At 38.8% G+C, this 285,697-nt stretch overlaps 1 protein-coding gene and 4 long non-coding RNA genes across 17 annotated transcripts in view; 4 read left to right on the top strand and 1 right to left on the bottom strand.

The window, feature by feature from the left end:
- The window catches only part of LOC111097335, a 158,820-nt gene extending 111,097 nt beyond the window's left edge, over window positions 1-47,723 (top strand). The window contains exons 2-6 of one of the 3 annotated variants that reach the window (XR_005364267.1): window positions 30,439-30,520; window positions 39,988-40,140; window positions 45,935-46,090; window positions 47,022-47,107; window positions 47,537-47,723. This is a non-coding gene — a long non-coding RNA (uncharacterized LOC111097335). Of the gene's footprint in view, window positions 1-30,438; window positions 30,521-39,987; window positions 40,141-45,934; window positions 46,091-46,502; window positions 46,557-47,021; window positions 47,108-47,536 lie in introns of those variants that run through there. The other 2 variants (XR_005364268.1, XR_005364269.1) reach the window with 2 other exon arrangements.
- An 8,606-nt stretch (window positions 47,724-56,329) lies between these two features.
- On the top strand, window positions 56,330-58,562 carry LOC119876600. Its single transcript, XR_005363997.1, has 2 exons — window positions 56,330-58,324; window positions 58,368-58,562. It is a non-coding gene; the product is annotated as an uncharacterized LOC119876600 (long non-coding RNA).
- An 18,916-nt stretch (window positions 58,563-77,478) lies between these two features.
- Window positions 77,479-200,676, top strand: LOC106559255. Of its 11 annotated transcripts, none has more exons than XR_005364259.1 (13): window positions 77,479-77,711; window positions 78,150-78,314; window positions 78,860-79,007; window positions 116,674-116,853; window positions 129,757-129,980; window positions 135,398-135,514; window positions 138,214-138,310; window positions 144,183-144,344; window positions 150,398-150,610; window positions 157,082-157,212; window positions 158,917-158,999; window positions 161,259-161,355; window positions 199,876-200,676. It is a non-coding gene; the product is annotated as an uncharacterized LOC106559255 (long non-coding RNA). The 11 variants fall into 11 exon arrangements; XR_005364260.1 differs by lacking the exon at window positions 199,876-200,676 and adding an exon at window positions 163,968-166,016; XR_005364258.1 differs by lacking the exon at window positions 199,876-200,676 and adding an exon at window positions 162,889-163,951.
- On the bottom strand, window positions 126,024-133,945 carry LOC119873259. Its single transcript, XR_005364266.1, has 3 exons — window positions 133,908-133,945; window positions 128,808-128,871; window positions 126,024-126,780 (listed from the first exon to the last, which is right to left on the bottom strand). It is a non-coding gene; the product is annotated as an uncharacterized LOC119873259 (long non-coding RNA).
- Window positions 200,677-225,008: 24,332 nt separating the features above from the next.
- KCNJ16 (potassium inwardly rectifying channel subfamily J member 16) lies at window positions 225,009-283,273 on the top strand. The gene is given in 3 exon segments (NM_001313870.1): window positions 225,009-225,145; window positions 233,886-233,991; window positions 277,861-283,273. A coding segment is annotated over 1 exon segment (1,260 nt). The 5' UTR covers window positions 225,009-225,145; window positions 233,886-233,991; window positions 277,861-277,948; the 3' UTR covers window positions 279,209-283,273.
- Window positions 283,274-285,697: the final 2,424 nt, after the last annotated feature.

The following is a 285,697-nucleotide window of genomic DNA, read 5'->3' as shown; positions in this document are numbered from 1 at the left end:
TCATTACATCAGTTTCCATACTAAATGTATTTTCTGTGACATTTGGCACACTTGCAAATATCTAGGTGGAAGAAAATAGCTAGGTATTTCTAAATGGCTCTAAATTTAAAATATCAAGGTAACTTTTCAACCTCTCATGCTGATGTTCTAAACTTTGGAACAAAGCTCTAAAACTGTCATCAGGTAAACTGTGTCTATACCTGTATATAGTTGGACTATAAGATACTGTTGAATTAATCAGTCACTTATGGCAACTAGGAACTTTCTAGGTGACTATTTAGAAAAATAAGATCATTTTTTAAAATCAAAGTAGTTTATTGTAACAGACAGATTCCACACACATCACGAAATTACAGGAATTTCTGCCATGACATGATAAATGTATTCCCGAAAAGTGGTAAAAACTTTTTACCACTTTTAGTGCGCATTTTTTGCAAAATTGTACACTAAAACCAGCAAAGCTTTTGGGGGAAAATTGGGCTGGGGCAGAGCACACAAAATCTATACAGTTTTATAACCACTGCACTAATACAAATAACTACTAGTACTTAAGGAGTTAACCAGAGCTGTGGCAGGCAGGCAGCTCCCTCCATTTGCCTAGAACTGGGGCAGCAGGCATTAAAAATGCGGAAAAAATAAGGAAAGTGGAAACGCTGACTTACAGGCAAGGAGACATGCAGATGGCAGAAGAACTCTGATCAGGGGGTGTCTCCACGGTAGGAATAAGAACAAGTGCTGAGAGTAAGAAGCATGCAAAGCTCATGCGTGTGCTCTTTTTGGACGGAAGCCCTGGGCACAGTGCTCGTCTTAAATTTTTTAAAAAGAGAGTTGAAAGTGCTTCCATTTCTTCGATTAGCCAGTGGAGGATTTTCCCCCCCTTTCTGCTCATGTTTATGATTGTGATTTCACTACTTTTTCTTCCGTGGCCTGGAAAAAAATGCATATAAAGCAAAGAAAAAAACTCCATGTGTATGAGCTAATCGACACTATAGAAACTTGCTTTATCATACAATGTTCCTGAAACTTGAGTATGTATAAGAATTACATAAAGAATATCTTAAAAACGGATTTCTAGGCCCTATTTCTGACAGATGCCCAGGGGAGGCTGACGTTGCTGGTCATAGACATCACCTTTTGCACAGTGAGGCTGTCACAGGGCAGATGCATAAAGCTCTCTTGTCCTTCATACATGAACTTCACATCTGATGGAGATCACATGGGCTACTGGATCCATGCTTTCAGAAAGTGAGGCCAAATGACAATATCTCACCAGAGCCTCTTCAGTGATGTATGTTTTCTCCTCCAGATGACTTAATCTTCCTTCTCGGGTGGCTCAGGACAGTGGCAGATGCTGATTCACAGTGATGCAGAATTACAAAATTTCTTCAATAGGGTCACCCTTTGCCAATTTAATTAATTATTAGGGATATGGCAAAGCACACTTTGAACTAATAGGTATATGTGTTTGGGTATGTTGATTACTACCAAATTAAACTATTTCTACAGGGGCACCTGGAGGCTCAGTCAGTTGGGCATCCAACTCTTGGTTTTGGCACCAGTTGTGATCTCCTGAGTTGTGAGATGGGGCTCCTTGCTCAAGATATTCTCTCCCTCTGCCCCTCCCCCTACTCTCTCTCTCTCTCAAATAAATAAATAAATAAATTTAAACATGATTCTACATAAAATGCAAAGTTTTCAGGAAAACCAACATGGTTTTAGAAGGTTCAATTCAATTTACCTGCTGAACATGGTTGATTGCCTGGTTTTATTTTCTTCCTCTTTTGAGAGAATTATGTCTAATGGGAAAATTTTTCATCTTTGTTTTGGAGACAAACTTTTGGTAGAGTATAAACTCATATCCTGTTTTCATGATATGCACCTTACCTTATGGAATGTGCTATATGCAATGATTGCTTTGTGTCTCTTGACTTGCTATGTCTAGTTTGAAAATGAAGGGGGTAGGTGCATGATTACTAAAATCTACTTCACTTGCAATGTCTATATGTCCGAAATTTGTAAGTTAGCCTAGTAGGACTTCTTCAACAGTGGCGCAAGTGACTCATTTTTCAAACATTTTTCTAGTTGGGTTAAATGAATCACTTCTTTCATGAGTCTTTTTTTTCTTTCTGTATACCATCAGTGCCACTGAAGAGCAGGGCATTAATGACAAAAATAAAGGATTATTTATTTTAAAATGTAATAATGAGGATTTAATGTTCACAATACTACCTTTCAGAAGTTTAATACCTAGCTAGGAAGACAATAAATATAACAGATTTAATATGAGGACACATAGTAGATGGCTGTGTCTCAAATTGAGTAGTAGAAACAGGGGCAAAAGTACAGCATATAGGAGATTGCCCTCTGTGACACTGCAGACACTTCTTCAATCCAGAGAGTATTTGCCCCTTAATTCATTCAACAGTTGTTTATTGAATAACTATTTTGTGCCAGATGTCTTCTAGCCACTAGAATACCTTGTTGAGTAGAAATGGAAACAGGTCCTATTGCCATAGGATATATAATCTAGTCTTTGGAGTGGGTATGTGAGGATAAACATTGATCTACAAATCACACCAATACCTATAAGAGTATAACTGATAAATGATAATGAAAACTCTTGAAGAGTAAAAGTAGGAGGATTTGACTTAGCCTTGAACTTTAAGAATAATTTTTATGAGGAAGCTGAGATCTAGGAAGATAGGTATTAATGGGGTAAAGTGGGGAGCAGATGTTGGTGGCAAGTTTTCTCAGTGAAGAAATGCATTGGAAATGCCTTGGAATGGAAGATTGAGAGAATGGAAAAGATCAGTGTGGTTTGAATTTTGCAGTAGTTGAAATGTCTGGTGATGGTAACCTGCAGAGTAGTGACTAACCCCATTGAAGGTGTTTAATCTCTAAGCTCATGTGGGCACTGGCTTGTTGGTTTCTTTGAAATTTCTCTTAGGATTATTTCATTTATGCAACACACATTTATTGAGTATTTACTCGGAGCTAGGCACTGTTCTAGATATCATATTGAACAAAATAAACAGGACTTGAATTCTGAAGAATTCATGCCTCTGGAGTCCTGGCTTCTTATTTCTTTTCTTTTCTTTCTTTTCTTTTTTTCTTTTCTTTTCTTTTCTTTTCTTTTCTTTTCTTTTCTTTTCTTTTCTTTTCTTTTCTTTTCTTTTCTTTCTTTTCTTTTTTCTTTCTTTTCCTTTCTTTTCTTTCTTTCTTTCTTTCTTTCTTTCTTTCTTTCTTTCTTTCTTTCTTTCTATTTATTTGAGAGAGAGGGGGGAGAGAGAGAGAGCCCCAAAGAGCACAAGCAGGAGGAACAGCAAAGGGAGAGGGAGAAGCAGACTCCCTGCTCAGCAGGGCTCGATCCCAGGACCTGGGAGCATGACTTGAACCAAAGGCAGACAATCAACTGAGCCACCCAGGTGCCCCCTGGAGTCCTGGTTTCTATCTGGATAATGTTTTAGGAAGGGTCATGGACCTCCTTCCCCAATCCTCCTCACCAAATTGGAAAGAGATTCCTGGGATAAGGAGATTAAATTAGCTCTACTCTGGCCTTTGTGGGAAAACTTCTGTCCTTATTTTTTTCTTCATATGAAACTTTGGCCTCACTTTTCTTCATCATTGGAGTGAACAAAATTAGTTTGTGGGAAAAATAGCAAAGAAAGTTGCTTGCCAGCTTTGAAAAAGACTGCTTTTGTCCAAGCCAAAAAAACCCTTTTGGTTTCATGTTATTGAACGTTACCTGAAGATATGGCACAGGGGCTTGTATAAAGTATGAGGTTGAGGCATACACATAGCAAAAGGTAGCAATTGAAGATTAAAGATTAATGTGGATTCTGAGAATACAGAACTAAGAACACTGTCTACCACTAAGATGGCAACATAAAAGGAGGAAATTTGAGAAGTTTATCACTCTTGATCATCTCCACCCATTATGCTTTTCTAGTTTTTAGTGAATATCATAAGCCAGTAATATAAATGAATTTATAATGACTATTTTTATTTACTTTTCAGTAACATATAGTGCACAGGAAAATCAGGTATTTAGTGTCTCATAACCTGAGTTTGCTGCCTGGTTGTGCCATTGTTCTATTATTTTCTTTAGTATTTCTATCTGTAGAGTAATTTCTATTTTGACTTTGTGTTTCCCTAAAATCTGCCCCGGATGTACTGTCAGTAGAAACCATTCACCTCACTGATTGGGACTGCAGGTCAGTTACATAAAACAAAGGAAAAGCTTCTCTTATTTTTTGATAAATGTGATTTGGTTTTGGCATTACATTTGGACCTTGAAATGTAATGAGAAGCCCAGTTATTTGTTTTGAGTTTTGATGAATAGAAGACCTTACTCTTTACCTTTGAAATCTGGCTACAGAATCAAACTACACTCCAAAACATTCATGTTCCTCCAGAGTTTCTTGGAACTTTTTGCCCAAAGCCTACTCTCTACTCTCCTGGATCATTTCTGAGACTTTGATCCTTTTATATTTGGTTTGTCCTTATCAGCAAGAGCATTGATATTGATGTGAGTGGTGAAAATAAGATCAGCACCATACAGGTAGAATTGGAATATTGTGATAAATTACAAGAGAGAAGAAGCCAGTTTAGGAGGACAGACTTTCCAAACTTAGAACTCACTCCAGCCTTATGAGATAATAAATTTAGGAGTCTTCTTCAATCTCCCTTTGCATTTATATGAGCTGATGATAAACTGCGATTTTTCTGTTTCAGAGGAAAAAGACCACAATGCATCTTTGGGCACGAAAGAGCTCAGCTCTTTCAAAATATTTTGATGAGCTAAGTGCAAATGAATCAGAAAACATGCGGATTGAATTTCCACCATTATACTCATGGGAGGCCTTTTTAAAAAATTTTAATTTTAATGAGAAAAAGAATGCAGTTGACAAATAGGGTTTAGGTTTTTTCTGAATCAAATATTTAGAAACCAGTTCAAAAGATTCTTCTGAAATCTGAATGAGCAAAAAGTCATCTGCCCATTCCTCATCTTATCTTTTATTTTGAGTTCCTTAGCATTTATTTGTCTAGGTGCCTCAAAGAGCAAGTAAATACAATTGAGAAAGCCTACTTTAAAGGTGAGCATCTATTTTAGAAACTAGCTAATAAAATCCAGCTGTTGAAGAGTTAACTCTCCATTTTTGTCAGAAGGAAATATTTTCTTTTCTTTTTTTTTAAAGATTATTTATTTATTTATTAGAGAGAGAGAGAGATCGAGAGAGGCAGAGGGAGAAGCAGGCTCCCTGCAGGGAGCCTGACGTGGGTCTCGATCCGGGGTCTCCAGGATCACTCCCTGGGTGGAAGGCGGCGCTAAACTGCTAAGCCACCGGGGCTGCCACAGAAGGAAATATTTTCTTTGAGAATGTCATTGGTCCCTCCGTTTTAATGATATTAGATAATTAGATAGGTTTGGCAGAAGATTGCATTTAGGGCTGTCTTTGGGTCAAATTGGGCAAAGGGGAACTTTTTCTTTATTAGCCCACTCCTCATTTTTTGGTACGTCTTCATCTTCCTTTGATGCCCTAGGCTACCTGATGACCAGTGCCCTGGGCTTTTACACTTTTACACTTTCTTCTAGCTCCCTGACAGCCTGTCATCCCACTGACATGACCAGGGCCCCATTATCAGAGCTTCTACTTCTCCAAGACCAATTCCACAGTGTCCAGATGGCACATGTTAATTCAATTATATAAATTGCTCTGAACTATTCCCAAATTGTCTTTAGCTGGGGTGCCTTTTACTAAGTTTATATCTTATCAATATGTGTAAATCAGTGACATATAGAAATGGATACAGCAGAGATGGATGTTTCCAAAAGTCTGGCCAATCGCCTTGTTCTCCTACTGCGATACATTGCATTAATGACCTCAATTCTTCCTTTCTTTGAATTCTTGCCCTTTGCCATGTGACTTTGAAGTCACTCCCACTTAAGGAAGTAGAATGTATTTTCCAACATGACTTTGAGTTTGGCCATGTGAGTGCTTTGACCAATGAAATACTAGTGGACACAAAATGACCACCATAGGTTAAAAAAGCTCTTAGAGAACTGGGCTTTTCACTTATGAGTGAACATGACCAGGCTAGCCCAGGAAAAATATGAGGCACAAAATGGAGCAGTGCCACCCCAGCCACACTGCCCCAAACAAACCCAGCTTAGACTCTCTGACCCCCAGAAACAAGAGTTACCCTACTCAAGATCATGATCAAGAGCCCAGCTGAGATTAGCCAACCTCCAGTTGATCATGGATGCACGAGCTAGACCACACTTATTGTTGGATACCACTACATTTGTGTTCTGGTTTATGATACACCGTTACAGTAAATGTGGTTAACTGACAACACACCTCTCCTCTTGTACAGTTCCTGGGGGAGCTCCCTCTGAGTGCAGTTAAAAACCTCCATATCTATAAATCCTCACTAATAACACTACTTTTAAAACTGATTGAGTTGTTAAGAAAGACTTTCAAAAGTAATGAGGATACAAAGCACCTGGTAAAAATCTCAAAACTAACATTTTAGTTGGATGGTCTTTATATATTTCTCTGAATTTTCAAGGTACCTTAAAACCATATATTACCTTGTCTACACCTTGTCCCCACCCTATATTTTCCTTCCATGTACTTGACACCTTCCATGTATTTGACACTCTTCTAAATGCTTTACATGTGTTAACATGCTTATTTTCATAGCTATCTTATGTAAAATGGGAAAGCTTAGTCTTTCCCTCCTGTTGCAGGGGAAAACCTCAGTTCAATTTATCTCCTCTGTGTCTTCTTCTTCTTCTTCTTTTTTTTTTTTTTTTTTTTTTTGCTACTCACATAAAACACTTCATTTCTGACATTTCTGGAAGGTATTCCTCATCACACCAAGCAATTCTCTGTGACATTATCTGGGTGGCCTACAATTTAACTCAATTCTGACAGCATCTAGCTGGAGATAATGTCAGATCCCACAGGGTAAGGACTCAGTCCAACAAGACTGCGCCCCTGCCCTTACCACTTCAGATGCCAATCGTGAGTCCAGGTTGTCACCTGTGCTTCTGACCAACCACCTGCAAATCAGATGTTCCCATGAATCCCTTGGGGTTTGATTAACTAGAGTGGCTCACAGAATGCAGGAAAGCACAATAATCAGTTTATTAAAGGAGTTGATGAAGGATACAGGTGAACAGCCCAATGGAGAGATACATAGAGTGGGGGTCTGGGAGGGTCTTGAGTTCAGGAGCTTCTGTCTCTGTGGAGTTGGGGTGTGTCACCCTCCCAGCACATGGATGTGTTCACTAATCTGGAACTATCCAAACTCTGTACTTTTAGGATTTTTATGGATGCTTCATCACATAGGCAGGATCAAGCACTAACTCCATTTTCAGCCCTTCTTCCTTCTTAAGACAACGGGTGTGAGATGGTGCTGAATATTCCAAGCTTCTAATCAGGGTTTGGTCTTTCTGATGATTGGCTCTCAACTAGAAGTCCTAACGACGAGGGTTAACGAGGTGGAAGAACGAGTGAGTGACCTAGAAGACAAGTTGATAGCAAAGAGGGAAACTGAGGAAAAAAGAGACAAACAATTAAAAGACCATGAGGATAGATTAAGGGAAATAAACGACAGCCTGAGAAAGAAAAACCTACGTTTAATTGGGGTTCCCGAGGGCGCCGAAAGGGACAGAGGGCCAGAATATGTATTTGAACAAATTCTAGCTGAAAACTCTCCTAACCTGGGTAGGGAAACAGGCATTCAGATCCAGGAAATAGAGAGATCCCCCCCTAAAATCAATAAAAACCGTTCAACACCTCGACATTTAATAGTGAAGCTTGCAAATTCCAAAGATAAAGAGAAGATCCTTAAAGCAGCAAGAGACAAGAAATCCCTGACTTTTATGGGAAGGAGTATTAGGGTAACAGCAGACCTCTCCACAAAGACCTGGCAGGCCAGAAAGGGCTGGCAGGATATATTCAGGGTCCTAAATGAGAAGAACATGCAACCAAGAATACTTTATCCAGCAAGGCTCTCATTCAAAATGGAAGGAGAGATAAAGAGCTTCCAAGACAGGCAGCAACTAAAAGAATATGTGACCTCCAAACCAGCTCTGCAAGAAATTTTAAGGGGGACTCTTAAAATTCCCCTTTAAGAAGAAGTTCAGTGGAACAGTCCACAAAAACAAGGACTGAATAGATATCATGATGACACTAAACTCATATCTCTCAATAGTAACTCTGAATATGAACGGGCTTAATGACCCCATCAAAAGGCGCAGGGTTTCAGACTGGATAAAAAAGCAGGACCCATCTATTTGCTGTCTACAAGAGACTCATTTTAGACAGAAGGACACCTACAGCCTGAAAATAAAAGGTTGGAGAACCATTTACCATTCGAATGGTCCTCAAAAGAAAGCAGGGGTAGCCATCCTTATATCAGATAAACTAAAATTTACTCCAAAGACTGTAGTGAGAGATGAAGAGGGACACTATATCATACTTCAAGGATCTATTCAACAAGAGGACTTAACAATCCTCAATATATATGCTCCGAATGTGGGAGCTGCCAAATATATCAATCAATTATTAACCAAAGTGAAGAAATACTCAGATAATAATACACTTCTACTTGGTGACTTCAATCTAGCTCTTTCTACCCTCGATAGGTCTTCTAAGCACAACATCTCCAAAGAAACGAGAGCTTTAAATGATACACTGGACCAGATGGATTTCACAGATATCTACAGAACTTTACATCCAAACTCAACTGAATACACATTCTTCTCAAGCGCACATGGAACTTTCTCCAGAATAGACCACATACTGGGTCACAAATCGGGTCTGAACCGATACCAAAAGATTGGGATTGTCCCCTGCATATTCTCGGACCATAATGCCTTGAAATTAGAACTAAATCACAACAAGAAGTTTGGAAGGACCTCAAACACGTGGAGGTTAAGGACCATCCTGCTAAAAGATAAAAGGGTCAACCAGGAAATTAAGGAAGAATTAAAAAGATTCATGGAAACTAATGAGAATGAAGATACAACCGTTCAAAATCTTTGGGATGCAGCAAAAGCAGTCCTAAGGGGGAAATACATCGCAATACAAGCATCCATTCAAAAACTGGAAAGAACTCAAATACAAAAGCTAACCTTACACATAAAGGAGCTAGAGAAAAAACAGCAAATAGATCCTACACCCAAGAGAAGAAGGGAGTTAATAAAGATTCGAGCAGAACTCAACGAAATCGAGACCAGAAGAACTGTGGAACAGATCAACAAAACCAGGAGTTGGTTCTTTGAAAGAATTAACAAGATAGATAAACCATTAGCCAGCCTTATTAAAAAGAAGAGAGAGAAGACTCAAATTAATAAAATCATGAATGAGAAAGGAGAGATCACTACCAACACCAAGGAAATACAAACGATTTTAAAAACATATTATGAACAGCTATACGCCAATAAATTAGGCAATCTGGAAGAAATGGACGCATTCCTGGAAAGCCACAAACTACCAAAACTGGAACAGGAAGAAATAGAAAACCTGAACAGGCCAATCACCAGGGAGGAAATTGAAGCAGTCATCAAAAACCTCCCAAGACACAAGAGTCCAGGGCCAGATGGCTTCCCAGGGGAATTTTATCAAACGTTTAAAGAAGAAACCATACCTATTCTCCTAAAGCTGTTTGGAAAGATAGAAAGAGATGGAGTACTTCCAAATTCGTTCTATGAGGCCAGCATCACCTTAATTCCAAAACCAGACAAAGACCCCACCAAAAAGGAGAATTACAGACCAATATCCCTGATGAACACGGATGCAAAAATTCTCAACAAGATACTGGCCAATAGGATCCAACAGTACATTAAAAAAATTATTCACCATGACCAAGTAGGATTTATCCCTGGGACACAAGGCTAGTTCAACACCCGTAAAACAATCAATGTGATTCATCATATCAGCAAGAGAAAAACAAAGAACCATATGATCCTCTCATTAGATGCAGAGAAAGCATTTGACAAAATACAGCATCCATTCCTGATCAAAACTCTTCAGAGTGTAGGGATAGAGGGAACATTCCTCGACATCTTAAAAGCCATCTATGAAAAGCCCACAGCAAATATCATTCTCAATGGGGAAGCACTGGGAGCCTTTCCCCTAAGATCAGGAACAAGACAGGGATGTCCACTCTCACCACTGCTGTTCAACATAGTACTGGAAGTCCTAGCCTCAGCAATCAGACAACAAAAAGACATTAAAGGCATTCAAATTGGCAAAGAAGAAGTCAAACTCTCCCTCTTCGCCGATGACATGATACTCTACATAGAAAACCCAAAAGTCTCCACCCCAAGATTGCTAGAACTCATACAGCAATTCGGTAGCGTGGCAGGATACAAAATCAATGCCCAGAAGTCAGTGGCATTTCTATACACTAACAATGAGACTGAAGAAAGAGAAATTAAGGAGTCAATCCCATTTACAATTGCACCCAAAAGCATAAGATACCTAGGAATAAACCTCACCAAAGATGTAAAGGATCTATACCCTCAAAACTATAGAACACTTCTGAAAGAAATTGAGGAAGACACAAAGAGATGGAAAAATATTCCATGCTCATGGATTGGCAGAATTAATATTGTGAAAATGTCAATGTTACCCAGGGCAATATACACGTTTAATGCAATCCCTATCAAAATACCATGGACTTTCTTCAGAGAGTTAGAACAAATTATTTTAAGATTTGTGTGGAATCAGAAAAGACCCCGAATAGCCAGGGGAATTTTAAAAAAGAAAACCATATCTGGGGGCATCACAATGCCAGATTTCAGGTTGTACTACAAAGCTGTGGTCATCAAGACAGTGTGGTACTGGCACAAAAACAGACACATAGATCAGTGGAACAGAATAGAGAATCCAGAAGTGGACCCTGAACTTTATGGGCAACTAATATTCGATAAAGGAGGAAAGACTATCCATTGGAAGAAAGACAGTCTCTTCAATAAATGGTGCTGGGAAAATTGGACATCCACATGCAGAAGAATGAAACTAGACCAGTCTCTTTCACCATACACAAAGATAAACTCAAAATGGATGAAAGATCTAAATGTGAGACAAGATTCCATCAAAATCCTAAAGAACACAGGCAACACCCTTTTTGAACTCGGCCATAGTAACTTCTTGCAAGATACATCCACGAAGGCAAAAGAAACAAAAGCAAAAATGAACTATTGGGACTTCATCAAGATAAGAAGCTTTTGCACAGCAAAGGATACAGTCAACAAAACTCAAAGACAACCTACAGAATGGGAGAAGATATTTGCAAATGACATATCAGATAAAGGGCTAGTTTCCAAGATCTATAAAGAACTTCTTAAACTCAACACCAAAGAAACAAACAATCCAATCATGAAATGGGCAAAAGACATGAACAGAAATCTCACAGAAGAAGACATAGACATGGCCAACATGCATATGAGAAAATGCTCTGCATCACTTGCCATCAGGGAAATACAAATCAAAACCACAATGAGATACCACCTCACACCAGTGAGAATGGGAAAAATTAACAAGGCAGGAAACAACAAATGTTGGAGAGGATGCGGAGAAAAGGGAACCCTCATACACTGTTGGTGGGAATGTGAACTGGTGCAGCCACTCTGGAAAACTGTGTGGAGGTTCCTCAAAGAGTTAAAAATAGACCTGCCCTACGACCCAGCAATTGCACTGTTGGGGATTTACCCCAAAGATACAAATGCAATGAAACGCCGGGACACCTGCACCCCGATGTTTATAGCAGCAATGGCCACGATAGCCAAACTGTGGAAGGAGCCTCGGTGTCCATCGAAAGATGAATGGATAAAGAAGATGTGGTTTATGTATACAATGGAATATTACTCAGTTATTAGAAATGACAGATACCCACCATTTGCTTCAACGTGGATGGAACTGGAGGGTATTATGCTGAGTGAAGTAAGCCAGTCGGAGAAGGACAAACATTATATGTTCTCATTCATTTGGGGAATATAAATAATAGTGAAAGGGAATATAAGGGAAGGGGGAAGAAATGTGTGGGAAATATCAGAAAGGGAGACAGAACGTAAAGACTGCTAACTCAGGGAAACGAACTAGGGGTGGTGGAAGGGGAGGAGGGGGGGGTGGGAGTGAATGGGTGACGGGCACTGGGGGTTATTCTGTATGTTAATAAATTGAACAACAATAAAAAATAAATTAAAAAATAAATAAATAAATAAAAATAAAAATAAAAAATAAAAAAATAAAAAAAATAAAAAAAATAAAATAAAATATGGTCATCAAAAAAATTATATAAACATAAAATATATAATATAGCTTACATTTATTGAACATATGATATTACATTTTACATTTATTGAACATATGATATACTGTTGAAGTATTTTATGTGTTTTTATTCATTTTCATCCTCAAAACATCATGAAGTGGGTCGCATTATTATCCCATTTTATAAGTATGAATACTGAGACACTGAGATTTTAAATAACCTGTTTGGTGTTACAGAGTAAGTAGTGGAGCTATGATTTAAAGTGAGATGGTTTGACTTTATAGTACAAATTTTTAACCATCATTATACTATCATACTTTACACTCTCTGCCCTGCTGTGTTCAATTCATATAAGTTAATGCATTCACTATATAACTAAGATTTTGAAAGCCTTTTTGACCATTAACCAACAAAACCCTCAAACCATCAACATTACAAAACCCTCAACTAGATTTTTCCCAGAAAAGACTCAAAGTTAAATTTCTCATTTAAGTAGTAGAATCCTTACCTCCTTTTGGTAGCAAAGTTAGGCTGTTTAAGAATCAAATGGAGAACTGAATATTGTATAAGACTTAAATGTTCTGTTCTATATCCCCTTAATATTCTTAAATTATAATGTGTTATATTAAATCTTTGAAATTTGACATGAGTAATAAAGTTACAAACATTCTTTAATATCATTGCCTGGGTTGAGCATTAGTTCAGATTGTCCCATGACAAGGAATGACAAATGAAAGAGGTTTAATGAAAGGATATGATACTATGCCTTGTTCTCTTTTAAAAATCGCTATTCAGAGTACAAACTAATGAGCTGTACGTAATGTGCAAATGTTCTTCATTCTGATCTATTTCAGATGAATATGATTTTAGTCATTTCTTTAGTCCATGTCTAGAAATGGTGGTCAAAGGAATGTTGGGGTGGGGGCTTGGCTCTCTTTCAGGTGATCCTAGGAGATAATGTTTGTGATTTATGTCTTCTGGTAAGAAAGGCTATACTTGAATGCAAAAATTGAAGATAAACAACCAAAAAAAAATTGTGAAAACAATAAAAATATTTTGCAAAATCTTTTTTTTTAAAGATTTTAGGATTCATAAGAGACACAGACATACAGAGACATAGGCAGAAAGAGAAGCAGGCTCCCTGAGGGAGCCTGATGCAAGACTTGATCCCAGGACTCCGGTATCATGACATGAGCCAAAGGTAGACACTCAGCCATTGAGCCACCCGGCTGCCCCTATTTTGCAAAATCTTAGAAAAGAAAAGAAAAAAGAAAAGAAAAGAAAAGAAAAGAAAAGAAAAGAAAAGAAAAGAAAAGAAAAGAAACATGAATGCCAAGTTTTGACCAAAGGTATGTACCTAAAAACTTGATATTCTGTAAAAAAAAAAATATCTAGCTTTTGCTTTTCCTTTTTAAACTTTAATAATTTATTACCATTTGATTAATAAAAACTTAGAGAGCTAGGACCTTTAGGTGTTATCACAGGTTCACTAAGATCAATTCTTTTCAAACTTGTTACATTTTCTGTTCTTTCCTTCCTCCCTATCTTTCTGGCCTCCTTTCTTCCCTCACATTTTTCTTTCCATTTCCCTTTCTTTCAAGGAATAATATACAAGTAATAGATTGAGCAAATGCTTTTACTTAATGTACTTTATTTATGCAAATAAACGCCCCCCCATGATATCTTTGTAGGCAAGGTGAAATAATATGCATTAAGTATTTATATAATAGAAAAAACATGACCTTGCACAGTGTCCCACTTCCAAGAGAGTAAAGGAGAAGAGAATCACCACAAAATAAGATTGTTAATGAATCACTTACAACTTTTTTTTGGAGAGAGTGAAGAGGCGGTTTAAATATCCCTACTAGCATTTTGAACTGCTATTACACGGCATCAGGAAGTAGCTTAGTCATTATAATAATTTAGTAGTAATCCTAGAGGTTTTAGGTAACTACAAGTAACAGTATTAAGGTAGGTTTGATATATTAAAAAAAATAGCTAATATCAAACTAAACAGCATGGGTGGAAGTTTCCTGTCTATAAGAAGAGAGGAAATAGAATCTTTGTACTCCTTAACAGAACAATCTTATCTTTAGTTTTGTGTTTATTTCTAGGGGACACATTTTTAGAAGTACATTGATTTCTAGATTGGAGTACATTCAGAGAAGGAGTAGCAAATGGTGATGGCGGAACACTATTTTTAATGAAAAAAGAAAAACCCATGATCAAATTGAGATGGTTAGTTGAAAAATTTGAAGGCTGAGGGATCTAATGTTAATTATCTCAAATTTAAAACACCAATCTATGGAAGAAGAATTAGATTTAGTCTGCAATGTTATAGACTATTAACTCTAGGATTAATGACTGGAAGTTATGTGAAGTCATATTTTGGTTTAATGAAAGGAAGAACTTTCTAAGAATTAAAGTTTCCCCCAAATAGATTTCCTCATTGAAAATTAATCCCAATGTATGTGTTCGAGAGGAGGCTAGGTGACTGTGTCAGAAGCCCTTTTAAAGAGAATCCTCAGAGAATGTCTAACTAGAGAGCCCACAGTGTTGTTTCCAATGCTGAGATTTCTTAATACCATGAATCTGTGAAATTCTTTCTTCTGGATTCAGTTAGATTTATTAAGATTTATGGTCCTTTCACTTTTAAAGTAAAACATTGTGATGCATACTTTATACATTTAACCAGCATGGACAGTTAATTAAATATAAAAAAGAATGCCAGCTCACAAACGTATTCACTACTGGGCTGTTATGTCCTCCTGGAAGGACAGATGATACTAATAAGATTTATTTTAATTCTTTGCTGAACAATGTGGGGGAATAGCCAAGTGGCTATTCACAAAGCTTTATTAAAACGGGAAAAAATATAAATGTGATATGCATTTTCTTTGAATGTTGCAACTTAATTGTAAGTGGTTGTGTTGGCCCAGAGAGTGGAAACGTGGAAGGGGCTTACATCATTGGATGTTGCATTTTTCCAGTTGACTAAACAACATGGAATTCAATATTTCCTATTTAAAAAGTCTGTAGGGATAATTGAAAAATGTATACTTGAAAATTTTGTAAACACAGATCCAGAGGGGGAAAAAAAAAGTAGTTCATTTATTTACATTGAGAAGATAGATGGTAAAATCTTGCCAGAAACAACAATTTTTTTGAGGAAATTTTGCTTTTAATTTCTGATGTGTAAGACCCAAAGGACTAGCTGTTTTCTTTGATTTTGAATGACTCAAACATAACATTAAATATAGGTTTTCATTTCCATTTTTATTTTAACTCTTTTTTATTTTTAATCTTTGTTTTTTTGTTTTTTTTTTTAAAACTGAAGTGCTCAGATTGTAAATTCTTCATTGCTTACAGTGCCTACTTTTTTTCTTTTTTTGATGGAGGATTCTATCCCAGGACTCTGGGATCACGACCTGTGCCAAAGGCAGATGCTCAACCAATGAGCCACCCAGGCACCCTCCTTTATGGTGCCTACTTATTAGTAGGCATCAATAACCTCATTACATCAGTTTCCATACTAAATGTATTTTCTGTGACATTTGGCACACTTGCAAATATCTAGGTGGAAGAAAATAGCTAGGTATTTCTAAATGGCTCTAAATTTAAAATATCAAGGTAACTTTTCAACCTCTCATGCTGATGTTCTAAACTTTGGAACAAAGCTCTAAAACTGTCATCAGGTAAACTGTGTCTATACCTGTATATAGTTGGACTATAAGATACTGTTGAATTAATCAGTCACTTATGGCAACTAGGAACTTTCTAGGTGACTATTTAGAAAAATAAGATCATTTTTTAAAATCAAAGTAGTTTATTGTAACAGACAGATTCCACACACATCACGAAATTACAGGAATTTCTGCCATGACATGATAAATGTATTCCCGAAAAGTGGTAAAAACTTTTTACCACTTTTAGTGCGCATTTTTTGCAAAATTGTACACTAAAACCAGCAAAGCATTTGGGGGAAAATTGGGCTGGGGCAGAGCACACAAAATCTATACAGTTTTATAACCACTGCACTAATACAAATAACTACTAGTACTTAAGGAGTTAACCAGAGCTGTGGCAGGCAGGCAGCTCCCTCCATTTGCCTAGAACTGGGGCAGCAGGCATTAAAAATGCGGAAAAAATAAGGAAAGTGGAAACGCTGACTTACAGGCAAGGAGACATGCAGATGGCAGAAGAACTCTGATCAGGGGGTGTCTCCACGGTAGGAATAAGAACAAGTGCTGAGAGTAAGAAGCATGCAAAGCTCATGCGTGTGCTCTTTTTGGACGGAAGCCCTGGGCACAGTGCTCGTCTTAAATTTTTTAAAAAGAGAGTTGAAAGTGCTTCCATTTCTTCGATTAGCCAGTGGAGGGATTTTCCCCCCCTTTCTGCTCATGTTTATGATTGTGATTTCACTACTTTTTCTTCCGTGGCCTGGAAAAAATGCATATAAAGCAAAGAAAAAAACTCCATGTGTATGAGCTAATCGACACTATAGAAACTTGCTTTATCATACAATGTTCCTGAAACTTGAGTATGTATAAGAATTACATAAAGAATATCTTAAAAACGGATTTCTAGGCCCTATTTCTGACAGATGCCCAGGGGAGGCTGACGTTGCTGGTCATAGACATCACCTTTTGCACAGTGAGGCTGTCACAGGGCAGATGCATAAAGCTCTCTTGTCCTTCATACATGAACTTCACATCTGATGGAGATCACATGGGCTACTGGATCCATGCTTTCAGAAAGTGAGGCCAAATGACAATATCTCACCAGAGCCTCTTCAGTGATGTATGTTTTCTCCTCCAGATGACTTAATCTTCCTTCTCGGGTGGCTCAGGACAGTGGCAGATGCTGATTCACAGTGATGCAGAATTACAAAATTTCTTCAATAGGGTCACCCTTTGCCAATTTAATTAATTATTAGGGATATGGCAAAGCAACACTTTGAACTAATAGGTATATGTGTTTGGGTATGTTGATTACTACCAAATTAAACATATTTCTACAGGGGCACCTGGAGGCTCAGTCAGTTGGGCATCCAACTCTTGGTTTTGGCACCAGTTGTGATCTCCTGAGTTGTGAGATGGGGCTCCTTGCTCAAGATATTCTCTCCCTCTGCCCCTCCCCCTACTCTCTCTCTCTCTCAAATAAATAAATAAATAAAATTTAAACATGATTCTACATAAAATGCAAAGTTTTCAGGAAAACCAACATGGTTTTAGAAGGTTCAATTCAATTTACCTGCTGAACATGGTTGATTGCCTGGTTTTATTTTCTTCCTCTTTTGAGAGAATTATGTCTAATGGGAAAATTTTTCATCTTTGTTTTGGAGACAAACTTTTGGTAGAGTATAAACTCATATCCTGTTTTCATGATATGCACCTTACCTTATGGAATGTGCTATATGCAATGATTGCTTTGTGTCTCTTGACTTGCTATGTCTAGTTTGAAAATGAAGGGGGTAGGTGCATGATTACTAAAATCTACTTCACTTGCAATGTCTATATGTCCGAAATTTGTAAGTTAGCCTAGTAGGACTTCTTCAACAGTGGCGCAAGTGACTCATTTTTCAAACATTTTTCTAGTTGGGTTAAATGAATCACTTCTTTCATGAGTCTTTTTTTTCTTTCTGTATACCATCAGTGCCACTGAAGAGCAGGGCATTAATGACAAAAATAAAGGATTATTTATTTTAAAATGTAATAATGAGGATTTAATGTTCACAATACTACCTTTCAGAAGTTTAATACCTAGCTAGGAAGACAATAAATATAACAGATTTAATATGAGGACACATAGTAGATGGCTGTGTCTCAAATTGAGTAGTAGAAACAGGGGCAAAAGTACAGCATATAGGAGATTGCCCTCTGTGACACTGCAGACACTTCTTCAATCCAGAGAGTATTTGCCCCTTAATTCATTCAACAGTTGTTTATTGAATAACTATTTTGTGCCAGATGTCTTCTAGCCACTAGAATACCTTGTTGAGTAGAAATGGAAACAGGTCCTATTGCCATAGGATATATAATCTAGTCTTTGGAGTGGGTATGTGAGGATAAACATTGATCTACAAATCACACCAATACCTATAAGAGTATAACTGATAAATGATAATGAAAACTCTTGAAGAGTAAAAGTAGGAGGATTTGACTTAGCCTTGAACTTTAAGAATAATTTTTATGAGGAAGCTGAGATCTAGGAAGATAGGTATTAATGGGGTAAAGTGGGGAGCAGATGTTGGTGGCAAGTTTTCTCAGTGAAGAAATGCATTGGAAATGCCTTGGAATGGAAGATTGAGAGAATGGAAAAGATCAGTGTGGTTTGAATTTTGCAGTAGTTGAAATGTCTGGTGATGGTAACCTGCAGAGTAGTGACTAACCCCATTGAAGGTGTTTAATCTCTAAGCTCATGTGGGCACTGGCTTGTTGGTTTCTTTGAAATTTCTCTTAGGATTATTTCATTTATGCAACACACATTTATTGAGTATTTACTCGGAGCTAGGCACTGTTCTAGATATCATATTGAACAAAATAAACAGGACTTGAATTCTGAAGAATTCATGCCTCTGGAGTCCTGGCTTCTTATTTCTTTTCTTTTCTTTTCTTTTCTTTCTTTTCTTTTTTTCTTTTCTTTTCTTTTCTTTTCTTTTCTTTTCTTTCTTTTCTTTTTTCTTTCTTTTTCCTTTCTTTTCTTTCTTTCTTTCTTTCTTTCTTTCTTTCTTTCTTTCTTTCTTTCTTTCTTTCTTTCTATTTATTTGAGAGAGAGGGGGGAGAGAGAGAGAGCCCCAAAGAGCACAAGCAGGAGGAACAGCAAAGGGAGAGGGAGAAGCAGACTCCCTGCTCAGCAGGGCTCGATCCCAGGACCTGGGAGCATGACTTGAACCAAAGGCAGACAATCAACTGAGCCACCCAGGTGCCCCTGGAGTCCTGGTTTCTATCTGGATAATGTTTTAGGAAGGGTCATGGACCTCCTTCCCCAATCCTCCTCACCAAATTGGAAAGAGATTCCTGGGATAAGGAGATTAAATTAGCTCTACTCTGGCCTTTGTGGGAAAACTTCTGTCCTTATTTTTTTCTTCATATGAAACTTTGGCCTCACTTTTCTTCATCATTGGAGTGAACAAAATTAGTTTGTGGGAAAAATAGCAAAGAAAGTTGCTTGCCAGCTTTGAAAAAGACTGCTTTTGTCCAAGCCAAAAAAACCCTTTTGGTTTCATGTTATTGAACGTTACCTGAAGATATGGCACAGGGGCTTGTATAAAGTATGAGGTTGAGGCATACACATAGCAAAAGGTAGCAATTGAAGATTAAAGATTAATGTGGATTCTGAGAATACAGAACTAAGAACACTGTCTACCACTAAGATGGCAACATAAAAGGAGGAAATTTGAGAAGTTTATCACTCTTGATCATCTCCACCCATTATGCTTTTCTAGTTTTTAGTGAATATCATAAGCCAGTAATATAAATGAATTTATAATGACTATTTTTATTTACTTTTCAGTAACATATAGTGCACAGGAAAATCAGGTATTTAGTGTCTCATAACCTGAGTTTGCTGCCTGGTTGTGCCATTGTTCTATTATTTTCTTTAGTATTTCTATCTGTAGAGTAATTTCTATTTTGACTTTGTGTTTCCCTAAAATCTGCCCCGGATGTACTGTCAGTAGAAACCATTCACCTCACTGATTGGGACTGCAGGTCAGTTACATAAAACAAAGGAAAAGCTTCTCTTATTTTTTGATAAATGTGATTTGGTTTTGGCATTACATTTGGACCTTGAAATGTAATGAGAAGCCCAGTTATTTGTTTTGAGTTTTGATGAATAGAAGACCTTACTCTTTACCTTTGAAATCTGGCTACAGAATCAAACTACACTCCAAAACATTCATGTTCCTCCAGAGTTTCTTGGAACTTTTTGCCCAAAGCCTACTCTCTACTCTCCTGGATCATTTCTGAGACTTTGATCCTTTTATATTTGGTTTGTCCTTATCAGCAAGAGCATTGATATTGATGTGAGTGGTGAAAATAAGATCAGCACCATACAGGTAGAATTGGAATATTGTGATAAATTACAAGAGAGAAGAAGCCAGTTTAGGAGGACAGACTTTCCAAACTTAGAACTCACTCCAGCCTTATGAGATAATAAATTTAGGAGTCTTCTTCAATCTCCCTTTGCATTTATATGAGCTGATGATAAACTGCGATTTTTCTGTTTCAGAGGAAAAAGACCACAATGCATCTTTGGGCACGAAAGAGCTCAGCTCTTTCAAAATATTTTGATGAGCTAAGTGCAAATGAATCAGAAAACATGCGGATTGAATTTCCACCATTATACTCATGGGAGGCCTTTTTAAAAAATTTTAATTTTAATGAGAAAAAGAATGCAGTTGACAAATAGGGTTTAGGTTTTTTCTGAATCAAATATTTAGAAACCAGTTCAAAAGATTCTTCTGAAATCTGAATGAGCAAAAAGTCATCTGCCCATTCCTCATCTTATCTTTTATTTTGAGTTCCTTAGCATTTATTTGTCTAGGTGCCTCAAAGAGCAAGTAAATACAATTGAGAAAGCCTACTTTAAAGGTGAGCATCTATTTTAGAAACTAGCTAATAAAATCCAGCTGTTGAAGAGTTAACTCTCCATTTTTGTCAGAAGGAAATATTTTCTTTTCTTTTTTTTTAAAGATTATTTATTTATTTATTAGAGAGAGAGAGAGATCGAGAGAGGCAGAGGGAGAAGCAGGCTCCCTGCAGGGAGCCTGACGTGGGTCTCGATCCGGGGTCTCCAGGATCACTCCCTGGGTGGAAGGCGGCGCTAAACTGCTAAGCCACCGGGGCTGCCACAGAAGGAAATATTTTCTTTGAGAATGTCATTGGTCCCTCCGTTTTAATGATATTAGATAATTAGATAGGTTTGGCAGAAGATTGCATTTAGGGCTGTCTTTGGGTCAAATTGGGCAAAGGGGAACTTTTTCTTTATTAGCCCACTCCTCATTTTTTGGTACGTCTTCATCTTCCTTTGATGCCCTAGGCTACCTGATGACCAGTGCCCTGGGCTTTTACACTTTTACACTTTCTTCTAGCTCCCTGACAGCCTGTCATCCCACTGACATGACCAGGGCCCCATTATCAGAGCTTCTACTTCTCCAAGACCAATTCCACAGTGTCCAGATGGCACATGTTAATTCAATTATATAAATTGCTCTGAACTATTCCCAAATTGTCTTTAGCTGGGGTGCCTTTTACTAAGTTTATATCTTATCAATATGTGTAAATCAGTGACATATAGAAATGGATACAGCAGAGATGGATGTTTCCAAAAGTCTGGCCAATCGCCTTGTTCTCCTACTGCGATACATTGCATTAATGACCTCAATTCTTCCTTTCTTTGAATTCTTGCCCTTTGCCATGTGACTTTGAAGTCACTCCCACTTAAGGAAGTAGAATGTATTTTCCAACATGACTTTGAGTTTGGCCATGTGAGTGCTTTGACCAATGAAATACTAGTGGACACAAAATGACCACCATAGGTTAAAAAAGCTCTTAGAGAACTGGGCTTTTCACTTATGAGTGAACATGACCAGGCTAGCCCAGGAAAAATATGAGGCACAAAATGGAGCAGTGCCACCCCAGCCACACTGCCCCAAACAAACCCAGCTTAGACTCTCTGACCCCCAGAAACAAGAGTTACCCTACTCAAGATCATGATCAAGAGCCCAGCTGAGATTAGCCAACCTCCAGTTGATCATGGATGCACGAGCTAGACCACACTTATTGTTGGATACCACTACATTTGTGTTCTGGTTTATGATACACCGTTACAGTAAATGTGGTTAACTGACAACACACCTCTCCTCTTGTACAGTTCCTGGGGGAGCTCCCTCTGAGTGCAGTTAAAAACCTCCATATCTATAAATCCTCACTAATAACACTACTTTTAAAACTGATTGAGTTGTTAAGAAAGACTTTCAAAAGTAATGAGGATACAAAGCACCTGGTAAAAATCTCAAAACTAACATTTTAGTTGGATGGTCTTTATATATTTCTCTGAATTTTCAAGGTACCTTAAAACCATATATTACCTTGTCTACACCTTGTCCCCACCCTATATTTTCCTTCCATGTACTTGACACCTTCCATGTATTTGACACTCTTCTAAATGCTTTACATGTGTTAACATGCTTATTTTCATAGCTATCTTATGTAAAATGGGAAAGCTTAGTCTTTCCCTCCTGTTGCAGGGGAAAACCTCAGTTCAATTTATCTCCTCTGTGTCTTCTTCTTCTTCTTCTTTTTTTTTTTTTTTTTTTTTTTTGCTACTCACATAAAACACTTCATTTCTGACATTTCTGGAAGGTATTCCTCATCACACCAAGCAATTCTCTGTGACATTATCTGGGTGGCCTACAATTTAACTCAATTCTGACAGCATCTAGCTGGAGATAATGTCAGATCCCACAGGGTAAGGACTCAGTCCAACAAGACTGCGCCCCTGCCCTTACCACTTCAGATGCCAATCGTGAGTCCAGGTTGTCACCTGTGCTTCTGACCAACCACCTGCAAATCAGATGTTCCCATGAATCCCTTGGGGTTTGATTAACTAGAGTGGCTCACAGAATGCAGGAAAGCACAATAATCAGTTTATTAAAGGAGTTGATGAAGGATACAGGTGAACAGCCCAATGGAGAGATACATAGAGTGGGGGTCTGGGAGGGTCTTGAGTTCAGGAGCTTCTGTCTCTGTGGAGTTGGGGTGTGTCACCCTCCCAGCACATGGATGTGTTCACTAATCTGGAACTATCCAAACTCTGTACTTTTAGGATTTTTATGGATGCTTCATCACATAGGCAGGATCAAGCACTAACTCCATTTTCAGCCCTTCTTCCTTCTTAAGACAACGGGTGTGAGATGGTGCTGAATATTCCAAGCTTCTAATCAGGGTTTGGTCTTTCTGATGATTGGCTCTCAGCTAGAAGCCATCTGGGAATCCACCCCAGAGTCACCTCATTGGAACAAAAAACACTCTGATCACCCAAGACATTACAAGGGTTATAGGTGCTCTGTGCTAGGAACTGGGGGCATGTTAACACATGTAATCTATTACAAGGGTTTTACGTGCTCTGTGCTAGGAGCTGGAACTGTATATTTTTCTCTTATCTCCCACTATAGGATAGAAAATATTTATTGTTTCTTCACTTATGAATGCCAAAACTCACTTGAGCCTTATACCAGTAGTGTGATATATGGGTAAGTCAAGTATTAGTAAGTCCACTAAGTAAGCACTTTCTATGAGCTTTAGCTATTTTTAAAAAGATTTTATTTATTTGAGAGAGAGACAGAGAATATGAGCGGAGACATGGGACAGGGAGAAGCAGAGGCAGAGGGAGAAGTAGACTCCCCATGGAGCAGAGAGCCAGACTTGGGGCTTGATCCCAGGCCCCTGAATTCATGACCAGAGCAGATGGTAGATGCTTAACTGACTAAGCCACCCAGGTGCCCTGAGTTTCATGTATTTTATCTCATTTAACTCACGTTAGTCATATGAACTAGGAACCCTATATGGACAGCCTCATTTTAAAGAGGAGAAAGCTGAAGGTCAAAAATATTAACTGACTAAGCCACCCAGGTGCCCTGAGTTTCATGTATTTTATCTCATTTAACTCACGTTAGTCATATGAACTAGGAACCCTATATGGACAGCCTCATTTTAAAGAGGAGAAAGCTGAAGGTCAAAAATATTAGGAATTTGCACTAGGTCCACACAGCTCTTATAACCATGCTGAGGAATCCATAGCTTGGAGACTCTAGACTGTTTGGCCCTAATTGCATAAACAGCTGCATCAGAGAGCCAGAATTAACGCAGCTCCTTGTGCTGGTCATCTCTATCATCAGTGTTCTGCTCAGAGAGGCCAGCAGTGGTGATCTTATATAATGCTGGGTTTGAGTTGCTTCCTTTGCAACATCAAGGGAAACAAATTCCAAAGCCTAGTTCACAAAGCTGATTGTCTACGTTTCTGGCTACGTTTCTGGCTAGCTATCTCTGCACCAGTTCTGAAAATAGCTGAGTGGCTCCAGGATCCCCTTCCACAGGACCTTTCTCATTCATGGTGGATCCAGGTGTCATCTTAGAAAGACCTTCACAATACTTAATAATAATATTTAACACTGAATTTATCTCAGGTATTTACTGTAATTCACTTGGGGCAACAATTTCCCACAAAGCTAGGGAAACCAAGGATAAAGAACACATACTTTCTTCTTTCTCCTTAGCCATTCTACCAGAATATTTTTGCTATTACTTCTCAAGTTCAAGTATTACAAATTTTCTTGCCTGTAGGACTTGTTAATGAGGTTAACATCCTAAATGCTCCACCCCACTCCTTTTTTCCCTCCTGGTCTCCGAAGTAGATCTATGATGTAAACTCAGAGGAAGTTTCTGGAACATAGCACTCTGGCTACCTGAAGTAGTCTTGCTTGAGCCTGAGGGCCTGAGTTGGGATTTCCTATCAGCCAGGAGTTTAAGAAATAATTTGGCTGGTGCCCTTGATATAAGGAAAAGGCATGAATTAGGCAGCCAAATGTTTGAATTGAAAAGGATGACATACAGCTTGGTGAACTGAAATGAGACAAACCTGTCTCAAGAATTATAAATGCAAAATTCACCGGTGCATTTCAATGAGCTGCTTAAGATAATTGAGCGCAATAATTAAGTATATATATGGAGAGATCTTTTATTAAACATGTCAGCAAGTGTACTTTCTGAATGATTATGAAAAGATCTGGATAATTACATATAACTTGAAAAGTCTTAATAACCTTCTAATTATCCAGTTAAGCAAGGTGCAGTGTACCTAAGGAAGCAATGTATTTTACTGGTTAAAGCACAGCCTATACCTAATAGATTTTAATAAAACACCAGACTTCAGACTGAGATAGGAAAATTAGGAAGGATTATCATCCTTGGGAATGAATGAATGAACACATAATCTTGGGTATGTCCAAAGAAGAATTGAGATGAAAGCCAATATGGCATATCATAGATGACTCTTAACTAAAGAGCCCACACCTTTAGCCTTGATCTTAGAAGTGAGTTGGAAGTCCAGAGGCTCTAAAGTTGAAGCCAAATCTTTGCGACTTATTTTCCAAGGCAAACCCAACATAAGAGGAAGACATTGCTCAAAGAGACTTAATGAACTGAGGACATGAATACAGAGTGACTTGCCCAAAAGGGTTGGGATTAAGGATGGACTGAACAGTGGTGTGGGGTAGCAGAGGAGCAAAGATTCAGGAGTTGGATCAAGTTTTGAATCCTGGCTCTGCTTCTTACTAGTTTTGAGAACTGGGCAAATCATTTGAACTTCCTAAGCTTCAGTCTCATGGCCCAAAGGGTGTAATAATATCTATCTGTGAGTAAAATTGCTATGAGAACCAAATGAAATAATGTATATACAGTGGCCAGCAGTGAGTCTGACTCTGTACATATTAATAACTTTCTTCATTTCCTTCTCACATTCTCTTGTTATTGCAGACTCTGTCTTAATCAAATTTGTATTCCTTTTTTGTATCTAGCTCTGTTCTGGTCCTCAATAAATGCTCCCCTGTGAATGAATGAGCCAATCGAACCATGTGAAATGACTTTGAGAGTGCTCTCTAAAGTGTGACCCAGGTTTTTGGTAAAGTTTCATTCAGAAAGCCTGGTTCCCTTAAAAAAAAATCAATTTTTAATTGTAAGATATACATAACATGAAATTTACCATTTTAACTATGTCTAAGTATATACACTTCAGTGGCATTACCTATATTCATTGGTGTGCAATCATTACCACCACTACCTCCAGAACTTTTTCCATCTTGCAAAAGTGAAATTCTATACTTATTAAAAATAACTTTTCCCTTAGAAACCACCATTCTACTTTCTGTCTCTATGGATTTGATCACTGTAAGTACTTCATAGGCATAGACTCCTACAATAATTATTCTTTTGTGACTAGCTAATTTCATTTAGTATAACAGCTCCAAGTTTCATCTATGATGTAGCATGTCAAAATTTCCTTCCCTTTTAAGGATGAATAATATTCCATTGATAAATATATCACATTTAGTTTATCCATCATCCACCATCCATCCACTGATGGACACTTGTGTTGCGTCCACATTTTGGCTATTGTGAATAATGCTTCTATGAACATGAGTGCACAGATATATCTTCAAGACCCTTCTTTCCCTTCTTTTGGGTATGTATGCAAAGGTGGAATTGGCTAGATCATATGGCAATTTTATTTTTAAATTTTTGAGGAATCGTACTATTGTCCATAGTGGCTGTGCCATTTTACATTCCCACCAGCAGTGTACGAGTGTACGAGGGCTCCAGTTTCTTATCCTCACTGACACTTGTGATTTTTTGTTTTTGCTTTATATTAATACCATCTTACTGGATATGAAGTGATATCTCATTGTAGTTTTGATTTGTATTTTCTTAACGATTCACGATGTTGAGCATATTTTCATGAGCTGTTGGCCAATTAAACATAGTCTTTCTGGTTCACTTTTCAAAATTCAGCTGTTCAAGTACTGTTTTTTCTCTTTGCCCCACCTACTCTTGTTTTCCCCAGAGAAAGCAAAAGCCACCTGCCTTCAAAGTTCTTCTGACTATGTGGAATGCAGCAGCCAGAACTACCAAAAGTCTCGGTCCTTGTAATGCTGTGCCAACATATGGAAGCTCACATATTGGCAGCCAGAATGTTGGATGAATATTCAGGCAGCTACATTTCCAAATCTACATGGCTCTACCAATTTATCATGGAGCTTGAGTAGCTTCTTTGAAGGATTCTGATTTCATAACTTATAAACCACTATCAATACATAGACTTTCACGTTTCCTTTCTGCCTTTTTAATTAAAACTCAGTATTTTGGCCTAAGATCTTTTTTCATTGAAATCCAAAAAATTCATCTCAATGGTGGAAGGTTTACACTGATAAAGACAGTGTATAACTTAAAAAAATTACACCGAAGAAAATGGATTCACAATGTAGCTTGAGAGATGGAAGCTTGATATGAGAAATTCTTTCCTCCAGCAAATGTTAAATACTGAAACAAATTTTGGAGAAAAGTTAGAGACCCTTTTCCTTGGCAAAGATTATATCACTTTAAAGTCTATTAAAATGTAGAATTCCTATTACCCTCTAAATCATGGTCTCTAATAATTTTGGTTAAGCACCAATGTTTGAATATGTGCCCCTAGTACAGGATGCATAACACTGCTAGTCACTTGCCATCTCAGGAGAGTACAGATAATTATACATAATAAATATACATAATAAAAGAAAAAATGTAAACAATAAAAGAAAAAATTCCATACCTTAAATTTAAATTTGGTGATTATTTTAAATATGGCTAAAAACAATTAGAAAGCCTGTGTGATACAGGTTTTAGAAGTATTATATTTTAGAAGTATTATTTCTGTAAAAACAAGCACATTGATGACATCTGGTAGCACTTTGTACATTTTGACTTCAATTTCATTGCTGTGAATCTATTTTAGGTGTCATTCTGTCTTTGTAAATTTACTCTGAGATTCTTTTATTCCATTCAAAGCATCTTCTTCTTCAGTGTTTCCTTATGTAGCATTCTTATAAACTTAAAAAAAAGTAAATGGGTACTTATTATTGAAGATATACTTTCTCTTGCCATTATTGGTTCAAATAGTATATTTCACTATTGAAATATAATCTATCAAGTACATATTTAGCTAAGATCTATTAGAAGTATTTTTTAGATTCAATTTATAGCAGATTTAACAGTGTCTAACAGCTATCTCTTCAAACCTTGAGCAAATTTCTGTTCACATCAGAAGAATTTTCTGATGAAAACCAGTTTGCTGTGTGTCATTTAACTGTTTCTACCCTGCTAAGAACGGCATTTGTATGCCCATAGAATATGACTATTGCGTTGTTATTAGGTAAAAAGGCCCAAAAGGGTCCTCTGAACATAAATCAAGTTTAGTGAGATTTTTGTAGGGTTTGTATTGTGCACTGCATGGCTTCAAAAGTGCTGAGAAAATTGCAGGTTTGCCTTCTTGTTCCAAATGCTTAATCTCTCTCTCATATACATATGTATATATTAACAATGTCTACCTGGCTCAAATAACCTGAATAACAGATTTATTGCTAATGATAGTAGATGGGAACCCACATTACAACTAGTCTTGATAATTTCAGATAATCAAATCTGGTTAGTCATCACTACTTTCGACCTTATTAGAAGGATGCGAATTATAAAAGCTATTTTCAAAAACATTAACTCCACACTGCAGGCTTTATTCATTTAATTTGCCCAACAAACCACTGCTGTAGGGATGAGAGTTTCACATTACATTCTATGTGACAGGGAGAGATGGTACACAGTGGGATCAAATAACTTTCCAACGTCACTGATTTAGTACATCATAGTGTCAGGAATTTGAGCCCAGGGAGTCTGACTTGAGAACTACATTCTTATCCCATGCTATCCTATTTCAACTCTGCTTTTTTTTCTTTTTTTTTCTTTCTTTCTTTCTTTCTTTTTTTTTTTTTTTTTGGTGCTTTTCTTGTGTTTGCATTAGTAGTACCATTTCAAACCATGGCTTCAGGGATGCCTAGGTGGCTCAGTGGTTGAGCATCTACCTTCGGCTCAGTGGGTGATCTTGGGGTCTGGGATAGAGTTCGGCATAGGGCTCCTTGTGGGGAGCCTGCTTCTCCCTCTGCCTGTGTCTCTGCCTCTCTCTCTCTCTCTGTCTCTCACGAATAAATAAATCTTAAAAAAAAAAACAAAAACATGGCTTCATTGTATGGATCATATAAGCCACTTGTCCATTTTGCAAAAGCGCATTTAGTTAAAGCTGGAGAGTAGAATCCATAATTCCAGTGAACTGGAGGCAGATAGACTGTGGTATGTCTCAATGAGATAAAAAGGAACCAGAAGGTGAGAGAGTACCACTGTTCCCTTCCCTCTAGTGCTGTAGAATGATGCCTCGCCTTTCTCTGGGAAACCTCCCATGTCCTAGCTGAGCACAGCATGTTTTGATACAAGGTGTCACTGAGAATACCAATGACCACTCTGTATTCTGAGTTTGATGCAAATTTAGTTCCCTTCTAATTCTTAGATTAAAAAGAAGTATCAATAGAAGTTCTGTTATTTTCTTTCTCTACCCACGATGAATTGTCTTGGACACCTTCTGGACCATAAGTAGCCTACTTGCAAGATTACAGCAAGATGGCAAGCTGAAAATTTAGTTGAGACTAGAGAACAAATAATCATTTAACTCTGCGCAGAAATTTTAGGAAAGAGTCAAAATAAAAAAGAACAAGAGAGGTCAACCGAGATTAACACTTTAAAATCTCCTCTAGTCTCCATAGAAACAGCAAATTCAGGCAAGCAGTTCTGCTATCCAAGAGTTTTGAAGGACAAAATGTCTCTAAATGTCAAAAACTATTATCAGGCTTTACTGGAATTGGCTTTCGAGCCTCAATCTGTGGTTATACAACACTCATCCTTCAAATACTCTTTCCGCAAGTGATGGTTGACACTTGAACCTGTGAGAAATCCAGCATGGTGTGTCCTGACTGCCAGCAGACTCTGCTGGAAACTCAAAGCTTCAGTGGCTCTTTGAGGGGGTCAGTATTTGCTGGTAATGGAAGGCTTGTGCAGAGAATGACATGAGGCCAAATTGTTTATTTAAAAAGTTCACGGTTAACCTCTACGTTTTTCCACTGGTGAACCTTTTCTGCTTTTGGATATGGAAATAGCCGATAATTTTATTGACCTGCACATTTACTCTCATCTTATATTAAACAGCCGAGAGATTTAAGGGGTGTTCAAAGAATTACAGTGTCTCGGTGTAATGAATGTCTTATGTTACTGGGTCTGAGCCAAAATACCCACTACCTTATAATTTTTTTCCCCTGATGACTTTGCTTCAGGCCTTTTGTGTGTTGCTAACAACAACTGGATTTCACTACTCACTCCAGTATGATGTTTCACAAATTCCTGGAGGCCATTCTGGCTTACTCTTTCAAGTAAATCTCCCCTTTCATAATTTATAACTGTCTGTAGAACTTCTGGTCTTACTGATGACCCACTGATCTGCCCTTACCAGGGAATCGGGTGCTAACAACCATCTAGAGACCAGTTGGAGAGAAGTTCAGTGATGTTTGGACACCCTTCCTAGGTTGCCCTTGGTAAGTCCAGCTGACCTTTCCATCCTATTCCACTGCAACCCTTATTACTAATTAACTCCATTTGGAATTGTGAAACCTATTTTTTTTTTTTTCCTTCTCTCTCATTCTTGGTCATCTGCAGCATAATCAGCCAATGGAACTGAGGTCTGTGAGATGTTGGTTTATATATTTTTAAAATTTTCATTATTGTTTTCATAGATAAGCAGTAATATCATTGGACTGTTAGTGTCAGAAGAGTCATGGAAAAGTGATTGTGATCATGAGATGCCATTTTGGGAAAGTCTAAAGTCACAATAATGACATTGACTTCCATGATTTATATAAGACATCGGCTTTGATCCTAAGAATGGTCCATAAATCACAGGGCAAATGAATAACACACTGAATTTTAGGGGGTTTGATTTATACACAGACATCTTAGGGGTCATATCTGATAATTTAAATATGAGAGTGTGCCCAAAGTTCACACATTGCTGGTGTTGTCAACAATGGACCTCAGAGATTTTCCAATGAGTGTTTTAACTGGATAAGCACTTAAGTGTCTGAGGTAAGCTCAACACCATGCTAAGAGAAACAAAGAAGTCTCCACCATGAAGATTAAGCAGTAAGAATGTACTTTGGTTAAAATGCATTTTGGGGGCAGCAGGGCGGCACAGTCAGTTAAGCATCTGACTCTTGGTTTGGGCTCAGGTCGTGCTTTTTGGGTTGTGAGATTGAGCCCTGCATTGAGCTCTGTGCTCAGCAAGGAGTCTGCTTGAGATTCTCTCTCTTCCTCTTCCTTTGCTCCTCCCACTCCCACTCATGTGCACGCACTCTCTCTCTCAAAATAAAATAAGCTAATCTTTAAAATGCTTTTTCATCAGGTGATTCAAAATATTTCTATATTGGGACCTATATAAAAATAGTAATATAACAATGGGTAGAGTGCCCATTACTTAGTAAGTACTTAAAATACTCAGTAAATAAGCATTGGTAAGCCTATGGAGAAAAAGGAATCCTGGTGCACTCTGGTGGGAATGCAAATTGGCACAACCACTGTGGTATGGAGGTTCCTCAAAATATTAAAAATAGAATTGCCATCCGATCCAGTAATTCCACTGCTGGGTATTTACATAAAGAAAACGGAAACTCTAATTTGAAAAGACATATGCACCCCTATGTTTATTGGAAGCTACCCAAGTGTCTATTGATAGATGAATGGATTAAGATGTGGTATATATGTACGATAGAATATTATACAGCCATAAAAAAGAATGAGATCTTGCCTTTTGCAACAACATGGATGGACCTAGAAGGTTTAACACTAAATGAAATAAGTCAGAGAAAGACAAATACCATATGATTTCATTCAAATGTGGGATTTAAGAAACAAAGAGAAAGGAAAACAAAAACACCCAACCCCCCAAACCTAGAGTCTTATATACAGAGAACAAACTGGTGGTTGTCAGAGGGGAGCTGGGGCAGGGGGGTTGGGTGAGATAGATAAAGGAGATTAAGAGCGCACTTATGTTGATGAGCACTGAGAAATGTATAAAATTGTTGAATCAGTGTATTGTACATATGAAACTAATATAACACAGTATGTTAATTAAATGTAACATATGTGAATTTTAAAAAGCCTCAGTAAAGAATTTGGATGCATTATCTCATTTCATCCACCTGACCATCTTATGAAGTAGATGCCATCACATCCTCATTTTAAAGATGAGAAGAGGAATTAAATCACTCATTTCAATATTGTATAGCTGGAAAATGACAGAGGCAGAGCTTTACACAAAGGCCACTAACTTTAAACCCCAGCTCATTACCACTGGTGAACCTTTTCTGCTTTTGGATATGGAAATAGCCGATAATTTTATTGACCTGCTCAACCACTTTGAGTGCTTTGCTCAACCACTTCTTTCCATAAAGTTTCCGATGGGAAATCAGCAAGCTATGTTTGTTTTCTTGCAATGGGAAGTGATTTGTTTCAAATCATCACAATGTATGGAAAGCCCAGGTTAATATGCAATGAACAAAAAGCCAATGTAATTTAGAAGGCAAGAATCTTCTATATAGTTCTTATAGATGGAAAATAGTGACTAATACATTTATGGCACTAATATATATCAGGAACTGTATGTTAAGTACCTTACACTTTAATTCTATTAATACTTACAACAACCTAATAAAGTAGGTACTACTGTTCAGGTCATTTTACAGACAAGAAAAGTAAGGCACAGGGAAAGTAACTTGCTCAACATCACACTGCCAGGGAATTAGAGAACTTTCCATCCAGGTAGCTTTGGTCCAGAGTCTGTGCTTCCTTGCAGCCTACACTCACCTTTCCCCTGACACCTTAGTAACGGAGTACCAAGCCTCTTGGTGGAACTACAGAGCGTTAGCTGAAGTCCCTTATCTTTTGAGTAATACAGACCAAATAAATAATGTGTGAGATCAGCTAATAAGAGATCATGGAAATACTGAGTAGCAGACAAAATTGAAGACAAAATTAGTAATTTTATCATGAGAATATGACCTAATCTGGAGCTACATATGGTTCAGATTGAATCCAAGCTCATGGAATTTCAACAAATCCTACCACCACCCTCCCCGTTTGCTTTCCCTGTGAAGTCTATGTTGGCTAGACAATTATTACTCATTTTGTGTGTATCTGTGTGATGCCATTCCCTCCCTTTAATTCTTCCATGCCAGATTCATAATAGAGTACTCTAGGTACCCAGGCAATTTCTTCGATGATAATTCTGAGTAATTCTGTGGCTGACTTGCTTTTATGTGGTCAAATTTAGAATTCCAGATTAAGAGTAGGGAAGAGACCACCATATGTTTACTCTAATACAAAAAAAAAAAAAAAGACTGTTTTAATAACCTTGGATCATTTATACTGGAGACACTGGATGGCTAAGGCTTTGCAATAGATTTGGCTGGTGTAGTAATAACAAGGCAGGTCACAGCAGCCCAAGCTCTCCTACTTGTGCTGTGACTCATTTTGTCCATATGACTATCCAATTGACCCAGCATCATTTGGTGGTATGGCCACCTTTCTCCCTCTATACTGTAGTGTTTGTTGCCTTCATTGTAAATCAGGGTGTATATCTGTGTGTGTCTGTGTAAGTACTGTCCTGTACTATTTAGTCATTTGGTCTATTTTTGTGCCAGTATTACACTGTATTGATTAAGGCTTTATAATAGGTCCTTCAAATCATTCTTTACTTTTTTATAGATTTCATGAAATGGCCAAGACCACTGTTTCAATGCTGACTATAAATACACTAGTTATTGTTTCATTTTTGCTATTGGGGAAGATTCTCTATACCTGCCATTAAATATGAGGCTTCCTTTTTTTTTTTTTCCATTGGTACTTTATCAGTTTAAGCAAGCTTTCTGCTGTTTCTAGTTTTCTAAGAGTTTTAAAAATCCTGACCATTTGGGGTACCTCAGTGGCTCAGTCAGTTGAGTGTCCAACTCTTGGTCTCAGCTCAGGTCATGATTTCAGGGTCATGGGATTGAGCCCCATGTTGGGCTCCAAGCTCAATGGGGAGTCTGCTTGAGAGTCTTTCCCTCTCCCTCTCCCCTACTCCCTACTCTCTCTCTAAAATAAATTAATAAATAAAATCTTTTAAAAAAAATCCTGAACATTTGTGTTAAATTTTGTCAGTTTTTTTTTTTCTGTATCTATTAGCATGATGACATGATTTACTTTGCCTGATATGGGGAATTACACTGAGTTTTGAATATTAGCACACTCTTACTTATCTGGAATAAACCTTATTTGCAATTGGCATATTACTAATTTTCTACATTACTGGGTTAAATTTGCTAATATTTTCATAAGGATTTTTACATTTAAATTCATGAAAGATTAGCCTGTAATTTTGTAATTTTCTTTCTTTCTTTCTTTCTTTCATTTGTTTGTTCATTCATTCATTTTTTGTGTAATTTTCTTTTCAGGTTATGGAATCAGTTTTGCTGCCTCTACTACCCCAAAACAGAATTTGGAAGTATTTCCTTTTCTTCCTAGTCTCTGAAAGAACTTGTGTTAAGATTGGTTTTATTATATCTATAAATATCTGGATAAATTCACTAGTCAAATGCTCAGAACGTGGATCCTTCTTGTGGGGAAGTTTTATAATTGTCTATTTAATTCAGATTTTCTATCTCTTCCTTTTACAGGTTTGATAGGTTGTGATTTTAAGAATTTATAAAATTTTACTTTGTTGGTAATTTTATGGCATGAAGTTGTTCACAATTATCCTCTTATTATTGTTTTTTAAAATATCTGTAAGATCTGTAGTAATGTCCCTTTTTTCATTCCTAATATTGGCAGCTTGCGTTTTCTATTTTATCACCTTAGTAAGTATTATAACTGTTTCACTAATTTCATTAATATTTTCATAGGGAAAGCTTTTGGGCTTTGTAAATTTTCTCTATTGCATGATTGTTTTCTATTTAATCAGCTTCTGCTTTTATTTCTGTTATTTCCTTCCTTCCACTTTCTTTGTATTTTGTGAAGCTATGCTTTTTCTAGCTTCATAGGATCTTACATCATTGATTTTGGTATTTCTTTTTTTTTTCTAGTATACTTTTTAAAACTGCAAGTTTCCCTCTTAAAATTGCTTTTGTTGTACTTCATAAGTTTTCTTATTTTCACTTTCAGTTGGTTAAATATTTTCTAATTTCCTTTGTTAGTTTTTTGATTCATGAGTTATTTAGAATTTAACTGCTTTTTTTTTTCAAATAGTTGAGGATTTTTGAAACATTTCTCTCTTATTAGTGACTATGTTAATTTCACTACTTTGAAATGTTTCATTTGATTATCGATTCTTTGACGTTTGTTGAGAGTTGCTTCATTGCTCAGATTTTGATCTGTTTTGTTAAATATTCTAGTGTGGACATGAAAAAGAACATAACTCTGAAATAGTTGGATGTAGTGTTCTATATGTCAATTAAGTTAAATTAGTTAATTTTTAGTAATTACCCTAAAGATTAAAATATGCTTCCTTACCATAATGACACTTTTCTTAATTTAATGCTTTTATCACTTCCCAAACAATGCAAGAGCTCTATTATCCTATTCTCTTCTGCCAGTAGTGCTATCTTGTGCTTCCTCGTGCTCTTCATTCTTTCTTGGTCTTCTGTGCTTTCATCTTGGATTATTTTCCTTTGACTTGAAGAATTTCTTTTAGTATGTCTCATACACTGGGCTGCTTTTAGTGAATTATCTCAGGTATTTTTTCTGAAAATGTCTAAATTTTATATTTTTATTGCGTATAAAATTCTAGGCTCACATTGTTTTTCTTTCAACAACTTATGAATGTCTTACCATTGTCCTCTGGCTTTTATATTTTGTTGAAAATAATTTTTTATCTTTTTTAAGTAATGTTTCTTACTTTGATTTTTTAAAAAAAACTTTTTGTCTTTGACTTTTAACAAAAGTTTACCTAGTATTGTGTGTGTGTGTGTGTGTGTGTGTGTGCACTAAATAGACAGAGCTAGAGATAAAGATACAGATAGAGGTAGACTGGTAGATACATAGATATATAGAGAACACTTATCCTGGTTAGGATTTGATGATCTTTTGAATCCTTCTTTAATCCTTTTAATCAGTTTCAATTTTTTTTTTCAGCATTATTTCTTCAAATTTTTCTCCATTCCATCTCTGCCCATCCTGGACATTCAAATACAATGCTACAGTTGGAATATTTTTGATATGTATTCTCTTCTCTTTTTGGTTGTTTTTCTCCTTTTTCTTTCCTTCCTTAGTTTAGATATTTTTCTATTGGTCTGTCTTTGAGCTTCCTATTTGTTTTGTTTTGTCTAGACTTCTCTAGTGAGTTATTCCAGATATTATATTTTTCATTTCTAGAAGGTATATTTGGTGCCTTTTCAGATTCAAGTTATTTATTAAATTCTCCATCTTTGCATGCATTTATTTATTTTGCCCATCTTTTCCTCCCCTTTTTTGAACATAATTATCATCTTAATGTTGGTTTTTTAAAAAAGATTTATGTATTTATTTTATAGAGAGTGAGAGAGAGAGAGATAAAAGAGAGTAATCAAGAGCTTGGGGAGGAGAGGTGGTGAGGGAGAGAATCCCAAGCAGACCCTGCTCTGAGCACAGCACCTGATGTGGGGCTTGATTTTACAACCCATGAGATGATGAACTATGCTGAAACCAAGAGTCTGACATTCAACTGACTGAGCCATGAAGGCACCTTTGTCATCTTAACATTTTTATCTATGAATTCCAATATCTATATAATCTGAGGGTCTACTTCTATGGCTTAATTTTTCTCTTGATTATTGGATATATTATCTGCTTCTTTGTCTTTTAAATTTTCATTTTAAGCCAGTCTTTTAAAAAATGAATTATAGATATTGAATATAAGGTTATTTCCCCCCAAAAAATGTGGCCCTTTCTTTCATTAGGCAGATAATATGAAAGAGCAACTCAATCAAATCAGTAATTCAAACTAATCAGGGCTGGGTTGCACTTTTAGTTAGATTCAGCCCATCTCTGGTGCATCACTAATTTTCTCCTGAAATATTGATAGATGTCTATCTTCATAGTCTTTTACCAATATCATTCAATCCTTCTGCGTTTTGAGCTCAGCTGCTTAGTCTTTCTCCCCCTATGTATCTTCAACATCTCTCAACTGTCTTGAGGAGGAGATGAACCATGGTTTGATGTAGAACCTTTTATCCTAAGTGCCAAGAAATTGAGGAAAATTGTACACTACCTTTAGCTGTATCATTCCCCTTAATATTAAACTCTTTAAACTTCCACTTCAGCCACTAAATAATCACTTAAACTTCCACTTCCACTTCAAAATCTGGCAAATATTTTGTGCTCATCAAAGGATTTGGTCTCACAGACATAATGAACCGGTAAATACCCCATTACTGACACTGCCTCTGCACTCTTCAAATAGCCTATGAAATCAGGCATTTGGCTCCTTCAGCTTTCCATCTATCAGCCAGCCTGTATGACTTCCTAAAGCACCATTAGACTCAATTTTCTGCTGTGGAGTCTCTCTACCTCTCCAAGTCTGATCCTCAGAATTTCCCAGAAGTGGCTAGTACCCTCATGGAAGAAACCATGGTTGACAGCTCTCTTAGGAAGGACTCCTCTCTCTTTGGAGTTTTAATTCATCTAGCCCTCATTATTTCCACCATTTCATGATGTCTCTAAAAGTATAATTTTAAAATTTAGCCTCTTTTTTTTTCTAGTTTTTACAACAGGAGCAAGGGCCTGCCACTATATATAATATCTTCTTTGGAAGACAAACTTTTATTGTTATTTATTTTATTATGATTAATTATTTTAGGAAGTCTCCTCCAGCTTTGTAACTGATTACTGGTAATGTATATACATTTTCAGATGTGTAATATTGAGAAAAAAACTCTATCAAGTTTCTTTATGTATGAGCTACACAATTTGGATAGAGTTTCCACAGACTGTCTTGTGGCTCTATTCCCTTTAAATATCTGTCCTAAATACTGGTGTGATGATATTGTGCCATCAGCAGAGTGTGCTATAGGAATTTTTCTGGAATCCATTTCTACACCAAGATACCTAACAATAATTTAACCTTATGTAAACAAGCCTGTGAATCACCTACATATAGCCCAGTAGTCCACATTAATCGTATTTTGGTTTTAACCTCTCTTCACTTGGATTACCAATATGCCTACACCCACTCTAATAACAACTAGTATGAAAAGTCAGAATGCAAAGACAGAGTTGGTGATCTTAGCCATTCATAGTTAAAACATATCAGCTTTAAAAATTTTATGAAAATATGTGGACATGTGACCCCATTACTAGGGACTTTCCCAGGACCATAGCAAAGGCCCAGACCAGTGATGGGCCATGTGCAAAACCTTTTTGCAACACAGAAAATTCAATGTCAATAACATATGCACACACAATTATCCCCACCACAATAAATAAATAAATAAATAGTTAATTAATTAATAACACAACCAAACCAAAATCAATAACAGAAACAGAGTTAGTTGATGTCCGCAGGTGGATTTCTGCTGGTTTGACTTACCTCTCTATGTGATAAAATCTCCAGAAGCATATAACATAAGAGATTTTTTTTTAACATAAGAGATTATATTTGCTTAAATATTCAAGGAAACAGACACTCCTAGAAGAAGAAAGGCATCATGTCAGAGTGACTTGGAGGCTGAGATTTGAATTTCAGCACCATAATGCACAAGCCCTGTGACTCTGGACAAGTTAGACTTTAAATGCCCTCATATCTTCATGTTTAAAATGGAGATATGTGTTTGTATCCATTTATATATTAACATGTAATTATGTCTGTCTCTATTACCTATCTCTATACATTGAGGGAGCACTTAATCATAAGTGTTTTCTAATGTTTATAATTATTATTATTTGGATCTATACTTCAGTGAAATAAAAAGATTATTCTCTTTCTACTATATTATTATTGCTTACCATGTATAAAAGGGAATTCACAAAGCTTAAAACTTGGTTTAGATAAAAGGCACAAGTTACTAACCCTTTCTGTACCCTGAAGTACATCTTGGAGAAAGCCACCTGTGAGGACAATTTCCTTCCTGGCTGCCTTCTGGTCCAGGGGCTCTGTTCTTAAAGTGGACAATATGTATGCCACTAAAACAATTTTTTTGCCTTTCACTTGGCTAAGAATAAGTAAAATTATGAATCCATTTATGAATTCTTATTTCAAAGACATAAATATGACAAAAACTGAAAGTTCATCTGTGGTGGCTTGCTTAGAGCTACCATAGTTGTATGATAACACTGGAGAAGAATCACATGATAAACATTAAATATAATAACTTAAGTTTTTAGATGTTTTCTTTTCTGTATTTCATTCACTTGGCTTCTTCAGAAAACACAATAATTTTTTTTCAAAAGAATATAATTTGTAAAAACACTCAGTGCTGCTCTTGGCGTATACTGCTGTTTGTTGATGGGGTGACTTAGATATGATTGAAATATGATTACTCTAAGTTTATAAATCTAGAAAATTGATTAATTAACTAATTTGACAGTTAACCAGCTTCAAAATTTGTCTCAGTATCTGGTTCTGATTGTAAAGTAGAAGGGTAAAATATTTGATAAAATGTATAAGCTTTGAAAAGTATGTCATTTAATTGAGAAGTATATTTGGGGATATATATATATATATATATATATATATAAAATATATGTAAAATAAGGTAGCCTTTTTGCTATTGTGGTAGACTATAAGTAGGAATAAACTTTAGAGATAAGAATAGTTTTTTATTTGAATTTTCTTGAGAAATTATGTAAAAACTTATTTTGTAAATTGAGTGATTAAGATGTATCAACAGGATTACTTAATTTGCATCATTACCCTTTAATTTAGTTGAATAGAAAGTCTCCCTTTTGCCATACTCAATGTACTCTAACTAAAAGTGTCCATTTTTGCCCTTTCCATTAGACTGTGTTTTTGAGCACGATGTGATGGTTTCCTTGTCTTTATATCCTGACTACTTAATATAGTACCTGCAACTTCAAGAATGTTAATTGCAATGAGCAGTGTATTAAAAAAGAGGGGTACTTTGGAACCATCAAGGTGGCCCTGAGATTGTTGGTAAGTTACAGATGCGTCCCTAATATAGCAGTGTGTTAAGGTCCCACCATAAAGAAGATGGGTGGAGTTTGTGAAGGCACCCGCACAAACCCTGGGTGGACAAACCAGGAAATTGCAAGGAGAGGGTTCCAAGAGGAAGAAGTGGTTATGTAAAAAGTGAGCATGGATACTGGAAGCCCAATACTCTTTTTGTTTGTTTGTTTGTTTGTTTTTTAATTTAAATGCAATTAGCCAACATACAGATATTCTTTTAAGAACATACATCGGTAGAGAGGAGGGAGATCAGACATGGATGGTGGGAGACGTGGTTTTGAGGGAGTGTTTATTTTGTCTTGGATGGGAACATCTTGACTTTGTTTAAATGCTGTTGAAAAGGAGACAACATAAATGGAGAGGTTGAATGCTAGAACAGAAATGAAACAGTTAATTAAGAGTACAAAGCTGGTGAGCATGAGCAAGGGGTGGAGGGATGCCTCTTCTTTGAAATGGGAGGAAGAATTCCATTCAGGCTGGTTTGCAGGCCTGCTAGAAGGCAGCTGATTGCTCCCACTTGCTGGCTGTAAGAAGTTGGAGGTGGGTAGGGTCATTTGCAGAGTGTTGAGTTAAAATGTTGAGGAGCTTAAGAAGGTTTTAAATAGCTCCTTTGGAGAATGAAGGCTAAGTAAAGAAATTCAGAAGAGAGCCAAACAGCATTAGTCATGCCTTGAGGGTAGGGGCTGTGTGCTGAGGCCTGGACCTACCAGACAGTGTGATTTTCCTGAAACTGCACAAGGCAGGCAGTGAAGAGGGAGGGGTCTAGTGATGGAAAAGCATTCACTGGGTTGGGGTTGGAGCTTTTGTGGAGAAGTATGGATAAGGTATGAGGGAGGGTTTGAGTAAGAGAACTGAAGATTGAAGCTTTGGTGGGAAAAGATGCTCACATTTCAAACGATGAGGGTTACATTGGACCAAGGGGTTGAGCAGCTAACAAAGTGTGCAGTGCAACACAAGTGCTGAGGCATGAAGAGGACAGGGTACCACAGGTGTCATCTATGTGCCTATGGAGGTCTCCCAGAATATGGTAGGAACTGCCTGGAGAGGAAGACTGACAAGCCCTGCATCAAAGGCCCTGAGGAATGGGGAGGGGAGCCTGGAGGCTGATTGATGAGAGCAATACTTAGGGCAGAGCAGAGCCAAGGGGCAGAAACTTCAGAGCACAGAGGTTGCTTTAGGTAACCAGTTACCTGAGGCTAACAAATGGATTTGGAGAACTACAGGGGAATCTGCACAGTTAGCCAGTCCCTCCAGGATGCAGGGCAGTTGGCCTGCAGGCACCTGTGTTGTCCTGCTGCAAAGGAACCTGGGCTCACAGGGGATAAACATAGTAGCGAAGTTGGCCAGATGCCATATAGTGTATATCCTTAAGCATAGAAAGGAGTATGCACTGAATCTGGAAGAGGAAAAGAGATTCTCATACGTAGTAAGTCCAGCACAGGCTACAAGGGGTCTTTATCTCTTGGTAAAGAAGTGTTCCAGGTCCAGAGCCTATTCTCACATGGCTGAGTTGAGGTGGAGAGACTGAATGCCTTTCCCAACATATATGGTAAGTGGGAAGGAGGATCCCTGGATGACGGTTGTAGTAGTGGAAGTGGAAAATAAAAGGGAACCTTAAAAGGATTTTACAAGTTGAAGAAAGTGGAACATTCCTCCAAAATGAACATCCCAAAAGAGTGTTGGTGTTGCCTGAGGGTCAGAGAAGCACTGACCTAGAGTTTAGGGAATATCATGAGGCAGTGAGCATGCCACAGTGCAGACAATAAAATTGCAAGATGTGGTAGCTGCCCCCTAGGAGGGCCTGAGGAGATCAGCAGGTAGATGGTCAAGATGGTTCCCTGCAGCAGTCTGGAGGCCTGACTCACAGACTCCGGATCTCCTCTGACTAATGTTCGGCTCTTGAACCTCTGCTCAGAGCCTGGGCTCTAGCTTGTTCCCTAGTAGGTCATTCCATGCAGGAACTGTAATTTCCTAGGACACAATGCTAGGTGAAAGGGTTCATTGTATCAACAAGAATGACACAGTAATTTAAGCCTGGGAATGCAATTTATTCAACCTCCTCATTTCCTAAATGAGTTCAAATTATAACAATCCCTTAAAGGATAGAGTTTTAGAAATGTTGATTCTTTCTTTTATTTTTTATTTGTGGGGGAGCATGATGGTGGTGGCCTTGGGAAGGAAGAGGGGGAGGAGTCTTTCCAGTGATGACGAGTAAATCAGGTATTAGGATCAAGAAACATGAACTTTCTACAGTGGGATCCAAAGGGTTTTGTGTTTCTCAGACAGCTCTAAGCCTGCTCTTTCTTTAGTTTCTTTCTTCCTTCCTTCTTTTCTTTCTTTCTTTCTTTCTTTCTTTCTTTCTTTCTTTCTTTCTTTCTTTCTTTCTTTCTTTCTTTTTCTTTCTTTCTTTCTTTTCTTTCTTTCTTCTTTCTCTCTCCCTAGGAGGCACTGTTTGTGAAATCCAGCACACTTTGGGGTTCATTAACCATCTTGAACTATTTTCCAAATATTTTAGGTTCGAAAAAACCCAAACCACACTGGGCCAGACACTTTTTTTCTTCTTCACTGTTAAACCTATGTGTATTTTAAGGGAAATGTAATCCATATGTTTCTGATTCCTTTACACTTAACTCATCAAGTAGGATTTGTGAAAGCTGTTTGATGTCCTGGATGCTTTTTGAGCCATTTCCTTGTGACTTTCAAAGCCTTTCATTCTCTAGAAATAGGAAGTTGTGTTTTATGAAATGTAAATGAGCTTGAACCCCCAAAGGTCTGATTTGGGTCAGAATTCTGAATGATTGGAATTAGTTACAAGCATGTTGTCTCTTTCAGAGGAATTCCAGCTCAGGGAATAGTTCCATATTTTTCATAAAATTGGCCAAACCTTAATTAGAATAATTTTGGGAGAAAAAATAGGCAAGAAATATTTCATTGCAAGGGTGTATATCATTAGTGAAAATAGATAAGTATTTTTGAGCAAATAGGAATTACCTCAGCTAAATTAACCTTAAAATAAAACAAAATAAAAATCATCAAAATGAATCTTTGATAATCATTGAATTTGATCCTATTGATAAATAGCTGTTTTCATTTTATTACCCCAAGGTGAATTGCTCTTTTTTAAAAATATAAATCAGAGAGAGAGAGAGAAAGAAAGACTTTATTTCCAGTGAGTTACCAGCTTAATTAGAAATTTGAATTTAATCCCAAAGTGAATCTCAAGTAAATATTTTTTCTCCAGTACTTTCCACAAGAACAATTAGGATAATTCTCCAGAAATAAAGCTATGCTCATGTGTTAGAGAAATATCCTGTTCTTGTAGAGCTTCTATTCCAGCAGCAAAAAATTTAAGTTAAAACAATTAAAGAAAGGTATAATCTGGTCATCTGCTCTCTGCTATTTCTGGGAAGAATTTCCATATTGAGTGGGATAAAATAAAAGAGGTTCAATTTTGAGCCTTTGCAGTTGTTTCTCCTTTAGCCTGGAATAATCTTGCCCAAGACCATCATGAGTTTGGCTCCTCTGTCATCTCCTCACAGAGGCTGGCTCTGACTCTCTAGTCTAAAGTAGTTCTCCCTTCCTCCTTCAGTAACTTTTTACTCTATTTTTCTGTTTTACATTTTTCACAGGAATTGGAACTACCTGAAAACTACTTATTTATGTCATGTTTGCACTTAGTGTTCCCTCTCACCACTGGAAATCTAAACCTACCCAAAATGTACCTCAATACCTAGAATGTTGGCTAGGAAATGGCAATGTTTACTGAATTGGATTGCAACCATTTTTATTTAGGCAGCACCTTTCGATAAACACTGACTGACATGTATACCCCAGAAGAGGTTTATTTATTTATTTAGTTAGTTAGTTAGTTATTAGTTTATATCTAATGGCTTTAATAAACGTGTTATCAAGCTATCGTAATTTTACTACACATACTTCATATGAACTTTAGGATTCAGTTGTAAATTTCCACAAAATTTTGCAGCTGAGATTTTCATAGGGAATGTGTTTCCTCTGTGGATCAACTTGGGGAGCATTGCTCTCTTAAAAACATTAAGTCTTTTAATCTTGGAACACAGGATATCTTTTTTATGTATTTAGATATGATATAATTTCTTTCAGTAGTGTTCTGTAATTCCCAGGTGAAATAGAAAGGTCCCAGGATAGCCAAAGAATCTTGAAAAAGAAGTAGAAGTTTCAGGACTCAAATTTCCCAATTCCAAAATTTACTACAAACTACAATCAAGATAGTATAATACTAGTATATGGATAGACATGTAGATCAACATAGATTTCAGAAAAAAATCTGTTACATTTATGGTCAGTTGATAAAGAGTGTCAAGACAAGTCAATGGTAGAAGAATAGTCTTTTAAAAATAGTGTTAGAACAGCTGGATATACCCATGAGAAAGAATGAGGTTGGACTTCTACTCATGCTGTATACAAAAATTAACTAAAAGTGAATCAAAAGCCTAATCATAAGAACTAAAAAACAAAAAAAAGGCATAAATTACTTTGACATTGTATTAAGCAATCATTCCTTAAATATGACACCAAAAGTGTGAGCAGCAAAAGAAAAAAATAGATAAATTGGACTTAAGATTGTTGTATTTCAAACAACAGCATCAAAAAAGTGAAAAGGCAACCCACAGAAAAGAGGAAATATTTGCAAATCATATATCTGAGAAGGGATTGGTATCCAGAATTCTAACAACTCAACAAATGAGCAAATGAACAAAGGATTAATAAAATGAGCACATGGACAAAGGATTTAAGTAGACATTTCTACAAAGAAGATACATGAATTGCTAAGAAGTACATTTAAAAATGCTCAACATTGTTAGTTATCAGGGAAATACAGAACAAAATCAGAATGAGATACCACTTTCAGCCCACTAAGATGATGATAATAATAATTTTTTTAAGAGAATAAAAACCGTTGGTAAGGATGTGGAGAAATGAGAAACTTGTATATTGCTATTTGGAATGTAAAATGATACGGCTGATGTGGAAAACATTTTGGCGTTTCTTCAAAAAGTTAAGCACAGAGTTGAGTTACCATATGAAACAGCAATGTCACTCCTAGGTATATAACCAAGAGAACTGAAGACATATGTCTACACAAAAACATGGTTATTTATAGTGGTATTATTCATAATAGCTAAAAAGTGGAAACAGCTAAAATAGCCATCAATGGATGAACAAATAAATAAGATGGGGGTGTGCCCATACAATGGAATATTATTCAGTCACAAAAGGCATAAAGAACTGATACTTGGTGCAACATAGTTGGACCTTGAAAATACTATATAAGTGAAAGAAGCCAGACACAAAAGACTACATATTATAAGATTTCACTAATACAAAATGTGCAGAATAAGACAACCCATTGAGACAGAATATAGATTAATGTTTCAAATTGCTTGGGATGGGAGGATGAGAAGTTACTCATCAAGTATATAGTGTTTCCTTTGGGAGTGACAAAAATGCTCTAGAATTAGATATTGGTGATGACTGCACAATTTTGTGAATCTACTAAAACTGTGGAGTTGTATAGTTTAAAGCATGAATTTAATGGTATGGGAATTATGTCTAAAAATATAACTGGTTTCACAATTACTCAATTATTTTGTTAATGCCTCAATTCCCATGGGAGAAATCTTAAAAGGGAAGAGAAAAATGATGTGTTTGATTTGAGAACTAATCCTACTCATTGTTCATTGTCTTTTTTTTTTTTTTTTTTTCCTTTTGGCTTTCCCAGTGCTTGCTTGGACATGAGAGAATCACCTAGGAGCAATGCTTCCTTACAATAGAGTGGTATTAGAGAAATGGGCTTTCCATGTATTCTGTTCTTTCAAGACTGATCCATGTGGTACCATGAAAGTGCTAGCAGATGTTTGGGGAAGAAAATGTGTAGGTAATTTTTTTGTTTTGTTTTATTACCTTATCAGCGATATTTATTTTTGAAACTAGAAGTCTATAGGTTGATATGTAACACTCCTTTAGATTAAGGTCATGATGAATGATTAACTACTGGAAAAGGTTTTGATATCAGTTCATTGACAGACTAGGGAACTTCCCTTCAGCTAGCAATGGTGGAGTTAGGAGTTCTGAAAAAAGAATAGTTAATATTAGGGCCAGAACAGAGACAATTGCCTTTTTGATCTGTGTTTTCAAAGTATACATATGTAAAAATTGTCCATAATAATAAAACATGAGCAGGAGGGGCATTGCATGTGGCACATATAATTTGGAATAGCATTTTTAATGCTACTGTGCTATTTTAAATGCTGCTTAATTTTTTATTATCTTATTTATTTGTTCACGAGAAACACAGAGAGAGACGGAGACATAGGCGGAGGGAGAAGCAGGCTCCCTGCAGTGAGCCTGATGCGAAACTTGATCCCAGGACCCCAGAATCACAACCTGAGCTAATGGCAGACACTCAACCACTGAACCACCCAGGCATTCCAATGCTGTTTAATTTTTAATGAAGAAAATGAAAAATGTATATTTGCCGTTAAAATGAATTAGGATACATAAAAATTTAAGCAGTCGATTTTTTTTTAGTATGTTTTCTCATGGTTATATTATGTTGTATTTTCTTGTGGATATATAGAATGAGGTTATACCTTTTAATGTTGGAAGACTGAATGGTGGGATATTTGTGATATTTTTCTGCTGAGCGGATGTTACATGGAGATAAGTGAAAGATGACCACTTAATTTCTATATGTTGGTTACGTAATGATGATGATGTATGATAATTAAAAGGGAAATTAAATAATGATGACTTCCATTTTCTCTTCATGGTAGAGCTTATTCACATTTATTTGTTATTTCCTGTAGTTCATATCTGCCTATACACCATCTTCTGTAACCTCACTTTGACAAAACGGGGTTGGATTGTGGACACTGTCGTCTCTCATTTAACAGTGAGTGTATGTTCGCAAAGAGGTATTCTTTCCTACTATGACTACAAAATTTGGGTAATTAATATGCACTGCGTACTGGGATGTATTGATGAACGGTGGGACCTCATTCCTACATTCAGAGTTTAAACTTTATGGGAGAAACAAAAAAATTAACCAAGAAATTACAATAAATTGCTATGAGATTGATCACAGGGGTAATACACAATCCTAGGAAGTAAGGCATCTGGAAGACTTACCCAAGATAAGGCTAACAAGTGGTCAGAACCAAGATTATGCAAGATTTTAAAAACCAGGTTAAGTTATTGAGACTTTATTCGAAGGACTGGAATTATTGGATTTTAGGCAGGAAATGACATAATTAGATTTGCAGTTTTGGAAGGAAATTTTGCTTATATGTGTGGTAATCATATAATTTGTTATTCAAAACAGGAAACTCTGGAGAATCAAAAGGGGGTGCAATTGCTAATTTTGTTGGGACGATGAGTTATACATTTGGGCTGTCCTGGACAAACTCGGATGTATGGTTACCCCATATCTAGGGGCCTGCAATGGAACAAGACAGGTATGTGAAGATAAATTAGGAGAGAAGACAATATGGACTATAATGAAATGGTTAACAGAAAGAGAATTAGATAAATCTAAGAGTTATTTTGAAAAACGAACATGTAAAGTTGAGGACTGAATGTGGAAGGGAGAAGGAAGGTGGAGTCTACTAAGCATCTGGCTTAGAATTTTGAATGGCTGTGGGAGACACTGAGATGAGGAATGTTGGAGAAGTTTTAAGGAAGGTGATTGTTTTAGATACATCCGTGTTAAGTTAAAGTTAGCCATTGGGCACCCACAAGTAGTCGGTATCAAGATTTATGCAGGCCAGTTGCTCACATATGGAGCTATCATCTGAGGAGGTTGGCTGGACTGCAGTAACAGTGTGGATGACGGAGCACTGGCCATAGTCCAAGTCTCTCTAGCACACTAACAGTCCTAGAAATGTCTAGTACTCACTATATTCTCACTTTGCCAACAGTTTATTCTGATTGGCTCAAAGGTTAAAAATAGAGTATAATTCTGTATTTTCATGCTGGTTCATCTGGAGAAATGCCTGAGGAACTTCCCCTCCCACACAAGATTTTGGAAGATGCCTGGTGTGATGAGCCCTTCGAAAAAGTGTACAACCTGCCTTTTTGGGATCTGATAGTCTCAATAAATTAAGGGTTGGTGTGCTTGATGAGTCAAAATGGAAGGTGGATTTTGCCTTGAATAATTCAACTCTGCAACAAAACCAGTAAGGATTTCTGTTTTTTTAAGAGAAGTGATGGCAGAGTTAATTTTGGAGGCAAAATAAAATTTAAATAGCATGGGCTGAAAAAGAGATGCCTCTGTGTGTGTGTGTGTGTGTGTGTGTGTGTTGGGTGGGAGTTCACCTGTCATGATAGTCAAGCCCCCACAGAAGCTGCATCACTATCTCATTTTTCTCACTTATTCTAGTAAAGTTGGCTCTGAATCTTTTAATTAAAGTCCATCTTGCATTTTAAGATGAAAGATGGCCGTGACTCAATAACACACATATACTTGAGGATTATGTGAAATCCTTCAAGAATGTTATGCATGTTCTCCTATGGGAGATACTCAGTTTTGTTTTCTTTTTCATTTCTCTCTGAATGTTGGTTGACCCGGCTTCCATTAGCCCTGATCTCTGCACTGATGTATCATCAGAGACTCGAAAGAAACTGCAAATATTATGAGAGGACATGCCCATTTATGGACCTTTGAGTCACAACAACTTTACATGTAGAGAAAATATCATTCCTTGTGTCTAAAAAAAATGAGAAGAGTTAGGTAGAAATCCTAAAATGAAGTGGGCAAAGGACACTCAAAAGGGACAACTGTCCCTAGGCTTTCTGTTCGAGACGTGGCTTTGATGCCCGTGGTGTTGGCTGAGAGTGTTCCTAAAACTTAAGTGTGGATCTTGTTAATGTGTTTAACAAGCCTGAATGGCTGAACTTGGGAATTGCAAGGGCTTGTTCCACCCCACCGAGATATACATATACAGCCCCCCTTACCTTGCAGTTGAAACTGACATGGAGCTGATCAGTTGGAGAAAACTTCCCCGACATTCCAGAATTAGATTTGTCTCCTGTTATTTTAGCTTAAAGTTTGCAGCTGTTTGAGAGACTTTGCAACTGAGAATTACTATTGCTTCCTTTTATAGGAATAGCAGAAAAATTAACTTTTTACTATATTTAACTGCAATGTCACTGCTCTAGAGTACTAAGAATCTTTGCCATCTCTTTTTCATGAAAAAAAATTGTGTAGGATTATTTGCTTCTCAGTTTTTCAAACAAAAATTTCTTAATTTGTTTAACTGTGATTCATGTTTCATGGATCCTAAAAACTGTAGGGTAACTGACTCAGCGCTGTTTTAAAATGTCCGTATCTCCAACAATTTATAACAGTTGAGCATCTGTTGTATAATCTCTTACATGAAGATAATTTTCCAGCTCTGGCAAAATTCTATCAATATTCTAATTTCTTAGGATAAACTTTAACTAGGGTTTTGCCTTTTAAAATTACCCAATGCCTGTTAAGAAGTAGACTTCTCCTTTATCTTTTTAAAAATTAATTATTTTTTTGCTAGCATTGTATGTTAGAAATACAGTATTTTTGTTCCCTTAGTCCCGTAACGTGCAACTTTTTAAAAATAATGATGCTGATGCCTCAGAAAGAGGGACTCTAAATAATCTAGTCTTGGAAATTAGCATTGGTAAATTTAAAATTGGAAGGTGCTGTGTTTGGTCACTTGTCCCTGTAGAGTCACAGCCAAAGAAGCAGATGAGAAAAAAAAGAATTCTCTGGCTTCATACTAATGGTATTTCATTCATAAAAAGAAATTGTGCCCTGAGATTTAATTGAGTGGTTCCAGGGCCATGCCAGCAGAAAATCAGCTGGTTGGGCTCCTATATAAACATGATGACATGTTGAGGGCGGTGTTTACTTTTTTCTAATTAAAGCAAATTAGAAATTCCATTATATTTCTGCAGTGAGTTCTGACAGCAGCATGCCCTGGGAATTGCTCATGGTACTTTGAGACAAAGGCTTTCCTTCACTCAACATCCATTTGTTCCCTTAAGTTTTAAATTCATTCCAGGCGCTAAGTGTTTAAGCCTGCTCTGAGACCTCAGTTTTTCAGGATCATTTAAAAACAAGACTGGAGGACACAGTGGAATTCAGACCAACCACTTGTGATGACATTACATGTTCTCTGCCTTGATGCTGGTTCTCTTTGGGCAAGCAGTCTGTTTTCTTCCCCTCCATCAGTTCTATCAGTTTTCATAATATTGAGGCAAACCTTCAATTGACTTCCCAGTTTGGCAGCAAGAGATCATTTGCAGGGACCCACACTAGTAACAGAAACAACTAAGATGCCAATGAAAATATATCAACTACACAGCAAACATGGGTGCTTTTCTGGTACAAGTGAAAAGGCTCTTTTGAGCTTTCAACTGTCACAGAGCACACAACCTATGAAGACTTTGTTTTTCATTAATGATACCCTTTCCTATAGTTTCAACCAGCTATGTCTGAGTTTGGAGGTTTTTTTAAAAAAATTAATGGCCATCATACCTTTACATAATAGCTGTAAGACATTTTCAAAATTCAGTGCCACTTTATTAAAATCCTGGCTAATGAGCAACATATTTAAGAAAAAAATGAATATATGGAGCTCACTAAAACATTATTCATTTCTGAAATCATAGTCACATTTTATTGTCTTGACCTTTTTTAAACTTACGATTTCAATGCTAAATTTTAAGTGCCAGAAACCTTCTTACAGGGAAGGTTATTCTCAGGGGACCTCCACCCCAGTGTTGCTGACAAAAGAGGTTCAGCTAAAGTCACGAGGTTCACAGATAAAGTCACAGGAGGTTTAGAAAAGCATTTAATTTTGTTTTCCATATTCCTCTGAATTAAGAGTGAACTCTGGATCTTGATGAGTTCATTTCTGGAGAACATGTCAAGTTTACTAAAGAGAATAAAGGACGCCTCTAATGAATGAGACTTGTGCACACACAGGTTGAAGAAAAACACGATCTGTTCTGAAGCTTTCTAAATTAAAAGAAAAGCACCTGTCTGTGACAGTAGCAAGAACTGCACTGTTTGGGTCACCGTGGTGTATTATGGAAACAGAAGGCAAATGTTTCTTTTATTTGAGATTGCTCCTATGTTTCAGAAAAATCTAAAGCACAAATCATATATTAAACACAGAAATTGAATGTGAGCTCTAGGTGGTTTTTTTTTTTTAAGATTTTATTTATTTATTCATGAGACACAGAGAGAGAGGCAGAGACACAGGCAGAGGGAGAAGCAGGGAACCCAATGAGAGACTCAATCCCAAGATCCTGGGATCCCGATCAGAACCAAAGGCAGGTGCTCAACCACTGAGCCACCCACGTGTCCCTGAACTCTAGGTAAACAGGTAGGAGTGCTTCTAAGATCCTTTCTTCTATCAGGTCATTTTGTTGTGTCTCAGCTGGTGCATTGGGGAAGGGAATGGGAAGAATTAGAAGGAGATGAGATTTTGCTCAAGGAGATGTGTAAATTGTGTTGAGTCACCTTTGAGTAATTCTTGGAGAAACATGGCAGGGAAAGAGACTGAATGAGATTTAAGAGACTTCAGTTCCTTCATTGTTCTCAGTTTTGTCTTGCATCAAAGATAATCAAGATTTGACTGTAAATAAAATTCCATCTTAAGCAGAGATATCCCACCCCTCCTCCAAGGCCCCAGCCCACCTGTTCATGCAGTCATGGAATTTCTCCTTTGACTAAAATGAGCTATATATAGTCAAATATCTCATAAAATGGGGGAGGGGGATTGTGAAATAACCAGGGAGAGTATTTAAAGGGTCTGACTTAAAGAAATGTGCCCAGATGAGTTTGGCCGATTGGGGTCAGTTAAGCCTCCCCTGACACCAACCATTAGTAATATTTTCCATGCACTAAGTAAAACAATGGAAACTTCATCACATCTGGTTGAGCCTCCAATACCTATGCAGCTTGTAATGGTTTTTGAAATCTTGATATGAAACAGCACCGTGGCACTCAACAATAGATTGTTAGCAAGCAAAGAAGGCGCACTTCTTCCAAAACATTGAAGAGTTGTATATTACCATTTCCCTTAGATGCTTCCCTCTGGTTCATATTGCTAGATTATTTCATCTTGATCCAAGGGGAGTTTGGGGTTATTTTCATCCCTTCCTCCTTCCTCTATCTTTTGAGCAATAGGCAGCAAGCCTCCAGAAAAAACATCTTCTGTCTCTTGCAGGGTACCACGTTTTTTCTCATTGCAAAGTTTTGGTTAGCTCTATAAGTTCCCTTGAAGATGGAGAAAAGCACTTTGGAAGATTGATAATTCCAAGAAATCTTTGCTGCCTTAAAGGTCTTGTTCTTGGGATGCCTGGGTGGCTCAGCAGTTGAGCACTTGCCCCTGGCTCAGGGTCTGATCCACGGTCTCAGGATTGAGTCCCACATCAGGCTCCCTACCTGGAGCCTGCTTCTCCCTCTGCCTAAGTCTCTGCCTTTCTCTCTGTGTGTCTTTCATGAATAAATAAATAAAATCTTTTTTTTTAAAAAAAAGGTCTTGTTCTCACCTTGAATTTTTTTTAAATTACTTCAGAGATTTACAAAGAGGACATGGAATATACCTGAATGTCCTTAAGCCACCCTGATATCTTTACCTGATACTGACATTGAAGAATAATGCTGTGAAGTTCCAAGGCACCCACCACCATTGATCTCTCTGAATAGAACCAAGAAATAAACCTCTTTTTAAAAAGATTGTATTTATTTATTTATTTATTTAGTTAGTTAGTTATTTTAGAGAGAGAGCGTGCACACACAAGCCGAGGGGCAAGGAATATTAAGCAGACTCTGCACTGAGGTCGACGCTGGGCTTGATCTCAGGACTCTGAGATCATGACTTGAGCTGAAACCTAGAGTCAGATGCTTAACCGACTGAGCCACCCAGCTACCCCCAAAATGAATTTCTTAATAAGCTATAGGAGCTGTCACTCAGAGAGGACAGAGTCTATGCCTATCTTGTTCACTTTGCCATACTCAAGCAAGCCCTGGCAAGACACTCAAGGCAGTGTTTTGAATGCCTGTTACCTAACTTTTCCTATTCTGCAAACACCTCCGTTTTCTTTTTTTCTTTTTTTTTTAAATTTTTTTTTTTAAATTTATGATAGTCACACACAGAGAGAGAGAGAGAGGCAGAGACACAGGCAGAGGGAGAAGCAGGCTCCATGCACCAGGAGCCCGACGTGGGATTCGATCCCGGGTCTCCAGGATCACGCCCTGGGCCAAAGGCAGGCGCCAAACCGCTGCGCCACCCAGGGATCCCACACCTCCGTTTTCGAGCTGTTGTGTTAATCGAGACAGTGCATATCACATTGCCAATGGAAAAGATACAAGAGTAGGAATAAAAAGTCCTGGTGCTAATCCCAAATCAGTGATAGTTATAACAATAATAATGACAACAGTAATAGTAAATGTCTATTGAGGATTTACTCTGTGTCAGGTTCTGTTCTAATAATTTTACACCCATTGACTCATTTGGTACCCATAATAATGTTGTAGAGTAGCTACTCATACTGCCAACTCTGGTTTCGAGAAGAGGAAACTGAGGCATGGACAAGTTAATTATCTTACCCTAGATGATGTAGCTGGTAAGTGGTGAAGCCAAGATTGGAATCCAGAGCCCTACTCTCAAATAATTGCAACCCAGATGGTTGTGTGTTGTTAGACAAATCTCTTTTTACCTTAGTTACCACTGTGCTAAGATTAGCATAATGATACCTACTGCGGAGGATTAAGAGGGGGTTAGTGGAAACGTTCAGGTAGGAATGTTTATGGGTAGACTTTCCAATATGAATATACATGAGATAGTTTACATTCCCAAGCCACAAACATTATCATCAGAGGCCACAGGAATCCGTAGTCGGGACAGAAACTATTGAGATTTCCCTTTTTACCACAATTCAAACTCACACAGCACTGGGGAAAAACAGTATTCTTCAAAACAATTGAAGAAACTTAGGGCATAAACTCTTGGAACAAAGTAACATATAGTAAAATGTTTCTGTTTGTAAAAAAAAAAAAAAATCTTTCCATGTTTTTATTTTTAGGTTCCATCTATGCCAGTGATTTTCCATTTCCTTCTTCGGAAGATTTCCTTTAACGCAAACACAGGCTCACCCTCACGAACATGCACACATCCACATGCACACACGTGTATGTTCACATGCACACACACTCACTCATAGTCACACACACCCACGTGTCGCCGTGACAGGGTCACCATGTGCCTGACTTCATTGGTGGCAGCGGTGGTAGAATTTGGCCTCTGAGGGCAAGCCCAAGTCTTCCAGGTGGTTAAGGACAATTCCACAGGTTTTTTTTTTTTTTTTTTTCAAATATTTTATTTTTTTAATTTGAAAGAGAATGAGAAAGAGAGCACGCAAGTGGTGGGGAAGGAGGGTCAGAGGGAGAGGGACAAGCAGACTCTCTGCTGAGCAGGGAGCCGGATGCAGAGCTCCATCTCAGGACCCCTGAGATCATGACCTGAGCCGAAGGCAGATGCTTGACCTACTGAGCCACCCTGGTGCCCCCCAAATTCCATAGATTCATCTTCTGAGATCTTTGGGTGGAAGAGAGAGGGTTTTCTTTTTTTTGTGCCCCCTCTTAGCAAAAAGAGAAAAAGAAGGATATTGAATGATATAATCTGAGTCATCAACAGGAACAAACCCTCAAGTCTGACACATTTGAGAATGACTGAAATGATGGCATTAAAGACAGTACTGATGTTCTTGTCACACTTGCATTGATAAACTTTTATACAGATTTCACTAGGGAATCATTTAGATGATGTAGTTCCACTTTAGAGATATTTGTGTGTGTGTGTGTGTGTGTGTGTGTGTGTGTGTTTTCAACCGTTCTTTGAATCTCTCAGATGATGAGATGTACTTGGTGATAAGTATCGTCTGTCATACGGATAGGTTAAGTTACATAATTGACCAAAAATATTAAAATAGCTCTGCAAGTGGGAACAACAGACTCATCTCAGAAATCCCTTTGTGATGTGGATTTTAAAGCACATATACAGTTATTGGAATTTACTTTTTCCCTCCGAAATCAGCAAGCCAGGAACGTAAGGCCTTCTCCATTTAGTCCGCATTCCGTCGGATTTCCACGGCCTTCCTCCTGTCTTATGACTGCCCTTCCGTCTGGGTGCCTCCGTACTTTTCCTGGAATAGGGAACTTTTTCTTCTCCAGGGCTGGCTGTCTTAAGTAGCATGCACTGAATTGGTTTTGTGCAGATGTAACTGAGTTGGACACAGTCTTCACTGTCAAATGATCACATATCCTTTTTCCTGGCTACTGCCAAATCAAAATTTAGGACTGCAGATTTTCCTTTACCAGATAAACTTGATCTAGATCTAATCAAGGCTACGCATTGCCCAAATCAGTGTGAGTATGTGTGTGTGTGTGTGAGAGAGAGAGTGTATGTGTAGAAGTCACGTGAGCAGGAACTTGGAGATCTAAGGTGAGGGTGGCCGCTAATAATTCACCTCCATGGTGGGTGGTCTTTTGTTCTGATTGCCTTTCAAGGCTCTTTCTTTGCATTTTCAGAGACTAATGTTAATACATACAGCCTTCCTCTGCCTTGGATCCCAGTGAGTACATCCTTCCAGAGCTTTCTTGAATGTCAGTTTTTCGGCTTCTGCCAATATACTGTGATGTACACGCTTGCTAAAGATTCAAACGGTGTTTCTTGGAGCTTGGAGGACCCTGGAATAGCACAGAGACGGTGTGAGCTCTGGGCTGGGAAAGGAGGGTCATGCCCTATTTTGCGTATCTGTGTCAGTGTTTGCAGGACTCACAACAGTACAAACCCTCAGTAAAATCAGGGGATGGGAAAACATACTCTGATGGCCATTGCTCGTTGTAACAACCGTGAGTCTAAGCTCTAAAGCTCTGTATTCAGAATGCAAGGTGTTTTGTTCTCTGTCAACTTTGGTGTGTTCCTTTGTGTATGAGGCAGGTCGAAATCTAGAAGGAGGAGGTGTGCCCACACCCTAGCAAATACAAAAAAAAAAAAAAAAAAAAAAAAAAAAAATCTGGTGAGATAACTTAATCAACCATGCAGATAGAAATAGGCAAGTTGAGCATGGTTAGGTTTTTGTAAATATACATAATTCAGTCACCTCTTGATCTTGTTGATGGATTAATTTAGTAATTGTGTTTCTTGTGCTTCGAGAAATTTTGTCATTAGGCTCAGGGTGCTTGGAAAAGTAAGTTCTAGGGGTTCCTGGGGAGCTCAATGGTTGAGCATCTACTTTTGGCTCAGGTCGTGATCCCAGGGTCCTGGAGTGGAATCCCGCATCAGGCACCTTGCAGGGAGCCTGTTTCTCCCTCTGCCTAGGACTCTGCCTCTCTCTCTGTGTCTCTCATGAATAAATAAATAAAAATATTTAAATAAAAAAGGAAAAGTAAGTTCTATTAGCTAGACTCACAAATATTTACATAGCATCCATTAGATGAATATGTAGAATGAAGAACTTAAATGCTTAATAAATAAGTGAATAATATAAATGCAGAGCCTCTTTAATCAAGTAACTAACAATTTCTTTGTGGAAAGAATCCATGAATATTTGAATAATAATAATAATAATACATGAGGCTTTGAAGTCCACAGTGATGCAAGAGGGAAATGACAGTAGCTTGCAACAGCAGAAGAAAGGGACAAAGGAAGATTATAAGCAGGTGCCATACAAAACTGACAACACTGTCTCCAGAAAAGGGAGATGCCGTGGACTGGAATAAACTGGGAGCGAGCAGCATCTGATCTAAGTCTAGACAGTTTAAGGGCACATTTTTTTTTAAAGATTTTGTAAAAATGTATTTATTCATGAGAGACACAGAGAGGCAGAGACATAGGCAGAGGGAGAAGCAAGCTCCCTCTAGGGAGCCTGATGCAGGACTCGATCCCAGGACCCTGGGATCACACCCTGAGGCGAAGGCAGACTCTCAACCACTAAGCCACCCCTGTGTCCCCGAGGGCACATTTTTTATGTAGGAAGAAAGGAGAGCTGGAATCTCTGAAGGGCAAACAGCATGAACAATGACCCAGAAGAGCATTTGCACAATTGAATGGTTCAAGGAAGTGAGTAACCAATGACAGTGGTGGAAAGGCATGTTGGAGCAGGACTCTCAAGCTGTGAATGGTGGGCTTAATCCTGCTGGCGCTGTGGCACTGGCCACATTTTGGGGTGTGAAAGAGTGACGCTGTACTTCAGGAAATCAAGAGACCGGAGGCCAGTGATTGTGACGTATTCGGGATGAGGTAATAGTGCAGGAAACTATTGTCATCTATCACATGGGCACGGAAGAGAGGTCTGTGAACGTATCGTGAAATTCACGTTTTGCCCTATCAGGACATGAGAACATCACACTTCTGCCTCCAGTTTCCGAATACCTCTTCTTTTGTCTTCTGTGATCTCTTCTCCCTTGAGAAAATTCTAAGTGCATCAGAGTAAGGCAAATACAGGAAAAAGTAAGTGCAAATGCCAGACTGAACCCAAGATCAAGAGGATTGTGGTTCACTGATTCTGTGTCCTCATGGGAGCTAGGTCAGTTCAAGGGCAAGTTAAGACAAACAGGTGGAACCTCTGTGTCCGAGAGCAGAAATCAAAAACAAACCCAAGGGGCACTGAACATGCATTTCTGGTTTACTTTTCACTCTTCTTTCTGCCCTGCCTTTTTGGTAAATATGCATTGTCTTTGTTAAAGTAGTACTGCTTTGCTCCTGCCTTGGAAAGCTCTGGAAGATAAGCGGAAAAAAGCTGCCAGATTAGAGGGCCATATCTCAAGAAGCCAGACACAGTGGATTCCACCTTTAAGCTCTTCTCGAAGATCTGGCTTTCACATTATATAAGGTTCTGGAACTAATTGCCCTGAGTCCGTTCTTTACCTAGACTGGTTTGAATGCCAAGCAAAGAGGTCCTACGAATGTCAGTCCCAAATTGCTAAGTGACCAGGAAACATGAGTCCGGCCCCAGTGAGTGACACATGGGTACCTTCACAAATAGGGTGACATCAGGACAGCGAGTAGCCATCCAAAATGTTTGAACCTAGTAAATGGCTAATGAGATACTCACTGAGGTTACAATTTTATTTTATTTTATTTTATTTTATTTTTTTTGAGGTTACAATTTTAAAGACAACTTCTACAAACTTAGGTTTCACAAATGAAGCTGTATTCGTTTTTTCTTGCTGCATAACCAATTATTCAAATATTCAGCTGCTTAACACAACAAATATTTGTTCTCTCCCAGTTTCTGTGCATCAGAAATCTGAGCATGAAAAAAAAAAAAAAGAAATCTGAGCATGGCCTAGTTTGGTGCCTCTGGCTCAAAGTTTCTCATGCAAACAGCATTGGCAGGGGCTGCAGTATCCCAAGGCTTGATCCGGAAGTGATCTACTTCCAAACTTGTTGCCGTGGCTCTTGGCCAGAGACATCAGTTCCTTGTCATGTGGCCTCTCCAAGGGCAGCTATCAACATACATGACCGAGAGCTTCTCCCAACATGAGGGTTCCAATAGAAATAGCATGGAAGGGAGAGACACCTAGACTAAATCTACATCAGTTTTCTTACCTGATCTCAGAAGAGCCATGCTTCCATTTTTGCCAGGTTCAGCTATTACAAGTGAGTCAGTAGGTCTAGCTCATATGGAAAGGGAGGAGATCACACCAGGGCCTGAGCACCAAGAGAGGAGATGATTGGGATCCCTTTGAGAGACTGTGCACCGCAGACAGGATAGGATAGCACTGTTGCTCTTTCAGTGGTGGCCCATGGGCTAGCGACATCAGGACCATTTGCAAATTTGATAGAAATGCAAAATCTCAGCTCTAATCCCACCCCACCCAGAACTACTGACTCCGAATCTGCATTTAATAAGGTCCAGCCGTCTTTTGGGTGCATACCGAAGTTGGATGCTCTGTGGTCTACAGGATCTTCACACATTGAATCTTAAAGGAAACCAACCTTAAACTGATAATTACCCATCAGCGTCCCTATCTTGGAGCAGATGGTGACGAGTTAATGAGATTCTGCTTTCTATATGCTTCAGAGAAGGGCATGGGCAGGCTAATCCACGGTCTTAAAATGCACACACAGTCACCGTTTAATGGCTTAAAGATGAAGTCTGAACTTTTGTTGGCTATCAGACATAACAATGACCACATGGACGTCTTCTATTCCTGCGTAGCATTTATAGGGAAAACCGGATCCTTTGAACTCATGAGAAACCCCAAACCCATCATCCAAGCATCTTTCATTCCTGGAGATTATCAGAGTTTCATTACAGGTTAAATTCTTGGTAACTTTTTCATGTGGGAACTATCCTGTTACCTCCTGTTAGCTCTTCCCCTGCTGAGTGCAAATGGAGGGTATACTCTACTTCCTGCAGCTGCTTTGGATTTTGTTACATTTTCCAGGTTTTGAAAAAAAAAATGTGCTGACAGAACGTGGCTTCATCTACAACTCTCAACTGATTTTAAGAGTATAAACAGAAATATGTTTCCTGATTGTATGTACCAGTGAAATCAAAATATTATCCCTACATCCAAAGATCCACTAGCCACTTTATTTTTAGAAACTGGGCACTAAAGAGAAACAGAAAAATATGTTGGGGAAAGGTCATTACGAGATAAAGACAGCAAATATGGCTAGACAAAAAGAAAAAAAAAGAGCATGCTTTTGGTTTGCGCTATTTTCAATGAAAGATATTTGCTTTTTAAATGGAAAAAACTTTCCATTCGCATCTGGGCAGAAAGTCAGATTCAAATAGATATAATTGGAAAAGCTTACTAAATGATGGACTTATGTTACATTTTCCCCCCCTGACTGATCCTTTTTGTTTTATTTTACATAATGGAGCAAAATCCTGTTAAATAAATGTATTTGAAAGCAAAATGTTCAAAAGTCACATTTTATTGTAACAAGATGAAGCAAATAAAAACTCAGATCTGAGCCTCCAGAAGGTAAACAGTTTTGCTTGGGCTGTACAATTACTCTTGGTAGGGAGGGCATATCTCCCATTCTGGTTTTCAGGTATAAGCTTGTGAATAATAAAATTACAAACAAATTTTGAGGCCTCCCAATTGGTAAAACTCCTCAAGGTGCTTTTGGTCAGCCCAAGCAGAGTGAGTATCTAAAGGTACAGATAAAATGGGTTAGAGGCAGTATATGTTGGGATTTTGGAGGTGAGCAGCAGGTTGGGGAAGGGAAGTTAGGACCATATTAGGACCTCCAACAAAGAAAGGGCAGAATGAGCCAGTGCTAAGGGAATTACTGGATAGATTGGTCCTGGCAATGGCAGCTTGGAACCCCAAGGTCCAGGCTGCAAAGGACAAAGAAACTGAATTATGATCCAGCAAGTCACATTAGGAAGTCTCTGGATGACAAAGCAGCAGAAGTGGGCAGCCTAGGTATGCAGCAGGTGTTGCTCTGGGAAATGTGACCTTATGCTAAGACTTGTATCCTATTCAAGGTGATTGACAAATCCAGGTCCTCAACAGAGCGCCAGCTATACGATTCAAGGGTTGGAATAGGACCTTCGATCACAATGGACAAACGGGAGCGTTGAATTGCTCAGTATGGACCCAAGGCAAAACTCAGCAGCATGACCTGAAATAAGAAAGGAATAAGGAGTTTCCTGAGTTGAGAGGGGACAACTTTCAAACAGAGCCAGCTCATTCCCTGTGGCATAGTGGCATTCCCTGTGGCCAGTTTGATTAACAAAGGAGGCTAGGATATGGACTGGGGGATTGGAACACAACCTGGGAGCCTAGGTTTGGTAGTAGGGCCATCAGATTCTGCGTCTGAGAATGTCAATTTGTTTTTAAGCCCCTCTAGACAGCCCCTAGTGAAGAGTAGATGCTTCGTGCTGAGTTGATAAAGTATTTGCATTGGCTGGGCTGACCTGAGACCATGAGGAACCATCCAGACCTGAGAGAGACAATATGAAGGAGAAGGAAGCTGACATTGACATCATTTTATTTCATGCTGGTCACTAACTTTTCTCTAGAAACTGGCTTCCAGTCATGTGATTGCCCCTGGGCCAGGGCGATTAGCTGGGGACATACTTACAGGTTTCTGTTGTTTCATTTTATGTGGTTTCTTATGAGCAAGAGAGAAAGTGCTGATCCTCATAGCTCTCTATAATCAAGAAGACGCCCCTTATTAGATCCCATTCCGGTAAATAGGAGCAGTATCTAATTTCCTTTGGAAGCAGGGCAGGAGAGGAGAAAGGGTATACCACCATGAAAGGCAATCTCGCCTGGAACCAATGTGTTTGAGTATTGAACTTTGGGTCACACTGAGTTTTTCCCAGCAATGATATTCGAATACATAATTATTCTGCTCTTCATGTGGTATTGGTAGTGCAAAGAGCAAGTGTGTGTTTTGTATTTATTTTCCAGAGTTCCCATTTATTGTTCCCCAAGCTGAATGACGGGGCAAGTTTTGTTCCACCACATTGAAAGATAGCTGCTCCTGGCTTCAGGAAGCTTTTTGATTCTTTTTCGAATCCTACTTTCCTTTGGTTGGTGACTAGATGTCCCCTCGCACGCCATCTTGTTTTAATAGTGTGCTTGTCATCAGGGGTCGTATCCCAACCCAAACATTTAACAACTAGTATGGCTCAGGTACCTACCAAGTGGAGTGGACACTGGCCATAGTTCTTGAACAGAAAATAGGGGCCCTCTGCTCTGCAGAAGTTCACAGCTTATTGTGGGATCATGATGAGGTCAAGGAGCACAGAAATAGAAAGAGAGATTCAGGACAGCAGCTAATATACCAACTGATATAGAAGCATTTGCATATTTTAATTATTGATAACACTCAGACCTGTGCATACTGGCTGATGATCAGGACTGATATTTATTTTGGGGACATTGTTACAGAAACATGACATTTTAAACTATGAATAAGCTTTGATGACTAACTCCTTGGGAGAGGAAGGGAAGTAGATAGGTGGCTAGCTCACATATGCCATGATAAGAGTTGGGATGTTAATCTGAGCATGATGGGAAGCCATTGGGCATTTATGATCTCAGTTATGGTTTAAGAGTATGACTCTGATTGACATGTTGAGAAAAAACCCATTTAGGTTTTTTGTTTTGTTTTTATTTTTTATTTATTTTTAAATAAGGCAAGAGGTAATTAGGGAAGGTTACTGGCTCCTAGGCAGTTTGCATGGCTAGTTCCAGCTCACATCCTACAAGTCTGGTCCCAGGTCCCAGGTCCCAGGGGTGTCACTGCCTTGGTCAATGTTGGCCGTATCTAAGTATAGGAAATATGGTATACTTTCTCAGAGGACCTGTCACATGCCCAGACCTCACAGCTACTGTCCCCTTGTAGCTGTCTCTTTGAACTGGGAAATTTCTAACTTTAGATGATTGACAAAACCACTGAAAGGAGATGTAAATATCAAGGTGCTTAAAAGAAGAAGCCCAGTTCTTTTATCACTTAGGCTCAAAGGTAACACCATCTATTGTTAAGAAAACCGGTGATCATTAAGAAGATTTTAAAGCAGAGCTTCTAATGTAGCCACCCCCAAAGAAGCAGAGAATGGAGATGGAACAATTTTTCCTCCAAAAGGCCCCCAGGGCAGACAGCAAAATGGCAGCTTCTGACTTTACGCAAGTTGCAATTAGGTTCTGGTACCTGCTTCTGCAGGAGGTCCATCCCTCTTGTGGTCAGGGTCTCACAGTTATCGCGATACGTAGAATTGTGATATTGATCTTTCTCCAGATATTGTGTCTTTTATCTCTTAATGCTGAATACCTAGGGTAATATGTAGCATTTTGACCATTTTACGGACACTCCACAATGGCTATGTCACACAATGGCTTCCCCTAAGCCACCTACCGCCCTCTTCAGGTTGGTTTGGCCTGCAGAGTATTTTCGAAAACTTGAATAAGACATTGTATCCCTTTTCTATTCCTGTCTAACAAAGAGCCATCACTTCAAAGCTTAAAGCCACTCAAATTTAGGATCTCACCATTTCTATGCATCAGGAATAGACAGGGCTAGCAGAGTCCTCTGCCTAGAGTCTTATCAGACTGCAAACAAGGAGTTCACTGGGCTCTCTTCTCTTCTGGAGGCTTCAATGGGGAAGAAGCCACTTCCAAATTCATTCAGGTTGTTGGTAGGGTCCATTTCTTTGCAGCTATAGCATTTTGCTGTCTGGAGGCTGTAGGCAGCTCTCAGGTCCTCAAGGCACAGTTCCTTTGTCCGTGAGCTTCTCTAACATGGCTGTTTCCTTCATTAAGCCCACAAGGAGAGCCCCTCACCTCAGGGAAGGAACAGTTCATCTTTCAAGGACTTTCACCTGATTTGGTCAGGCCCACCCCTCATTATCTATTTTTCGATTAATATAAAAACAACTGATTTGGGACCTTAATTACATCTGAAAAAAACAGTGCCATCTTTGTCATATTCTATTGGCTGCCAGCACATCACGAGTGCTGCTTTACAGCCAGGGGGAGTGGATCACACCAGGCTGTGAACACCAGGCGACAGGAAACATAGAGGCCGCTGTGGGGTCGGTCTGCCTGTCATCGGGGTTCACATCTACAAATTAGTAGAGTATGCCTAGGAATTTAGCTTTTCAGTTTCTTTTGAAAAAAAATCAGAATACCTGGTGGCACTGGGCCCACATTCCTACCTGGCAGCAGCCAGTAGGAGTGGACTGTTCATAGCGCCCTTCGGTCAGGACATGCCTACCTGAGTTTCCATGATTCCGTTCTCTCCCTCTATTTCCTTTATTTGCTGTGCTCCCTGCTTCACCCCTGTGGCCATCCGTGGCTACAAATCTCACAGTAAACATTGGCTAACATTTTTTCAGCATAACTGTTTTTTAAATATTTTTGTTGCTTCTGCCCATGTTTTCCAGAAGGGGTAATAGTATTCCAGATGAAAAGAATATTGGCGATGACTTGATTTTGCCTCTTTTGCAGAGAACATTGAGGCCCTGAGAAGTGACTTGACCGGGTTCACACAAGTGGTTGGAACCCCAAACTCAGGATTCTGTTTAAGCCCCGTGGTATTTTTTCAGAATGAAAGAAAAGAGGAACTAGACAACTCATGTTCCACAAGAGTATATGGGAATATCTGTTTATAAAGCCGTAACTACCTTCTCCAGGAAAACGTATCACTTTTCCAATATTAGAAGCCACCATGAAAACTGTGCGGAGGCCCACGGAGAGCTTTTGCTTCCTCTGCAGAAGGTTTGGTCGAGTTGAAGCCCTGCTGGCCTATATCTACCAGCTGTCACATTGTCTTTATTAATAAGATTTATTGTCTACCAATAGCGCACTGAAAAAACGTACCTGTCTCCTGCAGGAAAGAGCAAGTGTGTGCACCTGCATCTCTGGGTTCTAGGTTGGGGAGACAGGAGAACCGTATTCAAATCCCAGCCTTGCCGCTGACTGTGTGACTGACTGACCTTGGACAAGTTATTGAAACTCTCTGTGCCTCACTTTCCTCGTCTGTAAGATGAATATTTGAATAGAATAGTTTTGGAGATTACTTGAGGTAATATGTGTAAAGCACTTAGAGCCATTCCTGGCTCAATAATGGATACCTACCCTTATTATTATTATTTTAAAGATTTTATTTATTTATTCATAAGAGACATAGAGAGAGAGGCAGAGACATAGGAAGAGGGAGGAGAAGTAGGCTCCATGCAGAGAGCCTGATGCGGGACTCGATCCTGAGACTTCGAGATCTCGCCCTGAGCTAAAGGCAGATGCTCAGCCACTGAGCCACCCAGGCGTCCACCTACTCTTATTATTATTACTTTTGTCCATGCTCCTGGGTAGATGTTTGGAGTTCAGGTGTGATTTTTTTTAAAGATTTTATTTATTTATTCATGAGAGACACAGAGAGAGAGAGAGAGAGAGAGAGAGGCAGGCAGAGACACAGGTAGAGGGAGAACTAGGCTCCATGCAGGGATCCCGACATGGGACTCAATCCTGGGACTCCAGGATCATACCCTGGGCCAGAGGCAAGCGCTAAACTGAGCCACCCAGGGATCCCCCCAGGTGTGATTCTCTAGATTTAGAACGTGCATTTTTTAATGGGGACAATATCATCTCCAAGTGGGTGAAAGCTTGGTTTTTGTGGGAAAAAAAAAAAAAAAAAAAAAACTTTCTTTTTTATAATGTACAGAACACAGACATGCATAAAATACATAAACAAAACCACAGTGCATCCGTATTACAACTTACTAGTGGGGGGAATTGATTATGAAACAAATGTCCTCTTTGGGAGGGCAAAAATGACCAAAAAAGGGGGGGTCGAGGAAACACTGTTATAGAACAAGAACAGACCAGCTACACAGTTAGCTGGGCTCAGTGAAAAATATAAATGTGGAGCCCTTTGTTCAAATTCAAATTGAGAATTTCAAGACAGTGACAGCAGAGCACCAAGGGAATCACGGGGCCCTTCTGGGTAGGAGTTCTGTGCACCTGCCCAGCTCCCACAGCACGGAGCCGGCCCCGAGGAAGGCCATTCCATGGTAGCTCCCGAGACTGTCTGAGGACTGTGATAGCAGGATTCCTGTGTATTAATCCCCCACCCCAACACCAGCACCCCTCATTAGGATGACTGTGATCTGTAGAGTGGTGTGGTTTGCTGCATTGAGCCCAGACTTGATGATTAGAAGCAAACTCTGCTAGGGTCTGGTTAAAAGAAAATCGAAGGGATGGTGAAGCCCAGTGAGATTTTTAGTGAGTTTGTCTTCTTGTCTGTCAACTTGGCCTTCATTTTATCCTCCCCCAACACGTGTGTGCTCTTTCACAATTTCATTTCGCATCCTTTGAGATGAAAGTGAGTGAACCAGAACACCCCAGATCATTTCATGAGAAAACCGAAGGCTGCTGATTCCTCCATATCTGCCCCTTCCCAGAGTTTCTGGTGCTGCCTGATTCTGAGATTTGTAAGAGGAAATGAGCTAAGTTTGCTACAGGGCTTACGCAGAGGCCTGCTCACTGCTGCCCAGTGGTACGCACTGCGAACTCCCATCTTCCCCTCTCATGCCAGCTCCTAAAAATAACCCAGTGGGAACAACCCAGTGGCCTCTCCCTCAAGGCCTGCAAATCAAAACCCTGATTAGGTCAAAGGATGGGAAATTCGCCTGCAGTGCTGCTCAGGGGCGCTCCAGTGCCAAGGGTGGAGAAGCCTTCCTGTTCCCTCCAAGGGTGGGACCGAGCCCAGGGGCGGGCTTCACTCTGGGGACCTCCATCTATCTCTTCCGGTCCTTGGACCTGCTGGGGAGAAGCAGCTGCCCCCTGGGATTCCAGAAGTCCAGGAGGGAACACTGGCCAATCTACACTGGCCAGGTGTCTGAGTGGGGGAAGTTGGGCCTTTCTGGGGATGCCTCACACTCTGGGAAAATCATTCCTGCTGGCCCTGCCTTACATTAAATGAGGCCACTGAAGAAGGTCTTCCTTTTCTTTCACTCCTGAAGGGGACAATCAGGGTAGCAGGGGGTACCGCTGTGATGTCACCTTACAGCTTGGATTCAAAGAGTTTGAAATAGTCCGTGCCCCCAAACCAAAGACTTTTTATTTTGGTAGGTGTGATGGAGCAGAGTGGGAGGGAGGGTCATTTGGAGGGTATTAAAGTATATGCTCCCTAGTGGAACAACGAGTTACCAAACTGCAGCCCAGTGGTCATATTTGGCCTCTCACCTCCCTTTGTAAATACAATTTTACTGTGACTTGATTAAAAAAAACAAACTATTTATTTATTCATGAGAGACACAGAGAGAGAGAGGGAGAGAGGCAGAGGGAGAAGCAGGCTCCATGCAGGGAGCCCGATGCAGAACTCAATCCCAGGACCCCGGGATCACGACCTGAGCCAAAGGCTCAACCCCTGAGCCTCCCTGGCGTCCCTTTGTGACTTCATTTGCCACGCTTACTCATTTATGTCTTCTCTAGGGCTGCTTTCGTGCTACCACTGCAGGGCTGAGTCGTCAGGACACAAAGTCTAACATATGGAACTCTCTGGCCCTTTACAGAAACGGGGTGCCACTTCCTGCCCTACCCAGTGGCCACACGCCTGACATGTCTCCTGTGATCTAGGTTTCACAAAAGTATTCCAAGTAGATGCTCCTCTCCCTACTTTACGGATGGGGAAAGAGAGGTGAAGCTGGCTTCGCTCCCACAGATGGGGAAATGATAAGGCTGGCTGTGAATTGCTATCTGTTTGACTCCAGAGACTTCCTTCTGGCACACTTGTCTCACGCCATAGCTAAATGCCCATGGTCGTGTGGGTTTGAATCACTGGCTGAAAAATTGCATATCTTCGGGGGGCCAGGCAGGTAAATCTGAAGGGCACTGCTGTAAGCCAGAGGGAGTGGTGTGTGTGTGTGTGGGGGGGGGGGGGGTGGAAAGGACAAGCCCAGCCTAAAGGCATTCAAACACAAATTGTTTTTACAAAGCTGTGAGGGCCAAAGAAAACATGGCAGCAGGCCTTATTGGGCCAACAGGTCCCTGGTTTGTGACCCTTGGACAGAGCCTCAATCAGGTTGGGCAAGAGGAGTCATGATACGCTCAGAATGGAAACCGGAGAGCCTGTTTGTCTCGCCCTCCCACTCTGGTTCACTTCTTTAGGAACATCACAGATGGCTGTAGAGAGAAAACGTGGGCCTTTGGGCCAGACAGGCGTGTTGGTGTTTTGTTTTGTTTTGTTTTTTTTGTCCCGACTCTACCACTAGCCATGATATGGCTTTGAGTAAGTAAATTAACTTCGATGAGCTTCAGGTTTTTTATCTTTAAACCCGAGGTGTATTTATTTCGCATTTATTGGTCCATGGCATGTGCCAGGCGCTGCCTTGGTGTGACCTTATCTCGGGAAATGACCACTCCGTCCGTGCACTCGGGCAGGGCAAACATGATGTGGTTTGATCCCCCTTTTCTTACACCCCATGGTCAAGCTGTTGCTCTATTTCCAGGAGCCGATTGCTTCTCACCTCTACCGTGACACCTCGGTCTGAACCCATCTGGATTACTGCGATAACTTCCTCACCCACCTCTCCTGGGGCTGTAGAGTCTTTGCTCAACCCAGCAACCGGAGGGACCCTGTTAATACTGAAGTCAGACCATGATAGTCTCTGGGGTTTCTCCACTGAGAGTGAAAGCCTAAGTTCTTAGAGTAATTCTCAAGGTGCCCATGGTCTCCCCCACACTTGTCTTCCATACTTCTGTGCTCTGACCTGCTCACTCTCCTGCAGCCACAGTAGCCTCCTGCCTCTTCCTCAGATGCACTAGAGAAGCTCCTGCCTCAGGACCTTTGCACTGCTGCCCATGATCATCTTCACACAGGTATCCACAGAAAGGCTTCCGCGTTCCTTCAGGTCTTTCTGCGTATTGTCGGTGAGGCCTTCTTTAATCATCATTCAAGTTGCATGTCCATCTCCCCACTTTTTCTTTCCTTCTTTATCCTCCTGCCTAACACTTAGCATTACCACGTATGTTGACTGACTTATTGCTCTTGTTCGTTGTCTCTTTTTCACTACAAAGGCCAAAGAACTGTTCTGTTCGCCCGCATCCATAGCACTTCATAAAGCCCCCAATCCACCAGCACATTTGTAACATTTGTTAGTTCCTTTTCTTCTTTCTTCTCTGTTTCTCATCAGAAATAAACTTTTCCTGGGGGCCCCTGGGTGGTTCAGTTGGTTAAGTGTCTGCCTTCGGCTCAGGTCATGATCTTGGGGTCCTGGGATGGAGAACTGTGTTGGGATTCATGCTCAGTGGGGAGTCTGCTTGTCTCTCTCCCTCTGCCCCTGGCCATGCTCTCTCTGTCTCTCTCCCTCTCTCAAATAAATGAATAAAATCATTAAAAAAAAAAAAACTTTCCCCACTTTCAGGATTTTACTTAATCTGATATGATTGGGTCAGAATTATTTAGACTTCAAAGATCTTTGGGCATGGATATGATATAAATCGTACACAAAATGGAAATACAAGCTGAGTTAAATAATAAAACAGAGGTCTAGCAGGTTTTCCCACACCCCTTAAAGATCAACTTGCCCGACACACAGGTGGATTCACCATATGGAAACCAGTTGTCTGGAGAACTCAAGGGTTACTTCTCCCCAACCCCTTTCTAAACAGGGTCCCTTTTCCAGCAAAATACTGATTTTCTTTGAACATTGAGCTTAGTTGCTTTTGAGAAACAACTACTTAAATACACAGGGAACATTATCCTCCTTCTATTGAGCTCGCTGTGGCATGTTACACATCAACCTCTATGCTATAGTTGTATGTCTTTCCACATTCATAAGTCTCATTTTTATTTGCAAGAACACCATGAAGTGGGGATCAACATTCCATTTTATAGATGAGTAGACTAAGGTCCAGCCGGGTGAAGTGACCTGCTCCAGTTCACTTTGCAGGGAAGTACCTGGAACTAAACCTTGTTGGCAGGACAGGAAATTCCTGCTACCACATACCAAAGGCATTTCTAAGGATAGTTGCTCTGAAAGAGTAGTTCTTTAGCAAAACGGAATCATATTAATTTCTAACTGTAGATTTCCAGTGAGATTTTTGGTGATGAGCTCTTCCCTGGTTCCCTCTAATGTATAAACCTGAATTGTTTCTTTCTTTTTATTTTAAGATTTTTACTTATTTATTCATGAGAGACACACAGAGAGAGGCAGAGTCACAGGCAGAGGGAGCCCATGCAGGACTGGATCCCAGGACCCTGAGATCACAAACTGAGCCAAAGGCAGACGCTCAACCACTGAGCCACCCAGGTGTCCCAACCCTGAATTGTTTCTATTCTGCGGAGAAGTAAGGCGGACACTGAGGTCAGGGGTGTGATTTTTCCAAGTGGGCTCTGGCCTGCCTCTCCATGATGCCACCCTGGCTAGCTGGATTGTTATGATATGGAAAGAGCAGAGGATTTCCGATGAAATGTCAGACATGGTGCATCAGAACCGACACAGTTAACGTGAACCGCTTTGGTAGCTGGGAAGAGATGCATGTGGGAACGGCCTCGAATTGCTTATGTCACAGCGAGAACTGTCATTCGTGTTCCTGAAGGTGAGCTGAAAGCATGCAGGCTTTCCATCATAACTTCAGATTGTCTCCGTGACTTTCTCCACAGTTAACATGTGCCCAAGCTCGCGTGGACTTTTTGTCAGACACACACATTCGGCTGACATAGGATATGGAAAAATCGCTCGTTCGCGTTTGTTTGTTTGATGCATCAACTGACAGAATGTGGTCACTTCTGTAGTCTCCAAGAAGCTGAAAAAAAAAATTAAAATCTCAGAAGTCTGACTTTATGAAGTTAGGTTTTCCGCCACTGAGAAACATCTTCATGTTAAAGGTTTGTTTACAAGGAATTGCTGTTTCCACTTGCTGGAGTGGCTCTTAAACATTAAAAAAAAAAAAAAAAAAAAGTTGTTTTTTTCCAACCACTAAGTGGATCTAAACATTAAGTGTTTCTGAAGTTGGTTTTCCAGCTCCTGGGCTGCTATTAACATTTGCTGGGATGAAACAGGTCTCTCCCTCCACTTAGCTTACCCGTAAGGCAAGAGCGTAATATTTTGAAGAATTTTTTTAAAAATGGCTCGTTGTGCAATATTTATATTTTATTCACATCAGCACAGGACAGTGTTGACACAAAGTTCCGTTGTTGTTGTTGGCGTCTGCCCTCCTGCTTCTATCCCACAAGGCCTGCCCCCTGCTCAGACCGACTGATGGAAGCTCTATCTGCTCCAAGAAAGAGGCCAACCGACCTGATAAACCAACAACCGTCTCAGGCAGGGCTGAGCACGCAGAGCCCTTCTTCTCACCAGGAGAAGAGCAGACAGAGGAGAAGTTGAGGGGATACTTTGAGAGGTGTGTTTGAAAGGAGAAAAGAGAGAACACTTCTCCGCAATCTTAAATCAAGGCGCTCCTAGAGGTGGTTGGGCCTCTCCATCTCCCCCCGAAAGGAAGGACAAACGAAGGGTGCTGTGTCTGTGTTTCACCCTTCCATCTGATGGCCGTTAGCAGGCATCCCCAAAGAAGTTCTCACATTGTGCTCTCGGAAACCAGCTACAGTGAGAGCAGGCATCAGCAATGAGTAAGCGTGATGGGTGAAGGGATGTGTGCAGAACAGAACTGCCCCAGGCTACACATCTTCTGTTAGACCGTATTATTTAAATGAACACTAAGAATAGACCCCCCAGTGGACAAGAATATCTTTTGTGTCACTTGGTCTCTGCCCCCTCCGTGCACACACTCCTCCACATGCATAAACACCCTTCTCTCGTCAGCTTTTCAGCCACTCTCTTTCCCAAATTCACAGCCAGCTCCTCTTGGCAAAGGTTGCAATGTTGTTCACGCCATGAGAAATATTCCCATATCATTATCAACGAAAAATAAATTTCCTGAAAGCGCCATTGCCATTGCATTTTGATTTTTAAGCTCTGCTTAGCTTTGGGCGTTCAGTAGAGGGTGGAGGGGGGGAGAGGGTAAATGAATGAAAGACTTTATGCGTGCTTTTGTAGCATGCTCTGAAACCAAGGTCAGGTCTTCAGGTAGCTAAGGCAGGATAAAGTCAGCTGTGTGTGGCTGCCATGAGCCTAACCTGGATTTCCATGACTTCTTTTTACCCTGTTTTTTTTTGTTTTTTTTTTTGTTTTTTTTTTTTAACTGGCAACAAAGCAACATAAATAACCCATGTTGAGGGCTGATAGCAGGTTGTTTTGATTGTAGGAATGTAACTTTGCCAGAAAGATACCACTCCATGCAGGCATGTTGTTTTCTGGCTCACATTTAGAGTTGAAGAAATGGAGGTCTGTGGATCTCTGAGTCACTGGCTAATCCACCTTCCTCCCCAACGCTCTTGCTATAGCCAGCATATTCCTTGTTCAGCCTTTGTCCCACGAGGGATATAAATTTAGAAGAGAAACCTGTAGGTAATTAACAGTCCAGCATGTCTGTCATTCCTTTGATAAAATGTGTTGGGTGTGGTTTCTCAACATGCAGTTGATAAAATGCATTGGTGGTGTTCCATTTCATTTGACTTTCCATTAGTTTTTTTTTTTTTTTTTTTTTTTTTCCAATGAGAATGTCTTAATGGCCAGCTTCTGTTTTCAATCATAGGGGACATTTCTATGGATTTATTTATTTTTTTTTTTACATTTTCCAATAAGAAACATATTCTGATCCTTTAAAGGTTAGAAGGAAAGTATGAAAGGGTTAGTGATTCTCAGAAGAAAAGCTTCCCGGCTGGCTTAAATTAGCCAAAGTGTATGTGCACGCGTGCTTGTGTGTCCATGTGTGCACAGTGTGTGTGTGCGTATGTGTGTGTGCACATGCATGTGTGCATTGTGCATGTGCGTGCATGCATGCATGTGCACATGTGCACGTGTGAGCATCTGTCTGAGGTCTTCTTTGGCTCCGTGACTCGGGGACAGAGAGCCTGCCATATTCCTTACGTTTTAGTGACTGTGCAGCCTAATTACCCAGGACAGCAGAAAGACCCACTTCACTCCGTTCATCTGCTTAGCACGGATTCCATCCTACCTAAGGATGAAGAAACCTCTCAGGGCTTTGAACATCAAACTGCAACTTGCATAACACAATAAGTTAGTGCGATTAGGTTTTATATATACGTGGGCTGAGCTGGCAAGGGTGCCAATGAAAAGAGGGGTCGGTGGCGTCATCTCCAACTCACAGCTTTGTTTTATTTTGTTTTGTTTTTAATTTTTTTTTATTGGAGTTCAATTTGCCAACATATAGCATAATACCCAGTGCTCATCCCTAACTCACAGCTTTGAAAAAAGGGAAGTCATCTGGGTAAATCACCCAGCTTTTTTAACTCACAGAAGCCTCAGCAAGTAAACCCGTGTAATGACCATCGGATCTGAATCGTGAAGATTTGATAAAGAGAAGCTTCTTTTCAGAGTCCTGCCCGACTCTGGACAGGAGCCCACCCTGGCTATCCTGGAGGTCTCTGGGAGTAAGCGCACATCCCCTGCTCTACATTATCATGGGCATGGACTTGTGTTTGCACCTGACGTGCTGTCCCTCTTCTGGGTTCTCTTCTCCCTCCTTCCTTCTAGCCAATAATGGATCCAAAGCCTTGCCCTGTGCCTCATACATTCAAATCCTCACCCTGGCCAGTGTAGATTTCCTGAACTTAAGACATGTATCCTTCCTCCTGCTGTCAACCACTTTTAGGTTTTGGACCACCCTTGAGCTGTCCACATGGATTCTGATTCTTGGATGTGTCTTCGGTTAGCCTCCTGGACCACTTCGGATGTGTTGCCCATATAGTGGGCTTGGCGCCCCCTTTGTGACACTGGTACTTGTGTGTGTCCTGGTGTTATTCACCTCGTGGAACTGCCCATCCCCAGGCTCTCCATGCTCTGAGAACCCCATTCCTTCACTCAGGGATGCTTGACTGTGCAGAACGAAAATGGCTTATACTGAGAGGCAAGTCCCACTTTCATGAATCCCTAGACTGGAATCAGAACTCGGAGACACTTCCCTTGAACTGAGAAACTCCATTGCTTGGAATAGAGACTCTTGTTCCCGGTTGGCATCACTGTCCACTGTGGCCACCAAAGACCCTTTCCGGCACGTGATGAGCACCTGATGCCTGCATGGCTGACACCTTTAGTTGGTGACTCAACAGCCATCATTACCACCTCCACTTCTTGTTTGCAAACGGAACCTTAAGTTTTATTGAGACTGGCAGTAAACTGTCAGGGGAGAATTCATCATTTTGCAAGCTGGTCCTAGTATTCCTAACCCCTTTTTTGCCCATATTTATTTTCTATTTTCTAAGCCCTCCTTGCAGCCTTGTAGCCATATGGGACATTGCTATCCTGTAAAGGAAACTCTTCTGGGGAGTATTTGAATTGTGATTTGCTGGCACTAAGAGATTTGTGAAGAGTCCTTGCTTGCTGGGATGGACGTGGAAGGGGGACCCAAGTGCCAAAGTATGGAAGTGAATGCTAGCACCCAACTACCTGGTCTGAATTCTAGTCCGTTGCTCCTGGCTAAGGTAATTCATTGCTTCATGCCTCAGTTTCCCCAGCTATGAAATGGGAGTGATTATAATGGCACCTATCTTATAGGATTGTTAGGAGAATAAAATTAATTGTTATTAAGTACTTATAACAGTGTGTGGCACACAGTAGAGGCTATAAAATTATTTATTAAACGTATGGCCCCAGACATTTTTCAGGGTGAATTTGATTTCACAAATGCTAAACATAGCATTTTTCTTCTCTGAAAGAAAAGGAACAGTAGGATCCAAAACTGGCTAGGTTCTGAGGAAATGACTCCTAGCCCACAGTGTTTTGAGGAGGGTATGTTGCAAACTTCTGACCCAGAAATATATTTTTTTCAAGAAATACAAAGAATATTCAAGGATGGATTAAGACATCATCAACAGTATTGATGTATTTTTAAAAAAGATTTTCCTTATTTATTCATGAGAGACACACAGAAAAGGCAGAGACATAGGCAGAGGGAGAAGCAGGCTCCCTGCAGGGAACCCAATGTGGGACTCGATCCCAGGACTCTGGGATCACGCCCTGAGCCAAAGGCAGATGCTCAACCACTGAGCCACTCAGGTGTCCCCTGATGCATATTTTTGACAGGAAAAATGTTCAGGGCCAATGAGGAAATCAGTTAACAGAATATCTCCTATAGAATAATGACATTTATAACAATTTGTACTCAATGTATAAAAGTACATTGAAAATATCAGGAGAGAGAGATACCAAGTACTGGGTAACCAGATTATAAAAAAACAAAAACAAAAAAAAACAAAAGAAACGTTTCCTTATTGTTCGTTTGAACTTTCTATGTTTTCTACAATAGTCTTGGGCAGCTTGCGTTAAAAAAATAAAAGTCTAAGTATTATGATTCCATCTTTGCAAAGCAAATATAGTGACCTATAGCGATAAAGAACAAAATCTAGATATTTATGCACACAAAAGTCTGTGGAAGGATACGTATGCCGAAATGTTAGTAGCTATCTCTAGGTTAATGGAATTACAGGTTATTTTATTTTTGGTTTCTTTTTGAATATTCATATTTCCTGACTTTTCTACCATCATTATGTAACATTTTGGTTTTTACAAAGTAGAAAAAAGAGCTAAGCAGCCTATCCTCTTGGTACTATTGGTTCTACTACTTTTGTTCCTTTGCAGACGGCCAAGTTGGAAAATTCTATATGTGCCAGATATTTGAGCTAATAAAGATTCCAAGCGAATCTTCTTCCCTCCCCCACCTCCTCCCTACACGTTAGTCTGGAGACACTTCTACTTTTTCTGCCAAATATCTTCCCCAAGTCATTCTGCATTGCTGATATTTTGTCAGATTAATAGATCCCGAGTGATGTGAATATGTTGATTTTATGGCAGACCTCCAGAAAAGGCTTTTTACAGATAAAACTGGATATGATGAATTATGTTTCTTGAGATTCTGATGTTTCTATTTAAAGGTGTCTTTAGGTCCTCAGCCCTTCATGTAAGGCACGTTAAGATTCCTCTTTAAAAGCCGTGCACTCTATCATTTCTTTCCTATCTTGAGAACAAGGTCAGGGGTATCCTGGGGTAGGTATTTCTGCCCCTGTCTGTGGTTTGTGAATTCCTTGGCCCACCTGTAAATGTAAAGCATTCTCTTCTAATTCAAGTTCATCTGTCAGTCGAGGAAAATGCTTTTCCTTTTCCGAGGTCCTGGATTGATTGGTTGGAAATATAATTTGGTTCTTGTGTTTGTACTGGATCGGAGATCAGAAAGCAGTTTCAGACTATACTGGCTCTGGGACTTTATTTTAGTGGTGAAGTTCAGGAGTGCAGCAAGAGACAGGAAAATCAGGGCTGTTTATACAGTCTCTTTTCTTTCTTTCCTTGAGTGTTTTAAAGGGGAAGAACGGCCCTCCAAACTTCTAGAGTTGGCAGCAGTACTGTTGTGTGCTGTCAGTTCTTATTTCTTTCCCGACTCTTCTGTCAGCTAGAAGGGAAAAGACAGCCAGAGAGAGCAAGCACAAGTGGAGAGGATAGTTCTGGGGGCATCTACTTTGTGTCAGACACTGTCCTACATCTTGTGCATTTATTATCTCGCTCAGCGCTCTTGGTTTGCGGGGGGGGGGAGGATGTCGTCAGAGAGCATTGAATGTAGTCACAGACCTACAGACAAGGGGCCTTCTCTAAACTGGGGGTGTTTGCTTGATCGATGCCACACAGCAGGATGAGCCCGTGGCTTGCAGGATCCGGGGGGATCTTTCAGCACCTACACTGTGCCCATTTTACCGGTAGATCAAGGATGACAATGATGGTCATGAGCAAGACGGTGAGGTTGGTGAGGATTACCCCTCCCTGGTGGTACTGCATCGGTTGGGGGGTTTCATGTGGGGAAGAGGGAGAAGCACTGTTTCAGCTCCAGAGACGTATTGCTGTATCGTAGTATGTCTTTCTTTATTGTGTCGGTACGTGCGGGAGTGAGGAGGTGGAGGGAGGAAGGAAGGAAGGAAGGAAGGAAGGAAGGAAGGAAGGCGGACGTCTGAGTATTCTTCTTCTCTTTCTTCTTTCTTTCTTTCTTTCTTTCTTCTTCTTTCTTTTTTCTTCTTCTTTCGTTTTCTTTCTTCTTTCTTTCTTTCTTTCTTTTTTTTTCTTTCTTTCTTTCTCTCTTTCTTTTTCTTTCTCTTTCTTCTTTCCCTCAGATTTTGTTTATTGGGCAGGCCCGGTGGCCCAGCGATTTAGTGCCACCTTCAGCCCAGGGTGTGATCCTGGAGATCTGGGATCAGGTCCCACATCAGGCTCTCTGCATGGAGGCTGCTTCTCCCTCTGCCTGTGTCTTTGCCTCTCACTCTCTCTGTCTGTCATGAATAAACAAATAAAATCTTTAAAAAAATTATCTATTTATTTATTCATGAGAGACACAGAGAGAAAGGCAGAGACATGGGCAGAGGGAGAAGCAGGCTCCATGCAGGACTCCATCCTGGGACTCCAGGGTCTCCCTGAGCCAAAGGCAGATGCTCAACCACTAAATCACCTAGGCATCCCTAGAGGCTTATTTCTTAAACATGCCCATCAGCATGAAAAGACGCTCTTCTCATCTCATCCCAAGGCATGTTATGATCCATGCCTCCCAGAGTGCAAAGCACACACAAAATTCCAAGTTTGTCCCTTCATTCCCAAGCTTTTTCATGAATCTGGTCACTAGGAGACACAGTCTGATGACGTGGCATTAAGAACATTGCCAGATTCTGGAAGTTTCTGTTTGAAAAGGTTGCTGAGGGATCTCTGGGCCTGTTGATTGGTTGACTGTTCACATTGTAATTGGACTCTTAGGCCAGCATCACAGGGAAAGATATAGTTTCTGTTGCAGCCCCAGGGGCCCGGGCAGCCAATAACTCCTTTCCTGTAGTGCTTTAGTTTTCATCTTCCTCTTCCTTATCTGCAGTGGTAGCTGGAACCTCAACTTTACAACAGTAAAGTTGTATCAGGCACTGTATCAGGTACTCCTTAATGGTTTTGCTGATATATTTTTAAAGGTTTTATTTATTCATTCATTCATCCATTTATGAGAAAGAGAGAGAGAGAGAGAGAACACAAGTGAGAGGGGGAGAAGGAGAGAGAATTTCAAGCAGACTCAGTGCTAAGCATGGAGCCTGATGTGGAGCTTGATCTCATGAGCCTGAGATCATGACCTGAGCCGAAACCTAGACTGGGATGCTTAACCAACTGAGCCACCCAAGTTAAACTCCTTTACTGTTACTTTTTAAGTCACTCTATGGCACTCTTAAAGCTTCTGATTTGCTCTTTGTCTAAAACTCTGAGTCACTTTGAGTTTTCAAGTCTTTCCTGGAGGATGGATTGGTGTGGGCATGGATTTGGAGAGGAAGGAGGCACAACTGACCGAAGAATCAGATGGAAATGCTCATTTGTACTCACAGATCACTTTAAATCCCCTTTACCTGTACATGGGGGCCTAGAGCGAGCGGATGTGTGCAAGGAAGGAATGTGGAAAAGGAAATGCATTTCTTCTGCGGTTGTGTGTGTCCTCGGCACGACACAGATGTTCCCACTGCTTTATGTCATTTACTTTTTCGCCGTTACATGTAAGTTGGATGTTTTATCTCCTTTTACTGGAAATTGGTTCAGAGACAAAGTAATTTGCCTGAATTCCAGCAGTATCAAAGGCACAGCCCAGGTCAGAATCTTTGTCTGCCAGCCCATAGTTCAGGTTAAAACAAATGAAACCAACCACAATCAGTCATAAAAGGTATAGCTCTTTTAACGACTTCAAACACATTGATCCCAAAGATCATCAGAAAAACGTAACTTAAAAAACAGTGTACAAAACAAGAGAAAATGTAAAACTCTCATGGATGGAAAATAACTGAAGAAAAGGACAGCTTGTGTTATTGGAGGTGGGCTCTTTAATTTTTATTTTTATAAGTTCTTACATCTATGTAGGGCAACTGGAAAGAATATTTGAGTGCTACCAAGGTTTTTGGACTGTGATCTCTTCATAAGATATTTGAAAACTAATCATTTATATGCAAATCATAGCTGCTGAGGTTCTTGAGAATTGCTACATTTTCTTAGGTAGATTAAACTCCAGGAAATTATTTTAATAGTATTCACTTTTCTTTTTTTGCAGATAAGAGAAAAGTTGATGTGAGCCCATCCAGTCTCATCCAATTATCACAAATTCCAAATAAGCTGGGTCTGAATTAATAAGATTTCATTGCAGTACAGAATAGGTGTATTTAAACAAAGTGGAGCAATCAGAATCAGATGCAATTAAGGTGGGAAATACCATAAGTTAAAAATTCCTTTGATTTTTCATGGATAAAATGGAAATTCTATCTTCTGACATTTGATACTTTGTTCTAATATAAACAGGCTGTTAGTCTCTAAAAAGAGGAAGGATGTATCAAGGTGACTTGAGTTTCTGCATTAAATTTCAGTGTCAGCCTAGGCTTTGGAATCCGACACAGGGGCCAGGCCAGGCTTTGCTATTTGTTTTATGCTTTTGGGTCAGTTGCTTAATCTCTTGAGCACTGTTTAATGCTCTTTAGCTTAGGGGGAGCACTGGAGAAATGGAGCAAATATATATGTAGAGCTGGTCCAATTTCTGGAATAAAGTAGGAAGCAAAAGTGGCTATTGTGATTATAGTATTATTATTTTTAAAGATTTTGTTTTTATTTATTTATTCATGAGATGTCTCTCAGAGAGGCAGAGACACAGGCACTCCATCCCAGGACTCCCAGGATCACGACCTGAGCCAAAGGCAGATGCTCAACCAGTGAGCCACCCAGGTGCCCCTGTGACTATATTATTATTTTAATGTTATCCAAGTCCTTTTTATCTTATTTTATTGTGGTAAGACCAGTTAACGTGAGATCTACCCACTTGCCAAAAATTGTACGTGTAGGATACAGTATTGTTAACTCTAGGCACACTCTTGTACAGGAGAGCTCTAGAACTCATGCATCTTACATAACTGACATTCTGTGCCCCTTGATTTATTTATTTATTTATTTATTTATTTATTTATTTATTATTGAGAGATGCAGGGAGAGAGGCTGAGACATAGGCAGAGGGGGAAGCAGACTCCCTGTGAGGATCCTGATATGGGACTCGATCCCAGGACCCCAGGATCACGACCTGAGCCAAAGGCAGATGCTCAACCACTGAGCCACCCAGGTGTCCCATGTGCCTCTTGATTTTCACCTCTCCATTTCCCTCTCCTCCATCCCAGTGTTATCCAAATAATCTAAAAGTGCAGTGTGAGGAAGAGTCCACTCAATGATGCAATTCTGAATAACTGATACGTTCTCTTTCATTTTCTGATGAAAGAGAACCGAATTCCATTATTTTCTTCTGTAAAAAAAAACAACAACAACAAAAAACAAGTTATGGAGAGATGTGAGAGGATGGGAGCAGGTGGCTTTGGAGGGTCCCTGGAGGAGCAGACTCACGGGGTGGTGATTAGGGAGTGCTACCTCTCCACTCTTACTCTCACTGAATGAAGCTACTGTGAGGCTTGACAAAGAGAAATCCTTGAAAGAGCTTCACGGCTCAGTTAAATCTGCTCAAATACTAGAAAGAAGGGCCTTGCTCACAACAGAAAGAGGCACATCTGCAGTACATTTTGGTTGCAGTAACAAAAACTGGACAAGTCCCTGGCCCATTCAATCACTAAAATTCACTTTCCCCTCGTGGAAGTTGAACATTTTCCATGGGTTCTTGTTTGCTGTGCTTGAATGGGACAGTAAGTAAGTTAAGCTTTCTGGCATGCACAGTCCTCAGCAGTGTGGGGTGCAATTTCCACTTGCCCACAAGCCCTGTAGACATTTCTTCCGATGATCATTTCACGTAGTAATACTACGTTAATAGAATATCCTTTTCTTTCATCTCCTCCTGCTCTGTTTGGAAAGAGTAATTTTGTACCAAAACAAAACAGAGAAACCACCCAACCCAATGTAATTTTCCAGGTTAAACCAAAAATCAAAGTACAGTAGGGAATATACAAAACATATTTCTCACTGGTACATTCAGAAATAATGTCAAACATTTTGTCAGAAGTACCCTACACTAGGGACGTCTGGGTGGCTCAGTGGTCGAGCATCTGCCCTCGGCCCAGGGCGTGATCCTGGGGTCCCCGGGGTCAAGTCCCACGTCGGGCTCCCTGCGTGGAGCCTGCTTCTCCTTCTGTCTGTGTCTCTGCCTCTCTCTCTGGGTCTCTCATGAATAAATAAATAAAATCTTAAAAAAAAAAAAAAAAGAAGTACCCTACTATGGCTTTCAAAGGAAATTGGGTAGAATGGCAAAGGAGGGAAATGCACAAGACAGGAAGGGCTAGCATGTGGAAGGGGACAGGCTACCTGTAGCTTATACTTCATCCCGGTTGAATTTCATGCCTCTGACTGCCCTATCACAAAGTGTTCCATTTCTGAAAGGAGAAAGCAAAAGAGGAAATATCTGAGCTATAAAATGTCAAATTGCTTTCCAAACTTGTTCCAATTTCCAACCACATCAAGAAGGGTGTCTGAAAAGACAATCAGCTTTTGCACTAACCAAATACATATACAATTATTTATTTTTTAAAACTTTTTTCTTCAGGAATGCATCATCAAACAAATGTGCAGGGTTATTCTGGGGCCATTTCCCTCCAATCCTTTAAAAAGTAGTTTTGTAGCTACCGTGTATTTGTCTTTTTTTTTCCTTTTTGCCTTTAATTTTTTTTGTAAATCAAATAAGCCACAATTCAATTTATTTAGAAAAAAAATACTGAGAGCTGGGTATATTTTATCCATTTTTCTGGGAATAAATGCTGGTGCCCTCCCAAAGAGCGACTTAAGGAGAAATAATCAAAACCTTTCTCTCCCTCCACTGCCCCCCCCCCCCCAGATATTAAATAGGAGGAGGGTGAAACCTTGATGAGCTATGTTTCACTGACATATATTGCTAACAGGGCTTTTGAAGGAGTTGCTTGTCTACATAGTCACTTCTATTTCCTAAGATAGGATATAAAGTCAGAATTCGGCTTGCTTCCTTCAGAAGGTGAGTTTCATAAAGAGATACTAACACATTATCTTTTGCACCTCAGAAAACTCAGGATTTTAAAGAACTTCGTGTCTAACAAATCACCAGTATTTTTGATGAGTTGCATATAAATGTCAGTTACATGAAATGTTTCTAACTCTAGGAATAGTTAGAAATGAGTGAGCTCATGTCCTATATTTGGATTAGTCATGTATTTCTGATCTTACATTTTATCTCCTTTATTGGGTTGTTGCCTGCACTTCCTTTGCTTTAAAATTTGATGGTACCTTAAATTTTCTAATCTCCCCTACCCTGCCGCCAGGAGAAGGAAGAAAAGAAGGGAGAAGGCAGGAAAAAAAGAAGAAGCCTTCCAGGAAAAAAAAGAAGACGGCAACTGGAAATAAAAGAAAAATACTTCCCCCATCCTTCCTCCACCCTCCCTACTGCCTCATTCTTCCTACTCCTCCGTCTCTCCTTCACCCCTCCTCTTCCCTCTCCTCCCCTCCCCTCTCCTCTCTTCTGTGTTTGGCATCAAGACTACCCTATGTGTAGCTAATTAATCTTGACCTCTTGTGAGTTATTACCACTTCACCATCTATTGCCATTAGCCTCTTTCTTGTCCCTTGCACTACCGTTGTCACCATTTCAGGTAATTTACTTACTTCCCTAATGATCTTTCTTAATTTACTTTGCTGGGCTATAAATTCCAGTTGCATAGCTGCTCTTTTTACTTTATAACAATGATCTTTTAAAGAAATTGAGAAAGGATAAAACAATTTTCTAAATAATTATGTACACATTTACTATCCCCAGTGCTTGGTTTTCCACAAACATCCTCTCCCTTGACCCTGAGGAAACTATAGTGTCATTCGTAGTACAGGTCAACCACCCCCCGCCCCCCGCCCCCGACAACTTTGCTTGGGTTTCCTTTATGTGAGATGTCTTCATTTTGCCTCCCTTTTGGAAGGTTTCTTTGCTGGATACAGAATTCCAGGAAGACCCAGTTTTGTTTTGTTTTTCTTCTTTTGTTTTTCCTTTGGCACTTTAAAATTGCTGTTTCCTTATCTTTTCTGCTTAGCTTAGCGTTGTTTCTGGTGAGGAAATATCATCATTTTGTCATCACTACCCTGCATGTTTTGTATAGATTTTCTACCAGGCTGTGCCTCGTTCTTGTTTCTGTTTTTCTTTTTTTCCTTAATAATGTTTTTCAAAAAAGCAGACTTTAAAATATTTTAATAAAATCCAAGTTACCCATTCTTTTTCCTTTATGTATCATGCTTTTGGCGTTGTATCGAAGAAATCTTTGCATGTTAGAAAAACCCAGTATTTCCCCCTGTATCTTCTATGACTCCTACAGAACATTTTGTTTCTTTTTTTTTTTAAAGATTTTTATTGATTTATTCATGAGAGACACATGGAAAGAGAGAGGCAGAGATATAGGCAGAAGGAGAAGTGGGCTCTGTGGGATGGATCCCAGGACCCTGGGATCATGACCTGAGCCAAAGGTAGTTCAACCACTGAACTACCCAGGGGCCCCCAGAACATTTCACTTCTGACACCAGATGTGGGGGAGTTTTCTCTCCACCAAACAATTCTCTGGGGCACCATCTGGGTGTCTTGTAATTTAACTCCATTCTGATACTGTCTACCTGGAGGTTGTGTCAGAGTCCATGGGTTAAGGGCTCAGTTTCGCTAGACTAAGCTCGACGTCAGACATCAATCACACGTAGCAGGTCCTCAGATTGTTCACAACTTCTGTCTGACTTGGCTACAAATCAAAGGTTTGGATGACCTCCTCCACCTTTGGATTCAACTGATTTGCTAGAGTGACTCACAGAACTCGGTGAAACATTTACTTAAATGTTTCCCTATTTATTAAGTGACATGAGAAAGGATACAGGTGAATAGTTAGATGAAGAGATAGGTTGGGTGAGGTTTGGGAGGGTTCTGAGCACAGGAGATTTTCTCCCCCTGGAGTTGGGGGTGCATCACTTTCCCCGTATGTGGGTATGCTCACAATCCTAGAAGCTGCCCAAGTCCCATACTGTTGGGATTTTTATGGAGGTGTCACCCGTGGGCAGGATCTATCATTAACTCAATTTTCAGCTCTTCCACTTTCTCAAGACACCGGGAGATAGAGCTGAAAATTCTAAGCTTCTAATCATGGCTTGATCTTTCTGTCAGTTGGTCCCCATCCTGAGCCATCCAGAGTCACCTCATTAGAATAGAAGACACACACACACACACACACACACACACACACAAAGAATAGAAGACACTCTTATCATCCAAGAAATTATATGGGTTTGGGTTTGGAAGTGTCAAAGCCCAAATATTAGAACAAAAGCTGCTCCTAATGCTCTTGTCACTTGGGATATTCCAGGGATTTTAGGAGCTCTGTGCCAGAAATGGGGACACGGACTAAATACATATATTTCTTATTATAAATCACAATATGGCAATCACCAAAGATCTCGAAGATTTTGTCTCATGTTTTCTTCGAGAAGTTATATAGTTTTATGTTTTACATTTAGGTCCAATGATGAATTTGCATTAATATCCTCAGTGTTTTAAATATGAATGTGTAGGATTGCTGAGTCAAGTTGATGTTTTTCTTACTTCCTTGAGCTGTTTCAGTGCATGATATGAAAATATCATTTTCTACCTAGAACTTATGATATTCTTGGAAAATTTATTCCACAGGAGTTGCTGTTACAGCCAATATGTGTGTCTGCCTAGATGGATGTATTCTCTGACATTGTCTCATTTAGCTTGGTAGTTTACAAAATCTAAGTGAGCTAGAGAATAACATGATTTCCATCATTTCATTATAGGAATAATCTCAGCTGCCTGGTGAAGTTAGAATCTGCATATTCAACAAAATTTAATGAGGAAAGTCCTCATAATTTAATGGGTGGCTTGATTTTCTATAAGAATTAAGATATCTTACACCTTTGCATTGCTTTCAAAGTCAGTAATAGAAAACTTAAAATTGCATATTGTCAGGTAATTAAAGCTTAACATGCATCCAAAAACCTTAAAAGAAAAAGTAAGTATGCCCTTATAATTTCATAATTTGCATTGCTTCAGGGTGAACACAACTAGTTCCAGAAGATGTGCCTAAACATCTTGAAAGTCAAAATAACTTAATCAAAGAGACTGAGCTGAATTTTATGACTTTATTTTACCAAATGTGAAATCTGCTATCTCTTATGTAGAAATATGGAAATACTAAAACCAATCTCTGTGATGGTGACATAGAGGCTTGAAGCAGCAAGGGTAAGATTATACATTTACAGCCATTAACAGACTGCATGCCTTCCCAGACTTGCCAGGATTCAAGAGGCATATGCAAGTCAGATGATGGAGAGAGGCAAGGAGTTCTGTGATATGTTACTAAAATAACTGCCTAGTAAGAAACACATTATTTCAATTCATATTTTTGCTCACACATTTATTCATTTCATTCAATATTCATTGAATATTGGTACATAGGTTCATGGTACTAGGCTCTACCTTAGAAGAGATCATCATAGGCTCTCTCAGTTCTCAAGGAGCTAACCGATGAGTTTGAACATTGACCCTACATCATAAAAGAAGAAAGGAAAAGACAAACAGAATCCAAAAGATAGACATACAATATGTGGCCTTTTAAAGGAGTCAGAGATTTTTTTGAATGAGGGAGTTTGACTATAGCTTAATGGAGAAGTGAGTATTTGAGGCAGGAGTCTGAGTGAGTGAATAAATGAATAATCCATCCAGAGATGATCTAAGCCATGAGAAGAGAATGAATAAGATTATACAGGTAAAAGGACCCAAAGAATGTATGGATAACATTGAGTTATTCGAATTTAGTTTTACCTAAGATTAAGGAGAAAAAAGACAAAGAAGATGAAAAAAAAATCCATATGTTCTATTTATATATGCTGCACTGCTTAATGGAAGATAAACAGGCTAACTTGCTTTCAAGTATTTTCTAAATTCAGATTTTTTAAAAGATTTTATTTATTTATTCATGACACAGAGAGAGAGAGAGAGAGAGAGAGGCAGAGACACAGACAGAGGGAGAAGCAGTCTCCATGCAGGGAGCCCGATGTGGGACTCGATCCTGGGTCTCCAGGATCAGGCCCTGGGTTCAAAGTGGTGATAAACCGCTGAGCCTAAATTCAGATTTTTAAAAAATAGTTTGAGTGGCTTCATACATATGGACTGGCTGCAAATCAGAGTTTTAGCCAAGGTCAACCAACTTGCATTAAATAACACTACACTGAGCCCAGAATATTTATTTGGCAGCTCAATAGCAATTAAGTCTGTGATGGTTAATTTTTTGTGTCAATTTGACAGGGCCACAAGGTGGCCAGATATTTATTCAAACATTATTCCTGGTATTTCTGTGAGGAGTTTTTTTTTTTTTTTTTTTTTCTTTTTGGATGGGTGGACTATGAATAAAGCAGATTGCCCTTTGTATGTGGGTGAGCCTCACCCAATCAGTTGAAAGTTTAAATAGAACAAAAGGCTGATTTTTCTCAAGTGAGAGAGAATTCTCTGCCTGAAGACCTTCAAACACTAGCTCTTCCTGCTTGCTGAACTTAGAACCCGTACATTTGTTCTTCCTGGGTCTATACTGGGTGAACTGGGATAGCAGCTCTGCAGATTTTGGACTTGGCCAGCTTCCATAATTGTGTGAACCAATTCCTTATAACTTCTTTTGGTTAATCTCTTTATATATACATACATACACATAGAATATATATATATATATATATATATATATACACACACGCATATATATAATGATATATATATCATTAGTTGGGCTTAGGGGACTTACAGCGTGTGTATAAATAAGTATTGGTATGTATAAAGCACAATCTTATATACACATAGGAGATTATATTCTACATACAATCGTACATATGGAATATTCTGTTTTTCTGGAGAATCCTGACTAATACGAAAGGTGTAAGATTTATCATTAGCTTACATAAACAAAAAATAGAATCTCCATGAGTCCCTTGGTATGCAAAATAGAAGTTAAGAATCCCTGCCATTCCTGCAATCCAGGTAAGCACACAACACTGTCGTCCTGCTAGCAAATGACCATTTCTTAGAATCTGACACTACGGCCTGGAAAAAGGAAATGATGGCTTTTGCAGGGCTGAGGAAAGAGCCTTGTTCCACTTGTTCACCCTGACCATTTCCATCCTGAGGCCATATGGTTGGCTGTGAAAATGCTCACTGCACTTGCATTGGCAAAAATTTTGTTTCCCCTTAATCGGATCTAGAGTCATAAATACCTGTATGTAGCTCAGCTCTTAAAAATAGCTAAGTAGCATCCCACAAACAGTACATACTTCCTGTTGAACCAGACGGAGAAATCTGCAGTGCATCAAGCCAACATGGAGAGAGGGACTGCAGACCCTGAAACCCAGCCACTTATGCCAGAGGACCTGGCAAACAAATGAGCATAAAATGTAGTCTAGACCTGGTCAAGCCTTTAGCTCCTCCAGGAAACCAAGCTCCAAGTGAGGAATTTGGGCTTTTATTTTCCCTAGTGGGAAAATACTTAGAGATCATTCATATGATACCGGATGATTATGTGTAAAAATAATGTTTTTATTTTCCTTCTTCGAACTCCTAACATTGCTTTTCTCTTTGGAACACCACCCCCACCCACCAACTTTGTTGTTCTAAGTGCACTCATTCAACAAGCATTGAGAATCCCTTGCATGTCTATACCATATAAGGCCCTCTTCCATAATCTGTGAGTTCATAATGATCTATATCTTCTTGACCATTTCTTCCCTCTGGCCTTCCAAGATATAGCCTTCTGTTCACTTGACTATATCTTACTCATTTCATTTTCTTTTCTCTGGCTTGGTGATTTGTCCCTTTTTCCCTCTCTGGTCCAAAGGAGCTTGACCTAATGTGGCAACTATTTCCTTTACATAATGATGGGTTGGGAAGAAAGAGGTGGGTTAACTTTCCTAATAGTCAGCAATTGGAAGGAGTTACCTCCATCAATGTCAACTGGCTCTTCCCTCAATCTTGATATTTTTTTAAGTATATGGCAACAGAAAAGGTCTGTGCCTTTACTAACTTTTTTTTTTCAAGTAAATAAGTTAAGAGTATTCTTAATGGATTCTTCAGATTTTTCTTTATTTGTCTTACAAATTTGATGGGGAACACCTGCTTTTCTTGGTCATCTGTTAGAGAAAATTCTGATTCTTTTGCTTCTGACTTTGTGGCTCATTAGAAGGAGGAAAAGGAGATAATGCCGTTTATTTACACACTTATAGCATATTCCAAGACATAATGAATGATATGGATTTTTTTAACAAGTAAAATACATTTTTCATTCACTTATTGAGTCGCAGAAGCTGAGCAACTCAGATGATGTCAGATATAGAAAAGTATTTCCAAATTAATCAAGGGTCCATATTTTGGCCAAAATCTAGCAGTGGAGTCATTTGAGGACAGGTGTTGGCAAACCTTTTCTGTAGAGGGCCAGATAGTAAATATTTTCTTTGGTTGGCCATACAGCATCTGTTGCAACTACTCGGCTGTCATGAAAGCAGACATAGATGATGCATAAACACATAGGGGTAGCAGTGTTCTAATAAAACTTTATTTGCCAAACAGGTGGCTGGCAGGTTTTGGCTCAAGGCCGCCTATTTTAGGACAATATGTTTAAGCCAATAAAATAAAAGCATAGGCATATTTCTCAAAGGAAATAAAATAGAAAAGCTGTATAGTAGAGAAACGTGTAATGGATACTAAAAATGCAGATTCAGAGCCCCCATCTCAGACCCACAGTTTTTGAATCATTGGAAAATAAGACCTGGAAATCTGTGTATTAATCAGCATCTTAAAAGATTGTTTTGTGTAAACTTGAGAATTGGTACCCCTCTAGAGCTATATGTTAGCTCACCCATGAGGTAGCAAATCTAGGAGGTAAGAGGTTGTCTTGGGTGGGCACTTTCATCCTGTGTTGTGTCTTCTTTTAATTTCGTAAGATGGATTGGCTAAGAGAATGGAGTTTTGAATCAACTCAACATGGCTTTGCATGCAGTAAATGCCACTTTCTAGATGGGAGACCTTTGACATGCTATTTAATTTCAGTTTCTTTGTTGGTCAGGTTGAGATCATGCCTATAATGGATGGCCACTGCGAGGAATAAATTAAGTAATGAGGGTAAAGTGCTTAGCATCCTTCTTAGATATTCGTCAGCAGTTACTTTGAAGTAGATGTTTTGATGCAGTCATTATCCACTTTTGATCCTGTGGTTAGTGGAAGCCTGTTCTGTTCAAGATCCCAGGGAAAATCTTCATATGTGATGCCGAGGGAACACTCAGCCGTTCCAGCCTCTGGCCCAGAAAGTCCCTGGGTGCAATCAGAGCTGGCCTCTCCTCTCTCCTCTGGGCTTCACTGGCAAGTCACTTGACTCCAGCTCAGGTGAAAGCAAGGCAGATTTCCTGATTGCTCCCCCAGTTAAGGAAAGAAAGCAAAGATAAATAAGCAGGCTCATGGGTCCGGGCTCTGGAGAATGGTCTGTTCACCCATTGCAGAACTAAAACCCTTTCCTTTGAAGAGAGTATGAATAGAAGGTCCAGATCTTAGAGGAATAATAATAATGGCCCCTTATTAGGTGACAGATGCATTTCACACCTTGCTTTAATCCTTGCAACACCATTATGTGGTAAGTACCATGTATGCTCCATCATTGGTGAGGGACTTGAAGGTTGGGGAACCTCTGGATTTCTAGTCTATACAGTTGGTGACATCAGAACTGAGACTTGTACACAAACCTTCTGTCTCAGACCTGCCCTTGTGCCATAGTTTTTAGCACTTGCTCTCTGGTTGTAATCACCCCTGGAAGTTTAAAAACAATAACAACTTGCTCCCCCGCGCTCCTCCCATCAGTCCCCTAGAGATTTCTGACTCAGTTGGTCTGGAATGGGAGTCAGGCATCTGCATTTTTAAAAAGCACCGCTCCCTGCTCTACAGCCCAAGAGCTTCCTATAGTGTGTCAGGGTCGAGGGCTACTGCTTTTCACACTAGCTTGTCATTTAAAACTGCGTGTTTTCTTCTTGTAAGTGACCCCCTTTCCTCATATGTGTCAACATTATTAACTACAATATCTATAAACATCTCAAATGCTAAATTGAGAACAAGCCAAATACTAGGATATTTTAAAACCTTGTCTTGACGTCAAGCATGGAAGATCAAATACACTAGCTTTGCGGTTGCTAGTAAGCGTTCCCAGTGTTTGTCTAGCTCCAAAAAAATCATTGTATTTGTTTTTTTGGCATCCAAAACCAGTCAGTTCCACAAACCACGTTTGCTTCTGATCAAAGGCAATTCTAGGTCACTGGCTGAGTGGGACTGGTCCAGCTAGCTGTGCCTAAACTGATGGTGTCATCCATTCTGATGAAGAAGGTAGACATAAAATTAAGCCGTGTTAGGTGAGTTAATATGACCAAATTTAATTTGGGACCTGGCCCTGGTGAACTTCTTTTGCTGTTCTTCTGTTTTGCTATTAGCCTGCAGACTTGAGAGGGTGTGGGATATATAAAGCGATGTGAGGAATTGAGGAAAGTGAACAGACTGGGACTGAATCTGTGAAAGGCTGATGGCAGTGGGTGAGACTGCCTGCAGGAGACGTTCTGGGGGGTTGAAGCTGTCGAGGAAGTGGGACGGGACATGGGGCAAGATGACCTGGGACACATTAGTCAATCTGTTCAAGCTTTTCTTTTAAAAAAGCCACTAATCTGGACAAAGTTAATAACTACTTCTCAAAGTTTTGGGTCTTAGTTTTGAACATCGTGAAGCAAAACCCACTGGGAATTTAATAAGGAATGGTTATTCATGTTTGTGCTTATCAGGCTTTTAACCGTGTGAGCTGTGTATGTGTCAAGTACTTACTATCTTAGCAATTGGGTTAAAAAGAATTAATTTAATTCCATGACCATGACATCACTGATGCTGTGTATGTTGTTGTCAAGAAGGGAATAAAAGGTTTGCGTGGTTAAAAAAAAAAAGAAAGAAAGAAAGAAAGAACAAAGAAAAAAAACAGCTGATGATACATAGAGCAAATGCCTTTAGTCTGTAACATCTTCTTGGATTGATTTCTTTCAGAATTTGGGTGAATAATATTCTATTTAAAAAGAAGATGACTGTATTTTTTCAGAGGGAGTTCACAATTTTGTCATTACTAGTTTCTTTTCCAGGTTTGTGAGGAAAGCATTTTTGTTGTATTTTGATAGACATTTTAACCTATAAGTTATTTACCATTAAGCGTAACAGAAAATGGAACTAATATGAATTGTAGCTTCATATATTATTCAAGATTACCAAGAACATTAATGATACTCCCTGCAGCCCACATTAATGGATGGGGTTCTTTATTTTTATTTATTTGTGTGTGTGTGTGTGTGTGTGTGTTTATTTTAGAGAGACAGTGAGTGCACAAGTTGGGGGGGTTGCAGAAGGAGAGGGAGAGAGAGAATCTTCAGCAGGCTGCATACTCATTGTGGAATCCCACGTGGGGCTCTATCTCACAACCCTGAGATCATGACCTGAGCTGAAATCAAGAGTCGGATGCTTAATGGACTGTCACCCAGGCATCCCAGAATTCTTTATTTCATATGAGCATATATGTGAGTGGAATAGCATACTATACTTCCTCATTAAGGATGGAATTTTGGACTATCAAGGTGGTTTGGGATCCCCTAAAGAGTTTGAATTTTATTCTATTTAAAGCAGTTATACCACCAATTTATTCTGAGCGGATCTGAAGGGATAACAGTGCTTCATGGGTATAGGTTACTTTTATATAGAGCCCTGGAGCTCTAGTGTCTCAACCTGGACATGACTGACACCTTGGGCTGCTGAGTTTTTGTGGTGAGGATGGGGACTGTGCTGTGCATTATAAGATAGTTGGCAGAGCCCCTGGTCTCTCCCTATCAGATGCCAGTAGTATCCCTTCCCAGTTGTGTCAACCCAAAATGTCTCCATTCAAATTGCTCTCACTGAGAGCTGCTATATAAATGGAGCTAAATCTTCATCTTTGCAGAAAATATTCTTATCTGTTTTTTCGTGATTGTTTGACTTGGGTTTAGGTAGTTCTTCTCTTGAATAAGTTCTTACTCAGATGTGAGAGTTCAAGGAATGTTGACTAATTTTACATGCTTGTCAAAAACTACACTAAAAGGGAGATTTGATTCAAGGTTAGAATCAAGAGTTAGAGAGGAAGTATTATGCTTTACAGAGATAAATATTCATGGAGTGGGGCCAATGTGTGTCGATAAGAGGCAACAGTTCTGGGAGTGGATCCTAGTCTGTGCTGTAGGTGGTCCTAAGACTTCATCCACCTCAGTGTGTACTTAGGCATTTCCATTGTAATTGAGCAGAGAAATTAACATTGTGGGTTGAGCAGAATTCACTAGGATGCACCTGCCAGAAAGGAATGGATTACATCTGTCTTGTGTCCATCATGAAGAAGAGCTTGAATGAATATTTGTTTAAAAAATGAATGGACATAAAAATAAATTACAGGGGATAAAAATAGGTCAGGAGACCTGGAGAAAGTTCTTGTTCGACTACCAATTTATTGAACAAGTCACTTCATCTTCCTGAATACCCTGATCTGAGAAATGGGCGGTTGTATTAGGTGATCTCAGAGGTCTTTTCCACCAGTGAGATCTAATGGCTTCTGGCAAGGTCACAGGCATTGTTGTAAAATTGTTGGCTATTAAATTTTTTTGTTAGAACTATGGGTACTTATGGGTAGGGCATGCTGGCCTCACTAATCAGAGTCTGTTGCACTGAAGGTAATCAGAGAACTTAGGTCTGTAGTTCCACAAAGGAATACATGCTACAGATGGAGCAGGCAAAGGCCACTAGAGCACATGATCTTTTCATTATTCACATTAGATAGTTCTTTCTCAAAAAAAAAAAAAGATGAAATATTGAATGTTTAGTACAAAGAGACTGTTATACCAGATTGTGTGGCATCAGGAGGGAATAATCACATACCAATAAAGAAAGTATCTTCCTCATGTGCAATTTAAACATGAGAGCTATTTCTTTGCAGGTATTTTGGAAATAAGAAATACATTTTCAGTGTGTTTTTAAAGATATATCTTGTGGGATAAATAGGTCAGTTCTAAAAGGCATTATTTGGCTAACACATGAGCTTTTTGTTAACAATTTTAGAGAATCATACCATAACAAGAATGTCAGGAGGAATAATTAATATTGGAAATTCATCTCCATGTCTGAAAGCTGGAGAAATTACTTCCACAGGAAGCCTAATTACCACCCACAGAAACTAGTCAGTAAAAGTGACCACAGTTTTACACCACTGAAACTTGGAAAGGTAGAATGTAAGCAAATTGAAAAAAAAAAAAAAAAAAAAAAAGAAGCTGCCCATAATCCCACAGCAAATCTGGATGTGAAACCAACGTGATTCAAATTGCCTACCCATACTGATTTAGCCTAGGTTATGTAGATAATGCTAACTGTAATATGGCTGAAGCAGATTTATTTGGCAATGCTAAGGATTTTCTGTGGAAGCTTAGAAAAGGCAGAGGCTCTTGAAAGTTATCACAAAGTTTACATTAAGGAGAGTTTCATTGATGACAGAATCAGAAGATGTGGTTATTCACACTGGCTGCTAAGAGTGCCTGAATAGGCATTATGGCCAGGATTGGCTCTTTGTGTTGTAGTGCGGTGCCAGCCAAGTGGCAGTCTCAGAGGAGCAGAGAACCAAGTCATGTGCAATGAGGAGCTGGTGAGCAGGAAAGTTACTGGGGTAGCAGATAAATGGGTACAGAGTTTTGATGGATGATGTTGGTGATGGGAGAGCAAAAGAGGTGAAGGCTTAGCAAATATTGGGGAACTTAGTACCAGGGTAGATGTTGAGAATAAAGGGGCATCTAATCATGGGGCATGGCTCTGGAGTGACCTATTAACTGAGGGCAGGTTGGAATCTGTCATAAACAAAGCACAGAGATTGAGAAACTTCTAGATTCTGGACACCGAAGAATGAAGAAGGAAGATCCTAGAATGGGATATAGGCAAAGACCCCTTTACCAAGCTGTAAATATGTCACTGTAGGGGTGGCAGGGGTTCTTAAGAGACCAGGTTGTGTGGAACTGGCTCTGGTAAACAGAACAGCTGTAACAGAAATAGTCACACAGGTGCGAATGTTATTTCATTCAAAATTTATGTGTTCACAAAAAAATGCTGTGTTTCTACTGTAAATACCATGATAAGCTATGAGAATATAAGGTTAAATTAGGAACCCCTATTCTTGAGAAGTATGCTCAACCTAGAATGAGAGACAGAGGCATAAGTGTCAGATAGGCATGCTATGTAACTCTGAGAAGGGGCTACTTAGCTTAAGAGTCCACAAGGGCTTCCTTTAAGAAATGGGACCAAATCTGGGAAGAGGGTGAATAATAGTGAATAAGTAGGAAAAATGCTGTCATTAAAAATGACATGATAAAAGAAGGCAAAACTTTGTAGATCAGTGTGTGTGTATGTGTCTGTGTATCTGTGTGTCTGTGTGTGTTGAGGGAAGGGAAGAACTGAAATTTGTTTGGTCTTTGGAACTTAAATTTAAGACAGAAAGTAGCAGCAACATAAGTGAAATATAGGTAGGGGAATACCTAGAAAGCCATTGGGAAGTCATGTTTATGAGTATGGATTCATGAGTAATAGGGTAGGCTTATGATCAAGGTCATAATGTGGCCTCCAAGGAGCATGGAAGACAATTATGAGATTGAGAAGATCAAGTTCAAAGAGGTCATTTAGGTGGTAGTCATCTAACTCAAACTTGGGCTAAAAGAACAGAAGAGGAGATGAAAATTAGTCAAATATTTAGGAGGTGGAATAACCAAGACTGTGAGTCACTGAATGTGGGTGTTGAGGGACAAGGCTGACTCGACAATGTCTCTCTGATTTCCGGCTCAGAGAATGTTGGTTCAATTGCTAAAATAGAAATATAGGAGAAGGAGGGTAGAAAAGATAATAGCTGAGATTCTCATAAAATAGCCTAACTATGCATCAGACACTTTAGTAAAAGAGTATAAAACCCAACCGAAAGTTCAAATATGGAATGAGATTTATGTGTTAACAGGAGAGAAGTGGTAGTTATTTGGGCATATGTGTGGGTTTTCTTTTTTAAACCTAATGACTTAAGGACTTTATTAATGTGGAACCCTAATTATCCCACGTTCCATTGACATCTTCAAAGATTAGGTAGTGGTGGTTTGGAAGGAAATGCACTTCTCAATATTGATGGTGGCCAAGAGTAAGCTATACAATTACTGGGCACAGATATAATGGGAATCTCTACTGAAGAACAGAGTAGGTGGCTGGATGGACTGGTAAGATTATCATATTTTCCAGATAAAATTTTATGAAATATTGTTTTCTGATTCATTGGCCATAAATAATCAAGCAAAGGTTGCACAATTAAGCCACATGTTATAAAAATCTAATAAAAGCCCATATTCAAAAAAGCAGGATTGTATTTACAGGCGATTACCATAACTTCAAGATTGTTTCCTACTTGGAGATTTGCTGTTCTATGCTCTGTGATTAGTATAGCCTTTGGCACTTGGTTAGGCACAATAAATAAGTGTCTAATAGGTGCATGGACAATAAGATTTAAGATTTATTTATTTATTCATTCAGAGAGAGCGAAGAGAGAGGCAGAGACACAGGCAGAAGGAGAAGCAGGCTCCATGCAGGAAGCCCGATGTGGGACTCCATCCTGGGTCTCCAGGATCACACCCCGGGCTGCAGGCGGCGCTGTACCGCTGCACCACTGGGGCTGCCCATGCATGGACAATATTGACATCATAGCATTTTACTTAGACTCAAATAATTGCCTTTTTTTTCTGAAGAGGTGATAAGGAGTATAAATAAGGAATAGTAAATGCGAATTATCTCACTAACAGAAGTCATTCCATGTACACTTGGAGAAAACAGCTGCAAACATATTTTAGAAATAGTTTTCAAGTATGAGTTCTAAACTCTTGTTATAGCTATAGAAGGTTTCTAGTCTAATAATAGGCAGTGTTAAATTTTTAGCTAAATGCATGTATTTTTACAATGTGGTTTTAGTGGAATTTTAAGAGATTAAAAATAGTATATTATACCCTGTTTTAGGGTACAGTGATGTCTTCACTCTACTATGACTGAAATATAAGCTCACCAAAGACAAGGATCTTTGATTTATTTCATATGCTTAGTATCTTATGCACCTAGTATATTGAGTGCCAGATACATTTTTGTTGAATTTGGTTAATAATTTTGGTCCTATTAAAATAAGTGATATCTACATACTACATGGCATACTACATACTACATACTACATGGTCTCAGGGCAAAGTTATAACACCCATATTAATTCAGGACTTGCAAAACTGGTCATAAACAAGGTCATAATAACAGTAGCTAAGGGGATCCCTGGGTGGCTCAGTGGTTTAGCGCCTGCCTTCGGCCCAGGGCGTCATCCTGGAGTCCCAGGATCGAGTCCCACGTCGGGCTCCAGTATGGAGCCTGCTTCTCCCTCTGCCTATGTCTCTGCCTCTCTCTCTCTATCTCTCTATGTCTATCATGAATAAATAAATAAAATCTTAAAAAAAAAAACAGTAGCTAAAACATCTCTGACTTCTGGTTACTAGTTGGGAATAAAGTAGGAAAAGCATAGCTCCCTACCCTAAAACAACAACAAAAAGTGCTAGACAAACTGATTTCATGATTTTTCTCAAACTCATAAGAGAACTGAGGTTACCCAGCAATGAACTAGCCCCACATCTAAGGAGAGATAGGCACTTGCAGAGAGAAAAGAGATCCATACATTTGTTTACCTGGGGCAAACACAGGTAACTTCAGCTAGAATTCTTCATGCATTGAGGCCAGTGTGGGCTGGAGAGAGCGTGGAGATGCTGGAGCCTGCCAATATAGGAACAGTTTACACCCACTGGCAGGCTCTTCTCTATGGATTTCAGTGGATGCTTGCAATAAAGATTGGTTGAACAGTGCTCCTTTCCCCCAAATTAATGTCCTTTCCAGAACCTCAGAATGTGACCCTATTTGGAAATAATGTTGTCACAGATGTAATTAGTTAAGATGAGACCATGCTGAAGTAAGTTGTTCCCTTAATCCAATATGATTGTTTATAAGACAAGGCAAAGAGACAGGGACAGAGGATCCTGAGAAAATACCCCTAACTGTGCAGGTCTTGAGGAAGGAGAGCAAGAGTCACTGTGAGAAGAGCACAAAGGCCCCCATTTCATCTTTGCAATAAGAGCCTGACTGTGTGGGAGGCATGGTGGGCCAGGAGTGCTCTAGACCTTAGGTCTCAACTTCATTGCAGCTGTGGGAAGGGAACAAAAGGAAATCCTCTAAGCCTGAGAGAAGCATGGACATATACATTGGCAAGAAAAACTGATGGTGAAACAGGCACACAGAAAGGCCAGATCTCCAAGACCTACGGACATGCACTATGGTATATGCCTAAACCCAAGGCTTGTCCAAAACAATAAGAATTCTACTCCCACCCCATGCAAGTTAATAAGCACTGAATAACAAGTACAGTACAGTGAAATATTGCAAGGTGAGGGACAAAAACAAGGAGAAAGACCCTTTCTGGGACATGGTGCAAAGAGAGAGCTGAGAGCTGAAAAGAAATGGAGGAGAGAAAAAAAACCCTCTGGCCAACTACCCTAAACACAAGGTACTATTAGCAAAAGCTGACTTGTGGTGCACTGAAGCAACAATGTAGCAACAACAAACCCCAAACCCAGCTCAGCTCTTGCCCTAGACTGACTCAAACCCCACCCTAAATACTCAACAGAAGGAAACAGCAGCTCCTTTCCAAACATAAAAATCTACTTACCTCAGTCTTTGGTGTCCTACAGAAAATGGGTGGCTTTCAAGAAAAAATTACAAGACAAACTAAAAAAACAAACCAAACAAATGAAGTCCACATAGCACACTGCCAAGACACAACACAGTGAACAGAACCAGATTCAGATATGACACAGATGTTGAAACTAATCAATGCAATTTAATACAACTATGAAAAGTAATGAAAGGAGGAAAAACGTAGGTTTGGGTAGATGATTTCCACAGAGAGGTGGAAACTGTAAAAAGAATCAAATGGAAATACTAGAAGGATAAAATAGTAACAAAGCTAAAGAAGGGCTCAGATAGTGTATTATTTTCCTAGAACTATCATAACAAAATATCACAACCTGACTTAAAACATCAGAAATTTAGTGTCTCCCAGTTTTGGAGGCTAGATGTTAAAGTTAAGGTGTCAGAAGAGTTAGTTCCTTCTTGGGTATTCACAGGGAGTTCTGTGTCTGTCTCCTAGTTTCTGGTGGTTGCTGGCAATCTTTGGTATTTTTTGGCTTGTGGAACCATAATTCCAATCTCTTCCTCTGTTGTCACATAGTATTCTTCCTGTGTGTCTTAACTAATTACATCTGTGACAACACTATTTCCAAATAAGGTCACATTCTTAGGTTCTTAAAAAGGACATGAATATGGGGGAAGGGGCACTATTCAACCAGAGGGGTTTGCCAGTAGACTCTACAAAGTCAAGGAAAGAATTAGTGAATGTGCAGATTGGTCTGTCAAATCTTCCCAAGTTGAAACACAAAGAGAACAGATAGATAAAATTAGATAAATAAATAAAGCAGAATGGAATATGGAAGAACCATGTAACAATATTAAATGATGAAATACACAAATAATTAAAATCCCAGAAGGAGAAGGCAGAGACATGGGGATAAGACAAAGATGAAGAAAAGTCACCTAGGTGGCACAGTTGGTTAAGTGTCTGCTTCTTGGTTTCAGCTCAGGTCATGATTTCCAGGTTGCGAGATTGAGCCTCTTGTCGGGCTCCATGCTCAGCATTGAGTCTGCTTGAGATTCTCTCTCCCTCTCCCTCTGCCCTTCCCACTCATGCTTTATCTCAAATAAATAAACAAATCTTTTATAAAAAAGCAAAAAAAAAAAAAAAAAAGAGAAATAGGTAAAAAAGTAATGGCTTCTTCTTTCAGAATTTTCCAGAATATATGACAGGCAGCAAAATGTGGCTCCATGCATGTCAGAGAACAAGCAGATTAAATTTACACACACACACACACACACACACACACACTGTATACTCCTAGCCATGTCATATTTGCACTAAGGGAAAATCTTGAAGACATTCAGAGAAAAATGAGACCTTACAAAGAAACATAAGAAAGTAGATTTCTCATCAGAAACCATATAAGGTAGAAGATAATGAAGTGACATCTTATAGTCCTGAGAGGCAAAAACAAAGAAACCTATCAATCCAGAATTCTTTACCCAGAAAAAATATCTTTCCCAAATTAAAGTCAACACTATGTTTAATGGTAAAAGCTGACCTATACACCATAAATATTTTTTTTCCTTTTTCCCCCTTTTTTAAAAAGGTTTTGGTTTTTTAAAAGTAAGCTTTATGCCCAACATGGGGCTGGAACTCACAACTCTGAGACTGAGAGTCATATAATCCATGGACTGAGCCAGCCAGGTGCCCCTCAAAAATCATGGATTTTACTCTATGAAATCAAGACAGACATTTTTAACAAGTTAAATCTGCTAAAAATATGCAAACCATTTTCTTTAACAAAGTTCACAACATCAAGGTCACTGGAATTTCAAATGCCCTCAGTATCTCCCTTGTCTTGCAACTACTTTCGATTATGCACTGGAAATATGAACATCTTCCAAGATGTTTCAAAGCAACTCCTCTGTCATACTGTTCAGAGTTAGCCTGGTGAGTTCCAGTTGCTGCACTTTGATAAGCCCTGTGCTTGATTTAACAGCCTGTTGTTGATGTCTTGAATGCTTAGTAATTTTTTAATGGGGGGGGGTCATTTTATTGTACACTAGCCCCTGAAAATTAGTTAGCCCATCTTGCTCTTGACCATCAACAAGCAATCCCCAGTATTAACGTGCATGCAACTCCAGTTGGAATCTTTGGACACCAACATTGATTCACCACAATGAAATTTGGCAAAAGGACACCTTATTTGTGTACTACTCTGTTTCTAGGACACAAGGTGATATCACCTCATCTTTTCATTCTCTTAGAACATCCTCAATGACCCGGCTGTTTCCTCAGTCCATTTAGTTCATTACAGCTGCCTTCTCTTTTGGAACCTGGTGCAGTTCCCTGAGGAAACTGAGAGTTCATTGAGGGATATCATCCTGTGTCTCATTTGAAATGACTCTTCCCTTCTGATTTTATTAAAAGCCCTATAGCAAGTGTGTATTAGTCCTAGCTATACATTAGAATCACTTGGGAGCTTTAAAAAATTGGTGGCAGGAACAGAACAACTGAATTAAAATTTCTGGAAATAGACTAGTTCTTTAACAAATCCAAGTCATTCTTGTAGCCATGATTGAGAACCATTGTCCCACACCTAGCTTATATATGCCAGCACACCCTTCTGGTAGACTGCTGCCTCATCCATTATTTGACTGTGTGTGTGTGTGTGTGTGTGTGTGTGTGTGAAAGAGAGAGAGAGATAGAGACAGAGACAGAAAGAGAAAGAGATAATTTGCTAAGATTTACACCCTTTGAGGTATATCCAGTCATTTTGCAAATGCATAAAATTCAGATTGGGTAGCTCCTGTGCCCACGGGCACACTCACCATGAGGGAATTTGCACAATGTGTGAGGTTTCCTTTAGAATCACATTCTGTGACCCTCTCACAGTCACTATGAAGTTCCAGAAAAATTAAATGCTAGAAACAATGACAGTCAACCAGCTGCCTTCTATTCTTCATTTTTAAAGCAATTTAGTCAACTTGAGAAAGTCACTTTATATTTACTTTTTTTCCCCTCCAGCAAAATAGCAATAAAAGTAAAATTATTGTGGTGTCTGGGTGGCTCAGTTGGTTTCAGCTCAGATCATCTCAGGGTCATGAGATCCAACCCCATGTCAGATTCCAAGCTGTGGGTGGAGCCTGCTTAACATTCTTTCTCTCTCTGTCTCCCTCTTCCTCTGCCCCTCCCCTGCTTGTGCTCTTTCTCGAAAAAACTAGTTAAATTTTAAAAAGGTAAAACTATTGTCTTGATTTCCATGTATGGATATATGGATATGGAAAATGTATATATGGAAATGGAAATGGATATGGAAATATATATTGTATATGTATATATTGTGTATATATATATATCAGTGGATAGATATCCTACATAGCTACATATATTCATCTATATTTACACCTACATCTATATATACTTGTATATTTAGATCTCTATAAAACCATTTTAGTATTCATTATAGTATCAATATAAACATTTATAAGCCAAAGTAGCAGAAATATAATAAAAGTTACAAAAGAAATATTCTGGTAAAATGTTGACCTGAGTTCAAATAACATACTTGATAATATACTGACTGATATATATTAGAAAAGAAAAATCTATGTAAAGCAACATAATACATTGGCACTCAATATGTTAGCAAATGAGTATTAGAATCATATTTCTTGAGCTTAGCAATTACATCAGAAATATATTTATTGAGAATCAGCTGGATTTCCTGGCCATAAGAAAGCAAAGAAAGAAAGACTCTGCAGGTCCTCCCTCTGCTAGAGAGAAAAATGAAACAAAGAAACATAAGAAAGTAGATTTCTCATCAGAAACCATAAAAAGGTAGAAGATAATGAAGTTGCATCTTTATAGTCCTGAGTTAAGGTTTTACCAAGTTAAGGTTATACTCTACGTATAGGAATAGGAATGCCAGTAAGCATGTGTCTTCATTCTAAGGACATGGAAATCAGAAGTTAATTTGGTTTGGTTTAATTTAGAGAGAGTCATTGTTTTTCAGCTCGCTTACCTTTACTTTTCTTATGCAAAATATAGAAAAATGAAATGGACTTTGAAATTGTATCACCTGAATTTATAACCCAAATCCACTATGTACTATTTCAGAGCAACTACTTAAACTTTCTGGTCTTTAGTTTCTCCTTGAGGGTGATAGCTTGAAGGACTGTTAAAAGTGTTGAATTATATTAAATACAGTGCATAGGAAACCTAGCACAATACTGGGTCACACTCACTTCTTAATATGCATTAATCCTATTACTTATGCCTTAGTCCTTAAGCAGTGTCCTTAGTTTATTATTCAAAGGTGTTCATGTGTGGACAAAGAGAATATGAATTTCAAATTGCAAGCATTTATCCTAGAATCTTGGAGAGAGTTTGAATAGCAAAAGTCAAGCCCAACCCCTGAAAATGGAGAATTATGGTGGAATTGAGAAAGCGCTAATGAGAAATGTGTGGCAGCATAATGAAGACTGGGAATGAATTTGAATTGGTACCTCTTAAAATAAGTATTTACTGTAAGGATAATATCATGGTATATTTAAATAAAACTACATTTATAGGTCCTTATCATTTTCAAATGTATTCATAACAATTACCTCATTGAATCCTCCCAATACTCTTAAGATAAAAATTAGTATTCTTAGTTTACGGATGGAAAAGCTGATTGTTAGGGATGTTAATTCAGGTGCCCAAATCACACATTCTATAGATTGTCAAGAACAAACACAACAGATATTAAAATGAATATTTGATTATTGGATGTCCTTTTAATGAAATGTTAGATATTTAGTATGGAAATCTGAGCCTCTTATTGACAGCCATTTTATAATTCTCTAAGTTGTAGAAGACAGAGGAGAACACCAATGCTTCTTATCTGCTGAGATGCAAATGAGTTTTGTCTGGTGGATTTGCAATTGATTTCCAAACTGTGAAAAGATGACTCAGGTTTCACTTTTTTTTTTAAGATTTTATTTATTTATTTATTTATTTATTTATTTATTTATTTATTTATTTTAGAGAGATAGAGAAGAACATGAGGAAGGGGAGGAATGGAGGGAGAGGGACAAGCAGACTCCATGCTGAGTGTTGATCCCCACATGGGGCTTGATCCCACAGCCCTGAGATCATGGCCTGAGCTGAAATTAAGTGTCTGAGGCTAAACTGACTGATTCACCCAGGTGCCCCTCAAATATTACATTTTATTCCTGATGGATATTGACCCATTTTGCATCATATTAGCAAATTTATTTCAGCATTTCTGATTGCCTTTGTATCTGTGTTGTGACTTTTCTTTTGAACTGATTTTAACATCTTATAGGTTTCCTTATTAATTAATTAGTTAAATAAGACAAAAATTTACATATGCTTATTGTGGATTCATATGAAATTCATAATTTTACCCTTTGAACATCATTTTTTTAATAGACTTGAATTCAGGTCTTCTGCTTCCAATGTTCCAAGGACTATTAATTATGGGAATTCAAAGGAGTTAAATCTTTCTTCTTGTCAATCATCAAATCCACAAAAAAACAGCCAAAACACATTGATCAGATATATTGCACTAAAGGAAAATGATGCTTTGCTTGCAAAACTTATTCAATCACATACACAGGGGCTCAGTGGTTGAGCATCTCCCTTTGGCTCAGGACATGATCTCCTGGGGTCCTGGGATGGAGCCCCACATCAGGCTCCCTGCAGGGAGCCTGCTTCTCCCTCTGCCTATGTCCCTGTCTCTCTCTCTCTCTGTCTGTCTCTCATGAATTAATAAAATCTTTTTTAAAAAAACACACACATACAGTTTGGAAAGAGAAAAAATGATCTTTATTTTTAAATGACATGATTGCATAAGTAGACAATCCATAAGAATCTGCAGATAAAGAATTTGCATTAATAAGCCATTTAGGAAGATCTGTGGATACAATAAATAGAAAATAGAATGAAAATAACATGTATAATTTAATCAATCATATAGAATGCTGAGGAATAAATCTAATGATAGATGTACAAAATATCTACACAGAAAACTGTAAAGCACTAGTGAGAGAACTAAAGAAGATTTAAATAAATACCCATGTATTTAGAAGATCCAATAGTTTATAGATTACAATTCATCCCAAAGTTATCAGTAGATCAAATTGAATCCCTGGAGGTGCTTTCTGGAAACCAGCAAGCTGATTCCAGAACTTTGTTGGAAATACAAAGGGCTAAAATTAGCCAAGAAGGCCTCAAAGAACAACCAAGCTGAGAGATGCAGAATCCCAGATATTAAGATTCATTATAATGCCATAGTATTGATGATTGACATAAAGTAGAGAAATAGAACAGAAGAGTAAGCATAAAAAGGGAATACACATGTATGGTTATTTAATTATAACAAAAGTGAGATCAATGGACAACAAGGATAGTCTTCTCAATAGTGGAGCTAAGTCAGCTAGGTTTCTCTAAGATGCTAAACACATCTTTCCTCTGTCTGCTATCAACTCCTGAAAAGATCACTCTAAAACCTTTGATTAAGGACACTAGGTTTATTAGATTTATGTCAGAGCAAGGTATTTGAGACTTTGGGACTTGGACCCAAGTGGTTAACATTAGATCTTTCAAGGTTGGGAACAGGTTGAGATTAGAACAATCCATGCCATAATAGTTTAGGACGGTGGACAGAGAAAGTCTTAAAATGAGCCTAGAAAAGTAAATTGATGTTTTATAAATGAACTGCTTGCTCAGGTAAGAAATCTATTATATTGACAGGAAAGATACTTTCCTAGATAAGTAAAATATTTGCCTGGAGGAATTTTTTTGTAGGAATTTCTTGGAACAAATAGTTAAGTCATGTCCTAGGTGGTCTCAGTTCTCTCCTGCTCATTAATTATGTGGATGCAGTCATTGTTATACCCCCTACCTCACACCACACACAAAAAATCAATCTAAATGGCAAATTAAATAAAACTTCCAGAAGAAAGCACAGGAAAATATTTTCCTGATCTTTAAGTAGGCAAAGATTTCTTAAATCAGATACAAAAAGCTAATTAGCCATAAAAATGCTAAAAAGTGGATAATTGAGCTACTTTAAATTAAGAACTGCTAACTCATTCAAAATAAACCAGTAAGACAGTGAAAAGGCAGAAAAGCAATAGAAAAAAACAGGTAAAGTATTTGAATAGGAACTTGACAAAGATGATATCAAAATGGTTATTAAAGGTGAGATAGTTATAGCTTGTATCTCAGCAATTCCAATTCTCTAGGTAGAGACCCAGAAGTTGTATATACACAAATTCACCAAAAAAGTACAATGATATCTATTAATAAAAGAGCCTATAAATAAAATTGTATGTCCATACAATGAAGAGTGAATGAGTATGAACAATCCATCATTTCTTTGCAACAATATAGATGACTGTTGCAATCACAATATTAGAAAAAGGAAGCCAAACATAAAGGAGAATAGTGTGTATGAATTAATATAGTCTAATTATATAAAGTTAAAATATAGTCTAATATAGTATAACTCTATATAGTTATAGATTATAAGTTATAGCAATGTTTATCTTTGGCAGTAACTTGAAGGGGGGACATTCAGAGCTTCTGTAATACTAGAAATATTCTATTTTGTAGTCTGAATGCAGATTATGCTTACAGGGTATGTTCATTTTGCAAAAATTCAATAGAATTTGCATTTTCGACTGAATGTACAAGAAGGCTATAAGGAAGAGTGTGAGAAAAAGAGGAAAGGAGGGAGGAAAGTCCAAAGCAGGAGTTACTTTCTAGGGATCTACAATTGAGTGGTTATCATGACATGGAAAGCAATGTGGAAAAAGAAGAGCATAAAGTAATCACCTTTCACAAAAACTAAAAACAAGTTAAAGAATGAGAATGCAAATCTAAAGTGAGTATATAGTCTGTTCTTAGAACTCTCCACTGGAATATTTTTCTTGCTGTCAAGCTTAGTCCTTCATACCTCATTAAAGAAGCACTTATGGCTGGATGGGTGCTATTTCTCTTCACTTGGAGGCAAATTTAGATTTTAATTGACAGCCCAGTGTCCGTTCTCTTTATTTCCCATGTGCAATTAGAAAGAAAGAGCATATGTTCTGAAGTTGAAGCTCAGGAATGGGATGTTTGGAGTTCCTGAAGTCATTCTTCACTCTATGAAACCTAAATTCATTCCACACCCTCCTGACTACACATGTGCAGTGGAACATTTGCTGCAAGGTGGCTCTAACATGGGTTTCAGCTGACATCCTTTCTGCTAGTTCCAGAAATACAAATTAGCCTCTGTTGGCAGAAGATTAGGGACTGCTCTTTTAAGCAGTCTTTCATTCTGTAGTTTTATTTTCCATTCATCTTGCCAAGAGAGTATCTTTTTCCAGAAGTTTCTCCTCTGCTCTCCCTGCCCTCCTCTTCTTTCATTTTAGCTTTTTTTTTTTTTCCCTCTGAGATCCAACTATATCTTCGCTGGAGCTGCTTGCTGTTTCTTATCCTCACATACTCTTTCCCTGCCGATTTCTTTTCATCTCTACCTGTGTGTCTCTGAGGTAAAACTTTTTGGCCAGTGTAGAAGTGTTGATACATTATGTGCAACTCCTGATGTGCATAAATTACCTGTTTTGTTCAATAAAAATTCCACTTAGCAATTAGATTTTCTTGAATCTTGTAAGCTTGAGGTGTAGACTAGCAGACCAACTGTTGTTCTTTACCAAATAATGATTGTTTACACACTGACCATAATGAGAGATTTAGTTTCCTTTAAGCCATAGAAGCAACCATCTTCCCATTCCTCTACCTTTTAAATGTAGTCCTTCCAAGGTTACACTACATTGTATGCCTCTCTTTAGGAAGCCTAATTAAATGCAATCACCCATTACCCAATGTCCATGTGTCTAAACGATGCCCTCTTTGCTTTAGTAGAAGAATAGAGGGGAGCAGTTAGACTACTGACTCTCCAGTCCCATTTCCTTCTTCTGATTCTGCCATAGTAGCTCTTGATTTATCTTGTTTACAACTTTCAAACTTTGGAAGTCTCCTTATTATCAAAGGCCTTGCCACTTACGCACAGGAAGCATGACTGCACAGCACTGGGGTCTGTGGTTAACCTGCACTATTTGGATTTCTCCAGGGAGGGAGGGAAGGACAGCGGTTTGAGCTCCGTGGAAATCCTGCCTGGTGACCTAGAACCCAGGCATTGGTTGAGACCTTTTGTGGTGTTAGCTCACGCCTCTCTAGCTTAAACTTAAAAAACAAAAACAGAAACATTTTTTATGAGTTTTGCTACTAAGGCATATTGCTATTTGCTCCTTTCTTAATACAATGTCTTAAGTGTAACCCTATGCTTGAGCACCAAATAAGCATCTTTATGAAGTCATAGGCAAATTCAGTAACATCCCTCCCCAAATCTTACTTTTACTTCCACTCTGTTGAAAGACAGTAAGGTTTCTATGGGAAGTGAAGAATGACTTCAGGAACTCCAGATGAGTAACATTTGAGAACTTTTCTCTTTCATATTTTACTTCTAGTACCACTTGAACTTTATTCAATTATAAAGTAAGAGAAAGGTTAGATTTTGGTTTTCCTAGCTAGAATGAAAGATTCCAGATTTATAGTCTTTTATATTTTAAATGCTGGCTAATTATCCATTTTTGTTTTTAAACTGGGCAAGACAGTGGCCTAGAAATTCAGGGAACTGCTGAGAATTGAAATTTCAACTCTCTATCACTATTTGTCTGTTAAGGATTTTCTACTCATTCTGGGGGGAGAACCCTTCACTGAGATCATGACACCAAGTATAATAATGTCATTGGTGTTCCATGACATGAAAATGACTTGTAAGAAAAAGATGGTTGTAGTCCATTTTTCAGGGGAGATTTTATTCTTGGATAAAGAGGAAATAGAAGTAGAAAAAGAAGAAGGAGGAGGAAAAGGAGGCATGGGAAGAGGGGAAAAGGAAGAGAAGGAAGAAGATGAAGAGAAAACCTTAATCATACTTACTCTGCTCTAGTGAAAATTAGAATAGTCATCTAGATCTTACCCCTCCCAGAGTGGCTTTGAAAAAACACTGATATAAATAATCATAAAGCCTTTCTTCCAACAGAAAAAAATATTCAAACCTTAAGTAAAAGAAAATAGGTTGAGAATAATTAGTCCATTTAAATGTACCTGCTCAGAGGTAGGCTCTGGTTAGAGAAAGGAGCCCAAGAAAATAACTACTAGATTCAGAGGGGACCATTTCATGCTCAACTATATGACTTCTCTCTTGACTTTCCAGGTTCTCTAACTTCCACCTTCCAAAGGGACAAAAATGTCCACTTAATGGGAACGTAGGAACATATACCTCATTACAATTTTGATTAAGCTTTTACTTCTAATACATTAAAGTTTTCATCAGAGTTATAATGTTAACATTGTCATAATAATATTTTATGTCTAGTGCTCTGACATCACCTAAACACATTTCTACACAGTACATCATTTGAGTCTCAATAATGTCGGGAGGTAGTTAAAGCAGGCACAATTATCTATATTTTACATGTAGAAATGTGAAGTGTCAGATTTTCAGATGTTGTGACTTTTCATCTCCAAGGACACGTATCTCTAAAATGAGAGGCTATGTGTTAGAGTTTTAGCATCTTTCCTGTATACCTTGCTCCAGTATTATTGACTTCAGAAATTTTTAAGCAAAAAATTTTAAATGACTTTTTTCAGATATACACCCCCTCCTCATTTAAAAAATGAAATTCTCTTTGACCAGTTGGTAATCAAGTTCACTTTGTGGCACTAACCAGGAAAAAAGACTGAAAGAAAAAGAATAGCAAAATGTTACCCTCCTTAACCGAATTGATTTAAGACATAACAAGGGAAATGGAAAAAATTGGACTATCCTGACAGATAACTTTGTTTGCCAAACTACAGGCAGATCAGGATTTAAGAAGCTTAGTCTTAAACTCCTGGAAAATAAGAGAATAATTCCAACTGGAAATTTAAAAAAAAAAATGACTTTCAAAAGTAGGACACTACAGATCAGTGAGATGGTACAAAGACAAAAGTTAATAAAAAGACTGTAATTAATCCAACTCTAGGTACACTTACCAATATATCTACAACCCATTTATACGTGTTGGTAAATACTGTTATTGTTAAGGGTACAGAAACATATATGCCCTCAACGCTTTCAAATGGTTTCTTCCAGCTTATGGCTATTAAAACCCACTGAAATCCATGGGGCTACAATATAAACACAGATATATAAACATGCATGCATTAAATGTCTTCAACAGTGACCAAAATGTTAAATCGATTTTATGAGAAGTTGGTTTTCCAGCCACTGAGTGGCTGTAAATGTTAAGTGTTTTTACAGGTTGTTGCTTTCCCAGCTGCTGAGCTGCTTAAATGTTATCACATGCACACACACACACACACACTCGAACACACACACACACACACACACACACACACGCTTTTCCAGCTGTTAAGCTTCTCTGTACATTTTTTATGAAGTTTTTCCTCATTCTTTTACTTGCTAAATCTATTTATATTTTACTCACAAAAGCAAGTGCAAAATTGTCTTGGCATCATCCAACTTTTATTTTTATTGTATTTTTTTTAACTACAAATAAAAATTCCATCCCTGTTTCAGCGCTTTCCAGAAAGTAGGGGCTCTAGTTATAATGAATCCAAGATGAACATTACGAGTTCATCTCAGAATTTAGATACCACAAAAGCACTCTCCTTGTGGTACGTTCAGTGGAAACACTGTTCTTGCGGTGTTTCCATTGGAAATATTGTACTTGTGGTATTTTTCAATGGAAAAACTATTACTGTGGCATTACTGAGTGCTGCAGGAAATGCTGGCTGGAGTCTTGCAATGAATGGCCAAGGGAAAGACAGAGATGCTGACCAAGAGAGTCAAATTAAGGTAGCAACAGATAGAAGCAAGGTGTTAAAAGGGGATGATGATGATATTTTATTTCAGAACCCCAAATTAAGTCCCTGTGGTATTATATATATGAGGACAAGAGGACAATCTTTTAAAATTAGGGGTAGTTTTATATTTTAAAAAAACACCCTAAGATAAAATGGGGGTTAGATGAGACTCATACATGATAGTGCAATAAAAATAACAAAAGAGAACAGATAGTGAAATAATGAGCCATTGCAGAGAAGAGGTTGTGTTTTATGGTTCTATCCTCTTATCTGAGCACAAGCTCTAGAAATAAGTGCTGGGGGGGGCGGGGAGACAATAAGCAAGAGGTAGACGTTCAATGAAAAAAGACAGAAGGGAGGATTTTCTGAAGGATTTTCCCGATCAGGTTTGGAGCTGGCCACTGGGCTGGAGTAAAGCAGCTTAAAGTCATTACCTAGCTCCCAAGGCTTTTCTGGGTCTGGCGTGGGCTTAGAGCTTTACTTTATTGCCTAGCACTCCCCGGCAGGATTCTCTGCTTCTGTTGGGCAGAATTTTCGTCATTTCTCACTTTAGCCTGGCTTCTTTTCACATTTGGTTTCCTGCCTGATAGTCCTCCTTCCTGGGATACCCTTCACTGATAGAAATTTCTCCCGGGCTTTAAGCCAAGATCAACCAACATCCAGCTCATCAGACGAGTCCTTTCTGCCTCTACCAGCCTTCAGGGATAAACCACTTTTTGAAACATTGACTCGGAGGTATTTCTCTACATTTCAGCCTTTAATGGTGTTTTGATGTTTTGTGCCTTATCAGCAATGTTAAGGGTAAGCACCATGCCTTTTATTTCTTTGTGTCCCATGTTACCTACCATGGTTTTCAGCACCGAGTCATTGCTTATGAATTAGTGGCTGCAAACATGAATGTGATCTCTGAATCCTCATTGAATGATCATATTAGTCATGGTAGCACTAGCTGCTATAACAGATATACTCCTGAAATGCAGAGCCTGACCTAGTAACAGCTTATTATTCTTTTCACACTTCTATGTGGGTGTCTCTGGTGGAGTGGCCCTTCTCTAGGTTGTGAATCAGGGACCCAAGCTCCTTCTACCTTGTGGACCATAAGGTCTTCAATATATGGCTTTCAAGGTTGTCCAGGGAGTGGTCTCTATTCCCGGCAGCTGGAAGAGGGAAAAGAGTGAAGGGCTATGTGTGCAAGGTGTCTATAGAATTGACCTGAAAGGGGCATCCAAGACTCCTACTCATATTTTATTTATTGGAGCTTCATCATGTGGTATTATTAGCTGAATTTTACCCCCCACTTCAAATTCATATGCTGAAGTCTTAACCCCCTGTATCTCGTGTATATGGAGATAACTTTTCTTTAAAGAAGCAATTCAGTTAAAATGAGGTCATCAGGGTGGGTTCTAATCCAGTATGACTGGTATCCTTATAAGGAGAGGAAATTTACACATGGACCCATATAGAGTGAAGACCACATGATGACACACAGAGAGAAGCCCAAAGACAGGCCTCAGAAGAAACCAACCCTGCTGACTTCTTGGTCTTGGACTTCTAGCCTCCAGAATTGTGAGAAAAGAAAATTCTGTTATTTAAGCCATCTGGTTTGCAGTACTCAGTTATGACAACCTTAGTAAATTAATACACATGACCACACCTGTTTGCAGGGCATGTTGGAAAATGTAGTCCAGTGGTTTAAGGAAGAAAAGGTAATCGGTTTTGTTGAACACAGAGCAGTTTCTGCCACAGTACTAGAACTTGATGGGATGCTAGGGAGCATCTGCTTCAATTCTCTTTTCTTTTTTAAAAGTCAAGGTAAAGTCCACCAAGTAAACTGAATTGCTCAAGAATCCTCTAGATATTTAATGACTCCCTTCACTAACTACTTCATTGTCATCTATTTAATTAGATCTAAAAATTTGCTGATCACTATTTGCCACCGACATTCCACAACATCTACTAACACCTAATAAATGCCACCCTAGACCAGCAATGTAATTTACTGGGGTAGTACAAAATAAAAAATGTTAAAAAAATTTTTAAATACTTACTTATTAAAAAGAGAGAGAGAGAGAGAGAGAGAAGAGACAGAGGCAGAGACAGAAAAAAATTAGAAAGGAGAGCCTGGGTGGCTTAGTCAGTTAAGCATCCAACTCTTGACTTCAGCTTAGGTCGTGATCTCAGGATTGTGAGATTGAGCCCTGTGTCTAGCTCGATGCTGCATGGAGCCTGCTTGGGATTCTCTCTCTCCTTCTCACTCTGCCCCTACTACTGCCTGCTTTGACCTCCATCCATGCACTCTCTCAAAATTCTTTTCTTTAATTTAAGAAAAAATTTAACAAAAATTTAAGAAAAAATTACTAAGAATTTAAGGCAGGTGGCTCTACCAAAGCAAGCAGAATCCTTCTAACTGTGATCTTTGTGACTGCTTTAGGTTGAGCACCCATGAAGCTGGCCCTGGGGCAATCCACAGTGTCAAGGATACACTCTATCCAAATACTAAGGGTATTTGTGGCCTGAAGTGTTAGAAAGCAGGGAGAAATCTTTAGAGCTAGGACCCCCCCACACACACACACACACTCCATGTTAAATATGATGATGTGTATCCTAAAACATTGATTTGTAAAAGCAGATCTGCTTTCCGTTGCCAAGCTGTTTCTGTTAGAATCTTAGGGAGGAGGTCATGTTGTTTTTATTTTTTTAGTCTGTAGAGATTCAGATGAAATTTATGAGGGTTGAGGCACAGGTAAGATACATTTTCAAATGCCTGCCATGTGATTCAGTTGCCCATCTAAGTTTGGGCACCACAGGTTACAATTTGAAATCTTATGAATCTGTCAATTTGAATCTACTCAATATCCTCAATTTGTCATCCTCCACTTCCCTGGTTTAAGGGAGGATTTTATTTCTAGAAGATATTTCTTTAGATGAGGTTTGAGAATGTTAGTAAAGGCCAGGCCAGAAAAGAAAGGTCTAATAACCATTCTACAAAATTAATTATTTAGGATCTACTTCAGCTGACCTTAACTTCCTTCAGAGATTATCTCCTATGATTTTTATCCAGGAATTATCGTCTTGTTGTTCTATCTGCACTTTGCTCCATCAAAACTATTCTCAGGGAAGAATCTAACAAGTATGTTTATATTAAAACATAAAAAGCACATACAAATTAATGTATCAACTCTTTGCAAAATCTTTTCATTTCAAATGATAAAGAGATTTAGGTCAAAGTAATGAATCTCTAATTGTGGAATTTCAGGCATTGATGAAATTTTAATAGGTCAGTAATAACCAGGGGTATATATCATAGGGTTTTTCATTTGTCCATTCATTGATTCATTTATATTTTCAAGGTGTATTTCATAAAAGTTATTTCATCGTTAAGTAATCCTTACATTTAAGTAAGAAAATGATATTTTTAAGGCAAATATATATGTTAGAAGATTATTAAAAGAAGATATGAAAAGTCTTATAAATATATGAGAGAGAATGCTAGGAAGACCCAGGGGAAGGAATAATCAATTCTGTCTAAAGCCGGCAAAAAAGGAATATCAGTTAGGTGTGGTTTGAACTGAATCCCAGGGCAACAAGTAGACCTTGGATAGGACAGGAATGTCTGCCATTTGCTTAGCATATTTGGGGAAATGACTAGTTTAGTGGTTAAGGGTATGGGCTCTAGAGTCAGATTATTGGATTTTGAATCCCAACTTGATCACCAGCCGTATCACTTTGGACAACGTATGTAACATTTCTGCCCCTTATTTCTTCAATTATGAAATGAAGATTAAAAATAAATAGGCCCTGCTACATGGATTTTATGAGCGGATTAATGGGTCATTGTAGGCAAAGCACATACAGTAGTGCTTGTAACATTAGTACTGAACCTCATTATGCCTCTGCTTATTCTTGGTGAGATGAGGAGAACAGTACAAGCCTCTGGGACTGACCTGAGGACCCATCTGAAGATTACATGCAAAACATTCAGCCAGGGAACTTCAACTACTGTTGTGGACTCCACAAACATCGTTCTTTCGTTGCCTCAAAATACATTAATGCAGATCAACTCTGTATAGATTGCCTTCACCTATACATTGATTAATTTAACTTCATACAGATGAAGATTTGAGTGGTAGATTTATAAGTGAGCATAGAGCATATATTTAGTGGTTTCAGATTTTATAATTAGTTATTTTGTTTTTCCTTTACATGACTAGAATCATACCAAATAATTCAAATTAGGGTGTGTGAATCAGCATGCTATGATTAAAATGCATGTAAATATTTCCTCTCTAATTAACATCCTTTGCAGTTTTTAGCTGAATGATATACTGACGCTTAAAAATGTGATTAACTGCTCTGAGTGAACAGGTGCAAAAAAGTCTACAGTTCTCTTTACTATGCCTTTCTCCAAATTACTTTAACATTATTACTTATGTTCCACTTCACCTAAAATACATTTTTAGGTGGCTTAAAGAGATACATAAAAGAAAACAAAAGCAAAAATAAAATACAAAAGAAAGAGTAGATGAAGGGAAAATAAAAATGGCAAAGCAAGAAAAAGTCAGAGGTTCCATAAATATGTCAAATTTATACAATAAATTTCCAAGTAAGTTAGTCACTCAAAGTATAATATGACTAGAGGTGGACCACAAAGATTGGTTCTGAGCATCCCAGTAAATAGACTAAAAAGGGAGAAATGATCAGGTTTGACATTCATAGGGCTTATTAGATAAAACCTAGTATGCCCCCCAAAATCACATTTTTAAAAAAATTTATTCATTTTTTAGAGAGAGAGAGTGTGTGCACACGTGAGTGGGGGGAGGGGCAGAGGGCAAGAATCTTCAAGAAGACTCCCTGCTGAACGCAGAGCCCTGTGCTGGGCTCCATCCAATGACCCTGAGATCATGACCTGACCCAAAATCAAGATTCAGATGCTCAACCCACAGAGCCACCCAGGCGCCTCTCAAAAAAACACTTTTAACCAGTCTTTTAACATCTTACCATTCCTTGAACTCCTTTTCTGCATGCATCTTTTGAACTTATTTTTAGCTATCTTTATCCATTAGCAAACCATAAGATCCACTAAGAGGACTTAGCGTATTAATTTCTGTATAACAATGTACCTCAAACATGATAGAACTTTCATAAAATGTTTGCACAATGAGTCATTAATGATACCTTAAGACGTATGTCAAAAGAAAGAAGCTTGTTTGAGTGAAATTCCCACTTTCAAAGTAAACTGGGTGGGACAGCAGGAACACTGGTAAACTGTGTTGGGAGAGATGCAAGTTATATGTGGATCTCCCTGTGTGTCTAGAAATAATTACTATGGTGATTTATTATCATAAATCCTTCATATAACAGGATAAGAGTGGCAGTGTTGAAGATAATGGCTTGCCAAGAAAGGAGAAATTATTGAATTCAAATTCCACATTCCGAATATCAATTAACATCTAAATCTCAATAGAATAATAACCTGACTTGACTGAGCAAATGGTCTTCATTTTTTTAAAAACCAATAATTATATATTTTATAAGTTCTCTACTAACACAAGGATCTTTAAGTGTATTTCCAACAATGTATAGAATTCCCTAGCATTTATTATTGTATCCAAAGTTTAGAACTACCTAGTAAAACTGCTGCATTTATAATATTGTAGACAGTATTATTTTGGTCTTTAATTCCCGAACTCTATGTAATGGTTATCAGAGTTGGAGTTACTTTGAGTACTTCATCCAATCTCCTTTTCATTCATCTATCTGCATTCAGAAAGCACTTACTGTGTGCTGACAGTGTGCCAGGCACTGTGGGTGACAAAGAGACATGGTGCCATCATCAATCAAGGAGCTTGTGGTCAAGGAGGACAAAAGGACACTGGTGAATGCATAGTTATAAGGGCCATGGAGTGGTGCGAGGTACACTGGGAACTAAAGGGAGTAAGAGGAGAAGATTTAACTTCTTGGATTGATCTGGGGAAATACAATGGAAGAGGTGGCATTGGATCTGGTCTTAAAGACTATGAAAAGTCTGGATTCTTTTTGAAGAGTACATGTAAACAAAAATGTGGAGGTAAGAAAATGCAAAATTATTGGGAGGATGGAATTTAGGCTAAAGGATCTTAAACTCAAATGAAGAAATTGGGACTTTACCGTGCAGACAGTTGGCAGAGGGAAGGTGGAAAGGAAGAGAGGAGGACATAAAAATCTTGATGGAGAACAAAACCAACATCAATGTAACATGTGAGAATTAACCAGTGGAGGTATCCAGGAAGCTACGTATTCCATCAGTATCTTTAAATATATTCAGCAGAACAATGCCAACCAGAGGTTGAAGCCCATTGTCCATAATAGGCAAAGCACTGAGACGGAAAGTAGATTAGTGTTTGCCAAGAGTGTGTGTGGTGGGGAGGGGGGTGAGGGGAACAGGGAGTGATTGCTAATGGGTATGGGGTTTCCTTTTGTGGTGATGAGAATGTTCTGGCATTATATTGTGCAGATGGTGGCACAACTTTGTCAATATACTAAACACCTCTAAATTGTATGTTTTGAAATGATGAATTTTATGGTATGTGAATTACAGCTCAATTCAAAAAATAATTTTAAGGAAGCCATATATCCACCTTTATTTTTTTAAGATTGTTTATTTACTCATTCATGAGAGAAGCAGAGACATAGGCAGAGGGAGAAGCAGGCTCTTCGCAGGGAGCCTGATGTGGGACTCAATCCCTGACCCAGGGATCAAGCCCTGAGCCAAAGGCAGATGCTCAAATGCTGAGACACCCAGGCATCCCTATCCACCACTATTTTGAAATAGTTCCAACTTAACTTTTTGTATGTATGTAGATTTTTAAAAATTATTTATTTATTTATTCATGAGACATAGGGAGAGGGGCAGAGATATAGATAGAGGGAGAAGCAGGCTCCCTGTGGGGAGCCCGATGTGGGACTCAATTCCAGGACTCCAGGATCATGACCTGAGTTAAAGGCAGATACTCAACCACTGAGCCACCCAGGCACCCCTGCAGATATTGTTTGTTCATCAGTCCTTCCTGTTTTTGCACTACATTTTGCTTCCATATCTCTGACCCTATCCTATATTGTGTGTCCTCTTCAGATTAATCATCCTGTGATTGATCACAGCTTGGACAGTGGCCTGGCTTCAGCTCACCACTGCAGATCTTGTTGACTCAGTGTGAATGATGAGATCTCTGTCCTGACAGGCATGACACTGCCACATGAAGCTCTCCTTAACCTGGCTCCAAGCATCTCAGGCTTAAGCTAGGATGCAGCAGGGGTAAGAATGGAAGATGGGAGGAAAAGGAAAGAAGATCCTGGGTAAAAATGGACAGGAAGTGATTCCAGACTGTATTTCTGGCAGAAAGTCAGAGCAGCAAAAGCGAAATCATATTTTGAGTACCAACTGGCACCGCTTATCATCCAGTTCCTTGGAATTTCTCCTGAAAGGTTATGTATTACGATAAAGTACTTTGCGTGGTACCTGGCATATAGTAAATGTTAGATAAGTTGCAATGATTTTTGCTAGGATTCTGTGTTTGTGTTTTGTTTTTACTTCTTCCCAGGAGACTCTTGATTCCAAGATACTTCATTAATCATTATCATTATCATCTATGAGAGGTAGAAATTAGTATCCTCATTTTACAAATAAACTACCGAAAGATGAGCAACGTTAAATGACTTGCCTTAGGTCATAGTTAATAATAAGTTACTGTGTCTTGGACTGTGATTTTGTACAAAGAACAAAGACTGTTAGCCAGAAGCTGAGAGATCATGGACAATGATAGAACCTAGGAAAGCAACATGGAGAAGAGAATTTTGAGGTAGACATGGAAGCAATGAGAATGCCAGGGAAAGCAAGGTGAACTGAGGAAATCTCTGCAGAAATGAGATGGATAGGAACAAGAGCAAAACCTAGCTTTGGGGACTTGAAACTACAAGACTGAGCCCACAGACTAGCCCAGCAAGTAGGGCAGGTCACCTTCTCCGGATGCCAGTGCTAGAGCTTGGATGGGGGAGGCTGAGAAACTCCTGGAACCTAAGCAATAACGAACAGTGGGGTAGCATAGGGCAAATCCCACAGCAACAGTGTTTCTGGAAGTGTGTTTTTTACCTGTTGCCATTGGACATTGTCTAGACATTGTCATGATGAGGTATGAAGAAGCAGAAAGGCTGTTTGGAATCAAGCTCATCTATCTGTAGGGTGAGGACTCTTCATACACTGAGCTATTGACCTTCACAGAAGAATAGCCTGAAGGCAATGGAGGGTTACCTTAACCCCGTTGCTCGCCAAACAACCACCCACTCTCTTGTCCTTAAAACCAATCTTCCCTTGTGATAAATCTCGGTGTCACATACTCCTTTGATGATTATCATTTATTATATAATCTTATGGATTATCTTTTTATATATCTGTACTATCTACCCAACTTGGCTATCAACTCTTGCCAAGATAGATGTTGACATTATTATTTTCTGAGTTTCTTATGGCTACTGCTTACAACATTGTACCCATTTATCAAATATTTGATTGATTGAATGCTTGCATCAAACACAGAAATGACTCCCCGACATGGGCCAGGTTGGAGCCGATGTGTCAAAATTGGACTCCCTGGGAAGCAGATTTCGATGGAAGTCAGGGGTTAGGATGTTTATTAAGTTTTACCCCTGGGATCTATACCAATAGAGGGAGGAGAGAAGGCAGACTGGATGGAGGGAGAGTGGACTCCCCAAAACAGTCTTTTGGATCCCATAGGACCTCTGGAGCTCTGGTGACCCTCTGGAGTTCTCTCAAGTTGGCTTGATATGGACAGGCCCATACATTTCCTCATCAATCAGTTACTGGATATGGTCCACCTAGGAATGGATTTGGGGTAAGGAAGCTATTTGTAACCGAGGCAATCCTTGAAGGGCTAATGGCTTATGGTCATCAGCTGACAAAACCCTCAGCAGCTGACAAACAACCAGAGTTTCAATGAAGGAGGACTTTTGGGTGGTGCAGCCCAGTGCCCACTCACACAAAGTATCTCCAAGTAGATGGAAGTTTGTGCTTCAAAGGTGGGAGCCCATCCCCCATCCTCCATCCCCCTTCCCCTCCTCCGGTGGCCTGTCTCCTACTTTTCAGTAGCCCTACCCCCCGGTCCCTCACGATATGGTTTTTACTTATGCAGATTTAATAAAAACTTGACCGGTTTAAAACAATAATAATAATGAAAGTGAGAGTTATCCATATCCCCTACTTTGGACAACCTTTCTGAGTCCAAAGACAAGGATATCAGTGCCCACAGCTATATTCATTATTTCCTGGTGGAGTTCAGTTAAATTGAATTTGTTATGGCAGCTTGAGAATTTGCTGTCAGCAACTAGAAAAGAACCAGTCTTTAAACAGTAGAGCACTGCTTGTGCGGTGGCGTTAGGACACTTTTGTAGTAAGCCCCCAAGATGCTGCACAGTCTAAAGAAATACGGACAGAAATGGCATCACCCCCAATTGTGATTTTTTTGCTTTCTTCTTCTATGAGAGCTTTAACAGAGTTCGGGACTAAAAACCCTATAATCCGAGACCCGGGAGAGGGAGAGAGAGGGTCTGCTAGGACCCTTTGCTGGGTTCTCTGGAGGAATCCCCTTCTGCCCAGATGCGACTGGCTTATGTGAAGCCAAAAGTGCTGAGACTTCGCAGTAAAAGCTAATGAAAGGAAACACAGGGTTCCCAGGGCAGGTGCTTGGCACTTCTCCAGGAATAGGTAAAAGGGAAGCGGCAGATGTTCAAGGGAAGGGAGCAAACAGCAGGGACAGAGCGTCCCTCCCTCCCTGGTGGGGATGAGCAGAGCACACCTGCTGCTGTGCGGGCTCCCGCTGCCAAGCAGAGCGGCACAGCTGTGAGACCCTGCTTCTGGCTGCTTCGCCTGTCTTCAGGGATGGAGCCCCTCCCAAGCAAGGAGAGTTCAACTGGGTTCTTTGGCAGCCGAAGTCTACACGGACCCTGCAGGGAGCGGTGGAGAAAAGTGAGTTTGACGTGCTTGGAAATATTTAGATCTGGGATGTAAACTGCAAGGAAAATATTTACTCTGTTTGTTTTAATACCACAGAGGTTTGGATCCAGGGAATCTTCAGAGATGTACAAAAGGCTCCTGCCAAGGCACCAATTTAACAATTTGGTCAGTGACAAAGGGCATCCTGTTTAACTAGTCTGAATTTAAATAGCATGTTTCCAATCAATGTATTAACATGTCTGTCCCGCCTGTTTACAAAGCTGTTTCCTTTAACCCATGAATTTGGGGGTTTGGTTTTTGAATTTGGACGGAATTAAAACACTTTCCTTTGGTAGGAAGTAAGCAAGCAGGTCCAAAATAGCTGAAGGGGGCCAGAGCCTGAGCATCAGCTGTCACTGCAAACTTCCCATAAAAACACGGCCAGATCGACAGATCTACGTGTATCCCCATGCTCGTGGCCCTCGGTGGAAAACCTCTCACATCTAGTTGTCTGGGGCTTGGATATACTGCAGAGTGCTAAAGCACTAGCTAATCCTCTTCTTGGTCTGTGAGTTCTAACCAGGAATTATGACGAAAGGGAAGCCTTTGTGAAGGTGATCCGAAAGTTGCAGATTTTGTCTTTGTCCTTTATGGAGACCTCCTCCATTGGGCCAGAGCATTCAGGACCACGCTGACTTCCCTCTAACTTTCTGTTCATGTGGGCCTACAGCAGAGTGGGAAATACTGCAAAGGGAAGTGTGAAGAAGAACATGTCTGTTGTGTGCACAATACATACGTGTGCACATCTGGGGGAGAAACATAAAAGAAACAAGATTGGCATCAGAGTGCTCCCCACAAGACTGTTAGAGATTGACTGGGACATCTTTCTGCCATCAGATAGCATACCAGGCAGAGAAAATTTTAATCACTTTTCAAATTTCAGAAAGGTAGATTTTGTGATTTATTATAGTTTCCTATTCTGTTATCTACTTGATCCCCCCCCCCCAACACATACACACTTTGGAATTTATCTTTGTTTTTTTGTGGTTTTTTTTTTGTTTGTTTCTTTGGCAATTTTTCTTTGAATTAAAGCCCGTTTGCTTTACTGCCAAGCCAATTCCTCCTGTATAATCAACGTGGAGAATGAACAGCTGCTTCTCAATCATTGGCCACTGTTGTATTCCTAGGCTCCTTTAACAGCTGTGAGACAGAATTCCTATTCAGAATTTTATGACCGTCAACTAAGCAGAGAGACTATTCTCCTCTCTCTCTGGTGATGGAGATTTTGTGCTCCTCTTCCTTTTTAGAACTCTGACCCTTTCTCCATCCTTCCTGACTGTTGTTCCACGTATGTGGGATTTCAACTGCATCTGATGTCTGCTGATGAAACTTTAAGTACTAAAGATCCCCTGGACAGTTTCTCCCCGAGTCAAAAAAGAAAGTTCCCCCACTTCTCCAAACCACTTCACAATTAAGTAGAGAAAGTGTTATAATTCCCAAGTGGTTATTCTGACATAACCACTGTTTGCACTTTTCTTGTTCGTTGCCTATTAGTCATAGGAACCACTACAATGGGAAAGATTCAAACATGTAAAAATTTATATTGACTAATGGGCTAATTTGCATGAGAGCTATTAGAGAAATAAAGGCTCATTTGATACATAGCAGCTTAGAACAAAGAGGGATCTGAAGTTTTGCCTCGCTGATTCCTTTCATTTTGGAGAAAAAAACCCAAGCTAGACTGGTGAAACAATTTTTTTGAGTCTGATAACTAGTCTCTGGTGTAGCTTAGAGCTCAATTCTCCATTTTAGCAGCTTTCTTGCTCTTTAACTAACGGTCATCTGAAATCAGGAAAAGAAACGTTGGAAAGTGACCTAGAAATGCTCCATGTTGTCATTCTGTGGGCCAGAATAATAATTCTCTTTCTAGAGATCTCTTTCTAGATCCCACTAAAATTCATCTGGTAGAGATTTATCCATTAACTATAATACTTTGTTCACCTCTAAAGTTCAAATCTTTCTGGGAGGTATCCACAAATAAAAGCTGTTTAGGCTCTAGGACTTAGTATGCATGAACAATCTGAGAATAGGTTTGGGTAGGGTGATGGAAAGAGATGTGTGAGGAATTTTTTTCAATGTCCTTTAATTCAAACTTAATAATGTAATGTTAGTGACTGTGCATGAGTTTACTATTGGTGCTGTAGCAAATTACCACCAACTTAGTGCCTTAAATCATACAAAGGGATTAGTTTATAAGTCTGTAGGTTAGCAGTCTAAAGTGGGTTTCACTGGGCTAACATCAAGATTTTGTCAGGGCTGTGATCCCTTCTAGAAGCTCTAGGGAAGAATCCATTTCTTTGATTTTTCCCAGATTCTAGAGGCCACCCCTATCCCTTGGTTTGTATCCCTTCTTCCATCCATTTTCAAAACCAGTAACTGGGAGTCATGTTCTAACATGGCATCATTCTGACTGCTTCTTCTCCCCTCTCTTCCACATACAAGGACTCTTGTGATTATATTGGGCCCACCTATGTAATCCAGGATCATCTCCCTGTTTAAGATCAGCTGACAAGTGACCCAAATTCCATCTGCAACCTTAATTTGCCTCTGTCATGTATTCTAACAGATTCAACAGTTCCAGGGATTAGGAAGTAGATGTATTTGCAGGGAATCATCCCTGTTGGAACATGTTTCCAAGTGACTAGTCAGGGACCCAGGCTTCTTCCATTTTCTAGGTCTGCCCTCTCATAGGGTTTCATGGTCTTCTCCATTCAGTTAACAAGTGGGGAAAGAGTGAGAGGCTCTTGTGTGTGCCATTTTATGAGTCAGGCCTGGAAATGGTGAACATTATTTCCACCCATAGTCCTTTGGCAACCCTCCATTATGTGTCTATACTGAGGCTACATTTTTCAACTTCTATTGTTCTTATCTATGTGACTGAGAAAGAAAGGAAATGTATTTGATGACAAGCTAGCCAAACTCTGCCCATCTAACTGTAGTCACCAAACATTCATTTCACCTTCCCACTACACTGTGGAAGACATTTGCCTTTTCTGAAGGAAGAAGATCCAAGGTACTCATTGCATCAAGCTCAAAGTCCAAATCCTTCCATGATGTTCAGACCTCTGAATCGGAACTGAAGGAGGTTCCTTGAACTTATGAACTATCTTACTCACACACTCAATATCCAGCAGTGATTATACACACACACACACACACACACACACACACACCATATTTGAAACTCTTGTTTGGGAAAAACACACACACACAAACCAAAAACAATGAGAAATGTGTAACTATTACCAGTCCACAGCAATTTTTACATACTTCTAGATACAGATTATGAAGGGCCTACTCATTGGGTAGGGAAAATTCATTTAGTCCTGAATCATGCTCTCTAGAACCTCACTTCTCTATTGTTCTTGATGGCTCCTGCCTCAGGCCTTTGGGAGCTCTTTTGTCATCCACTATCCCTCATGGCCTGAATGAAGTAGGTATTGGAGACTGTACTTGGCCCGGTGAAAGTCAGGGGGCCCAGCACTAATCTTAAAGATCAAGAAGTCAGTCTTTTTAGTCCAGAATCACAGTATCCTTTGTGATACTATTTTATGCAAAATTATTGTGTCCTTTAACCTTTTATTTCCAGACCATTCCAACTGATAGTAACCACATTTGAAGTTTCTTCATAGCTATTTCCTTTAGTCTGATTTCATTTGTTTCCTCTTCCACCTTGTTCCAAGTCAGTTTCAGCCTCCTCCAAGCCATGGGAAAGAATATGTTTGAAGGTCATACCCTTGATCTGATCTTCATCTATGGTTGTATCTATGTGTTTCCCAAGAATCTTGCTGTACTTTTGTCATTCAGAGCCTTCTTCAATTTGTCTCTATTACCTGGCGTATAGAAGCATATTTTTCAGCCTAAAAGTTTCTGATATCTGCATACTTTATCCACCTTGATTTCTGTTTCAAAAGAAGCTAGTTTTTATCTGTTCTCAATGATTTCTTGTTTTAAATTGCTAAGAGTAGCCAGTAGTAGGAAATGGACACTGTTAATTCTCATTCTTATCAATCTTTTGTATAAGAACTACAGGCTTAATAGTTACATGAAATCTAGTCTGCCTTTCTAGTTACTGTAGTTCTACCATTTGTTTTGATAATGGAAACAAATGGAATACCATGGAATACTATAAACTGGACCTCCACTTTTCCACCTTCACCTATTGGTTTCTTTTTTGCTGACTGACCAGTAAGCCAATGCCATGAATTTCAGGTGTATGCCATGTGAGCACCCCACTTCAAAAGACTGATTTAAAAATTAGTTCAGGTAATATTAGATACTGTAACTAACAAACCTTGTAATCTCAGAATGTTAGCACTATGATGATTTATTTCTAGCTCATATCATGGCCCTGTGTAGTGGCTAATTGTGGTCAGGCAGCTTGACATGTGGTCACTTAAGGCCTCAAGTTCCTTCCATTATAATTCTACCTTATTATAGATTCTTAGATCCTTGTCATTTCAGGAATACATGGGAAAAGAGAGCAAGGATCATTTGTGGGATTTTATTATGAATTGAGCTGGAAAATGGTTACTATAACTTTTGCCCACATTCTATTGGCCAGAATTAAGTCATATGGCCACATCTGACTGCAAAGGATGATAGGAAATAATATATTCTTGTTGTGTGTTTCCAATGGGGAAAGGTAATGGATTTTGGTGCATATATACAGTCTTTATCACACCAAGAACACAGATTTGAGTCCATGAGTACACCAAAAGTCAGCTGAACTATGTTCAGTAGCATTGCTTAGGGCTTTAACTATTATTGACAGTTATTGAACATTTAGCAGCAAAAGCACTGTTGAGAGCATGACATTGATGTGCAAATAATTTAAAAATCTTGAGGTTTTTAAAGTATCCTAGATAAGAAGTTAATCATTTATACAAGTAAATTATTGAGCACTCAGCAAATACCAGACATTGTGTTAGGTGCCAGGCAAATGGAGATCAAAGAATAAATTCTTGTCCTCAAAAAGCTCTCCAGTATTCTGGATGAGACAAGCACATACACGTGTACTTAAAATACTATTTTTTTTCTATAATAAGATTATAAATGTGCTATAGGGTCACAGAAAAAGGAACTGTTATGTCCTGATCTTATAAAAAAGTAAACAGGGACAGTGAGGAAACAGCCAGGAATTATTAAGAATATCTTGTTTGGGTTTCTTGCTTTGCCATATAAATGTCCTATCTTATTAAATAAGGAAGACTCTGAGTAGTAGGTTATCAAAATGGTAAACATGCCTCACCGAAGAAATAAAAAACAAAGGTGTTAAAAAAAAGTCTGTGGTTTTTCTAGTTCATTGTTTTGAAGAGAGATTCTGAAATCTCAAAATCTAGAGTAATGTTCAAACTAAGAAAATTAGCAAAACCTTTTGGTGGTTGCCACTGTTGACGTTGAAGAGGAACTGGAATGAATAAGTGAATGGTCCAAAGTTTGTTTTTGAGATGCCTGCAATATGGCACTTGGGCAACCTCCCATGATGCTAGGTCCCTGTTGGGTCTGACGAAGGCAGATATTCATTAAGCCCTTCACCACCGGTGGTTGGAACCCATCCACTTCATGCGAGTAGACAACCACAAGCATTTCATTCTGTATATCAGTACCAGAAGCTAGAAGCATGGAATGCACACACTATGCTTTGAACCTCATAATTGTTCCTTGTAATAATAAATTTTACATTTGAACCTGTGAGTTATCAAGGAAAAAGAAACACAAAGCCACTTTGGTTAAAGGATAGACTTAAAATAACAGGAATTATGGAGATGGAAAAATACCACTTTTCTTTGTTGGCCCAAGGATTTATGTTTGGGGAAAAAATGATTCAGAGGTGATGGCCTTTCTTGGATATTAACAAAGTGTAGAGCAGTTTGCATCCCTGACAATGGATGGTGTGTAAATTCTGGGAGGGGGAAGTTGGGGGACACAGAGGCAGGAAAAAAAAGAATTGAACTCAGGCAGCTTGGTATTTATAAAAGGGAAATTCTGGACTCTTCTTGTAAGGAAAATTTATTATGAAAGTCTCTTCAGTTTTTACTAGAGAGTGAGAACAATTGTGCTTTAAACTAGAATATGAATACGGCTGAAAGTGATATATCCATACAAACAACAGTTTTTTCCCAGCCAACTTATTAGACTCAACTCATGCTTATCAGATTCTGAGCCTTATACAAATGAGCTCCAGATGGGAGAAATAGTCAAATATTTAAACATTAGAGATCTCATGACAAAAGAATAAAGAAAAAAAATATTCCCCCCCCCCAAATTTCCAAAGGGGAGAAATTAAAAGGAAAAAGTCAACAACTGGAGCTTCAATACATATTTAAAATTTCATATGTAAAAAAATTATTTTACACTGAGAGACAAATTACAGATGACCACAACAGTTGAATCAAACAGAGAAAGGAGTTGGGCTCTTCTCTTAATGTTGCATGCAAATTTATAAGAAAATAATTAACTAATTATATATGTTAGATATGCTGGTCAATGTGACAGCTAATTTGTAAGTGAACAAATACAAATGATAGAAATACAAATGAAAAATAGTTAACTATGCTAATAAAAATCACTTAATTGAGGTCGCATTGCACATATTAAATTATAATAAACATCAAATGAAAATTGTTAAAGCTAGCAAGAGCATTATGGTACTGATTTTCCTTCAATGCTGATAATGTAAATTCATAAAAATGTTTTGGAACACAGCTTAAAATTTTATGTGCTTGTTGATTGAATGAACTGGGTTTAGAGGTGTGAAATTATGAAATAATTGTATTTTTCTTCCTTAATAGGCTGTTTACATTCTGTGCTGAACTTTCCTTCCTTATCCCTGGACAGGAACTTCTTATAAATTCATTCTAAGGTGTTCAAAAGTCCAAGTTGAGCTTAAGAAACAAAACAAAACACAAAATCCTTCACTATATAATCTTATTTATTTATTTTCTTATTTGATTATATTTATTTTCTCTACCAAGCTGTACAGTAAAAGGAAAATAAGTCACATCTGGTAATCATATTTTTATTATTTTTATTGTCCTTCTGTAGAAGACAAAGGACAGATCTGAGCATCTCAACGTTGTGGAAATCTACATTTGATATGCTGCTTATAGTCCATTTCTCTCCTTGTCATCTTCCTTTTCCTGATTTTTGCTTTTATTTTGCTTGAGTTCTTCTCTGAAATTGTAAGCAAAGAGGTGTCGGTCTTCATCACACATTTTTCGGTATACATCACACAGGCTCTTAAAGTGTGAGATGGAGGGAGAGAGCACGACAGCATGAATGTGGTGGGGGGAGGGGCAGAGGGAGAGAGAATTTTTAAATATAATATTTTAATGATTTATTTATTTGAGAGAGGGGGGAGTAGAAGTGAAGGGGGGGCAGAAGGAGAAGGAGAGAGAATCTCAGGCAGACTCCCCGTGAGTGCAGAGCACAACATAGGGCTTGATCCTATGACCTTGAGATCATGACCTGAGCCAAAATGGAAAGTCAGATACTGACTGAGACACCCAGGTGCCTCTATATAATCCTATTTTAAGCTTCTCTCCTGGACTCATAATTTGAGGCTTGAAAACCTAATAGAGAAGGTGGATATTCCATTATTTTCCACCTTATTCTTCCATTCATTTTTTTTCGTACTCTAGTTTCTTTATTTTTAAAAAAAGATTTTATTTATTTATTTATTTAAGAGGGAGAATGAGAGCACAAGCAGGGGGAGTAGCAGAGGGAGAGGGAGAAGCAAGGTCTCTGCTGAGCAGGGAGACTGACACAGAGCTCAATCCCAGGACCCTGAGATCATGACCTGAGCTGAAGGCAGATGCTTAACTGACTGAGCCACCCAGGTGCCTATCACTATGTAGTTTCTTGGTCCCTTCTGTGATTTGGAATCAGAGAGGAGAAATCGGGGCTTTGAAGTTATTTATCAATTGCTGAAATTGTGATCTGGGGCCAGTGCTGTATGGTGGAGGCAGATACCTAAATGGTGGTTTTCCTGCCTAGTGGTATCTTGTGAGTTCTTCAAATAACCCAATGAAAACTAACCTTGATGTACTGACTTGAGTAAGGCCCCAACTAGCTGGCTATGTGTGACACTTCTTGCATTTAGAATTTTCAGATAGGAGCCAACCTCTTTGTTTTTCAAATTCCTCACATTTCAAATTCCTCAAATTTCTTCACTTGGCCTGAGGTTGGTTAAGAAAGCATAGAGAGGGGGCACCTGGGTGGCTCAGTCAGTAAGCATCTGACTCTTGATTTCAGCTCAGGTCATGATCTCGGGGTTGTGAGACTGAGCCTCACGTTAGGCTCCATGCCCAATGTGAATTCTCTCTCCCTGTCCCTCTGCCCTGCCTGCCCTGCCTCATGCTTGAGCATGCTCTCTCTCTGAAAGAAAGAAAGAAAGAAAGAAAGAAAGAAAGAAAGAAAGAAAGAAAACATAGAGGAGGAAAGAAGAAATGCCAGACTTACTGACAACTGTTCTAAAACATTATCAATCTGCCTAATGCATTCTTAACTTGCGTTCTATAGTAGAAGGTAGGTAGTGGTAGGTTAGGAAAAGCTGACTTGCTTTTGGCAACCTCCTTTGTAGGTCATGTATAAGTGATCATCTCTCTCTACAGAAAGTCGTTGCTCTCTAAAGGGTAGGAATACTCGTCACACAACTTTTCAGTTTTGATAGCCCAGCCAAAATTGAAACAATGGAAGAAGTCCCACTTAGGCCTTACACATATAAAAAAATTTTTCAAGATTTTCCAAGCATTGTAAAGTATAGCAGAAATAAACCCCAAGGTATTAAAAGCTTTTTGCATTAAGATAGCCATTATAGTGTTAATTATAAAACTATAAAATTCCAAAATGGTAATTTGGTTGTAATCCAATGTCCTATGATAGGAAAATGGTGAAGGAGGTTGTAGTATATCTATTTTAAGAGAAACCTTGCTATGGGAACAATGGTAACAGGCTGTTTTCTCATGGGAAAGGAGAATTTGAATTCAACATGAAGTATAAAATGCAGGACACAAAATCGTATTCACACTACGTTTACAACTATATAAGTTACTTCTTAAGGGTAGGGCTAGGAAATTAAACAACTAGTTTTCTAGTCATGCCTCTGTGACTTGTACTTTGATAACCTTGAGGAGGTTATTCAAAATCTTCAGCTCTTCCCTCTAAAAAGAGGAAAGTACTTGCTTTGTCATGGGACTTACATGAGCTAATGCAAACCAAGTGTTCCGGGCACTTCGTAATTACTCAAAAGGCTCTATTAAAATCCTGGAAAGGACACACAGAAATGAAAACAGGAGTGAGGTTAAGATGATAAGATCTTTTTTACTTGATTTATAATCTTCCTTAAGTGATGTTATATTGCTTCCAGGATTAAAAATAGACTCCAAGAAAGCGAGCAGTAGGGGGCCAATATATTGGTGATGCCAGCCCACAGAGTCTAAGGACAACTCCTGAATAAAAGCTTGCAGCAAATGGAGGCTTCCTCACTCCTTGTGGACAAATCTCACCAGCCTGTGTTAACCAATTTGAAAAAGATTTTGCTCATTCCAATCAATGGACATTCTCTAGCAATCTTTGAGAGTCTCATTCCCTTAGGCTTCAGATATACGCTACAGTGGTTCACCTTGTTTTCCTCCCAATTGGTAGATGTCAAAGTGATAAAACCCGAAAAAAATATTTCGGAAACAAATCAAGGCTAATATATCTAGTTTGTGGTCATTTGATAAAAGAGAGAGAATTACAGTTTCCTGAAATATGGTTTAATTCAAACAAGAGAATATATCTTGGCAAACATTTCAATGATTTTTATTACAGTTTATTAGGTGCCCTCATTATCTGGGCTATAATCCGCATATGTTGGGTTTTCAAGTAAACTACTTCTGAAAGTTTGCAAATAAACTCTCTGTACTTTATCATGCTTTTATTTACTACTATTTGCCCTAATAAAAACACTACATGCATTATTTCAAACTAAGAAGAGAGCCAGCAATAAATAGCATTTTAAAGAGGATGAAAAAGTTGAAAATTTAAAAAGCCTTAGCTGAGTGGAGTTTGGACTAGGACCTTGACCCAGAAACATAATTGATTAACTTAAGCCAGTTTCTTAAAGACTATGTGAAACTAACTTTTATATATTTACTTTTTACATAGGTTTTTGCTGCTGCTTCTAATAAGAACTAGTCAACTTGCCCAGTCAATAATGAAGAAATTCATATTCTCCTATTTGATGGGAAGTTTGAACAATGACAACTCCATGTCTCGCTTCACAGTTACACAAGGATAAATGATTAAACATAAGCCCTAAATTAAAACAGGCCAAACCAAATATTTAAGAAATCTCTTCCATCGATCTTTTATTATTTAAAGAAAAGATGGTGAATTTTGGCTGGAACCTTGTGGTCAACTATTTTTTAAACGAATGTAGAGTTGGGATAGCAGCTTACTGATATTTCAGATTTTTTGAGATCTGAGTCTGGTGGTGTATCAATCAACTTTCCTTAGACAAGAACTCAGTGGCACGTATCTGGAAGCATTTCTGTCTCACTTATGTGTCCGCATGGCAGCTAAGTGGGGTGGGAGGACTCTGCTGGTCTTGGCTGGGATCAGCTGAACTAGGGCTCCAGCCATAGATTCAGATCAGGTTTGGTTCATGTGTTCTTATCTCCTGGGACTAGTTAGGATGGATGGGGAATGTCCTCAGGAAGGGAGATGGAAAGTCTCAAAGAGGATGAGAAGCAATAAAGGAAGCCTCTGGAGCCTAGGTTTAGAGTTTGCACCCCCATTATTGTAAGTTACATGCTGACTGGTGGAGAAATACACTGCTCCCATGGAGAGTGGGGAAGAGTGGAGTGACTGCTTCTGACTAGCAGTCTAACACAAGCCAGTATGTATTGTACTTCACACTCCTATAATGATGTCACTGATACTGCAGCCTAACCACTAAATTCTCTTGCTTTTTCCTTGATATCACTTCTATCTCTTCACTGCTCTCCATTTCTTTGCTTACATGTGCAACAAATCTTCTTTATAATAATGGCCTCCTTCCCTGTGTCCCACAACATAACTTTGTCTTCTGTAACACTGTCCTTGTTAAAATTTTAAGGTAAATTTGGGCATATTGCTCCTCCCCTCATAATTCAATGACTCTCTAGCATGACAGATGGGCAGATTTTCTTAAGATGGAATAAATGAGTCTGTCGGTCTAATCTCCTTTCTACTCACCCCCCTTCCCTAACCAATTTCCACATTACATTTTAGATATTCACAATCCTCTCATGACCTCTTATACCACCATGCCCCTGTGTTTGCCATACCATCTATTTGTAGTGCCCTGGTCCATGGATCAGAGTCTTCCTATTTTTCAACTTTAGCTCTTGTCTGATGTTGTATCAGTCAAGCAAAGCCAATTTATAAGGCAATAACAAACAACAGTGGCTTATAACCACAAAGGTTTATTTCTTGCTCACAATATACATCCACCGTTGGTTGACTTTGGATCTCTTTATTGCAAGGCCCAGATTGATGGAGTAACTATCTGAGATGTTTTAGCATTGGGAAAATAAAAGTGGCAAAGCTTATACTAGCTCTCAAAACATCTGCCTGGAAGTGATTCATGCCTCTAGTTCAATGAACTCCTAGTTCATTGGCTAAAGCAAGTCACATATCCATGTTAGAGTTTAATCAGATGGAGAAGCAACAGTTCCTCAGAGAGGAACACCTCACTGTGAGCCAAATAAGTATTTTGAAGAAAAAGAAAATATACCACAGAAGCTGTTCTTTTATCTTCCTCCTAGACTTACAGATTCCTTCCACCAAGGAACAACAACAATTACTCTATCATCTCTATTTACTTAAAGAAATACATGCATATACAATATACATCTTCATCAATCACCTGGCTTATTGGGTACATTTTTTACTTTACATATAACTCTCGGCTACTGTGTTACTAAACTTTCAGCCATAATATAATAAAGATCCTTCTTCTAGTTTTCAATAACATTCACCTTCTTTGCTTGCCAGCCATCATCTGAAACTTTATGAATGACCACAAGGCTTCTATTGGCAGTTTCTTCAAGGCGCTCCGGCTATCACTAACACTTTTTTCAAAGTCCACTGTCTAGTTCCAAAGCCATTGCCAAATTTGGGTTTGTATTTTGGCAACGTCCCACTCTTGATATTAATATATGTGTTAGTTATGCATTGCTGTGTAACAAATTACTATAAAACTTAGCAACCTAAAACAACAAACACACATTATCTCAGTTTCTGGATGATCTAGCTAAGAATATTTCCAACTAGTATGTTGAAATTGCCACCTGGTTTCTTCTTTTTGTTTTTATTTAGTAAGATACAAGAAGAGAGAGAAAAACTAAAGGAAAGGCTATAAGATTTTTTTTTAATATTGTTTTGAAGATTCTCAGGGTCTAGTAGAGGGTTTAACACATAGGAACAAGAAACTTGCGTAAGAATATCTAACTAAATAAATCAATGTAAATTTAACCAAACTAGTTAGGGCACTGAAACTATTCTATGTGATACTACAATGGTATTTATATTTATCAAACCCAATAAAATACACACATCATGAGTAGACCCTAAAGTAAACTATGGACTTTGGGTGATGACTATGTCAGTGCAGGTTCATTGGTTTTAACAAGTGCACCACTTTGGTGGGGATAAGATAGTGGGGCAGACCATGCTTTTGTGAGGATGGGGGGATAGGAGCACTCGCCATGCCTTCAGTTTTGCTGAGAGTCTAAGACTACTATAAAAAATAAAGCCTATTATTTTGAAAAAGAGTACTACTTTGGGAAAAAAAATTTTGTCAGTACGTGGGCATTTAGGTACTGAGCATTTGGTCTTGACTCTTATCACTGCGGCCTTTGTTCCTGACAAAATTTAGATGACACTTTGAAGAATCTACTGGGGACAAGTTTAATAATTGGGACAGAAATAAGAACGTAGAAACAATATCCTCTGAAGCCCATGCAAAATGTTTTCAATCCAGATTCTATGATCTTAGATTGAATCTTGGAATTTGGCTACCATGTGTGCATTTATCAGTTCCTGGGACCCTTTCTTATTAATTTATAATAGCATAATACCACTTAGTATCTCCCATGGGGTGGATTCATTTGGCCCTCTCATGTTTCAAAAAAGATTGAGTCACAGATGTTCCTATGACAACTTTGTCAGTTCAAGAGACTTGCATAAGAATATCTAACTAAATAAATCAATGTAAATTCAGTTCAAGCTCCCTTGAAGAGAAATCGGAATCAACCATTCAGGAAATGTGGCCACCCTTTTATTCCTTCCTGCCCTGTGAATTTCTGCTAGTAACTGCCAGATTTCCAACTTGTCCCAACTGAGATGCAGGAGAGCAGTGAGTCTGCAGGACCAAAAGGACTAAGGGGTGATTTGGGGAATATTTCCATGCAAGAAGTATCAACAAAGAGAAGTATATGACTCCAGAAATGTGTACAAGTAGGGGGATTTAATCCTTTGGCTACATTCGAGATGGTTTTAATTCCCTGGAAGGTCAAAGGACAGCCTATAAATTTGACTTAATGGAAGTGAATGGAAAACAGGTCATTAGATAACAGAGAAAGAAGGGACTTAGTAGTATCTGGGGTGACTCCACTGAACCCTACAGTTGTCTACCTCTTTGCCTTTACCCCAGGCAATTGGAGCTAGACTAGAAACTGGACTGGAAACTGTGCTGATTCTCTGGTTGTGAAGGAAAGCCTCTGGCTTCATCTTTACCTGATACTCTGTTAGTTATGGCAATGACATCAATTGCAGGTGTGGGTGAAGGAGGGTGAAAGACAGTTTTTGAGATAGGGAATTCCATTATCTATTTAGATGAGCATTTCTGATTGCTTTCTTATTCCCAACATTTGAGCTTATGAGAGAGTCAAAGAGGAGCATTCTTTCTTCTTGTAAAACAATGTCTTTAATCCTTTAAAGAATATAAATGAGAAGGAAAATCACTTACTGCTTGATCCTTTGTTCTTGTCAAGGTAGCAGAGTCTAGATATGGAAAAATAGTCATGCTAAAATTCTAGTCTTTCTTATTGACATATAGCCTAACTTTGTCATATTAAAAGAAAAAAAAAAAAGCAGAGACACTGCAAAGCAATTGTGATCCCTCATTCTAATGGACCATCTCCTAGCATGACTTCAGTTACAAGGTCATGAAATGTGCTAGAGTTGGTGGAGAAAAACTTGTGTCTTTGAAATTTAAGAGCATTTTTTATTCCCTTTGGTAGTCTTTCTGAAGTTCTGTGAGAAGAACTTACCTAGTTTGATTCTTCATTACTTGGAAATCCTGAATAGTTTTTCTTGGAAGTGACTAGTCGGAAAAAATTAAAAATGTTTTAGGAGAGCTATTAATTCTGGGTGGATTTTTTTTCTAGAAGCCTTTTATTTTTATTTAGACTTAAATCAAGAACATTTATGAGATTAACATTAGCTTATCCAACATGATAGAAATTGTTTTTGTTAGAAGTTTAAGCTGTAGCTATATATGTGATGAACCTGACTCTGTTTTAATGACTGTCTTTATATCTCTTTAATTTTAAGAAGCCAACAAATTGGAAATTTTTCCCTATATTTTGCTTTAAGTGGCATGTTATTGCTTTAGAAATATAAACCTGAGGAAGCAGTGATATTGTCTCCAGAATCTTTTTAGAAAGGACATTTAGTCCCATTCTTATTACTCTTAATGGATGTTCCTTGGTAAAGAACAAGTACCAGATGTGTAATGGGGACCTCATGAAGAAAGACTAAGTTCTGTTTTTGGATTTCTGGAGAGAAAAAAAAAGTCTTACAGGAGAATAATAAGTAAACCCAAAGAAATTCTTTTTCTTCTTAATATTTCATAATCACATGCCATAATCCTATCTACGATTAAATGAAGTTTAGGTGTTGAAATTCTCAAAATATCCACAAATGGGAAAATATTTTATAAATTTTCATGGTGTCAACATAAATACCATGGATTGGATAAAGGAAGAGCGTACAAGCTCAATAACTATAGAGACACTATTATCCTCCATGAAGAATACGAAGAACTTAACTAGGTAAATTTTAACCTATCTGAAAGTAGCTATGAAATAGTGGAAAATGCAATAGTCATGCAATTCTAACCCTAGACTTAGCCTATTACCTTTTACCTGGCAGATCCTTAGTTTCCTCATTTGTGTGATGAAGCGGATGCCTACCTGGCGGGGAAGATCCAACAGTTTAGTGAAAGAAACTATTCAAAAGTGCCTAGAACATAGTAGATGCATAATAAAAGTCTATTATGGAAAATACAATAAAAATTATCACTGAGTGAAAAAGAAGGACATCCGTCCTCCTGATACGATTTTAGCATAGCAAAGACACCTTAGCACTTTGGTGTGCCTGTGCTCTTTTTCCTTGATTATATGAATTGCCTATTCTTACTTTTCCTAGGATAGTATATTTTGTCATTGAATTATTATTATTTTTTATAGTATTGGCTTGGTACAAGCATGTTTACTGATTAGCTCATTACAGATCTAAAAGTGGGTGAATTCTGTCCAATGTCTTTGATACAATAAAGTGTGTCCCAACATGTTTTATTTTTCTTTTTAAGTTGCTAAATGCAAATCATGACCTGTTCTCTAGTTAGCATGCCCCTGCAGGAAAGGGCTTCACCAGTGTCATCAGTCTCAATATCAGATTGATGTGTTATTTTCCTTACACAGAGATGATGGCAGGTACCCAAATAGCTCATAATGCATGATTTTGATTATTTTTCCAGGAGTGAAAACATGTTTTTGGATGAACAATTCACATACGCTCAACCTGCTGCTCCTTGCGGCCATACCTTGAGATGGAAGACACATTTTTGAGGGTGATGTTACAGGTCACATGTGGGGTAAGGGTCAAGTTGACATATCTTTGGAGTTCATGCAAAAAAGTAATTATTTGATTTTTTAACTCTGATATGAACAATTCTTGCAAAATTTATTCTAGATACTTCTCAGTTGGCTTGAAATCAGTAAGCAAGATACAAATTATATAGGAACGGTCCCACAGAAATAAGTTAATAGTAATAACTGTGAATATAATCTTTCAGTTTTTGAAAAATTCTAACACAAAGCTTCACTTTCATATTCCATCATGTTTCAGTCATGAAAAAAAAAATGTTATCCTTTAATGATGAGCCTGATTTTGTCCCAAACCTTGGAAGGATCTGAGTTGGTACCCTGTTGCGAAATCTGAATGAAAAGAACCCCATCATTATAAAATGCTTTTCACATATTGTAAGATGTGGTATGAAACATAGATAAAAAAATAAGTAGCAACACCAAAAATAGTCAATGATTTCTCTACTCTATTTGTTTATTTCATTTTCTTCTAGCAGTTTTTTTGTTTGTTTTTTAAATGAAAACAAAAAAGATGTTAAGAGCAGGTCTTAGAGTTTTAGGACCCTGAATCACTCCCATTTCCAATCCATTATAGCAGTAAAATTTCTTATGTTGTCTTTACAGTTGAATCCTTCCTCTCATACTGCTACTATGACTGTAGTGGTTGATAATGGAACCTTCATATGGTTTCTATTGGTATAGGGTCAATCAAAGTAGAGTGCTCTCATTATTATTAATTAAATTCAAATATGACATAAAGCTTTGGAGCACCAAAGCTTAGGTTGAATCAGGGGAACTAATTGTTAAAAAGAATTGTTAAAAAGCAGCCCAGCCAGAGGACTATTTGCAGAGTATCATACACAGGGATATTTGGCCCATGTTGAGTACCTTCAACATTCCCAGATACTGAGTGTCAAGTAGCCCATTTTCAATTTTTTTCATGCTAATTTATAGAGATTGGCATGTTTTGTTTTTTTGTTTGTTTGTTTGTTTTAGTATTACCCAAATTTTTAATTTTGGAAAAGCAAATAAATTGGATGCGTTCCTGGAACTGTTCTTTATGTAGCCTCAATGTTCGGATATCCTGGATGTGGTGAGGTTAACAAGTGGCTTTCAGAGTTGGAGACTGGATCTTCTGGTCCAATATTCCCATGGATAATGATACCTGGAAGCAATGAAGTTACAAAGGATATAAATGATCTGTTCCAAGGTTTGAAGACCATCTGGTACTTTTTAGTTTTTTCTCTTCTTTCTCTGCTAATATATTTTCGTTCAATGCAGAAACACCTTAGGATATAGGCTGATGACAGTATGAAAGCTGTTTGGAGTTGTAAATACTGATTTTTCCTCACTGCTTTCCCCCTGTTTACATATATGTGATAATGCCTCAGAGGAAACAATTAAAAATAATGTCTATTTTATTGGAGCTACATTTACAACTTTTCAGCACAGTAACTACAGCAAGACTTGGAGAGACATCCAAATGACTCATAAAATGCCCTTAAATATCAGTTTGAAAGTGAGTTTGTTTGTAGCCTTTCAGTTTTGCCAAATAAGGGAAATTTCCTGAAATGTTTGCTGATTTTTCTCAGACTTGGGGTAAAAGGTCCTAGTTACTGAGATCCCCTGGAAATTATTGAGACAACTTGCAACTTTCTCGTTCTCACTCATCCAGAAATGAAATAAACAAGCATATCTTTTATGATGTAGCAAATGGGAACACTGCAATGTTCTGACTGGTCTGTTAAAGAAGTGAGGTGGGCAAGAATGTCCTTTTTGTCAGCTGCCAGTATCTGATATGTCCTTTCAAATAAACTTAATTATAGACCTAAGACTTCTTTAAAGTTCATTGGTATGCCTGAATGATTTATTATTCTAAATCAAGTTTTCTCAACCTTCGCTCTATTGACATCTGGGCTTGGATGATTCTTTACTGAGGCGGCATATGTCCTGTGCACTGTGGGATGTTTAATAGTATCCTTGGCCTTTACCCACTAGATGCCAGTAGACCCCTCCCCAACTAATATAACAACAAATGTCTCCAGACATTGCCAAGTGGCCCCTAGAAGCAAATGGCCCTTGGCTGAGAACCATTGCTATAAATCTTGGAAAAAAATAAAACAAAAACCCTAAACTAATACTAAACCAAAGAGAAAGATATTAATACTTCCAAGGCTTAAGATACTATCTTAGATAATCTATCTATCTGTCTACCTATCTATCCATCTAGATATAGATTAAACTATATACTATTATATAAACTATATTCTTTCAGTATTTATCTATCTATATATTTAATGTAGATGAATATATAGTATGTCTTTCAGATATAATTCTCTAAGCTCTTTGGTTTCCTTAAAGAAACTGAGGATTAACTTAAAAATAGTTTTCTTCCCTGCCTTATAATTCTTGCAATATGTAAGACATGTGTCTACTTTGAAAACTGATTTTAATATGTGGGCTGCCTGTTCATTATTGACAGAAATCATTTTTGCTTTCTACCTATCACCCAGGAGATCTCAGATCTTAGTTGGGGAACATTATTGCTGGGCTTGTTTCATGTATACTCTTATCACTACTTTTCAATATATTTGCTGGTAGTACAACCTTATGTATAGCTGTCTCCAAAAGCCAGCCAACAAGTATCTCACTGGGACAGGTTTTCCATCTTCTCTCAATGCCTTGTTTTCTTCCTTTCATGCTACAGGCATATTGATCTTGATGAGAAAGCTCACTCAGAGAAGTAGTCAAGAAAGCAATATATTGAAAATAAAGCCATGTATGTAGCAACGAAGGTATTCAAGGTAAGTAAGAAGATGGGGTTGCATTTTTATTATGTGTTAGAAAAAGTCATTCTTGAAAAATCTGGCTCTGGAAGCCAACCATTATTCACTTTGGGGGAATGTATCATGCAAAAAAATCTGATTTTAGGAAATTTCCCAATGACCTATGTTGTCCTGGGTGCATTACTCAGAATGTGAACCAAGTTTCAATCTAAGAAGGAATGTTGACTTAATGTAGCAGCTTTCTCTGGGCCAAGTTCTCTTCTTCGTAATATCTCAAGTGTTATATTTAACCTACATTTGAAATAGAAAATATGTGAACATGGAATTTGGCACACAGATTAATTATTTGGGTTTTCTGAATTCAAGAGAATTTACTTGTTGAAGCAGTTGTCCCTGAATTTTATCTCTTTATTGAAATTCTCTTTAGACCGCATGAATGAACAGTTTAATAAACTGAAACTAACCATTGAATAAAGTAACTGTACTTTTTCTCAATGTTTCTGATCCTGTATTTTTATGAATCAAAGTTTTATGACTGAGATACAGGTCACTCCAATATTTAGAGTTCTCTCAAACAATTAAAGAAGAGTTAGTGCGATTCTTTAAAATCTCTTCCAGAAAACAAAAGATGAAGAAGTACTTTCTCATTCCTTTAATGAGGCCCAAATTACCTTGATATCACAGCTAGACAGTGCAGGTGGAAAAGGAAAAAACAAAACAAAACAAAACAGTATCTCATGTGAACTTAGACCTAAAATTCCTTTAAATAATTTAGCAACCTGAATCCAGCAATATATAAAAAGAATTATGCACCATACTCAAGTGGGGTTTATTCCAGTTATACTATGCAGTTAAATATTTTTAAATCGGAGCATTAACCCTATAGATCAAATTGGGGAGAATTGGATTTTTATTGGGTTGAGTCTTCCTGTTGACATAGTTGTCTCTCCATTTATTTAGATGTTCTTTTCTTTTACCAGTATTTTATTATTTTTCGCATACACTTAACATTTTCAGTAGTTTGTAAATCATAGGATATATATATATATATATATATATATGTTAGATTTAGACATAATTATTCCTTTTATGAGGATATTCCCCTCTATTTCTTGTTTTGGGAGAGTATATATAATATACATATATAACAAATGAGTGTTAAATTTTTCATATATTTGATCTCTATCAATCGCTAAAGAAGAAAAATTACATGATCATATTCATTGGTAGATTATAAGAGAGTATACATATATTCTCCAGAAACAAGAAATAGAGGGAGAATAACCTCAATTTGCTAAAAAGCATGTACAAAACCAAAGATATAGCATCATACTTAACAGTGAAAAGCTGAATGAGTTTTCCTAAGATCAGGAACAAGGCAAGAATGTTTGCTCCAACCATTCTTATTTAACAGAATGTTATACTGGAAGTTCTATCCAGTGCAATAAGACAAGAAAAAATGGGGGGGGGGAGCATTATAGATTGGAGAGAAAAAATTAAAATTGTTCCTATTTTCAAAGTATGAGATTGTATTCATAGAAAATGCCAAAGGACCTGCAAAACAAAAACAATCCCAAACTAATAATGGGTTTAGCAAAATCATAGGATATAAAATCTCACAAAAAGCAACCGTATTTCTATATATTTGCAACGAATATATGAAAACCCAAATTAAAATACATAGCTATTTATAATTACTCAAAAAGAGGAATTTTCAAAAAAATCTAGAAATATAACCTGAAAACTATAAATCACTGGAAATGTCAAATGCATGCTGAAAATGATAAAAACACTGATATAAATCAAAGGACATCTAAGTAAATGGTGAGACAACCAGGCCAAGGAAAGGACTCAATATAGTCAAAATACCAATTCTCCCCAATCTGATCTCTATGGTAAATGCAATTCATATCAAAACTCCAGTAATATTTTCTGCAAATATGGAGAAGCTCACTCTAAAATTTATATGGCAAAGCATGGGCCCAAGAATAGCTAAAAATAATTTTGAAAAAGAATAAACTGGGAGGGATCATTCTACCCAAAGTTAAGATTTCTGGTCTGTTTACAACAAGAAGAGAATGTGATATTGAGGGAGGCATAGACATATAGGTCAGTGGAACAGAAGAGAGAACCCAGAACCAGACAAATATGCCAACTGATTTTTGAAAAAGTTGCAAAAGCAGTTCAATCAAAGGCCAGTCTTTTCAACAAATAGTGCTAAAACAAACATTGAAAGACAAATGAATGAATGCTAATCTAAATCTAATACTTTATAGAAAAATTAACAAAAAATTAATGGATTTTAATGTATAACTAGAAAAACTTGAGAATAAACCATAGAAAAATTATAGAACCTAGGGCTAAACAAAGAGTTCAGAGGCATGACACCAAAAGCATGATCCATAAAAGAAAAAAATTATATTAGATTTCCTCAAAATTAAATTTTTGCTCTGGGAAAGATTATTTTAAGGGGATGAAAATTTAAAGACTAGGAGAAAATATTTTTAAGTAACAATATCCAACACTGGAGCTGCCTGGGTGGCTCAGTCGGCAGCATCTGACTCTTGGTTTCAGCTCAGGTCATGATCTCAGGGTTATAAGATCAAGCCCAGTGTCTGGCTCTGTGCTGCTGAGTGTGGATCTTGTTTAGGATACTCTCTCTCCCTCTCTCTCTGCCCCTCCCCTTCTCTCTCTCTCTCTCTCTCTCTCTCTCTTTCTCTCAAAAAAATATTAAGAAAAAACTCAATATCCAGTATAGGACTTGAACTTAGAATATAGAAAAGAAACTCTCAAACCCCAACATTGAAAACAAAACAAAACAAGTTCACTTAGAAAATGTGCAAATAAAATGAACAGAAATTTTATTGAAAAGGAAATATTGCAGCTTATAAACACATGAAGGGATGTTTGTCATCATTGTTATTAGCAAAGTGTAAATTAAATCTCGATGAAATATGACTACACATCTATTTTTTTAACTATTTTATTTATTTGTTCATGATAGTCACACAGAGAGAGACAGAGAAGCAGAGACACAGGCAGAGGGAGAAGCAGGCTCCATGCAGGGAGCCCGACGTGAGATTCGATCCCGGGTCTCCAGGATTACGCCCCCGGCCAAAGGCAGGCGCCAAACCGCTGCGCCACCCAGGGATCCCTGACTACACATCTATTAAAACAACTTTAAAAAACCCAATTATTATATAGTTAATGGCCAAAGTTGGAATGAGTTGAGCCACAAAATATGCAATGTAGTGTTGAGTATAAAATAAATGTACATGGATCCATACTGATATAAATCAATGATGGAAATAAATAAATGGAAAAAAGACAAAATTTTCCCCATAAAATAATTCCAAACATCACATGTAGATACTCTCCCTTCCAGGAGGTGAATCTTACAGATTCATTTCCAAAGAACAGAGAGTGAGAGAGAAAAATATTAACTTTACACTTCTTTGGCCAGATGATCAGGGTTAACATTATGGTGATGTCATGTGGAATTCTTGGACCCAATGATATTATATGATGATAAGAGTACTTTTTATCTTTGTGGTATTCTTTCTAAACCTCATAGCCCAGGTCCAGTTATGAAAAGAAACATTGGGTAAACCTAAACTCTAGAGCATTCTACAAAATACTTGACCGATACTCCTCAAAACTATCAAGGTCATAAAAAGATGAGGAAAAGCTGAGAAACTGTCATAGACCAGAGGAGAGTAAGGAGATATGACAACTAAATGCAATGTGTTATCCTGAGTGAGATCCTGGAACAGAATAAGGACATTAATAGAAAAAACAAACAAGTGCTGAAATCTGAATAAAGTTTGGAGTTTAGTTAATAATAATGTTCCAACGTTGATTTCTTAGTTCTGACAAATATACCAGAGTAATGTAAGATGATAACTTTATGGGCACTGAAACTATGAGGGGTTCTCATAAGAACTCTCTGTACTATCATTGCAACTTTTCTGTAAATCTAAAAGTATTCCAAAATCAAAAGTCTATTTAACAAAGATTATCTTATGATTTAAAAAAGTATAAAGTTCCCAAGAATAAACAAAATAATGTCTAAGAGCAAAATATAAAAATTTATTGAAAGATAATAAAAAAGATAAAATGAATAGAAAAGTATAACAGATTCATTCATTAGAATAAACAATATTATAGAGATGTCACTTCTCCCTAAATTGTAATGATGACAGCAAAAATGTCATGATATGGCTAACTTGTTGACCTTTGAATAATAAAAAATAAAACTAGGCATTTAATTTAAATTACATTATTAATTGTAAAATATTTTTAATAAAAGATGTAATGGTTTAATGTACTGGATACCATGGTTATTAATTAAATGTGACCATTTAGGATATTTATTCATTTCATGAACAAAAATGCACTGAATGCTTTATGTACCAAATGCTTCATAAAAACACTCTTCAAGAATGAGCAAAATTAGGGGCGTTTGGCTGGCTCAGTCAGAAGAGTGTGTGACTCTTGACTCTTGGATTGTGAGTTTGAGTCCCAAGGTGGGAGTAGAGATTACTTAAAAATAAAAATCTTAAAAGAAAGAATGCACAGAGTTGCTATCAACTTGCCGCTCTACTCTGATAGCAACCCTCAAAATTATTTTGAAGGTAAATGTGGGGAAACCAATAAAAATATACCTACATTTCAAAGCAAATAAGTGACCAGAATAAGCTGGTACTTCTCCAGCTCTTTACAGCTCCTTTGACTATGTAGACCCCCACAGGTTTAGCATGGAGCTATTTTAATAATAAAAGCAAACCAAAGAGAGTTGATGGAGCAATTAAAAAAGCAATCAGAAGAAAGCACGAAGTTTTTAGTTCTGAAATAATAGCTAAATAATAGTTAAATAATAGTTAAATAACTCCCTATGTTCTGGATGGGGTAAGGGGAGGTAAGGAAAGCTTTGGATACTATTTTTCCAACTCTTTTCTTGGCCTCAAGAAGCCATGATTAGTATACCTCTATTACAAATTAGGAAAATAGACCTGCAGAGGTTATTCGATATATTGAAACCCATAGAACTAGTAACTGGTAGTTAGGATTAGACTCCAAGTCCATACCAGCTGCTTTATCCTACAGAACTGACACTGTTGTAAGAAGCTTCCCTGTTGGACAAGAAGCAATGGCTAATCATTTCAAATATTTTGGTACCCAGTGAGGCTGTTTGTTTAAGGGTGAAAATGGGACCTTTCTCATTTTCTGTTGATAATAAATCCCTAAGTCATACAAACTCTGAATATAAATGCTTTGGAATTCAGTGGAACTGTTTCCTTATAAAAAAAAAAAAAAGTAGGGGGGGATTGAATTTCAAGCCAAGTGATTTCTGGAAAGAGTCACGCATGTGAGGCAGCTCTAGTACTCTGGAGGTCCCGCCATCTTGGGACAGGTCCTAATTGGCGGAAAGAAAGGGAAAGATTCATAATGAATATAATAACAGGGAGAAATGGAACAAAAAAGACTCCCTTCTCTTCTCCTTCTAATCAAGGGCCCTGATAAAAGACACGCAGACACATAGCAAGAGCATTCCAAGGTTGAATCACATTTATTTCCAAACCTGCTGTCATTTAAAATGTAGGTTCAGAAAAATAAGCAACCAACAATCATACAAAACCCTCTCATCTTGGGCCAAATTCTGAGCTGAACTAACACAGGATATTTTCTAGAAGCTTATTAAATGTTTGGCAAACATTAAACAATCCTTTATTTGTTATAAAATTATTCTTAATCTCCCACAGCTTCAGTGATACGAATAGGTTTAAGTAAAGAGATAAATGTGCGGGAAATGTTAATGACCACTATTCAAAGGGACTAATGTGAAACACAAGGGTGGGACCACTTTAATCACTCATTTATATTATTACAGGTGCCCACTTTGATGACTTGTACTCGTGCCTTTGATCCCCACTGTAGAAAATGCTCTGCTCCATTTCAAAAGAGATTGCCTTGTGCCCCATTTGTTGGCCTTTGGATCAAACCAGCAACAGACCTCACAGATAGAATTCCACCATTAGCCATTCACAAAGAGGTAAATTCTAAGTCCTTTGCCTCACTTCCAAATATTTCTCTCCAGAGAAAAGCTTTTTTTTTTTTTTAAATCTATTTGTTAATATTGCCATCTGTTTTGGTTACTACTAAGGTTTAGAGTTGGAACCTTCTTATAAAGTGTTTTGCCAAAACCCTTTTATTTTCAGCTATTTAAAAAAAAATAAGCCTGGGTAGGCATTGTAATACATATTTTTAAATGTTGGCCTTATGTCTTTGCTGCTGATGATAATAACACTCCTATCTGCAGTTTAAAACCTGATCTTAGTAAAAGGCGAAAGATTTATATGATCTGAAGGGAAACCAGAGTATTAGAAAAATAAATAAATAAATAAAACCTGATCTTAGATAAGGATGCTGCTACTGAGCCATGATTAGCAGAAGGAGGCCTTTGAATTTTCCATGCGCTTATCCCTGCTGGCATACATTTTTACTCCTGGGCCAGTAACACATGCATTTTTGAGGTAAAGGGAAGACATTTTGCCATCATGGGGAACAGAATTAATATAACTGGCCCTTATAAAGATAGCAAGTATGGTCCATTTGGATTATGCTTTAATTATCTAAGACAAAAATAAGGAAGATGAAGTGTAGAGTAGGATGGTCTGAGATTTATAGTCAAGGTCCTGGCACCAAAACCAAAATTTGCCATTTAGTAGTTGGTTAACCTTGGGTAAGTCAATTCATACCTTACAGACTCTGTTTCCTTGTCTCTTATCTAAGACCAATAACATCAGCCTATCTCAATGAACACTTGATTTGATGCTTACAAGAACAGCTTATAAATGATAAAGCCTACATTGATTGATTAAAATAATGAATGAGTCACAAGGCCTAAGTTGTAGGGAATTTGGGAGAGTTATTATAAGGAACTAATAAATAATACAATATGGAAAAATAAAATACATATTTATATTCGTTTTCTATCAATGCATTACAAATGACCACAATTCTTGTGACTTAAAACAACACACGTTTATTATCTTACAAGGTTCTGTGGTTCAGGAGTCTGGACATAGCTTACTTAGCTGGGTTCTCTGAAAAGCTACAATCAAGGTGTCAGCCAGAGCTGAGTTCTCATCTGGAGGCTTGACTAGGGATGGGTCCACTATCAAAGCCACTCAGATTGTTGACAGAATTCATCTCTTCATGGTTGGAGGACTGAGGTCCTTTGCTGCTCACTAGCTATTTGCCAGAGGCTGCTCTTAGCTCCAAGAGATTGCCACAGTTCTTGCCACGTGGCTCTTTCACAGAACTCCTCTTCCAAAACCAGCAAGTGAGAAAGTCTTTAGCAACAGTAAAACAGCAAGTTAGTTTTATATAATGTAATCATGGCAATGACATCACCACCTTTGTCATATAATTGACATAATCACAGGAGTGACAGCCCAGCCACGTTCTGCATTTTCTGTGGTTAGAAGCAAGTCATAGTTCTTGCCAGTACTTAAGGGAAGCAGATTTTACAAAGGCATGAACACCTAAATGCCAGGGTCATGAGACTGCCTAGACTCTGTCCACCAAACTCTTCATTTTTAGGTTTCTAAAGGTTAATTATACACATCAGAACATTTCTTTGGTTCATAGGATCCAGATTTTAGGCATTGTTCTCCCCTACCCCCTCCCTTTTTTTGGCAGATCCTACCATGGAAACTAGCACATCATACAAAAGGAGAATATGCCCCATCCCAGCAGAGTGCAAAATATGCAGAATATTCTATTCATAAGTCCAAACTGGGTATCTGGACTTACTCTACTACTTAAAACAAGATGAGGTTTTTGTTCAATGAGAGTGGAGAAGCACAGTGAGTGTTGCCTCTTGGGCCACTTATCTTATGGCCGCCTTCTGCAAACACTCTCCACCCTTCTCCATGTTGCTCTGTGCCCTGGGAAGCTGGCCCGTATAAATTCTATCAAGTCCTCTGAACTCCATTTGTGTTCAGCCAATGGGAGCCCACAGCAAGAGTACTGTGGTCATTTTCTTTATCCCTGAGTGCCCTCTCTATGGGATCTGTCTCAACTGCATGTGCCCCTCCTCCCTCTACCCCTCAACATCATCCTCTTCTGGCAGTCCTTATGCAGGATGCTCCTACCAAAATTCAGTAATTTGTCCCATCTCTCGTCCATTTAGGCATAGATAATAACAATTTGGATATTACTAGCTCTGGGCACTACCCTCTTTCTGTGTGTGTGTTTTTTCTCTGAACCTTCCCTACAACTTTGCTAATAATTCCTTCTCAAATTACTATAAATTGAGTGTGACATTTTTTCTCTCCGGGACTCTGGCAGATGTATCACCCAAAGAATTTAAGTTTCATGAACACAGGGGTTTGTGCATAAGGGGTAATCAAAAAGTATTGTGGAAAGAATGAGAAAAAAAAATGACTCTTTGCCAGTGAATGCAGCCTTTTCCCCCATTTGATAATTCAGTGTTTCTTGAGGGGCTTCTTCTGCCTTCTAGAGTTCCCCCAGTAAGGACTGTCAAGATGATGATCCATATTTGCTGAAAAATCTTCCCAGTGGCCTGACATGATAAATATTGGCTGTTACATAAGAGATAGGGTGTTGACTCCCTCCTTTCTCTCTTACCCTTTTTGAGGAAACAGGTATATATAGCTGGGAAAATTTTTGCAAGCTATGTATCTTTGCAATAGAATCTCAGTGCTGATTGCTATGTTTCATGATGTCATGATCCACGTCTGTCTTTGGTGGAAAAAGCAACAATGCAGAAACAAAGATTATAATATTAAATGAGAATAATATAACATGGTAGAAGAAAGTAAAATAAGTATGAATATTGGATAAAGCTATAATTTAAAAAAAGTAGGCACTCTACAAGGAAAATCTAAGTTCAAGAGATTGTGAGATTGTGGGATAAACACTCAAGGAAGTATAAAGTGTTTGATTTTTTAAAGATAATTAAAAGGAACTTTGGCTGGATATCCAATATTACATTGTGGATGAAAATTGGGAAATGCTGTGGAATTGAATCAATAATTTTGGAGGCTTGTTATGGCTAGATCATGGGACTATTTCATCATTTCTGGTGTCAATATTTGCTTAGTGGTGTCTGATCAATGAGATATCACTGAGAGTTCTCAAACATTTGTTTTAATCACGCAGATAGGAATTATCATAGCTTCAAATAGGAAATAAGCAGCTGCCAGACTTCTGGGCTTTGTCTACATTCTTTTCTCATATTAGTTTTGACATTACAGACACAAGATATCCTGGATGGACCAAGGACTTTAGAGTTTGAAACCCATTTCTAGACATAGAGTCATTTTGTTTGTTTGTTTGCCAGCTCATGGGCCCCACAGAGTTTCTTTTTCTTAGTCTACTTCCTGTACTACTAGAAAAGTAGGGCACAGCATGTGAAGACCAAAAAATCTGCTACTCTATTGAGGAAGCAGTCTGAGTTTTAAAGGAGTAAGGACCTGGCTCTGGTGCTCTTCATAGACACCCTTTGTTTTAAGCTATACTCTGTATACTTGGCTTTATATACTTTTCCATAAAGGCAGTTTATAAGGAATCTATGTGTCTACTACTTCTACTGGAACTCAGTTAGTTACCCAGAAGAGTAAATGTGCATATTCTATTCTCTGTGTGAATGTCTTCAGAGGACTTTACAAACTTTTTAATCTGACTTTTGAACTCTTGGTTGGAAAACACTGCTAGCAGTTGTGGTAGAGGTTCTGGAAGGGTCTAGAGACTTGTGTTTCAATCCCAGCTCTGCCACCCACTGACAGTGGAAAACTGTGTCACCATCATAGGAGCTGTGACCCATACAGTTTTAAAATTCTCTAATGTGTACTTGTATTTTAACTTGCTCAAAATATACTTCCATCTCATAGCTCATTTTCACAAAATTTCTGAATTAATCCATGTAGAATATTTGTTGAACATTTGCTCTATTCAAAGTTAAGTGTGTAATATAAGCAAAATAAAGTAACTTAGTTACTGAGCTTGTTTTGTTTGAGGGACTTATACTCTATTAAAGAGAAAGGCCATATTCACAAAAAACCCTGATGCTTAACAATGGCTAAAAAGGGAAGTACAGACCAGAATCTAAAGCCATAAAAATCATTGCGATCTAGGAACCATAATAAGAAATATAATACTAGGTAATATGTAATTATTTGCTCTGTGCCACAACCTGGGCATACTGCTTCTCTTATGTCAAAGCAATGTTATTAGGTAGATGCTATTATTTGACTCATTCTGCATATTAGAAAGGGGTATCTGAGGCATTAAGTGATTTTCCCAAGGTGACATAACTAAGTAGTGATGACATCAGGATGCTAACTGAAGCTGCTGTGTGACGGAAGATCGACTCCTCCACAGATAGAATAAATGCTTAACATATTCCAATAAAAGTAAAATATTTTCAACAAGTGGGAAGTTTTTACGTATTCTGTTTTTTTTTTCAGGGCCTTATAATGTTTCTCAGAGTTTTTTGATCCCAAGATCATTTGTATGAGAATAAGTTGGATGAACTTGTTAAAAATATAGATTCCTGGGTTCTATTATAGATCTATTCAATCAAAATTCTGGGATTGAACAAGGAAGTATAATTTTTAAAATCATCATTTTAATTTACCCTGATGTTCACTAAAGTTGAGAATGAATTCAAAAGAGAAGGATTAGATTTCAATTGGTAAATATATTGAACAGCAATTCATGATGGAGAGAATACGGATTAAGGTGTGGTATCCAAAGATAAGCCATTCTGGGGGGTTGAAAGCAAACATTTAGTAGATGTGTAGGGTACATATAAGGAAATGAAAGGATACAAATACAGGTCTTGATAAAGTACAAGTTTGGAATAAAAGGTACAGCTTAGGAAATATACTCCGTGGTACTCTAATAATGTTGTACAATGATGGATAGTAGCCATGTTTGTGGTGAGCACAGCATAAGGTATAGAGTTGTTGAATAACTTGGACCCCTAAAACAAATGTAATGTTGTGTTTCAACTATATTTCAGTTGAAAAAAAAAAAAAAAAGAAAGAAAAGAAAAAAACACAGGTCCATCTGCTTTGAGCCATGAGAAAAGGTCCTAAGGCATTGGACTTTCCTGAAATGAGTAGCATATGGATATTCACATTGAGCGACTTGGTATTTCGGATAGGAAAATAGTCTGTTAAAGTAGAATTTTAGACAAGTTAATCTAGTAGTCATTGGGATGTCTGGGATGTGGATGGACTGACGAGAGCTTACTTAAGGGAGGCTCTTGATGCCCAAGTGTGTGAAATAGCACTCGATGATATTAAGTGCTCAGAAAGGAAAGGAGTAAAATACATTGTGCATGGGGAGGGTGGGGGAATCCATATAGCACAAAGGCATTTCCTGAGTTAGATGTTGAGAGAGGTTCAAAAGACAAGAGGTTGGCTTTCTGAGTTTCTGGAATGATGGGGCATCCCAAACAGGAAGAAGGGAATCAGAATGAAGCAGTGGTTTCAAGACACAGATCTTTAGGTCCAATAGGCAAGTAGAAATCCAAGATGGAATTAAAAGTAAAATGTCAAAAAAAAAACAAAAAATAAAAAAAATAAAAGTAAAATGTCAGTTTGAGGCATAGATTTAGATAAGTGTTGGGCATTACTAGAAGGAGAATATTAATGGTGAAGGAGCGAATGAGAGAATATTGGGAGGATTACAGAAATAAACACAAGACAGCACCAAGGAATACCTTCACTGAAACTGTGGAGAAGTTGAGAGGGAAAAAATGCAATCTATTCTCAAGGGGCATTGGACAAAAATATAGCCTGAAATTAATCTTAAATATAATCTCTTCTTTAACAGAGGTGAGAAAAATGCATACATAAATATCTCAAAATATGACCAGTGGCCACAACTAGAAATCTGCATTTCTAGAGAACTTACAGCTAAAATGAAGATCAAAAAATTTCCTGCTATTCCACAAAGTAGAATTGGGTTTTATCCCTCTTAATTATCACAATAATAAATCAAGTAACATTTTAAAACATCAAGGGAAAAAAGCACACATCTGATCACAAGTATTTTTTTTTCCCCCAGGGTGCAGTCTTGACTTAAAAGGTTCTCAGCACATTCTCACTGATGGAGATGAGCTCTGCCTGAATCAGCTCCTACTTGGGACAAGCACAAAAGGGTCAAGAGAAAAGTCTCATCTTTCTGAATCATGAGTCTCCCTCTGAAAATACCTGCTCATCAAGAAGTTTACTAGAATTTATTTTCAAGCCCAACCTGGGAGCAGAACAAATAAAGCAAGTAAATATCATGAGCAAAGTGCGGGGGGAACTTGTCTATCCAAAGAAGAGCAATGGCTATCCATATTGATGGCAATGTCAGAAATGCCAAGTTCAGATGGATCCAGCTTTGGGGGGAGGATGCAGAGAGGTCTCTTTCACCAGAACCAACTTCCCTTTCTTAGTTTCCCCCTTTCACTGACTGTGCCTCTGGGCATGCAAAAGTGTCCTTCCGTGCAATGGGGAGTTAGCTTATTTGTGCGTGGGGGTAAGGCAGCCTTTGATAAATATAAAACCCCATCATTATCTCATTTTGGTATATTCTGAGATTTTCCTAAACAGATGTCATGGAAAATTCATTGAGAAAGAACATAACTTGTTACAAAAGTAACCCACAGATTTTATCTTTCTCTTTTGCCTTAAAAGTTCAAAGCTGGGGGAAAATGACCTAATTGAGATAGGCCTTATAAGAGAAAGAACTGAAGGGTAATTCATGTGGCATTGACTATGTAGTATTAAGTGAATTGTGTTGGATGGAAATTTAAATGCCCTAAATGCCTTGTGATCATGCTTGGCACTTAAAAATGTTCCATTTTCTAAAGCCTTCAACCATTCGCATTTTCAGTGTTGCTGTTCTTCATATATTAAGAGAATGCCACAATGGATAGAAAGGTAACATTGAGTTTGTTTCTTCAAAGAATGGACTAGGTTTCCCAAGAACAATCAACAGACCTTCCTAATGTCCCTGATAACAGAAAGGATGTATTTGCAAATGGGAGGCTAGGTTCAGGGCTATGTCAAAGGGCAAAGAGATGATAGGTGACCATTCAAGAATCAAATCCTTGATTTTGATCATCACTCAAGGGCTCTTTGGACTTGTCACTAAAATGAGGAAGTATTTCTAAAGGCCTGTGTCCTGGAGTATAGTTCAAGGCAAAACTGCAACCCTAAATAGGGAGTTACATCTAATCCTTTGAGACATGTCTTTTGAGATATGCTTTCTCTCAGAATCCAAGCCTGGGTGATGTTGCAAGCTACCTGAGAATCAGCTAACTTATTTTTATTTGGAATTATCTAAAGAAATGCCCTTATTGCTCCACTTATTACGATGGCTCCTACAAACAAAGAAGCAAACACACAAACAAAAACTGATAATGTTGAGGCATGGTGAGACTGTGGGATGGTGGCAACCCTCCTATATTGTTGGTGGGAAAGCAAAATGATACGTCACCTTGGGAAATAGTTTGGCAGTTTCTTATAAAGTTAAACACACACTTACTGTATGACCCAGCCATTTTGCTCCTTATTTACCCAAGAAAAATGAAAATTTAGGTTTCCATAAAAGCCTCGACATGAATGGTGATAGCAGCTATATTCATAATCGCCAAAACCTGGATGGAATCTAGAGGTTTCTCATTTAGTGACTGGATAAGCAAACTGCGGTACCTTCGGGCACTTAAGTTGATTTGCTCAACAACAGGGGTGAATTGCAAATCCGGTTTCCTATGTGAAGGAAGCCAGATCCAAAAGCCTACATGTATACTGTGTGATTCGATTGATACGCCATTCTGCAAAAGACGAAATTATAAGGAAGAAGAACAGATCAGTGGTTGCCTGGGGTTGTGAGTAGGGAGGAAGTGACTCCAAAGGGGCAGTATGAGGGAATTTGGGGGGAGGGCTGAAACTATTGTGCATCAGATCCTGTAGAACCGTGCCACAGAGCATGAATTTTAGTGTATGTAAACTTACAAATAAAATTATATATACATAATTCTACTACAGACCAATTCCACAGTATCTCTTTTCCAAACTGGAGTAGAAATCCAGTCACATCGGGTCTGCTAACATGTCCCCCAAAGAGACATTAATACCAGGAACTGCAGAAGAGCACTGAGCTTGCTTCTTCCTAAATGTGTCAGTCTGAAGCAAAGTATCCTTTTGGCAGGGGTGGGGGGCGGATTTTTCTGTGTATTTGGACTCTGGTTCTTTTTTTTTTTTATTTTTTTAAATTTTTATTTATTTATGATAGTCACAGAGAGAGAGAGAGAGAGAGAAGCAGAGACACAGGCAGAGGGAGAAGCAGGCTCCATGCACTGGGAGCCCGACGTGGGATTCGATCCTAGGTCTCCAGGATTGCGCCCTGGGCCAAAGGCAGGCGCCAAACCGCTGTGCCACCCAGGGTTCCCTGGACTCTGGTTCTTGACCCTATTTTTTGTGTCTCCTGCCTTACGTACCTCCAGTTGCTTTATCTCTTCAACTTCATGATGGTCACTGAATCTCCAGATCTCCGAAGACAAAGGGTCATACTTCCTTATTTAATTCAGCAAATATTTATTGTGTCTGCCATGTATCTAACACTCTTGGAAGCACCAGGGATTCATCAGCTTAAATGTATAGAATTTATCTTCCACTCAGCAACTTTGATTTGGTATCAGTAGAGTCAAAAATATTCGCCTTCAGCTGGTTTATTTACCAGTTGCTGCAAACTTCCAGATCCCGCTGAATTTCAACTAGTAATTAAAGTTGACGTCGAAAGCATCAACAGATTGGATCAAAACAGTATCAAGTCAGTGGCCTCAGTCACTTCCAGTATTGTTCTGATTCATCATTTGAAAAAAACTTGTGTCGTCTGCAAGCTCAGATTCTGGAAACTAATTGGGATTTGCACTTAGCTGTAAAATTTTAGGTAACAATTTGTTTACTTGAACATAACATGGAGAAGTGAGAGGTGCCACCTAGGGACACTGGGTGAGAACATCCTGTCCCTTAGGAATGGGCTCTGAATATGGGACAGATACGGAATACACTGGAGTTAGGAGTTTTCTAGAACTTTGAGAAAGGACCTACAGTAACAAGAAGGAATCTTTCCATCCTAGATGAGAATGTGTCCAGGGATTGATAAAAACACCAAGAGGATTTATTAATTTCCTCTTGCTGCTGTAACAAATTCCACAAACTCAGTTGCTTGAAACAACACAAATTTATTATCTCACAATTCTGGAGGTCAGAAGTCTGAAATGGATTTTAGTCACTGGGCTAAAATCCAGTTGTTGGCAGGGCTACGTTCTTTTCTGGAGGCTATAAGGGATCATCTGTTTCTTGCCTTTTCAGTTCCTAGAGGCCATCTGCACTCCTAGACTTGTGGCCTCCTTCCATTTTCAAAGCCAACAATGGCTGGTCAAGTCTTTCTCACGTCATGTCACTCTGATGCTGACCCTTCTGCCTTCCTCTTCCATATTTAAGGACACCCTGATCCTAATAAGCACACCTGGATAATCTTAGATAATGAACTGAGGAGCAATCTTAATTCCATTTGCTATCTTAGTTTTGTTTTGTCATTAATGTAACATATTTACCAAATTCTAGGGATTAGAACATAGCCATATTGGAAGTACATTATTCTGATGACAACGCTCAATTGCTCAATTAAAAATTGCCACTCCTAGTGAATAGCCTGTAGAATTGGTCAAAATCCTAATCTTAGCCACAGATAAAGTTAAAGTCTGTGTGTTGACTGACTTCATGAGCACTTTTTGTTTTATTTTATACTCTACTAGATATATCTTAAGATACTTTCTATGTAGGTCATCCTTCAAAGAAGTAAATAAGCCAACGGACAGAGGGATACAGCCTGAAGCTGGTTATCTATTCTCTCATCCCTCCCAGGCAGCTCATCCTAAACAAGACTGTTGGCCACAAGCTCCATTTTGTTCTCAATCTAAACCATGTCAATGGGTGTCTTCACATGTGGAACCACTATTTCTTTGTGTTGATACTGATAAACTTGTCTAACACCTTTCCTGCGAGAATTTCAAGGACCTCTAAATCTAGGAGAAAACATACTTTTGCAGGATTCATGGTTTCACCCATGAATGGATTTCCTGGTTTGGGAGAATTTTGACCAGATTTTGCTTTTTTGATCTTATTTTTTCTAAATAGTGATTTAGAGCAGCACAGATGAGAACCATGAGCATCTCGCTATTTTACCTGCTGTAAAGAATGCACAAAAAGATGAAAGCTTCACAAGAAAATCCCAATTACTTAGGTTTCGTGTGGATTTCTTAGCCAATTACCAGTTTCTCTCATCCTAAGGGAGACCACTTGAGGGCCTTTAAACTGTCGAATTCTTTAATGTTGTGATTTTTAAAAATTCAGCAAAGAGAGATCTCATGGTTTAAAGATGTAAAATGTTTTATGAAATTAACTCAAGGTTTTTCAGACATCAAACAGTTTGGGCTTTCCGTATCTCTGACCTCATAAATATTCTCATGTGCTAAGTGAGATGGATTTAAAACATACAGATTAAAATAAATATCCACTACTCGACAAGAAAAGAAAGGGCTTGACAAAATGAGATGACTAGGAATTGACGAGAGTAATGAAGATCACCACGGACCACCAGCTTTGAAGCATGTGTTCTGAAGTCTGACAGATGTGTTTGAATGCTGGCTTTATCAGGACAGATACTATAATTTAATCACCAAAAATATGGGTTTTTTTTTTCCCTACTTCTATAGAAACAAAAACCTGTGTACGTATGCCAGTTGTTTTCTCCAGGCTCAAACATATCTAGAAAAACACTACCTTTCTAGGATTTCCCTGCAGTTCATGTGTCCTAGTGGACACATTTAATGTGGCCCCCAGAAAGAGGATTCTATTCCTCTCTTCTCTTTTCCTTCCTTCTGGAGCTGGAACAATTATCTTGGACCAAGGCGTAGAGAATGGTAGTATATGAATGTTGGTATACTCTATCAAGTTTGAAGGATCTTGAGGTGGTGATGATTCAAGTCACTATCTCATCTTCTGTTACTCAAGGCCAAACCTAAGCTAATTCTAATTTTGAAACTACTAATATTTGAAACGGTGGCTATGAGGATTCAATGAGATTAATGTACATCAGTCATCCAGTACAATGGCTTGTCCATAGAAGGTAAAAATAAATGTTAATTACCTTCTCCTTTCCATGACAACTAAACTTCTAAAGCCCTTTATCCATGAAAGCATCTCAGTGAGTTTGATCTTCAAAGTTAATGGCAAAGAAATATTTTTGACTATGAAGATGAGATGCCTCTAGAAAGACAATAAAGGGATTTCTGTTTCCTAATTCATTCTTCCATAATTAATTTATGCAACATGTCTTGGGTACGGATTACGTCCCCTGCACTGTACTCAGGATTGTCAGTGTAAGTAAGATTGAGATTTTGCCTGTGGTGAGCCCAAATTCTATCAGAAAAGAGGCAGCGAAGCAGTGATTGAGATCTAGTGTGATGAGTACCACAGTTTAAAATATTTACAAAAATATTATGAGAATACAGAAAGTCATCTTGGTCTGCCTAAGGAAGTTGGAAGATAGTGAAGGGAAGGAAAGGTTTTTAAATAGAGAGAACAGCATGTCAGGGCAAGAAATGCATAGTGTATTTGGTGGGCAATTGAATAGTTTTACACGAAGTTTCATGAGATAGAGCTGAAGAGTAGTAGGTTAGCCTCCGAATGTGACAAAAGATAGTGTGTGTGAAGGATATAACTATTTGTGATCTATTTTGAGCTATTTTTGCATCTGATATGATGGAAGGCTTGGGATTCTCTATCTTCCTGTTTTTACATAGATAGCTGGTTGTTCCAGCATAATCAATGGGAAAGAACATTTTTTCCTCCAAAGAATTACTGGGGCTTTTTTTGCAGAAAATCAATCAACTATATATATGGATCTATTTCTGGACTCTCTGTTCTGTTCATCTATTTGTCCTTATGCCAATAACACATTATCTGAGTTATTGTAGCTCTATAGAAGACATAAAATCAGATAATTTAAATATTTGAACTTACTTTTTTCTCTTCTTTCCTCCTTTTATTGTTTGTTTATTATTCTAAGTTTTTTTCATGCCCATATGAATTTTTTTTCTTTCTTTTTTTTTTTAATTTATGTTAGTCACAGCGAGAGAGAGAGAGAGAGGCAGAGACACAGGCAGAGGGAGAAGCAGGCTCCATGCACCGGGAGCCCGACGTGGGATTCGATCCCGGGTCTCCAGCATCGCGCCCTGGGCCAAAGGCAGGCGCTAAACCGCTGCACCACCCAGGGATCCCCCCATATGAATTTTAGAATTAGTTTTTCAATTCCTCAGATAAATCCACGGAGGTTAATATTCGGATAGCCTTGAAATCTGTGAATCAACTGAGTGGAAAATTGATATTTTAATAATTTTGAATCTTCTCATGTATGAACATAGAATAATTCTCTATTCAGAGAATTGATAAATAAAATGATTTGAACCTGGAGATTTCTTTATGGAAATATTCTGGTTAGGAGCACAATTTTTTAATAGTTGTATGGTTAGTAGAGGTTTATTAATTTTATTACTTTTTCAAAGAACCAACATTTGGATTTGTCTACTTTCATTTTTTCTTTTTTTTCTATTTCATTGATCTTTCTTCTTATATTAATTATGTCCTTTCTTCTGCTTACCTAATGTTGTATTTCTTCTTATTTTTCTAGATTCTTAAGCTGGAAGATACATGATTGATTTAAAACATTTTAATGCTTACACATTAGTTTTAATGTGTTGATTTGAAGCACTTAACGACATGCATAAAGAAGTTCTTTAGCTGCATCTGTTTATTTTTGAGGTATTATGGTTTTTTTAATGATCAGTTGAAGATAGTTTCTGATTTCCTTTCTTATTTTTTTATTGGATCTATGGGCTACTTAGAAGATTATTGATTAATTAAAAACATTTTTATTTTGATTTGTCTCAATTTCTACATATTTTATCATTATGCCTTTCAATTTGGTTTAATTGTGGTCACAGAACATGCAACGTATGATTTCAAACCTTTGAAAGTTATTAAAACTAATTTTTCTGATCCTGCATATAATTTTTTGGTTCATGTGGGTCCAATATACAGTTTATCTGGTAAAAGCTTCATGTGCACTTGAAAATATTGTGCAAAGGGAAATCATAAGGAATAATCATGGAATATCATGAACAGCTTAATGCCAATAAATCTGACAACTTAGATGAAATGGATAAATTCCTTGAAGGACACAGACCACCAACACTAATATAAAATAGAATAGAAAATCTGTGTGCATGCAAATAGTTCTTTATCTATTCTGCATTTTTTACACAGTGCTTTCTTTCAGATAAATGAATCATAAATGTTTTCCCTTGTACTGTGGCTTGCCTTTTCATTTTTTTTTCTGGTGTTGTCTGAAGAGAACATTTTTACTTTTGGAAGAAATCAACGATTTCTTCTTTCATGGTGAATGTTTTTGCATCTTGTGTTGTGATCCTAAGGTAGAGAAGATAATCTCCTATGCCTCTTTCTAGAGCTGTGTTAGTTGTAGTTTTTATATTTATGTCTGTACTTTACCTCAAATTAATTCTTGCATACAGTGTAATGAGTCCTAGTTTTCTTGGACTCATACAATGAGAAGGATGCCCTTGGGGAAAGGTGCTCTGTCAATGGGGGTCTCACCCCATGAAGTTTCCTTCTTTCAAAGACCCAGTCCCTCTGCCTGTCTGCTCTTTTCCATTACCCTGCAGTGCCTTTAAAATTGCTTCTATAGGGGCAGCTGGGATGGCTCAGCGGTGTAGTGCCGCCTTCGGCTCAGGGCATGATCCTGGAGTCCCAGGATTGAGTCCCATGTCGGGCTCCGCATGGAGCCTGCTTCTCCCTCTGCCTGTGTCTCTGCCTCTCTCTCTCTCTCTCTCTGTCTCTCATGAATAAATAAATAAAATCTTTAAAAAAAAGTTGCTTCTATATTTTGCTCAATTTGTAATTGCCATCAGCAGGAATAGTAGTCCATTCCACTACTGGACTCAGGGCTCCCTGAGTATCTTTTGAGAACCACATGCCCGACTATGCTTTTAAAATGGAAGGATTCAATCTCTCAGAAATTTTGGAAATGTTTCAAGCTACTCATTTTAAATATGTCTTTTATTTTCTATTCTATTTTCTTCTTTTGTAACTCCTACTAGACATTTTTATACTTTCTTATTCTATCCCTATTTTCTCTCTTGCCTTTTATTCTGATGTATTATATTCTGATTTCTCTTTCTTTTTGTGCTGCATTTAGGATAAATCCAGATGACTAATTCTCCTCTCAACCACAGTTCAATTTTATCCAATGAGATTTTTCTCCTCTCAACCACAGTTCAATTTTATCCAATGAGATTTTTCTTTTTTGATTACATACCTTAGTTGTGCACTTCCTCTCCCTTCCTAATTCTGCCTATTTTTTCTCACATTTCCATTCTTCATTTTCTATCCTTAATTATTTGACATGTATGTATGTTATTGTCTTTTTACACTATTCTGTCATTTCAGGTCTTCAATAATCTTGTCTGCTGACCCCACCAGATAAATTGTGCAGTGTACTATTCATGATTGTGGGGACATCTTCAACAGAGGTTGGTTTTCTTTCTCAATGAAACTGTCTGCTTTTAGTTTGCTCTACAATTTGTTTCCAGAGTTTCAAGGGCCAGTGACCTGCTTTTACATTGATTTCTCATCTTGGGGAGATAAGCACCATGTAGGTAACATACATTTTACTCCATGTCAATATGTAATATTAGCCTGAGGTATTTGAATTCCGACAGAAGACTATTGTCTCCTGCCATTAAGAGGAACACAGGAAGAGATGTACATTCTTATTGCCATATACACAGGCCAGTGAATGGACTTACCTAGCACACCTTTTATAGAAGAATCAACACTAGACCAGTCTCCACCTGACGTAAGGATTTTAGTTTTGAATCTCAATCTAACCCAAGCTCAATGCAGCCTCTCTTGTTCCTGTATATAAATGAAAATGTCAGTCCCTAGTTGCTATGGTCTAGCTCTTCTGGTGGTTCTTGAGCTTCCTAGGTCATCTACTTATATGCTTATGTCTCTAGCTTAAGTTTTCTCTTTATTTCTGGAACTTGGGGATTTTCCTTTCTTTTGTTATGATTCACCTATACAATGAATCAAATATTTCTGTTGTAGTGAGAAGAGAGTTCCTAATCCCCATTATAATTTAAAATTTCTATCAGCTTTTATTAGACATTTTTTTATTCTTGAAGGCATATAGAAGATGTGTTTTACTTATATGTTTATTCTTTGTAGTACTTAGCACAGTGCTATAAAAACCCTTTGGTGCTTAATACAAATAGGCAGAGTGAATTTAAAAATGAATGAAAGGAAGCAATTTCAAATAATAAAAGTTAAAAGGGAGAAGGCTTTAATATTTTAAATAGATGATTCTCTCTCCCCATCTCAAGTGGCTACAGGAGTTAGTTAGGGGCCAGGAGATGATGGAAGACATTAACTTTCTCACTAATGTATCAACAAGCACAATGTACTGCTTCATTTCAAAAAGAAAAAAGTACCAAGCTGGTTGCTGTCCACAGAAATTCTGCCAACATCCTGGTGGTTGCTGGTTTATAATTTTATGGGTTTACAGAGGATCAAACACTGTATTATTATGTTTGGCTACTAACTCAGGTCAGCAGTTCAAAAGTAGAAGAAAGGGGAGGGGAATGGGTAGGAGGAGAAGGAGGGAGCATGTGTAAGCTGGTGTATTTAAGACAATAGATTTAATTTACTGAGTGTGAAGCAATCTTTACCAAATCTTAGTGAATTTCCTTTCCACAAAAGATAGTATGTATTCAGAGCTCTGCTTTATAAGAATTGAAGATTTTGCAGTTATGTACTATTTTAATTTTGACTAAAGAATAAATTAATATGGTCATTTACTCCATGTGTATCCTTTTACAAAGATTTGAAATGGAAGATTTTTATATCAATGAAGATAAAAAACATTATCAAACATATCCCAAATCCCAAATCCCTCTCCTTTCAAAATATCTGTATTTACCTAAATATAATACATAGGAATATTGATATTAAATATTATAAGAATAACTTTAGGCATTTAAAAATGACATTCAATAATGATGGAGTGATCACAATACCCAAACTATTTTGAGACCTTAAACAATGTGCATATTTTCTCAGAAAATGAATTTTAGATTATTAACGTAAGAAACTCTGCACCTTGACCATAATGTCTTCTAATGGAGCCAAGTTTGACTTCTTTGCCACAGTTTCTCTGCCATGGATTCAGAAGGGGCTAGAAGAGGAGTGGGTAAAACAGGATGCCAATTTTGTTTAACATACAACAAACTAATTGTTCCTGGATTTTCTGCCTCTCTCTCTTATTCTTTCTCACAATAACTGTTTAGTTGTGTTAGGTTTATAATTAGCTGGCTCCAAAAGAAATGGGAGAGGATTGTGCACTGACAGTAGAAAAGCATAGACACAACATAACCATTTATCATTATTATTTAAGATAAAAGCACATAAGGGTGCCTGGGTGGCTCAGTCCACTAAGCATCCCAACTCTTGGCTTTGGTTCATGTGGTGATCTCAGGGTCATGAGATTGAACCCCATGTTGGACTCCACTCTCAGCGAGAGTCTGCTTGAGATTCTCTCCCTCTGCCTCTATACCTCCCCTGCTCATACGCACTCACTCTCTCACTCTCTCTCTAAAATTAATTAATTGATTAATTAAATTAAAACTGCATAGAAATCAATATGTTTCATTTGTCAATTTATCCATTACATTATACAGTCTGTTATTGTGTCATCAAACAACTATTAAGGGATACTTATTTTGTGTTTCTAGGCACTAGGAATGCAACAGTGAAGAAGTGAAGGCAGCACTTTTGGTTCCACGGAGCATACATGTTGGCAAGGAGGTGTCATAAAGAAGAGCAAATCATGTGAGTGCTATGGCTAATAGAGAGGAGATAAATAGAGAGTGGCTGGCTTGTACTGGAAGAGCTATGTAAGGCAGGGGACTCAGAAATGGTCTTTCCAAAGACAACAGTTATCAGCTATCTGAAGAATAAAAAGGAGCCACTTTGTGAAGGTTGAGAAGAGGCATTACAACAAGTAAATAGGAGCAGACTCTCTGCTAACATTTTTTGTGTTCCAGGACAACAGTACAAATGGCAGTCCATTTGCCCCCTATTTAAATACCTAAAAATTATAAATTGAGCTAACAAACTGTTAATATAATATTTTTTCTACCCTCCCACCATGACAAATAATCCTTCCCAACAACCTAGAGGGGCCCTTTCTTGAATTTCAAATTCTTGGAGTTCATTGGCATGCGGCCATGTGGGGAGGAATTCATTGGCATGTGGCCATCTGGGGAGGGCCAACCATAGGTCCATTTCCTCTTCTCTTCACACCCCAGGCTGCCTCCCACAATGTGAGGAGCATCCCCATGCTCATGTATGGTTCCCCCAGGGCACACACATAGGCTCTGCTCAAGTTACCCCAGAGAGTGCACCTCAATATTTTCAACCAATCTGACTTTACTAAAAATATCCTGAATCCTTTCATTGGGAAAGAGTCCAACAATTCTGAATGTAAAGCTCTCAAGCTGTGGCTGAGATTGAGATATTCAGAAAAATCAGAAAGACCAGTAAGCCTATAATGAAGTAAGAAGCAAGAAGCACAGTCACAGTTGATGAGATGGGAACATAGGAGAGAGAACACACAGGGACTTTCAACCATGCTGGGTAGTTAATTTTTCTCTGCTGTGGTGGAAAGGTATTAATTTGAGCATAATCTGCTATGCTTCATGTATGTCTTACAATGGCATTTTTATCTGTTCCAAAAACATTTTCCAAAATGCTGGACTAGCTTGCAGATTTCAAGGTTGAGTTTCCAGTCCAGTGTCTGGTATTATTCCTCTTCTCATCCTTCTCCAAAAAAAAAAAAAAAAAAATCCTACCAAACCACACCTACATGGGGAAGGTAAAACCAGCTCCATTGCATGGGAAAGAAAACTGGAGCTCACTTTTTTGTAGGGCAATAGGATAAGAAATGGCTAGGGCCACGGAGACAAATTGGGGTCCTGCATCTCCCACATGTTGGCTATGCAACTTTGGATGAAGTAACATATTTACCCTTGGTTTCACCTAATAAATAGTGATAATAATAATATTTACCACATAATGTTACTGAAGGAATTTAAATGAGGTAATGCATGTAACATTTAATGCATTTAATAGAATGCCTGACACATAATATACCGTCACTAAACGTAATTAGTACTGCCATGACTATCACAACAACAACTATGTACACTATGATAATGATTTATGCCTACAGTAAGCAGTCAAGATAATTTAAACTCAACTTTTATGATTCAAAGACTAGTGCCTTGGCAGCCTTAAACTATGGTTATTTCAGAAGGAAAAAAAAAAAGGCAAACAAAACTCCAACAGCATCATTATTTGCAGACAACCAGCCTCATCCACCATCAGAATATGAAAGGAGATAAAGTGAGGGCATCATCAACATCTCATGATTTTGTAAAGGCAAAGCTATTTCCTTTCCTGTACAGAAATGGTCCCTGGGAAGCTGGCCTGGAATCAGCAGTTGGAGGGAGCTCTCGAGTGTTCACACAAATGGAGTGTGGCAGTTTTGAAAATATAAAACAATGAGCTACAAAAACTAAGTGTAATTTGGTTTTTGGCTTTAGGGTCTGAGGTTCAAAATCTCCATCTCTCTTTTCCTCTCTCCTTCCTTCATTTTTTTTTCTGTCTCTCATACACACACACACACACACACACGAGACATGCACACGATTCCCTATATTGTCCTCTTCTTGCTTAGACCCACTTTGGTGCCCTACAGCTATTGTAGACCATCTACTCAGAATCAATAGTTAATAATATGTGAGTGAGTCAGACTTGCAATTTCAACATGATCTTAAATAGCTTGCTCTATTAAACATTGTATTGCATCAATGACAAGCTCAGTGGGTTAGGAAACCATAATAAGGTGGTTTTGGAGAATAAATTGTTTTGTTCTCAAACATTGTACCTGGACATTGTACGACTTCTAGGAAAACTTTTGCCCATTGTGTGTGGTGCTCAGGCAGACTGGGATCAAATCCTGGCTTTCTATAGGGTGTTCCTAAAAGTCTCTCTGAACAGAAAAAAAAAAAAAAAAAATTCCCTTTTCTGTAAGGAAGACTACCATCAAATCACTACTTTTGTTATTGTTAATATTTATTATTATAATGATTACTTGAAATTAGAGCTGAGAGACTCTGGGGAAACCAGAATAATTCACATCTGCTACTCAAGAGGAAAAGCTGACAAAAATCTTAAAGAGCAAGTTGTTAATGTAGCTTCCCCGAGAAAGAAAAGCTGGAGGCCAGGGCTGTGTGTCAGTAGATTATTTTGGGAAGAAATCTCAAACAGGAGGGTTGGAGGATTGGAGAGCATATGACAAGAATGGCGGGAAAGCCAATTAATAGGAGCTGTCAAGCTGGTCTCCCCTGAGCTGAGAGTTTGATTGCCTATCCCCACAGGGTTCCTCTGAAGAACTGGGTTTCATGTGTTTTCCAATTATCCATCTGAAAGAAGGAAGAAGACTTTTATTTACTATCTTCCATCCTCCTGGGTTCAAGTGTTGACCCACGAGATAGTAATTCCTTAGAGCTTCCAGGATGCACATGTTTGAGTGCCCGGAAGGTTCCTGTAATCATTCCACTGTGTGGGTGTCAGAGAGGCCCCAGGGCAGAAAGAGAGAGATCCCATTGCAGCTGAAGCAAGAGGCTGTCAGATTACACTGCTGGCAGCTAGCAGCTGGTTGCCGTAGCAGAGTCTTGGCAAAAGATGGGCCAAGAGAATATAAGGTCCAGCCCAAGGGGAATCTTCTACAAGCTTGTTCCCTAACAATGGGTTAGTAATAGTGGAGCATTAGTAGCTGTCCTCTAATAGAACTCAAAAGAATATAAAAAGTGGTTATAAAAAGAAAGTGGTTATAAACTCAAATAATTGTTAGTTTTTTGGGGGTTACGAAATGGAGGCAGATGCCTTCTTTTCCGTTTTCTATCTCACGGGGAGCTTTTAAAGCTTGGCACTGTTCCCATTTGGGGTGAGATACGAATTCTTTGTTGGGAGAGAGGCTAGTCTGTGCACTAAAGGAGTATCTCTAGCTTCTATCCACACAATTCCAGTGCCAATCCCCATCCACTGTCCCCCACTTCTCCCCAAGTTGCGACAACAGAAAATATCTTCAGACATAGCCGAATATCTCCAGGGGATGGGCTGTTGCCCCCAGTTGAGAATCACTGATCTAATAGAGTTGAGATCTGTTTCCTGTTTTCCCTTTCTCTCTACCCCCACGACCCCTGATCACTGACCTCCATGAATGTCTATGGCCCATGAACACAAACGGTGGCACATACCTATGACCTACACCCCCCATCCTAGTGACCTGCACCGACCAAGATTTTTTCTCTGCAGCTCTGTTTACTAGAAGTGCTATTAAAAGCAACTTGATAGGGCCAACGCAACTGGATGTAATTAAGAGCAGTTAAATAAAAGAATCTTCTGAAAAAAGTATAAAGGGAGTACTCAGATAGTTTGCTACAATGAGGTATGTTTAAAAATATTTTTTATATGTTTTTCTTCATGTTAAAATGCTACTCATTTAAAAAAAAAAAAAAAAAAGAAAGAAAGAAAACGGTTTAAAGAGTACTTTAGAATGTTTCCTTTGGTAAGCGTACACCAGGCCAGCAAATTAATGAAGATAATATAAGTCTGTCCAGGAACAATTTTTTTTCTTTCAAATGTTACATCTTTTTTTAAAAAATAAACTTCTAATTTTAGAATAATTTTAGATTTACAGAAAAATTATGAATATAAGACAGATGGTTCCTGTATACCACACACCCAGTCATTCCAATTATTAACATCTTCCATTAGCATTGCATATTTGTCACAATTAATGAAACAATGCTGATACTTTTTTTTATTAACTAAGATGTATACTTTCTTCATATGTCTTTACTTTCTCCTTAAATGTCCTTTTTCTGTTCCAAGATCCCATTGGGACACCACATTATATTTAGTTATCAGTCCCCTTGGGCAACTTTTGATGGTGACAATTGATAGCATCCTTTCTAGTCCTGGACTCAAATCAACAAAAAAATGGGTAACCCTTCAGGACAGGGCACCACGTTGACTTATGGATGAAAAACTTTTCATTCTGGTTGCATGCCAATGATAATAGCAATAATACCTCATCATTTCATTTTACCACGTATCATGGGCAAGTGCTCTCCATGCATTATTTCATTTAATCCTCATGACAACCCTAGGGGGTAGGGACTAGTTACCCCATTTTACAGAGGAAAACATTGAGACACAATACATTTAAGTAACTTTTTCATGGTCTCATAGCTAGTAAGTAGGACTTACTAGTAAGCAACACCTGGAACCTATCAAGTCTCTTGTGAGGTCTGATGTTAGTGCTTTTTTTATTTTTATTGATTTTATTTTATTTTATTTTATTATTTTATATTTTATTTTATTTTATTTTATTTTATTATTTTATTTGTGTGTGTGTGTGAGAGAGAGAAAGAAAGAGGAGAAGGAGAGGAAAGAGAGGGAGAGAGACAAGCAGACTCCATGCTGAGCTCGGAGCCTGACTCCATCTCCCAACCCTGACTTGGGCGGAAACCAACAGTAGGATGCTTAACCGACAGAGCCACCCAGGTGGCCCTCTTGCTGTTTCTAACATATCCCTATCACCACCTTCCTTGGTGAAGCCCATGGCTCCTCATTCTGCCATAGCTTGTAAGTTACTTGGAAATAGAGACCCATTTTATCCATGTCTCTATCCACAAAGCACTTCGTTTAATACCTTATGCATTAAAGGCATTTGCTAAAGGATTATTGAATTGAATTTTTTTTTAATTAAAAAAAAAGTATTCTGGCTTCTAAGCTTGAACCCAGAAGCTCTGGACATGAGCAGAAGAATGCTCCTGGGAGGCTAAGAACTAAAAATACCTTCTCGTTAAAGTAATGATCAGAAATCCCAGTGAGGTCTGAGGAGAGAAATTCTTCAGGTCCTCTGGCTACATACAGCCTGGGGCTGAGGTCTAATTGTAGGAAACAGTGTCCTGTCCAGGGCACTTCCCTTGCTGGCGCTGGAAGATGACAAGTTGTGGTGGAATGCGTTCTGTTCCGGGATGGAGGAGACCAGGGGCCCAGGGCTGAGCCTGCCAGGCCGTACCTTTGGGACCTCCAGAAAGCTTCTTAATCTCTCAGGGGTTCAGGTTGCCTCACCTGTAAGATGTGGTGAAGGACCTTCAGCAAGCTCTAAGGATTCCTCCGGCTGTGACCTTCTATGGTTTTAGGTGTGATTATGTGAGTCCTGGAAGCAGTGCTCATCCACGCAGCCTTTTTGGAAAAAGGGGAAGGAAAAAGGAAAAGAAAAACACTTCCATAAAAGTATTTATAGCACAGCCAGTGACTATGAATCACGGCATAATTAATTCTCTTTTATAAAGTTGCCTTGTTTCCTAACTTAGTCGCAGTAATTCCCAAGCCCTGCTCAACAGCAGCTCCATTGACAGATACGGCATTTTCCTTGTCTCTTTGCACTGAATAAGTTCAAAGCACCCAGCCTAATCTCCAATTTCCACCAGTCCTAAATTTCAGTAACTGCATGATGCTAATCTTCTGTGACTGACTGACAGACCCAGTTGCTGAAGGATAGAAGATAAATGTGATCTATTTTGACTTCAATAAAGCTTTGGATTAATTTCCTCACATCAGTTTTGTCCATCAAGTTTTATTATCGAGGCTTTTACACTTTAATTATGATTGGCCTAGAAAAATTAGCCATGGGCTGGTTTGAAACTGCTGTGTGCTGATCCCCTGGTTACTGTAAATGATAAATGCCCTGTTCTGCAAATGTACTTGCCCCTCCATTTCTTCAATCTGATTTTTCTGGCACGGCTTTCTGATGATTTGTCTTCTTAGTGACACCTTCTAGAACAATGTTTTCTCATAAAACACTTCTCTCCAGTCTCAAACTCCACTCTGGGATTCTTAAAATGGAGTTCAGGGAGCTACCTGTAAGTATTCATGCCAGAGGGCTCGATATCAACTTGATTATATTTCGCAAAATTTGTTTTTATTTACTCGACATCTACTTCCAATATGGAGCTGAGAAACCATTATTTCACTTTCCTCCCCGTGAATTAGGGAACTGAAGGACTAGGATGAAGCTAACTGTAGCTGGTTTTATGTGGACAAATTCTACTAAACAGCCAAAATGAGAAAAATGATATGCCTGAGCAATATAAATGCATGAGTATTCATTCTTCCCATTGAGTCTTATCTCATGTTGTGTTTGACTTTTGATGGGAACTGTGTAATAAAAGGTAGGGCATCCACCGTGTAGATTATCTCTTTGGCCTTGAGCAAGGAGGTTTATCTCGTGATACTGCTGCCTCCCATGTAGGTTAAAGAACTGGAGCTGGCTGACTTCTGATGCTTTGTAAAAATTGTTCAATGGGAAGATTCAGGGAAAAATCTGGATCAATCCATTTTATTACTGTCTGACTTGGTGCATGTCTTGAAACAATAGATAAGTATGGGTCAGGTTGAAGTTTCCTTTTATTTTTAATCTTAATTTTTTGGAAGGATAAGCCCTTGGTGTAATATGCTATAAAAAGTATAACCACCAGGGTGGTGAATTTACCTGATAGAAGTGGCATATTGCTTTCATCACCTGAGAGAGTAGCAGAAATTTACATGCTGAACTAAAAACTTAAACATTTTGGAATCAGAATATAATCAGCCTGCCATAAAGTTCTTGAGGAAGATAGTAGCAAGCCAGACAAGAAATGTATTTCTTGGCAGAAAGAATCACTTTTCTGAAAGCTGGGTCCTCAGCATCTACTTGACCCCAAATTGAACAGATTTAAAAACACTCAGGGATCTCTAGCCGTGTCTGTTGTTTCATTGCCTTTAGCCAACACTTAGCCTTTAACGTGCCCTTTTAAGAGTTGTGTCTTTCAGTCATATTTTCAGTTTGTAAGCAGACAGAGATATAGCTACAGAAAATGTTTGAGGCACTCTTTCTTGTCTTAATGACCTTCTATTATGTGAGACACAGTCTCTTTTTTCTATTTTATGTCTGATAAAGTATAGCTTATACATTTATAAAGAAACTTGACTTCACATCAGACAGAAATTTAGGGGTGTCTGGGTGACTCATTCAGTTGAGCCACCATCTCTCGATTCAGGCCTGGGTCATAATTTGGGGGTCCTGGGATCAAGCCCCATGCCAGGCTCCCAAGCTCAATGGGTAGTCTGTTTGAGGATTCTCTCCCTCTCTTTCTCTCCCTCTGCCCCTCCACCCCCATTCATGCTCTCTTGCTCTCTCTAGAATAAATAAAAACAAATCTTTAAAAAAAAATTAAAACTGGGAATCTCCCTGATTATCTGCAACCTTGGCTGTACCTCAGGAGGGTATGCCCTCATCTGTAGCCAATCTGATTCCATAATGTAGCTCAAAGTCTAAGATCTTAGAATGTTAGGGGGAAGGGGGAAGGGACACTCAAATGTTACACATAGAATTACAAAGGAGTTGGAATTACAAAGCAGCCCAACTGTCCAGGGCAGCTGCCCAGGCCTCTCATGCCCTGTCACAGTCATTGTATGATGGAAGAGTCATTGTATGATGATTTCTGACCATGCGATTTCTCTCTTGTGGTATCCTTAACTGCTGTGATAAGAAATCTATCAGGGAGAAGCTATGTGTTCAACAGAGCAAGTTTTTTTTCTACTCACTACAAAAATGAACCTCAAATAAGAGTTGTGAAATAAGATAAACATGAATTTGGGGCTGCTTTTGCCTACTGTGCTAGCTAATTCCAATCTTTAGTCTTGTGCAGTTGCCCTGATCTAAAGGAGATATCATTATTTACCTTGGGAGTATTGTTGGTTCTAGTTACTTTTTCTTTCTTTCTTTCTTTCTTTCTTTCTTTCTTTCTTTCTTTCTTTCTTTCTTTCTTTCTTTCTTTCTTTCTTTCTTTTTTCTTTCTTTCTTTCTTTCTTTCTTTCTTTTCTTTCTTTCTTTTTTCTTTCTTTTCTTTTTAAAATGGATTTTATTTATTCGACGGAGAGAGAGTACAAGCAGGGAGAGTAGCAGGCAAAGGGAGAAGCAGGCTCCCCATGGAGCAGGGAGCACATTGGTGTTGGGCTTGATCCCAGGACCCTGGGATCTTGAGCTGAGCTGAAGGCAGGTACTTAACTGACTGAGCCCCCACCCCAGGTGCTCCCCAGTTGTCTTTTCTATAATGTATGCATTATCTTCCTGGAGCTAGAGAAAATAAGAACAATAGCATAGAAGGAGAGATAAGGATATAGCTCCTGTCTCAAAAAAACAAAACAAAACTCTATGAATTCTAAAACTAAACCAAGTCAAACCAAACAATCTCTCCTTTTGCAGGACAGACACATGATTGGAAGCAGAATGAGAATTGTTCTCATACTGTGCGCCACCATTGATACAAAAATAGAGTTTGCTTCATTTATATCCTGTGATTCTTTAAAATAAAGTTTTTATACCAATAGGTCTGTTTCTAATTCTGTTAATGTCACATTGCTTTAAATGGTTCTTACTTTCAGTGGATTCCCCTTTATCAAGGCAGAGCTTCATTATGTGGCATTTTCCATAAGAAAACAATTGCAAGTACTGCTAAAACCTGTACATTTATAAATGAGATTGAATGACTTGTATGCAGACACCCAGAGCACAAGGTTATTCTAGAACTTCCCGTTTTTTAATCAGCAGATGACTGCCCACCCTACTGAGTAATGAAATCATGGTAGGAAGAGAATGGTTAAGAGTTCTCTGATTCATCCCCTCATTCTGAGCAAGGTTATATGCATCTAAGTTCTCTTAGAGAGATTAAAACCTTCCTTATATTTAAGATTCTATGGAAGAAAAAACATTGAGTGCTATGTTCTAGGAGAAAGACTGTGGCCTTACCTCTTTCTGAATTCTAGCTTCTCCACTAACAGGCTGTATAATCTTGGACAATTATATGACTTTCTAAAGCTGAACTATCTGCCCCCAGTCCTCTCATCCCAGAATTCCTCATTATCTGATGTTGGCAATGATTTCTATGTATATTTTTGTGAAGATAAAAAAAGGATAGCATATATGGTGATATACCCAGTGAAGATTGGAACATTGATCTCAGGTAACCATCATGTTTGGAATTTATACAGGTTTCTGCCATTGGGAATGATACCTGTTGATCTGAGAGATTCCCTAGAAAGGTGCCAAAGATTCATACAGGTATCAATCTACTATTCTTAATGAGGAGAAACAATTGAAGTTTGATTAAACTGGGATCTGAGCTGTCTGAGGACATGACCTTTTCATAACCATGGGTGTAATGAAACCCTGTGGGTTGGGTAGGGCTATGTGGAAAACTTGCATGAGAAAAACATAAGGGTATCCCAGTAACAAAAGGAAGGACTGAGGATTTAGCTCCTCTCTGAAATTACCAGATAGTGAAATTAGCTGGTTGGACCAAGATGGATGGCCTTGATTAATGCTTCATGTCAGGGAAGAATGAAGTGGTTCTGGATCTGTGCCACAGAAAGCTCAGGTATTTTCAAGAGAAGGGTGTCAGTCGTGGCTGAGTATTTCTCCAGGGTACTAAGAATCAACTGATCTTGGTTCATGATCTAAGGGGGCCAGTCGTTATGGATTCTCCACAAACTATGTAAAATTCCATTTCTAATTTCCCAAAACCCATTCTCTCTTAGAAAAGCAGACTATTACTTATAAATCTTATTGTCTGTCAGAGTGTTCTTAGCTCCCGACCATTTGCAATCAGCTTCTAGCTTGTTTGGAGTGGCCTGAGAAATTGAGAGGTTTCTCAATTCTGGTGTGGGAAATGGAAAGGATTCAATTCTTGGTGGTCAACAAAAGAAAAAGAAAAACACCAAAAACTGGGGAACAATTCTCTTCATATCGCTGAGAAAAACACTGGCCTGGTTCTTTGGCCTCTGATTTCATAAATAAGCTTCTGAAGGATCCAAACAGCATCAGAGCCCCTAATTCCTGGGAATCGTGTTTTACTTGACTTTATTCTTACCATTTTAAAATGGAAGGAATTGGTGTTTAGGGGAAGTGTTCAGTGTTTAGGGAAAGTGTTCCCCAGTTCATCTCTGTCCCAGCTCACCATCTGATGTGTTCCAGAGTTACAGTTGCACAGGTTCCAGCTTTTTAAATATTTCTCAATCAGGAAGACACCATAAGGCAGAAGCTCTCCCTTGAGTCTTCACTGCTGTAATCCATCTTTCTCAAGCATGCTGACATCTTGAAGACATATTGGCCTACTGCCAGATAAATAAGATGTGTTGGTGTGGAAGGATGAATGTCTCTTATCTTGCACAGTTACCTTGGGGATGATATTCAATGTTCTCCACATAATTCTTATCTTCTCAGACATGGATAACACTTTAAACCCCTCACTACACTTCCATCTACATTATCTAAGTTGCTTCTGGACAACCTTATACAGGTGGTGGTAGTATGCCCTTATTATAGATTTGTTATTGGTTCTCCAAATAGAGTTGACCTATGCTATGCTAGGGATTGAGGACACAGTTTTAAAGAAGCCATATTCTTTGCCTTAGAAAAGATGATGGGCCAGTGAAGAATAAAGCTAAGTCAATGGGCAATTGTATTATAGGGAAATAACTGCTATAACAGGGCTCTATGGGAAGGCATAAGAGAGATAAAGTTTTGAGACTGTGGTAGAGACCCTGTTGATATAAACCACTTGGCCTGTACTATATCAGTGCATGCTGGTCTATGTTCTACCTGCCAGCACTTTTGTCTCTTTAGCTAAAGGGGCTTTCTTTGGTCCCTCAGGCTATTTATCCCTTGATCAATGACTGGTAGGCATTAGTTTACAAATATTCCTTGCTCTTCAGATAGCTTGGTCTAAGTACATGCTTCCTCCTGTTTTCTATACTTTCCCAGTTGGATCAAGCTCCAAAACCCACAGCGGTAACTGTCTTGATAACACTCCATTAGTTCCCCCTTGCATCTCACTTTGGCACTTTCTATATTCCTGGCATTGCATTCCAAATAAACTATTTGAAGTCTAATCCATGTATCAGAGTGAGCTTCTGGAAGAAGTAAAGCATCTTTTAAAGATAAAATATATATTTCTATTTAGAATATATTTTTCATTCTTTTTTTCCTTGCTTTTTGTTTTTGTTTTTATTGAAGTTCAATTTGCCAACATATATATGTTTTGTTCTTTAATCCATCCATTTCTTTAACAAAATTTGAGTACCTCTTACATACTTGGCAGGAGTTTCTGAATATCTTGGAGGAAGAAAATACACATAATTTCTGACTTCAAGGGGGTCAGAGTCTAGTGGCAGTTTGCCAATAAAAATATACGTATAGGAAGAATCTTTGATAACTTCAATAAGTAAAACAAAGGAAAACACAGCTTTAGGAGTCATTTGGAGAAAAATAAACAATTTTATAAATGTGGGCACCAGTGTAAAGAGAAGAGAAGAGGGTCCAACCCACCTGGCTAGTATGGGGCAGAGCAAGGACAGGAATACTGGTCTCTCTAGTCTAAACGAGTATTCTTCCTACCATACCACATTGTCCCTTACTCATTGGAAAGACAGGAAAAGGTTAAACTACTTAAATTTTGTGACTCTTAATTATGTCTAGAAAGGTATGTGATCACGTGGTAATTACCAACTTGTTTCAATTTTTTAAAAAAAATATTTTATTTATTTATTCATGAGAGAGAGAGAGAGAAAAGAAGAGAAAAGAGAAGAGAAGAGAAGAGAAAAGAAGAGAAGAGAAGAGAAGAGAAGAGAAGAGAAGAGAAGAGAAGAGGCAGAGGGAGAAGCAGGCTCCATGCAGGGAGCTTGATGCAGGACTCAATCCCGGACCCCAGTATCACACTCTGAGCCAAAGGCAGGTGCTCAACGCTGAGCCACCCAGGCATCCATGTTGTTTCAAATGGAGTTTAGATTAACTAGAGGAATAAGTAGGTGAGGTAATGACTTCTTCCATTTTTTAACTCCCCTCATGGGACAAACTCAGAATTCTTAACACCAGTCTAAAAAAAAGAAGAAAGAAAAAAAAGAAAGAAAGAAAGAAGAAAAGAAAGAAAAGAAAAGAAAAGAAAAAAAGAAGAAAAGAAAAGAAAAAAAAGAAAGAAAAGAAAAGAAAAGAAAAGAAAAGAAAAGAAAAGAAAAAAGAAAAGAAAAGAAGAAAAGTCCTATTTATGTAGCTATAATGGGTTGGGAAGGAGCAAGTGGTTTCAAATGCTTATTACTTCCTTGTCTTCTACCCTTGGTCTCAGAGCAATCTTGTCTCATGACTCAGGCTTTCTCCCCTGAGCTGGATATGATATGCGATGGCAGGAATGTTCAGCAATTCATCTGGGACTGTGGCTTGGCAGCTCTTGGTCCCCCATCTTCAGTAGCTATTCACAAGACAGAAGCCAAGAGGTGAGATGGATCCTAAGTTGTCATCTGTATAAGCAGGAGTATCCTAAGGTGATCCACAGCCAAGTCCAGGGCTTTTTAGTGTCACTGTCCTCAAAAACAGACCTTGCTTATAACGGTTTCAGCCTCCTTCATGTTTGTTGCAGCAATATTGGGTGATTTCTGATGATTTATTTACCCATAAATCAAATTAATAGAAGTAAGTTCAGATTCTTACTAGTCCAATTGAGGCATTCTGGTGATTGCTTCTAGGCATAAGGTTGTGACTTTTGCTCTGTTATTAAGGTACCTGTGGCCTGTAGAAAGGGACCATGTGCTCTCCTTTCATGTTCTCTTAAATTAGAAAAAAATTCATGAATGCTTTATATACCTCCATCCCAATAAATATTTATGTTCCTTAGATGTCTAGCATCCTTTACATATATCCCCTCCCCTAGGCCTCTAGCAATTATGAACTCCATTAGCTATAATTACAAAGCTCCATTATAACTTGATATACAGAGCCATTAATATTCACAATCTGTAATCTCCCAAATGAATATGTATTTCAGTATTTCAGCTGCAAAATCTAAAAATGAAGGTAAATAATTTGACAAGGACTTCAAAAGCCTGGAATATTTTCTTTCAACTGGGAAGTATGTGACTTCTTAAAATATCTCGGGCTCTTTTTTTCATAGAATTTATATCAATGCCCTTATTGATTTTTCATGAGATTGGAAAGGGAAAAGATTTGGATTACAAAATTAATGGCTCTTTTTAGAAAGTATTTAACAATCAAAAGATGTAGAATTTTTTCTTAAAGGGAATGCTGTTATGTTGTCAATGTGATCACTAGTTAGTAATTAAGGTACTCACATTAAAACAGTGATCATCATCCAAATAAAATCATCATCATCATCATCATCATATCATCATAATCATCATTGGAAAATAATACTGTACTAGATATAGTCAGAGTTCTTAGTTAAAACAGAAAAGAACAAACCAATTCTGGATAACTTAAGAAGAAAAATGAGAGTTCATTGGATCTGTAATAGCTTTTGGATTCAAGCTGGAGAATCAGGCTCAGGAAGAAGTCAAGGATGGAAAGGCCCCTCTAAGATGTCCCAGTTGGACTTTAAGATATCATTATTCACCACAGCTGAGCTTTGTTTTTACAGCTACCAGTGCTTCATCCCTGGACACTGACTGCTACTCTGCTGCACTGCACTGCATCTGGACATTCATGCCTATGCTTTGGAACCCCCACATTACATGGAAATTTTTCTGACTTTCTACATGTACTTCCATTTATTTTCCACTTATGGATCAAATGTAGGTCACAGCATCCAATTGGCTGAGCTAAGTAACATTCCCAGAATTTAGCTTCCAAGAGACAGGCAGGATATATTTGATGCTTCACTGTCTAAAGTAGAATTCTCTCTCTTACCTGTCATTTGGGTCACCATAGTCCTGGTTGCTGGAATAGTCATAATTTGAGCCTATTATTCAGACATAAAGATTAATAGTGATCCCCTCATTCTAAAGTGTATCCAGATTTGGATGATATTATGGAATGAATGTTTGTCCCCCCCCCCCATTCATATTGGTGAAGTCTTAACCACCAATGTGATAGAAGTGATGGGAAAGGTCTTTGGGAGGTGATTAGGTCATGAGGCTGGCTCTCATGAATGATATCAGTGCCCTTATTTTTTAAAAACAAAAGACCTCAGAGAGTCCTTTTGTTCTCTTCCCCTATATGAGAAGACAGTCCTTTATGAACCAGGAAGTGGGTTCCCACCAGACACTAAATGTGCTTGCACCTTGATTTTGGACTTCCCAGCCTCCAGAACTGTGAGAAATCAGCATTTGTTGTTTAAACCACCCAATCTATGATATTTTTGGGACAGAAGCTCAAATGGACTAAGTCAGATGATAAGTGACATGCTTGCTCTACTTATTCTAGGATTTCCCCCCATATTAAAAGGGTGATTAGACACTAGAAAATCAGATTTTGTACTCCTTGTGTTTCACTAAGACATAAAATGTAACCAATGGTCCCTTCCCCTTTTCTCACAAAGAAATGGGGATAGAGACATGCTTTTCAATATCACTATCTTCTGAGGTACTCAAATTAATCCCTTTGAGAAGACCAAATGTCAATGTAAGTGGAAAGATTTGCTCTCTCCATAGTCCTGCACTGCATCTCGTTTATAGGCATTTTTGTCATCGATGGGCCACAAAGTAGAGAACATATGAACCACTAGCCTCCCAAAACTTTACAAAATGAATTTACCACACACGTGTCTACTGTTAAGTAGCATCATTGATTTGTGTGCCCAAAGCAAGATATAGTCAGATATGAAAAACTGCTGGAAATAGAAGCTAGAGTGATTTATGATATATACTGATGTGAGCCTAGTAGGATCAAAGGATAAGAGGAATTTCTGTCCCTCCAATCAATAATTGGAATGATGACCAAGATAAACCACTTACCAACATAGCTTTAAGTGCATCTCTTTCCCTTTTCCCTATTGTTCTAGCCTTTTTATCTGGGGCATTCACTGACTTTTATTAACCACTTGTCCTCCCTAGCTAGATGACAAATTCTCTGATGGTCCAGACAACTTATGTTGGGTACTTTTTGCAGTAGGAGACCATAACTCAATCATATTTGTTTCTCCAGTAGCACTGGACACGGTGCTTTGTTCGCAGTAGGCTCAAAAAATCACTTGTCACACTAGAATTAAAATTTCACAACATGCAGTGCCATGCACATAAAAAGGCTCAAAATGTGTGTTGAATGATTGAACATAATTCTGAGAAAATAGAACCACTTGGAAATTGTATACATTTCTGGATGTGGGGTTCTTAAGAGCTTATTAAGCTAAATTCCACCAAGAAATGGATTGAGGAAACTTGAGAGATTTATTTGTATTTTGTCCTGCTACTATAATGCAATAAATAGGGAGGAGAACAACCTTCTTCCCCAAAAACCTGACTAGCTCCCTGGAAGTTACTATTTTGAATTTATTTGGTGACATTATATCTTATGCATTTTGACTGTCAAAAATGAAAAACTGTGGTTATGACTTATGCCGGTGTTTTAGTTCTCTGAGATGAATTTGTTCATCATGGAGAAGTAATAGACTGGAAATAGATGCCTCCACAGAGATCATAATAGGTGAGTTCTTTCAAAGGGGAAATTGCTTTTGCTTGAAGAAATGTTCTCACCATTTTACTGTTTTTGATTGTTCTTTCTCACCTTACTTCACATAGGAAGACATTTTCTTTAATTACCGTAATCAAGTATGCAGCTTATAGGAAGTGACTCAAAGGAAAAAGGTGTAGACTCCTGCAGGCTGATAACATAGAAGCTGGTGACCACACAGGAAGGCCTTCAACATGGAAACACAATGTTAGTTTTGTGACAGGATTCCATAGCCATATTCCCTTAATATTTATATGACCTTACGAAGTTGCTTTCAAGGTAGGGGTTCAATATGCATTACATGTATGGAATTCACTTCTATGTCATTATGGTGTGTTATTGATTCTTGATGAAATGCATACTATCCTAGCTTTGAGTCTGAAATGAAGAGGTGGTTATGTGTTCATTCACTGAACAAATAAATACCAAGCGTCTACTATGGGTAAGGCATTCTGCTCAGGTCTAGAGATACAGAATTGAGCAAAACTGCATTCATTTTCAGTGCTGGGATGTTATGATAATGGGGAGAAAATGAGGTGGAGACAGATAATAAATAAATGTAAAATATAACAATGTTATAATATAAAAATATAATATCAGGCCATTATGAATGTTTTATAAAAAAAAAAGAAAACCTGACGGGCACTGAGAAGGGCACTTGATGGGATGAGCACTGGGTGTTATACTATATGTTGGCAAATTGAACTCCAATAAAAGAAATATACAAAAATAAAATAAAATAAAATAAAAAATAAAAATAAAACCTGAAAGAGAAGGAAAATAATACACTGTTAGTGTAGTCAGAGAGTTTATTTTTAAGTGGGTAATCAGAAAAGTTGTGAAGAGATACTCTGTTATCAGAGGGCAGATGTAGATTTAATCCAAGAGAGGCCATGTGAACAAGTGAAAGTCGCATTTTCTAGACAGAGAAGTCCTTGAACTTGCTGTCCTGAGGAATAGCCTCTTCAAAAGGAAGGCAGAGGGCTCAGGCAGTGAGGACGAGTGGTAGAAGATGAAGTAAGAAAGGTAGGAGAGACCAGACCATGTGGTTCTGTCGGGTTTGATAAGACCTCTGGATTGCATTGCAAGTGTTTATACTATGTAGATAAGCATGAGATCTCTGAGACGCCAACTTCCATATTGCATCAACTGTCTCTTCTATCTTCTTTCCTTGGCTCCTTTCCCTTTCCTTTTTGATTGAACCATACTTGAAGTTTTATTTTAAATCTGGTTTTTACATAGAAAGGAAAAGGGCCCTTTTCCTGTATCAATATGTTTATTGTTACTATGACAGCCACTGCACAAAGAATATCTCCACTTGATTTTTACAATTACCCTCTGGGATTCTTCTCAGGTTAATTAATTAGTCACCAAGTCAAAGAACTGGGACTCTAGGTTAGGGCTGTTTATAGGCTGCACAAAAAATTCTGTGCCCATCCAGGTCTGCCACACTCCCAGCTAGATGCTCCATGGCTCAAGGATGAAGTGGATCCTTTTACTTGAAAATTATGGGATAAACTTCACCCTAAACTTCAAACTATAGCAAAGACTCCTGTCATAAAGCCAAGGTCACCATCTTCAAGCTATTTCTAGCCCTTGCTTTGGGAGCCTCGCTATCTTTGTTGACTGACACCAGGGAAGATTTAAAGTAAGTGGTTAGAATTGGACCTTCAAAGTTATGCTGAAGATAGCATCCATCCAAGAAAGTTAGCTTGGTCTATGGTCTTTCAGTTCCCATGGTCCTCACTCACAGGTGAGAGTGGTGTGGCCATTAGTGGAATGTAGAAATGTGCCTCAAGTAAGAAAAAAATAAATAAACCGAACTATGGAATTTCAAGGTCTTTCTACCATGTCTGAGGCTCAAAATTAAATTATTCAACCTTATTTCCTATAGGTCTGCTAGTCCCCTTTTCATTTACATATTACGAGAGGAAAACAATATGCTGATATAAGTAAAGGAATCGGCACATTCAGGCTGGTACATGAAAATATTAAATCTCACTGTCTTTCTTTCTTGGATTTTGGTCTCAAAATATTCTCTTAACAGCTAAGGGGTTTTAATGAAAAGAAACATCTGCAAGAAATGTTTCTTCAATTGCACCTCTTAGAGATGTAATTGTTTGTTTTATGTAAATGTTTTCCTCAACGTGACTAATTAGTATTGATTTGTTCATGTAAAGCATCTTTTTAAGAACTCTCCTACTCATGAAACCAAAAGATGTATCTCAAAAGTGTGTGTTGTTCAGAATCAAATAAAGCCAGGTTTAAACCTTTGCTCCCTCACTGACTAGCGGTATTTACTTGCCTCATTGAGCCAAGTCTTGATTTTGTAATCTGTAGGTGGGCACAATAACTTTCATAATTATGCAGTGAGGTATGCATCACATTCTGTGAGATAATGTGTATGAAAATATATTGTACATTGGAGAAAGCCCATAGATAATAATACTAACCATCAAGCTATCCACACATGACATGTATCGTTATTCTATTCAAAGCCTGTGATTATCCAAGTTGGTGACTAAAAGAGAAACTAAATTGTCACTATCACCATTTTTATTATATTTAAAAAAATATTTTCCTTTCTGATATCAATTATGTGCTCCTTTTTAACATCAGCCCAATTAAATAATGAGGGAGACTTGCCAGGTACAAAAGAAAAGTCTTGATATGACAAGGCCAAACTGACATAGAGAAAAACTATATTCTTCCAAAATTAGAATTAATCACTACTTCTTCCCACTCTTAATGCACTTAAATATTGATCATCTATGAATGGACATCACATGCATATTAGTAGCTGACTAAGATCGTCAGAGTTTTAGAGAATCTAATTTAGCAGAATCTTGGGCATATGGTTAACACTGAATTACTTAAAGATTAGTCTGTATCATTGCTAGCTATTATTTGACAGTGGGCCAAATTAATCTATAAACTTTTATAATTGTATTTAATTATATATATACAACTTATATTCGTACCTTATGTAATATGCTGTGTATACCAATTATTGCTTTGTAGACAGGGATGGATTTGGGGAGAGGGGATATGATTCTTGGAAGACAGAGAAAAATTGCACATTGTCCGTTGCTTGTACCCTGTGGGTTCTCCTCATTATACATCAGCTGCTATAAAGCACTGTATTCTGGACTGTGTGTGTAGAAATAAGATTGGGATTGGAGGGGAGATGTGCAAGATGTTTGCAAAAGTATTGTCCAATGGACAGTTGTCTGTTAACATGAAGGACCTTGAATCATAGCACAGAGACTGATGACACTGAAGGGATCTTCTATGTCTTCTAGTTAAATGTTCCAAATTTGAGATGTACTGTTCTCTTTTTTCCCTAATGATTTATTCTTTTTTTATGATTTATTCTTAAATATTAAAGGGTCCATCTGGTTGAACAAGAACAAACTTATTTAAGTTTTTCAAGAATAATTTATCTCCAGCTATCTCTAGTTTAGTCATATAATCAGCCAACAATATTTATGGGTTGCTGACTGTATAGATGGCATACAAGACACTATTCTACATTGCAGACACAGTTGTGAGAAAATTTGACGTGTATGCTTCCTCCTGCCTTTTCTTCTATGTTATATTCATTGTGAGTCATTAAGAACATCCACACAGGAGGAGACACTTTTGAAGCTCTGCACAAAAACAACGTCTGACCTCAAAGATTAAAAAAATAGTTTCCTTCATCAAGAGAAGAATTCATGTTTTCCTCCCTATTCTGTTTTGTGAAGAGGAAATGGGAATTTGAGAAAATCTTAAGTCTTTTATTTCCTCTAAAATATGGATATTAAGTGAGAAAAACAAACAAAGAACAAAGCCACAATAACAGCAACAAACAAGGTGGGAGTCTTGTGGCTCAATCCAACGCAATAATCTAGAGGATAGGCCAAATGGTGATGGTTCCATCTATTCTCTCTCTATTAATAGAAGAAATACAACGAAAAAGAAGTGGTCATTGTCTCACTTCCTTCTAACAATTGTGAGCATACATGAAAGGGAATTGGAGAAGAGAATAATCGTCTCATTATTTGTTTGATTCATATAAACATTTTTTTTTAATTTTCATCAAGACACAACAGAAGGCATTCCCCCATTACATTTGAGACTGTTACTAAATTATCTAGATAATCTCTTTTACTCTATTTTGCTGTTGGTGAGTGTTTTACTTATTGTCCCAAATAATTGCACATGGCTGTGTTCCAAAGATAAATACAAATAACACTGAGTTTATGCATGTTTTTTAATAGCCATATTCTAAAAAGATCATTTTTTCCAAAACAAGTTTCGCAGTTATGCTTTCTATTTTTAATTTGTACTTAACACTCAATTTCAGTTCTCACCATTCATGTGCTCTGTGTTTACTTACCTCACTCTGACAAGTCTGTTTCCCTTTCTGTTTTATGGAAACTTTCACCATCTGTTCCTGATGCTATAATAGCCTTCCATGAGGTTTAGGTTTACAGCAATACTGACAAATTGGGGGGGTAAGGGGGGTGGGCGGGCAGGAGCAAAGAAAGTAAAGGAAAAGAAACAAAAGTGAACTGTGCCAGTTGAAATTTAAGTTAATTAATGGAAAACTTTTAGGGCAGTGAAGCATTTTTATTACATATTGTAAAATGAAATTTGCATTTCCTTAAAAAGTATTTACTGCTTTATCTACTATTAATGTTATTAAGTCCTTCTCTATTTGCAGAGTGTTTGGTCTTTGAGAGTTTTACATTGTCAGGACATGCATAAGTGAGGTCACTTTGGAGAGAGAAGCATTAAGACCTAACCCATTTGAAACATTGCACCAAGAAAATAAATGAATGGGTAGTAAGCACATGAAAAGATTCTCAATATCATTAGTCACTGGGGAAATGCAAGTTTAAGCCACAGTAAGAACTGTTTCACACCTACAGGAAGGTGGTAAAAAAAAAAAAAAAAGGCAATAATAAATGTAGAGAATCAGGAACTCTCATACTTTCCTGCTAGAAATGTAAAATGGTTCAACACTTTGGAAAACAGTGTGACAATTTCTTAAGAAGTTCAATATAAATTTTTCATATAAACCAGAAATTCCACTCCTTGGTTTCGACCCAATAGAAATGAGAACTTATGGCCACACAAAATCATGCACATGCACATTCATAGGCACATTATTCATGACAGGCAAAAGCTGGAAACAATTCAAATGTTCATGAACTCGTGAAAGACCAAAGAGAATATGATGTTTCCATACAGTGGAATACTGTTTGGAAATAATATGTATGATAAAGGACTGACCCAGTCTACGATGTGGATGAAACTTGAAAGCATTATGCTAAGTGAAATGAGCCAGGCACAAAAGACCACATGCAGCGTGATACCACATTCATGAAATATCCAGAAAATACAAATTTAGAGAGAGACACAGACACACACACAAAGATGAGTGGTTGGTTACTTGGGGCTGGGGCAAAAACAGGAATTAATGGTAAAGGGGCAAAGTGATCTTATTGGGGTGATAGAAATGATCTAAATTAGTGACCTATCCTTTAACTGCATATATTTGCTAAAAATCATTGAATTACACACTTACAATGGGGCTGAGGACTGCAGTGGGTTTTCTGTGCAGGTGTTCTAATATGGTTTCAGTATGGAGAGGGAGGCTGCCCTCACATCTAGGCAAGAGACTTGCTAGGAGTTAGTCCATTCTGCGTCTCTGAGCCACCTGCTCCCACTATGAAACCTTTATGACCAATAAAAACAGGAAGTAGGCCATTCCTGGAGCTCAGGTTTTATATTTTCCTGCCCCAAAGGACAACATAAAATCCATGTTAACCTTAGATTTTATATACTTCAGGTGTTCAAAACAGGGTACGGTGTGACGCAGGGAACTTGAAAGGGGGGCATTTGACCTTGGCATCCTGAAATCAGGTGTGGGCAGAAGAAAACAAGACACCTGGTAATTAAAGCAAACCCAAGGCCAGATGAATAATAAATACAGCAGAGACACGGAGGGGGAAGTGTCACCGGTGAAGGCCAGCAGTGGGTTTTGATGGGTAACCCATCATACCTGACGGAAACCGCGTATGTTAACATTCAGATGAAATCTGAAAAATTAAAATCATTCTACTTTCACTCTGTGTTTATTATGGCAACAATTTTGGAATCACTTTCTTGATGATAAGTAAGTCTTAAAGCAGCAACACGCCGTGCGTGTCAGTTCTGTGGGACACCTGGATAGATGGAGGTATGCAAAAGTATTTTTTTTATAATAAATTTATTTTTTATTGGTGTTCACTTTGCCAACATACAGAATAATACCCAGTGCTCATCCCCTCTGCAAAAGTATTAAATGTCATGGGGCCCCTGGGTGGCCCTGTGCCTTTGGCTCAGGTTGTGATCCCAGGGTCCTGGAATCGAGTCCCGCATCGGGCTCCCTGCAGGGAGCCTGCTTCTCCCTCTGCCTATGTCTCTCTGTGTCTGTCATGAATAAATAAAGAAAATATTTTAAAAAGTAATAACAAAATAAATGTCATTGTTCTTTTTAATGACTTGCAGTTTAGTGGAAAACACGACAGCCAAGCCTATACAAAGACAAATAACTGTAATAAAATGGGAGAGCAGATTCTAACATCCAGGGGAATGAGTAGCAGTTCCTAAATGTCTATCAGTTAACTGTCTCTAGATGGTTGCATTTAAATCATTTGGAAAACAAAATACAGCTTTCCATCACTCATGCTAGGCCCTTGCTTCTTGATGTGGTCTCAGCCTTTGCATTACCTGGAAACTTGTTAGAAATGTTAACAATTCCAGTCCTACCCTGAACCCACTGAATCAGAATCTGCATTTTTAATAAGCTCCCGGGGTCATTTGTGTACACACCAAAGTTGAGGAAGTGCTGGTCTGAACTGTAGAAGTAGACTATTCCAGGTGTGGGATCCTGAAAACGTGTTTTTTTGAAAAGCTCCCCAGTGGGTTCTGGGATCTAATCATTGAGGGGAAGGTAGTTGCTCACTGGAAGCTTGGGGCAGCTCAGAGGCCCCATACACAAGTGGGCTGGAGATGGGTCTGGATGGTAGGTGAGGAGTGGGAAATGAAGATAGTTCTGCATAAGCAAGGGTGTGGGGGCATCACTGATTGTTCCCTGGAAAGCGAACACTCCTGTGGCCTCCTCATCCTCTCTGTGCCCATTTCTGCTTTGCTAGAAATGTTTAGACACACACATGCAACTTTTTTCTTTTTCTCTTGTTTTAAAGATTTTATTTATATATGAGAGAGAGAGAGAGGGAGAGAACAAGCACAAGCTGGGAGAGGAGGGGAAAGCAGAGGGAGAAGCAGACTCCCCTTTGAGCAAGGAGCCTGATTCTGGCTCAATCCCACAACTCTGAGATCACCACCTGAGCTGAAGGCAGATGTTTCACTGACTGAGCCACCCAGGTGCCCCATGCATCTTTTTTCTTAACAGAAAAATAATTGTTCCTGTTCTGGGTTGTAGCGATCCTTCCAATTGCCCCATTTGTTGTTAGATTCTATTCCCTCTGCTTTTCCTCTAAGACCTTGCCCCAACAATGACCCCCTTCTTCCCATATCTTCAGCCTTTCCTTCTCTACAGGCTCCTTCCCCTCAGTTATAAACATGAGCAAATTTCTGCCATTCCAAACAAAACCCACCTTTGACCTCACATCTCCCTCCGGCTACTGCCTGTCACGCTCCTACCCTCCACAGCTTTGAGAAAACGAAAACTAAGGTTTTTTTGGTTGGTTGGTTGGTTTTACAAAAATGATACATCCTCATTATGTAAAATAGAAAAGAAAATAAAGACGGAAAGAGAAGCTATGACCATAAGATCAATAGCTAAAGATGTTAGTGATCAACTTATATGTACTCCTAACACATTTCTACTCACAAAAGTACTTTAAAGGCATAAAATGTATCCTGAGTTCACACTGTTTTATGACGTGAATGTTGACTTTTTAATATTGTACGCCTTGAAGCTCGTTCAATGACATTGTATTAATTTACAATGTCATCCTTAGTGGCTGTAGTGTGTTCAATGGTATAGCTGAATATTATCTTTTTTTTTTAAGATTTTATTTATTTATTTGACAGAGAGAGAGTGCAAGCAGGGGGAATGGCAGGCAGAGGAAGAGGGAGAAGTAGACTCCCCACTGAGCAGGGAGCCCGACATGGGGCTTGATCCCAGGACCCTGAGATCATGACCTGACCCACCCAGGTGGCCCTGGAAACTATCTTCAACTTGCAAAGCCTGTGTTTCTCCCGATGCACACACATCCTCCTTGACACCCTCTCCTACTCTTGCACCTGCTTATTAGAGCCTTTTCCCACCCCTACCTGCCAAAGGATGCTACATAAACCAGGGTGTGAGGAGGAGCAAGACAGCGGAAGAGCAGGGTCTCCAAATCACCTGTCTCCACCAAATTACCTAGAAAACCTTCCAATCATCCTGAAAATCTATGAATTCGGCCTGAGAATTAAAGAGAGACCAGCTGGAATGCTACAGTGAGAAGAGTTCGCGCTTCTATCAAGGTAGGAAGACGGGGAAAAAGAAGTAAAGAAACAAAGGCCTCCAAGGGGGAGGGGCCGCGGGGAGCCGGGCTGAGGCCGGGGCGAGTGTCCCCAGGACTGGAGAGCCCCGTCCCGGAGACGCAGGAGCTGCACCGACCTTCCCGGGGGAAAGGGGCTCGCGGGGAGTTGGAGCAGGACCCAGGAGGGCGGGGATGCCCTCGGGCTCCCGGGGACAGTAACAGCAACTGCGCGCCCAGGAGAGTGCGCCGAGCTCCCTAAGGGCTGCAGCGCGCACCGCGGGACCCGGAGCAGCTCGGGGGGGCTCGGGGGCGGCTCCGCGGAGGGGGCTGCGCGGCCCGGGAGCGCGAATCCACCAGCGCAGGCTCCGGAGCACAGGGCGCCGGGACACAGCCCAGGATCCGGCCTCCCCCGGGACAGGCAGAGACCGGGAGGGCCCAGGACAGCGAGGACGCTCCTGCCCCAGCTGAGCAGATCAGCGGCCCCGCCCGGAGCCTCCAGGCCCTGCAGACGGAGTTCCTGCCGGAGCTGAATCCAGGTTTCCAGAGCTGCCCCGCCACTGGGGCTGTTCCTCCTGCGGCCTCACGGGGTGAACAACCCCCACTGAGCCCTGCACCAGGCAGGGGCACAGCAGCTCCCCCAACTGCTAACACCTGAAAACCAGCACAACAGGCCCCTCCCCCAGAACACCAGCTAGACGGACAACTTCCAGGAGAAGCCAAGGGACTTAAAGAACACAGAATCAGAAGATACTCCCCTGTGGTTCTTTTTTTAGTTTTGTTTTGTTTTTGTTTTTGTTTTTGTTTTTGTTTTTGTTTTTGTTTTTTGTTTTTGTTTTGTTTTGCTTTTTGATTTGTTTCCTTCCCCCACCCCCTTTTTTTCTCCTTTCTTTTTCTCTTTTTCTTCTTTTTTTTTTTTCGTTCTTTTTTTCTTCCCCTTTTTTTTCTCTTTCTCTTTTCTTTCCTTCTTTCTCTCCTCTCTTTTTCTCTTTTTCCCAATACAACTTGCTTTTGGCCACTCTGCACTGAGCAAAATGACTAGAAGGAAAACCTCACCTCAAAAGAAAGAATCAGAAACAGTCCTCTCTCCCACAGAGTTACAAAATCTGGATTACAATTCAATGTCAGAAAGCCAATTCAGAAGCACTATTATACAGCTACTGGTGGCTCTAGAAAAAAGTATAAAGGACTCAAGAGACTTCATGACTGCAGAATTTAGAGCTAATCAGGCAAAAATTAAAAATCAATTGAATGAGATGCAATCCAAACTAGAAGTCCTAACGACGAGGGTTAACGAGGTGGAAGAACGAGTGAGTGACATAGAAGACAAGTTGATGGCAAAGAGGGAAACTGAGGAAAAAAGAGACAAACAATTAAAAGACCATGAAGATAGATTAAGGGAAATAAACGACAGCCTGAGAAAGAAAAACCTACGCTTAATTGGGGTTCCCGAGGGCGCCGAAAGGGACAGAGGGCCAGAATATGTATTTGAACAAATTCTAGCTGAAAACTTTCCTAATCTGGGGAGGGAAACAGGCATTCAGATCCAGGAAATAGAGAGATCCCCCCCCTAAAATCAATAAAAACCGTTCAACACCTCGACATTTAATAGTGAAGCTTGCAAATTCCAAAGATAAAGAGAAGATCCTTAAAGCAGCAAGAGACAAGAAATCCCTGACTTTTATGGGGAGGAGTATTAGGGTAACAGCAGACCTCTCCACAGAGACCTGGCAGGCCAGAAAGGGCTGGCAGGATATATTCAGGGTCCTAAATGAGAAGAACATGCAACCAAGAATACTTTATCCAGCAAGGCTCTCATTCAAAATGGAAGGAGAGATAAAGAGCTTCCAAGACAGGCAGCAACTAACAGAATATGTGACCTCCAAACCAGCTCTGCAAGAAATTTTAAGGGGGACTCTTAAAATTCCCCTTTAAGAAGAAGTTCAGTGGAACAGTCCACAAGGACTGAATAGATATCATGATGACACTAAACTCATATCTCTCAATAGTAACTCTGAATGTGAACGGGCTTAATGACCCCATCAAAAGGCGCAGGGTTTCAGACTGGATAAAAAAGCAGGACCCATCTATTTGCTGTCTACAAGAGACTCATTTTAGACAGAAGGACACCTACAGCCTGAAAATAAAAGGTTGGAGAACCATTTACCATTCGAATGGTCCTCAAAAGAAAGCAGGGGTAGCCATCCTTATATCAGATAAACTAAAATTTACTCCAAAGACTGTAGTGAGAGATGAAGAGGGACACTATATCATACTTCAAGGATCTATTCAACAAGAGGACTTAACAATCCTCAATATATATGCCCCGAATGTGGGAGCTGCCAAATATATCAATTATTAACCAAAGTGAAGAAATACTTAGATAATAATACACTTATACTTGGTGACTTCAATCTAGCTCTTTCTATACTCGATAGGTCTTCTAAGCACAACATCTCCAAAGAAACGAGAGCTTTAAATGATACACTGGACCAGATGGATTTCACAGATATCTACAGAACTTTACATCCAAACTCAACTGAATACACATTCTTCTCAAGCGCACATGGAACTTTCTCCAGAATAGACCACATATTGGGTCACAAATCGGGTCTGAACCGATACCAAAAGATTGGGATTGTCCCCTGCATATTCTCAGACCATAATGCCTTGAAATTAGAACTAAATCACAACAAGAAGTTTGGAAGGACCTCAAACACGTGGAGGTTAAGGACCATCCTGCTAAAAGATAAAAGGGTCAACCAGGAAATTAAGGAAGAATTAAAAAGATTCATGGAAACTAATGAGAATGAAGATACAACCGTTCAAAATCTTTGGGATGCAGCAAAAGCAGTCCTAAGGGGGAAATACATCGCAATACAAGCATCCATTCAAAAACTGGAAAGAACTCAAATACAAAAGCTAACCTTACACATAAAGGAGCTAGAGAAAAAACAGCAAATAGATCCTACACCCAAGAGAAGAAGGGAGTTAATAAAGATTCGAGCAGAACTCAACGAAATCGAGACCAGAAGAACTGTGGAACAGATCAACAAAACCAGGAGTTGGTTCTTTGAAAGAATTAACAAGATAGATAAACCATTAGCCAGCCTTAGTAAAAAGAAGAGAGAGAAGACTCAAATTAATAAAATCATGAATGAGAAAGGAGAGATCACTACCAACACCAAGGAAATACAAACGATTTTAAAAACATATTATGAACAGCTATACGCCAATAAATTAGGCAATCTGGAAGAAATGGACGCATTCCTGGAAAGCCACAAACTACCAAAACTGGAACAGGAAGAAATAGAAAACCTGAACAGGCCAATAACCAGGGAGGAAATTGAAGCAGTCATCAAAAACCTCCCAAGACACAAGAGTCCAGGGCCAGATGGCTTCCCAGGGGAATTTTATCAAACGTTTAAAGAAGAAACCATACCTATTCTCCTAAAGCTGTTTGGAAAGATAGAAAGAGATGGAGTACTTCCAAATTCGTTCTATGAGGCCAGCATCACCTTAATTCCAAAACCAGACAAAGACCCCACCAAAAAGGAGAATTACAGACCAATATCCCTGATGAACATGGATGCAAAAATTCTCAACAAGATACTGGCCAATAGGATCCAACAGTACATTAAAAAAATTATTCACCATGACCAAGTAGGATTTATCCCTGGGACACAAGGCTGGTTCAACACCCGTAAAACAATCAATGTGATTCATCATATCAGCAAGAGAAAAACCAAGAACCATATGATCCTCTCATTGGATGCAGAGAAAGCATTTGACAAAATACAGCATCCATTCCTGATCAAAACTCTTCAGTGTAGGGATAGAGGGAACATTCCTCGACATCTTAAAAGCCATCTATGAAAAGCCCACAGCAAATATCATTCTCAATGGGGAAGCACTGGGAGCCTTTCCCCTAAGATCAGGAACAAGACAGGGATGTCCACTCTCACCACTGCTGTTCAACATAGTACTGGAAGTCCTAGCCTCAGCAATCAGACAACAAAAAGACATTAAAGGCATTCAAATTGGCAAAGAAGAAGTCAAACTCTCCCTCTTCGCCGATGACATGATACTCTACATAGAAAACCCAAAAGTCTCCACCCCAAGATTGCTAGAACTCATACAGCAATTCGGTAGCGTGGCAGGATACAAAATCAATGCCCAGAAGTCAGTGGCATTTCTATACACTAACAATGAGACTGAAGAAAGAGAAATTAAGGAGTCAATCCCATTTACAATTGCACCCAAAAGCATAAGATACCTAGGAATAAACCTCACCAAAGATGTAAAGGATCTATACCCTCAAAACTATAGAACACTTCTGAAAGAAATTGAGGAAGACACAAAGAGATGGAAAAATATTCCATGCTCATGGATTGGCAGAATTAATATTGTGAAAATGTCAATGTTACCCAGGGCAATATACACGTTTAATGCAATCCCTATCAAAATACCATGGACTTTCTTCAGAGAGTTAGAACAAATTATTTTAAGATTTGTGTGGAATCAGAAAAGACCCCGAATAGCCAGGGGAATTTTAAAAAAGAAAACCATATCTGGGGGCATCACAATGCCAGATTTCAGGTTGTACTACAAAGCTGTGGTCATCAAGACAGTGTGGTACTGGCACAAAAACAGACACATAGATCAGTGGAACAGAATAGAGAATCCAGAAGTGGACCCTGAACTTTATGGGCAACTAATATTCGATAAAGGAGGAAAGACTATCCATTGGAAGAAAGACAGTCTCTTCAATAAATGGTGCTGGGAAAATTGGACATCCACATGCAGAAGAATGAAACTAGACCACTCTCTTTCACCATACACCAAGATAAACTCAAAATGGATGAAAGATCTAAATGTGAGACAAGATTCCATCAAAATCCTAGAGAAGAACACAGGCAACACCCTTTTTGAACTCGGCCATAGTAACTTCTTGCAAGATACATCCACGAAGGCAAAAGAAACAAAAGCAAAAATGAACTATTGGGACTTCATCAAGATAAGAAGCTTTTGCACAGCAAAGGATACAGTCAACAAAACTCAAAGACAACCTACAGAATGGGAGAAGATATTTGCAAATGACATATCAGATAAAGGGCTAGTTTCCAAGATCTATAAAGAACTTCTTAAACTCAACACCAAAGAAACAAACAATCCAATCATGAAATGGGCAAAAGACATGAACAGAAATCTCACAGAGGAAGACATAGACATGGCCAACATGCACATGAGAAAATGCTCTGCATCACTTGCCATCAGGGAAATACAAATCAAAACCACAATGAGATACCACCTCACACCAGTGAGAATGGGGAAAATTAACAAGGCAGGAAACAACAAATGTTGGAGAGGATGCGGAGAAAAGGCAACCCTCATACACTGTTGGTGGGAATGTGAACTGGTGCAGCCACTCTGGAAAACTGTGTGGAGGTTCCTCAAACAGTTAAAAATAGACCTGCCCTACGACCCAGCAATTGCACTGTTGGGGATTTACCCCAAAGATACAAATGCAATGAAACGCCGGGACACCTGCACCCCGATGTTTATAGCAGCAATGGCCACGATAGCCAAGCTGTGGAAGGAGCCTCAGTGTCCAACGAAAGATGAATGGATAAAGAAGATGTGGTTTATGTATACAATGGAATATTACTCAGCTATTAGAAATGACAAATACCCACCATTTGCTTCAACGTGGATGGAACTGGAGGGTATTATGCTGAGTGAAGTAAGCCAGTCGGAGAAGGACAAACATTATATGTTCTCATTCATTTGGGGAATATAAATAATAGTGAAAGGAAATATAAGGGAAGGGGGAAGAAATGTGTGGGAAATATCAGAAAGGGAGACAGAACGTAAAGACTGCTAACTCTGGGAAACGAACTAGGGGTGGTGGAAGGGGAGGAGGGCGGGGGGTGGGAGTGAATGGGTGACGGCACTGGGCACTGGGGGTTATTCTGTATGTTAGTAAATTGAACACCAATAAAAAATAAATTAAAAAAAATAAACTACAAAATGCAAAATACAAAAAAATAAAAATAAAAAAAATAAACCAGGGTGAGTCTTCCTCACCTGGGTTTTTTACTGAGGAAATGAAGACCGAATTTTAAAAACAGACTTTCATGACCCATGGTAGAGGCACTAAAGATGCTAGAAAGAAAAGCTTTGTGCTTAATGGTTTGCAGGGATCTGGGAAGATTTGTGCCACAACTGTGGGTACACAGGTCACCATGACTAGGATTCACAAGGTAGAAAGGGGAGTTGGAAATGATCGGGGTTGCGTTTGGCACCTTTTGAGGTAAATCTAGGGATAGAAGAGATGGAGAGATCCTTGATTCTATGATCTGAGAGTAGAGGGGAACTGGGCTCTGTGTTCCTAAAGGCCCAGCACCACCATGACATGGAGGGTGGAGCAGAAATGGGAGTGGTAGAGGCCACAAAGCTTTCTATGGCCCCAGACTGGCTTTGGAGGGGAGTCAGGTTTACCTGTGATTTTACAAAGGACACGGGGATTAGATGAGCAAGAAAGTGCTAGAGAACTGAAAGGGCTGAAGCCAAGGGCACATCACATGGGGGGTCTGCATGGGGGTAGCAGCCAGACCCGCAGGCATGTGGGCATCTCGGGAGAGGCTGGGTGGAGGGGCAAGCACAGCCACAAGTCAGGCTGATGGATACATATGGGAATTCGAGCATGAGCAAATGCTGACCTGCTTTTCACCTTCACCCCTTCCCGCCTCTCTCAGCCCGTTTGCCTGAAGCACTCTGCAACTTAGAAATTTCCTGAATAAATTATTTTCTTCTTGAAAGAAGAAAAAAAAACTGAGAAAAATACATCCCGAGGAGTGGCTTTTAAGAGTTGTACTTGCCTATTGACAAGATTCTACCATAATTTATTTAACTTATTTAACTTGTCTTGGAAGGTTTTCTTTGCTCCCAGAAAGTCATTGTTGTAAACAAGGCCTAGCCAAGCCTCTTCATTCATTCTCTCCATTGCTGGCCTTCCTTTATTTTTCAAGCTGGAGCAACTTATTTTTTATTCTCTCTAGGCTAAGAAAACTACTCTTAGGAAGGCAATCAATGAACTCCACCTTGTCAAATACAATGAACTACGATCTCTCCATATTTGGCATTGATTCCCCATTTGATGCTGGTTTATATTCCCTCGTTCCAAAATTCTTATCTCTCTTGAATTTCTCAGTATAATTCTTTTATTTCTTCTACTTGTCTGACTTTTTTTTCTTAGTTTCCTTCTCTATCTCCTCTTCCTCCAAAACTCACTTAAATATTGATGCTTTTCAAATTACCCTTCTCCTTGTTTCATTCTTATTTTCCATTTTGTTCATATGGGTTCTCAGTCAATGTCACATATTTGGCTGTCTCCTAAATATGGTCACTCTTCAATCTTCATCTCCTATCTGAAATTTTCACTAGATTTCTTTATTGATGGGATCTTCTTAAGGATGATAATCCATCCGACCATCCATCCAACTACCCATCCAACCATCCATCTATCCATCTATCCATCTATCCAACCATTCATCCCCCACCCATCCATCCATCCATCCATCCATCCATCCATCCATCCATCCATCCAACCATCTATTCATTTGCCCATTACGTTCGTTTTTCCATTTAACATTTATTGAGTGCCAACTGAATGCCTGCCAGATACTGGTTTAGGACAAAACAGACAAAAATATCTGTGCTTAAAAGCCTTTCACTTTTTAGTTCAGTATGATAGAGAGCAAACATAACAGGCAAAAATTGCATTTTTCAGTCAACAACTCTGAAATCATGCTATCTTCCTTTCTATACCTATGATCCTTCCACAAACTGCCATAACAGTGAGTGGTATGATTACCCATTAGCTTTTGCATGTTACAATCAACCTCAATTCCTCTTGCACTTTGCTTTAGGAAGCAGTATAGTTTAGTGGTTAAGAGTCTGGGCTAGATTGTCCCATAGACCTTGGTTCAAATTTTGTCACTTACCAAAACTATGTGATTTTGGTCAAGTTACTTAACCTCTCTAAGTTTGTTATATATATAAAAAAGGAAGAAGAAGAAGAAGAAGAAGAAGAAGAAGAAGAAGAAGAAGAAGAAGAAGAAGAAGAAGAATCCTACTTCACAGGATTGTTTGAGTGTGGGTGAAATAATATATAGTTATTTTTCCTACCTCTCTGTAATAACTCATTAAATAGTAGCTATTGTTCTTTTACTATTATTTACCCAATTGGTGAATGAGCCTTGCAGATTTTATTTTCTAAACCTGCACTCTTCAAAATGGAAGCCACAAATGCATATGGCAGTTAAGCACTTGAAATACAGTTTACCAAAATTGAGATGGGCCATAAATTTAAAATACATACTGGGTTTCAAAATAGTACCAAAAAAAAGTAAAGAATATAAACTGTCTCAGGAAAATTTTTATATTGATTATATGTCACACGATAATATTTTTGGTGTATTGGGTTAGATATTATTAAAATTAATTTCATATGTTTGTCTTATATTTTAAATGTGGGTATTCAAAAATTTAAACTTACATATGTGGCTGTCCCTTTATTTCTACTCTACGGTGTTCTCAACATTTCTCAGTACTGTTCCTCTGCTTTGTGTACCCATGGGCCTTATCATTTCTCTTCTCTGTTATTGCAGTAGTGTTCTACTAGCCTCTGTGTTCCTTCTCCCTCTGAACTTTTAAATCTACCATCTACACTGTTGCCTGACTGATGTTTCTAAAATGTTAGAAAACCTTTTTCTGCTACCTGGAGGATAATTCCAGTCTCCTCATCTTGGCATACAGAGCTCCCAGGGAGCTTAGTTTCTATCTCTCTAGACTTTCCTTGGATTCTTTCTCACTTTCCCCATGGGATCCAGCTGCCCAAAGCTATTCATGCTTCTATGCTTTTGTACATAGCTTTCTTCTACCTGAAAGCAACCTTGTTTACCCAAAGAATTCCTCCTTTATCCTCAAGAACCACCTTGTCACCTGCGTGAAGTTTCCATCACCTCTTCTTCTAGGTTTGTTTACAGTGTAGCCCCTCTCATTCTCTTTCTCAGTTACTCACTACTCTTTTTGGACTTTGAGTTTCTTAAGAACTGGGATTGTGATTTATTAACTGTCTGTACCACCATATGTATCAGAATATCTGTAACATATTGAGTCTGCAAAATATTTAAAGATAGAAAGAATAGATTAGGGGCTTATTTAAAAAATGAGCAAGCACACCATAAAAACAACTAAACATTCAATATTGTTTATTTGTATATGTCCATATGTATTTGGAAAAAGAACCATGTCTGAGACATACCAATTGCCTAAGTAAATAATATAACATCTTTCCCAAAGATGATGAGTGCATTTTATATCAGAAGTAGTATTCGAATTAACAGCCAAGTTTGATTTTCCATTCCTTAGTTCAGCTAATGGAAACTATTGTAAATAATATACATACCTCTTGAAACAGGCAATTCTTTAATAGAAACTCTAGAACTTGACCAATTTACTCTTTAGATGATCCTATCTTTTCTAAATTAAAACACACACACACACATATACACAGTAATTACTTATCCTTGTTGGAAGTTCTATTATTGTATGATTTCCACTATGAAACTCTCATGAGTGACTCTGTCCATAAGGCCCTGAGGTACAGTCTTTGAAAGTTTGCAAGACTCTTTCCTTCCGAGGTATTGTCTCCATAGATTGTCTCTTGTCTGACAGAAACCTGGCCTGGGAAATGCCCTTCCCCGTTGGGAGAGCATTGAAACCACTATCAGGTGCTAATGATTTCTGAACCAGACAAAAACAACTGAGAGACGTGAACACAGATTTCTGTGCTGTCATCCCCTTCCTGGTGATTTATTAACTGGAAGGCACTGCTTGCTTTCAAAGACGGAGAAGTTAGGGAAGGTCTACACTCATCTTTGCAATTTCTTAAGATCCTAAAAACAGATATAATAGTATACTGACCTAATTTTCCAGGCGAGGGTTACCCAATAGGTCAGTCAGCTAATTCCAGATTTTGATGTACTGTGAAAAAGTATGGTCATTGGATCACGAAGTCAGCTGGGGGGGAGGAGAGGAGTTGGCCCTTAAGGGGAAGATAGATGACAGATGACATCATCATTGGCAGTGGCCTTGCTTGCCTTTGGGGACCGAAGTTTCATAAATTATCGCAGATTAATGTTTGTGCAGCACGAGTTGTATAGAGGCAAAAAGATATGATGCACTTTGTAAGAATTACTAGTACTCGGAAAGAATTTACCACAAAAAAAAAAAAAGATATTTCTGTTTAAATGAGTCTAAAATCATAGTACAGATCCAGTCCATTTTAAAACTGATTATTGTGACATATCAAGGCCAGAATTTTATTATAATTAGTATTGTTATTGGTGATTAAATATTGTGCCAATAGATCAGAATAAATATAATTTCTTTTTCATTAAAGACTGCCAGTTTCACATTTAACCTTGTTGTTAAAAAAAATTCTGTATAAATGTAACTTAATTGGCTGGCTATTATAGGCAAGGGTGGTCTTTTGTCTGTAAGTGGCTACATAATAAATATTTTAGGCATTGTAGGCCATAGAGTCTCTGTAGCAGTTGTTCACCTCTGTTCTTGTACCATGAAAGAAACCATACACAATATATAAATGAAAACATGGCTATGTTCCAATAAAACCTTATTGACAAAGGGAGGAAAAAATAAACAGGCAGCAGGCTGGACTCAGCTCACAGCAAAAGTTTGCTGATCCCTCTGCTGTAGTATCACAACAGTATAATATCTCCTAGATATACCTTCATTTACGCGACCACTCTCTTCTTACATTTAGATTATTCTCCAAATCTCCTTACTCTAATAAAAAAGCTTTAAACAGATGTCTCTATGATTAAAACTTTCTCTGCATTTCCAAAGTTGCCCTTAGAATAGATTCCTAGAAGTGGAATTTCTAGGTCAAAGGCTATAAATACTTTTAAGACTTTCTATTCTTTTGCCACTTGTGGGAAGTGTGAATTGGTGTGTCATCTCTGGAAAACAGTTTGGCAATGCTTAATTGATGCCTCCCCGAGATCTCACTAGTTCTAAATATGATCATTTGTAAAGGCAAAGAAAGATAGCTGGGTGGATTTTATGTTTAAAAGAAAAAGAAAGAAAGGTATTATCCATTTGCTTTTATTCTACTACGAAGTTTTCATTTATATCTTGGCCCATTTGTTTCTTTTCTTTCTCTTTCTCTTAATTTTATCTTTTCCTTTCCAATTTTACTTCTGTTAGATATATTTTAGGTGGTAAAAATCTAGGAGCACAGATTCTAGAATCAGATTGCTCAGACTCAGACTCTGACTGCCACTTCCTGGGTGCGTAACCTTACTTACCTTATGTTGTTGCTCTGAGAAAGGAAAGTAAAACGCTTTATACATTTATACTTAACAAATAGTAAATCTTCAATGAATACTACCTATGACAATGATAATTCAAGCACAATTCTTTCTTTAGTTAAATGCTCATTGTGTGTCTGGTAATCAAATGCATTGTCTTATAACTTCATTATGGTTTAATTTAAAAAATGTCCCTCAGTGTTTTTAGCTGTAAGTTATGAAGACAGGCTCTAAATTGATTGGTTTTCCAAATAGCTGGCCAATTATTCCAATTTTTTTATTGAATAGTACATTCCTTTTTCATTAGTTTGAGCTGTGACCTTTATCAAATATTTTGCTTTTTCTCATTTTAGTGTCTGCCTCTGGGAAACCTAGTGTCTTAAATTTATCTGTTGGTTTATTCTGGCTTTTTCACCATTGACTTAATAATTGTGACTCTGTAACATTTTAACACTTGATAATGCGACTAACTTGCATTACTCTCATCAACCAGGTTTTTTTTCTTAGACATTCTCAAAAGTGTATTCATCCTCCCAGTTGTATTTTTAGCCATGTTGTCAATTTCCAACAAGAATTGCAGTTAGGTGAATTCGGATCAGAAGTACATGCTACTTATAGAATAATTTGAGAATTGACATTGTTATAATAAGCATTCTTCCCATCCTGGAGCATAATGTATATTCCTGTTTATTCCATTTTTCTTTTATATTTTTCTTGTTAAAAAAAAGATTTAATTTATTTTTGAGAGAGAGGGAGAGCACACAAGGGGGAGGGGCAGAAAGAGAAGGAGAGGGAGGGACAAGCAGACTCCTTACTGAGCATAGAGTGGAAGCCGGGCTCAATCTCAAGTCCCTGAGATCATGACCTGAACTAAAATCAAGAGTCAGATGCTTAACTGACTGAGCCACCCAGGCACCCCTCTTCTTTTATGTTTTTCAATAGAATTGTGCCACTCCCCTTACCATGTAAAAATAATGTTTATTATAAATTAATTGTGTGCAAGGCATTGCTCTAAGGACTTGCCATGTATTAGTATTTTTAACTCCTAAGACTATAAGAGAAAGTTTATCATTATCCCCATTTAACAGTGGTGACATTGAGAAACATGGAGGGTGGGTAATGTGTCCCTGATCACCGTATGCCCAAAGTCAGAACCAGAATCTATCTCCAAAAGCCCATGTTCTTAGAATCTGTGGTATACTCATCACGTACATTAAATGTTAAGAAAAATTTTAGATATATTATAGTATTGTGGCTGTGTGAATGAGACCCTTTTCCCCAAAAAATATTCCTTTTAATTGGTTACTGCTAACATAGAGAAGAAAAATAATTGCCTATTATTGATAAGCCCTTACAATTTGTAAGCAAAAATCTACTTCGAAAGACTTAAACAAAACCCAGAAAACTGGATGCAGATTGTATTTCAAGGAAAAAAGAAAGCAAGCTAAAATTGAGATGTTTCCACTAACAAACTTAGTTTTGTTGTTGTATTTTTTCCCCTGCAAATTGGGAAAAGAACAATTTGAGTGTTATAGCAGAATATCTTGGTTAGTTTGAGGGGGAAAAAACTGTCTTCAGAATAGAGTTGGAGAAACATGACCAGTGATAATTCTATGTTGTGAAAAGATCCATGAACACCCAAGAGATGAAATTTGAGTTTTCTTGCAAGTTAGCAGTCTTTTCTGTAGCTTCCTTGAGATTTTTTGCTCTGCTCTCCATAAGAAGAAATTAGTAAGATAGTACTGGCTTTTAAATATTTCACTACATCTACTAGAGTTTTTCATTCTCTCAATACCTTGTCCTTCCTGAATGTTATAATATCTGTCTGTACCACTTTATGGACAAATTATACAACTCTATGCCCCTCTGACATATATGTGTGCTGCTATACAGGTGTGAAGAAGTATAATCAACTGTTGTCAATCAAATAATAGGCTATTCAGAACAATTAAAACATCAACCATTTGGAAATAATCTTGCCAGAAAATTTCCTGACAGTTTGCTATTGCTACATGAATGTCACTCTCAGGAAAAGGAGATGATTTCTGATTTGAGGTTAGAGCTTTAGAAGACAAAGATCCCTACACAACCAAACAAACTATAAGAACATGTGGTTTTCTAGAATGCAAGGTGATCCATCGGCCCATCAATCTCATTCATGGGACAAGAGTTCTCTCTCCAATCCTGGCTGCTACACTGATAGGTTAAGAGTGAAGTGGATTATGTTATATCCAGGAGCTACAATGAGAAAGACACGATATGGACAAATCTGACAAATCACCTTCCTTGAACTCCAGAAAATTTATGTATGATTATGTTGTTAAATATAAATCCATCAGCCAAATCGAATGGCACTTGCTATTTGTTGTTGCTACTTCATTTGTTCTCCTTCATCCTCATCTTTGCTCTTTATAAAGCATTTTATAAAATATTTGCTTTTTATAGAATTTCCCCATAAACCCAGCATTTTCTTCTTTTTTCATAGGATTCCTCTTCTACTATACTTGACTTTCCTTGTATCACTTATCTTTCCCCACTAAAATGTAATACTTCACAGAGCGGGGAGTGCATCTATTTTTTGGCATATTCACAGAGCCTAAAAGAGCATGGGGCATTTGGTAGGTGTTCAATAAATATATGTTGGATGGATAATACAACATTGCTTGGAAATTAGGAGTGAATTGTCTTTTTCTCTTTCAAGGTTTTTCTGAGTAGAGGGATCTGTGCTTAACTAGTATTTGATGCATTAATTACTCCAAAAATATCTTATTTGGGCTTTTTATGTCCTAAGCCCTCTGATAGGTTCTCCGAAAGATTTAGAGAAAGATGAAGCCATGGGTCTTGTCATGGAGATTCTTCTACTCTATGAGCAAAGATAAACCTGTAAAACTGTGAGTACGTAACAATATGGTAAGTGTTAAAATAAAAAAACAAAAACAAAAAACCTTAGGAACAAATAGTTGGCCCATAATTAGCAGCCATGATACAGAGACAATCCTTCCAGAAATGGTGGATGATTAAACCAAGCACCAAAATATAGATAGGAACTTCCTAGGATTCTGAAATGGTAGAGGACATTATGAGATTTTTCAGAGGTATGAGGGTGTTAAAAAGCACAGTCTGTTAGTCTCCATGAATCTGGGATTCTGGGCAATCCATACACTTGAACCTGTAAGTCAACCTGTGGCTCAAAATGAACCACAGACTCTCTACCAGTTACACAGCTGTCCCCAGGCTGTGTTGGCAAAAGGGGTGTGAATCTCCAGAGCGAGCCAATGATGAAGTGCTAAGATGCCCTCAGGTTTTTCTCTAATGCTTCTATCCAATAGGAGTTTCTCCTCAAATATTTGGTGACCATGTGGTTTGGCTGAAGGGAAGAAGGTTTATGAACATAGCATAATATTGGCGTCAGAATGTCCTAGATATCTGGGTCCTAAGGGACTGACTGGGCTGGACATCAAACCAAGATTCTGATAAAAGGAGATAACAGAGATTGGCCAAAGCAGGGAAGGTGCTTTCTTAGCCTGAGTCAGAGGTGGCAAGAGAAGCTTAAGAAGCAGCTAGCTCAAGAAGTTTTGAGCCCATGAGTAGGTGAGTCAAAACTTTAAACTTCAGTAATTTGTAACAGTAGAAAATATTTTTTTCTATTGCATTAAGTTAATGCTGTCGTCTTTGATCTAGCTGGTTCTGCTCTGAGGATATTGCCTTTAATATTGTCTCTAAAATGAATGTTAATAAGAATTATTTAATGATAATTTAATTTTTATAATCATTTATTTAATGTTGAACTATATTGCAATTAAAGATCATTTGGGATCTTTTCATTTCACACATGAAAAAAACTGAGCCTCAAAGAGAAGAAATGTTTTCTTTTGAGTAACACAATTAGTCAAGGTTTGTGATGGGAATAAGTATCTTGACTTTTAAGCAGATAAGTTTGAATTCTAAGTCCTGTACTCCTTATTTGTGTGAATTTAGATAAATTACTTTATATTCTGAGCCTCAGGCTTCTCATCTGTGAAACGGGAGTTAGAGGCCAGGGAGATAAGAGAAATTATATTTGTAAGTTCTCTAGCCCAGGGCCTTTCTCAGTCCAAACAGGAAGTAAATGTCAGCTGATGTTATAAGTGCCTCAAATCACAGTTTGGGTTTTGCTCTGAAGATGTAGTCTGGTATTGCAAACCTGCATTTTGGATTCTATAACCATAGATGGGAACTCTCTAAGTGAATTTCAGCTGGATTTCTGTCTTGATGGTTTTGACATAAAATAAACACTCATGTTCCCTTGTCTTTCGAATGGCAAAGAAGACAGTATAGTTAATTGCTTTTCAAAATCTAGTGATGCTTCTTCCCACCGTTTCAGATCATCAGTCAAACAGTGATAACATGTATTAAGCTTTGTGATCGGCAAGAGAGTAAGATACACCTTGGAAACCATTACAATGAGGTATTACTTCATACCTGTTAAGATGTCAATTACCAAAAAGACAAGAGATAACAAGTGTTGGCGAGGATGTGATGATGATGTGGAGGATGCAGGCACTCTTGTATCTCATTAATGGGAATGTTAGTTAGTATGTGCAATGTGAGAAACAGTATGGTGGTCTCTCAAAAAATTAAAACTAGAACTACCATACGACCCAGCCATCCCACTTCTAGGTATATATCCAAAGGAATTGAAATTAGAATCTTGTAGACATAATAGGCACATAATATGGAGTTTTTATCTCTCAGACTTGTGCAGATGAGCCTCCAGCAATTATCAAAAACAGTTCAGATTTTTCTACCCTGGCACTGGTTCCCATAGAAGTTTCTGCTCTTGTAACTTGTGACTCTCTGCATTTCCCTGTATGTGCCTTCAATTTTGGTGGTAGCAATTTGCCCTGGTGGATCTAAGAAGAGTTGTTGATTTTTTAGCTTGATCAATTTCTTATTTGTCGTTAGGATGATGGGACAATTTCCACATCAACATGCCAGACAAGACCCATCAGCTTTCTTAAATTAAACATTTTATATGCTTTAATGAGGGAAACATTCTAGAAATACAAGACTATGATATAGCGTATATGTCTGCTGCTTTTAAATTACCAGACTTGGGAGCTCATTCTTTGATTCTAATCATTTTCCAGGTTATCATCTGATAAAGGAGTTAATTAATCATGTTATTAGCAATAAGTTCCCAGATGCACCTATGCAGAGTAGATCATTTTAAATGGTTAATTCCTAAAGACAAGGATGAAAAGAGGAAAGACTATTTGGAAAATAAAGGTTTCTAGATAATTTAAGTCAACAGAAACAGACCTTGAATATTCTACCTAAATCTCCAAGTCATCCCTAGTCTTCAACCTAAATTTATTTGAATTAAAGTTCAAATTTTGTCTCCTCAAGAGACCCTTCATATGAGCTTTGGTAAATTTTCAATTATGTATCAGCCCACAGTGCTTACTATGAAAGGGGAGTGCGCACAATGCTCCTTTTCAGTCCCTTCAGTTGTAGAAGAGTTTTGCAAAAGGAATTAAAGGGACATGAGTGGAATAGCATTTAAGGAATCAGAGCATAATACATCAAACCAAGTAAGTGAGGTCTGTGGAGCTACTATTTGTTTTTGGTAGATTTACCATTACTATCCTTTAGTGATGGAATCTATTATTTTTCCAAAGTCTCTCAGACAGTCACTTTTTTGTCTGGATATATTTAGGTCCTAATATTGCAGAAGACCTGGTAATGTGCTGGTAAGAAACAGAGCTCAGGAAGTCCACTTCTCCTAAACTTTTTTTTTTTTTTAAATTTATTTATCCATGAGAGACACACAGAGAGAGGCAAAGACATGGGCAGAAGAAGAAGTAGGCTCCCTGCAGGGAGCTGGATGTGGGACTCAATCCTGGGACCCCAGGATCACAACCTGAGCCCAAGGCAGACAACCACTGAGCCAACCAGGCATTCCCTTCTCCTAAAACTCTAAAAGTGTTTCTTAATTTGCAGAAGATTTCTGGAGTTGTAAGCCCTAGATTCATGGCTTCCTCTTAGTTAACAAGACTCTTAGTTAACAAGACCTTGAGGCAAATACTTGACACTTTTTTCTTAAATGCAACACTCGGGGAAGCCAGTGTATCAGTCAAGTTTCGCCTTTACCTTGCCAGAGGCAGATTTCTTCAGATTTGAGATGTGTTCTCTAAGTTTTCACTGCTGAATTTGCTGGGCCATGCATGTGGAGAAGCTAAAGCAAAACAAAACAAAACAGAAATCCTTTTTTATATTATACGCAAGGCCTTTTGGCAGTACTGGAGCCTTGATTTATAATTTGGCAATTAAATTTTCTTTTGTACTTGGAGAAAATTTTAGACATGGTTTCACAGTGTCCCTCCACCCATTGGTGTCAAAAGACTTAAAAACAATTATTATGTAAGCTTCAAAGGTGTGAAGGCCATTTCATCTGGGGGTTTTGTTTCTCTTTTCCAGCTGACTCTCTGGAAGGCACATTTCTTCTCCAGGGGCAAGTCTCTTGTTGCTGGGTATCACATGCATGGGGGAGCTTTGAAACTGAATCTGTGGACTTCTCCTTCCTACCTCCAAGCCCTCTGACCTCTGCTGCGTTTTTCTTTCCCAGAAATTCTTGTGAAAATGGGAATGAGTGACTTTGAAAATCTAGACTATCCAGTTCAATCATCTTGATCACTACCACAAATCATGGCTGCAGTGGGAAATGTTATTTAAGATATATTAGCCTATATTCTAAAGGAAATTTAGTCATTTATTTAAAAAAATTATCTTCAAAAGTATCTAATGACTGTGAACAACCATTGATTTACTTGTCATTCTGTTTCTCTGTCTGAGTCCCCACATTGAGTTCACTTGCCTTCAAAACACATTAATTTTGAACAGGGTTGATGAAGGACAAAGGTCATTTTTAACAGACTAGAAAATGTGGATTCTCTCAGAGCAGCGCAGCCACACCAAAGTATGAAGCTGCATGTCTGGGTGAAGAGACTCACTGAGGAACTGAGAGCAAGCTAGAAAAAAAATGCACCCAAAGGCAAGCAGATTTGCTCTTAGCAAACAGGAAGCCTGTTGTTGCCTTTCCTTCAGACTATAGGAAAAAGAGTAAATAAGATCAGACTGAGGAAGCAATTCGTATCTCATGGTGCCTACCTACTCTGTGATAAAGAGTAGTAGTAAAGAGAGCAAAATAACACAGGCCATATTTTTCTTCAGGGTCAAGGCATTCTTTGACATGAAGGTCATTTATTCATTCACTTTTATGTTTATTTAAGAAGTCAATATGAAATGCCTACTATGAAGTTACCGTGGAGAGTTAAAGACACAGAGGAGGGTGGGCAGCGGCAGCCAAAATGATGGGGACAAGGCCTTGAGAGGTTTCCAGTATGATGGGGAAGGGCACTGTGCATATACATAATCATAATTTGTAGTGACAAGTGTGATCAAAAAGCCTTGGACAATGTGGTATGGAAGGACTCGCGTAGCCTGAGAGGAAGGGAGGATTTACTGAAGATGCATGGGCCTTGGATAGGTCACTGGTATAGGATATCTAGCTGTTCTAGGCTTTAAACTTTCTTGATTAGACAAATAAAACCAATCCATTTTCATACTACAGTTGTGAATGGCCCTGTAAGCAAGTCAGGGGTAGGATTGAGCAGCTGAGGCTTGAAATGCAAAAGCAGGAGACAGGAGGTGGTGTGGGGCTTTCATGGTCAAAGGTGCCCTGAGTTTTGGTCTCTGGTGGTCTAGGTTAATCAGGTGGTATAAAGGGGAGTCCGTTTGTCAAACTGTACCCATTGCCCTTCAGAAGTGGGCAGTTTACCTAACAAACCATCATGTACATCCAGGACTTCCTCTTCTTTTTTTTTATTTTTTATTTTATTTTATTTTATTTTTTTAGGACTTCCTCTTCTTGTTATGCTTCTTAGAGGTATAAAATGTGGACGTTCCCACCTCAGTGGTTACTGCTACGTGTGTGTGCACGTGTGTGTGTGTATGTGTGTGTGTTACAATTCTATCTAGACCTTAGCCAGGAGCTTGGAGAGTTTAGAAGTGAGCACCAAGCAGGGGAAAATGAAAAACAAGATGGAAAAGTTCATTTGAAAAGGAAAGGGAGAAAAGGGCCAGCTCTCTAGTGTAGAGCAGATTCTGTTTCCTTGATCCTCCATGCTTACTTCTTCCCCAGATTTGTATTGCTTGGTCCTGATGACTTATGGAACCCACCTTCCTGGAGTGTCATTGGTCAAAGTACTATACATTGGCAGAGAACAAAACTGAAAGGCAGCTGGAGTGAAACCAGATTATGCCTATGAAATGGTAGCTTGGGACAAAATTCTATGTTTGGTTTTCTGACATTTTGCTCTGATGATCCTGAATAATAGATAATAGACGGTATAGACAGAATTTGACCAAAAAAAAAAAAAAAAAAGAAATTCTAAGTGGGTCTTGTGTGCTTTAATGGGTTAACATATGAGAGTCCTTTGTATTTTTAAGACAACCTTGATGTGTAGATTTCAAAAGATTGTAACTAATGTCTGATTATAAAAACACTATCACTTCTTGAGGTGCCTGGGTGACTCAGTTGATTAAGCCTGGACTCTTGATTTCAGGTCATGATCTCAGGGTCTTGAGATAAGCCCCATGTGGGCTCCATGCTCAAGATTCTCTATCTGTCTGCCCATCCCCCTGGCTCTGTCTCTCTCCCCATCTCTAAAAATAAATAAAATAAAATAAAATAAAATAAAATAAAATAAAATAAAATAATAAAATAAAAACCACTATCACTTCTGATTGAACTTAAGTAATTACTTTGACTTGTAAATGTTAAGTGTGTGCCTTACTTTCAAGGTGACAATAAGTTACTTATTTATTTGTAGTTGTTTGTTACTTATTTATTTAAAACTGTTTATTTTTTACTGTTAGGATATTGACGTGGCTAAGTCTTTAAGGTTTTCCACAATGGTGGCTGTTATTTTTGTTTAATGATTAAGGAAGGTGCCCCGTGACCAGGCAAATCAGATTTTCTATGGCAGTCTGCCTATGTGCCTTTATATGCTTTTCAATAAAGGCAATCCATTAAAAGGATAATCAAATTTTGTTTATTTGGAAATAAACTCATAAATCAAAAACATATTCCCCTGGACCATATATCCTGATTTTTTTCCCACAAAATTTGGTCATTTTACCCATGATTCTAATAACATGAAAGGGCCTAGCTTGGAAAATAGAAAGTTAAAGGAAACTTTCTAGTGAGATTTAAAACGTGAAGTGGATATCGTTTAAATGGAAGTGAGCCTCTGGGGGAAGTCACTTAACAAACAGATGGTTAAGCATTAAGTCTCATTAAAGACTGAGTAAAGCTGGGTAACTCCTGTAGATTTTGAAGTGAGGATGATCATATCCTCTTCAACTCTATAATTCGTTGTCTTTACTGAGATTTTGTCAAATTCTTGAATTTCATCTTGCTCATTATCATATCGAATGAAAATCCCATTTGGTTAATCCCAGAGAACCAGTTTGCAACCTTCTCTTTCCACAATCCCATTGTGGTTTGGGTGTTTAGAACATCCAGGAACTTGCAGATCAGTATCAGTTTCAAGGGCTTAAGTAATTTCAGGAAATGAATGAAGTGCCCCATCTGACCTCCAGTATGTGTGTCTGGTTCAAGAGAGCCTGGTGTTTTCTCAGGATGACCCTGACAATCACTTTTGTGACAGTGTGAGCCCTATTCTAACAGTCAGAGGAAGACACATATTTTTTAATGAAGTAGTGAGAGTTCAAGGGGGAAAAAAGTGACTAACGCAACATATTAGACCACTGTTGATGAAGAGGAGTCCTGAAAAAGAGTTTGGTATATGCTACTTCCTATTTACTTTTCAAGAGAATTGCAACATCCAAGACAGTTAACATTCAATCAATGGCTGGGTTCTGCCAATGTGCATTTTCCTTCTTTCTAGAATACCCTGCAGAAATCTGTTTTCATTCAAGAGGAAATTTCTCATTTAGATGAAAGAGGCTGACAAGTTCACTTCTGCCCCAAGTGCCATAATGCAAAAGCCCAAGTAGAAGAGGAAGGCCAGTGATGAGGAGAACCTGGGACGCTCACTAGCTTATGTGACTTTGAGGCCAACTTTTTCAAGGCTCATATTTTTATTTGTAAAATAGGAGTGATAATTTTGTATTGACACATGAGGTTATAAGGATTAAACAAGATAACATACTTGAAGTGCTTAACCTAGTGTCTGACCTTTATAGCAAAGGCTACACAGGCAAAAGCTGCTATAAATAGCTCAAGATGGTTGTTTCCCTGTGAGTTTTTCTCTCTGTGCTCATTCTCTTTTAACTAGTTGGCAGTAATGGATTTGTGGCTATTCTGGGGAAAAACGAGGACATACAGAACAAACCTAGTTTCTATTCCTTTATCATGATACAAGCTTTTTCTCAGAAAATGCCTGAAACAAGTGCAATTCAAATGTATAATGAGAGGGTTCATTATTTACTAATAGTTATGTAACTAAAGTAAAGGCCAAAAGGACCAGGGCAGGATGTCTTACTGCGTTTCTTGGTTTACTAGGCTTAGTGGTGAGTTCTCATTTTTAGAGTCTGTGTCATTAGTATAGAATTTGTGTAATCATGAGAATGAGCCCTCAAGGAGAGATTTGTGCTCCCTAGAGAATGGGTACCCTGACTTAGCAAAAAAAGAGAAGAAGACACTTCATGTGGCTCTGCAGTTCTGTGTCTCATTCTGTCCACCTCTGCTGCTGACTGAGGCTGGCTTGAAGTAAAGAGATACTAATTCCTTCCATACATAGAGCAGGTGCTCTTTTTTGAAATTTGGATGGATGACAATTAATATTTTAAAGTCCCTCTAACGCATAGTTGACACTCCTGTGCTTTGGGGAGTTTTGACCCGTTTTGGCACTGTTACCTTGCTGCATGGGCGCCTGTTCAAACAATTCTCGGGTTTCACTGAGCTTATGGTTTTCCATCTGGTTGTTTTGGAACAACTTCCTTTTGTCCACTGACCAAACCAACAAATAGTAAAGGATCAGGAACAAGAATACTAGGATCCAGGTGCCAGAATGGATGTATTTCTGTGACAGGATCCTGCTTCATTTTTAGTCAGAGCACACATTTTTTCCATGGCTCTGAATACCACCATCACCATCCCAAGGGCCAAACTAATGAAGCAGCCTCCATGTAAAGATTCTATACTCCACTCAAAGCCATTTTGTACATGAGACATTTCTAACTCACTTCATCAAGAAACCACAGTATTTGTGATGGGGGAAAATTCTGCGCCTGAATTGCAATGTATGTATTTGTAGCTCCATTTTCAGAGATAGGCCTGATTAGCATATCATAAGCCAGCAATATTACTGAACATCAGAATGACACATTATACAGTCACCTTTAAGGTGAAATACTTTGGCTGATTTCATTCTAACCCATTAAATTAAAAACCATCTGATAGTTGGTTTGCATGTTAAAAAGAAAGAGCAAAGGAGGACATATCTAAAGTTTTAGCTTATTCTCATAGAATAGTAAATTACAATGAAACTATAGGACAAAAACTTATCCAAGGTCATGGAATTTCTAGTCTGGAAAAAAAAATCTAAGGTTTGACTTTTGGCTTATCTTAACTTTGCCAATAAAACATTGAAACGAGGGGAAGTGAAGTGGCATCTCAAGATCACAGATGAGTAAGTGGCAAAGTTGAGACTATGAGCTAGATCTCTCAATTTTAAGACCAGTTTTTTCAAACTATGTAGTCAGGTTGTGACTTCTTTTCAACATCATACAATTCAATTTTATGTGATTTAATAAACACTTACTATTTTCTACACCTAGTTAGTGCTTACCATCTCATATGGATACCCTCTGAAACAAGACTCAACTGGTTAATGAGATTTAATGAAATGGTCCAGAACTTACTTATTATTTTATTTTAGAAATCATCCCCCCAAGAGTTCTATCTCATAAATATATGTGTGTGCTTATATATTGTTATATATATACAATATCTACTATATATATAATTTTATATATATATATATAATTTTTAAACATTTTTTAAGGATAACTGTTTGAATGATGGGAAAGGTCACGAGTCATAACCACCTATCATAATGTACTACAGAGGTGAAATACCTGTTTTTTTCTGTGCACATTCTTCTTCACAGAGGCATGCTAGGAAATTGTTATTAGTAGAAGCTGTTTTGTCCATTCCTGACTAATTTGAGAGAACTGGTAGCAATCTGCTTCCCATTATATGCTGATGCATGGAGATTGGCGCTGTCATAGCACAAGCTATGTCTGCATGTTTAGATGACTCAACAGTTTGACTTTGCCAAGTCAATTCATTAACACGTTCTTTTACTGATATGTGCAGAGTGCTGGCTAAGCGTCAGGCATCCAAACTGCGTTCCCCAATCATGCTAGGATTTTCCTTTCATATGCCCAAGTGGAAGTACAGAAAACCATTAATGGACTTGCACTGAGGAGTTAACCTGGCTATGGGACAAACCTATTTGAAAGAGAGGCACTGACCCCAAATATAGGTAACCAAAGAAGAATAGAAAATCCACACTCTCTCAGGACAAGTGGTAAAGTACCAGGAGACCAGCCAATAGGTGGAATGTCAGCAGGTTTCAGGTAGTAGATTCAAGCAAATCATTCAAGATCACAGCATCCAAGACAGAGCTCAGAAATGCTTACAGATTAGACGTATCAGTACGCGAAGCTGAGTGTGAGTGAGGAAATTAGCAATTAACAAGAGCATCTATGTCCAGCTAAACTAATAAAATACATAATAATGTAAAATAAATAGTAAAAATCTGCTGGAGTAGAAATGATGAGAAATCCTGGATGTATTTTCTGCACAATGGTTATACGCTATTTTTATCTTTATCTTTTTTCCTTTATACTTAAATCATTTTGACCCACATTTAGGAGTGGCTAGTCCCACCACTAGACTCTTCTATATCTTGGCCCCTCTCCTGGAGGACCTAACTGTACAATACATTACCTGTCACAAGCTTAGAACTTATCAGACAGGAGTGCTTTTGACTGATTGTTGTTCCCTGCCCTCCTCCAGTTACTGATACCTGAGCTGGGCCGAATGAGCTGGATTTGGGACAGTGCTGCTGAAGTGCATAACTTGCACAATTCAGTTTCCTACAGTTCATTCATCTGCAGTTCTTTCTCTCCCTTTTAAAACAAATCACCTTAGGCACTATTACGGGCAGGCCCTGATGCCATACTCTTAATAGCTTGGTTATGTTGGTAATTACAATCATATGAGAGAAGTCTCCCATGTAGAATATGACAACAGCAACCCAGTAAGGGCAGGACATTGGTAATTTGAGTTCCCACTTTAAAAAGAATCTGATTTTTTTAAAACGTGTTTTCCTTCTCTGCTTAAAACTTCAGAAATTTCATGAGCAATGTTGGAGAGTTGGGGTAGTTACACAACATTCAAATTTCAAGCTCTGATAATCTCTGATCTCTAGGAAAAAAAGAGAAGAAAAGAAGTGACTCACCAGCCATCTACGGTTTATGGAATTGTGTTGTGCTACTCTGAGAAAGCAAAATATATTGGCTCCGTAAAGGAAATGGAAACATTTGTCTTCAAAGCGATGTAGGTAAGATGGTTTAATACTGTCCATGAAGCCATGTTCTCTCTCTGAAACATCTGCTGATTTTCTATTAACTGGAGAAAGCAAATATTGTTCTCACGTGGTATCCCCATTTGATGATTCAAGCCAAGTTTGCCCCGGAAGGGGCCTGTGATTGATTGATTGATATTTGCTTATTTGTATTCAAGAAAATGAAGAAACACACATCCCTAAATGTGAAGTTTAAAAGGTTCTCTAAGATTTTTACTTTATTTACAATGGCAAAGAAATCCTGTTTAGTGAGTTTATTAGCATGGAGAATCCAACTCCTCTGTTGTTTTACTTTTTAAAAATTGTGATCCTAGGTCTGGCTCTTTCCTGTGTTTCTCATCTATCATCCTAGCTGATCAACACACAGCCTCTGTCCCTGTATGACACAGTTACCTGTTGCTTTTTGTTTGTGTGGAGGCTTTCGGATAAAATATCAAGAGATTGAGACTTTCAGTGAGTCTTTCCAAACTCGGCTTTCTTTTGTTTCCAGAAGTCTGCATTCTTTTGATTCTATAGAAGTGGTAGGGTTTTACCCTAGTTTAATCTTGGCTCTCTGTTTCTGGTTTGACATAAACGAGGTCTTCTTAAGTGGCTATAAAACTAATGCATATTATTAACACAAAACATTCTCAGGGGCACAGGAAGTTTTGAAAGTGACCTTTGGTACTGCTTGTCTTAACCAATTCCTCAGGAATCAATTTAATCACAGAAGGGATGTTTACAAGAAGATCTGCAATGTACATACGTGTGTGCATATTTTACAGGCTGTTTTCTTGGATTAGCATTAAAAACATGCTGAAAAAGAGGCCAAGCATGGTGTGGGTGTTCCTGTTATTTTATATTTATGTTGGATCCTTGTAAAATCTTTTCCAAAGAGTGAATAAGATTCCTAGACAGAGAAGATTCTGAACTCTGCACACTATTGAAAAACCAGATGAGATATAGTGAAAAGCATTTGCTTTGGGTATTTTGTGTGAGTGGATTAGTGTCACAGACTTGGAACAACAACAAAACAACAAAACAGTAACAACAAAATCCAACTGTAAAGGAAATTAGAAAAGAAGATTTCAAGGATAAGAAATTTTCAGAATGTAGCAATGCTAAGTTGATATGCTATAGAATACTGAGATTAAGATCTGGAACAAATAGAAGAATTATAAAAACAAAAAACAAAAACAAAACCTAGCAGGATAGAAGATGGAAGAGGAGTTGGAAGGATAACATAATACAATCAATCCGATCAATTAGGCACTCCATCATGCAAGAAGAAAGGAAGCTCTTGATCAATTTCTTCAATTCCACCATAATTATGGTCCTCTAGCATGAGTAGGGGAATGGTACCATTGGGGCCAATTAATGACTATAGAGGTAGAATGATATAATATGTCAACACAACCCTGAGCAGCTATCTGGAAATCTCCAAAAGATGAGAAAATCTTGAACTCTTCATTTGACTGTTTAGGTATTAAATAAATATAATGTGAGAATATATAGTCAGTCCTGCTGTAACACATGTTTTGAAAATGTAAGTTAGTTCCAGTACATTTGCTATACAAGGAAACAATGTGAGCATAATATGAAATTTGAGCCAGCTGTGTGTTTGCCTAGATGTGATTTTGTCCTCAAGAAACACTAGGTGAGTGAAAACAACTGTACTACCTGGTCTGAGTGGCACAAAAATACACAAAACCCACCTGCACAATCCTTGGACATCTACCCATCATTTCAGTGCACCACATGTGTTACGGACTCATGCACCCATCCTTGGTCTTACAACTTTCCATTAGATTTCAGATAATCTTCCTTCTACCACTTTGTAATAACTCATAATCTATGAACCTTTCTTCTGATGTCCACGGCCACAAGGAAACCTCAGGCCTTTCTCAAGGCAAATACCATATTTATTGTAGTATTTATGCATTCCTTAATACTGAGAAGTGTAAAAAAAATTTTTTTTTAAAAACCAAACAAACAAAAAACAAACAAAAATACTGAGAAGTGTAAAACTTGGCCATTCCTTCTGTTAGGGTTCTACTTTTTTTTTATTTCATTTTTTAACATATTACTGACCAAACTTTTGAGTATTATGCCCCCACCCTGTTTTCCTCTAAGTCCTTCTTTTCCCCCTAGATCATGTGTAGCATGGTGATCTTTAAGAACACTCATGTCATGTTACAGCAGAACCACTACATCAGAGAGGAGAACTCATGGGTGATGGGAATGGGGGAAGGGAGGAGGCACAAAACACTTTCATGTGTCAGGACTCCATGCCCAGAAGGTGCTCTTTCCTATGAAATACAAACTGTTCACTATCCTCCCTACATTAGCAGGAAAACCTAAACATGTTACTTTGTCTTCATTTGCAAATTTGCCCTCTGGTCATTTTATTCCTAATTCTCCTGTGGCTTCATTTACCTGGGATGAACCTAACCAGTTGGCAGTGCCTCACACTTTGAGATGGGTTTTCCAAAGACCAAATGGACCATTTTCTTGTCTTTTCAAAGAGAGCCACACAGGAAGGAAAACAAGAAATTCAACTTTTAAGCTGGGCTATTCATGGCCTTTGCTAAATCCTGGCAAAGAATCATGGTTTTTCATTACGATTCATCTCACTGATTTCCTAATGGAATGAACTGGCCTTTTCATTAAGGCCATAGGAGAGTGAAGTTGGGTTACCCAAGTCATTAAGTGCTGTTATCTGATGAGTGAAAAATGGATTACTTTTCAGTATGCATTTGGGGATCCCTGTGTTTTCTTTTACTGGGTTCCATTTTGTGAAAATTGGTTCAAGGGGAACGAGAAGGTCAACCTTGCATATTCAGTCCTGCCAGAACAATGTATGTCTTTCTGCTCTGTGGGCAGGCGAAACAAAATAGATGGGTTCAGTAATCGGAAATGTAGTGCTAATATTCCTATTTCCCATTATTAAGAGAGCGTAGCCATCTCACCCACTCAAGAACATTTTATTCCTGTAAATAACAGGAATGTTACTCCATTAGTTTCTTAGCTCTTCCATCAAAGCAGACAGACACACATACACACATGTACACACAGTGACATCTCTTTCTTCTACCAAATCCCACTTCATAGAGATTACAGTTTGCATAAGAGAGGAGAATAGTTTCATTTAAACTTCCTCCTAAATTCACTATTAAGAATATAATGCTAACACTGAGCTTATTAAAATACTCTGGATAAACAATGTAATTACATCTTTGCTGTAATATGAGTGCAAATCAGCATAAAAACACCTTCTGTGATTCATAAGTTATTGAAATGAACACTGTACATTTACTTATTTGGGATAATATTAAATATAATCTTACAAAGTATTATTTTATGCTTACAAAGTATTATTTGGGGTAATATTAAATGTAATCTTACAAAGTATTATTTTATCTTACAAAGTATTTATTATTAATGTTTTATTTTATCTTATGAAGGTCCAATTTTATCTTATTATACTTTTAGTCTATAGCATAGACTAAATGGTTTGCATATCCAATTCATTATATTATTAAATTTCAAATAAGAAGGAAAAATAGCAGGGATTGGGATTGGGATAAGGTAGCACATAGGCCGTTAGATACAACTTCAAGTATCTTCATTACATTCAATCTATCATCTAGGTATTTTGTATATATAGTGTTAAATATTAAGATATTTTGTAATGTGTGTTTTTGTTGTGGGGAAGAGAATGTATTAATACTTAGCAACCTGCTTTTGAAACTCATAGATCAGAAAAGGAGAAACTATGAATACACTTTCTAGAATAACTGTGTGCAGAGGTTTGTCTACACAGTTCTGCTGAATTTTGGCCTCTTCATTTTTGGCCTTGTGAATCGATGCAATAGTTCAATGTGAAATATGGTGCTTTCTAAGCTGGATTGTGATTTACAAGGTACCAAAATAATGGCATTATAAATAGAGTCAGTCAATTTATTGTAGGAAAAAAAAACATTCAAGATGTATTTTATCTTCAAACAGCACTATAGAAATCTACAACCAAATGCAAGATTTCCAAACCAGTGAAATTTCAAAGTAACTCCTTCCATCTCAGTCTCAACTAGATCTCTATTTTATATAGTATTAGCAACCTGTAGAGATAGCAATGGGAATAAGGGATCTACAGAAATGTACAGAAATCTTCCATTTTGAAGACTAATAATGGCTGGGAACATTAGCATATGAGCCATAGCAAATAACTTTGAAGACTATAGAAGTGTGACTATAATTTTTTGGTGTCTAATCCAGCTCTAATACTGAAGCTAAAGCTTCAAATGGCTACTTTGACTTAAAAACAAAAACAAGGGGTGCCTGGGTGGCTCAGTCGGTTAAGCTTCTGCCTTTAGCTCAGGTCCTGGGATTGAGGCCCACATTGGCTACCTGCTCAGGGGCAAGTTGGCTTTTCTCTTTCCTTCTCCCTCTGTAATCGCTCTTGTTCTCTCTCAAATAAATAAATAAATAAAATCTTAAACACACACACACACACACACACACACACACACACACCCAAAAAACAAAAACTGAATTGATCAGTCCTTTCATCTTGATATAAACACACAGTCTTTCGTTGATTTATTCATTCACTCATTCATTAAGCATGTATTTATTTGAGCCCATGCGACAGTGTAGGTACTAGTGTTAGTCATTGATTTTGCAGTGTAGACAAAACAAAAGACAATCCCTGTTCTTATTTATGAAGCTTCATTATAATATGGAACACAGAAATTAAATATTTAGAAGAAATAATGGTGATCATCCAACCCTACCTTGCATACCAGAAAACAAAGCTACAAAAACATAGTGTCTTGACAAGGGTCATAACTGTGGTTCATTTTCAGTCCAGAGGTAGAACCCAGTTTTCTGACTTTCTGGTAACATTGCTTGTACATTGGTTGCTTGTACTTAGTTGATGCCATTGAAAAATATTTTTCTCATTAAGAAGCAAAGAATCTTCAGCAGAATTCTTCCCACATACTCAGATCATGAAAAATCAGAATTATCTTTGGCTCTTCTCTGCTTTATTGCTTAGTTTTATCAACTGCTAAATAACATAAAACCATTTTTATTCTGTTTATTTTTGCCTAATTCTCTCTCTACTCACTAACTTCAGCTCTCATTAATAAATGACTCCTGATTTGTTCAACCCCCTTTTTTTATGCGCCTCCCCCACGCATTGTCTTTTTCTACTCAAATTTGTGAGCAGATTCCCATTCTGACTCTGGCCTTTGGTTGGCCCCACATTGCCTACCACAGCGAACACAGGATCCTCTGTGAAAGATGAAATTCTCCCAGGATCTGGCACCGCTTTTTTCAGCAGTTGCTTCATAGGAGGTGCCCCAAACCACATCAACCTGTAACACTGTTTTCTCCCCAATAGTTTCTCTATTCTGTCTTTGTTCATGTTTTTCTTTAGGTTCAGAATACGTGCATAAACTTTTATACCTCTTGAAAATTCATGAAATTACCACTTGAGTGCAACTTTTGCTGATCACCAGTGGATTAAATTGTCCGTATGTTGATCTCATACCAGTTGGGTTTGTGCTTCTTTTAAGCATTCATATTACCTAAAATTCAACCTTTTTTAAAAAAAAGATTTTATTTATTTATTCTTTCACGAGAGACACACAGAGAGAGGCAGAGACATAGGCAGAAGGAGAAGTAGGCTCCCTACAGGATGCCCGATGCAGGATTCGATCCCGAGACCCCAGGATCACCCCCCACCCCAAGCCAAAGGCAGATACTCAACCACTGAGCCTCCCAGGGACTTCAGATTCAACAGTTTTGTTGTTGTTGCTTCCATGCTTATTATATTGTCCTACTAGACTAATATCCCTTGAGGAAAGGCAGGGGACCATGTCTTATTTTAGTCCATTAACAGTAGTGTTAGGAACACTATACACACATTGCCTGGTGCTCAGTAAATGTGTGTTAAATAAAAAAATAATAATTTAATTATTTATTCATGAGAGACAGAGAGAGAGAGAGAGAAAGGTAGAGACACAGGCAGATGGAGAAGCAGGCTCCATGCAGGGTGCCTGACATGGGACTTGATCCCGGGTCTCCAGGATCACCACCTGGGCCCAAGGCGTCGCTGAACTGCTGAGCCACCCGGGCTGCCCTAAATCGAATGTTATATATGCATATATATAAATTTTTAAAAATTTTATATAAATTTATATTATTAAATAGGTTATAAATTTTATATATAAATATAAATTTTATATTATATAAATAGGGTTAAGTCAAGATATATATATATATGTATATATATATATATATCTTGACCTAACCTATTCCAAAAGATGAGGATGCTTTCCTATCTTCTGCCCTATTCTTTTTTTTCTCCTCCCTCCTTCTAGAAAAATTCAGAAATTCTAATTCTACATCTGCTTTATTACATAACAGGTATGAGATTCAGTGAAAAGATTCAAGGAGTTATAATTTAGTGGTGTTTCTTTACTGGTTTGTGAGTGATCCAAAAGTCCTAGGAATTTGAGTATATTCAAACAAGTAAACAAGTAAAATAGGCAGAGAATGGACTTTATCACAAGAATATGAGCTATAATATGAAACTCAAATGAAACGTGGTCAGGGTTTGAAAGGACCCGAAGGAGCTGGCACTGACCTTCACATGGGATCTCTCAGGGAATCTAGAGGTCAGGCAGGGGCACTCTGCAGCTGGGTACTGGAGGCAGGCTGAGAAGTTCCTTACAGATGGAAATCCATCTGAGTTGGGTGAATTATTTAGCACACACTGAATAATCATACAAAATCTTATGCGAAGAAATAAATTTACCCAATACATTTGTCTTACCTTGAACTTTAAGTCTGTCAAAAAGAGACTATCTAAACCAGATATTGAGATTTTCCTTATAACTTAGATGTATTTGCCTATTTTATTAACTGTATTTAGAACCAGAGATGCAAAAACTGATCTCTAGTGGCTATAATTTGAGATGATTTTGCTTTCATCTGGGGGGCGGGTGAAATTCAGTCCAGGACTCCTCGTTGATATCTAATCAAGACAATATAATTTTTAAACTAAAGAAAGATTTGCTCGGCTGATACCTAGACAAAACAAGTGGTTAAGATCTCTGGTTCTATAGCCAGACTTCCTGGGGCCATTATTGATTAGATATGGGGTCTTGAGCAGGTATATAAGACACCGGTGCTTTCCTCAGCTTACCCACTGGTTAAGTGAGAAAAATAAGTGAGTTAATACATCAGAAGCATTGAAAGAGGTCCCTGCTACTATCATGCACTCAGTAGGTATTTATTTCTTTTATTTAGATACTAATTGTTATCACTTCAGTAAAAATATGCACTTGGAAATTTTTTTAAAAATTCAGAAAAACAGAGCAATGTTAAATGTGATTTATACAGAATTTAACATGTTTCTGTAGACATCATCTTAAATTGTTTCATTTGAAATGACAGCAACTTATGTGAATATAGTTCTTTCATATCTTGTACAAATCACCCACTTTGGGAAACAATAATTTCATCATTAAAAAAAAATCATTGGGAGTATTTGGGTGGTTTAGTCAGTTAAGTGTCTGACTCTTGATTTCAGCATAGTTCATGATCTTGGGGGTCCTGGGATGGAGCCCTGCCTCGGGCTCTGGGCTCAGTGAGGAGTCTGCTTGGGATTCCCTCCCCCTTCTGCCTAGCCCCTCCCGTCCCCACCCCCATGCACGCATGCATTCTCTCTCTCTCTCTCTTAAATAAATTAATAAATCTTTCTAAAAATCATTCATTGGAATATCATACATTGTCTTATGAAAATGCTGAAATGAGTTGTTCCTTGACAAAACAAATTCAAGTCAACTCTTTCCTTGACTCTTTCCTTTTTCTTCTGCTTCATATACATTCTGGAAGGCTGGAACATATTAAAATGCACAGAGCCCTTTAGTATTTAAACAGAAAAGAAAGGAAGAAATGAATAGGGGAGGGAGGTAGGCAGAGAGAAAAGGAAGGAGGAAAGGATGGAGAAAGGAAGGAAGAGAGAGAAGAAGGAAGGAAAGATGGGAGGCAGGAGGAGAAGGGAGGAAGACAGCCTGGCAGGGGAAATAGTTGAGCAGAGACTTATTTCAGGAGTCGAAGTTGTAGTTCTCATTACAATATGAAGCATTTTGATGTGTGGTTTGGGGGACTCGCTGGGTGAACTTTATCTTTACAAAAGCCAAAATCCCGTTTGCATAAGCAAAGGAATCCCATTTCAGTTATATTCCCTCTGGAATTTCAAAAGTTCTCAAGTTCTCCCTCCTTCAATTACAAACATCAGTTCAGTCAGGGTTTTCATCGGCGGTGCAGAAGAAGTTAAAGGACATGTGACTCCAGGAGACCAAACAAGAAGATAGACAGACTCACTGGAAACGTCTAGATTTTGAAAAGTACCTGATGTGGAAAAAAATTGAAAGGGACATCGGAATGGAAAATTGCTTTGCTGGCTTCCTGTTCTCCTTCCTGCTAAGGTGGGATTAGTTACCAGCTGTCAAATGAAATATCACTTTTAATTCTTACTTAGGGGGGATGGGGGGAGGAAAGCATAGGAAAAAAAAAAACTGACTTGGAAGGGAATGAGGCAACAAGAACCTTCCTTTCTATAATTCATCCCTGAAGTTTGACAGAGGACAAAAGGGCACAAGCACAGAAGGACAAGACTCTGCCTCCAATGGGAAAAGTGAGGAAGAAGTGAACCAACTGGGCAGGTAAATGGGTCTCCCTCAAGTTTTTCTCCTAATGAAGTAATTGGTGTGGTAAGGAAGTTAGGGGATTTGGAGCTTGAAGTATCCAGGTAATTACCTCAAATCTTCCCGAGGATAGACAAAGACAGGATTAATAAAAGCAAAAATGGTCTCTCTCTAAAAGGAGGGTGTCTTTGGAAATCCAGTGAGCCGCCTTTGATGTGATCCTCATTCCCTCAGAAGGCACGCTTCCTTGAGGAGAGTGACAGCTTCTCAACATACAGGCGTTTGTTGCACAGGATCAGGATTTACCTAATGCTTGGGCATGCCTTCAAATGTTGCATCACATCTGTGGCATGCTTGCCAGTTTAGAAAGCTCTCTGCAGGCACAGTTTCAGTTAATGCCCACAGCACGGTATCAACCTTACCAGTAAATATGGGTGGGACGGGGGTACTGGGAAGCCAGCACACAGGCCTCCAAAGACCTGCTTGTCTTGTATCTCCTGGATGTTGGGAATTCCAAGGTTAAGGGGAATGCATTCTTTTACATTAAGAGGTCCTTGACCAAGGTTAAAAAACAGGAATTAAAACTGCTAATACAATTTGAATCTCAATTTTATCTTAAAACAATAGGGCAAAAGAAGACAAATCGTCTTACCGAAGGGCAGTCAGGCTTGTGATGAATCTTTATTGCTTTCTTTGCACTCTTCTTCATATTATCTCCAAAAAACACATATATCACTTTAATATCTGTGAGGGATTTTTAAAGGTATTCTTTCCATTTTTTCCTCCTCTAGGAAGGATAATGCAGCTGTTAGCCTCTTTGCATGATTCAGTATACCAGGCTTTTTTTTGATACAGTTAACTTCATCATTTTTATTTAAATCATTTGTTGAAATGTAGGACATCATCATATAAAAAATGCTGGACTGGATTGCTCCTTAAGAGAGCAAATTCAAGGATGCCTGGGTGGCTCAGTGGTTGAGTATCTGCCTTCAGGTCAGGTGGTGATCCCAGGGTCCCAGGATCAAATCCACCATTGGGCTCCCCACAGGGAGCCTGCTTCTCTCTCTGCCTGTGTCTCTGCCTCTCTCTCAGTGTCATTCATGAATAAATAAATAAAATCTTAAAAAAAGAAAAAAAAAGAAAGTAAATTCAGATTAACTCCCCCCACCCCCCATTTTCCTCTGCTGCTTATCATATATATTCTGGAGGGTTTGGAAAAGAGTACATTTCAATCTTTCAAGTGAAATGAGATACAACAAAGAAAAATCTGAGAGGATGATGAAGAGAAAACAAACAAACAAACAAAAAACAAAAATGTAGGCATCTTCTAGTAATTATGATGTTGAGTAGAGTAGCTGGGCAGCAAGAAGGTCTTCATCGGTGTCAGAACAAGTAGGAAATGGACAAAAGACCTTGGACAAAAGAAAAGAGTCCAGGGGAGTTAAAAAAGAATAATTGTTTAGACACCCCACCCCCAAATATGGCATACTTGTTTAAGAAAAGCATTCATTGCTTAGCATCTACAGTGTCACAGGTGTCTGCTAGATGCATTGTTGGATTCAAAGATCGTTAAGACTCAAGTTAATCCTTACCCACTACTATTTAAAATTCAGTAAATGAAATAAAATATTTTTTAAAAAGGGGGGGGCATCTCTGGGTGGCTCAGTGATTTAGCCCCTGCCTTTGGCCCAGGATGTGATCCTGGGGTCCCAGGATCGAGTCCCGCATCGGGCTCCCTGTGGGGAGCCTGCTTCTCCCTCTGCCTGTGTCTCTGCCTCTCTCTCTCTCTCTCTCTCTCTCTCTCTCTGTGTCTCTCATGAATAAATAAATAAAATATTTTAAAAAAATAAAAAAATAAAATTCAGTAAATGAAATGATGTGTGTAACAAAGGACTGTAATATATAAATTAAAAAGAACGGTGCCCTTAGAAAGTTTGTTCTTTCTTAAAATCATTTTTAAAATAAATTATAAATTGATATTTACAGTAGACAGGGAAGGATTTAGTAAAAAGAACTTGAAGGAAAGATAGGATTTCAAAAATTTTTTTTAAGATTTTTTTTTTTTTATTTGACAGAAAGACAGAGAGAGAGAGAGAGAGAGAGTGCGTATGCACTGGAGAGAGGGCATGAGCAGGGGAGGAGCAGAGACAGAAGGAGAAGTAGGCTCTCCACTGAGCCAGGACCCTGGGATCATGACCTGAGACAAAGGCAGACACTTAACTGACTCAGCTACCCAGGTGCCCCAAGATAGGACTTTTTTAAAAAGATTTTTCAGCTTTTTATAAAGCAGTTGTAGGTTTTTAGTAAAATTGAGGAAAGGTACAGATTTCCCATCTAGTCCCTGCCCCAACTCATGCATAGCTAATTCCATTACCAACATCACTTACTAGAGTGGTGCATTTTTTTTTTTTTTCATCAAGAGGGAACCGGCAGGGACCCATCACAAGCACCACACCTATAGCTTACCTTAGGGTTCATTCTTGGTGTTGTATATTCTATGAGTTTGGACAAATGCAAAATGACATGAATCATTCATTTTAAAACTTTAAGGAGTATTTCCACTGCTCTGAAAGTTCTCTGGGCTTTGCCTATTTTCTCCATGCTACCCTTCCCCAAATCTTTCCACTATCTCCATAGTTTTGCCTTTTCTGGAATGTCGTATAGTTGGAATCATATGGTATGTAGCCGTCTCAGATTGGCTTCTTTCACTTAGTAATATGTATTTAAGATTCCTTCGTGCTTTAACCACAGTTTACTTATCCATTCACCAACTGAAGAACATCTTGGTTGGTTCCAGGTTTTGGCAACTGTGAATAGAGCTGCTCCAAATGCCAATGTGTAGGTTTTTGTGTGGGCAAAGTTTTTAACTCTTTTGGGTAAAGACCAAGGAGGATTATTGCTGGATTGTATGATAGAAACATATTAGATTATATAGTCGACTTGGCATTAACTCTGTATTAATCATTAATCAGAGAAGAAGAACATTGTCATTGGAGAAGAGTGAATTGTGTATGTTAGCAAGTGTGGAGATTGGCAAACATTTTTCTGTAAAGCACCAGATACTAAATATTTTAGTCTTTGATGGCTACATGGTCTCTGTTGAGGCTCTGAGGGCCACCGGACTCTACTATTGTAGACTGAAAACAACCATTGACAATATGCAAACCAGTGAGTGTGGCTGTATTCCAAAAAAACTTGATTTATGGACACTGAAATTTGAATTTCATAAAATTTCCAAATGTCACAGAATCTTCTTCTTTTAATTGTGCCGTCACCATTTAAACTTGTTTTTAGCTCACAGGACTTAAAAACAAACAAAAAAAACAAATAAACAACAACAACAACAAAAAAACAGGAATCGGGCTGAACAAACAAAAACAATTTTTCAATGACAGAGTGATAATACCACACTTCTACATAACAAGTAACCTCTTTGTATAATCCAACTCCTTTTTTAGGCCATTAGTAAAATCATTGAATGGCAATAAAGTACAGATTATGGAAAAAGAGAATTTTTTATCACTTAAAGTTTTTACACTTTATTAATGGATTCTTTCATCCTCTGGTTACTTGACAAATCCTAATGCCCACTGGCCCCTTTGATTTGCCTTGGTATCTCTTTCTGTTTCAGGGAGGATTGCAGTTCACCAAAGCTGAGCTTCAGTGAAGTTAATTTTCAGTTAAGGTAGATTTAGGAGGCATAGACATGCAACAGAAAAGCCAACCCAGATATCATTTTCATCTGGCTTTAGAAAGTGTTTTTCTACTTACATGTGAGTATGGGTGTGTCTGATGTTCTGGGAATTTACTTCAAACAAAGGAATGAAGCCACGCTGTGATTTTCTGACTCAGTTGGAGTTGGGAAACCATCCAAGTCCTCTATCTTGCCTGCTGTCCTGCTCTTCTCTGCGGTCTTTTTTAGGCTGTGTTTAGATGTCTCATCTTCTCAGATCAATCCAAACACTCACCCAAACAAAGCTACCTTTCCTGAAATGGTCCTCGCGGAGTGGAGGGTGTTACGTGTACCGTGGTGTTCTTGTAAAAGTTCTTTCAGATGGAATGCTAACAAAGGGAGCTCAGCTTTCAAACAAGGAAGGAATCAAGCAGAGAAAGTGATAAAATACTCACTACATGACCAAGTCAGATTTATTGTGGATAAACCACAGTGGAAGTTGCCTCAGTTAGTACAGACGTGCCCTAGTTCCCTGGTATTCAGATTTCTCTGCAGAAGAGGCAACTCTGTGTCCATCACCTCCCTAACATTTACTGGTAATTGAAAAGATACATCCTTTAGAGGGTTCAGACTCTTAGGCCCGGTGCTGTGTAGCAGGTTGCCAATCAGTGCTCCTGTTAAAATGTCAAATCCCTAATGACAGCGAGCAGGTTTGGGACACTAATAATCTTCCTAAGGTAGGTCTTGTGCTTGTTTTTATCATCCTTATTTTACAGATGAGACAACTGGGATGCAGACAGGGTACATAGCTCCCACTATCACAAACCCGGTAATAACACTAACATTAAAATTCATATCTTGCTTCCTCAGCGATTCATGCTTTTAAAAATGGGGTGGGGGAAGCCCAAACTTCAAAATGCCAACTATGGTCAGAACCCATAAATGACCCCCTAAATTTGGAGGGCTGAACAAACCGGATGGGGCCTCCTGGGTCCCCCAGTTGCCAATGCTCTTTGGAGAAAAGACATATATTAATTCCTTGTCTGCACAATCTTCCTTTTGAACTTTTCTAGATACAGCTCCCCCAGGTCCTGAAGAACTTGGGATTGTTATTTTTTTAGTTTCTTGTGGCTGCCTTTCACAATTTTCTGGACCTTTCTCTTGGCTCTACCATTTTAAAGCCATCTCTTCACTTCTTCATTCTTCAGTTTTCTGACCTCTGGTCAGCTAGCTTGACCACACAATCTACTCGCCATTTCATTTCACCTCTTAGGACCTATTGCTGGGGCAGAGTAACTCTAAGACTGTGCGTCCTGGATATGAACCAAAGACTGTGTTTTTTATTAATCATTACTGTCCTAAGCTCTGGTCCTTGTGGTTGGAGGAGGGAGGACCCTCCCTCAATCTCCATCTTCCGTTTATCAGTCTTAGTCAAAGATGCTAGTTCTTTAGAACTGCGCCGTACAGTGTAACTAATCATTAAAGGCATGTTGAATGAAGGAATGAATGGATGCTTAGCTATTTCTAGTTGTCCTGTCTCAGTTTTCATTGGGATTTGATCTCAGCCTTCACTTGCTAAGAGGTAGACAGGAGTTCTGGTAAAAAGGATTTCTTTGCATTGAGTAGAAGCATTTCCATAGGTTACCTCTCAACAACCCTGTTTTGTAAATATTTGTTGAGCATATTTATGGCTCAGGAAATCTTCCTCCTTCATATCCCTGACCTCATGAAAACTTAGTCAGGGTTTGCTTGAATGCCCTTCACGCTGTACCTCCTCCAGAGGGACGGGGCAGTGAGGTAACCTCTGTCTCAGCTGACCGGCTATCGCTTGCTTTATAAGATGCCAAGGGCTCCCTGTGTAGATTCTCAGGTGGAACTGTAGGAACAAACCTGTGTCAATGGTTAACTCGGGTTCTTGGTGTCTGGAGTTTTCTTTCCTTTATTATTAACTAAAGAACATTTTTACCATTGCTCAGCTGGGAGCACCCAGCTCATAGATCCTCTGCAGGGAGAGTGAATTAAAAGGTAAGCATTGCTCTATTTTGTTATTATACAAAGTCATTCAGCCTATGCTTTGCTCTTGCTGGCCTCTGTTTAAGGGGCAGCAATGCTCTGTGTCCAGCAATGTCAATGTCAATGTTGAGCTAAATGCAATTAAGATAATTTAATTTCCTATGCGAGTGCTTTAACTAGTGTGTCATTTACCTTGAGTTCTTTTGAAATTTTGGTCAAAAGTATTCTCAAAGTGTCAGCTTTTACATGACACTATATATGTAGATATCTAAAAGTGACTTTATTATATTCCATATTCAGTACCAGATGGAGTAGTTTATAATTTCTTTTGAAAGCAAATAACTGCATATATAAGTGTATATACATTTATGGGTATGTAACTTCAAGCATTGAAATGTGCTTTTACACACCCCCTCAAAAATTTTCAAGAAAAATAGGTTAATTTTTTCCAAGAATTGTAGATAATGATATGAGAGGAAATAAAAGTATGCATGTTTATAGATTTATGTTAAAATCCTCCTCTTTTTTTTTCCAATCTTGTGTGAGGCTATTTTTTTTTTAAGTAAGCTCTATGCTCCTTGAATTCATGACCTTGAGATCAAGAGTAGTGTGCTCTACTGACTGAGCCAGCCAGATGCCCAATTCTAGACTTATTTTAACATAAGCTAGAAGTAGAGAATTTTATTCTGTTGTGTTCACTTTAATTTCTCTAAAGCTTTTTTTTTCATGCATTAAAATCTTAGAAATTTTGTTCTTGAGTATTTACTTAGACAGATATTGACATGTTGATCTTTGCCCTCTGGAAGATGAATTCTCTATCATATACAACTGAATTGTTTCTGTTGGCAGTAGTTACAGGTGATAAGTATGAACTTTTCTACAAACCAAGTGGATTTTGATCAGGTGCATTAAGCTCTTAGATGATCATATGAACTGAAAGGAAAGCTCCTTAGGAAAATAGAACTGGATGGAGTATTTCTGCTAAGTATTAATTACAGCTAGGCAAGAGTCAGAGCCTTAGGAAGAAAGAATAGACTAATGTATCTTTGCCACTTTAGTTTGGAAACTGTAGGCCAACCACTCCCTATGTCAGATCTTAACCAGTAAAGTGACACGAAGAGCCTAAACTGCAGCTGTTTTGTAGAATGCCATTTAAGGAGTTCTTGAAATGAAGCTAAAAGGTTTAAAAGTGTACAGGATCCAGAATTCAAGTCCATTCAAATCAGCAGAGGGAGAGAAAGAGGAAGAAAGAGAGAGACAGAGACAGAGAGAAGGAGGAAGATACAGCGAGGGACCAGAGGTAACGAATATATGTAACTCCTGCTTATGATGATTATTTTTAGAACATGAGAATTGTGGTAAATCTAAGACATTAGTTTCATACAAAACAAGACCATGACCACATTTGACACTGGAAGAAAAGACTTGAGTAGGATGCTGTTTTAACACATTTTCCTAAGTAAGTCTATTTTGACTTGCAAGAGAACAAGAGTTTTCAAGGATATTGAATAACTAGGTTTCTTCCATTATATATATTAGTGGTGAGTACAAGTGAAGGCTTAGATATCAGTTAGTTAAAAGTTAGGAATTGGCAAAAAATGTAGTTCTAGGGAAGATGATAGACATATGAAGGATATTTAGAGCAAATATTAATTACCAAAATAACTTATATATTTAGGTGAACCTTTTCAAATTTGTAAAACCCATTATCTGAACAAATTGTCCCACTTTTGTCCCATACGAATTTATCCCCAAATATCCTATGTTACCTCCTTGTTCTAGGAAGAGTGGACTCAGCCTAACTTTAAGAATAAAATGTGCATGGTTCTTATTACCACACAACACCGTACCTTTTCTAATCTGGTGAATATTGAGAGTTAACAGGCTTGATACAAAGGACAAAGAGGAAATGCTCATAAAAGATCTTTCATGTGTGGTCCTTGTGTGTGGATGTGGTTGAGAACATGTAGGTCACCAACACTCTCTTCCTATGAGCCCGTGAGTGATGTCTTGTTCATGGATATTGTTTTAAATACCTGGGAGTCTATCATCATAGCTCTGTAACTCAACATGACTGAAGCCTTAACTCTCAAGAATTTACCTTGATTCTTTTTACAAAGTGATGGCTGGCACTTCTCTTCTTTTCTAAGCATATACAATTACTTATGTCACATTGGTAAAAGCAGTTCTTCCAGAAAGGAGGAAATTTTATTTGTTTTTTCCATTAATAGATTTTTTCGGATAATGGGAAAGAAATAAGTTCATTTTCTTAGGAAGGCAATGACCTACATATTGTTTGTAGAAAAGCAAACTCCAGAATTCTCCCTCTCTCTCTTTATTCTTTTCTTTTTTTTAAAATTTGTTTTTGTTTTTATTTTACCATTATAGCCTCAGCTCCTTAACCCTTTTAAGACACTGACATAGAAATAATGGGTCATCCTGTCATTTCCCTGATTTAATTGGTACTGCACTTAGCAAGAGACATTTTTCCCTGATTTATTCATTAATTTATTCTCTGAGCAAATATTTATTAAATAACAAAAAAAGTTCTAAAGTTATGGGTTGTATGAGAGATTGTTTAATGGGTGAAACCACTTTCTTTGGGAATTTAAGACTAATGAAAGAGGAAAAACAGATGATTTGTCAATGCATATATTGACATGTATTCATTCACCAAATATTTATTGACTGACTATTCTGTGCCAGGCATTGATTAGATATATATTGATGAAAAGGACATACTGATGACTAGAAAAAGACAAAAATTCCTGCCTCTATGAATCTTACATTTTAGGAGATGTTGGGGGAGTCTACCAAGAAGTAAAATTAAAAGCATGTTAGTAGTGATAAGCAGTATAGAGAAAAACATGATGGAGGAAGGAATTACTGGGCGTTGGGGAGGAGGTAGAGGAGTGAGAGTGCTGTACTTGTTATCTATTGCTGTGTAACAAATTTCCCCAAAAATGTCTCAGAACAACAATCATTTGTCATCTCTAGTTTTCTGGGTCAGGAATCCAGGCTCATCTGGGTCCTCTAGATCACATGCTGCAGTCAAAGTGTCCATTGGGACTAACCATCTCAAGCGCCTTGCATGGGGGAGGATTCTCTTCCAAGCTCAATCACATGGTACTTGGCAGGATTGGTTCCTTTGAGGCAGTTGGATGGGGGTGGGGGGGAGGCTCAGCTTTCCACTAGCTGTTGGCGAGAGTCCTTACTCAGTTCCTTGCCATGTGGGCCTCTCCATAAAATATCTCAAAACATGGCAGCTGGTTTCCATTAGAGCAAGCAGCAAGTAAACAAGACAGAGACAGAGTCTTTTTCAAACCTAATCTTGAAAGTGACATCCCCTCAGTTTGGCCAACTTCTATTCATTAGAAGTGAGTCACTTATTCCAGCCAAGACTCAAGGGGAGGGGATTTCACAAGAACATGAACACCGGGAAACAGGGATCTTAGGGAGCCATCTTTAAAGCTGTCTGTCACAGGTTTACATTTTTAAGCAGGATTGTCGAAGAGGGCTTCCCCAAGTAGGTGATATTTGATCAAAGACCTGGAGGCTGTGAGGAAGTGAGCAATATAAATACCTTGGAGAAGCACAGTGCAGGTAGATGGAACCGCTAGGGCAAGGTTCTGAGTGTGCCTGGCAAGGAGATTAGTGTGCCAGAAGCAAAATTCCAAGGGGAAGAGTAGTTGTAGATGAGGTCATGTGCCAGAATTTTTTCCAAAATGGAGAGGATTCCGCAGCCTAAATGTGTCAGAGATGGCTTTTTGAGAAATTTTAAAAGACCATACGGAGGTATAAATTTGAATAAGTAGAAAGATGGTGAGGAAGAGCATTGTAGATGGTAGGCAGGTGATGTAGAAGAAAATACAGAAGTGGGGATGAAGTAAATAAAGACATGGCTCCTCTAGTTTGATCACTGGAATAATAAAAAGGTATCTTAATATCAAGATTGTGTTGAGGCCAATGATGTGCTTATGAAATAAGACTTGTAAGGAGCACACAAATTTCATCACCATAGAAACCAGGCCTTCTTTGGCCAATGCCAGCTGTTGCTAACAGCCAGGGGGCTACAAAGCAAAAATAGTTTTCTTGGGCAGTAAACAGCATTAGAAGGCTTTCTCCAAATGCCTCTCCCCTAATTAGGATGTGCTCTTCTCTCAGCTTTTAGCAAATAATGACCAGCAGTTCGTCCATCTGTCTTAGCATCTTCAAATGGTCCCTTTACTGGAAACCATGGGAATAAGGGCTCTGAACAAACAGTCCTTCTCAGATGCATTTTATCTTAGTCCATTCAGGCTTTGTATCAAAAATACTACAGATTTGGCGGGTTAAACAATAAGCGTTTATTTTTCATAGTCCTGGATACTGGAAGCTCAACATTAAGATTACATATTGTTCAGGGTTTGGTGAGACCCATTTTCTGGTTCACAGAGGGTCATCTTCTCACTAGATCCTCACAGGGCGCAAAAGACAAGAGAGCTTTCTGGGCACATTTTCTTTTATAAGGGCACTAACCACATTCATGAGGGCTTCACCCTTATGACCTAATTACCTCCCCCCAAAGTCCCACCTCCTAATACCATTACATTGGGGATTAGGATTTAATGTATGAATTTTGGGAAGGTATGAACATTTAGTCCATCACATCTATCAGCACTGAAATAAACTCAGATATGTTGTTTTTTGGTTAAGGTTGCTAGGCTCAAGAGCTCAGCTTCTGGGAGGAAAAAAGTGGCTTGTCTGCACTCTGAAATGCATTGCACTGAAAAATTCTAATGCAGAGACAGTTGCTTAGTTGCTTCCTGCCTTCTCAGCTGGCCAGCCTCAGAGAACTTGGAGGGGAAATCTCATCATCATCTTTTAGGCTGCACATACCCTGGACTTTGTGGTTATTAAAATGTAAGGAGTGGATGGCTTTGTTTTTTTTATAGCTGCTCTTGCATGAAAAAGATGGGATCTACTATTTTCTCCCAGGGTTTTCTACACTAAAATAAAGGATTCAGATATAAAACGTACAAAAAGAGGCTTCTCACTTTTAAATACAACTTTTTCCAGTTACCTTGGCTCCACATTCACTCTCAAAAATAGGCCTGAAACTGTCCACAGATGCAAAGGAAATTTGGGAAAAGTTAATCATCTGCGTAAGAAACAGCCCCAAAGTAGATTTACTTGACAATTCCAGATAAAGGTGATTGTTACCTTAAATATGGTCCAGAAATATCACCTCAATTCTTAATTTTATTTTACTTATATGAGTACAGTATAAAGATAGTTAAAGGGCTTTAGATTATATTCCATAGATTTGTTCTTTTCACTTAAAAGCAAACATTCAACTATTTCTTCTTCTTTTTCTTTTTAAAGAAAAAGGTATGTTCAAGCAAACATGACCAAAATCATATTTTATTATGGTGAATTTTAATTTTCCATTATATCCCATTTTAAATTAGAACCATGTTCCATGCAATCAATAATCTTTTATTCAATCTGGATACAAAGATAACAAAAACTTGGTCCCTGCCCTCAGTCTGGCAGAAAAAGACAGGGTCTGTACATAATTAAGGGCAATTCAATGGCCTAGGACCATGATAAAATAAGATAGGATTAGCACACCCACCCATTGAACTTTTTTTCACAAAAGCAATAGGGGGATAGCCTTGTTTGAGGCATGTGGGTATTTCTCAGGGTGTGCTTTTAAAATTTAGAATGTTTAAACACTGAGATTTTTTTAAAATTTTATTTATTTATTTGAGAGACATCAGGCACGTGTGCATATGTGAGGGAGGGGAGGGTCTGAAGGAGAGAATCCTCAAGCATAACCCAACCTTGGTTGGGCTCAATCCCACTGAGATCATGACCTGAGCCAAAACGCAGAGTCAGACACTCAACCGACTGAGCTACCCATTTATCCTTGAAATAATTGTTTTTACTATGAACCATTTTATTTTATTTTATTTTATTTTATTTTATTTTATTTTATTTTATGAACCATTTTATATAAGATTTTTCATTGCCTTACATTTGTGATCTTCTTTCCCTTAGTTTGGTAACTCTATTACCAAATTCCAGAGGTTCCAGGGTTCTCCAGAGAACCAGGACCAATAGGATATATAGAGAAGAAGAGACAGAAAAAGATTTACTCTTAAGAATCGGTCATGTGATTGTCAGGGAAGGCAAGTCTCAAATCTGTGGGGTTAGGTGGCAGGTTGGAAATTAAGGTAAGAGTTGATATTGAAGTCTTTTTAAAAATATTTATTTGTTTTTAGAGACAGAAAGAATGCAAATGGGGGTGTGTGCAGAGGGAGAGGGACAGTGAATCCTCAAGCAGACTTCCTGCTGAGTGCAGAGTCCATTGTGGGGCTGGATCCCAGGACCCTGAGGTCATGACCTGAGTTTAAATCAAGAGTTGGACACTTAATCAACCACCCCAGGTGCCCCAATATTATAGTGTTGAATCCAAACTTTGCTAGTTAGACCAGCAGGCAGGAAACTTAGGCAGTTTCTTATGTTGCAAGTCTTGAGGTGGAACTACTTCTCCTTTGGGAAACTTCAATTTTAGTTCTTAATACTTTCAAATGCATGGATGTGGGCCACACACATTTTGGAGGGTCATCTGCTTTGCTGAAGGTGGACACATTGTAAATGTTAATCACATCTCACAAATATCTTAAAAAAAAAATCTAGAATGATGATTGACCAAAGAACTGGACAACATAGCCTAACCACATGGATACATAAAATTAACCATTACAGCGACATAAGGCATTTTCACCCTGATTGTATTTTGTCATACAGACATGATAAGTTGGAAGCTTCAGTTTCTATAAAAGACATTAAGAACTATACTTTATTAGTTATTTCATTTTTAATTCCACAAAATAGATATGCCAAAAAATGTGATCATTTAGGGTGCTTGAGTGGCTCAGTCAGCTAAGCATCTGCCTTCAGCTCAGGTTGTGATCACAGGGTTCTGGAATTGAGCCCTATATTGGAGTTCCTGCTCAGTAGGGAGTCTGCTTCTCCCGTTCCTTCTGCCTGCTGTACTCTCTGTCAAATAAATAAATAATCAATCTTTAAAAAAATAAATAAAAATGTGATCATTTGGGTGTAGAAGTATCCATTAATTTAATGCAGCATTTTCAGTGCTATAGTCTTTTAACCGTGTAATTTGGTCAAAGAGAAAGTAATTTCTCTTAATTAAGACAAAAGAACAGGTTACCTTAAAAGACATCCATGGTCTATCCTTCTAATGGCATCGTCTCCTCTTCCGTTAACTTCACATTCACACAAAATTTTTCAGCTACTATATACTCTCTCCTATATTTGCATGTAATCTATCTTTCTCATGTAGGAGTGCTGCTTCCAAATGACTATGTTCATGGTAGTAACAATATGCCAGGAACTACGAGAAGCCACAAGATAAACATGGTGTACCTTTCAGAAGCATTAATTTAACTCCAGAATTTGGATTGAGAATAAGAGGAATCAAATAATTGAACTGATAAGCAGTTTAAAGAATTACTTTTATAATTCAGGTATCTTGAGATATATATCCAGCATTCAAAATGAGCATAGATTAAAAAAAAAATCCTAAAACCGGAATATTTTGAGCTTGAGCCCAATCCTTTGTGTTATAATCTCAGATCCTCTAGGATCTGGGGTAGGGATAAAGATAACATATTCATTTCTTTTGTTTTTTGTTTTTTTTCCAGGTTTTTCTTTTAGTGGAAAATTTTGAGAAGTACTATTAAAGGATAATTTTTGTGAGACCAAATTCTTGGGTTAGGTTACTACTTGATTAGTTAGTTGGCTCTGCCCCAGAAAAATATCTACTCACCCACAAACTTGGCCAGTCTTTTCACGACTATGTACTCTTCACATCTCATGTGAGACTTTTCCAAACAATGGGTAATTGAGGACATTCTGTCTCTACTTTGGGAAAATAATCCAAAATAACCTCACAAAACAAGGCACCTAGCATAATGGCTGAACCACAAAAATTGTTCAGTAGATCTCTAATTCAAGGCTTTCCTAGACAGAAGCCAGCACATCAAGTCTGCTGCACAAGAGCAAAATAGCTGTCTCCAACTAGCACTTACCTGAAAGACACACTCTTTGATGAGCTATTAGGTTATTAACTGACCTTCTAGTGTTCTGGTAATGTACTATTGAGTTCTATTTATAGATGGCACAGGAAAAGCCTTCCCTGGACTTGCAACTAAAATTAAGGAGATGCCAGAATATTAAAGACTATGACCAGGACTGTCACAGCAAGAAGTCTGTTCCTTTTGTGTGTTTAGCTTGCCTTTTGTTTGGGTCAGAATTGAGCCAACTTGTGGGTGGTTAGATAACACTCAAGGAGAAAGTGGTGTGACTAATTTGAGCAAAGTTACACATATTTAAATTTAGGTTTTGTGGGAATAGAAAGCGGCTTCATTTCCTCATGACTAAAGTTTTATTTAGCTGTATTCGATAACAACATTATGCTGATGATAAGATTGCACTATTTGCATCAGGAGTTGAAAAGCTAAAGAAACAGTCAGAGAAATAAAACTAAGGAAAGCAAAATCACCAACCAGCAGACCCAAACCAAACCAAACAGAAGCAAAATGTACTGTGCTTTACACTCACGGGAGTTAAGTATGATGGGAATTAGGACAAGGTTTCCATGCATTATGTTACTATAATCAGTTTATTTTGTGTATGTGTTTCTCCTGCACAATTGTATCAAATCATTCCTGTTCTTTGCTAGTGTAAAGAGTGGACACCATTTCCCATTCGACATGGAATTTGGTCATGATCTGCTGTAGCAGCTCGCAAAACGACGCATGAGGGTACAGACCGAGCAGAACTAGGAGGTAAGTGGAAGTCCAGCGTTGGGTCCTGTAGACATTAGCTGTTGAGAGTTACCTTGCTTCCTTTTGTGTGGAGAGTAAGGGACTATATTAATTACACACAAACTAGTACCATGGTAATCACTGTCCCATCGGTACAGTTTTGTGGACATGTTATGGTAGGCATCAAAATAATAGCATTTGGTAATCCCATTGCCATTCAATGGACAGAATGTTGTCATCTTTTGCACCTTGGTTTCTTGAATTGAACACATGGCACCTGAATTCTTCTAAGTCAGTGTGCAATGCTTATTCCACTGGGCACTTGGTATATAAAGATAAATCTATCAGTTGCCTCCTCCTGGGAAAGTCAAAACCTAGCAAAGGAAGACACGGGCAGAAAAACCAACTGTGCCTGGGGAATTGAGGGAAGCTGAAAGAAAGAAGAAATGTCTGCTCGATTTATAGAGAACCTAACTTTAGGAAAACAAGAACTTAAGAATTTCTGAGTGGTTGATACGTGGGGTTTTCAGAGTGTGGGTGAAGGTGGAGTGGAAATAAATGGAATAGAAAAGTGGGTGTAACCTAGGTAGTAGCTTGCATAGGATGGATATTTACAGTACCCAGCCTTCTCTCCCAATTTACTGGGGCCTATAGTCATAAGAATGAACTAGTTCCCCATTACTGTGGACTGGTTCTGGGAAGGGAGGAGGATTTAATAGGAGATGTGGAAATGGAAAAGAGAGAAGACAAACTAATTAGTGATGCTTTCCTACTTTATAGAGGACTCCAGTTTCATTACAAGGTAGATTTTTTCGATAAGAGAACTGTCTCTAACCAGAAGAACTTGATTAAGTGTTTATCAGGATTCTACTTTCTTCTTTTTTTAAAAAAAAGATATTATTTATTTATTCATGAGAGACACACACAGAGAGAGGCAGAGACACAGGCAGAGTGAGGAGCAGGCCCCATGCAGGGAGCCCGATGTGGGACTCAATCCCGGGTCTCCAGGATCAAGCCCTGGGCTGAAGGCAGTGCTAAACCACTAAGCCACCTGGGCTGCCCAGATTCTACTTTCTTCTGAAGTCCATTAACTGTGCTTTATTGCCCTAAGCTGCATGGATGTTAACTTGGTGCCACTCTGTTCATGGAGTAGGTGGTCAGAATCTCTTTTTACATTTTAATGGTGGGTTTAAAGTGGAGTTAGGAATTCAGCCTTTATACCACGGGATGAGTAGATAGAAAGGAGCATCATGGTGCATTGGTGTAATGGGTTCAACACCAGAAGTCTTCAGTCTCACCATTATTACATATTTCTTATTATTTGACAGTAACTAATTCTTTTTTAAAGATTTTACTTATTTGAAACAGAGCCTATGTACAAGCTGGGGCAGGGGCAGAGGGAGAGGAAGAAGCAGATTCTCCTCCACTGAGCAGGGAGCCTGATGCGGGGCTTGATTCCAGGACCCTAAGATCATGGCCTAAGCTGAAGTTGGACACTTAAGTGACTGAGCCACCCAGTGCTCCTGACAGTAACTAATTCTCTATCATTATCTTCATCTATAAAATAAATATGTGTTTTCCTAGTAGTTCTGCTTCTGTAATCAAACCTTGATAATTGAGCCTATTAAATGTGTGTGTGTATGTGTGTGTGTGTATTTATCTGGTGCCAGAGCCTGGAGCCATGAGGCAAGCAGTTGGAAAGACAGATGCATGTGATGTGAAGGCAGACAACAGATGAGATCTAGTGAAAATGAGCTGGAAACCACCAGGATGGAATGGAGCTCATATCCATCTCTCACAATGCTTGAGCCTCCAATTAAAGAATGAAGGTGGCCAGCAGGAGAAACTAGTACCCATCCTCATGTAACCAGGAGTCACAGAAGCTGAAGGAAGAGAGCCACAGAAACTGTGGGGTGATCTGCTATCCCGTGCCAATCTCATGAGGTAGCAGATCAGTGGCAACCTGTTGAGTAACCACAGTGCCTCACACCCTATGCCAACCTTCTGACATAAAAAGAACATGGCTGTTGGTTCCCTTACATCTTACAAATCTCATGCAAAATGTCTCCCAGGGGATCCAGGCTAACCTGGAATTATGAAAGGAAGGGAATTCTGGAACATGTAGTCGCAGTTTAGCTAAATTAATACAATCCAAATCTACCATCTCTGATACCTGCCATTCAGAATATAAAACAAGTGACTGAGACGTAGTCCCTGCCTCCAAATCGCTAACCCTATTGTGGAAGAGAGTCTTAATTCACTCTGTTATATGTTGTAATAGAACTGCTTTGTCTCTTTTACAAGCAAAAAGTGACATTAATGCAAGTGAATACGTTTGGAAGTGGTACAGAGTCTCACTTTGGCTGTGTGATGTTAGATCACCTCCACACTTAAAAGTGAACACTGGGAATGAATTCATTCTAGATATCTTAGTAAGTTTAGATCTCCTAGTCTTCGTCTTATTTTGCTTCAGTGGTATGGTGGTGCTGAATGGATAGCAACCAGATTTCTACAATAACCCCAATCCTTTCATTCACAAGATTGAACCTGTTCATTTAAGTTACCAACCATTTTCCCACAGAGACAATTTTTATCCTGATTCAGCATAATTTGTCTGTCTTTTAAGTTGAGAAAATGAGACACATTAAACCGGTGACAAAATTCCTTGACTAGGAATTTCTAAAAAAGCATTGAAGACTGGAAATAGCCTCAAAATGTTGTGTCAAAACTGTCCTGTGAAAACTCCTTTTTAATCAGCACCCTCTTATGTAGATTGTCTCTGCTAGCTTTTTATTCGATTGTGTTTGACTTACACTTTCAACTTAGTCTCACTTTCTCCTCCTTTGATGCTGTCTAGTTAGGCAGATTTTGTGTCTTTCAGAGACTTCACATTTTCTCTCTATCTCAAGGATAGTGTCACAATGATGGGGTGGCCTCATTGTTTCCAAAATCCAACTGTTCTGTTACCAAAGTCATGAATAGAAGATATTTTTGTTCAATCTTCTATGAAGATAGGAGACCACATGGAGAAACTATTGAGATGTTTTCCCTACCAGTAACAAAGGAACCTGTGTCACCTGACTGCAGAAATAATGTTTTCAATTTACTGATTGATTTTTGTTTAAAAATGATGCACTGTGTACCGTGGTAAGTGCTTCACAGATATTAATCCTTCCATCTCCAAGGTGAACTTCATTTTCACAGATAAGGAAACAGGCACAATGGGGCCATGTAATGTTTCAAAAAGCACACAGCTATTAAATGGCATAGCTGATTTTGGACCAGGTAGCCTATGTCCCTAGTATCTGTTTTTAACTACTAATCTGTCCCCTCTAAAGAACCTCAATTTTCCATAAATTCATAGCTACGTGATTAAGAATGTTAAATAATATTAACACATAATTTGGATTATACACTCAGCATTTAAGAAACCTTTGTGCACAACACAAAGGGAAAGCATAAGAAATGCTCAGATATTGAAATGGTAAAATAGAATAAAACCTTACTAACAGGACCCTGCTCTCTACTCTGTAATTATCGATTTCCTTGAAGTATTCTGTTTTGCATGCTGGGCATTAAATTGTTCTTTCTCTGTCAAGGCATTTAAAAAACAAAAACAAGCCAATCAGAAACAGAAAAGAAGATGTCTGCACTCTATTTAATGGGCAGAACCACAGCCACCCTGATACAGGGATTTGTCATCTTCTTCAAAAATGAGTGAACACAATCGGAACTTTAACACTGTAAATCAATAAGAATCTCACTGCATTGAGCAAGGACAACATACAGTCTAAGGAAAGCAACATTTCATTGATGGGGGAAAATGCAATTATTCTTTGTGGTCCAAATGAGATATGAAAGTCTGTTGGCTTTAATACCAAATATTGAATGAAGATCAAATAAGCCATTTGTCTGAGTGAAAAGATGGAGAGAAAAGTAGAGCCCAGTGAGTCTTGAGAGATTTTTCACTTTAGAGTAAAAATCTCTCCTTAATTAGTCTAATATAAAATAGCCCCTTTTCTTATAGTAAATGCTAATTTTGCTAGAAATTACTGCTCTGATATGCAAATATTTCCAATGACAATTTTCATGGAGAAGGAAAAAAGCAGTTTTTGTTTTACTCTTGTATTAAAATTACTCAGTTAAGATTAACAGTGATGAAATCATTGATTGCAGAGCAAATCCTATATTTCATTGTTTCGGCCATGTATTACAAATGAAGTCAAATGTGTATTTTCAGAAAAAGCATCAGACAAAAGCCAACCATCAACATAATAAAACTATATGTTTAAATAAAATAGTTTCAGTATTCTATGAAAGAAAACTATACTTCCTAAGAAAGCTGCTAACATAAATTTTTACTATTTAAAAATGCATCAAATAATATGAATCAAATAACATTATATAAAAATAATCAGATAATTAACAATTACAGGATTTATTTTTTTTATTTTTTTTTCAATTACAGGATTTATTAATCATTTTTCGGTATTCATCATAAGACTGTCTCTTAAAGAAATATGATGTTTACTTTTTAAGTTGAAAAAAAACTATTAGAAAAAAATTGGCAGTTGCCCTACCCTGAAAACTGTTAGTGTGTTCATCTTAAAGATCACTGAACTCCTGAAGGTTCCAATAAACTTCTTTGTTGTGTTTGGCATTTCCTTTTACGTAGTCTCAGCTTTTAAACTAAAGACCAGATCACTCAGTGGCATGTTTTTGTTTTTCTTGTTTGTTCATCTTTATTCTTTTTTAAAAAATTATTCTTCTTAATGAATATAACAAAACACTCATGGTAGCACTTCAAAGCTTAGAAAATGCTTTTACAGCCATGATCACATTTTGTCTTCAGAATATCTTTGCAAGAGTGGTGGGAATAGTAGAGAATTCTTCTGATATTGATGGAAACAGTAAGGATCAGGTAAATTAAGTGATGTGCTGGTACCTGGTCTGCAGGGGGGTTCAGATTCTGGGGTTTGACTCCAGATCTATTTCTCTTCCGTGTAGGAGCGGTTTCCTGCCTCTTCTATTGCTGCACTGGGGAAATCTTAAGAGGTTAACAGTTATCTTCGCAGTGTGGCATCAGTTTGCATTCGAATATCAGACAGACCTGGGTTTTAATCTAAACTCTACCACATGTGACTTGTAATTGTTCTCAAAGTGTGGTCCAGGACTAGGACCATCAGAATTGCCTGGGAACTTGTGCAAAATGCAAATTCTCAGGTTCCAACTCAGACCTACTGAATAAGCAACTCTGGGGATACAGTCCAGCATCTCTCTTCCTCTCGTGAACCTCCCAACTGATTCTGGTAGAGACAAAGGTTGGAAAACTAGTGGCCTAGGCTAAGGCATGTCACCATTACAGAAGTTCTCTTTTCTCCTCCAGTTGGGTCAATGGAGGCTAGGATATAGAGCTCTTATAAATGTCCAACTGCACATGGTTAGATAGACACTTTAGAAATGTTGGCATTCCAAAAAAAAAAAAAAAAAAAGAAATGTTGGCATTCCCAGGGAAATTAATTTTATTGCATACATTAGTTCCAGTCCATTCAATAAATTCGGCCCTCTACATGAGAAAAGAAGTGAAGTGATCACCTTTCTTGAATGCAGCATTTTCTCTAAACCTGGAAGAGGCGACTATTTCTAACTTGTGGGTAAACTGGGTGGTATACCTTGGCGATGTCTGAAGTAGTTAGTAGCTGCCATTGAATAGAAATCAAATGAAGCCAAGTGATTTTTAGTTAAAGATCAGGGAGGGGCAGGGCCTGTCTTTGTCTCTACTGTTTTATTTGTTGTTTGTTTTTGTGATTCTGGCAATTGTGTCATGATGGCTTTGGCCAATGGCCTAATTTAGTCCAAAGGCTTGAATTACTTAAAATTTATAGATCTGGGAGTGCCTGGGTGGCTCAGTTGATTGAGTCCAACTCTTGATTTTGGCTCAGGTCATGATCTCAGGGTTGTGAGATCGAGCCCTGCTCTGTACTCAGTGGGGAGTCTGCTTGGGATTCTCTCTCTCCCTCTGCTCCTCCTGCCTTCTGCTCATGCTTTCTCCCTCTGCCAATATATATATATATATATAGCTAATTTAAAAGCCTTAGTTTAAAAAAAATCTATAAATTCAATTTTGAAACTCAATGAAAAAAATTTTCAGCTTGGGTTCACCCAAATATATGAAAGTTGGTCTTCGGTAGCCATATGGAGTATATAGATAAGAACAGGCAAATTAAATCAGTTTTGCTTTGATTCCCCTGTTTGTCCTCTTCCTGGATCTGTGAATGCAGAAAACATTCATTAAATACCTCCTGTGTGCCAGACATTATGTTGCATGCTCAGGGCTTGTGGGGGGGAGTTAGATAGGAGATGTTCTTGAAACTGTGGCATCCAAGCTACATCAACTGGCCACCTAAGTTCTTGGTTTTATTTTTTTTTTATTTTTTTTTTTTAATTTTTATTTATTTATGATAGTCACAGAGAGAGAGAGAGAGAGAGAGAGAGAGAGAGAGAGGCAGAGACACAGGCAGAGGGAGAAGCAGGCTCCATGCACTGGGAGCCCGATGTGGGATTCGATCCCAGGTCTCCAGGATCGCGCCCTAGGCCGAAGGCAGGCGCCAAACCGCTGCGCCACCTAGGGATCCCAGTTCTTGGTTTTAGATGGAATTAAGAGCCTTGTATAATTTGTATATGGATTTTAAGTACCAGGAAGGGGGCAGCAGAGGCACCTGCTTTCAGTTTAAATTTCTAAAGTTTGAAGAGAAACATGTTTTTTGTTGCTTTCTTTTCTTTTCTTTTCTTTTCTTTTCTTTTCTTTTCTTTTCTTTTCTTTTCTTATCTTCTTTTCTTTTCTTTTCTTTTCTTTTCTTTTGGTCAATAGTTCCCAAAGGTGGGATTCCTAACTTGGTGAGAGGCAGTGAGAAAAACAAAAAACCAAAAACCTAAAAGCCCTTTGATTACTAAAGTGTAAAATGACAGAGTTTCCATCATTGGGATAGTCTGTACTCAGAGGACACATTAATAAAGAAGCTTAACTCATTGGGAAGAAGGGGAAATATTTAGCTATAAACTGGACTTACAAGTGCATGTAACATTATTTCAGAAAGTTGCCCTATCTCTGTTTACCAACTCCACATGTCGATAAAAAGATTAAAAGCTAGTTACTCCAGTATTTACAGAGAACACAGGGCTCTGACTAACCCTGCTTAGAATCTCTGCTTACATCACACTGAGAGGCTCTGCCAACATTTCATGATCCTTGCCTTCCCTGCTCCCATCGCTGGGTCTAGCCCTCATGCACTGGTGCTTGCAACAAGGACATCTCCAAGGGGAACTGGTGGTGGCCGCTTCTGTTCGGCCTCAACTGTTTCCTTGCCCAGAAAAAAAAAAAAAAAAAAGCTATTCAGTCATTTGCTCAGCATTTATAGTTTTAGGCTCCGCCTTGGATTTAATCACTTACTTATCTCCCTGCCAAAGTATTTGTGCTGGTTAAACAGGGCAACACAATCCAGGGAGAACCTGCTGTTTCTGCTCCTGTCCAAAGGGTCAGAGTTGGAAAGGCTGATCACAGTGATTCTTATAGTTGAATAGGGTCATTGTTCTGGGTTTTTTGTTTTACCCTTGAAAGAAAATTCTAAGGCTTGAAAGCTCTAAGATAAGGGGGAAAGTCTACCTAAAAACACTGTGTGCCTTTTCACCCACCTTTCGCTGGTAGAAAACAGATCATCTTTGTTACACTTTGGCTGGATAAAAATGCACACATTATATGGGCAATTGAGGTTAATGAAAGCACTCGGATGTCATTTTCCCTGGTCCTTTCTTTTTCTGGGCTGAATTATGGACCTAATTTAGGTACATAGCCCTACTTACAGATTGAGTTGAATTCATTGGGAGCATTTAGCATATTCATGATGCTAAAGACACTTAAAAGTCTGTGGCTGTCATTTTGAACGATCAAATTCTATCATCTCCAATAAGCTGTGATTCATCTACTTAAGTAATCAGAAATGTATATTGTATAATTTTGCAAAGTTGGTCAAACACAACACCTGAAGAGTAGAAGTGCCATCTGTTACTAATTGCTTTGATTGCCAGAAATGTAACCAAAACTTTGTTCAGAAATATATATATTTTTGGAGAGACACGGTGTAAGCGGTTTGGGGGCAAGGGGCAGAGGAAGAGGGAGAGAATCTCAAGCGGCCTCCCTGCTGAGCACAGAGACTGACACTGGGCTCCATCCATCTCATGAGCGTGAGATCATGATCTGAGCCGAAATCGAAAGTCAGACCCTTAACTAACTGAGCCACCCAGATGCTCCCAGAAATGTTCTTTAAGGGGCACCTGGGTGGCTTAGTCGGTTAAGCATCTGCCTTTAGCTCAGGTCATGATCCCAAGGTCATTCTGGGATCAAGTCTTGCATCCGGCTCCCTGCTCTGTGGGGAACCTTCTCCCTCTGCTGTTCCCCCTGCTTGTGGTCTCACTCTGTCAAATAAAAAAATAAAATCTTAAAAAAAAAAAAAAAAGTAGTGTTCTTTAAGAGATATATGGCTACTAAAAAAAGAAAACCAGGAAAAAAAAAAAAAAAAAAGGATTCAAAGTCCTTAGCCAAGCTGGTAAAAGCTTTGTCATTTGGGGTCCAACAAAACGTTTTGGCATTCTGCGCCACGACTTCTCTTTTATGAATCCAGCTTTCTCATTTTACAAAAATGCTGTGTTCTTTGCTCCCATCCGGGGAACGTAAGCCTTCTCCCATTTGACTCTTATTTATCCAAGCATGTCTCCCAAAGTTCTAACCAAATCCACCTTTTGCATGACACCTTACTGGATGAATTGAATTAAACCAGCAAGGAGCCTGCCCTCCTTCGAGCACTCACTTGACCTTCATCGATGACCCTTTCCCACTCATCTGACTGTTCACCAAAGCAAAAGTGAAATAAAAATACAGTTCAAGTGGTCATTTTATGTTTCTTATATCTTGCCTTCTAAATAGCCTACTAACTTCTTGTGGACTGGCATTATGTCTTAGAAGTCATACCATTGCAAACAACCTGTTACCTGCCTTGAATATCAGAAGTTGGGAAGGTCGAACAAATAGCATTTATTTATTGGAGGCAAAGAATAAAAAAAAATTAGGCTTAGAAATGAGATAGAATAGAATTAGCTCCTTGAGCAGATATACTGTGCACAAGTTACATTATGTTAGTTATTTTATTTGGGATCCTCCTTCCCCAAAGGAGCTCACCCTATCCCCCCAACATGTGCATGCATACACATACACACACACGCGCGTGCACACCTCTTTCTGATGTTTTAATTGTATCTGTTCTATTGGTTGCTGGCCTAGGACCTTGTTGTTATTCTGGAAAGGTTTTCAGGTCTTTGCTTGATCCACACAGGGCTTTCTTTATCAGATACACAGGGATCTCTATTTCATTTAGACTCTACTCTCAAATCATCCTGACCTACTCCATGGAGAGATATTTCTCTCTTATTTTACCCTCTCATGTAATATCTACATTTAATTTGAGACTTCTGGGTGCACAGAGCTATAATGTGAATAATATTAACATGTCAAATACCATGGTGGCGTGGATGTGAGGTTAATTTGAAGAAGATTGGGAGGGGTCACTTGTGCTATTTAAGCAGATCTTCATTGATAGGCCAGGAAAACAGGTGTTCTATAATACCAAAAGGTCTAAAATTTGCTCTGCCTCATAAATAACAAAAACCAAGAATATCTATTTGAAAGTACATTTAGGTGAAGCAGAGCAGGCTCTGCATATTTTTTATTTAGTTTTTATTGTTTTATGAGTCTCACTTTCCAGATAGAAGCCAACTTATTTATATGATATCTTCCAAAATTGTGCTTGTTCCCTTTAGCCTGTCTATTCAAAATTATGCAATAAATTATATAAGCAGACCCACCCCTCTACCTCCCCAGAAATAGATGGCTAGCGATCTATAGATGTCATGTCAAGTTTGAGCAACTAAGATTTCCATCAGCTCTTGGGAATGTGATATATCACAACCAGAGAGTAAACTTAATATCTAGAATGGCACTGATGGTAAACAAAGTCAGAACCTGACTGACTTAGGGCAGCTGGTGTATAGTTGGAAGTAATTGAACTGCTTACTAGTGCATCTGTGCAAAGGTCCTAGAAGATCTCTCAGAGACAAAGGAACAGATGAGAAAATCCTAAAAGGTGTAAAATAACCTTTCAAATGCAAGTATGGATGTTGTAATAGTTTCTTCAGGCTGCTGTAACTGGGCAGTTTAAAACAAAAATGTCTTCTCTCACAGTTGGGAAGCCAGAAGTCAAGGTTACTCTCCCACCATGGCCTCTGGGGGAGAATCCTTCTGTGCCTCTTCATTTTCTGGTAACCCAAGGCTCCTAGCTTGTGGTAAGGCCATTCCAGCCTCCATCTCTGTCTTCACACCTATGTTATTCTCTCTGGGCAGGCGTTCCTTCTTCTTAGAAGGACACCAGTCATTTTGGAGGAGAGCCTACACTAATGACCTCTTTTCCAGTTGATCACATGGGCAAAGACCCTATTTCCATGTGTCAGAGGTGAGGACTTCCCCAAATATCTCTGGGAGGACCCAAGCCAACCCGTAACAGCCAATGATGACAGAAAAATGAGAAACCCCACCTTTTCCTCAGAAAAGAGGAGAGAAACCCATGGAAATGAAGAATGACCTTCCTTTCCTTTTCCTATAATTCTTTCTATTATTTTACTTTTGTTTATGTTGGCCATTATAAAATGCTTAGGTAATATTAGATGGAAGCATTTATTCTTCTACCGATCGTTTTGAACCTTTCACCCCTTTGAAGAGGCACAGCACCACTGCTCTTTTGCCATGAGTTGCAACTATCAGAATTTGATTTTTGGGGGCAGCCCCGATGGCTCAGTGGTTTAGCGCCGCCTTCAGCCCAGGACGTGATCCTGGAGACCTGGGATCGAGACATCAGGCTCCCTGCATGGAGCCTGCTTCTCCCTCTGCCTGTATCTCTGCCTCTCTCTCTCTCTCTCTCTCTCTCTCTCTGTCTCTCATGAATAAATAAATAAAATCCTAAAAAAAAAAGATTTTGATTTTTTTCGTCAGTAGGCAGGCAACCTTAAGGCTGATAATGAACCAAACAGAAGAAAGTGTTTCACAAAGGGGAAAGAAAAGGCAAATAAAAAGGGAAAATAAAGAAACAATCAGCTGTGGATTGAGGAAAGGTGAAAGACATGAAGTATTCTCAGAAATAGTTATCCTATAAACATGGAGAAAAGAGGGATTTGGGTATTGACGCAAGAACTCATGACTCAGATTTTCTGCCATCACTTCTCTTGTGCCCCAGACGACTGTGTGTTCTGCAGCTTCCTCTATATTTTCCAGATTTCCTAGCCTAAAGAGAAATAACAATAGTAACATTTGCATTTACTTAAGGCTTTGGAAAAACCAAAGTGAAAATAAAAGTAACCTTCAAGAAGCATCTGTACGGAATAATTGACCCAACTCTTTCGGCCAAGCCTGTCCTTTGGTCTTTATTTTCAGGGCAGCAATTGCAATACTTTCAGCAGAGGGTGGTCGGGTAAGAATATCAAATAAATGGTTCTGTAAGAGAAAACATCCAGGAGCTGAAAAGACTGTTGATTGTGAGTGTTGGCATTTCTGGCTTAGAGAGACTGGTAGAAATCGAAAGAACTTGCCTTGCTAACAGTTAGCAAAAGTGTGCATTGTACACACAGACACCATCTAGATAGAAAGAAAGAATGGGCTGGCAAAGTATGCAAATTGCCACACCCATCCAGTGCGCTTTATTTGCCAACATTGAGAGAAGCCACAGAAATAGAGCCAGCAGAAAAGGTGGGGAAGATGGGAAAGTATGTCTACCTTACTTTATTTGTGGCTAAGACAAATTTGATTTGGTAGATTTAAAAAGGCTGAGATTTATTATGCCCTGGCTCCCCCCTGTACCACCCAGATTTAAAATAACTTTGGACTGTTAAAATAGAGTCACATTTTAAAGTGAACGCAAAGTGGACAAAATGCCATGTGTCTAGGAACATGATGCATCCAACATGTGAGAGTTCACCAGTCCTGATAGATGGCAGGAGTTGTTGTTCTCAAGATCCTTTACTGCAAGATGATGCAATTTCTCCACAGAAAAACCATCATCATTAAGCATTTGTTATAATAGTTTTCATTAAGATTGGGGAGATTCAATTATAATTAATCAATCCAGCTTTAATATTTAGCTAATAGATAGATTTCTAAGAAAGCCAAGCTGTGCTTTAAAAAAATTAAAAAAAAAAAAGAATGATTAAATGCATTTTTTTTTTTTTTTTTTTTTTTTTTTTTAGTCCTGTGATGGAGAGTTTGAATACTTTATTCTGGGGGTTTTAATCCCAAATGATCCAATCTACAAGTATTGATGTGGAGGCTATAGTTTTAAGAAGCATATTTTTGTTAAAGTAGCTGTCCCACATTTCATTTGCCACCATATTGTGGTGTTTGCTTTGGGAGGCTGGATAAGCAAATGGATGATGGCCAAGACCATGTATGACAATACAACTCTGACCCATAACCTTTAAAACAAATAGCTAGGCGACAAACCACAGTCTTTGGAGCAGTGAGCCCCAGATGGTCAAGACTTGGTCATTGACTTCCAATGTCTCAATCTTTCCCCCTGCTTCTGACTGAAATCCAAATCAGAGAAAACAAAACATGCTTTCCAAACCAATCACAAAGAATGTCCTGCTTCCAATTAATCTGATTTTAGGTTCCCATGTCGGAATCCTCTGGTCATACCTTTAACTTGCCCATTTTCACTATAAAGCTTCTCTGCTCTCTTGTCTCTCTTTGAGTCTCTGCCAAACGCAAGTGAGATGGCTGACTCCCTTGCTATAGTAAATTCTAAATGGTACCCCCTGCTTGATTCTCATTTGAGTAGTCTTTATTTCTACAATGTTTATTATAATTTCTATATAGAAACCTTTCAATGTCAAGATGAGCTATGCCCAAGTTCAGAAAATCATTTAGGGCCACTGGATATTAAGTATAGTGCCAATAATTCTGAAAGCCAGAAAAATTATTAGAATTGGTTCACACTTGGGTCAAGATTCCTTCAACCTAGCTCAGATCTGTGATGATTTGGCATTTGTATTACTCAATCTTACTTCCAAGTCATTACAGCAATTGTCTCACTGCTTGTGAGTCTCTTGCATACAGTCTGGGTTGTGTGGTTGTTTTCTTTGTGGAACTACTCAGGTGTAATCGATACCCCCTGTGGCTGGTTCACATTGGCTCTGTTTTTGAGGTTGATTTTGCCTTGACTAACTGAAATGTGTGGTCTGATATTACAAAATTTCAACTCTAATCCTGCCAATAAATTTCATTTATCATGTCACTTTGAGGAGAGTCTTTTAACATACTTAAGGCTCAGTTGGTTTATTTAAAAATTGCTAATGACTCTGGTACCTACCATATAGGTTGCTTAAGAATTAAAATAGAATTTCTGTAAAACAGTCACAAAAATCCCAATAGGTAGTATGTATTTAATAAGTGATAGTATTATTCTATCAAAATAGATGTTCATATTTCCAATGAACAATCTTTTTATCTCATGTGACAATGCAGAACAGTTTTTTTTTTTTAGATTTGTTTATTTATCTTAGAGAGAGAGGGATAGAGAAAGGGAGAGAGAGAGAGAGAGAGAGACTGAGATGGAGGAAGAGTAAAAGGAGAAGGAGACAAGCAGACTTCCCCCAGAGTGGGGCTCCATCCCAGGACCCTGAGATCATGACCTGATCTGAAATCAAGAGTTGGACACTTAATTGACTAAGCCACCCAGGAGTCCCAACACAATATTTTTCTAATTGTATTAGGTATCAGATAAGCACTGTTACAAGACAATATATGCATAACGTCATATGGAGAATGAAGGCAGTTGTCTTTATAATTCATCACATCATGTCTTCATGATGTACACTTTCTGTTGTATTAAAAACCAAGCCTCTCAGAGCTGGGCTGACTTGGCATGAGGCAATCAAGGATGCTTTGACCTTTGCATTCACAATGGCCTCTCTTGGTTGAGCAGGTTATAGCTAGTAAATTAGCTAAGATTTTTGGATATAAACTTTGCTTTTTAGAGTGTAGACAAAACTTCATTTAAAATATGTAACTCCAAAGATGCAGCAAGACACATGGCACAGCTAGCCAAAGGAGGTAACACGTTCTCTTCCTCTTTAACATCCTATCACAGTCAAAGAAAGCGTCTGACATGGTGAAATGTTCATTTTGCAGACATGACGTGTGCACGTTTAATTTCTGAATCAAACAAAGGAAAAATTCCTGGGCATTTTATGTGCATTTCTCTTAATACGATCGCAGAATCAGAGTGAGCCATTTAATCCCAAACGAGACATGACTTCACTGGGGTTTGTTCCTTGACTAAATTTCGGAGTTCCTCGCAAGGACAGCAAGGATTGCATTGTCTCTGTACTCCTGTCTCCTGGCTGATGTCCGGGATTTGTTTGGAGGGCAGGTGGGGGGTCTCCAGCAAATGTTTTCAGAGCAAATACTTGTGGGAATTTCACTATTTTTTGTCACAAAAGCCAGTTAGTGGTCAATCTGGAAACAAAGAATGGAATGAGTTACCTTGTTAAAATTCTTCAATCACAAAGCATTTTCTATGTTTGGTGGGTTTCATTAGAAATTAGAGGAACAAGTCATTACAGGGAAGTGGGATGACCCATTGGGAGCATCTGGAACACTTTTTCACAATATTATGCATGTTAGTAGATTCTTGATGAAATGTCACTAAGAAACGGGCCCTCAGTACAGCTCCACATCACATGGTTTGCAGCTTCCCTACAGTGGCTATTTCAAATGTTTTCCATTCTCTTTAAATCTCTAATTCTATCTCCTCTCCCCATCTTCCCTTTACTTAACCAGGGAATAAAATCACAAACCTGTTGCGACCCAAGCTATAGGCTTGATCTCAGCTGCATGCATTCTTTCCTTTGACTCTTCCCTGACTGTTCCCCATTCTTCCACTCTGGGGTTCCTCCTTTCCCTTCCGTCTCCCTACCAACGGATTTCTGATTATTGTAGATTCAGACTCCCAAGGATCTCTCCAATCTGCTCCTTTTGCTTTATTCCCCAGGGTTATGCAATATCTTTCGTACTGCCCTCCCTATCAGTTGTCTAGCCAATCCATTCCCACCACCACAGCCAGAATATCTCCTCCGAAATGCTAATCAGATTGGCTTACTCCCTTGATCAAAAGACCTTTAATTCTTCCTTAGCATAATCAACATTCTTTAACCTGACTTACTAGGTACTGCTCACCACTCCAGCTCGATCTTTCTCATACTCCTTGCCATCCTAGATCTCCTGATTAAGCCAAATAAGCATTTTTATTTTTCCTGCTAATGCTTATTCAGTGCTAACATAGTTTGTCTCAACCAGTTGCATTCAGTATGAATAGAGTAAGGGTGTAAATTACACCCTTGGGGAAATGTGACTCACGACTAACTACTGCAGAGTGGATTCACTAAAGAACAAAAACAAACACATCCATGGCTTTTAAGAAAGCAGGAGCCTATCCAAGAGTGAAAAAGCCTAAACATGAAAACAAATTTATTCACTGTGATGATTGTTTTTTTTTTTTTTTTTTTTTTTTTTTTTTAGATAGAGGGAAGGGTCAAGGGAGAGAGAGAATCTTAAGCAGGCTCCATACCCAGCACAGAGGCCTGGGTCTCAGGACTCTGAGATCATGACCTGAGCCGAAGTCAAGAGTCAGATGCTCAAATGACTGAGCCACCCAGGCGCCCCTCATTGTTGAGTTTTAAGTCAAATATTTCTAGTTTCCTTAATGTGTGATAAGGACTTGATACATGCTTACTGAATTAATGTAAACATTTAAAACTTTAAATCATGTTTTACAGTATCCCTTTTAACAAGCCAGCAGTTTTAGTTCCAGTGTCTTTTCCATTCCATAACAAAACCACACACACATACACACACACACACACACACACACACACACACAACTTAGTGGTACATCTAATTAGGCTTAGGGTATATAATAATTGCTTAGTGGTCTATCTAATTTAATAATAATCAATTTTGCAGTTGATTTTATGTACAGGACTATTTTATTTACAGTGCAAGTGCCAATTTTCCTTTTCTGACTCAAATAGCAGAAGCTAGAGGGTTTGTCTCTGACAAGATATATTCTCCCCTTGATAGATGCTTTGACATTGAATTTTGATGGAACTGGACCTTCAAGTGGAATCTGAGGCTGGTCAAACATCACCTCAGTAATTATGAATTAAAATATATCACATGTTAAAAGAGACCTTCAAAGGAGAACAAGCAGGACATTGAGCAAATACTAAAACCTGGCTGATTTATTGTACAGTGTCCTGCATGAGCAGCTCAGATCAGCTCAGGAGATCCAGTGGTGTCCACCTCTTACCAAATTCGCGTTCTGAGATGTCAAATTGGTAATTTGAAATCAGTCATGGTTGGAGTATTTACACTACAGACAGAAATTGGCAAACTCTATCAGGCAGTCCCCTCCCCACCCCCCCCACCCCCCCCCACCCCCCGCCCACCAACCCCTTGAAGGCCTTGTTAAAATTTGCCAGCACATCATTGCTTATCCTTATGTTGACTAAATGTCCTAGCAGTCCTGGTTGACATCTATTGTCTTAGTCACTTGTCATTTTGCAATTTGTTCCTACCTTTTACGCTTTCAAGAGTGACAAATTAAATAAGCACTATGCAGATGAGGAATGATTTGAAGTCTTTGAAGATTTTTTCGTGGAAGAAGTGAAGATTGAGTTAGAAAGAAGCAACTAGAAGATTCTTATCTTACATTGTCTGAAGAACTTGCTGTTGGAAGTAGTACAAGACTCGATTTTCAGAGGTATAGCATGAGGACCGAAAAGCCTTATGAAACCTATGGGGAGACACATTTTGATCTGAGTTTAAGGAAGAACTTCCTCATTGGTAGCGTTGATTCATCATAAAACAGGAATAGAATACATGAGGGTTCAGAGGTCCTTGTCAAAAACAATGCTCAAACAGAGCCTGAGGGCCAACGTGAGGGAATCTGGTAGAAAGACTCAAGCAATGATTTCTGTATTAATCATATTGTATTAATGCCCTCTTGAGGATTCATATTTTGAGTTGAATCCTCCTCTGACAGTACTTGACTCAGACATTTTTGGCAGTTCTTAGGGGGTCTTTGCTTGGTAACACGTGTTTTGTGACTGACACAAAAACCAGCTGGAAAAATAACTCCTTCAAATTCAGAACAAAAGAACAACCCAAAACAGAAACCTTAGTAAATCTCATGTTCAGTTTTAAAATTAAGTAATTATCACTAATTTGGGAGGAAATACATGCTAACCAGCTTACACTGATTTATTTCTGATTTCAAAAGTCTACTAGGATACTCTACTTTGGCACAGTTTGGCCAAAGAGAAGAAAATGAGTCAATGAATTTCAAATAATTTTAGTATCATATGTGTTGGAAGAGCTGTCAAAAGTAGTGGGAGAGAAACACACTGTTTAGTAGCAAGGATTTCAAGCACTTTCTCTGTCCCTATGGTAGCCTGGGGTTAGAATAGCAGATAGCCCTCAGGCCAGCAAAAATGGCACCTGTGAAGGTTATTTGGGTCTCTGAGGGCAAGGTTTCAGCAGAGGCTGAGGCTGTAGGAAACAACATACAATTGTTCACTAGGTATGGAAAACCAGGTTAAAATAAGTAATTTTGTCCCTTACCTACTACATAGTACCTACTATACTGTACCACATGGGAGTCAGACTATTTTTTCCCTATCTCAAATGACTTTACTGAATTAGTCAGTTAGATTATCACATAGATTATCATAAGAATAGTTTGTAGGGATTTTCTCCTAGACCAATGCCTTTCCTTTGCATATCTTTAAGCTTACCTCAAAGGACTCTGCCCATCCCTTCAGCCTTGCAGATTCCTTCCAATGTTTTCTATGTTTTGTTTGACTTTTCGCCAACCGGAAACCTTTTGGCCAACCAGAAACTCTCATCCACCAACCCGCATTCATCTCTCTTCATAGTCTCCCAATCAGACTCCTATGTAACAACACAGAGGCAGCAAATATTATTGCCTGATATTTTTTAAGTGCCTCACAAATATTAATTCATTTACACCTGCTGAGAGCTACACAAAATAGGTATTTTTATTATCTTTTTTTTAAATAGATGAGAGCGTTGAGACACAGTGTGCCTAATAAAGTAGCTGGAGACAGTTTCTAATCAACAGTGTTACAAATCTCAGCTCTTAATCGGGATGTTGCCTCTTATTGTAAAGATAAGAAATTGAGCCAATCTTAATATGATTCTCTGAAAACCAAGTTAGCACTCATCCTTCCATGGAAACGTGTTTTACCCTACCCATTCACGTGAAGTCTACCTTTCTTCTTATGAACATACCTTTTCCCAAGCTTTGCGATGCTCAAAGTCAATGTTAAAAACACTGCATCCTTTTATACACATTTTATGTATGTACCTTCTCCTTAAGGAATTCACATTTATTATATTTTGTGAAAGAGATTGCATTCACATGTGTTTTGAGTCCATATTCTGTTACAGATTCCTTTAACTAAAAACAAAACTCATGTACTCAGTTCTTTGAGTCTAGAACAGTTATTCTTAACCCGGAGTTGATTTTTTTCCCCCCTAAGGGACATCTGGACACATTTTTGACTGTCACACAGGGGGTTGAGTCACATTGTCATCTAGTGGACAAAGTTTAAGGATATTGCTAAGTACCCTGTAGGCACAGAACATCCTCCCATACAAAGAATTACCTGGCTCAAATGTCAAGGCTGAGAAACCCAGACCTAGGATATTTTGCATATTTAAAGTGACTCTGATGAGGACATTTTATGCACCTCCTCAGTAGTACTATAAAAGTTATATAAAAACTATATGCATTAAATCTATCATTATTAGCATATCAGTCTGTCAGATTATGTAGACTAAATTTATATGTCTCATATTTTATTCTCTCTTCTCAGAAGTCTGAATGGTTTATAAAGGACACAGATTCATAATTTAGTCTTAAAATAAGTGTGACTCTTACAGAAAATGGTTATAATAGCAGATTTCTTATTACTCATCTACTCATTCTTTTAAAGTTTTTATTTAAATTCCAGTTAGTTAACATATAATTAATATTAGCTTCAGGTGTACAATATAATGATTCAACTGCATACAATACTCAGTGATCATCACAAGTGCCCTTTTTAATCCCCCTTACCTATTTCACCCATCCCCTCACCCTCTTCCCCTCTGGTAACCCACAGTCTGTTCTCTATAGTTAAGAGGCTGTTTCTTGGCTTGCCTCTCTCTTTTTCCCCCTCTTTGTTCATTTGTTTTGTTTCTTAAATTCCACATATGAGTGAAATCATGTGGTATTTCTCTTTCTGTGACTGACTTTTTCACTTAGCAATATACTCTCAAGCTCCACCCATATCATTGCAAATGGCAAGACTGCATTCTTTTTTATGGGTAATATTCCATAGTGTGTGTGTACATACCATATCTTCTTAAAATAATGTTTTAATTTTTTTTTTTAAGAAAGAAACATTAAGCCTTAACTATATACCAAGCATGTTCTAGGTGAACCAGTAGTTTAGGATAACGCCATGATTAAGTTGTAGATCAATGTTAGGATTATTTTGATTAATGTTTACTGAAAAGTTATTAATGTGGGTTTTATATTTCCTATGGTTTATTTATATCATTTTACACCATTATAAAAACAGTTTTACTTAAGATGAAATTAAGCGAAGTATTTTACATAATGTAGGAGAAAAAAGAGGAAAAATATTGAAAGAAAACAGTTGATTATTCACTTTTCACCCAGTTAGTTGAAATTCGTGGCTAGTAATATATCCTGCAAAAAGCAGGTCCGGTTGTTGACCCAATAATAGTATTCCATTCTCTCCCTATGATTTTGAAAGGAAACCATGAGATCAAACAGAACACCTTCTTCAAGTTTCCCCAAAATACTATTTGCAATGGAAATGACACACAGGGCTAATTGTAGGACATTCACTTTATTAAAAAATCAAAAAGTTGGCAATATCTTATACGACAAATGAGAACATCTGCCATGTTAAAATCAAAGAAAGCAAAAACCCTCTCCCTGAAAAATAAATCCTTGCCGCTGCCTATATCCTTTCCCATCCATCCAGCATTTTTTTCTACAACATTTGAGAGCAGAGCTCCCTACAGACAGTCTCCACTCCCTCTCACCCTGTTCCCACTTGCTTCTAGTCTCATCAAGCATCTGACTCCAGAACGCTATTGAGGCATCTTCCATCAGTCACCAATGACATCACATTGCCACAACCAAGGGTCAACTCTTAGTTCTTACCCTGACCCATCATTAATCTGTGACACAGATAACTCCCTTTTTCCTATCGCACTTGTTTCATTTCGTACCACATCTCGAGCTTTCCTTTCTAATTCAAACAGCTCACCTTCTAGATTCCTTTTGTAGGACCTCCCTCATCTTCCCAACCTCAGACAGGGTTGCCCCCAGAGCTTGAGCACTAGAATCCCATTCTTTTCTAACTATTCTTACTGCCTGTCTGGTCTCACTCACATTCGTGGCTTTAAATACTGCATATGTACTGATAACTTCTAATTCTGGACCTCTCCCTCAGTTCCAGAGTAATGTATCATCCACCTGACATTTTCATTTAGTTGTCAGAGAGGATACCCAGTTAGCATAAGAATACCTCAACTTCAAAATCCCTTCCCTCCCAGCTCCATCATCTCGTAAATGGCACCATTTACTATCTTGGTACATTCGGCAATTTCTTAAAAATGTCCACATTTTCATGACTAGTTCATTGCAAATTATAAGACTTCTCAATAGGTGAAAATAGGCAATAGGAAGAAACGTATTCCCTCCTTTATCCTTGACTTAGAGGAAGCAAGCAAACAAGCCAGAAAACAAAACCGGTTTCTCAGAAAGAGATGTAAGCTTTGTCCTTGGAAGCATTACTGAGGTTGTTAGTGGTCATCTAGGGGCACACATTTCTTTGGAACCCGAATGAGATCATGTTGGGCAAGAAGTGGTTTGCCTTAGGTTTAGGATTACATTGGGCGTGTGTTTACACAGAAAAATCTTTACGGCAACAAGATAGCACCTACGAAGAACACACTTGGAAGAGGCTGTATGAGTCCTGGAGGTGTTGGTTAGAGAAAATCCAGCCTTCTGGGACAGTAAGAAGGTTAGGAGCAATCTGGGTCCATTCTATGATCTGGGAAGCCAGATCTGATCGAAAGACAAAGATGTAGATGGGCAGGGAGGAAGGCTAATTTCTTCTCGATGCTTGTTTTCTGTAAGCCACCATTGGCAAGACTGTCTACTACGTGTAGGCATGGGAACCAGTTAAAGAAAGTGTTGATTCACTAGAGTGAAGCTGAGAACTCACTGGCCTTTGTGTGTTGGTGAATGTGTCCGGAAAAGGCAAAGAAGAGCGAGATTCTCCTGTGGGGTTTCTCATCTCCATGGCGGTAGGTGCTGACAGCTCCAGAGAGAGCAGGAAGGAGCAGAGACAAACGAGCCTGAGATGTGTAGTAGCAGTGCTGCAAGGAGATGAAAAGGACTCAGGGTTTTGAACTTCATGATCTGTAACTAAGGTAAGACCATTTAGTGGGTTACAGAGTGATCCAAGCCTCAACTAATTGCTTGCCTGATCTCGAGCTCCTTGTTTGGGTGTATGCCTGCTAATTGGCACCTTCATGGAGCTTCCTTTGGCTGTTTATTGCTGTACCATCTATGGCTGGGAAGAGTCTCTCTTTCTCTCGTGTAATCTCCGGGGTGGGGGGGTGTGTGCACCAAACAGATTAAGAACATGAGTGCCATTCATAGATCAGTTAAGGGAAGTAACATTCAGAGAGAGAGAGAGAGAGAGAGAGATCAAAAGCATGATGACATAGCCAGAGGACCATTACTTATTGACCTGGGGACAATGTGGAAAAGGATGAGCCTTTAATCTCCCATGGGAACAATCATTCGTCAAACCACCTCTTCTGTAGGTCGCTGCCACTCTTCCACCGCTCCCAGGTGCCAACAAGGTGGCACTGAGAATTTGAAACGGTGTGTGAGGACATGCTGTCTTTGATTCATCGTTCGTTGCGTCCTTACACCTAAAAATATAGATGGAAACACAGGAAGGTCTCACTAGAAAAAAGCTGCTGAAAGGCACCTCCGGTAAATAATAAGCTCCTCAAACCGTGAAGTCTGATGAGGTGTAAGAGCACTGGGCTTCCTAACTTTTAAAGGTTTGCTTCTACTCATTGTTGTCTTTCGATTTGCAATCTGGACTGTTGCTAGGGAGTAAATAGCAGCTGCTGCGTTCCACGCCTTCAGCTTCCCACTTCGCCAGTGGAAGGAGCGGAGGCAGAGCTAATGCAGCTCATCTACCTGGAAATGTCCAAGATCGCAGAGATGCATGGCCATGGCTTTAAACCTAAACATGTCTTACTGACGAAACTCCTTAAGCTTTTCTTTCTTTCTTTCTTTCTTTCTTTCTTTCTTTCTTTCTTTCTTTCTTTCTTTCTTTCTTTCTTTCTTTCTTTCTCTTTCTTTCTTGATTTTATTTATCTATTCATGAGAGATGCAGAGAGAGAGGCAGAGACACAGGCAGAGGGAGAAGCAGGCTCCTTGCAGAGAACCTCATGTGCAACTTGATCCCAGGACCCTGGGATCACAACCTGAGCCAAAGGTAGGTGCTCAACCACTGAGCCACCCAAGTGTCCTTTAAGCTTTTCTTTTAAAAGCCCCTTTCCCTGGCCCTTGGGTTATTTGGTATGAGCCTTGACATAATTCTGAGAAATTCAAAGGAGCTAGGGGCAATATCTGCAGGGGTTCTGAAAGCCCATAATCCTGCAGCTACAGCCCAAAGTGGCTGCTTATCAGAAGTGCGACCTTCCCAAGTTGCTTAGCTTCCCTCTGCCACCTTTTCAGACGCCTTTAATAATGTCTGTCTCTTAGATATCACTGAATCTCGTTTGATAGGGCACCTGACACACAGTGAGAGACAATGGGTACCAGCTCCATGTTAGAGAGGAGGCAAACTGATGTAGACTTGATAGAGTAAGGTTAATAGCTAAGCTCAGAGAAATCTCTCAAATGGCTTAACTCCAAGGAACGTACCTCTGGTTCTCAGGCTGGAGAAAACACCTGCCAATTACAATTTTGTAATAAGGAAGGTAGGCTACTGTTGCATTGTCCAAGGTAATTCTGACCATTTACACCAGCCTTCACCTGCTTCTGCCTTGGTTTTCTGACCCGTGGTGTTGAACTTGCAGCTTTCAGACATCCACACTCCTGCCCTGGGCCTCCCCTCTCTGATGATGCCTAGTCTCTGAAGGCCAGCGATGCTGGCAGGAGGCATGGGGGGGCGGAGGGTAGAGGTCAGGGAAGATATCTTGGGCCAGCATGGCAGGTAAGGAAAGTCAACAAGAGAATGAAGGCCAGGGTTATTCGTTTGGGTATACCTAGTTTAATAAAGGCAAATTGGTCATTTCATATTTTAATCCCTTACAATCAAAACATCTGCCTCTCCCATGGTCATGGTGGCTGCTTCAAATCAGCTGAAGCAAAGTTCCTGGTTTGTCCAAGTGATAAGCTTTGCGTGAAAACTACTGACATTTATGGGACACCTACTCGTTCAATGCTATCTGATTTAACTCTCTTAATTACCCTTTTTAAAAGGGATGGGGATCAAAGAGGTAAAATAACTGCTCTGAATTTAGCTAGGTACACAGTAGAGATGAGATTCAAAGAGAAATCAGTCTGACTCCAAAAATCATATCTAAATGATTAAGGCAAAGGCGCTATTTTATTTTCATGATATAAATAATGTATCTGGAATGATAGGTCATGATAAGAACCTGGAAAGGCCCTTCTAAGACCAGACCATCAAAACCTGCATTTGGGGACGCCTGGGTGGCTCAGTGGTTGAGTGTCTGCTTTCAGCTCAGGGCGTAATCCCCGTCCCGGGATCGAGTCCCACATCAGGCTCCCTGCATGGAGCCTGCTTCTCCCTCTGCCTGTGTCTCTCCCCCCCCCCTCTCTCTCTCTCTTTCTTTCTGTCTCTCATAAATAAATAAAATCTTTAAAAAAAAAAAAAAAAGCAACAACAAAAAACAACCCTGCATTTGGTTCACCTACAAGAGATGGTCTCCCCAGCCTCACTATGGGACTCAGGGCACCCTGCATCACAAGAATGAACTGATCCAGAAGCATCTCCTGCCTTTATAAACTTCCCTCTCAATCATTATCCTGGGTTGTCGCTATTTTTTTTGCTGAGAAAAATCCACAATCCAGGCTGAGGTTTTTTTGTTTGTTGGTTTGTTTTTAGTTTAGGGTGTACAGAGAAATACAAAATGAAAATAAAGACAGATCAGCTAAAATTTAAAAAGTTAGTGCAATGAACAAGAAACATGGGTCAGTATGATCTTACCTATTGCCATAACGGTATGGCTTATAAGAATTAAAAAAAAAAATTGGAAGACTCAAGTGTTTTTTACTTTAATGAGAAAATGAGGTCTGACGCTTTATTTTTAATCCTTTTGGGCAGTCTCTCGCCACTCTTCATCTCATACAATTGGAGTAGATGCTATTTACTAGTTAATGAATAAAACATAGTATAAAAATCCTTAAATCTGGGGCGCCTGAGTGGCTCAGTCAGTGAACCATCTGTCTTCAGCTCAGGTCATGATCTCAGAGTCCTGGGATTGAGGGCCACGTCGGGCTCTCTGCTCAGTGGGGAGCCTGCTTCTGCTTCTCTCTCTCCCTCTCTCTCTCTCTCAAAATAAAAATAAAATCTTAAAAAAAAAAAAAAAGCTTAAATCTTTGTGAACAAAAGAGACCTTCAGAGTTATGTAGTTGAAACCTCCTAACAAATTCAGGAAATGTCTATATATTCTTCAAGCTGATCATCCAAATTCTGAGTAGAGACTCCTAATCTTCACTCAATTATTAGAGATACTAACAATAAAAATAGTCTTCTGGGTGTAGATATTAATTCAGCTTCCGTGTACATCCCACACCTAGACCCCACCCTCCGTGGCATCACACACAGCAAACACTTTTCTCTCCAGATGGATAGAGATGTCCCATCCTGGCATTCAAGCCTATGAAATACTTGGAGCAGAGTCAAGTAATGATCTCAGCACAAGTAGTTGACAGTACACGGGATATAGTGGTTACTCATCCAACACGTTGGTTTTGAACACATACGTATATATTTTCCTTCATGTTTTCTTCTTCTTTACTTCTTCCTATACTCCACTTCTCTACCATGGTAGCCAGTTCTCTTAAAGAGCAAGATACCCAGAGTGGAACATTACGCTTCAGATATGAATTGTCTCCAACTGAACAAACGTCTATGACTTTCACTAGAAATTCTGTGTGGATGAAAAATGATTTTTGTTGAATCTTTGCCTTGGTTTTCTGGGAAAGATATGGTTTTATGCTCATTTAAGCTTTCCTAGTGCTCATCTCTGCTGGCCTTAATCATTTGCCTAAATTTCCCTGCTGTGAATTACTCAGATTCCTAGAGCTAATGGTGCTGACGTTACATGCGGGCCCCGCTGTTCCCGGTTTGGAGATGGATCAATCCATAGAGCACCTAAGTGGTTCTAAAACACACCTATGGGATTTAGCCAGTGCCTCTTGCAGTTAGCTCCGCTCTGAACCCATGCCCAGTTGTAATTTTCTCTTTTCCCCCCTGAGATCAGGTGCAGAGACCCACTTTCATCCTGATTCTAACAGCTTCTCTTCTCATTAAGGTTTAAAACTTGAGTTGTGGAATGGGATGGATCTCCTGTAGTCTTCCCACCCCCACCCCCCTCGCAAGTATTTACTCTCTGTGTGACCTGGATAGATCTACCAGACTAGTTCAGCTTTAATTCTGCATCTTTAGGGGATGATGCTGATAACTGATTGTCAGAATTTGGAGGAAAATTAAACAGATACATGGACATATAGTGCCTGGCACTTAAGACGTGTTTCTTTCTAAGCTGAGGATTATATCCAAACCGTATCCTTTCTCAGTCTGGAGCCCAGATCCTAAAGCCCACTCAGCTCCACGCCTAGAGCCCTCACTTGGGCTATACCTCTTCAATGTGGAATGCTTGCCTGCCTGGGTCTCACTTTGCTGCTTGTTCTCACCTCTCTTCAATTCCCCACTTCTGTGTTTTCTCTTCCTTATTGTCCCTTGGCCTCTCACTGGGTGGCTGTTAAGCTGATTAACTGTAGTTCTTTTCTCTCTTTACTGTCCTCCAGCAGCTCAGCTGAAGTTATGTGCTTCTGCAAGTGTGTAGCTGGGCCTTCCTCCAAGCACAGCCAATGCCCCATTCCAGTGGCAATCCTAAACCTTAGCTTTGATGTTAAGAGTCTGGCCATTGTATTACATATCTCCACATCTATCCGATTTGATACTTAGAAAGGTACGGCTATCTTCTCCCTGAGTAAGTGTTGACAGCCACTTGGGGTGTCCCTTTCAGCCTCCCGGGCCCACATACTGAGAGCAAGAAGTTATGACCACTGCACCTTACCACCAGCTGCTTGGTCAGTCTTGGCTAACACTCTCAAGACTGGAAGACTCAGGGGCACCTGGGTGGCTCAGTGGTTGAGCATCTGCCTTTGGCTCAGGTTGTGATTCCGGGGGTCCTGGGATCGAGTCCCGCAATGGGCTCCCTGCAGGGAGCCTGCTTCTCCCTCTGCCTGTGTCTCTGCCTCTTTCTCTCTGTCTCTCATGAATGAATAAATAAAATCTTAAAAAAAAAAAAAAAAAAAGACTGGAAGACTCAGAGCATGCTGTCATTCATCTATAATGTTACAGGATACCTCTTCATGGTGGAAGGTACTACTTCTACCTACAAACTCTGGACCGTAATGGGCAAGCTATTCTTTCCCCTTGTGGAGTTTCTTTTGCCATGAAGATGGAAATGTGTTTCTTCCCATCCCAACCTTAAATTATTTTGCATTCTTTTATGAGGTGGTCAGTCAGGTGTGGTCAAAACAAAAGCAGACAGCATCGAGGCTCAGGAAAACACAGTTTATTATCCTCATGGGCCCTCAAAACAAGAGGGACAGGACCCAGCACAGAAGCACAAGGGAAAGACACCAGGGTGGTCAGAAGGCAGAGGACAGCAGTGAGGCGAGGGACTAGAAAGCCATGACCTTTCTAGGGATTTGTGTGGAAGACTCAAGGCAGGGCAGGACCCATTGCTTAGGATTGGTTAGTTTAAATAATTTTGATGGGCTTTGGGCCATGGGAGTGGTCCTTAGCTGCTTGATACCTGGCCCCAGGATGACTAAGGCAGAAGAATATTGCCTCCTTGAGTGTACGGGCCAGATGGAGGAGATACGGTGCTTTTATATCAGAAGCATGTTCCAGGCTGAGTCCTTTGTTATCTCCAAGAATTCCCTAGCCCTAGGAGGGGCAGTGTCTCCCCAGTCAGAATGTTGTGCTGTGTTGTTTTGTTCTTTTTGTCCTTAGGATGTCAAAATATCAAAATACACAGATAATTTAAAAATATTTACAATGCATAGATAGATATTCTTTCATCTCTGATTTGATCTGATGAATAGACTCTCCTCAGCCATTGGTTATGGCACGAGTTTCTCTTCATTATATTGTTATTGGGCTGCCACTGACAGAAAGCCTTTCCTGTTGTGGGCTCCTCTTCCCTACACCCACCTGCCCATATCTAATAATCACCATTGTTATATGAGAAGGAAGATTATTCGATCACAGTTTGAGAGTGTCCTGAAGAGAGACATGTCTGTCTTCCCCAGTGGAAATGGCCTTTGCCTACTTAGAGGGATTCATAAACAATCTAGAGCATGTGTGGAGAGGAGGTAGGGGTGTTGATTTTCTAACTCACAGATCGGGAACCAGACTGACACACACACCCTCCTCTGCAGCTCTGAGTCTTTATGATTAGGATTGATTCCCTTATGAGAGTCAAGCTACCGGCTGCACAAGGAATTCATACCAAAATAAGTCTGTGTTCTTTGGATCCAAGCAGTAGGAAGCGTTATCCTTGCTGCTTTCCTCAGGATGCTCTGTGACATCATCCACACTGGATTGTTTTTCCCTTTGTGTTCAAACACTGGCTTCTTTCCAAAGGGTGTCCAAAGCCAACAAGTCTTCCCTCAAGCCCACCCACTGGTGGTATAATCTCACAATTGGAAACATTCCTCTCTATGAAAAGGCAGTGCCCAATAGGCTCTCATTGACAGCATTCCCCAGTCCTCCCCTCGCCACCTTGGATCTGAATTTCCCTTGGCTTCTTTCCTTGCTGATACTTCTTAATGGTTTGATTAAGTGGGATTGCCCTGGTTGATAATCATTTATGCTTGTGTATACTGGCGGTCACATCAGGGCTGATCTTATCTGTAGGGTGGGTAGATATATCTCAGGAAAGCTTGAAAACAACCACAGATGCTGAAATACTTCCCTGCAACTCTGGTGTTTGGACTCATAGAGATAGTACACATTCTCCCTAATTCTAGAAGATCTGGTTCGAGTCTTATATACAAAAAACATGCACATCCAAGAGCATGGCACTAACCTTTATGATGTACCACTTATAATCTAGTTATGAGATGTGGGCTGAAACCTACTTCTTTAATGGAAGACTTCATTTCTCTAAGCCTTAACTTGTTATTTTGCAAAACATAAAGATATAATAGCACTCGCTTTTCAGACTACTGTTAGGATCAAGGGAGTGTGACACAGCATTAAGACTCTGAAAGAAAAGATCCAGCTGGACTGAGGGAAGGATATCATTAAAGGTAGAAGTGAAGAGCACATAGAGAAACCTTGATGGGGATCCCTGGGTGACGCAGCGGTTTGGCGCCTGCCTTTGGCCCAGGGCGCGATCCTGGAGACCCGGGATCGAATCCCACATCGGGCTCCCTGCATGGAGCCTGCTTCTCCCTCTGCCTGTGTCTCTGCCTCTCTCTCTCTCTCTGTGTGACTATCATAAATAAATAAAATCTTAAAAAAAAAAAAAAAACAAAAAAAAAAGAGAAACCTTGATGAGCATTGCAAATTGCCTATTGGCTGGAACTTCAAGGTTGTACCACACTGAGCTCCTTGGTGGTACCTTTTGACTTCTTGGCCATTACTATTTAGATAGCTGAGATTTTTATTAGTGTTGTTCTCTTGAACTCCCCAAGGAGTAAAATTTCCTTGCGGAAAGAGACTAGGGAAATATGCCTACAGATGGGCAAGGTTACAAATCCCAATGTCTTGTTTCCATACAAAGAATGTTCTTTGAGTCAAATGACCAGGATAGAAGACATGAATGGCACTACTGGGAGGGGAAGTAGAGATCAGTTTTGCTTGATATTGTGTTACCAAGACAAGCCTGGTACTAAGAACCAAGTGGAAGTTCTGCGCTGGTGGTGCTGGGGAGGAAGGGGTGAGGTCTTTGGTTTTCACGAGTTTTTAGTGCCATTTAGACAAATGTGAATGACTAACAGGACAAATATTCCCTCAGCCTATTATGTTTCCTTTCTTAAATGTTTGTGGATATGGAAGTTGGCATGGGCATGTTCAAAAGTTGTTGAAAATCTGTCTTTGAGGACTTGTTTGTAATTTTTTTTCAACAAGGGCATCCAATCTCTCTCTCTCTACTGGAAAGTTACATGAAATTTGGAAGTTCAAATGCCAATGATGTTTACATTTCTCGGTTAAAAAGCCAATATTTCTTCCTCTGCTCCTAAACTCTATGAATGGAAAAAGCTATTTTAGTTCATAGCATATTCTTTCCATTAAGATTTTAAACTTCTGCAGTACTGCCAAAGCTCATCTGTTGAATGAGTTTTTCATAAATGTTATCTACCAGACATGGGTGCAAAGTGGCATTTTTATGAAGTTGAAGCAAAAGATAATTATATTACCAGAGAAAGCATTCGTTTCCATCCCCTCCTCCAATCAGTCTCAAATAAAGGGAGGCCATGTTGGCTACAGTTACAATTGTATGAATAATTTTTAATAAAATCAGTAGCTAAAAATTGTTGAATTTTCAAAATACATTCAAAACCTTCTTACATATAGCTATGCTGTGTACATTCTTGGCTCAGAATGAAGTTTGATTTGAATGTGGGAAATCTATTTGTTCAAGCCAAGCACCACTTAAATTTCCATAGGCAGATTATCTGCTGGATGAATTAGCCCAAGAAATTAAAAATAAAAATTCCTAAACTGCCTTTTGCTCAACTGCCCAGAATGTTCCCCTTGATTACATCCTGCCTGTCTGATAGCTTGAATTCAGGGAACAGAAAAAAATCATTTTAATAGCCTGCAAAGTACAGAAATGGGGCATTCTTTCCAAAGCATATGATTTATTCCAAGCCAAATGCAAATCTATTTCTCATTGCTTTTCTCTTGTGACTTATCTTTAGCAACATCTTCCTTCATTAGCCTAGAAAATCAAGAATTAACTGCAAAAGTGTAATGCTGGGGAAACACCTTCGCACCTTAGATGCTGGAAGGGTCTCAAACCCAACCATCTTTCTTTTAGATCTCCAGCATCATGCCACCTTGTTATTATTTTACCATAAATGTCTCTATTTTCAGCAGATTGACAGGATGTCTGTGGTACACTTGGCAAGATGGAGGCTCCTCCAGGGCAGTAACAGTCCTCATAATCCTCAGTAATAGTCTTCACAATATCTCAGATATAGTTGAATGTTAATCGAATTGAAGAATACCCAAAGGTTATTTCCACAATTTTTTCTAGCTCATTACAGGCATTGGTATAGTTTAGCTAAATGATACAGTCTCTTACAATGAAGGTTTAAATTTCTTACCATGAGGTTTAAGGAAAAAGTGTCTCCATGTGCCCCCTGCCCCCCAAACTCCCTAGTGTCCATCATGCTAAAGATACTGGGAAGAGTATCACTTTTCTTTCTAAGAGAAGGATTACTAATTTGGGTCACCTCTGTTTGTATAGGCATTCACAGATAATAGAATCAAACCTTTCAACTCAGGGTAGGATGATTCATTCTGCTTTTATAACACTGTAGTAGAGACAGAACTATAACTGGTGAGAAAGTATAAAAATGAAATGCATGGAAATTCGAGAGTCTATCAAATGCTCTAACTTCCATCAGCTACTTAAATCTTCTATTATCTGTAATAAGTGGCAATGCTTTTTTGTCAAGTGCCCTTGAAAAGGCACAGGCTAATAGAAAGCTAATCTCGTATGATAGGCAACCCGCAGCTTAAGGTACTGCCTCCATAGGCTACCTATCTAGATCTTCCCAGAGAGATCTTTTGTCTTGCATTTTAGAGGCCTTTTCTCAGTTTATCTGTATCCACAAGGGACAATGGAAATTGAGATAACGGACAATAACAGTTGCTTTATTCACCCCGCCCCCCCCCCCCAGTGAAGATGTCCTGAGTTTTCCTTCTGACAGTTTAAGGTAGAAATGCGATCATTTAAAGGTTAAAGAAGTTGTAGACACTATTCAGGGAGTTCCTGGTCTCCTAGCAAATCACATGTGTGAGTTCAGTGATTCCCAGAAGATCGAATAGGCTAATCAATAGATTCTCTGTCAACTGCCAAAGAGGACAATTTGCAGGCAGTTTGCACAAAATGGGAAAATGCCAACAGAGAGATGGGACTGGGTTTTCTGTTGGGATACCATGAATACCCAACTTGGAGGAGGTCAGAAGCCATGGCACGTATGTTTTCCATAGATGATATTTGTTTTGGAATGAACAGCCAGGTTCAACCAACGCAACTCCCAGGCCAAACTATATGGGAGCTATTAACAGTCATAGGTAAATCTGGCATTTAGATAGCAAGGTGGGTGACTAGTACATGATGACTCCTATTCTTAATGATTCATGTGGCTTTTCTGTGCAACTGTCATATCTCCCTGAAGGTTATGTCAAGACAATTAGATGCTTAGAAGGTAAATTTCAAATAAGTCTGGGAAATTGCCAATCTAATAGTTTCTGGAAAAAAAAAAAAAAAGGCAGCCTCTGTCTCCTCATTTAGATCTACCCTTGAATGAACTGTAGTTACGGCTATAAGCATTGCAATTAAATACATATCAAGTACCAGCCCCGTGAAAGGAGATTTGGGAATATAGCTTCATTGAATTGTCATGGCAATTGTGTGATTTGCATTTTTCAGATGGGCAAATCATGCCTCAAAGAGCTTGTGTAACTTATGCACAAATGTGTAGTCTCACTAACAATGAAGCAGACATCTGAACTCAATCTCATGTCTGTCAAAACTGTCTCAATTCTTGAAACTCTAAGATAGTAGATCTCTATCTCAAGGACATAGAAGAATCAACTAGGGTTGGGGCAGGGAGAAGGAGGTCAGAATGATTGAGGTGAAGCCCAAGGATCTGCAGGTGTAACGTGCTCCCTTAGGATTTCGCAAGCAGGTTGGTGGTAGACTAAACGTTAAGAAACGCTGCTATGCTGTGCTGCTTGGCGAGGTATCTTAATAAGCTTTTGGAGTTCATGAAAATGAATCATTAAGAACTGGCTATGGCCACCTATTTAGGCAAATCTACATCATAAACATCTGACTGCCCTTCTCAAATTCACTCATTTCAAAGGACCATTTCCTTGGGTCTTAAAATCTAACAATATAGGCCTCAAAGTAGTAAAGTTGCAAAATAGCACAACTTTTAACATTTTCTTTCCAAAGTTATTGAAAATATTAAGATAAAAGAAAGATGCCTAAAACAGACTTTGGTATACCCAGCCAAGAAATGAAGGTATTAACAGTTTAATATGTTTTGGAATGGGGAAGGGAGAAAAGGGGGCACTGAAAGGGAGGATTGCATTTGATGCCTGTTTAATTTTAACTCTGCTTTAGGTATCCCTGATTTGTTACCAACTGCTTTCATGATTTCTGCAATTGGTCTCCAGTGGCCAAATCTGACCCTACTCCTTCTCCACCCCACTCCCTCCCCTCCCCCGCCCCTCTTGTTTCAAATGAGATCTGGTTTTACTTAGATGAATTAAATGTCACTATATTTGTTTCTGTGAATTGTTCCAGCAAAAATTACAGCATCAATGTCTGACTTTAAACGTCTGTAGGACTGTCTGCCTCTCTGGGCTATTTATAGTTGCCTTTTAAAGGCCCTAATAAATGCTTTTAGATTGCTATTGGTTTGTTTCCCTTTGTGGAGCCTCAGAATTGGTACACTTCAAAGTACCAACTGAAAATACCTGTTTTTCTTTCTTTGCTAAAGTCATGCATGTTCACTATAAAACATAAATAAGCAGCTAAAAGAAAAAGGAAGAGAAAAAAAATCATACCAAACCGAGAGGGTTACAATTAACATTTTGTTGTATAGCATTCTGTCTGTTATAAAAAAAAAATTATATTGTACAAGCTGTTTTACAGCCCTTTTTTTTAAGCCCTGTTTTATTTTTTTCTACCAGATGATACGTTTTGTATTGTTTCTCATTCTACTCCATCACTTTTAACGGCTACATTAAAAATAACGAGTAATGTTATGATTGTACCATTACCTATGAAACAATCCCACATTTATTAGATGGCTAGGCCTTGGCCAAAATCTGCTACTACAAATAGTTGTACAAATTAGCCATGTTGCTCTGCTCATCCATGATCATTTCTTTAGGATAACTTGCCATCAGTGGAGTTGCTGGCTCAGAGGCTGTACCAAACTCGAAGACTGTTGTCACATCATGCCAACTTAACTCCAGAAACAGGCCAAATTAAGTAGTATGATATGTATTATATTTGAACATATCTTTAAAATGACAATATAATAACATGCATCAGTGTTGGGAAAACACATTCTAATCATTCAAACTTTGCTTTAATAAACTTTACTAAATACTTCCTTAGTGCCAAGCTCTTTTTCTTTTTCCCCAACTCCAAATTTCCAGAGTTTTGCAACATAGGTGCGGGCATTATCATACTGTGATCTGCAGTTCTAGGGAAGCTGCTAACCTAAAGTACAGTATGATTTTTTTTTTTTTAAACTATGTTGAACTGACAGCCAGGACACAGGAGAGGCAAGATAAATGGAAGGAATTGAGAGCTGATGTTTGCAGAACTGTCAGCATTGATGTTTTAATACTTCTAGGAATGCCGATTCTTTTACTAGGACTAAAGTCTCCTGAAGGATTTATTAGTTCGTTCCTCCATTGTATACTTAGTGAATACCTGCATGCCACATGTTACACTAGCTGCTGGGGATACAGTGGCCAAAAAGGCAAGGGGATCTTTTGTCATGAGACTTACAGTCTATTCCATAGGGCAACCCAGCCAACAAACAACTAATCAATCAGTCCGTGGAAAGAGTTTTGAAATGAAAATCATGTTTATGATACAGAAAATAATAATGTATGGGAAGATTTTAGTTTACATCTTCATCAGAGAGAGGTCTCTGAGAAGGTGACATCAGAGATGATAAGAAGTCACACAGGCAGAAAAGGAAGTACAAAGGTCCTGAGGCAGGACTATCCCCTGTGTTCGAGTGGAATTTAGCAGACGTTTTCTGAGTTAGATAATAAATAGTCTGGCTTTGTGAGTCAAGTTGTTTCTGTTGCAACTACTCAAGTCTGCAGTGGTGGCGTGACTGTAAGTTTGCTGGAGGCAATTTTTTACAAGTAATAGTCTGAATGTTGTGTTCCAACAAAACTTTACAAAAGTGACCAGTGAGCCAGATCTGGCCCTTAGACTATAATTTTTGGACCTGTATGTTAGTGCAAGAGGGAGATACAGTGATGCTAGAGAGTGAACAGTGGGAAGGAGAATGATAGGAGGTAATTTCTAGAGGTAGACAGAGGTCAGAGGTATCTGCTCTGTACACAATGCAGATGATGCAAATTCCTCTAATTGCAATGGGAAGATGCTGGAGGGTTTTATGCAGAGGAGTGACACATTTTGATTTCATTTTTAAAAGAGTAGGTTGAAGTTACAACAAGGGCAGAAAGAGGGATGCTTGGGTGACTTAGTGTTTGAGCGTCTGCCTTTGGCTCAGGTCATGATCCCAGGGTCCTTGGATCGAGTCCTACATTGGGCTCCCCATAGGGAGCCTGCTTCTCCCTCTGTCTATGTCTCTGCTTCTTTCTCTCTCTCTGTCTCTCATGAATAAATAAATATAATCTTAAAAAAGAAAAAGAAAGAAAAAGAAAAAGAAAAAAAACAAGAGCAGAAAAAGAAGCTCTCTTACTGGTCCATTGAAGACATGGTGGCTTTGACTATCAGGAGACATGATTAGCTTTAAGATCTACTTTGAAGGTGAGCCCACAGAACTTGCTGCTGGTTTATGTGATGGGAGTAAGGGAGAGTGATTAGTCCGTAGTCTTGCATCTGGGAGACAGTTTAAAAATGTTAATGAAACTGAATTTTAGTTGATTTTTCTCTGTTTCAAGCAATCAAAACTATCCCTGGGTAACATAAGCAGAAGAAAATATTATTGGAAAGATAACAGGTAGCTTATAGCATCGGAGGGAGTTTGACAAGAGAAAACCTGATATGAGTAGAAGCAAGAGGCAGGACAAAATGAAAATCTTATCTTGAGGACCGTCACCCTAGGAGCTGTGACTCGTTCCCTTCCCTGGAGACACTTAGATGCACCGCCACACCAGTGGCCTCTTGATGCTGTGTAGTTGCCTGGAATAATAGGCTTCAGCATCCTCGCATCACTGGCTCAAGAGTCCAAGTCTTGTTTGTGAAGTTCTGATTGGTCGCCCCAAGGTCATGTGACTCTCTTTCAGGTGCAGGTGAAGAAACATTCCTGTGATAAGGGGCAGGAACCACTTCCACAGGCGTCATCCTAATCCTAGCCACCATCCTCTCTTACCTAATCATCGAAATGACTTCTTGGTTTACTCCCCACGTCGGCTTTTTAATTTTTCCAACCAGTGTTCCACTGGAGGGCCAGAGAAGTCTTTTTAAAAATGGAAACTTCATTATGCTGTGATCTTAGTTAAGGTACTTCAATCGCTTTTATTGCTCTTAGGAAAAAGACCCAAATCTTAAATTCTATCTACTAGGTCACTTATGCTCTCTCTCTCTCTCTCTCTCTCTCTCTCTCTCTTTCCAGCCTCAACTACCACCCCCCTGCCTTCAGTTCTTTGGAACGCATGCCCTAGGCATCCTTGAGTCATGGAGTCTTTGCAAATGCTGTTCCTCTGCCCGGGAAACACTTCTTCTCTTTCTTCTTGTTTGATTAACCTGTATTCATTTTTCAGACTGTAGCTCAGAATAAGCTATTACAAAAGGAGTGGAGACCTATGTATTCAAGTTAAGGGTTAAACAGAGACTGTAAATACAGACAGCTTCCAAGATGCTAGCCATCGTGCTCTTTTGTATTATGCCATTAGTTCCTTCGAAAATGTTTTGAGAGAGTCAGCCATTGTCCCTATGTTTTAAATAAATGAAAAGAAGCTGAAAGATATTTATTTGTAAGATGCAGCAGATCCATGTGTAGAATCCAAGTCTTTGATCCCCATACTTTTGTCCTTTAACAACGCTAATGTAACACCATAATATGGAGCTTGGATGGGACCCATGGTCGCAAGAGAAGGGTTATTTACATTCCAGTCAGAGCTATCGCTCTAGATGAGTGACAAGAAATGAGAAGGCTGTTATGTAGACCAGGTAAAACCGGGTTTTTACCTGATCAGAAAAGCCTGATTTCAGTGATTAAATGCAGATGAGTTCCCGTAATGAGAGGCTTTGGTGAGAACTGGGCCCTTAACATTAGCTTAGAACAAAAGGTGCAGCAGCCAGACTACACCTGTACATAGCAAGAACCTTAACAACAAGATAGAGACTGTGTCTCAAACAAACAAAATAGGGCAGAGAACAAGGCCTGAGTTGAGAACATTTTTACCAAAGGCCACAGACAGGAGCAGTGAAGAGCATGCTCTCACTTGGATGTCAAGTCCTTCACCAAATGCTGTCCAATCACCCTGGTCAAAATGCGCCCTCCCTCCTTGCTCTCCTTGCTCTGGCCATTCTCCAACTTACTGCTTCTTTTTGCCAGCCCTCAAATGCACATTCCACGGAGGTGGGACTCTTACTATTTCCTAAAAGTGGGTGAGTCTGGCAGAGAAGAGGAGCTCAATTTTTTGAAAAATGAAAAAAGACAAAACAATGAAAACAGTCAGCAACAAACTCTCATTGGAGAGGTTTAGAGATCACTGGGGAACCTTCCACATCAAAAGGAAATTGAACTGTCATCTTTTTTTTTTTTTTAAGATTTTATTTATGTATTCACAAGAGACCCAGAGAGAGAGGCAGAGACACAGGCAGAGGGAGAAGCAGGCTCCCTGCAGGGAAGCCCAATGGAGGACTCGATCCTAGGACCCTGGGATCACAACCTGAGCCAAAGGCAGATGCTCAACCACTGAGGCACCCAGGCGTCCCTGAACTGTGGTCTTTAAAAGGACATAAGATCTCATGATAGCCAGCTTCTGGGACCAACCCAGATAGAGTGCAAAGTAAATTCTGAACAACTCAGGCTGGCGTCCAACCAAGACAGGGATGGGCTGATTATTACGATAAGAACAAGAGAAGCCTTCAGAACCCTCTTTGTAAAATGTGCCCATTCCACTTAAGACAAAGAATAAGTATGATAACCACCCTGTGAATTTCTTTAACCCATTAACTTTGCCAAACTTGTCGGGCTTGTTTCCTTTAGCTTGGATGCTCAGAGGAAATACCAATACAATTTTTTTTTTTAAGAAATACATTTTTAAAACTGAGTTGAAAGCATGTATGTGCATGTATATAGGAGTGGGAGTGTGTGTGTGTGTTGGGGGAGTAGGGGTGTGCAAGTGTGTGTGTCAAGGAGAAGGAATAGGGTATTTCCCATTAGGTGACACTTGTGAAAAGGAACCCAAAATGATCTGGTCCCTGGAGCTTTGGGAAGCTAGTGGAAAGACAGAGGATTGGCCCAGGTGGCTTAGTGGTAGAAATCAGTGGTGCCATCCCCGAACTTGAATAGAAATATCTACTGGGAGCCACATTGTTGACACTTCTGGCATGCAAGTGGAAAGCTCTTTGGCAGGGTTCAAGCAGGTGCTCTGATATTTTACAGAGGGGGAAACTGAGCCCTCATAGGATTCAGATTCATGCAACAATTATTGAATAATTATGACAAGCTTGGCACAGTGAAAGACGCTTCCCATTCCTTATCTCACTCAGACGCACAGTTACCCAGTAGCACAGGTGTTCTTATCCCTGTATCATGCATGAGGACGCTGAGGTTCAGAGAAAAGTTGTGTTCCTAAGCCACTCAGGACGTTGGAGACAGACCTGGAACTGGAGTCGGCCTCCCAATTCATGATTTCTCTGCAACACCAAAACAAAAAACAAAACAAAACAAAACACCATTTTATTTCAGACTATTGTTTATTAAGGTAATTTGTTTTTAAGGCAGGCTAATTTGGAATTATAATTCTTATTATTCTGGTATGATCTTGATATCCAGAAAGTGGGGAAACATAATCCCAGAACACAGCATCATTTGGGATGCTGCAGGACTTATGATTAGGATACAGATATTACTTAAGAAAAAAATGGGCTAGAAAGAGGCTCTCCAGATAAAGTTACTAAGCAATGTTGTAATCCCAGATCTCTGCTTCTCCCAGCTCTGGATTCCATTCAGTTGTTTGCACATAGCCTAGTAGAAAACCTTTTTTCCTACCACAAACTGGCACAAAACTATTTTTTTTTAATTAGGGAGAGAGAAAGAGGAGGGGCAGGGGGGAGAAAGAGAGAGAGAAAAAAAATCTTAAGCAGAGTCCACACCCACCTTGGAGCCCAAAGTGGGGCTCAATCTCACAACCCTGAGGTCATAACCTGAGCCGAAATCAAGAGTCAGACACTTAACCCACTAAGCCACCCAGGCGCCCAGCACAAAACGTTTCTTAAATTGATTCAGGAGAAATTGTAGAGTTCTATCAGGAAAGAAGTAAAGTCCTTTGTCACCAAGAAGTTGGACCAGGGTTGGAGGCTAGGGTCGGGCAGGAAAAGAGAATGGAGAGGTCAAGGGCTGCAACTCCACTGGAGACCTGCTCTGGGGATGATAGCAGCTGAGAAGAAACACAAGAATGCCATAGAATGTCGACAAAGGAGAAACTGTTTGCAATTTGAGAGACAAGGACACTTTGGAGAAGTCTGGGCAGTATCTAGTGGTTTCTGAGTGAACCAGGTGTTCAGTGGTTGAATGAAGAGCTCCACCTAACTGTGCCTGAATGTCTAATGAGGATTCCAGACAAGACACAGCTCAGCCATAATTCCAAGGCAACAAGTTGTGGGACAGAGTTCAAGCAAAATAACCTAACTTGTTTGGGTTCTGTTCTGTCCCATTAACACCCCTCTTTCTTTCGTCCGTAGCAACCAGGGCCCACCCACGAGTGCCATCTGACTGCACCTTCCCTCACAGCCTGCCTGCCACCCCCCCCCCCCCCCCGCTCTGGCCCCTCCACACACCATTGAGCAGCAGCCAAGCCAGTGCTCAAAGACAATGACCTACACACAGAATCTAGGCCATCCTTTCTACTCTCTGCCTTGTCAGCTCTCATGTGTCCACTAAAATTTATCTCATCTAACAGTCACTAGGAAAGTAACTTGATTTCCAGTGACTTCCTGTAAGTCATGTACATGCTAAAGAAGGTACTTGTTAATATCATAGGCCACAGGCATTAATCCTTGAATTTTGCCAAAAATATTTAGAGCATTATTTGTGGTGTGTCCCAAATTATACAAAGACAATTTGTATTACTCTTAATGTATTTATATTAAGCAGATGCTGGAGACAGGATCGAATTTTACCTTTAAAGTGACATGAGATTATGAAGTTGTAACCATTCTGTTGTCCCTTCAACACACTAATGAAATGTATAAGTTCGAAGAACTGTTTTTTTTTTTTTTTTTTAAAGAACTAAATGTCTATAAGAGTAAATAGCCGAGTTTGAGAGGATAAAGCAAAATGACAGAGGGATTGCTTCAGGATGGGAGAGTCTGGGCACCCCGGGTGGCTCAGCAGTTTAGCACCTGCCTTGGGCCTAGGGCATGATCCTGGAGACCCGAGATCAAGTCCCACATTGGGCTCCCTATGTGGAGCCTGCTTCTCTCTCTGCCTGTGTCTCTGCCTCTCTCTCTCTCTCTCTCTCTCTGTCTCTCATGAATAAATAAAGTCTTAAAAAAAAAAAGATGAGGGAGTTTGACTGAGGTACTTCTATGTACTGAGAAATGGGGACAGGTATGCGGGATGCTCACTGGTTTTGCTGAGCATATTTCGTGTCCTATGTGCAGCCCATGTGCATAGCCCATTCGAAATACTCTAAATCAGTAAAGGTTTCTCCTTGAATTCATGCAAAGATCTAGAACCCTGAGTAATAAAAGCAGGAAAGCAGGTCTCACTAGTAAAAGTGGATTAGACAGCTTTTTTTTTTTTTTCCTTAAATGTCTAAACTTAATACAACAAGTAAGGTCTGAGAACAGTCACTGTCAGGGTCCAGTTTGCTGATCCCTTTAACTTGCTCTCTTTGGGCCATATCTGTGGGGTGGGGGGAGTACATTGTAGTGACTTTGATGGCATCCTAGGAAACGACCCACCATCCTGACCCTGCCTTGCCTCTCACTCTTGCCACATCTATATCGGAACTCCATGTCATGACAAAGAAATTGCAGTCTTTTTCTGTCTTTGTCATTAATTAACCACCTGGCAAAACAGTTTGAAACTGGTACAGAAGAGGGACTGCAGATTCAACATTTCCTTGGGCACATGATATTCTACAATCTTGTCAGTGCAGTGCTCAAATTCCCATTTTTAATAAAAGAGGGAATTTTACTGCTAACGAAATAGCCACCATCAGTTTCTGGAGAGCAAGGAGAGCAACATGCACAAAAAAAATATATAGAAGTAGAAACATTGCAAATGTTTTCTCATAAGGGAATGGACGATAACAAGGTGATCATGAAGCACGGAGGCACTTTGAAAACCCAGTTTTAATCCTAAGAAACACCAATGTTACACACAGAATGTCCAGTCAGCCAGCAAGGCTCATCCTCCATTATTTAATGGCAAAAAAGGGGAAAAGTGCTCAGATTAACACAACGCATGTAACAAGAGGTTAATAAAAATTTTGTCTAGTCATTTTGGCAAAAGAGCATCCATCACATGATTTGCTCATTGAGTAATAATCTGAGATGTGGTTAAGACTCAATGTGACTAGTTTGGTTACAATCTGGCATTTAGCTTAAAAAATATCATCTTTTAGAAAATTTATCATTTACATGGTTGGAGAACGAAAGAATGGATAAAGTGTATGCACCTGAACAGAATCTGAAGGCTTATTGATGAATTGAAATTGAATGACAGGCATAAATAGAAATGGATAATCAATTCAACATGATGGCCTGTGGTGGGGACACAGGGCCTGGTGGGGTTCGGGCAGGATTCTCACAGCCGTGACTTATATCCCTGAAACTATAACACTATTCAGAAATGAACTTTCCACATTCTCAAATGTGCTCACTTACAGCTTGCATTAGTTGAAAATTCATTCTCCAATTAGCCTACTGGGGAAGGTGTTGTTTTTGTTTTTTTGTTTTTTTTTTTAAATGGCTTGTTTACAAAAAAGCCTTAAAAAAATAAAATAAAATAAAATGGCTTGTTTATAACAGTTGTTGGCACTGCTGGAATTCACACCACGTGCCATTTCGAATAAAAACCTTTCTTTTTTCTTTTGGCAGCAGAAAAGAGCAGAGTCACACAGTAGCTCTTGATTTATGAACCATGCTTTCTTATCCTCAGGCTCCCAGTCTGTGCCGTTCCCTTTAAGGAACCAGGCTGGAAGCTTTTAACAAGGAAACAATTCTCTCTCTAAATCTACTTTTTAATTTGAAATCCTCTGGGCCTTGGATTAATAATCGGTCCCATTCTCATGCCTCCAGCGATCAGGTGAGAGAATGAAGACCCAGAGACCTCGAGCAGCTTCTTGTGTTTTGTCAAGTGTTGTTCGATGACAAATCAGACAGGAACCTCCAAGAAATGGTATATGTCGTGGGCAAAAGTTGTGGGAACATTTTACATTCAGTGTTCCGGTAAGCATTTTGTCAGCCCTGGGTCACGTCCTGAAATTATACAACCGTCCCCCCACCACCCCGCAAAACCCAGTTGAAGATGAAGGAGGGGATGGAACTGCTCAAAGCAGACCTGGAGGATGAGCCAGCAGAGTGGCCGGGTGGGCATATGGATGGACAGAGAGAAACTCCTACATGCCTTACAGGATTTTTTGGCTGAAAGCAGAGTTCATCCTTGCAGTGGTCCACCAAACAAAGTGTTTATTGTCAAGTGGGCCTGATCCCCGGAGAAGAAGAAAAATGATTCCTATTTGACTGGAAGGAAATTAACTCTTTCTTCCCTTTTTCGGGGAAGGTGTTGGATAAGTGCTTTGTGATTGATTTCCTCAGTCCAGTTTCAGGGGAGGTGGGTCTCAATGTCAGCAACCGTATTTATTCTCACTGCAATGTCTATGCAGCCGTGGCTGGATTCTCTAATGGGAAGTCTTTTTTTCTCCCCCTCGTCCCCTCTTCCCCCATCTAGCACAGGCAGGTTCTGTGGAAAGCATATTCTAAAAATGATCAAAGCATTAAATTGGGCTTCAGTGAGTTGTTTTTTATTTATTTATTTTTTTTCTGTTTGTTGCATAGAAGTAACTAAGGACCACTTTTAACATCGAATATTGAAAACTTACTTTCAGACTTGAGCTGGGAAAAACCACTGGCCTATTCCCTGGATGGTAAAAAGCAATAAGAACTCTATGATCTACCTTGATCTTTTAAAGATTGAATTTGGAGGGGGAAAAATGATTTTGCCTACGGATGGCTGTGAAAGCATCAGGGATACGCTGCAGAGCTGGAGAGAAGGGTCCAATTGCAGTATGCTCCCTTTAAGAGGGAAACAAGATTAGAACTTTGGCAAATTTTCGGCTTCTATTCAGAGGGAAAGAGAAGAGATGGCAGTGTCCAAAAAAAAAAAAAAAAAAAAAAAGGAAGAAAGAAAGAAAGAAAAAGGATGCATGTCATGAGACAAAAGCAAAAGCAATCTTATACCTTATTGAAAGCTTACCTGGGCGTGGTTTTAACTCCTCTGGGGTTAAGAACATTTTTTTTTTTTTTCCCTCTTAAAACTAAAGGAGCTAGGGGAAAGGACTTGAATCTGAAATAGTGTCGCAGTCAGTTCTGCTCTGTCCTGGGAAGTACAACAGGAAGAGAAACCTCCAGGGAAGAGAGAGAGGCATCAGGCGCCGAAGGGGAGGGTCTGCGACAACCAGGATGTAAGTTAACAAGTAGCATGAAGGTAGCGACGCTTCATAGCATCCTTCTTAGAAAAACCCTCTGACTTCAACAGTTAGAAGCCTTATTACCCAGCTGGACAAATATCTGAATTCTATTTTGCCGTTTTACGTTATAGATTGCTTTGTGTTCTAGGAGCCCTCATGCCAGAAGAGTCTGTAAAAATACGACTTTTGTTTATGTCAGGTCAGAAAAGGTAGTGAGGCTCCATTTAGGATAATCATAGTGTTTACCCAAGCCTTTTGCATATATAAAAATGTTATCTTCTCTAATTGCATATTTTGCTCCTATAATGACTGAGTTGAATTCTAAACTGAAATGAGTAATCAATACTGAATGTCTCTGTCGTTCAAATGAGGTCTTCGCCATTTCAGATGGCATGAAATTGCTTCAAATTTGGCAAATTGCTCTAAGGATGGAAATCAAAAGCGAAAGCTGAAGCCTATTTAATTTTCTTTTTTTTTTTTTTTTTTCAGGTTTTAACTGAAAACTTAAAGCAACAAATAGTGACAGAACTATTACTCTTGCAAAATCCACCTGGGTGCCTGGAGGGCAGAGGAAAGAATGAGCTATTACGGCAGCAGCTATCCGATCGTAAATGTGGACCCCAAATACCCGGGCTACCCCCCAGAGCACATCATAGCGGAGAAGAGAAGAGCCAGGAGACGTCTGCTCCACAAAGATGGTAGCTGCAATGTGTACTTCAAGCACATTTTTGGAGAATGGGGGAGCTACGTGGTGGACATTTTCACTACTCTTGTAGACACCAAGTGGCGCCATATGTTTGTGATTTTCTCTTTATCTTATATTCTCTCCTGGTTGATATTTGGCTCTATCTTTTGGCTAATTGCCTTTCATCATGGTGATCTGTTAAATGATCCGGACATCACGCCTTGTGTTGACAATGTCCATTCCTTCACGGGGGCGTTCTTATTCTCCCTTGAGACCCAGACCACCATAGGTTATGGTTACCGCTGTGTCACCGAAGAATGCTCCATGGCAGTGCTCATGGTGATCCTTCAGTCCATCCTGAGCTGCATCATAAACACCTTCATCATTGGAGCTGCCTTGGCTAAAATGGCAACTGCTCGAAAGAGAGCCCAAACCATTCGGTTTAGCTATTTTGCACTCATAGGCATGAGAGATGGGAAGCTTTGCCTCATGTGGCGCATTGGTGATTTCCGACCCAACCATGTGGTGGAAGGCACAGTGAGAGCCCAACTTCTCCGCTACACAGAAGACAGTGAAGGGCGGATGACAATGGCATTTAAGGACCTCAAGTTGGTCAATGACCAGATCATCCTTGTCACACCAGTAACTATCGTTCATGAGATTGACCACGAGAGCCCTCTGTATGCCCTTGACCGAAAAGCAGTGGCCAAAGACAACTTTGAGATTTTGGTGACATTTATCTATACTGGTGATTCCACGGGGACTTCCCACCAGTCCAGAAGTTCCTATGTTCCCCGAGAAATTCTCTGGGGCCATAGGTTTAATGATGTCCTGGAAGTTAAGAGAAAGTATTACAAAGTGAACTGCTTACAGTTTGAGGGGAGCGTTGAAGTTTATGCTCCCTTTTGCAGTGCCAAGCAACTGGACTGGAAAGACCAGCAGCTCCACAACATGGAAAAAGCCCCCCCAGTCCGAGGATCTGACACATCAGACACCACGGTCAGAAGAAGGTCGTTTAGTGCGGTTGCCATTGTCAGCAGCTGTGAAAACCCCGAGGAGACCCCCACGTCTGCCACGGATGAGTGTAAGGAAGCCCCTTATCAGAAAGCTGTCTTGACTTTAAATAGAATCTCCGTTGAATCCCAAATGTAGTTCAAGTTGTGATGACAGGGGCTACCACTCCATCATGTTACTCTTCACCCTAAGGCAAGTAGTCATAAACAGGCCTTTTAAGGAATGTTACAGCTATGTTCGATGGTGACAAAGGATAAGAAGAACAGGTTAAATCTGGTAAAAGATTATCTAAAAATTACATAGTATCCAATTGTTTAAGCTTTTTTTTTTTTTTTTTTTTGCTAGCAAATTTTGTATTAAGGATGCTATTAAGAGCCCAAGTAATTTAAATTTCATCTCTTTTTATTATATCACACGCTTGGATCTTCAATTGGAAGCATCATATGCAGTAACAGAGAATAAAGGTAGGATACTGGAATACATAAAAATAGGAAGACAGGCCGCCAGCATGGTTAACGGATTTTTAAATGTTTCAACGCTGAGGGTAGCGTCCTAGAAAAACATCATGTCATCTAACCAAGATATGCCAGATAGGCATCCAGCAGATTGTAACATTGAGATATTTAACTGAAATCACCTGCCTGGTTCGATGTTTGCCCCTCATGGTGTCTTGGTATCAGCAGAAAAAGGCAGTGGCTGTAAAAAGTAGACACCTGCCACTTGCGCAGGTAATGATGGATGAGTGCTAGAAGTTGTGATGTTTTGTTTAGTTTTTTCCTGAGCCGAAAGGCAGAAGAAAAGTTGACATTATTCAGAATAATATTTCTCTCCTAAATGCCCTAGTTGACTGCAGCAGATGGCTTTTTCTGGAAGAGCAGAAATAAGGCAACAATGACATTTCTAATTTCTCCGGCAAGGGGGCTTCCTATATGCCCACCTCCCTTCTTTTCCAAAGACAACATGAAGAAATAGGATCACAGAGATAGAATGAGGGAATAGATGGCAGTGGTAAACATTCTCAGACGGTTGGAGAAAAAACCTGTGCTGTGTCCTGAAAGACGGCAGCTGTTGCTGGCTATTTTTTTATTTTTTATTTTTTATTTTTTATTTTTTGAGGAGTGGAGAGTAATGAGGGAAACAGCAAAGGGAAGACATTTATTTGTGCCCAGAAGCAGTTGTGTATGTTTCCTGTCTTGGTCACTTTACAAGACATCAATGACTTGAATTCTAGATTTTAAGAAACTCTCCCATTGACCTTGGAACAATCATTCAAATGGCAGATTCTGTGAAATATAATTAAGGTGATTCTTATGCACATTTGTTAAACGGATAAACTAAGTGTTATGGAATTGCTTAAATTTTAGGGGATATATTTGTATGTTCTATTTCTGTGTTAAAATATGTTAATCGTGATGACTTTAAGCCAGATCCCCTATGAGTAAAGGCACTTTAAGCTTTATAAATTGAACAGTTATTAGCTTCATTCAGAATTATATGTTTCCTTACTTTTTAGTTTCATTCAGAATTATTTCTATACCCATTTTTTTTTTTTTTACATTGTTGCTGAGCTGGCAATAAGTATACACCGCAGTTTTTCCTTTGTTTATTTTATTTAAATATATGTACATACAAATCGTTTTTTGCTGTTTCTGGAAAGGCTCCCCCCACCCCTCTCCATTTAAATGAAAGCACACAAGCAAATTGAACTGAATCATAGAGTCTGCGATTACCAAAGTAGAATATGTAGGTATGTGAAGGGTTTTTCTTTTTCCATCCACCCTTCCTTCCCCCCTCCCTTTCTCTCTTTTTTTCTTTTGACTATGAGCAATGAAGTTACTTTTTAAAAAATGCACGTGTGCAAATCTTTTATTCCTCTCGTTTTATGGGTAAGAGATTTGTTCAGGTCCCAGGCTGTAAAACTGTCCTGAAGCTTAATGTCAGAGATCTAAAGAATGCATTTATTTTTTTCTGTCTTGCTTCAGAAATGTAAAACCCATTTTTAAAATTACACATGCGTTGTAGATTTGGATTCTGTAACAGCAATTACTCAGCTAAATTAGAGTACCACGGTCTACCAAGTAGAAATCCGCCACCAGTACAACAGACCTACATGCCTTTCCCCTGACTTTCTAAGTTTGTTTCACACACATCTAGGTTCATTTGACTTTGCTTTGCTTCCTGGACTCTGCTAATCCATAATTCTGGTTTTGTTAGTATCAGAATAGAAGCGTCAATATCCAATAAAGACATTTCACTGTGCTATGTGCTTCCACCATCAAATCCTATGACCCAGAGTAGAATGTAAAACCCGAGTTCCCATGTAACATGTAACTCTGATTTTCTGTTTAGATTTATAACACACTTTGACACCTTGATGAGTCATTAATAATAAAGATCTTAAAGTGATGCAGAGATTGTGTGCATTGGCCTCTATCTCAGATTAGCATAAGTCGTCGATGTGGTTAGCATTGGGTACAGGACCGCAAAAATGAGACTGCAGCCTCACAGGATTAGAACGTAGGCAGAATTACAAAGCATTTTTATGAGTTTTTAGCAGCTTGTAGAACAGCTATATCTGAATTAACAGTTGTGTTTCTGTGAGCTTTGCAAGAAGCCTCCACGCAACACGGCATTTCTGGTTTCGAATGCTCTGTCCATGATGAGAAGTAGGCCGAGTATTTATTTTCTTATGGCAGCTATTTCCCTCTCTGCAGATGAAATTATTCAGTGGACTTAATTAGGTAGGGAAACGCACTGTGGCATCAAGGTATTCTCTTCTGTGTGCTCTGCCTGTGACTGGGCCCTCAAAGAGGGAGGGAGCACCAGGAGAGAGAAGGAAATGCTTCCACTAGTTCATCAAGCACTCTTGGGTGCTTTGCATACACACACAGAGTCCCCACAGCAAAACAGTAGGGTGGATGCTTTTAATTTCCATATCATCGAATATCTCGTGTTTTGCATCATCCTAAATAACTGATTCCCAATTGGGACAACGATGTGCAAGACCAAAATAAATAAATAAATAAATAAATAAATAAATAAATAAATAAATAAATAAATAACAATGAAGCTTCTCAGGTAGGGGTGGCAGGTGGGGTGGGGGGACACTTTAGTGGCATGGGTCTGGCCCAGGAGATGACAGCAGAGCTCTCTGGCTGTGACCTTTAAGAAAGCTCTCTCACTGGGTCTGAGTCAGCTGGCATACGCCCCTTGACTCCCTGCATCCAACCTTCCTCCCTAGATCTCAAACTCTCTGTAGCTGCAAGTCCTGCAACCATCCAGAGAGAGAGGGAATCAAGGACACCCCTTACAAGGGACGTCAGAAAAGTAGGAAAAAGGACAGCCCTGGATGGCCTATCTCCGGACTTCTTCTGCATGAGTGAAATAAATGATTTGTCAACTGAACAGCAAGCGGGAAACACAGTCCAGTAAGGAAACAGGGATGTGCTGATGAGTCCAGCTCGTACTTGTACTTGACATTTGATGGAGTGGGTCTCTGTGGAAAGCACATATTTTCTGGGGACTTGAGGAAATGCCACAATTTTGTAAAACAAACACAAGAGACTTACTTTGGGCCTGGAAATCCCTGTGAGACACTGTGGCTGAGTGACCTTGATAAGAAAAATGGACCAGGACTGCTGTGGGGCTGCCTTGTATCTCCTTCCTCCCCCTCTCCTGGAATCACATCAATAGGACTTTCACTAGGACAAGCGGCTGAAACCCATGGAAACTCAGACTCAGGCAAGCCTGCACTGCCCAGCTTGGGAAAAAAGCAAAACTCTGCTAATACTCAGCTCAGATCCCCAGGGAGACCAAACTGCATCAATTTATTCAAGTGGACTCTAAAGACACCAAGAAATCTAGATCCTTGCTTTAGATATTTGTATTGAACTACTTCTGAGTTGGCCAGGATACATGTGAAGTCCATTTTCTGGGCCTAAATAATGAGGCACTAAATTCTACTGGGTTTAAATTATTCTATGAGTTCCATCCATGACAAACACTGATTCTTCTGTTTTGAGTGTTCTGTAAGCATGTGTATAAGCCCTTCTGTATGTTTTTTGTTTGTTTGTTTTTATTTTATTTTATTTGTTGTTGTTGTTGTTTTTATTTTTTAAGGTAAGCGTCACCTGTGGACTCCCAGAAACCACCCCTATACACCCTTGGTACCTATAAATCACAGAGCCCTCCCTCAATTCTAAATTTGGCGTGGCCTCCCTGTCTCTCTCACTTTCATTTTTAAATAAGCAGTGTGACCTACATTCTGAAAAAAAAAAAAAAAAAAAAGAAGAAAAAGAAAAAGAAAAAAAAAACTTTGGGCACCACATACAGAACACAAGGAGGGATGATGACACACACACACAAAACAGACAGGGAGGTGCTTGGCAAATTCTCTGCAGAAGTTCTCTGGGATATGAGCTCTTTGCAAATGAAAGCTGGTAACTGAGACTCAGTTCAGATGAATATGTGGGCAAGAGAGAGCAAGCAAGGCCTCCATTTTCCTGAAAAGGCAAAATCCAAGTGTTGCCTGGCACTATCATTGGTCTGTCTGTCTTGCTTTGGAGCTTTTCTTGAGTGGAAAAAAAACCCTTAGGATCAGCAGAATCGTAAGTTCTTGCATAGAGCCTACTTTTCTAAAACAACTTAACACAATCCTCCTATGACTGTGTGGCTGGGTTATGACATTTGGCTGAGGGCAAGCAGCATCCGTCCCATCAGGTCATCCCTGTGTTCCCTTCCCTGGGAGCGGCCACGCCTGTGGTTTGGGATCTTTTGTACAGAGTCAGGATATTTAAGTAGACATGGCTGGACGTTCTGAAGTTCAATAGATTCTTAGTTGCTGAATACCTAGCAAGGGAAAAAAAAACTTTAAATAAACTACTGCCTTTTGCTGTTTGGTCTCATTGATTTATGCTATTTTATAAATACCGCAAAGTAAAAGAATACTCTATCTAGAGGCTATCTGTCATCCCAAGAAAAAAGCAGCTGGATTGAGATGAAGGGTCCTCTAAATTAAAAAGGCAACCTGATCTGGCCCTTGATGCAAACTTTGGAGCCTCTGCAGGCTGCAGAGAAACAGGTTAATCACTTAAAGTTTTCAGCAAGCCCAGTGGATGAAAACCCAAACAGACGAAGCCTTGCTAAGTTACACGGCCAAGGGACGCTTTGTCTCTATGCTATCATTTGCCACCAGGGCCTATAAAACATCCTTAATCACTATCTAAGTAACTTAAACTTGAGACAGAAAGATCCCCAAGAGGTTTCGACCCTGTGAAAACTCCTTTACAGAAAGTTATCACAAGTTCCACATCAAATACTTCAGTCACATGCACTGTGGGTAAAGGCTCTTTGTTTGAATTAGAAGCACACATTGGAGATCGATTATTTATTCTGGGACTTGTTGATCCCATCTGATACCAGCTTGCGTGGGGAAGGGAGGCCAGCAGCAGGGGACAGGTTAAGGACAGAGCTAGCCTCTGCCAGCTGCCAGTTCCAGAACCAAAGACTTTGCGGACATCAGAGAGGTAGGTATCAGTTCATTTAACTCGGATTCTATTTTATGTATGAGGAAACCTCCAACATTTTAAAATTTTTATTGATTTCATTTTTAAAAAAAGATTTTATTTATTCATGAGAGACACAGAGGGAGAGAGGCAGAGATGTAGGCAAAGGGAGAAGGAGCCTCCCTGCGGGGAGCCTGATGCGGGACTCGATCCCAGGGCCCTCAGATCACGACCTGAGCCAAAGGCAGATGCTCAACCACTGAGCCACACGGGCATGGGAAATCTCCAACTTTTGAGAGGTTACCTGCCCACAGAGACACGGCCGTGGAGAGGCGGCCAAGGAAGAAAACCTAACTATGGATGCCCAGGGCTCTTTTGAACAGGCGATGAGTGCTTCTGACCCTGTTTTCATTCTGTTATCATGAGATGGGAAAAGCGATCATTTCAAGGCCCTTGGTCAGATAGAAGCCCATTCATTATTCTCTAGAAGTGCTTCTTCTGAACTGAACTGTTAATTGGTCATTGATTATTTAGACTGGAGAGTGAGCAAGGGAAAAAAAAAATGTGGGAAACAGCACAGTAAGAGCCACGATGAGTGAGGATAATCTTCTCCAAGAATCAAACAAAAATGATTGTATTAAAAAAGGCTTCCCGCCCCTCTACCCCGCCTTTTCAGGGCAATGCTAATGCACAGTGGGGCATACCCCTGGGCACTAATCCACTGTCACCAGTGTCACCAGGCCTTTTGCCTTGGAAGCAAGAACATTTAGTCTGCTAGCAGGGTGTTGTTTAGAGAATAAACACAATGTGGAGTGGGATCCTTCATCCATTAAATGGACACTGTGGTTTTTGAGGCAGGACCTACAAGGAAAGGGGGTCACCCTGAGAGAGTTTCATAGACCTGGGCTGACAGCAGTTGCTCATCTTACCAACTGTGCTACTTGGAGCAACCTTGGTAGCATTTTTTATTTTTATTTTTTTTCTTGGAATTTATTCATTTGAAAGAGAGAGAGAGAGAGAGAGCATGAGCGGGGGGGGGGGGGGGGCGAGAAGGAGAAGCAGACTCCCTGCCGAGCAGGGAGCCTGACATGGGCCTCAATCCCAGGACCCTGAGATCATGACC

This window comes from Canis lupus, chromosome 9, assembly GCF_011100685.1.
Source record: "Canis lupus familiaris isolate Mischka breed German Shepherd chromosome 9, alternate assembly UU_Cfam_GSD_1.0, whole genome shotgun sequence".
In the NCBI taxonomy this organism is placed as follows: domain Eukaryota; kingdom Metazoa; phylum Chordata; class Mammalia; order Carnivora; family Canidae; genus Canis; species Canis lupus.
Note: the sequence above shows the minus strand (reverse complement) of the source record. Positions and strands in the feature narration are given on the sequence as shown.